This window comes from Nymphalis io, chromosome 30 (genome assembly GCF_905147045.1).
Source record: "Nymphalis io chromosome 30, ilAglIoxx1.1, whole genome shotgun sequence".
NCBI lineage: Eukaryota > Metazoa > Arthropoda > Insecta > Lepidoptera > Nymphalidae > Nymphalis > Nymphalis io.
In genome coordinates, this window is record NC_065917.1 from 2,318,259 (window position 1) to 2,543,371 (window position 225,113).

At 37.1% G+C, this 225,113-nt stretch overlaps 10 protein-coding genes across 17 annotated transcripts; 4 read left to right on the forward strand and 6 right to left on the reverse strand.

The window, feature by feature from the left end:
- Positions 1–15,676: 15,676 nt before the first annotated feature.
- LOC126779838 (uncharacterized) lies at positions 15,677–27,392 on the reverse strand. The gene is made up of 4 exons (XM_050503960.1): positions 27,384–27,392; positions 26,875–26,908; positions 26,238–26,423; positions 15,677–15,840 (listed from the first exon to the last, which is right to left on the reverse strand). Exons 1-4 carry the CDS (start codon positions 27,390–27,392, stop codon positions 15,677–15,679), a joined length of 393 nt encoding a protein of 130 aa, XP_050359917.1.
- A 35,500-nt stretch (positions 27,393–62,892) lies between these two features.
- Positions 62,893–81,390, reverse strand: LOC126780093 (heart- and neural crest derivatives-expressed protein 2). Of its 2 annotated transcripts, XM_050504357.1 has the most exons (8): positions 81,269–81,390; positions 75,325–75,414; positions 73,619–73,726; positions 72,366–72,455; positions 71,542–71,726; positions 69,018–69,110; positions 67,972–68,112; positions 62,893–63,208 (listed from the first exon to the last, which is right to left on the reverse strand). In XM_050504357.1, the coding sequence occupies exons 2-8, from the start codon at positions 75,407–75,409 to the stop codon at positions 63,116–63,118; spliced, it is 795 nt and encodes a 264-aa protein (XP_050360314.1). In that variant the 5' UTR covers positions 75,410–75,414; positions 81,269–81,390; the 3' UTR covers positions 62,893–63,115. The 2 variants fall into 2 exon arrangements, with proteins under 2 accessions (XP_050360314.1, XP_050360315.1); XM_050504358.1 differs by lacking the exon at positions 69,018–69,110.
- Positions 81,391–86,869: 5,479 nt separating this feature from the next.
- On the reverse strand, positions 86,870–93,232 carry LOC126779914 (uncharacterized). The gene is made up of 3 exons (XM_050504100.1): positions 93,106–93,232; positions 87,864–90,433; positions 86,870–86,987 (listed from the first exon to the last, which is right to left on the reverse strand). Exon 2 carries the CDS (start codon positions 90,166–90,168, stop codon positions 87,865–87,867), a length of 2,304 nt encoding a protein of 767 aa, XP_050360057.1. The 5' UTR covers positions 90,169–90,433; positions 93,106–93,232; the 3' UTR covers positions 86,870–86,987; position 87,864.
- A 1,930-nt stretch (positions 93,233–95,162) lies between these two features.
- LOC126779839 (uncharacterized) lies at positions 95,163–97,091 on the forward strand. The gene is made up of 2 exons (XM_050503961.1): positions 95,163–95,860; positions 96,218–97,091. The coding sequence occupies exons 1-2, from the start codon at positions 95,163–95,165 to the stop codon at positions 97,089–97,091; spliced, it is 1,572 nt and encodes a 523-aa protein (XP_050359918.1).
- Positions 97,092–100,182: 3,091 nt separating this feature from the next.
- Positions 100,183–148,090, reverse strand: LOC126779877 (nuclear pore complex protein Nup98-Nup96). Of its 3 annotated transcripts, XM_050504008.1 has the most exons (48): positions 147,965–148,090; positions 145,796–145,912; positions 145,071–145,199; positions 144,257–144,457; positions 143,756–143,887; positions 142,577–142,710; positions 142,140–142,275; positions 140,611–140,691; positions 139,362–139,454; positions 137,986–138,077; positions 137,146–137,296; positions 136,177–136,299; positions 134,227–134,358; positions 133,628–133,733; positions 132,967–133,079; positions 132,290–132,423; positions 131,473–131,609; positions 130,651–130,781; positions 128,539–128,572; positions 127,845–127,927; positions 126,820–126,862; positions 126,418–126,542; positions 124,716–124,823; positions 123,823–123,942; positions 122,886–123,036; positions 121,983–122,085; positions 121,556–121,670; positions 120,608–120,787; positions 119,651–119,713; positions 118,145–118,243; positions 117,923–118,069; positions 117,127–117,216; positions 112,757–112,885; positions 111,548–111,660; positions 110,824–111,006; positions 109,607–109,685; positions 109,327–109,455; positions 108,439–108,558; positions 107,950–108,124; positions 107,443–107,605; positions 106,991–107,112; positions 106,715–106,840; positions 106,073–106,223; positions 105,322–105,424; positions 104,457–104,578; positions 103,786–103,901; positions 103,063–103,210; positions 102,426–102,645 (listed from the first exon to the last, which is right to left on the reverse strand). In XM_050504008.1, exons 2-48 carry the CDS (start codon positions 145,836–145,838, stop codon positions 102,550–102,552), a joined length of 5,604 nt encoding a protein of 1,867 aa, XP_050359965.1. In that variant the 5' UTR covers positions 145,839–145,912; positions 147,965–148,090; the 3' UTR covers positions 102,426–102,549. The 3 variants fall into 3 exon arrangements, with proteins under 3 accessions (XP_050359963.1, XP_050359964.1, XP_050359965.1); XM_050504006.1 differs by lacking the exon at positions 103,786–103,901 and having other exon boundaries at positions 100,183–102,645; XM_050504007.1 differs by lacking the exons at positions 103,786–103,901; positions 147,965–148,090 and adding an exon at positions 146,404–146,484 and having other exon boundaries at positions 100,183–102,645.
- Positions 148,091–154,598: 6,508 nt separating this feature from the next.
- LOC126779969 (uncharacterized) lies at positions 154,599–156,693 on the forward strand. Of its 2 annotated transcripts, none has more exons than XM_050504196.1 (2): positions 154,599–154,638; positions 155,166–156,693. In XM_050504196.1, exons 1-2 carry the CDS (start codon positions 154,602–154,604, stop codon positions 156,662–156,664), a joined length of 1,536 nt encoding a protein of 511 aa, XP_050360153.1. In that variant the 5' UTR covers positions 154,599–154,601; the 3' UTR covers positions 156,665–156,693. The 2 variants fall into 2 exon arrangements, with proteins under 2 accessions (XP_050360153.1, XP_050360154.1); XM_050504197.1 differs by lacking the exon at positions 154,599–154,638 and adding an exon at positions 154,706–154,856.
- Positions 156,694–162,691: 5,998 nt separating this feature from the next.
- LOC126780058 (uncharacterized) lies at positions 162,692–164,754 on the forward strand. Its single transcript, XM_050504315.1, has 2 exons — positions 162,692–163,387; positions 164,352–164,754. The coding sequence occupies exons 1-2, from the start codon at positions 162,716–162,718 to the stop codon at positions 164,694–164,696; spliced, it is 1,017 nt and encodes a 338-aa protein (XP_050360272.1). The 5' UTR covers positions 162,692–162,715; the 3' UTR covers positions 164,697–164,754.
- Positions 164,755–166,862: 2,108 nt separating this feature from the next.
- Positions 166,863–181,557, reverse strand: LOC126779901 (uncharacterized). Of its 3 annotated transcripts, none has more exons than XM_050504076.1 (11): positions 181,325–181,557; positions 180,756–180,908; positions 180,311–180,445; positions 179,854–179,994; positions 179,367–179,429; positions 178,985–179,076; positions 178,076–178,228; positions 177,415–177,530; positions 175,523–175,606; positions 171,264–171,385; positions 166,863–169,756 (listed from the first exon to the last, which is right to left on the reverse strand). In XM_050504076.1, the coding sequence occupies exons 1-11, from the start codon at positions 181,499–181,501 to the stop codon at positions 168,341–168,343; spliced, it is 2,652 nt and encodes an 883-aa protein (XP_050360033.1). In that variant the 5' UTR covers positions 181,502–181,557; the 3' UTR covers positions 166,863–168,340. The 3 variants fall into 3 exon arrangements, with proteins under 3 accessions (XP_050360033.1, XP_050360032.1, XP_050360034.1); XM_050504075.1 differs by having other exon boundaries at positions 180,750–180,908; XM_050504077.1 differs by lacking the exon at positions 179,367–179,429 and having other exon boundaries at positions 180,750–180,908.
- A 1,198-nt stretch (positions 181,558–182,755) lies between these two features.
- LOC126780063 (uncharacterized) lies at positions 182,756–186,080 on the forward strand. Of its 2 annotated transcripts, none has more exons than XM_050504321.1 (2): positions 182,756–182,993; positions 185,150–186,080. In XM_050504321.1, the coding sequence occupies exons 1-2, from the start codon at positions 182,945–182,947 to the stop codon at positions 186,067–186,069; spliced, it is 969 nt and encodes a 322-aa protein (XP_050360278.1). In that variant the 5' UTR covers positions 182,756–182,944; the 3' UTR covers positions 186,070–186,080. The 2 variants fall into 2 exon arrangements, with proteins under 2 accessions (XP_050360278.1, XP_050360279.1); XM_050504322.1 differs by lacking the exon at positions 182,756–182,993 and adding an exon at positions 184,191–184,299.
- Positions 186,081–187,406: 1,326 nt separating this feature from the next.
- On the reverse strand, positions 187,407–217,436 carry LOC126779952 (uncharacterized). The gene is made up of 9 exons (XM_050504169.1): positions 217,324–217,436; positions 196,716–196,845; positions 193,335–193,472; positions 192,244–192,993; positions 191,867–191,991; positions 190,012–190,140; positions 189,502–189,759; positions 188,801–188,914; positions 187,407–188,344 (listed from the first exon to the last, which is right to left on the reverse strand). Exons 2-9 carry the CDS (start codon positions 196,833–196,835, stop codon positions 188,260–188,262), a joined length of 1,719 nt encoding a protein of 572 aa, XP_050360126.1. The 5' UTR covers positions 196,836–196,845; positions 217,324–217,436; the 3' UTR covers positions 187,407–188,259.
- Between the last annotated feature and the right edge of the window lie 7,677 nt (positions 217,437–225,113).

Genomic DNA, 225,113 nt, shown 5'->3' on the forward strand with positions numbered 1-225,113 from the left:
AAGTATGTATTTACAAAAGAAAAGTAGTGTATGTAGTATATCAGTTGTCCGGTTTCCATAGTACGAGCTCTGCTTAGCTTGGGATCAGATGGCCGTGTGTGAATGATGTCCCAGGATATTATTATCGATTTGATGGATTTATTTGTATATGTATATATAACGATTTTAATCATTATCACAGAACCACACAATATTAATTGTCTCTGTCTTCATATTTATTTTTGATGCATTCTTATATGAGTCACAATGAAATAGCGGTGTATATATCGTTCACTATATAACTAAGCCATTTACCTTTCGTTAAATAAACATATCAAACAATACTTTGTATCTGTTTAAATATAACGGTTATTTTGAATAAAATAATCTTATGTACTTATATTTCATTTATATTATAATTCATTCACCGTGCACATATATATGTTTATTCGCAATCACAAAATATTTTCATGCCAATTATTTAACATGCAATTATCGTAAGGATTCAAGTCATCCATTTCCCGCCATCAAGAGTATCTGTCAATGTTGTCGACAGATTAAAAATGAAGACAATTATTGTTTAATATTTTATTTAATTATAATATTGTTCTAAATATCTATACATCAGATTAGATATAACATGTGTTAGAAATACTTATTCATGTACTTCATTTAATCTTCTTCTTCTGCCTAGCGTTTTCCCGGCCTAGTAGCGCCAGGGTCCGCTAAATATGTACTTCATTTAATATATTTAATAATTACATATTTCTATATTGTATTTGATTTAATAAAAATATAATCGGTTTCAGAACGTCATTGGTATTGTTTGGTAAAAAAAGTTAAAACAATAGTTTTTCCCGCGCAGATATAAAAAACGGAGAACTGAACGATTGTCATCGAATTAACAATATATGATATTCTGTTATAATTTAATTTGAAATATTTCATAAGTTATTATATATTAAAGATATTAAAATAAACTCGTAATAAAATTTATTAATTCTACTGGTGTATTTATTATCAGAAGTGGGATAATTTTCTTTTAAACAATGCATCGTTCTAAACGATCACGCTCACGATCACGCGGTCTTTCTGAGAAAAGAAGAAGACAATTTGACAAAGACATTAATGGTACTCATAACAATCATCGTATCGATTTATGGCTGTCGAAAGTAAATGAGTGTGCAAAAATATACGGGTGGAGTGAATCTCATATTGTACATACATTTTGCTTTACCTAAATTGTCGGGTAATGCTAAAAAATGGTATAATAGTCAAAAAACTGTTTTGTATAGCTGGTCAGAGTGGCAAACATTACTTCGTAAAGCTTTTCCATCCGAAACTAATTTCGGTGTCATTTTAACAGAAATGCTCGACAAACGAATGAGGGTAGGAGATTGTTTAGACGAGTATTTCTATGATAAAAATAATTTATTAAATGCATGTAATATTTTTGGTAAGAAGGCGGTAGATTGCATTATACACGGTATAGATGATCGTAAAATAAGTGCTGGTACGTCGGCCGCGCGTTTTACAGAGCCTGAAGACTTGTTGAAATTTCTTAAAGACGTTTGTAAAGAACATGAAGATATTCCAGTAAATATGAAATGATATTAATTGCAAATGGTGTACACTGTAAACAAATTGTAACAGTTTTTATACAACTGAAGAGTTTGCTTTGTTACAAAATATTTAACAATTATCAAAAGTTGACTGGTCTTCCTTGCCATCAATAATGTTTGACAATATTGTCATCCCTTATTGCGATTGTGTTAAAAACTTGGGAGTTTTCCTTGATAACACTCTTAGCTGGACTCGCCATGTAAATGAGATCAGCAGGAAGGTGTTTGTTGCGCTGAGGTCTTTGCGTCGTCTTCGACATTTTCTTCCAATTCCTACTAAAATTATGCTCGCACAGACTACTCCTTCCTATCCTTGATTATGCTGACGCAAGCTTTGTTGATTTAACCGAAGACCAATTAACTAAGCTTGAGAGACTTCAAAATACATTTATTCGGTTTATATTTGGATTACGTAAATATGACCACATTTCACAATTTCGTTCTCGTCTTAATTGGTTACCCATTCGACTTCGCCGGTATATGCACATCCTGTCTATTCTGTACTGCGTTTTGTCTCACCCTTACCTTAGGGGGTGTACCCCTTACTTGAAGGAGAAATTTTTATTTTTAGGAAATCCTGGAGAAGTAGTTCGTTCTGTGAAGAGATGGATTTTAAAGGTGCCCGAACATAAGTCATCTTTTTATAATAATTCTTTTACAATTCAGGCTATTAAACTCTGGAACGATCTTCCTATAAATATTCGGGAGGCCAAATCTATAAATATTTTTAAAAAACTTGTAAAAGATCACTTTTTGTCTCAAATACCTTATCACCAATAATTTCTTTTATTTCAATATTTCTTGTATTAGTCATCTGCTTTTCTTTTTTCTTTTTTGTTATGTTTGAGGACTTATCGTTTTATTCGTTGTTGCTGTACACAGTATGTATTTATATCATACTCATATACATATAATTTTGTATGTACTGATAATATAATTTATTTATGGATATATTTATAATATGTGTATTTTATATTTACATTTAATAATTGGTTTTGTTTTAATTAAATATTAATATTATTTTATTCATACCACCACCTACCCCATATCCTATCTGTAATTACTTACACTCGGTTACCTGGAAGAGATCACTGTGTAGCGATAAGGTCGCCATAATTGTACATTTATTTAGGCAATATACATGCTTTGTATTTTTCTCTTTGTGGTGTGATGTACAATAAAAGTATTAAAGTAAAGTAACTTTTATATTTTAACATCTATGATGTATTAAAGTAAAGTAACTTTTATATTTTAACATGAAAATATGCATCATAACAAAATGTGATTGTGAATTACATAATTAGAGTTGAAATTTTAAAATTATATTTTTGAAATTTGAAAATAAATTAGTTAGATAGAGGAATATAGAAAATATGAATATTAAAAAAAAAGTAAGATGATTGATGTAAAGATGAATTATTTGTTGTTGGGAAGTTTCATACGGTCACACTGGTGATGACGGGTGAAATGCCAACAAGATAAATAAGAACTGAGTTTGGTTGGGAAGTCTCACACGGTCACAATATTATGTGATGAGGGGTGAGGTGCTAACCTCATGATTGTGGAAGTCGACTAATATGTCGTGGTTGGGAAGTCTCACACGGTCACAGTAAGTGATGAGGTGATGATGAGGTGCTAACCTGTGTAGTCAATGCTCGCATAATCATTAACGAGGGGTGTATTGCCAAGTTATCAATAGTGGAGGAGGAGTAAGTTTTAGGACAAACTTAATAGTCAGAATGGCCGAATGTTAGAAATACTTATTTATGTACTTCATTTAATATATTTAATAATTACATATTTCTATATTGTATTTGATTTAATAAAAATATAATCGGTTTCAGAACGTCATTGGTATTGTTTGGTAAAAAAAAGTTAAAACAATAGTTTTTCCCGCGCAGATATAAAAAACGGAGACTTGAACGATTGTCATCGAATTAACAATATATGATATTCTGTTATAATTAAATTTAAAATATCTCATAAGTTATTATATTAAAGATATTAAAATTAACACGTAATAAAATTTATTAATTCTACTGGTGTATTTATTACATGTGAATAACAGAAAATTGCAGATAAAATGTTCCTTGAAAACAGGTTGAAGTTTAATGTACCTTTGAAAAAAGGTTAATGTACCTTTTAAAATGATTATTCAATTTTTAATAAATTTATAATTTATTATATTTAATTATTTACATCGATGCCTTAATATACAAATAGAAATTAAAAATATCTATACAAATAGTGACCGCGTGTAATGGTGGCAAGAAAAAAGCAACATTTTCCCTTTGAATCGCTATTTGTATCCTCTGGGCAAAAAATGGACCAGTCTGTTTCCAGTAGAGGTAATAAGACGAGGATTGATTAATTAAATTGAACTTAGATAATCTACTTGATTACATCACTTTTTTGACTTCGACTTTGTTTATTTGTATTGTATAAACAAAAAAACACAAAATTAAACGCATTCAATTTATTACAATAATTGAGTAAAATATATATATCTACGCCATTATTTGTAAATTTAAAGAATTTCAATTGTAAGTAAGAAATATCTACTTATCTACATTTAGCTAATAATCATCCATTTTGTCGTCTGGTTTCTAATCACAGGGCTTTTTGACTTCTGGTTTCTTATGAGAAGGCTTCTTGACGTCTGGTTTTTCAGCACAGTGGTCTTGTTCCTCATTGTCCGGCTTTTTGTGGTCTGGTTGATTATCATCCGGTTTCTGATCGGCAGGTCCATCTTCGCATGATTGATTTTCATCTGGTTTTTTACTTTCGTCTTTGCTTTTAATATCTAGTACTAGTTTTTCGAGTAATTTTAAGGTAGGTTCTGTGATAGATAAATAATGATAAATTATTAATGTAATATAAGAATTAACCTTAATTATATTTACTGTTAGGTGACTGCAGGCTTTTGCATATAAATAAACATATTCTAGAACATTGAAATTATATATTAAGGCTTTTTGAAACAACTAATAACATATTGCACCTCCATGCTGCTGAGTATTGTTGTGTTCAGTTTAAGAGGCGAGTGAGTCAAAAATGCAAGCAAAAGGGACGTAACATCTTAGTTACCAAAATTGGTGGCGCTGGCGATGTAATAGATAAATATTTCTTACAGAGCCAATGCTTATGGCCGGTTATGGTCCTTACTGTCGAGTGCCTAACATTTTTAATTAAAAAAGCAATTAAAACAGATATACTTACTTGGATGCGGTGCAGCAAATACCGCAGCAAGACCCTGAAGCAAGAAATAATTGTATTCGTGACATGATATATCAGAAAGTGATTATGCGACATTGACTGTAATAAATAAAACATTTAAGGGAGACACGTATCAAAATAGCGTATCATCGCACGTTGGCTTATGACATTTCATGAGTGAGATACAAAGTGAGACAAAATATACGTTTTAATAGCAGTGGAAATGAGTCGATGATAAATTGTTTAATGAAAATTGAAATCATGGTGCGATCAGTTTAAAGTGTCAATTCTAAAATGGTGATAGGACTTAGTGCCTATCTAGGCAGGTATCATCCACTTATCGCATATTATCTGCTCGAGAGATGGAAATCATTGGAGCTTGTTCCAAATTCAAATCGAATTTGAGAAAAAACTTCCAACTTTTCTCCCCAAGGGGATAACTATGTCCAGCAATTGTAAATTAATATAAAGTCACGTCACTGCTTAATACTATAATCTAATCCATATGCGTCTACCTTTATCTGTGTTAGGAATCTGTCAAAACATTTAAAAAGTAAATTATCTATGGCTTCACCCTAATATCTTTGAGTCCCAAGGTACTCATGAGAATTGATGTGTAAGCATGTGAGCATGTGTACCGATATCACGCACACATTAACGCACTTACAATAACAAATCTCACGCTGACGTCATCTGACGCTCGAAGTTTCAGCTAGGTAGGATATTTAACCATCAATCAATCAATCAATCAACAGCCAATCGTTGTCCACTGCTGAACATAGGCCTCTCCCAAGGTGCGCCAAAGCTCCCTGTCCTCCGCCTTCCGCATCCAGTTGGTGCCCGCCACCTTCTTAACGTCGTCGGTCCACCTGGCTGGAGGGCGCCCTACGCTGCGCTTGCCGATTCGCGGTCTCCACTCTAGGACTCGTCTGCTCCAACGGCCATCGGTCCTACGACATACGTGACCAGCCCACTGCCACTTCAGCCTGCTAATTTTGCAAGCTATGTCGGTGACTCCGGTTCTTTTCCGGATAATCTCATTTCTGATCTTATCCTTCAAAGATACTCCGAGCATAGCTCGCTCCATAGCACGCTGAGCGACTTTGAATTTGTGGACTAGTCCCGCAGTTAGTGTCCACGTTTCGGCACCGTATGTCATGGCAGGTAAGACGCATTGGTTGAAGACTTTCGTCTTCAAACATTGCGGTATAGACGACTTGAGGACTTGACGAAGGTTGCCAAATGCTGCCCATCCCAAGCGAATTCTTCGATCGGCTTCCTTCTCGAAGTTGTTCCTACCGACTTGTATTATCTGTCCTAGGTAGGTATATTCACTAACAACTTCGAGAGGTTTCCCCTCGACGTATATCGGTCCCGGCACGACATGCCTATTGAACATGACCTTGGTCTTGTCCAAGTTCATACCGAGACCGACACACCGGGAAGACTCGCCTAGGCTACGCAACATTTCGGTGAGTTGTTCCAGCGACTCTGCTATGATGACGATATCGTCGGCAAATCGAAGGTGTGAGATGTACTCGCCGTTTACATTGACTCCATACCTAGTCCAATCCAGCGTTTTGAAAACGTCTTCCAACGCGTTGGTGAACAGTTTCGGGGATATTACATCCCCCTGTCTCACCCCTCTGCGCAGTTGGATCGCCTTCGTCTTACAGTCCTGGATGTGGACAGTCATTGTAGCGGCGTTGTACAGACATCTCAGTACCTCGATATATCTCCAATCGATATGACATCTCTGCAATGAGTCGAGCACTGCCCAGGTTTCGATGGAGTCGAAGGCTTTCTCGTAGTCCACAAATGCCATACACAGCGGCTGATTGTACTCTTCGGTCTTCTGCACAATCTGCCGAACAGTATGGATGTGGTCCACGGTGCTGTAGCCTGATCGAAAGCCGGCTTGCTCTGGGGGCTGGAACTCGTCAAGTCGTCTGGCGAGACGGTTCGTGACGACTCTTGAGAACAGCTTATACACGTGACTCAGGAGGGAGATTGGTCTGTAGTTTTTCAAGAGGGTTTTATCACCTTTCTTGAAAAACAGTACCACCTCACTCCCGCTCCACGTTTCCGGGGTCTTGCCATGTTGGATGACGGAATTAAAGAGGCTTGCTAGCTCTTTCAGGACCGGAGTCCCGCCTGCCTTAAGCAACTCTGTTGTGATTCCGTCATCTCCCGGAGCTTTGTTGTTTTTAAGCTGTTCTAGAGCCGCCCTAATCTCTCCTTGGTCAACGACCGGGAGCTCCTCGGAGTAATGGCGCATAAGAGGGGCGCGCTGGTCATCAATACTGATTCCCACGAGTTTATCCGATCTTGAAGAGAACAACTGCCCATAAAACCTCTCTACTTCTCCGATAATCTCAGGCCTAGAGGTAACGACCCCACCATTTTCAGTTTTAAGTTTTGTCAGACGCGGCCTCCCAAACTTGCGAGCGAACACTTTCGATCCCCGATTTTGCTCAATCGCAGCCTTGATGGCACGGGTATTGGAGCGTCGGAGATCGCGTCGCGTCAGCGTTTTTATTGTTCGGTTTAAGGCCTTATCTGACAAAAACGATGGTAGTTCTCGTCGTTTTCTCATGAGCTCGAGTGTCTCAGCAGAGAGTTTTGGTGCGTTGTCTCTTCTCTGTGGCGGAAAACACTTGCGGGATGTGTTTTGCAGTATTTTGACCAGCGTGTCGGTTCTCTCATCAATGCTGCTTATGGTTTCCAACGCGGTGAATTGATTTTGAAGTTCCATTTGGAACTTTTCGGAGCCTTGAGCAGCTTGGAGCATGGTAGGTCGGAGAGTAGACCTTATCATTCTCGATCTTTCGGCTTTTAAGTTGATATTTAGAGTGCCTCGAACCAAGCGGTGATCACTTCCGGTATTAAACCTGTTGATCACTGAAACATCTCTAAATATGTGCCTTTTATTCGAAATGATAAAGTCTATCTCGTTCCTTGTCACGTTATCGGGGCTTCGCCAGGTCCACCTCCTCTCCATCAAAAATATTAAAACAATCACTACGTTTCACACTAACATGACATATTATCACGAAAGAAACGTAATTAGCTATTTAAATAATAATTTTTACTTACAAACAGTACAAGAAGTATCGAGAGCTTCATCTTGGTGATAAATAAAGCGAAGACGTTTTCGATAATGATAGAAGTGCATTTGCAGTAGTTTTTATATGAAAGTTTTTAAGCCGTTTCTAAATTGTGTAAATATATATGACGTTTTTCTTTTAGAGCTCCACAAGTTCTTAAAGAAAACCCATAGAAGACTAATCTATTCCAATCGAAGAAGGTCTAAAGACAAACAACATTGATCACTGGTCGAGATCATGAATAATCTTGAATATGATATTCATACTACCTTCTATTAATTCTACTGGTGGTAGAGCTTTGTGCAAGCTCTCGTCTGGGTAGGTACCATCCGGGGTGCATGTCAGTCACCTCCACGTGGTGCACCCTGGGCAACGGGGTCGACCAGCAATCCGATGTTTTTTCCGGATTGCTTGTCGACCGCGGCTGAGACTGACGCGGCGGAAGTGTCGCGGGCCGCTTCTGGTACTTCTCTGTTGCGCAGTGTGGACCAGCGAGCGGCTTCGTGGCAAATAGGAGGACTCCGGGGTTCTTATGGGCCGCCGGAGAGAGAGAGGAGGAGTTGGTCTCCGGGGTCCTTTCGGGCTGCCGGAGTCAGGAGGAGGTAGTAGTAGGAGGAGGGAGAGGCGGGTTCGCCCAGTTTCAGTGTCGATGCTGGGTGGACGGACTTCGGTCACCGTCTTCTCAAACTCGTTTCCCCATCCAGGCGTCAGCCTGTTGTGGGACCGAGGGCTTTGCCTTCACCGGCCGGGCCAAGAGGAGACAACCTCAATAAAAAACAACAGGTGGGTCACTCACCCAAAGCGACGGCCGCAGGCTGGGTCGCGGTGGTGAGCTAACGCGTTCCCGTAACCCCGCCACCATGCGGTGAGACGGAAACGAGGAGGTTTTAGTGGGTAGGACGATGCTGATGACCTTCTACCCCGTGAGTCCTACATACCCGTCCCGGTCGTGTCCGGGCGGGAGGCGTAAATGCCTTTCCTCCTCGAAAAAAAAAGGGTAGGTACCATTCACTCATTAGATATTCTACCACAAAAAAGCAGTATTTTGGGTATTGTTGTGTTCCGTTTTGAAGGGTGAGCTAGTGTAATTACAGGCACAAGGGACATAACATCTTATTTCCCAAGGTTGGTGGCGCATTGGTGATGTAAGCGATGGTTAACATTTATTATAATTCAAATATCTATGAGCGTTGGTGACCACTTACCATCAGGTGGCCCATATGCTCGTTCGCCTCCATATTCTAATAAAAAAAAATTAAATAATTGTGGATTTGAAAAAAAAAATACGTTTTGAATATTTCTGACACGCAAATATCAATATCGTTAAATTTAAAAATTTCCATTTCCTTAAAATTTAAAAACACTAACATAAGTACATACTTTATATTCATTGATTTAATTAAATTATGTATTACTTATCTATATAAGTATGTATTTACAAAAGAAAAGTAGTGTATGTATTATATCAGTTGTCTGGTTTCCATAGTACGAGCTCTGCTTAGCTTGGGATCAGATGGCCGTGTGTGAATGATGTCCCAGGATATTATTATCGATTTGATGGATTTATTTGTATATGTATATATATATATATATATATACATATATATATATATATATATATATATATGTATATATATATATATATATATATATATATATATATATATATATATATATATATATATATATATATATAACGATTTTAATCATTATCACAGAACCACACAATATTAATAGTCTCTGTCTTCATATTTATTTTTGATGCATTCTTATATGAGTCACAATGAAATAGCGGTGTATATATCGTTCACTATATAACTAAGCCATTTACCTTTCGTTAAATAAACATATCAAACAATACTTTGTATCTGTTTAAATATAACGGTTATTTTGAATAAAATAATCTTATGTACTTATAGTTCATTCATCATTTTCATACCAATTATTTAACATGCAATTCTCGTAAGGATTCAAGTCATCCATTTCCCGCCATTAAGAGTATCTGTCAATGTTGTTAACAGATTAAAAATGTAGATAATTATTGTTTGATATTTTATTTAATTATAATATTGTTCTAAAAATCTACTGTAGAATTACATAGTTTTCACTCATCATCATTAAACGATTCAATATTAGAAACCGAATAATCTCATATCATATATGTCATCCATTTTATACGTGACATTGGCAGAATATTTTGCGCTCAAATAGCGTCGATACACGCCAGAAAAAAAAAGTTTAATATCAAGAATGACAGATAATCTCCAGTAATATTTAATAATAATTCGTATTACATCGTATATTATATATGTCGGCGAGACTGTGGTGCTTCAATGATTTAGACTATAGAATTTGAGACGAGAGTGATACTTTTGTACTATGTCACTCTGGTGGAGCTTAAAACAGAAATATATCCAAAAGTATTATATAAGATTGACAAATGACAATGTCAAAGTGACTGACAACTGACATCTGTCGGAGCAACAACTAATTACTATAGATAAAACATACCTTACATAATTAACGATTATTATATTTATCCTAAATATCAAACATCTATTTTATTATATATATTTAGCAAATTGTCAGTCATTTTGTCTGTTTTTTTTTCTCTTTCTTTTATAATGAATGTATAATGTATGTATGTGTAATTTTACTAGTTCTTGTTTACTGTAAAAGGAATATTCGATGCCTTTTATATATTGTACTAAGTACCTGGCAGGTAAATAATTATTTATCCAGTGCTTCTTATTTATATTATATATTTTATTTTATATAAATATATATTTTCTTTCTTTTTCTTAAACTGCTATTTTATTTCATTTTATATTTTTTTTACTGATATATTGTTAAATTATTATAACATTTATCTTATACGTCATTAATTTTATAATTCTGATTACACAATATGGATACTAGTCCCAGTGCGACTGTATCTCACAATGACAGTTACTACTCTTTTTCTTTATCTTCAGACGATAGTTTCCATAGAACTACATTTTACTGGTGGTAGGGCTTTGTGCAAGCTCGTCTGGGTAGGTACCACCCACTCATCAGATATTCTACCGCAAAACAGCAATACTTGATATTGTTGTGTTCCGGTTTGAAGGGTGAGTGAGCCAGTGTAATTACAGGCACAAGGGACATAAAATCTTAGTTCCCAAGGTTGGTGGCGCATTGGATATGTAAGCGATGGTTGACATTTCTTACAATGCTAATGTCTAAGAGCGTTGGTGACCACTTACCATCAGGTGGCCCATATGCTCGTCCGCCTTCCTATTCTATAAAAAAAAAAAAAAAAAATTGCCCTTAAACAGTCTCCTTGGTACAAAATTTGCCTCTATCTGCAAAAACTTTAATGTCATACACATAAATGCACAAAGCGTCCCTGCACATTAGACTGATATGTTGGCCTCCTTCGATGTTGCGAATATTCATGCGATTTTGGTATCGGAGACGTTTCTAAAACCATCTCTTCCTTCGACATCTTTCTCAATTCCAGGGTTTCACTTAATTCGCAACGATCGTACAGGCAAAGGTGGCGGTGGGGTTGGTATCTATTTACGTAGTCATATTCCTTTTTCGATTCTTAGCAAATCGTCATCTGCTTACTCTGAGTCATCGGAACATATCCTTCTGGAAGTTTTATTTGGTAGCCTAAAAGTTCTTTTAGGAGTCTTCTACTCTCCATCACTCCTTATAAATTACTTCCAGGAGTTTGAGCGCTAGGAACGTAGGACTTCAACAATTTGGAGTCCTACGTTCCTAGCGCTGATCACACTATAATCATGGGCGACTTGAACACTTGTTTAATCAAAAATGATTCACGTGTTAAACGGTTACATCAAATAAGCAACAGTTCTAATTTAAATCTGCTTAATACGAGTGCTACACACTATTTCCCTAATTACGCACCTTCTTTGCTGGATTTAATGATCGTCTCCTCACCGGAGCTTGTCAGTGTACATGGATAGATTCCAGCCGACGCTTTCTCTTATCATGACTTGATCTATTTGTCATATAAAGTCCACCCACCCAAGGCTAAGCCAACTATCGTTATGCGCCGCAGTTTCAAAAACTTTAAAAATGATGACTTCATGCGGGACTTGAACTATTAATACGATTGACTGGAATTCAGTTTTCAACGCTCCCACGATAAATGATACACTAAGCATTTTTAATTCCCTACTTACTGAACTTTTTGATAAGCACGCTCCTCTTAGACCTACTAAATTACCTACCTACCTACCTACCTTCTCCTTGGCTGACCGATGACATTAGAGCTCTAATGACGAAACGCAATGCTGCGAAGGCCAAATATAAATCCAGACCAACGGATGATAATCCGTCCAGGTACAAACGATTGCGTAATCAGTGCAACAGGATCCGTAGGAATGCTCAGAGGACTTTTGTACACACTTCCGTTAAAAATATAAACACGGCTGATGTATGGAGATTTTTAGAATCTCTGGGAATAGGACGATCAAAAACTAACATATCTCTTACGATGGATTTAGACAGACTAAACTGTCACTTTTCTAACTTAGGTAATTTCAATAATGTCCGTAAATATGAAACCATGGCACATCTTAATGCACAAGTAAAACCTGACTATCCCATATTTTCCTTCAGTACTGTCACCAACGACGACGTTATGAAGCACGTGTCCGCTATTACCTCTGATGCGACGGGTGGTGACGGTATAAGCAGAAAAATGATAACCTTGGTCCTGAATAAAGTTGTACCTGTCCTCTGCCATCTATTTAACTTCTCGTTATCCTCTAAAACGTTTCCTAGTATCTGGCGCGTTGCCCATATTATTCTTATCCCTAAAATTTCAAATCCTACAACACATTCACACTATCGACCAATTTGTATTCTTTCTTTTCTGTCTAAAGTCTTTGAACGTATTGTCCACTCTCAGCTTACTCTATTCCTATCGCAGCATGATATCTTAAGCCCTTTCCAGTCTGGTTTTCGTTCGGGACATAGTACTGTGACGGCACTTACTAAAGTTCTTGATGACATTAGATACGGATTAGTTCAAAGGCATATATGTATAATAGCTTTACTAGACTTCAGCAACGCGTTTAATACGGTTGACTTTGATACCCTCCTAGCCATTTTGGACTCACTCAACATATCTCCAGATGTTGTCGAGTGGTTCCGAACCTATTTATATAGACGCCAACAGCGTGTACATGCTGGAGACAGGTTATCATCGTATTGTTGTGTCAGTGCCGGTGTTCCCCAGGGTAGTGTACTTTCGCCGCTTTTATTCTCTATCTTCATCAACACTGTTACCAATCTTCTCTCCGTCCCATTTCACTTCTATGCCGATGACCTTCAAATCTATTTGACTACACCAGTTGAGAATATTACAGATGCTATAGCTAAATTAAACTCTAATGTTAACATTATTACCTGCTAGATTAAATTATTTGGATTATCAATAAATGTCAGTAAGTCACATTATGGGCACCCCTAAGCAACTTTGTAAAGTTGAGAAAATTGACCTACCTGATGTTATTTTTGATGGGATGACTTTGCCTAATAACAATGCTTTTAAAAATCTAGGAGTTTTAATGGATGCTTCCTTTACCTGGCGACCACAGATTGCTGAAATTAGCCGTAAAATATTCACGACAAACTATTCTCTTCAAATGATGAAAAACTTCCTACCCACTTAAACCAAAATACTACTTGCTAATTGCCTTCTACTATCAATTTTGGATTATGCGGATGCGTGTTACCCTGATTTGTCAGAGGAACTAATTAACAAGTTGGAACGTCTGCAAAATATTTGCATAAGGTTTATATTTAGACTGAAGAAATTTGACCGTATTTCAGAGTATCGTTCTACCCTTAGGTGGCTTACAATCAAAGATCGCCGCAACTTACATGTTCTTTCTCTCCTCTATTCTATTCTATTTCACCCCAGTACTCCTCCCTATCTGAAGGAACGCATTAATTTTCTTGGTTCGGACTCAACTCTTCAACTTAATCTTCGCTCCCAGAGTGACAACTAATTAAGTTTGCCTATATGCTAACTCATTCACGGCAAAGGCAGTAAGACTGTGGAATACACTTCCATCAGATATCCGTCAATCCTCTTCAATTTCTATCTTCAAAATTCGTACTAAAAACTATTAGCTATCTCTGTAACCTATCTACTTCCTTCACACTTCATCTGCCCACTCTTAATGTTATAAATGTTTGTATTGTAAACAGATATATGTATGTATGTATTTATGTATATATGTATTGATATACGTTGTATGTTTTATAAATGTATATATGTATCTTTGTGTATGTATTGTTTACATTTATATATATATGTACGTACAATGCACTCGCCTGTTAGGTCCTGCCAGCATCTTAATGCAGGGTTGTCTGGAAGAGTTCACTACTTGATTAATAAGACCGCTCTTGCACGCATCATGTTGACGTCCACAATTTTTTTTATATAACATCGCTTCTCTTGAACTTTTTTTTTTTTTTTTACTTTTGTTTGTCTTTTATTTTTTCGTTGTGAGTGTGTAATAAAGTAATTTAATAATAATAATAATATTTTTCTGGCTTGATTAATTCCGCGTAACTATGCACAATTTTGACGTTGACAGATGACTTTGTTGGAGATCGTAAATATCCAATGATACACCAAATAAATAATAAATGCATTAAATTTAATATTATAGTGAAAAAAAGCAATATGTCTACATATTATTATATTATTTATTTGAAATTTGTAATGTAAAGTTTGTTTTTTTTTGATTTTATAATTTATTAATAAATATCAACAGTTTTAATGAGTTCACAACTACTCAAAATGGCGGATTAGATATAATATGTGTTAGAAATACTTATTCATGTACTTCATTTAATCTTCTTCTTCTGCCTAGCGTTTTCCCAGCCTAGTAGCGCCAGGGTCCGCTAAATATATACTTCATTTAATATATTTAATAATTACATATTTCTATATTGTATTTGATTTAGTAAAAATATAATCGGTTTCAGAACGTCATTGGTATTGTTTGGTAAAAAAAGTTAAAACAATAGTTTTTCCCGCGCAGATATAAAAAACGGAGAACAGAACGATTGTCATCGAATAAACAATATATGATATTCTGTTATAATTAAATTTAAAATATCTCATAAGTTATTATATTAAAGATATTAAAATTAACTCCTAATAAAATTTATTAATTCTACTGGTGTATTTATTACATGTGAATAACAGAAAATTGCAGATAAAATGTTCCTTGAAAATAGGTTGAAGTTTTACATTAACCTTTTAAAATGATTATTCAATTTTTAAATATATAATTTATTATATTTAATTATTTACATCGATGCCTTAATATACAAATAGAAATTAAAAATAGCTATACAAATAGTGACCGCGTGTAATGGTGGCAAAAATGCTAGCAGCATTTTCCCTTTGAATCGCTATTTGTATCCTCTGGGCAAAAAATGGACCAGTCTGTTTCCAGTAGAGGCAATAAGACGAGGATTGATTAATTAAATTGAGCTTAGATAATCTACTTGATTACATCACTTTTTTGACTTCGACTTTATTTGTATTGTATAAACAAAAAAACACAAAATTAAACGCATTCAATTTATTACAATAATTGAGTAAAATATATATATCTACGCCATTATTTGTAAATTTAAAGAATTTCAATTGTAAGTAAGAAATATCTACTTATCTACATTTAGCTAATAATCATCCATTTTGTCGTCTGGTTTCTAATCACAGGGCTTTTTGACTTCTGGTTTCTTATGAGAAGGCTTCTTGACGTCTGGTTTTTCAGCACAGTGGTCTTGTTCCTCATTGTCCGGCTTTTTGTGGTCTGGTTGATTATCATCCGGTTTCTGATCGGCAGGTCCATCTTCGCATGATTGATTTTCATCTGGTTTTTTATTTTTGTCTTTGCTTTTAATATCTAATAATAATTTTTCGAGTAATTTTAAGGTAGGTTCTGTGATAGATAAATAATGATAAATTATTAATGTAACATAAGAATTAACCTTAATTATATTTACTGTTAGGTGACTGCAGGCTTTTGCATACAAATAAACATATTCTAGATACATTGAAATTATATATTAAGGCTTTTTGAAACAACTAATAACATATTGCACCTCCAAGCTACTGAGTATTGTTGTGTTCAGTTTAAGAGGCGAGTGAGTCAAAAATGCAAGCAAAAGGGACGTAACATCTTAGTTACCAAAATTGGTGGCGCTGGCGATGTAATAGATAAATATTTCTTACAGAGCCAATGCTTATGGCCGGTTATGGTTCTTACTGTCGAGTGCCTAACATTTTTAATTAAAAAAGCAATTAAAACAGATATACTTACTTGGATGCGGTGCAGCAAATACCGCAGCAAGACCCTGAAGCAAGAAATAATTGTATTCGTGACATGATATATCAGAAAGTGATTATGCGACATTGACTGTAATAAATATAACATTTAAGGGAGACACGTATCAAAATAGCGTATCATCGCACGTTGGCTTATGACATTTCATGAGTGAGATACAAAGTGAGACCAAATATACGTTTTAATAGCAGTGGAAATGAGTCGATGATAAATTGTTTAATGAAAATTGAAATCATGGTGCGATCAGTTTAAAGTGTCAATTCTAAAATGGTGATAGGACTTAGTGCCTATCTAGGCAGGTATCATCCACTTATCGCATATTATCTGCTCGAGAGATGGAAATCATTGGAGCTTGTTCCAAATTCAAATCGAATTTGAGAAAAAACTTCCAACTTTTCTCCCCAAGGGGATAACTATGTCCAGCAATTGTAAATTAATATAAAGTCACGTGACTGCTTAATACTATAATCTAATCCATATGCGTCTACCTTTATCTGTGTTAGGAATCTGTCAAAACATTTAAAAAGTAAATTATCTATGGCTTCACCCTAATATCTTTGAGTCCCAAGGTACTCATGAGAATTGATGTGTAAGCATGTGAGCATGTGTACCGATATCACGCACATATTAACGCACTTACAATAACAAATCTCACGTTGACGTCATCTGACGCTCGAAGTTTCAGCTAGGTAGGTATTAAAAAATCAAAAATATTAAAACAATCACTACGTTTCACACTGACATGACATATTATCACGAAAGAAACGTAACTAGCTATTTAAATAATATTTTTTACTTACAAACAGTACAAGAAGTATCGAGAGCTTCATCTTGGTGATAAATAAAGCGAAGACGTTTTCGATAATGATAGAAGTGCATTTGCAGTAGTTTTTATATGAAAGTTTTTAAGCCGTTTCTAAATTGTGTAAATATATATGACGTTTTTCTTTTAGAGCTCCACAAGTTCTTAAAGAAAACCCATAGAAGACTAATCTATTCCAATCGAAGAAGGTCTAAAGACAAACAACATTGATCACTGGTCGAGATCATGAATAATCTTGAATATGATATTCATACTACCTTCTATTAATTCTACTGGTGGTAGAGCTTTGTGCAAGCTCTCGTCTGGGTAGGTACCATCCGTGGTGCATGTCAGTCACCTCCACGTGGTGCACCCTGGGCAACGGGGTCGACCAGCAATCCGATGTTTTTTCCGGATTGCTTGTCGACCGCGGCTGAGACTGACGCGGCGGAAGTGTCGCGGGCCGCTTCTGGTACTTCTCTGTTGCGCAGTGTGGACCAGCAAGCGGCTTCGTGGCAAATAGGAGGACTCCGGGGTTCTTATGGGCCGCCGGAGAGAGAGAGGAGGAATTGGTCTCCGGGGTCCTTTCGGGCTGCCGGAGTCAGGAGGAGGTAGTAGTAGGAGGAGGGATAGGCGGGTTCGCCCAGTTTCAGTGTCGATGCTGGGTGGACGGACTTCGGTCACCGTCTTCTCAAACTCGTTTCCCCATCCAGGCGTCAGCCTGTTGTGGGACCGAGGGCTTTGCCTTCACCGGCCGGGCCAAGAGGAGACAACCTCAATAAAAAACAACAGGTGGGTCACTCACCCAAAGCGACGGCCGCAGGCTGGGTCGCGGTGGTGAGCTAACGCGTTCCCGTAACCCCGCCACCATGCGGTGAGACGGAAACGAGGAGGTTTTAGTGGGTAGGACGATGCTGATGACCTTCTACCCCGTGAGTCCTACATACCCGTCCGGGTCGTGTCCGGGCGGGAGGCGTAAATGCCTTTCCTCCTCGAAAAAAAAAGGGTAGGTACCATTCACTCATTAGATATTCTACCACAAAAAAGCAGTATTTTGGGTATTGTTGTGTTTCGTTTTGAAGGGTGAGCTAGTGTAATTACAGGCACAAGGGACATAACATCTTATTTCCCAAGGTTGGTGGCGCATTGGTGATGTAAGCGATGGTTAACATTTATTATAATTCAAATATCTATGAGCGTTGGTGACCACTTACCATCAGGTGGCCCATATGCTCGTTCGCCTCCATATTCTAATAAAAAAAAATTAAATCATTGTGGATTTGAAAAAAAAATTACGTTTTGAATATTTCTGACACGCAAATATCAATATCGTTAAATTTAAAAATTTCCATTTCCTTAATATTTAAAAACACTAACATAAGTACATACTTTATATTCATTGATTTAATTAAATTATGTATTACTTATCTATATAAGTATGTATTTACAAAAGAAAAGTAGTGTATGTAGTATATCAGTTGTCTGGTTTCCATAGTACGAGCTCTGCTTAGCTTGGGATCAGATGGCCGTGTGTGAATGATGTCCCAGGATATTATTATCGATTTGATGGATTTATTTGTATATGTATATATAACGATTTTAATCATTATCACAGAACCACACAATATTAATTGTCTCTGTCTTCATATTTATTTTTGATGCATTCTTATATGAGTCACAATGAAATAGCGGTGTATATATCGTTCATTATATAACTAAGCCATTTACCTTTCGTTAAATAAACATATCAAACAATACTTTGTATCTGTTTAAATATAACGGTTATTTTGAATAAAATAATCTTATGTACTTATATTTCATTTATATTATAATTCATTCACCGTGCACATATATATGTTTATTCGCAATCACAAAATATTTTCATGCCAATTATTTAACATGCAATTATCGTAAGGGATTCAAGTCATCCATTTCCCGCCATCAAGAGTATCTGTCAATGTTGTCGACAGATTAAAAATGTAGACAATTATTGTTTAATATTTTATTTAATTATAATATTGTTCTAAATATCTATACATCAGATTAGATATAACATGTGTTAGAAATACTTATTCATGTACTTCATTTAATCTTCTTCTTCTGCCTAGCGTTTTCCCGGCCTAGTAGCGCCAGGGTCCGCTAAATATGTACTTCATTTAATATATTTAATAATTACATATTTCTATATTGTATTTGATTTAATAAAAATATAATCGGTTTCAGAACGTCATTAGTATTGTTTGGTAAAAAAAGTTAAAACAATAGTTTTTCCCGCGCAGATATAAAAAACGGAGAACTGAACGATTGTCATCGAATTAACAATATATGATATTCTGTTATAATTTAATTTGAAATATTTCATAAGTTATTATATATTAAAGATATTAAAATTAACTCGTAATAAAATTTATTAATTCTACTGGTGTATTTATTATCAGAAGTGGGATAATTTTCTTTTAAACAATGCATCGTTCTAAACGATCACGCTCACGATCACGCGGTCTTTCTGAGAAAAGAAGAAGACAATTTGACAAAGACATTAATGGTACTCATAACAATCATCGTATCGATTTATGGCTGTCGAAAGTAAATGAGTGTGCAAAAATATACGGGTGGAGTGAATCTCATATTGTACATTTTGCTTTACCTAAATTGTCGGGTAATGCTAAAAAATGGTATAATAGTCAAAAAACTGTTTTGTATAGCTGGTCAGAGTAGCAAACATTACTTCGTAAAGCTTTTTTTTTTTTTTTTATATTCGCCGGGAGGGCAAATGACTCTACTCCACCTGATGGTAAGTGGTAGTACAGTCCAAACGCGACGACGGCCAGTACAGACGGGAAAAACGTTCTGCAGTAGCCGCCTTCGCCTTGCCGGCCCGCAAGATGCCTCTTCACGCCTCGTTTGAAGGAACTCGGGTTGTAAGAGGAGGGGAACACGTGAGCTGGTAAGGAATTCCATTTTTTGGAAGTGCGACAAAGAAAGGAGTTGCCAAATTTCTTTGTTCGCGATGGAATTGATGTCACAGTTAGGCGGTGACATCGAGAACCAGCTCGAGTGGACTTAAGAAGGAAGGGGGAAGCAGGAATTAGAGAGAATAATTCCTCAGAGCACTCGCCGTGATACAGTCGATAGAAAGCGCTCAGTGCTGCTATCTCACGACGCAATTGTAAAGGTTCAAGGGTGTTTGTGACCTTTACGTCGCCAATAATGCGTACGGCACGTCGCTGCAACCGGTCCAAGGGCTCAAGTAGGTACTTAGCGGAGCCATCCCAAAGGTGCGAGCAATATTCCACGCAAGACCGTACCTGTGTTTTGTACAGCAGGCACAGTTGTTGTGGCGTGAAAAAGCGCCGCACCTTGTTCAGAACTCCGAGTTTCCGTGAAGCTGTTTTTATAACAGCCTCGATGTAATCCCTTGGACTAAGGTCGCAGCGAACGTCAATCCCCAGCATGGCGATTTTGCTTTGCATCACCAGCGGAGTACCACAGAGGGAGGGAAGAGGGGAAAATGTTGACTTTTTCGCCGTGAGAGCGCATACCTGTGTTTTCTTGGCATTAAACTCAACAAGACTATCAGAGCCCCATTTGGCGATGAGCTCTAATGTCCTATCGAGTTCAATGACAAGATTCTTCCGCCTCTCCTCAATTTCCGCTCGCCCAGCCACTGCGCGTCCGTAGTATCCACCATGCACTGTACTATCGTCTGCATAGCAATGTATGTTCCCAAGAGAGGGCATATCATTGATATGCAAAAGAAATAGTGTGGGAGATAGCACAGATCCCCGGGTAGACCCCAGCGTTCACTACATAGAATTGTGAAGCGCAACCATCAACTAAAACACGAAGGCTACGCTTGTGTAGGAAGCTGGCAATCCAGGTGCATAGCTGAGCAGGCAGACCATATGCCGGCAGCTTAGAGAGAAGACTTCTGTGCCAGACCCTGTCGAAAGCCTTGGAGATATCGAGGCTGACAGCCAACGATTCTCCATGCTTGTCGATAGCTTCACCCCAGAGGTGCGTTACGTACGCTAGAAGATCACCTGTGGACCGTTTTGGTCGAAACCCGTATTGACGATCATTAATTAAAGAGTGATCTTCTAGGTAATGGATCAGTTGGTTGTTTAAAATCCGTTCCATCACCTTACAAAGTACTGAGGTGATAGCTATTGGCCGATAATTTGCCGGGTCAGACCGATCCCCTTTTTTGGGAACCGCTTGCACATTAGCTCTTCTCCAAGCCTCCGGCACACTTCCCGAAGAGAGAGAAAGTTGAAACAGGCGCGTTAACACAGGAGACAGCTCCGCTGCGCACTTCTTCAGCACTATGGCTGGTATTCCATCGGGACCGCTAGCTTTCCGTACATCAAGTGATTGCAGCTCCGCACGCACATCACGTTGCCTGATTTTAATGTCAGGCATCGTATGGCCACATGCAGGTATTGTAGGTGGCAGTGCACTACAATCATCGATGACGGAATTGTCGGCAAAGAGTTTAGCCAGGAGATCAGCTTGCTCTTGCGGACTGTGAGCTAGCGATCCGTCCGGATTTCTGAGCGGTGGCAGCGAAGGTTGGCAGAAATTGTTTTGCACAGACTTGGTCAGACGCCAGAAGCTACGGGAGCCCCTAGGATGCGAAACAAGGTCATGACCAATCTGTACAATGCGCTGTGCATCCGCTCTCGTGTATGCCTTTCTACAGGACTTGGAATTTTTATTATAGTTTGCTTTCAGTGAGTCAATGTTAGATGCCCCGGTTATGCAGCCGTTGATCCACTTGCGATATGCCGCCTGCTTAGATGATACAGCATCGGCACATTCACGAGTGAACCAACGGTTACGCGTACTCCTACTGACGAGATCTGAGCTAGGAATGTAGTATTCCATTCCCAGCATGATCTCGCCAGCAACAGCAGCGGCACTAGCTGTCGGGTCATTTCCACTGAAGCAACGTTCCTTCCAAGGGACCGACGCATAGTAATCGCGCATACCGTCCCAATCCGCCGACTTATAGTGCCAAACGCGACGTTTGCATACCGCTAGTGGCGGCAGCTTGGCCTGTCGCACTTTGGTAGAAATAAGGCTGTGATCCGAAGAGCCAAAAGGAGCCTGAACCACAACCTGATATTCCACCGGGTGAGAAGTCAGCAGAAGGTCCAGTAGAGAAGGTGCTTGCCCATCAATGTCTGTTTCCATCCGAAACTAATTTCGGTGTCATTTTAACAGAAATGCTCGACAAACGAATGAGGGTAGGAGATTGTTTAGACGAGTATTTCTATGATAAAAATAATTTATTAAATGCATGTAATATTTTTGGTAAGAAGGCGGTAGATTGCATTATACACGGTATAGATGATCGTAAAATAAGTGCTGGTACGTCGGCCGCGCGTTTTACAGAGCCTGAAGACTTGTTGAAATTTCTTAAAGACGTTTGTAAAGAACATGAAGATATTCCAGTAAATATGAAATGATATTAATTGCAAATGGTGTACACTGTAAACAAATTGTAACAGTTTTTATACAACTGAAGAGTTTGCTTTGTTACAAAATATTTAACAATTATCAAAAGTTGACTGGTCTTCCTTGCCATCAATAATGTTTGACAATATTGTCATCCCTTATTGCGATTGTGTTAAAAACTTGGGAGTTTTCCTTGATAACACTCTTAGCTGGACTCGCCATGTAAATGAGATCAGCAGGAAGGTGTTTGTTGCGCTGAGGTCTTTGCGTCGTCTTCGACATTTTCTTCCAATTCCTACTAAAATTATGCTCGCACAGACTCTACTCCTTCCTATCCTTGATTATGCTGACGCAAGCTTTGTTGATTTAACCGAAGACCAATTAACTAAGCTTGAGAGACTTCAAAATACATTTATTCGGTTTATATTTGGATTACGTAAATATGACCACATTTCACAATTTCGTTCTCGTCTTAATTGGTTACCCATTCGACTTCGCCGGTATATGCACATCCTGTCTATTCTGTACTGCGTTTTGTCTCACCCTTACCTTAGGGGGTGTACCCCTTACTTGAAGGAGAAATTTTTATTTTTAGGAAATCCTGGAGAAGTAGTTCGTTCTGTGAAGAGATGGATTTTAAAGGTGCCCGAACATAAGTCATCTTTTTATAATAATTCTTTTACAATTCAGGCTATTAAACTCTGGAACGATCTTCCTATAAATATTCGGGAGGCCAAATCTATAAATATTTTTAAAAAACTTGTAAAAGAACACTTTTTATCACCAATAATTTCTTTTATTTCAGTATTTCTTGTATTAGTGATCTTTTTTTCTTTTTTCTTTTTTGTTATGTTTGAGGACTTATCGTTTTATTCGTTGTTGCTGTACACAGTATGTATTTATATCATATATTTATAATTTTGTATGTACTGATAATATAATTTATTTATGGATATATGTATAGTATGTGTATTTTATATTTACATTTAATAATTGGTTTTGTTTTAATTAAATATTAATATTATTTTATTCATACCACCACCTACCCCATATCCTATTTGTAATTAAATTAAACACTCGGTTACCTGGAAGAGATCACTGTGTAGCGATACGGTCGCCATAATTGTACATTTATTTAGGCGATATACATGCTTTGTATTTTTCTCTTTGTGGTGTGATGTACAATAAAAGTATTAAAGTAAAGTAACTTTTATATTTTAACATCTTTAAGAAAATATGCATTATAACAAAGTGTGATTGTGAATTACATAATTAGAGTTGATATTTTAAAATTATATTTTTGAAATTTGAAAATAAATTAGTTAGAAAGAGGAATATAGAAAACATGAATATTAAAAAAAAAGTAAGATGATTGATGTAAAGATGAATTATTTGTTGTTGGGAAGTTTCACACGGTCACACTGGTGATGACAGGTGAAATGCCAACAAGATAAATAAGAACTGAGTTTGGTTGGGAAGTCTCACACGGTCACAATATTATGTGATGAGGGGTGAGGTGCTAACCTCATGATTGTGGAAGTCGACTAATATGTCGTGGTTGGGAAGTCTCACACGGTCACAGTGTGTGATGAGGTGATGATGAGGTGCTAACCTGTGTAGTCAATGCTCGCATAATCATTAACACTAGATTTACCAGACCAGTCATTTAGACTGGTCGTGCAATTTCAATTCAAAATTCCTACCATATTACACATTTTTTTTTCAGAAATGATGTTATGACTTTTGTAGCTATAATTAGAGAGTACGTTTTATAAACTTAATGTTATTTTATATACATTAGTAACAAATATAATTTTTGTTGTTGACATTTATACCAGTACCAGTCAAAATGACAGGTTGTGTTTGTATGAAAAAATGTATGATTTTGGGAATCATGAGACCGATGCAGTACATATAACACTGAAGCGTATTTTGTTTGTTTCGTCTGTTGTTAGTTGTGGATGAGCAACTTTTTCCAACAAAGGCCAGATGCAGATTTACTCAATATATGCCAAACAAACCCCAAAAATTTGGCATAAAATTATGGTTGGCATCCGATGTAGAGATGAAGTATGTGGTAAATGGCTTTCCATATTTAGGAAAAGACGAGACACGAAATGCATCAACCCCCCTAAGCGAATTTGTCGTGATGAAACTTCTTGAACCATATACCATGAAGGGTAGAACTGTAACAACTGATAATTTTTTACAAGTATTCCCTTGGCGTTGAAATTACGATCTAAAAACACTTCGTTACTTGGAACAATACGCGCAAACAAGAGGGAACTGCCGAAAATTTGCAAACTGAAAAAAGACAGCATGGCACGTTTCTCAACGTTGTTGTACCAATCTAATGGATGCTCACTTACTGTTTATAAGAGCACACCTAATAAAAAATTACTTCTACTAAATACAAAACATAAACACATCAAAATTGATAAAGCTGCAAAGAAATTAACAAATTCTCTTTTTCTTTGCTCTAGAGCCTGCTTTCCTTGACCAGGTGTATATGTGGATACCTCGTTTACTGCATCCAGTAGTTTTTTAATAGCTGATGCTATTTCTCTGAAGATATCAAAATATTTAAAATTGCTGCAAGAGCTTATATATCACGTGTTTAGTAATATCACATTGATCATTCAATACAAATACAGTAGTGAAAACGAACGATATTAACGACGGGTGTATTGCCAAGTTATCAATAGTGGAGGTGGAGTAAGTTTGAGGACAAACTTAATAGTCAGAATGGCCGAATGTTAGAAATACTTATTATGTATGTTATGTTTATTATATATGTTATGTACTTATTATGTATGTTATGTTTATTATGTATGTTATGTACTTAATTTAATATAATTAATAATTACATATTTCTATATTGTATTTGATTTAATAAAAATATAATCGGTTTCAGAACGTCATTGGTATTGTTTGGTAAAAAAAAGTTAAAACAATAGTTTTTCCCGCGCAGATATAAAAAACGGAGAACTGAACGATTGTCATCGAATTAACAATATATGATATTCTGTTATAATTCAATTTAAAATATCTCATAAGTTATTATATTAAAGATATTAAAATTAACTCGTAATAAAATTTATTAATTCTACTGGTGTATGCATTACATGTGAAAAACAGAAAATTGCAGATAAAATGTTCCTTGAAAACAGGTTGAAGTTTTATATTAACCTTTTAAAAAGATTATTCAATTTTTAAATATATAATTTATTATATTTAATTATTTACATCGATGCCTTAATATACAAATAGAAATTAAAAATAGCTATACAAATAGTGACCGCGTGTAATGGTGGCAAGAAAAAAGCAACATTTTCCCTTTGAATCGCTATTTGTATCCTCTGGGCAAAAAATGGACCAGTCTGTTTCCAGTAGAGGCAATAAGACGAGGATTGATTGATTAAATTGAGCTTAGATAATCTACTTGATTACATCACTTTTTTGACTTCGACTTTGTTTATTTGTATTGTATAAACAAAAAAACACAAAATTAAACGCATTCAATTTATTACAATAATTGAGTAAAATATATATATCTACGCCATTATTTGTAAATTTAAAGAATTTCAATTGTAAGTAGGAAATATCCACTTATCTACATTTAGCTAATAATCATCCATTTTGTCGTCTGGTTTCTAATCACAGGGCTTCTTGACTTCTGGTTTCTTTTCACAGGACTTCTTGTCGTCTCGTTTCTTATGAGAAGGCTTCTCGACGTCTGGTTTCTCAGGACAGTCGTCTTGTTTCTCATTGTCCGGCTTTTTGTGGTCTGGTTGATTATCATCCGGCTTCTGATCGGCAGGTCCATCTTCGCATGATTGATTTTCATCTGGTTTTTTATTTTTGTCTTTGCTTTTAATATCTAATAATAATTTTTCGAGTAATTTTAAGGTAGGTTCTGTGATAGATAAATAATGATAAATTATTAATGTAACATAAGAATTAACCTTAATTATATTTACTGTTAGGTGACTGCAGGCTTTTGCATATAAATAAACATATTCTAGATACATTGAAATTATATATTAAGGCTTTGTTAAACAACTAATAACATATTGCACCTCCAAGCTGCTGAGTATTGTTGTGTTCAGTTTAAGAGGCGAGTGAGTCAAAAATGCAAGCAAAAGGGACGTAACATCTTAGTTACCAAAATTGGTGGCGCTGGCGATGTAATAGATAAATATTTCTTACAGAGCCAATGCTTATGGCCGGTTATGGTCCTTAATGTCGAGTGCCTAACATTTTTAATTAAAAAAAGCAATTAAAACAGATATACTTACTTGGATGCGGTGCAGCAAATACCGCAGCAAGACCCTGGAGCAAGAAATAATTGTATTCGTGACATGATATATCATAAAGTAATTATGCGACATTGACTATAATAAATATAACATTTGAGTTACATACGTACCAAAATAGCGTATCATAGCACGTTGGTTTATGACATTTCATGAGTGAGATACAAAGTGAGACAAAATATTCGTTTTAATAGGAGCGGAAATGAGACGACGATAAATTGTTTAATGAAAATTGAAACTTATGGTGATCAGTGCTTATCTAGATAGGTATCATCCACTTATCGCATATTATCTGCTCGCGAGATGAAAATCATTGGAGCTTGTTCCAATTTCAAATCGAATTTGTTAAAAAAAATACGCCTTTGTTTAAAAACCTCAAACTTTTCTCCCCAAGGGGATAACTATGTCCAGCAATTGGAAATTTATATAAAGACTATTAATTAACTAATATATTATATTATTTTATATATTTATATAATGTCACTGCTTACTACCGCCATCTAATCCATATATCCATATTCGTCTACCATTATCTATGTTAGGGATCTGTCAAAACATTTAAAAGGTGCTATATTGGCTGTGGCTTATAAAAATTGAACTTAATTGTACTTATGAAAATTTATGTGTAGGCATGTGAACTAGTGTATCGATATCACGCACACATTAACGAAGTAACGCTGACGTCATCTGACGCTCGAACTCTCAGCTAGTAACCGAGTACCAAACCTTCTCCTCAAAAAGGGAGAGGAGTCCTTAGCTCAGCAGTGGGACATGCACAGGCTGTTACTGGAGCGCTAAGGTTCATAACAATCACAATCTTTCACACTAGACCAAGTTAATAAATAATTGTTGCAAAATATTACTTGTATATAATAAATGTATATAAATGATTGGGTTGCTTTAACACTAACATGAAATGTTATCACGAAAGAAACGTAATTAGCTATTTAAATAATAATTTTTACTTACAAACAGTACAAGAAGTATCGAGAGCTTCATCTTGGTGATAAATAAAGCGAAGACGTTTTCGGTAATGATAGAAGTGCATTTGCAGTTTTTATATTAAAGTTTTTAAACCGTTTCTAAATTGTGTAAATATATATGACGTTCTTCATTTAGAGCTCCACAAGTTATTAAAGAAAACCCATAGAAGACTAATCTATTCCAATCGAAGAATCTTGAATATGATATTCATTGTGGGCTTTAAAAAAAATACATTTGAATATTTCTGACGTGCAAATCAACTTGAATAACAGTTATTTCTCGCCGTTAAATTTAAAATTTTCCATTTCCTTAAAATTTAAAAACACTAACATAAGTACATACTTTATATTCATTGATTTAATTAAATTATGTATTACTTATCTATATAAGTATGTATTTACAAAAGAAAAGTAGTGTATGTAGTATATCAGTTGTCCGGTTTCCATAGTACGAGCTCTGCTTAGCTTGGGATCAGATGGCCGTGTGTGAATGATGTCCCAGGATATTATTATCGATTTGATGGATTTATTTGTATATGTATATATAACGATTTTAATCATTATCACAGAACCACACAATATTAATTGTCTCTGTCTTCATATTTATTTTTGATGCATTCTTATATGAGTCACAATGAAATAGCGGTGTATATATCGTTCACTATATAACTAAGCCATTTACCTTTCGTTAAATAAACATATCAAACAATACTTTGTATCTGTTTAAATATAACGGTTACTTTGAATAAAATAATCTTATGTACTTTTTTTTTTTATATTTGCCGGGAGGGCAAATGACTCTACTCCACCTGATGGTAAGTGGTATTAGAGTCCAAACGCGACGACGGCCAGTACAGTCGGGAAAAATGTTCTGTACTAGCCGTCCCCGCCTTGCCGGCCCGCAAGATGCCTCTTCACGCCTCGTTTGAAAGAACGCGGGTTGTAAGAGGAGGGGAACATGTGAGCTGGTAATGAATTCCATTTTTTGGTAGTGCGACAAAGAAAGGAGTTGCCAAATTTCTTTGTGCGTGATGGAATTGATGTCACAGTTAGGCGGTGACATCGAGAACCAGCTCGCGTGGACTTAAGAAGGAAGGGGGAAGCAGGAATTAGAGAGAATAATTCCTCAGAGCACTCGCCGTGATACAGTCGATAGAAAGCGCTCAGTGCTGCTATCTCACGACGCAATTGTAAAGGTTCAAGGGTGTTTGTGACCTTTACGTCGCCAATAATGCGTACGGCACGTCGCTGCAACCGGTCCAAGGCCTCCAGTAGGTACTTAGCGGAGCCATCCCAAAGGTGCGAGCAATATTCCATGCAAGACCGTACCTATGTTTTGTACAGCAGGCACAGTTGTTGTGGCGTGAAAAAACGCCGCACCTTGTTCAGAACTCCGAGTTTCCGTGAAGCTGATTTTATAACAGCCTCGATGTAATCCCTTGGACTAAGGTCGCAGCGAACGTCAATCCCCAGCATGGCGATTTTGCTTTGTATCACCAGCGGAGTACCACAGAGGGAGGGAAAAGGGGAAAATGCTGACTTTTTCGCTGTGAGAGCGCATACCTGTGTTTTCTTGGCATTAAACTCAACAAAATTATCAGAGCCCCATTTGGCGATGAGCTCTAATGTCATATCGAGTTCAATGACAAGATCCTTCCGCCTCTCCCCAACTTCCGCTCGCCCAGCCACTGCACATCCGTGGTATCCACCATGCACTGTACTATCGTCTGCATAGCAATGTATGTTCCCAAGAGAGAGCATATCATTGATATGCAAAAGAAAGAGTGTGGGAGATAGCACAGATCCCTGGGGGACCCCAGCATTCACTACATAGAACTGTGAAGCGCAACCATCAACTAAAACACGAAGACTACGCTTGTGTAGGAAGCTGGCAATCCAGGTGCATAGCTGAGCAGGCAGACCATATGCCGGCAGCTTGGAGAGAAGACTTCTGTGCCAGACCCTGTCGAAAGCCTTGGAGATATCGAGGCTGACAACCAACGATTCTCCATGCTTGTCGATAGCTTCACCCCAGAGGTGTGTTACGTACGCTAGAAGATCACCTGTGGACCGTTTTGGTCGAAACCCGTACTGACGATCATTAATTAGACAGTGATCTTCTAGGTAATGGATCAGTTGGTTGTTTAAAATCCGTTCCATCACCTTACAAAGTATTGAGGTGATAGCTATTGGCCGATAATTTGCCGGTTCAGACTGATCCCCTTTTTTGGGAACCGCTTGCACATTAGCTCTTCTCCAAGCCTCCGGCACAGGAACACAGTGCCGTTAACACAGGAGACAGCTCCGCCGCGTACTTCTTCAGCACTATCGCTGGTATTCCATCGGGACCGCTAGCTTTCCGTACATCAAGTGATTGCAGCTCCGCACGCACATCACGTTGCCTGATTTTGATGTCAGGCATCGTATGGCCACATGAAGGTATTGTAGGTGGCAGCGCACTACAATCATCGATGACGGAATTGTCGGCAAAGAGTTTAGCCAGGTGATCAGCTTGCTCTTGCGGACTGTAAGCTAGCGATCCGTCCAGATTTCTGAGCGGTGGCAGCGAAGGTTGGCTCAAATTGTTTTGCACAGACTTGGTCAGACGCCAGAAGCTACGAGAGCCCCTAGGATGCGAAACAAGGTCATGACCAATCTGTACAATGCGCCGTGCATCCGCTCTCGTGTATGCCTTTCTACAGGACTTGGAATTTTTATTATAGTTTGCTTTCAGTGAGTCAATGTTAGATGCCCCGCTAATGCAGCCGTTGATCCAATTGCGATATGCCGCCTGCTTAGATGATACAGCATCGGTACATCCACGAGTGAACCAACGGTTACGCGTACCCTTACTGACGAGATCTGAGCTAGGAATGTAGTATTCCATTCCCAACATGATCTCGTCAGCAACAGCAGCGGCACTGGCTGCAAGCCACTTCACGAGTTTTTCACCATGCGTACGGTGGTAACAAGCCAGGCGGATGTTAGCATCCTACCACCAGATGAGCAGATGGTCGCTCAGATATCCCTTAGTCGCCTCTTACGACACCCATGGGAACGAGAGGGGCAGTGAAATGTATTCTTTCTCCGTCACTGCACGGATAGCTCATTCACCGTGCATTTATACCTTACATTATTCGCAATCACAAAATATTTTCACACCAATTATTAGGTCCTTACATATGAAATTGGCGTTTTGAACGGGAGGAATATAAAGTCAATTTTTTTTTGTAAAATTTATTTAATTAATCAAAGTATGCACCGTTGTTATCTATGCACTTTTGCCATCTCATAGGTAGATCGTTGATCACTTTATTAATAAAACCATGGCGGCGAGAATCAATAAATTCTTTGAAGGCGGTTTGGACTGCCGCAACGGAGTTGAATTTTTTTCCATGTAAGAAGTTGTCCAAATTCCGTAAAAATTGGTAATCTGTTGGAGCAAGGTCTGGGGAGTACGGTGGATGTCGCAGACATTCCAATTGTAGCTCATCTAACTTAGTGGTTGTTTGTTGTGCAGTGTTTCTTGCGTTGTCGTGAAGCAGCAGTGGCCTAGAGCGATTAACCAACCTCGGTTGTTTAGCAGCTAGTTCTTCCTTCATGGTTAGCAGTTGCTGACAATAGATATCTGCCGTAATCGTTTGGCCAGATTTTAGAAAGCAGTAGTGAACGACACCGGCGCTAGTCCACCAAACACTCACAAGTAACTTTTTCTGAGTCAATTTTCGTTTAGAGCAGGATTTGGCTGGGTCTCCAGGGTTCAGCCATTGCGACGAGCGCTTCCGATTATCGTACAGTATCCACTTTTAATCACAAGTAATGATTCGATTTAAAATCCCTTCATTATTGTGTCGGTTGAGCAAAGTAACACGGCAGTCGACGCGTGTTTGCAAGTTCGGTTCACTCAATTCATGAGGTACCCATCGTTCAAGTTTCCTTCTTTCAAAATTTGCTTCAAGTGGATTAATACAGTTTTATAACTTACCCCGAAGCCTGCAGCTATCTCTGAAGTGCTTTGTGATGGATCCGCTTCCAAAATAGCCTTTAATTCTTCATTTTCCACTTTGGTCTCCGGCCGTCCACGGGGTTGGTTCTGAAGGTCGAAAAGGTTTCCAGAACGAAAACGTTGAAACCAAAAACGTACCGTACTTTCTTTTGTGACACCAGCGCCGTACACATAATTAATCCTTGCAGTTTCCTGTTTCTGCAGCACTGGTGCCAGGTAGAACTCGTACTCGTAAATATACCGATATTTCATGTTTTCCATTGTGCGGTAATAAGCGACGCCAAAGAAAAAAATAATGAGGAAAAACAAATGAATGACTGTTTACAAAACTCAAATTTACCAGCTAAATGAATTTGGAATTCTTAACCAAAGATATTTCAGATCAAAGTGGTCAGTACGACAAAACGCTAATTTCATATGTAAGGACCTAATATTTGACGTAAGGATTCAAGTCATCCATTTCCCGCCATCAAGAGTATCTGTTAATGATGTTGACAGATTAAAAATGTAGATTATTATTGTATAATATTTTATTTTATTATAATATTGTTCTAAATATCTACTGTAGAATTACATAGTTTTCACTCATCATCGTTAAACGATTCAATATTAGAAACCGAATAATCTCATATCATATGTGTCATCTATTTTATACGTGACATTGGCAGAATATTTTGTGCTCAAATAGCGTAGATACACGCCAGAAAAAAATATGTTTAATATCATTGATGACTGACACTCCAGTAATATTTAATAATAACATCGTATTACATCTAATATTATATATTACAATCTGATTGAGTCTTACAATATGTTTTATTTTAATAAAAATATAAAATGAAACTATTTATTTAGAATGAAGTTAAATTATATTGTATTTTAATTGCTTACGAAATTATATTCATAGCGCCTGACAGATATTTTATATTTAATTTAACGTTGTTGACTTTTTGCTTCACCACCTGCAATACCGGAGGGCTTTAAGGAATTATTAGTAAGCATCAATTGTTATATAAACTTTAAAACAGAAAGAGGCTTAGAGCTTCCATCAGGCTACATAAATATGGGGTGATGCAAGACATGTAGTTTTCCTAACGATATTATTGTTTACTCACATAAAAATTCAGTAATTCCTGTTCAGATTCGAATCCTCGGTTATTGGTAAATAGTTCCATCCATTCAGGCTCAGCTAATGGAATATGTAAAGAAAACAGATAACACGAAACGCCTGATGTAAATAGAATAGCAAATAGCACAAGTCATCTTTGCGCAAGCGTATTAACTATATATATATCTCTCTCGCTCTAAGTACTAGAACCTTTAAGCAGCCTAGCTAATTTGAAGGGATTTTTTTTACTGTGTAAGGGTTTAAGTTTCCCTTTTGGTAGTAGGTATCACAGATCACATAATCTATCGCCATACAGCAATATTTAGTTTTGTTGTGTACCGGTTTGAAGGTCGTTATAAGTTAAAAGAATTGGCTCCTTGGGAACGCCACAGATTTCTCCCGACGGTTTACATTATTAGTATAACAAGATCTGATTATTTATTTCTTAATATTTTTTAATTTATAATTAAGCATTTTTTTATCTTAATGATTACAATATAATTTAGGTAAATTTAAATTAAATCTTTCACTTACAATAAAAAAAAAATAACTTGAAGCATTTGACATTGTGCCTACAAAGACATACGTATAAATTTTAAATAATTGTATTATCTACTACCGCGCGATAATCGAAAATCCAGTTAAACGGGATGAAAATGCCAAAATATGTTAATTTTACTTACTTACTTACTTTTATACTTTATTGTACACCACACCATAAATAGAAAAATACAAAACATGTATACTGCCTAAATAAATGTAAAATTATGGCGACCTTATCGCTGCATAGCGATCTTTTCCAGGCAACCAACGGTGTAAGTAATTACAGATAGGATATGGGGTAGGTGGTGGTATGAATAAAATAATATTAATATTTAATTAAAACAAAACCAACAAACAAATGTAAATATAAAATACACATATTATATATCCATAAAAAAATTATTAATTAAACGCCAAAAGCATGGCACAGAAGTGTGGTGGTACTTTTCTTTAAGAAGGGTGATAAAACCCTTCTAAAGAATTACAGGCCCATCTCACTGCTGAGTCATGTTTACAAGTTGTTTTCGAGAGTCATTACGAATCGTCTCGAGCAAAGGCTTGACGATTTCCAGCCACCCGAACAAGCCGGATTCCGGAAAGGCTTTAGCACCATAGACCACATACATACGCTGCGGCAAGTTATACAGAAGACTGAGGAGTATAACCAGCCACTTTGCTTAGCGTTTGTGGACTATGAGAAAGCCTTTGATTCGATCGAAACCTGGGCCGTGCTGAATTCTCTTCAAAGGTGCCAAATTGATTATCGGTATATCAGGGTGTTAAAGTGCTTGTACGAGAACGCCACCATGTCGATCCGACTCCAGGATCAGAACTCAAAACCTATCCAACTGCAGAGAGGTGTAAGACAGGGAGACGTGATATCTCCGAAACTGTTTACCGCTGCATTGGAAGATGTTTTCAAGCTTCTGGACTGGAACGGACTTGGCATCAATATTAACGGCGAGTACATCACTCATCTTCGATTTGCCGATGACATTGTAATTATGGCTGAGACCTTGGAAGACCTCGGCACTATGCTCGATGACCTCAGCAGGGTTTCCCAACAAGTGGGTCTAAAAATGAACATGGACAAGACGAAAATCATGTCGAACATCCATGTTGCACCCACTCAAGTCAAGGTTGGAAATTCTGCACTCGAAGTTGTAGACAACTATGTCTACCTAGGTCAGACCATCCAACTAGGTAGGTCCAACTTCGAGAAAGAGGTCAATCGTCGAATTCAACTCGGCTGGGCAGCGTTCGGGAAGCTACACGATATCTTCTCATCCCAAATACCGCAGTGTCTCAAGTCGAAAGTCTTCGACCAGTGTGTGTTGCCAGTGATGACTTATGGATCAGAGACGTGGTCGCTCACAATGGGCCTCATAAGAAGGCTCAAGGTCACTCAAAGGGCAATGGAGAGGGCTATGCTCGGAGTTTCTCTGCGAGATCGAATCAGAAATGATGAAATCCGCAGGCGAACCAAAGTAACCGACATAGCCCGAAGAATTGCTAAATTGAAGTGGCAGTGGGCGGGGAACATTGCTCGCAGAACCGACGGCCGCTGGGGCAGAAAGGTTCTCGAGTGGCGACCACGAACCGGAAGACGCAGCGTGGGCAGGCCCCCTACAAGGTGGACCGACGACTTAGAACGAGTCGCGGGAAGCCGTTGGATGCGGGCAGCGCAAGATCGGCCAACGTGGAAATCCTTGGGGGAGGCCTTTGTCCAGCAGTGGACGTCTTTCGGCTGGTGATGAAATAAATTATATTATTAGTACATTCAAAATTACAAGTATATGATACAAATACATACTATATACAGCAACAACGAATAAAACGATAAGTCCTCAACCATAATAAGAAAGAAAAAAGTCCTCAAACATAAGTTCCAGAGTTTAATAGCCTGAATTGTAAAAGAATTATTATAAAAAGATGACTTATGTTCGGGCACCCTTAAAATCCATCTCTTCACGGAACGAACTACTTCTCCAGGATTTCCTAAAAATAAAAATTTCTCCTTCAAGTAAGGGGGAGTATAAGGGTGAGACAAAACGCAGTACAGAATAGACAGGATGTGCATATACCGGCGAAGTCGAATGGATAACCAATTAAGACGAGAACGAAATTGTGAAATGTGGTCATATTTGCGTAATCCAAATATAAACCGAATAAATGTATGTTAAGTCAACAAAGCTTCCGTCAGCATTATCAAGAATAGGAAGGAGTAGAGTGTGTGCGAGCATAATTTTGGTAGGAATTTTAGTTAATTAAATTTAGATAATTAAACTAAAGAATATCTTTAAACGCAGATAGCCGTTTATTATGTTAGATTCTAAAGAATTCGTTAGGCAAAACTATCGTAGTAAAACAATTGTGCAAATAAATTTCAATATTGCAATAAAGCCGTTAATCCATTATATAAGCGTTCATATGAATATGGTTCAATGTTCTACATCAAAAAAAATAGTAGGTGGTAGGGCTTCATGCCCTACTGGATAGGTACCGCTCACTCATCACACATTCTACCGTAAGCAGCAATGCTTAGTATTGTTCTGTTCTGGTTTGAAGGGTGAGTGAGTCAGTGTAACAGACACATAGGACATCTTAGTTCTCAAGATTGGTGGAGCATTGGCGATGTAAGGAATGTTTAATATTTCTTACATCGCCTATGTCTATGGGCGGTGGTGACCACTTAACATCAGGTGGCCCATTTGCCCGTCCGCCTCTACCTATAACGTAAAAAACGTCGTTTGCGGTGTTTCCTTTTGGGGCTAAAATTACTAACTCACTCGCAGAGCTCAATCTGGAGTATGCAATATAAAACATGTCCATGTGATAACAGTTCTCACTAAAGTCAGGCCTTGGGAGGCCCAGCATCAGCGATGTAAATGGTTAATAGTTTTTACAGTGCCAATATCTATGGGCAGTGCAAACCATTTACGATTAGAGTTCCGGCGCATGTCCAATGGCTTTTCGAGCTTTCCGAGAAGAAAAGAGGGGAATTTTACCGGATCTTCCAGACTACTAGCCCGTTACTGAGAATTACTCAACAGAAATGTCCAACAACTTTTTATATTCCCGGATTTGTAATTCGACGTAACATTGCTTTTTTCACTCAACCGAGATGGCCCAGTGGTAAGAACACGTGAATCTTAACCGATGATCGTGGGTTCAAATGTTGCTGGGTATTTATAATTCATCTCGTGTTTGACGGTGAACGAAAACATCGCGAGGAAACCTGCATGTGTCTAATTTCACTGAAATTCTGCCACATGTGTTTTCCACCAACCCGCATTGGAGCAGCGTGGTGTAATAAACTCCAAACCTTCTCCTCAAAAAGGGAGAGGAGGCCTAAGCCCAGCAGTGGGACATTCACAGGCTGTTACTGTTAATGAAACAAAGTTCACCACGATTCACTGAGCACATATTTTTACCGTGTGAACACCTATGGTTTGTGCTTACTGATTGAAGCGGCATTTTAATAGTGTCTGCGCAAAATAAGGTTAATTTTGTGGGGGTAAGGGGTGTCTAATTACTTTTCGGCTAATACCAATGTGTAAACGCGTAAGCATGGCATTAAAATAGCCGTGGAAGGTCGCCTTTACACCATTCAATTTGTGAAAATATAGGATTTTGTTTGTTACTATTACCGTACGTTTGTTCAGCTTGATTGCAATTGTGGAATTTTTATACATAAGGAGTGATTAAGGGGGAGATTGTTATTGTCAGTAGAAATACCGAAGGAAACAACATGAGATTCGTCCTATTAGCATCTTTGGCCCTTTTGGTGAGAGTAAATTGTTATTTCTAAATTTGTTCTTTGACTCGAATATATCCGTGACAGCCTGTGAATGTCCCACTGCTGGGCTAAAGACCTCCTCTCCTCATTTGAGGAGAAGGTTTGGAGCTTATTCCACCACGCTGCATCAATGCGGGTTGGTGGAACACATGTAGCAGAATTTCAGTGAAATTAGACACATGCAGGTTTCCTCACGATGTTTTCCTTCACCGTCAAGTACGAGATGAATTATAAAAATAAATTAAGCACATGATAATACATGGTGCTTGCCCGGGTTTGAACTCACGATCATCGGTTAAGACTCACGCGTTCTAACTACTGGGCCATCTCGGCTATATATATCAAGGATAGTGTGAATAAAAGGATTTTTGATGTAGAAACATATTTGTGCTTGGTACAGGATAACTAAGACTTCGAGCGTGATGACGTCAGCGTAAGATATGTTATTGTAAGTGTGTTAATGTGTGCATGAGATCAGCACACGAGCTCACATGTTTACATATAAGTACATTGACACACATTTTTTTTGTTCACAGTGCGTGATGGCCGTACAGTCAATACCCACATGTAAGTCTACAGAAGTTTATTTCACGATAATGCTTCACTGAAAATTTCAAGCAGGTTTCATCATAGTTTTCATTCACCGCGCAGCTCGAGATTCATAAAAAAAACATTAAAACTAAATAATTCCCAATAATCAGAAGCGTTGTTCTCGTTGGTGGATTGGGTCGATAAAACTGGATTAGAACTTGTCTTTGGTTCAGATACGTTGTCTGTCCATTGGGCTTTATCAAATTAATTGCATTGTCATACTTTAAAGTGTGGCAATTTAAGGAGAAGAATCCCCGTGTATAAAAAATGTCCCTCAAAACTTATGACGCGGTAATACTCTAGCTACTGTAACGCCATTCTGGTAACTTATGGGATAATTTCACAAATATGGGTAGATAGAATTCCGATATGAGGCACTTCTCCTTACCTCATACTCAATAATATGTCAAGCTCTTAAGAAAAACTTGACAAACGCAAAGGCTTAAAGTGTACATGTGTGTGCGCAAACACAGATTCACCATATATTTTCCTTACCTTCGTAATCCGACGAGACGGCAAATCCGACACGACCGGAAAGAGTCCAGGCGCAGAACCAACACAAGGGCAGTGCTTTCCTAGGAGTGTAAACACTGCAATTTACTTGGTGGGGTTTGAGCCGATCTGAGTAGGTACCACCCAGTTATACTTAGTATCGTGGTATCCGGTTTCAATGGTAGTCCAGTAACTACAGGCACAAGAGACATAACACCGAAGTTTCAAGGTCGGTTCCATTGGCAATGTAAGGGATGCTTAATATTACTTACAGTGTCAATATGTACTTTCGTGGTGACCACTATCAGGTGACCTATTTGAATGTTTGCTTACTACTACACTTGGCCACTTCGGCCATACCATAAATTCCTTTAAATTAAAAAAATATTAACTAATCATTGTTTTATTTAGTTGAAGGCGGAATAAAGAAAGAAGTACAGGCTGGTGCCGCTTTGGGGCTCGGACTTGAATCAAGCAAGTGTATCAATAGCAGCCAAACTCCAGATGTTCCTCCTTCGAAGTTTCCTTCCGTTGGTGACGGAACCGACTTCAGTGGAGTTGGAGGCGACTGTGAAAAAACAGTTAAAAAGGAAAAATCTTTAGCCATTGGAGCTGCTACTGGCTTAGGCGCTGGATTTTATAAAAGTTAAATGATATTATTAAAACTGTATTAATTGATTATTATTACGACTTTCATTTTTGTATTATAAGCGTCCCACGGCTGGGCTAAGGGCCGGTTGGCGTGGTTGGATGCTTACACGCTGAAGGTTGTGGGTTCGATTCCCACCCAGGACAGATATTTGTGTGCATGAACATGTCTGTTTGTCCTGAATCTGGGTATAATTATCTATATAAGTATGTATTTACAAAAGAAAAGTAGTATATGTAGTATATCAGTTGTCTGGTTTCCATCGTACAAGCTCTGTACAATCTTAATTTGGGATCAGATGGCCGTGTGTGAAAAATGTCCCAGGATATTATAATTATTATTATTTCTATTCAACTTTTAAAGTTTCTCTTCTTTCGAAGGGTTTAAACCTAAAACGCGGGCTGCAGCCAAGCGTTAAGGAGTGTTGCTTAAATTAAAAACGTTGATGATAAAGTGGATGATGATATAAACTTTCGGGTGATACGGCAGGTGTTAAGGATTACGGCTTTTTGAATTATATGGAGGACATATGTTGGCATTTGCAAGGTGTTCAGACTTTGTGTCAAGGATTTTGGCACGATACCTGTGGATGATAGGACTATTGGGACTATGTGTACTGTTTGTGCTTTCCATTGCGTTTTAATTTCTATGGCGAGATCTTGATATTTATTTAACTTTTCAGATATTGTGGTTTGTATGTTATGTGAATTAGGAACGGCTATATCGATAAGATAAACGATTCTATTGATTTTATCATGAACGGTAATATCTGGTCTATTATAACAGATAGTTTTGTCAGTTATTATTGTTCTATCCCAGTAGATTTTGTGGTTTCTGTTGTGTAATACACTTTCCGGTTTATATTTGTAATATGGATTCATTTCTGTTAAAAGTTTATATTTGTATGCTAGATGTTGGTGTATGATTGCAGCCACTTGATCATGGCGATGCTTATAATCGGTCTGTGCGAGAGATTTGCAAGCCCCCGTTATGTGTTGAATAGTTTCAGAGGCTGCGTTACAGTGTCTACATAAGTCAGTAGGTTGATTATGATCCTTCATTATGTACTTCCTATAGTTACGAGTTGTTATTATTTGGTCTTGAATGGCGAGCATAAAACCTTCGGTCTCAGGGAACAGTTCACCTCGTTTGAGCCATTCGTTCGACTTCTCTTTGTCGACGTGAGGTTGGTTCAAATAGGCTCGGTGCCTCCCATGCAGTGTTTTTTCAGCCCATGCCAACATTTGTTGTTGTGTACTGATCATCATTTACTTGAGTGTTTTTGTCATGTAGGTTTAATGGTGTAAGCTTTTTGTCTATTTCTGTTGCGTGTCTATGTAGAGGTGAGTGCTCGGATTTATCATGGAAGTATGCTCTGAGTGAGAGTATCTGCTTATTGTGTAAATTATGTATGTCTATTAATCCCCTTTCTCCTTCTTTGCGTGGTAGTGTGAGCCTTTGAATACAAGATTTTGGATGATGTTTCCTATATTTAGTGAAGTGAGTGTTTATAGTTCGCTGCAATTTTTTTATGTCACTTTTTGACCATTGTATTATTCCGAAAGAGTACGTAAGTAAGGGTATGGCAATTGTGTTAATAGCTTTTATTGTGTTTTTAGAGTTAAGGTGTGTCTTTAATACGAGATTTAATCGGTGCGAGAATTTTGTAAGCAGTTCTTGTTTTGTCGTAGTTTGTAGTATTTGCCTAGATTGTTTAAAACCAAGGTATTTATATGTGCTTAGTTCATCCATTGGCTCAATTTGTTCACCAGTTTCGAGTGTGTAGCTATTATTAAGGATTTTTCCTTTCGAGATTGACAGAATTTTGCACTTGTCAACTCCGAATTTCATATGAATATCTTTTGAGAACTGTTCCGTAATGCTTGCTAACTCAAGCAGCGTGTTTTTGTCAGTGGAGTAGAGTTTTATATCGTCCATGTAAATGAGGTGTGATAAGATATATTGGATGTTATTACCGTAAAGTGTGAATGCTGTATTGGTTTTATTTAACAAGAGTGAAAGAGGATTTAAGGCCAAGCAAAACCAGAGGGGGCTCAGAGCGTCTCCTTGAAAAATTCCTTGTTGGATACGGATTGGTTCAGTAGTTAGAGATTTCATGGACGATTGTTTTATTTTTAATACAGTTTGCCAGTTTTGCATCGAATTTTGAAGAAATGATATGGGTTGGGTTTATTTTATACAATTTTAAGACATACAATAACCAGCTATGCGGGACTGAATCAAAAGCTTTTTGATAATCAATAAACATAGTATGGATATCTGTTTTTGATTTTACCGCACTATTTAAAATGATTGCATCAAAAGTAAGCTGCTCCTTACAACCTTGGCCATTTTTTCTACACCCCTTTTGCTGTTCGGCTAATATATTATGTTTAGTTATATGTTTGTATATTTCTTCACTTATGCAAGCTGATAAAATTTTATATATGGTTTGTAAGCAAGTTATTGGTCGGTATTTATCTGGATTTGTGTTATCATGTTTATCTTTAGGTACTAAGTATGTGATTCCATGTGCTATATATTTCGGTAGTAAATGTGGTGACTGAATGAATGTATTTAAGTACTTATGTATGTATGAGTGTATGCTACTAAATTTCTTGTACCAATAGTTGTGAATATTGTCTGAGCCTGGGGATTTCCAATTGTGTATTCGTTTGATGACATCTATAAATGTTTCTATTGGTATGAATTTGAACTCCATCTCTGGAATATGTGTAGTTGTTTCGTTAACCCAGTGTGCATGTTCATTATGTTCTATGGGGTTTTCCCATGTCTTAGCCCAGAATTGTCGAAATATTTCAGGGGAAGGTATTTCTAGATTTTGCTCATTATCTTTGCAATTAGATAATAAATTTCTATAGAAGATTTTTTCATTGTTAGCAAATGTTTTGTTTTTTATTTTACGGGCAGTACACGTCAAATATCTCTTAAGTCTACTAGCTGCTGCATTGAGTTTCTGTTTTAAGGTATCTAAGAAGTGTTCCATATGCGTGTTTGTATTTTCATATTGTGCGTGTGATTGATATTGTGTCTTTATGAGTTCTACTGCAGCTACTACTTTTCGGTTTCTATTTCCTCTAATAAATTGTGTTAACCTGCCTATATTGACTCGCAATTTCCTTATTTTATTTTCTAATCTTCTTTGCCAGATAGGTTTTCTGTATGATTTGTTTTGATGATTGTTTTGTGTTGAGAATGTCATTCTTGCCCCATTACATTTAGCTGCTGTCCATGCGGCACAGTCAATTATTGTCTGTAGAGTGATAAAATCAGTATCAGTGATTACAAATTTTGTCAGTATCATCGTATCTATGTATTTCATTATTAATGAAAACTTTTTAGAAGTCCTTTGTTTAGGAATGTATGGTCTGCTAGTTTTTTTTTTTTTTTTTTTATATATTCGCCGGGAGGGCAAATGACTCAACTCCACCTGATGGTAAGTGGTAGTACAGTCCAAACGCGACGACGGCCAGTACAGACGGGAAAAACGTTCTGCACTAGCCGCCTTCGCCTTGCCGGCCCGCAAGATGCCTCTTCACGCCTCGTTTGAAGGAACTCGGGTTGTAAGAGGAGGGGAACACGTGAGCTGGTAAGGAATTCCATTTTTTGGAAGTGCGACAAAGAAAGGAGTTGCCAAATTTCTTTGTTCGCGATGGAATTGATGTCACAGTTAGGCGGTGACATCGAGAACCAGCTCGAGTGGACTTAAGAAGGAAGGGGGAAGCAGGAATTAGAGAGAATAATTCCTCAGAGCACTCGCCGTGATACAGTCGATAGAAAGCGCTCAGTGCTGCTATCTCACGACGCAATTGTAAAGGTTCAAGGGTGTTTGTGACCTTTACGTCGCCAATAATGCGTGCGGCACGTCGCTGCAACCGGTCCAAGGCCTCAAGTAGGTACTTAGCGGAGCCATCCCAAAGGTGCGAGCAACATTCCACGCAAGACCGTACCTGTGTTTTGTACAGCAGGCACAGTTGTTGTGGCGTGAAAAAGCGCCGCACCTTGTTCAGAACTCCGAGTTTCCGTGAAGCTGTTTTTATAACAGCCTCGATGTAATCCCTTGGACTAAGGTCGCAGCGAACGTCAATCCCCAGCATGGCGATTTTGCTTTGCATCACCAGCGGAGTACCACAGAGGGAGGGAAGAGGGGAAAATGTTGACTTTTTCGCCGTGAGAGCGCATACCTGTGTTTTCTTGGCATTAAACTCAACAAGATTATCAGAGCCCCATTTGGCGATGAGCTCTAACGTCCTATCGAGTTCAATGACAAGATCCTTCCGCCTCTCCTCAATTTCCGCTCGCCCAGCCACTGCGCGTCCGTGGTATCCACCATGCACTGTACTATCGTCTGCATAGCAATGTATGTTCCCAAGAGAGAGCATATCATTGATATGCAAAAGAAAGAGTGTGGGAGATAGCACAGATCCCTGGGGGACCCCAGCATTCACTACATAGAATTGTGAAGCGCAACCATCAACTAAAACACGAAGGCTACGCTTGTGTAGGAAGCTGGCAATCCAGGTGCATAGCTGAGCAGGCAGACCATATGCCAGCAGCTTGGAGAGAAGACTTCTGTGCCAGACCCTGTCGAAAGCCTTGGAGATATCGAGGCTGACAACCAACGATTCTCCATGCTTGTCGATAGCTTCACCCCAGAGGTGCGTTACGTACGCTAGAAGATCACCTGTGGACCATTTTGGTCGAAACCCGTATTGACGATCATTAATTAAAGAGTGATCTTCTAGGTAATGGATTAGTTGGTTGTTTAAAATCCGTTCCATCACCTTACAAAGTACTGAGGTGATAGCTATTGGCCGATAATTTGCCGGGTCAGACCGATCCCCTTTTTTGGGAACCGCTTGCACATTAGCTCTTCTCCAAACCTCCGGCACACTTCCCGAAGAGAGAGAAAGTTGGAACAGGCGCATTAACACAGGAGACAGCTCCGCTGCGCACTTCTTCAGCACTATGGCTGGTATTCCATCGGGACCGCTAGCTTTCCGTACATCAAGTGATTGCAGCTCCGCACGCACATCACGTTGCCTGATTTTAATGTCAGGCATCGTATGGCCACATGCAGGTATTGTAGGTGGCAGTGCACTACAATCATCGATGACGGAATTGTCGGCAAAGAGCTTAACCAGGAGATCAGCTTGCTCTTGCGGACTGTGAGCTAGCGATCCGTCCGGATTTCTGAGCGGTGGCAGCGAAGGTTGGCAGAAATTGTTTTGCACAGACTTGGTCAGACGCCAGAAGCTACGGGAGCCCCTAGGATGCGAAACAAGGTCATGACCAATCTGTACAATGCGCTGTGCATCCGCTCTCCTGTATGCCTTTCTACAGGACTTGGAATTTTTATTATAGTTTGTCAATGTTAGATGCCCCGCTAATGCAGCCGTTGATCCATTTGCGATATGCCGCCTGCTTAGATGATACAGCATCGGCACATTCACGAGTGAACCAACGGTTACGCGTACTCCTACTGACGAGATCTGAGCTAGGAATGTAGTATTCTATTCCCAGCATGATCTCGCCAGCAACAGCAGCGGCACTAGCCGGGTCATTCCCACTGAAGCAACGTTCCTTCCAAGGGACCGACGCATAGTAATCGCGCATACCGTCCCAATCCGCCGACTTATAGTGCCAAACGCGACGTTTGCATACCGCTAGTGGCGGCAGCTTGGCCTGTGGCACTCTGGTAGAAATAAGGCTGTGATCCGAAGAGCCAAAAGGAGCCTGAACCACAACCTGATATTCCACCGGGTGAGAAGTCAGCAGAAGGTCCAGTAGAGAAGGTGCTTGCCCATCAATGTCTGGGATCCTGGTGGGCTTATCAACCAGTTGGGTCAAGTCATGTGTGAGAGCAAAAGCATGAGCAGTCCTTCCAGCATGGTCAGTTTTGAGAGATTTCAACCAGGATTCGTGGTGAGCATTAAAATCCCCCAAAAACACCAATTCCGCGTTAGGAAATTGCTCTTGCGCAGCATCTGCCACCCGACTAAGATGGTCAAATAATCGGCTTGTCTCCAAGTCACCATTGTGGGATCTGTAGAGGCACACGTAGACTCGGCTCTGACGAACCAGGTCCACACGTACCACCAACATGGAGAAGGAGGGGTCCTCCAAGCAGCGCAGTCGGTGACAGCAAACATCCGTCCTGACGAACAAGCATACTCCGGCTTTCGCTTTGAAGGATTCTTCAAGCGTGTAGCCGGGATAATTAAGGTAGCTGGTATCGGCAGGACGGAGTATTTGTGTCTCCGTGAGAAACAACCTTGCTGGCCGTGCTGTCTTGAGATGATGGTGGACAGCGTTGAGGTTAGTGTGGAGTCCTCGGATGTTAGAGAACTCGACCTCAAACAGCGAGGGTATGGTGGGGGTGTGCACCGCTGTACGACCGTTATTTCTATTTTGTTGCGCCATTTAGGAAAAATAAAATGGAAAAGAGACGTGAAGCGAGCGATGTATTGCCTCGATAGGGATGGGCAAAGCGTGGAGGCGTGTTTCCCCAAGTGGTTGCCAAAAGGAAAAATACACTGACCCGCCGGACGGAAGGGCCCCCGAACGCCCCCGGAAGTGGCCGCCGGGACCCCACCTACCAGTCACCAACCGGCACGACGGTCCACCCCGAGATTATGCGTGGCCTGGTGGGGCAGCCTCACGAGCTGGTTAGGCACGCTCGGGCCCCTGTACTATGCCACGGGCGGCCAGCGGAACAGCCGTTTCTTCGGGTCTCCCTGTCCGGCAGGTCAATACAGTTTCCCCCGGCATTGGTTCAACAGCCGTCTCCAATTGGACCAACACCCATCGCGGCAATACTCGCTCGGGCTCTGGCTGTACGCTGGCTGACCTCGAAACGCGGCTGCAAGCCACTTCACGAGTTTTTCACCATGCGTACGGTGGTAACAAGCCAGGCGGATGTTAGCATCCTACCACCAGATGAGCAGATGGTCGCTCAGATATCCCTTAGTCGCCTCTTACGACACCCATGGGAAAGAGAGGGGCAGTGAAATGTATTCTTTCTCCGTCACTGCACGGATAAACGGTTGGTTCAGTATCACGAAAATGTCCTAGAGCATGTACAAATGTGTTCTCTATTTCAGTGTTTACTTCTAAGGTAGTATTTAGCATTGATTGCCTGTTGTTGAAGTGCTCCATATCATGATCGTGGGTGATACTCTCTATGTTTTGTTCATCGATAGAGGTTGATGTAACGGAATCAGTGCATGTAACTGTAGTGTTTTGTATTTTCCTAGCTTGTGAGTTTGTTTCTGAATTAGATTTGAATGCATCGTAGTGTGTCATATTACTTTGTTCTGTTGTTTGTAAATGTTCATTATCTGTATCTTCCGTTACTGTGTGTGTATAATGTAATTCATCTGCTACTTGTTGTTTAATCAGTGTTAATCTATCTTGTTTAATATACTTATTATTTATTATTGCCCTTCGTTGATCCGCTAATCTTTGCTCTGTAATGTGTGTAAACTCTGGGTATAAGTTTATAAACTCTTCATACAAACGTCGTCATAAGCGGTCTTATTAGTCTCTAATTGTGTTATTCTGAAATAAATCCTAATAATTGCTTCATTGCATTCATTTGTCCATTTCATACGTTTTCCTGTTAGTGTGTTAAGGGATGTTTTAAGATTTGCAGCGTTTTGTTGTATCTGAGTTTGGATTACTTGCAATTCTGATCTAACTTCATCGTAAATCTGATCAATGGTTTCTTGCGATAATAATTTCTTTTGTATAATAGCTCTACGTTGGTCACCAATTCTCTGTCTGCTTACTTCCATATGTGGATATTTATCTATAAATTTTATATGTAATGAAGAAAGATATGAATTTGTGTCTGATTTTAAATTTGTAAGATATAGGTAGGTACGTAGGATGTACTTATTCATTTCCATACTCCATTTTTTACGTTTTTTTACGCCACTGGTGGTGGGCACAGGTTCACTGACAAAATTTGTCTCCTGTGCAACATCCGCCAGTTGAGCAGCGGTTGCTGATGAATTTGATGAAGATGCAAACAAAATTGGTGATGAAGAGGGTATTGATGGGAATAAAGATTTGGAGGATGAATTAGAAGTCTGCGTGGACTCTTCTTCTAACGATGGCACGTTCGCCTGTATATATTTTTTAGTTTTAGACCTAGTTATCATATTATTCCCACGAGTAGCTACGGACATAAAAGTCAATCACAGCAGAGCCCTGCATTCACTGTGATAAGGGTAAATTAAATTAGAGGTCCCCTTGTCTCTAAAGTTCGCATACTAACGACTAAGCACCCCCTTAGTCATGGAGCCCTCGGCGTACGCTGTTCCACCTTGGCTTGGGTTGTATCTCTCTTGGTCTGTCTTCTCATCTTAGGCCAATCCAGCATGAGTAGCTCTATTGGCATAGCCCTAAGAATCATCGAAGCGCACAAGCCCCACCACGTCGGCAACGTAAAGATACGTCGGTGGGGTTATTATTATTACTATTGATGTGTAGGTTGAACTTGCTGCTCCAACATCAACATGTTAGTGGATTCATATGGCAGAATTTTACCTGATTCATCCTAACGATATTTTACTTCAGCACGTAGGATTATATACAGTAACAGCCTGTTAATGTCCCACTGCTGGGCTAAGGCCTCCTCTCCCTTTTAAGGAGAAATTTTTAGCTTATTCCACCACGCTGCTCCAGCGCGGGTTGGTAGAATACATATGTGGCAGAATTTCAATGAAATTAGACACATGCAGGTTTCCTCACGATGTTTTCCTTAACCGTTAAGCACGAGATGAATTATAAACACAAATTAAGCACATGAAAATTCAGTGGTGCTTGCCCGGGTTTGAACCCACGATCATCGGTTAAGATTCACGCGTTCTTACCACTAGGCCATCTCGGCTTAGGATTATATAAATAAGACTATTTAATCGTCCCGGCTTCGCATTGGTAGATAATAATAACATGTATTTTCGATAGGATTTGCGTAAAATCCGTTCTTAGTGATCTTCTACGTCGGAAGAAGTAACTGTGACAAATCAAGTCAAAATATATATGTTAAGAAATAATTGAATTTATATTTCTTTAATGTTGGATTGATAAGTTTTCATTAATACTGGCATTTATGTTTTGTGTAAAAGTTTATATATGATAATAAAAAAAAATTAGAAATGATATTTAAAAAAAGATTTGATGTTTTAAAAAAATAATTATTGAGTAAGAAAAGTAATAAAGAGAATTGTGAGGAAAAACGGAATAATAAGCTTTAAATGTCGTTTCTTTGGATACAAAGCAACTTCAAGTTTATTTATTTGTAATCCGTAAGATAATAAAATAATATTAAAAATAATAATAAAAGTTTAAACTTAATGCTTATCAGTGTTTGTGTCGGTATTCATCGGCATTCACATATTCTAGCCACTTGTTTCATTCAAGTCAACGTCGGTTAACTGTAACTTTTACTGGTGGTAACTTTTACTGGTGGTAGGGCTTTGTGCAAGCCCGTCTGGGTAGGTACCACCCACTCATCAGATATTCTACCGCAAAACAGCAATACTTGATATTGTTGTGTTCCGGTTTGAAGGGTGAGTGAGCCAGTGTAATTACAGGCACAAGGGACATAAAATCTTAGTTCCCAAGGTTGGTGGCGCATTGGCTATAAGCGATGGTTGACATTTCTTACAATGCCAATGTCTAAGGGCGTTTGGTGACCACTTACCATCAGGTGGCCCACATGCTCGTCCACCTTCCTATTCTATATAAAAAAAAAAAAAACTGCTATTCTGAATACGACGTTCATAGGCGTTCAACAACTATGAAACCAATAGCTATAAAAAAGCCCCTCCACCGCGTCAATTTATGTTTGTTTGAACGCAACAAACTCAAAAACTAAAAAACGGATATTCGTATGGTTTTCACCATTGGACAGAGTGATTCTTAAGGATGGTTTTGGTGTATAAATCATTAGATATTTTTGTAAATATACTGAAATATGACGATTGTTGAAGATATCGGGAAAAAAGTGCCGACTTTACTGAAGTGTGCCGCGTAAACCAAAAGAGTTATTTGTAGATCGATATAAATGTTTTATAGTATAGAGCCATATTCTACCTGTGCGAAGCCTTCTTTCTTTATTGTGCCACCACCTCGGGGGCGTGGTTGGCATCCTCGGGGATTCCGCTGGCCTGTGGGAGGCAGAGATCTCGAATCGTATGTAAAACAGCAGTACTTGCTATAGTTGTGTTCTAGTTTGAAGTTTGAGTGAGCCGTGTAATTACAGGCACAAGGGACATTACATCTTCGATCCCAAATGTGGTGGCGTATTGGCGATGTAAGTGATGGTTAACATTTCTTACAATGCCAATGTCTGTGGGCGTTGGTGACCCCTTATTATCAGGTGGCCCATATACTCGTTCGCCTATCTGTACTATAAAAAAAATAGTTTTTCAACGCATTTTCTGCCAAGCAAAACCACCGTCTTTCGTCGTCGGTTTTTCGAAGCCGTTGAGACCTGGGACCTTCAAGAAAAGAAACACTTTCTTTAAAGGCCCACAACGCACCTGCAAGCCCTCCGTTGTTCGGTGAATCTACATCGTGTTTGCATAAAAAAAATCTACCAATTTTGGCACGCTATCGACATTTCATACATTTTGAGGAACATTTTTATATACAAAGAACGTTTCCACACACTAGACTCCTATATGACTATTCTGTAAGAACAAACTCGAAGCTCACCGCAGAAAATGTCAGAAAGGGGAAGATCGTGAAATGTCAGAAAGTGACATGCGACATCGACCGTAATAATCGTAGCAATAATACACGCATCAAAATAGTATATATAATAAGTCGGTTGTCAACATTTCACGGGTGAGTAATGATGTGAGTTCTTACAGAATCGTATTGCCTATATTATTAACAATGTGATTATATTTTTATTTATTTAATTATTTTATATCGAATTACCAACAAAAGTTACAATAATACAACATCAACATCTGAGGCGTTACAGCCGCGGGTGTAGCTTGGTCCAGTGTATCTCTTCAGTCCGATCTATTCGTGGCATCCCTTCTCAAACTTGTCACCCCTAAGATCTTGGTGTCCTGTTCGACGCCGTCTAACCATCTGAGCTTGGCCTGCCTCTACTTCTGGCCTCGTCCAATAATACAACAACCAATATATAATTTAGGTTAAACAAGATTAATTGCACTTTTAATTATAGGCAATTACAGCATGCTTTTTATTAATTTTGTATTTACAAAGTGACCAATACATTATATTAATTACATTTTCTAATCTTTTTTTTATATAGAATAGAAAGGCGGACGAGCATATGGGCCACCTGATGGAAGTGGTCATCACCGCCCTTAGACATTGGCATTGTAAGAAATGTTAACTTACATCACCAATGCGCCACCAACCTTGGGAACTAAGATCTTATGTCCCTTGTGCCTGTAATTACACTGGCTCACTCACCCTTCAAACCGGAACACAACAATACCAAATGCTGTTTTGCGGTTAACCATTAACAAATAACATATTATGATAACAATAAATAATATATGATAATTAAATTGAATCAAATTGGAAATTTATCGTGCTTAGTATTCATAATAATTTTTAATTTATATATAATAATTTGAATTGAAATTAGTTAAATGTTAATTTAAACAATATTGAAACATAATCAAGGAGAACAAAAGTGTAATATTATAGTCAAGAATGTCAAACATATATCTAACGAAACAATTAATATAAATGGATTATACAGACATAGGTTGATATCGGTTAGTAGTCATGTATTAGGATAAATTTTATTAAATGAAGCTTATATAACAATATAAAATAAAATTATTTATATATATATAAATATAAATAAATCCGTGTTAAAAATTGAAATTAAAAAAACGAACTTCGAATTCTATTTTCATATATTGTTTCCCTAAAGAGACATATTCGAAATTGTTTATAATCTGTATTAAAAAAAAGAGATCGTTTACATTATCTGTAATTTGACGCGTGCCGTGTTACAGTATTTAGGGTTCTTTTCTATCCAAAGATATACTACAAATGTAACATTTATTTTAATATGTAGGCAGACTAGCAAATGGTTTATTTAATATTAAGTGGTCACCACAATAATAATTTTTTTCAGTTGTTATGTCGAACTATAATGTGCCTGTAGTTAAACTGGCTCACTCACCCTAGAAACCGGAACACAACAATACGTTTGTTGGTAGAATGTGTGATATTTTTGTACCTATCCAGACGGCGAGCACAAAGCACCACCACGTCAAACTCCATTCTACTACTTCCATATTATCACACACCCCTATTTGCACCCACCCTCCAAGATTCACGAGCATTTGTTCTTAATAATACAATTGTCATCATAATAAAATTTTGCCCATTTTGTTGAACCCCAGGGACTAATGAATGCGTGGAGAAAAAACGCCGCGGTGTTAGGAATGGCGTTACAATAATTAAGGAGCAATTTATGGACGCTCGAATATGAGTGCTCTAAATGTTTATTTCTTTAAGGTCTTTGTTTGTTAATATTTATCCGTTTTGACTTCGTACAGATAAAATTGTAAGACTAAGTCAGATTGTAAAATTGAGTTCTTGCAGAATAGCGCGGCTATTGATAAATTCTCACTTTATCGCAATCGAATCCAAACTTTATCGTTGCCGTTTAACCGTTTTCCTATTCTACAAACAAAACGATTCAGTCGCGAATCGAAGTCGGATCGGAATAGAATCGGAAACGTATCGTAGCCGTTGTAAATTATTTGCTGCGATAACGCGTCGAAACAACCACGTCAAGCGTATTTTTTCACGCGTTCCTAATTATATTGCGTAATATTTCTAAAACTAAAGTACTTGTTGAATTAATTTTGTATGTTATAATAATGTCTGTACATATAAAGTATTTTTACTATTATTTTTGTTATTGTTGTTATTATACATTGAACTAAAGTTTTAAATTGCAAGCTGTAGGCAATAATAATCAACATTAAATGATTTGTTTTTGCTATTTATTTTAATAAGAATTATTTATCTTTTTAGTTTTTTGTTAAATTAAACTAAAGTTATCACTGTTTTCATTCCATATATTTAAATAATAATATTTCGTGATAAAATCTATTAATTGGAACTTTGTGCAAGCCCATACTCATTAGATTCTCATTAGCTATTGTACTGCTAAACAGCAGTAGAATAACGGATAACAATTAAATTATGGCGCTCCAAAAACCACGAACGTTTATCTGGAGTGCCTTTCCGTCTCTTTATATAAAATACAGTAACTGTAACTGTAACAACCTGTAAATGTCCCACTGCTGGGGTAAGGCCTCCTCTCCCTTTTGAGGAGAAGGTTTGGAGCTTATTCCACCACGCTGCTCCACATTACTGGATTACACATGTGGTAGAATTTCAGTGAAATAAGACACATGCAGGTTTCCTCACGATGTTTTCCTTCGCCGTCAAGCACGAGATGAATTATAAATAACAATTAAATTAAGCACATGAAAATTCAGTGGTGTTTGCTCGGATTTGAACCCACGGTCGTCGGTTAAGATTCAACGTTCTAACCACTCGGCCATCTCGGCTTCACTATACAGTTAATTGTTTAAAATAATACAAATTCAACTTATACTTAATATCTTAATATACTTATTAATTATTTATCATCTGATTCTGAAATAATCATTTATCTTTATAATATTGTATCAGTTCAAAAATAGTAAATATTTTCGAATTAAAATCTAGTATATTTCTAAATGATTATGACAAATGTCAATCGTTGTCATTTATAAATTAAAATGTCACAAGGGGTGTTAATGCATATATTTTGGGGTGTTAAGGGATGAAAGATAGTACGATAAAACAAATCGAATTATCGATAATTATTATTCAAGGATAAACGACTTCTGTGGTTATCTAAAATGAATTAGATCGTAACTCGGCCCCTTTTAGTTGATTAGGGTGCACTGTTTTGCTTTCGTAATGTGTCGTGTGATCATACGTTCCGATTTTAACCTCATAACTGTAATCAAAATATTTCAAAATATCGTGAAAGTAGTTTATGTTCGAGGTTTCGACAATTTATTTTAATTTAATTGAAATACAATATCCGCCCATTATTAATATTCTTTATGCGTATGCCTTAGCCTGCAATGATAAATATAAAAAAATGCCGCTCTAATATTTACATTCGAAGTTTAAAAACGCTTTCGAAAATTTGCGTATTGTTAAATAGCGCGCGTACTATGCCACAGATAAAAAATCGCTTAAGCCCTGATAATTAAAACATTGAATTTCTTTTTTTTTCTGACAGGCTTAGAATTGCTTACAATTTTTTTATTAAAACGCTAATATATGTCAAATTTATAAAAACGAAACGATTTTTGCTTATATATTATATTGCCGTGGTATTCATTATTCAGAAGGCGATTTATGCAAATTATCTACTCAAAATAATATAAAGAAGTGTTTTTTTTTTATTTCTTAATTATTTATAATTTTTGTTTTAAAAATGAGTTGACATTGAGTGCCATTTTTTTTTCAATTAAGCAAAACCCTGTGCCTGCTGTACAAAACACAGGTACGGTCTTGCGTGGAATATTGCTCGCACCTTTGGGATGGCTCCGCTAAGTACCTACTTGAGGCCTTGGACCGGTTGCAGCGACGTGCCGTACGCATTATTGGCGACGTAAAGGTCACAAACACCCTTGAACCTTTACAATTGCGTCGTGAGATAGCAGCACTGAGCGCTTTCTATCGACTGTATCACGGCGAGTGCTCTGAGGAATTATTCTCTCTAATTCCTGCTTCCCCCTTCCTTCTTAAGTCCACGCGAGCTGGTTCTCGATGTCACCGCCTAACTGTGACATCAATTCCATCGCGAACAAAGAAATTTGGCAACTCCTTTCTTTGTCGCACTTCCAAAAAATGGAATTCCTTACCAGCTCACGTGTTCCCCTCCTCTTACAACCCGGGTTCCTTCAAACGAGGCGTGAAGAGGCATCTTGCGGGCCGGCAAGGCGAAGGCGGCTAGTGCAGAACGTTTTTCCCGTCTGTACTGGCCGTCGTCGCGTTTGGACTCTATTACCACTTACCATCAGGTGGAGTAGAGTCATTTGCCCTCCCGGCGAATATAAAAAAAAAAAACCCTAAAAATTGCAGATTGCCAGTGAATAAAAAAATAAATTAACAAACAGTAAATTTATTCCAAACATATCAATAAAATATAATAAATATCAATATTAAGCTGACCAAAATAATTTAAACAAATTGAATTACTGTATGATACAAAAGATACAAAAAGAGATACAGAAAGAAATGATACAAAAAGAGTTACTATTTCATTTCCAAATCCTTCCGCTGTATTCGGAATAACGCTCTGCCATGTTAACAAGCTCATAGCTACTTTTACTAGCGTTTTCATTAAAATGCTTTCCATGGACAACCGTCTTCTTGAAATCATTTCAAACTGCTGACATCGTTCTCTAAAGTTTTTGATGAATACGTATTACTAACACTGGCTGCTGTACTTTTAGAAAATGGATTTTTTTTATTGTAATAACGATCTTCGTAACTCTCAGGGTGTCCTCCAGAAAGTCCGTGGGAAACTTCACGTGTTTAGGGCCGGCTGAGTGTTCTACGGCCACTGTTGCTGTTCGCGTGAGAACCTCCTCTGTTAGATCCAGAGTTACTGCTGGACCCTACATGAGAATGAGTGTCAGAGTGCACTCCTCCATCATGGCTGGTTGATGAGCTGTGTGTGCTATGGCCACTGTTGCTATTGGAAAAGGGCTCATTGTTCTTAGTGCCAGAGCTGCTTTTAGATCCGACGTTACTGTATGTTCCAGATTTTTATCTCCCCTTGTTGGTACTAGACCAGCTTTCTAAGTTACCACTGCTGCCGCTCTTCGTGTACTATTTTTGGGGGCTTAGGTATGGACTCCTTCAGATGTTCAGCTGAGACCAGAAATAATAATGTTGGTCTTTCATGTTCCACTTGGGGTTCTTGGTAAATGACAGGACCGTGACTAATGTTATGTTTGCATATAACTGGAGTTATCGCTATATCTGTAAATTAAAAAATTAAAGACTTGTTCATCATTGGGGGGGGCGGTGCAAGCCTGTATAGGTAGAGACGCCACCCACTCATTACATATTCTATCGCCAAACAGAAATAGTATTGTTGTGTTATGGTCGGGAGGGTGAGTGAGCTAGTGTTACGGGCATTTTTTTATAGAATAGAAAGGCGGACGAGCATATGGGCCACCTGATGGTTAATGGTCACTAAGCGCCCTTAGACATTGGCATTGTAAGAAATGTTAACCATCGCTACATTACCATTGCGCCACCAAACTTGGGAACTAAGATGTTTTGCCCCTTGTGCCTGTAATTACACTAACTCATTCACCCTTCAAACCGGAACACAACAATATCAAGTATTGCTGTTTTGCGGTAGAATATCTGATGAGTGGGTGGTACCTACCCAGACGAGCTTGCACAAAGCCCTACCACCAGTAAATGGCCATTCATGCTAGTTACCCGATTTTTAGGCACATTTTCTTGTATTGCTAATGATATAAGTATGATGATAAGTATTTCTTACGACTCCATAGAATAGAATTTACATATAATGGAACGAAAAAAAAAAAAAACAAATATTTCGAAAAAATAAGCCATATAATGAATAAAGCGGCTGAATAAACAGTACTTTGTAATTTTTAATACAGACATATGTTTTTTTATTAATCATAATAATTACACTAAAAAATTTTGCTATTTGGTTGATTTGAATGCCTCGATGGTCTAGTGCCGAGGTCCTGGACTCAAAGCCCAGGTCAGACCTATATTTTATTTTATATATATTGGAAGGCGGACGGGCAAATGGTCCAGCTGATGTTTACCACCGTTATTGACGTTTGCATTGTAAGAAATATCAACCAAACCTCACATCACCAATGCGCCACCAACCTTGGCAACGAATATGTTATGTCTCTTGTATCTGTAGTTAAAAATTCTAAATGAAACACAGCAATACCAAGTATTGCAATAGAATATCTGATGAGTTGGTGGTTATATACCGTGTTCGTGTTTAATCGAAAGATGAATGGAAATTAATAATAATAATAAATAAATTTATTCACCAAAAAGAAACAAAGACAAAATTACAAAACCATAAAAAAGAGTTACCAATATGATATTTGATAATTTGGTGAAAAGGTCGTAGTCCCAGCTGCTTTTCAATCTACGCCTTGTACATATGCTGCCAATACAAGCGCTACATTCAGTGCAGTATAAGGTAAAAGAAGATAAAATTACTTAAATAATTAAAGTTAATACAATGTTATAACACGCTCAATTGGCTAAAATAAAAAAATAAGGGTAACACTTAGACTGGAAAAGCTGGGGATAACTATGGGATAACGCAGCGTCTCCTATCCGTGACGAGGCCGGTTATCCCGGTCGGTTCTACTCCCACGGACAGTGATAGGTGCTTCATATCAACAATAATATTAAAAAATATATTCTCATAATAGGTTTTTTAATATATGACTCCATACATGTATTGTCTGTGCCTTTGGTAATTTTGTATCTTTAATTTATATCAGCGGAATCTGACCTAGCTTCAGGTAAACTCTATTTGAGTCTTTTTGATTTTTATAATTTATATAAATGTATATAAAATATATGAGACTGTAATGTTACTATAACAATATAATTAAATTAATAAAAAAATATTATAAGACTAAATAAAATAGAATAAAAAAAATTATACATTACAAATTTATAGAAAAAACACGCTGTCTAAATGATTGTCCTGCGGCATTATACCCACGACGCCTTTGGGCTAAGCAGTGCTGCCAACTTTGGGGTTTTCCCTTAAATATGGAGGTAAGTCAGATAAAATGGGGTATTTTCAAGGACAACATTTTTAAGGGTTTCTTTTCAGGAGAAACATTTTTAAATAAAATATATTAAGTCCCGACAAGAGTAGTGTTATAAGTTTAACGTGTGTATTTACGAGTCTGTGACATCGTAGCTCCTAAACGTGTGAACAGAGTTTGATTTAGTTGTTCTTGAAAGGTCGATCACCTAAGCCGTTCTAAGTTATGATAAAAGAGAATTTGTTAAGTTTTAAGATAAGCTCTTTCCTAGTCATTGACGAGATGTGAGCCCTTCTACTGTTCTGATCGTTTCGAAATTTAGAATCACCGGACTTCATTGACAAAATAACCTGAAAACAATAATCTGATGCTGCAGCATCATCTGGAATCAACAGGATACCAAACTCAACAACTTACAGCTTTCATGTTTAACTCATTGGATTGGTCTCAATAAATAGGTTACCAACTATACTTTAAAAGGATTTTTTGAGTGGTTTTTAATTTATGTTTTATTTTATTTATCTTTTAAACCATGTATGCAAGATAACGTTTCCTGAAGAGACGGTGTGGTTCCCGCTGGTTTTTTAACGAATATTCCGGTGCATGCTCAGCGAAAGCCAGTCCCACATAAAATTTTATGTGAAGTGTTTGAAAGAAAGAAAAACGATCAATCGGCCAAGCGTCATGTATTTTAATCCAATGAATATAAACCCTTAATAGCTTCTAGTTTCAACCCAACAAGCATAAACGTCATTACAAAGTATTGTATTGTCTGTGATAAAAAACAGACAATAATAAAACGTGTTATTTTTAAATCTATTAACTACTTAATAATCTGTGGTTCGACTTATTGCAAATTGATTATCTGTAAACATCAAAGGTGAATGTATCGCATTTGAAATTGAGCCATAAAACAAATTATACGATATTTTTATACAATACTATAGTGACTATGGTTTTGAAGTTTCATGACCGCGTCACGAAAGTTAGTGGACGTTTAGACATATTCCGTTGCACGAGAGAGAAGACAGACATGATACAGAAAGAGATGCATATATTTTAAGAAGTGTCTTCTATCACGTGTTACATAACACTTTTTTAATTCTAAGTACTTACAATTATATATAGACATCAAGTTTATGAGTTTTTAAAGCTAAATAAATGATGACAGATTAAATTTCACGTATAACATTGTGTGGGTAAAGAAGCCAGCTCAGTAGCTGTTCTGAACAAATTCGAGGCGCACCGTAGAAAACTGTCGTGAAATGTCAGAAAGTGATATGCGATATTGACCGTTATAATCATAATATTACAAGAATACACGTATCAAAATAGTATATTACCATACGTCGATTGTTAACATTTCACGGGTGAGTATTGTAAGTTCTTGAAATGCCGCACTGCTGCTGTATATTTAAAGATATTAAGGACAGTCTTAGTGTATTTTCTTTGATCTAGTTCGCATTTCTCTATTTGCACAGAAAAATAAAGTGGTCCAGTCCAGAAACAAAATTTTCACGTACTTAATTTGCGTAAACAATACGTTTTCAATAACTCTAAATGACCTATTTATATTATTAATATAATGGTCACCCTACACAGCACACGTTCGAAAAACACATGGCCCGTACAGCGGAAACTGTTGATAAACTAACTACCAACCTGTTCTCGCTTAAAATAGAATGTTTATAAAAAAAAAAAAAACCATAACACATGGAATTCGAAAATTCCTAAAAAAAAAGAAAAGTGCTAAAAACTTTTTGGTGAAAATTATATCTACATTTTTTTTTTCTAAATAGGTACTTTATACATTTCGTACTTAAGACATTCCGTAGACGTTTGATAAAAATTTTAATCAATTCTTACATCGCCTTGCAACCTTGGGAACGAAGATGTCCCTTGTGCCTGTAGTTACACTGACTGACGACTCTCTCTATATCATCCTTCAAACCGGATCGCAACATAACTAAGTATTGCAGTTTAGCGGTAGAATATCTGTGGTACCTACGCAGAGGAGCTGTCACAAAGCTCTATCACGTAGAATTTAGAATTTATTTTTTTCTATATATCGATTACGCCTTAATACGATTTTTCCTTCGACTCAACTGAAATGGAAAAGTTTTAAAGCAATCTTAATCGATGATCGCTAGATCAAACAATGATAAGCACGACTAATTAAAAAATATATATAATCTGTATAAATAATACCACAGACCGAGAAGAACCCGCGAATCGAACTTAAGTGCTTTATTTTTTCTCCATATTTAATTCGTTTTCAATAATACTCCGAAATATGGCGACGGCATAAGTGTTTCATTTAAAAAGATCCCTAGTTTCGTAATATCTTTTAGTAAAAAATGCCTCCTTTTATTTATACGTCTAATGATGATGATATTCTCCTGACCCTCTACGCAGGATATATTATAGTCCACAGGTGCACTCTCTATTCCCCAACTATCATAATCAGATAATCAGATGGGTAGTCGTAGGATCAACGGCTTTACATGCTTCCCGAGGCACGAGAATGTACACACTTGAAACTTCCAAATTCCGGGCTGCTACTGAGAATCTTCGGCAAAAAACCTATTAACTTTTTATTCGACCTGGGATTTGAACCCAGGATCTCGAGATCTGCGGCCTTATATCTAGCCACTAGAGGAACGAGGCAGTCAAATTTTTTTTTTTTTGATTTATTTCCGGAAGGGCAAATGACTCTACTTCACCTAATGGAAAGTGGAAGTAGAGTCCAAACGCGACGACGGCCAGTACAGCCGGGAAGAATGTTCTGCACTAGCCGCCCCCGCCTTGCCCGCCCGCAAGATGCCTCTTCACGCCTCGTTTGAAAGAACCCGTTTTGTTGTAAGAGGAGGGGAACAAGTGAGCTGGTAAGGAATTCCATTTTTTGGAAGTGCAACAAAGAAAGGAGTTACCAATTTCTTTGTGCGCGACGGAATTGATGTCACAGTTAGGCGGTGACATCGAGAGCTGGCACGCGTAAATTTATGAAGGAAGGGGGAAGCAGGAATTAGAGAGAATAATTCCTCAGAGCACTCGCCGTGATACAATCGATAGAAAGCGCTCAGCGCTGCTATCTCACGACGCAATTGTAAAGGCTCGAGGGTGTTAGGGCTTAATAATGTCCAGTAGGTACTTAGCGGAGCCATCCCAAAGGTGCGAGCAATATTCAACGCAAGACCGTACCTGTGTTTTGTACAGCAGGCACAGTTGTTGTTGAAAAAACGCCGCACCTTGTTCAGAACTCCGAGTTTCCGTGAAGCTGTTTTTTAACAGCCTCGATGTAATCCCTTGTAATTATGCCCTTAATTTAATTTATTTTTTATTTACACCGATTTATGTCATCGCGTCGACTGTACATAATATGTATATATGTTATTCATTATATCAAAGGGGAAATGCTGCTGGCATTCTTATTACCATTACACGTTGTCATGATTTGTACATTTGCAATTTTCATTTGTATATATTTCAGTCTAATATATTAATAATTCTTTCCACTTAAGTTTAATTTATTTTATATGTATGTATATATATTTTTTTGTATCTATGTAAGTTGAATGTATGTATATATTATAGATAATGGTATATATTAATATATTTATTTGTATTTAGTGTGTAATATATCCATTTATCGTTAAGTCTACTTGAATTTTATAATATAAAACTAATTGATATTGTACCTACACCATAAATATGTATTACAAATAATCTCCACTAGATTCAGGGTTTCTGGAAGAGATCTCTTGTTAGAGATAAGTAATCCCTTTGTACACATTTTTCATTTATATAATTTTCTGTATACTCTGTTGGTACATAAATAAAAATAAACAAATAATATAATACTTCTATACTAAAATGTTGAATATTATTTATTATAAACTTGCTAGTTTATTAAAAAAGCAATTTTTTTATCGTAATACAAAAATCTCTGTTAGATTCCGACTGACACTTGAAAGCACTATTTCCTAAATCGCTTGATAAATAAAGGTGAAAAGAGAAGTTGTTTTGAAACAAAATACTTTATTCAAAAAATTGACGGGCCGGTTGGCGTGGTTGGTAGATACTTGCTTTTCACGCCGAAGGTTGTGGGTTCGATTCCCACCCAGGACAGACATTTGTGTATAAACATGTCTGTTTGTCCTGAGTCTGGGTGTAATTATCTATATAAGTATGTTTAAAATTAACTTCAAAATACCCACCTATTAAACTTATTAACACTTCCTAATTACCTAAAACATAGTACTTAAGGTGGAATGGCGAGTTTAATTGTACACATTGTGCAACTTCTGTTCTGTTGTAAGTGACTATAATATGTCTTTTTGAGAATAAATGTCTTTAAACTTAAACAAAGTAAGAAATTTATATATTTTTTATTTATTTATTTGGGAAACATACATCATAATATAACACATAAACATTTGATAACAAAATAAGTCTCACATAAGCCAACAAAGTTTCCACTTTAAGATTGAAACATGGTGCGAACCTAACCAGAACAATTTATTTAGCAAGTATTAAAGTATATAAAATAAAGTATTAACAAGTAATTTAAAAAGCGGAACAACAAAAAAATACTATAAGAATATTAATGACAAATACAGTTTTTTAAGGCTTCTAAGAACTTAAATAAATTTACGTTAAAGGTAATAAGTGTAACGTTTATTATAATTGTCAGAAATTATTGAAATTTGTTCGATGCGTCATCATCGCCTCATGTCCCAATTCGGACTTCGTTACCACAGATAATAATAAATATGGGAAACTATTTAAGCGAAGGTATAAAAAAATTAGCTCAAGTTAGCAAGTTTAGCTTCATATCAAATTTTATCAAAACACTTACTGGTTTATCCGTGAAAAAAACAAACGAAATTCTTTCATAATTATTTGTTTATTAATATCAGTATCGATAGATAAAAATAATAACAAAAGTTTTAAAATTGATCATTTATTTATTTTTGGCATTTATAACTAAACTTATGTATAACATGAGACTAGACGAAAAAAAAATACATTTATTTCTACTTATAGTAACAATTTTATCGGGACGACGCGTTTCTTAATCGAAGTCCCGCGGAAATTGCATTGCTCACATTGTCCCGATATCATTGTATTAACATGTTTAAAAAGCCGAGTGGTAAGAACGCGTGAATCTTAAACGATAATCGTGGGTTCAAACCGGGCAAGCACAAGTGAATTTTCATGTGCTTAATTTGTGATTATAATTCATCTCGTGCTTAACGGTTAAGGAAAACATCGTGAGGAAACCTGCATGTGTCTAATTTCATTGAAATTCTGCCACATGTGTATTCCACCAACCTTCATTTGAACAGCGTGGTGGAACAAGCTTCCACACTCCGGGCTGTTATTGCTTGTTCGTTTCGTAGTCCATCTTACACGTAAAAGATGCCTCGAACACAATCCCCCAAGCATATGAATGGTATACATATATGAATAATAAATACTGTGATATTATATGACAATACCATATAACTGTCGAATAAAATACTATACAAATTCAAATAATTATATTTCGAAACCATAGCACAGTATTAACATTATATAAAAACTATTTCGTTGTTAGTTTTTTTTTTTATCGATATGCAAAGTTACCCTTTGGAACAAAGATTTATTCACATGTCAACCCATTTGTAACATTGAAGATTATTTACTTATTATATGTTTAATTACTGTAATAGTCTTATATATATTATGTATATACACTTAATAAAAAAACTTTATTTACATTAAAAAAACTAGTAAATACTTATGGTACAAGTTCATTTCATAACAATTAAAAATTAAATATATGATTAAAATTAACTCATTAACATAACTTGATTTAACAGACAAAATAAAAAATATATATTTATAAAGAATATTATTTTTGCATCTGTGGTACATTTTTGACAATCATGAAAATGGTTAAAAAATTAGCGGGAAAAATGCTACACTGATATCAACACTAAATTTAATTTAATTTAACAGATAATCATAAATATATATGCAAGAAATATATAGTAAATACTAATAATCTTATTAAATTAAAATTGCTTTAAAATTAAAATAATTTGACTATAATTACAGTTAAATTAATTTAAGTTACAGTTAATTAATATAAGTTATGTTTGCAAATTCTGTTCGGTTTTCAATTCTAACGCCCAGACGTGTTGAGGCCACCCGGTGCGTCCTTTGCCTTTCTTTTCTGATGAGTTCTGTAAAAAAAAAATATGTCAAATAAAAACAATTTGGCGGGAAGTCAAATATATTTACCGATAACCATTACTTAACTTTACTGACGAAAATTTCTCATGATATTTGACTTTTCGATATAATAAAAGCTATTTTATGTAATTTATTGTAGAAAAAGGTAAATGGTAGTAGGGCTTTGCTTTGTTTCCCCCACGGGGACAGTGGGGGAGTATGTGGCGCCGGTGTCCAAGGCGGCGAGTGCACCACGAACTTGGGAATACCCACAAAAAAAACCAGCGGTACACTTTCCGTCTTAACGAGGAGCGCCACGGGATCGCTTGCGCATGTGTAAGACTAAGTCAGATTGTAATATATAATATTAGATGCGATACGAATTATTGTTAAATATTAATGGAGAGTGTCTGTCATTTTTTTATATATTTTTAATCTGGCAACAAGAACATTGACAGATACTCTTGATGGCGGGAAACTGATAGACTTGAATTCTCTTTACGAGCGTTGCGGATTTCGTGTTGAGATCTAGTTTTTACAGGTGTTAGCATGACGCGCTGACACTTTGTGCACACTCCTAGTTAACATACGGGGGCACTTTTTTCTCCAATCTCAACAAGCGACGTAGATCTGAGTGTAAGGCCAAGCCAGCCAAGCTTGCGGTATTACGACGTCAGTATCACTTTATGAGCCCTAAACTGTATAATGGAATTGACATAACTCTATATATCTACTTACTTCAAGAAAATGTCACAGATGATTGGCTCAATAGTCTAGTCTACGATGAATTAGAAAACTGCTCGAAAATTTAGCCTTATTCACTTTTAAATGTAACATTATTCACTTTACGATATTTCGTAACTTCCGATATAAAACTCTTGTAAATAAATAATCGCACAATTGTTCCCTCGCACATCCACACATAGGTACACTTACATTTCCCATTTGCACACAAATAAAATCCAACAAAAAACAGTAACAGCCTGTTAATGTCCCACTGCTGGGCTAAGGCCTCCTCTCCTTTCTGAGGAGTAGGTTTGGAGCTTTTTCCATTAATATATAATACATATTATGTCCTAATGAAATCCTAGAAGTATTTAGTAATTAAACAAATCCTTAATACACTTGTATGACTAAAGCATTTATTGTAAGGCGCGCTTATTTACCAACCCAATTAAAAAAATCATTTTGCTTCAGATTTTGCTTCAGATTTAGTGAGGAAGATTATTATATTATTATAAATGTAAGTGAGTTTATTTGTTACGAGTTCTTGTCTAAACAACACGTCCGATCATCATTAATTCTTGCCTGAATTTGAACCCGCGACCTACGTTTAAAATACTTTATCTATCCACTAGATAAGGCTCCTCATTTAAAAACTATTTAAATACCATCACAAATGTCAATACCTATAAGCTATTTAAAAAAAAAAACTAAAGTCAACTTGATCCGTTGCTATATTAACAATTAAAAAAAATAATAATGACATTTTTATCTGTGACACAAATTATCTTGTAACAAAATCTCATATATCAATAACAGATTCAAAATATCAATTTCGATTCGTGTTTAAAAAAAAGCGTGTAACCGCATATAGATAATGAAAAAAAAAAGTTACATGTTTTTTTCGTCACACGCGTGATTGCAAGCAGATGAGCCGAGACGCAAAAAAAAAGTTCAAGAGCTCCCGTTTATATTTTTTTTTACTTTAAATAATTTACAAATTTTTAAAGTTACTGTATACACTGGGATGCGTTTTTAAATCTATTATTAGTAAGGCCGGTTTTAAAATTCTGGAAGCCAAGGGGCAACAAATAAGAGCCCAAATTATTCTCCAAATAAATTGAACATATATTTTTTTTAAATTGCCAATGTCTACAGGCGGTGGCGACCGCATACCATCAGGTGGTCCATTTGCTCGTCCACCTACCTATAAAATGAAAAAACCTTAGTTTTTTTACTAATCTGTAATAATCAAAATAGTTTTTTGTGAGTGAATATAGACTCATTCTATCATAGACTTTTATAAAGTCCCTTTTAAGCCCTACAATTTTCTAGATGTTTCGATCTTCTAATGTTTAGCCAGCGTTAGCCTTGTAAGCGTTCGAAAACTGTTATTTTAGAAATACAACGTCATAGGTCAGCCATTTTGTTCATAATATTTACAAATCATATATAAAACCCTTTCTCGTTTATCTGTCTTTTTGTCTGTGAAAATCTTATCAAAATCCGTTACGTATTTTAGAAGTAAGCGAAGATACGAATATAGACAGACAGTGAATTTTTCATTCACCATATAGTGATTTACACACATATTAACAAGGGGAAATTAGGCTAAAACCTTTTTTTAAAAAAAAACAAAAAAAATCAAAATTCTTCATAACTCCGTAAAAAGGAACGGAATATTTACATGACGTTTGAACTAGGTCATTTTTTTTCACCTGTTCGTTTACGTTACACGTAAACAAAGTTTTACGGCTTCCTTGGGCATCTGTTTTTTTAATGTTTAGCACATCCTAAGCACGCGAGGGATACAAATAAAATTCCGTATCACGTTCTGTTATATTTTTTATTATTATTTTATTAAGTTGGGACGATATTATCATTAAGTATATTTATACGAATGTTATATATGCGACAATAATTCTGTGTCTGTCATGGCTAAACCACTGAAGCGATTTTAATGGAATTTTGTATGAATCAAGCTTGAATCCTTCAAAAACGATTGCGATTAAATGACAATTTGTTAATAGAATTGGCCTCTTGGTTCTAACGCGAATTAACCCGAATGCAATGCGAGCATTCAAACTATAAAAAAAAAATTACATTAAGTTAAATTACATTTTTAATAATAATGAAATAAGGTCGAATTTCGACCACTACGGGACCTGCAGTTATTATTATTAGAAACCGCGATCAGATATATTTAATACGTTTATCTCGCTACGAAACAGACTCGGTTTATCGCCGCTAATTTAATATCGGAAAAACACATGGCCCTATAAAATGTCGGGGAAACATAAATAAGAGGAGAAAAGTTAGATGTTATCGAGTTCATTTGTAACTTACAATATAATATATTTGTCAATTAAATTGATAAAGATAAGAAGACACATGCGGCAGAATTTCAGTGAAATTGGACACATGCAGGTTTCCTCACGATGTTTTCCTTCACCGGCAAGCAAGAGACGAATTATAATCACAAATTAAGCACATGAAAATTCAGTGGTGCTTGCCCGGGTTTGAACCCACGATCATCGGTTAAGATTCACGCGTTCTTACCACTTATACTCTACCACTTACCATCTCATGTATAAGATAGAACGATGACAACTAATTATGACGTCACAACGTAATAGCCGAATCGGCGTACAAATATTATTATTATTGTATTAATAGCAATGGGCACCGACAAGCAAGAGATGAATTATCTCTTGCTTGTCGGTGCCCATTGCACACTGAAATTCTGCCACATGTGTATTCCACCAACCCGCATTTGAGCAGCGTGGTGGAATAAGCTCCATACCTTCTCCTCAAAAAAGGGAGATTAGGACTTAGTCCAGCAGTGGGACATTCACAGGCTGTTACTGTACAGTACTGTTACTGTTCTATCTTAAGTAAATAATATTTGCGAGTAACCAAAACCAAATCAACCATTTTTTTATTTTAATCTGTCTGTGTTTTCATCCTGAATAATTTTCGAGCCGTTTCACAATTATTTTCAATAAATATTTCGAGGCAATTTCTGAACTGAAAAAAACAAAGTTCATATACAAAAACCACTTGAAATTATTTCACGAGGGAACGCGCTCCAAGACTTCAAGTGCATCGGGCGCCAGACGTACAGACAAAATTATCTATATTCTGTACAAATGGAATGCATTGATTTTAAAACTACATCTAGTTATATCGAGACTCAATAAAGAAGTGGTCTCCTTTAGGAGGGGTAAATAGGAATAAGACTTAAAAAACAGACATTACTAATATTATATTTAAAAAAGATATGCAAATGTGTGTGTCTATAAACAATCAACATTGCAGTGCAAGTGACATGATTTCAATGAAATTAGACACATGCAGGTTTCCTCGCGATGTTTTCCTTCACCGTCAAGCACGAGATGAATTAAGCACATGAAAGTTCAGTGGTGCTTGCCCGGGTCGAACCCACGATCATCGGTTAAGATTCATCATCCATCTCGGCTCAACAAATTGTCATTTTATCGCAATTATATCGAAGCGCAATCGTTGCCATTTATACGTTTTGCTATTGTTTAATTTAATTATCGACTATTGGTATGAAATTTAACAATTAAGATTGGTTTTGACATAAAAATATATGTCAACACAATATCGGTTCGGTTCCGATCAGAATAAATACAGATGATTCAAAGTCGGATCGGAATTGAATCGGGAACGTATTGGAATCGTTATAGACTAGTAGAACTCGGCTCCTGGCTCACACAACAGTTCTATTTCTGTTTAGCGGTAGAATACCTGATGAGTGGATGTTACCTACCCAGACGACCTCGCACAAAGCCCTACTTAATAATAATGTACTCTGTTGGTAACATGAGAAAATATTACCATCACATAACAGACATGTTCATGCACACAAATGCAAACACTGTAATCCTAACTGAAACTAATTGACTCTTTTAATCTAATCGTTCGGTGAGACCGACTCACTGTTTATGATCTCCTGGTACATTAACACTGTAATCCTAACTGGAACTAATTGACTCTTTTAATATATAATAATATATATTAAATTTACCTGCGACGTGTGATCAGCATTTCTCCTCCTCGGTGGGGTATGGTGTAGTTCAGCCCTGAACCCACCAGCTGGCTCTCCATCCGTTTCCAGAACTTTCAGGAGGTAGGAGATGTAAGACGTGGCGAGACGGAGGGTTTTTATCTGTGTACAAAGAAATATTTCTTAATATGCTTTTATTATATATAACTACTAGCCACCGCACGTGGCTTCCCTGCTTATGGCGGGGATGGGGGGCTAGTACACTATGTGCTTTTATGTACTCCTGATAACGTGTATGCAGAATTTCATGACGATTGGTTGAGTAGATAAGTCGTGACGTATGAAAAGGACAGAGTGTCTGACCTCCCTCTCTTACAAGCGCCCTATGCCGCGTGCAGAAACTAGTAAGCTATATATGTCTTCTGTTCTAAATAATAAAAATTAGTTAGTTGTCTTAGTGTATATATATAAGGAAGGTGTTAAGTATAAAAAATACCCTATGTCCTACCTTGGTATACAAGCCTGCTTCATACAAAATTTCATCAAAATCGGTTCAGCGGTTTAGCCGTGAAAGCGTAACAGATAGAGAGTTACTTTCGTTTTATAATATTAGTTTGGATTTTCAATATAATTACAAGCTTATACGCAAACCAATAAGTTTTGTAGCAAAGTTAACCTTTTTTGGGGGGGTTTGGATTTGGTGGACTTTCGCCTGCCACATGCAGTTTTCCTCAAGATGGTTTCCTTCACCGAGCACGAGATGAATCATAAACACGAATTAAGCATGTGAAAATTCAATGACGCTTCCGAGTTTGAACACAGATCATTTGGTTTGAATAATGAAAGTAGAAAAAAAAAGTTCGAAATATGAAAATTCATATTGTTTGCTTCAAAATTTCAATAACGATAACGTTCAAATTTCGAATAATTAATAGATTTTTTCTTTTTAATTTAATCATCACCATAGAACACACTGAATTAGTTTTATAAGTAATACCTTAGTCAAATGTTATACTAATAAAAAAAAAATGACCAATGGCCATTAATTAAGATAAATGACCACAAACCTTAGTCATCTTTGTGTCAGGTAGGACGCTTGGGATACGATCTCTAAGCTTAGAGAACGCGGTATTGATGCTCTGCGATCTCGGTCGCACCATCTGACAATCGTATAAGTTAGAGTGAGACAGATATATTTACTGTAAATTCTACTTTAACACATAATCAATTCCCATAGGTTTGTAGTGATAAATATAAAATTTCTAATTCAATGCGTGTTTTATGGTGATTGAGAAAGTTACACTCATTTATATTGTATTTAAAATAGGTAGGCAGACTAGCAAATAGGACACCATGATACGTTCACCATTATCCAAAGACATTGGCAATGTAAGGAATATTAGCCATCGCCTACATCGCCAATGCGACACCAATTTTTAAAATAAGTTTCAACGGCCTAAGTCTAACACGAAGCCATATACACCAGCCGGCACTTCACGCCGCCATTTTGTTTATTAGACGCGATTAGTAAAAAGGCGCCAACTCAAAATTCATCTGCATTTCGTAAATATTATCATGGAAGACATTTATTGTCAACTTACGTTTATTTATGATTATCTGAATCTTTACAATGTTATTTAATTTACGACGTCATTTCGCGGTAAGGCGCCAACATTGAAAACATTGAATATCAATTGACATTTTCTGTCTCCCTCGCTCTTGAGAAAGTTATTTAATGATTATCAAATGAATGATTATTTATTTTTTTAATTAAAAAATTTTACATTTTTTTTTTCTCTTTTCTGGCGTGTATCTACGCTATTTGAGCGCAAAATATTCTGCCAATGTCACGTATAAAATAGATGGCACATGATATGAGATTATTCGATTTCAAATTTTGAATCGTTTAAAATTTACAATTTTAATTGTGACATTTCTGATTGTTTTTTTTATCGATTTTTATTATATCAATGATAGTAATTTATAAATTCTTAACATAAAAAATAAAAATAAAAACGTAAAATTTATTTATGGTGTTTTGTTATTTTTTTAATTTATGATTCTATAAGTGTTATGTACACTTGTAATTGACATGTATATTATATCTTATTTCTGGTATATAAGTTCATTTGTAAACGAATTATACACATTTATTGTAAGAGTTTTATTAGAAATAAATGAATGAGTGATTAATTATAAAATTTGTATTGTGAGATGAGATATATGAAGATAAATAGTTCCGTCTTCAACGGTGCTATGACGTGATCTGTGTGATACCGGTGCGGCGACGGTGCGGTTCGTGTGCGTTTTTTATTTATAGTAACTTGCAATTACTGCTGGTGCTCCGGCTTCTCTTACAAACTTTACGCACTTCCCGAGACACGGACATGACATTAACTAAAAAAAATTCCAATCTCCGCGCTATAACTTAAAATCGTGACGGCTAAACCCAATAAGCCGTGCTTCGAACCATCGAACCCACATCACTGAAGTTATATTTGCATCAATAAGAATCCATAAATAAATAATATTTAATATTTCTATACGAGTAATATACAGTACAGTAACAGTACAGTAACAGCCTGTTAATGTCCCACTGCTGGGCTAAGGCCTCCTCTCCCTTTTGAGGAGAAGGTTTGGAGCTTATTCCACCACGCTGCTCCAATGCGGGTTGGTAGAATACACATGTGACAGAATTTCAATGAAATTAGACACATGCAGGTTTCCTCACGATGTTTTCCTTCACCGTTAAGCACGAGATGAATTATAAACACAAATTAAGCACATGAAAATTCAGTGGTGCTTGCCCGGTTTGAACCCACGATCATCGGTTAAGATTCACGCGTTCTTACCACTAGGCCATCTCGGCTTAATATATCTATAAGAAATAATTTATATTACATAATGACGACACAAATAGCATAAATGAAATGGACTTGTTACGCTTTCTAATATATTTCAAATTAAAAAAATGTATATATAATTCGGCTATTGTTGTATATTAATTATTATAAAGGACGAGATATAACAAAAACCCCGATGAGTTTCTTTCGCCGGTTCCTCTCAGGTCTGAGGTGTTTATTTCCGAACCGGTGGTAGGTTTATGACAATCGATATGCAGGTGTAACGCTTCTATATTGAATATTTTTGACTTTGTCTTTAAGATCATAATGAAATTTTGCGTACACGTTTCCAATAGGACATACGGTAGTAAACACCCCCCCCCCCCCCCCCCCCCCCTTACAAAAATAAGTACATTCTTAATTTTTGTTTTTTTTTTTTTTTGAGAATAGGAAGGCGGACGAGTATATGGGCCACCTGATGGTAAGTGGTCACCAACGCCCGTAGACGCATTATAAGAAATATTAACCATCGCTTACATCACCAATGCGCCACCAACCTTAGGAACTAAGATGTTATGCCCTTGTGCCTGTAATAACACTGGCTCACTCACCCTTCAAACCGGAACACAACAATACCAAGTACAGCTGTTTTGCGGTAGAATATCTGATGAGTGTGTGGTACCTACCCAGACGAGCTTGCACAAAGCCCTACCACCAGGGATTAAGATTTATAAAGAATAAAACTCACCTTCGAAAGTTTTGTATCTGGCGGTACATTTGGTATGCATTCTCTTAAGTCTGTGAACGCTGTGTTTATGCTTTGTGTTCGCCGCCTCTCCTTCTTATTGGCTGTTGTTCGTCGTTTGACAACTCTCACAAAAGATGGCGGCGCCCGATCGTAGCGCGGTAACGTTTGCATTTCACAGTCCATGCCTAGGGAGTTATTTTATTATTAACTTATAAATAAATAGCCGAGATGGCCCAGGGGTTAGAACGCGTAAATTTTTACCGATGATCGTGAGTTCGAAAAGCCGAGATGGCCCTGTGGTAAGAACGCGTGAATCTTAACCGATGATCGTGGGTTCAAACCCGGGCAAGCACCACTGAATTTTCATGTGCTTAATTTGTGATTATAATTCATCTCGTGCTTTACGGTGAAGGAAAACATCGTGAGGAAACCTGCATGTGTCTAATTTCACTGAAATTCTGCCACATGTGAATTCTACCAACCCGCATTGGAGCAGCGTGGTGGAATAAGCTCCAAACCTTCTCCTCAAAAAGAGGAGAGGAGGCCTTTAGCCCAGCAGTGGGACATTCACAGGCTGTTACGGATACGGATCGTGAGTTCAAATTCGGGCAAGCACCGCTGAATTTTCATGTGCTTAATTTGTTTTAATAATTCATCTCGTGCTTGACAGTGAAAAAAAACATCGCGATGAAACCTGCATGTGTAACGATTTTCCCCACAAACTAAATTCCACGCTCGCGAAGCTGCAGATGTCAAAATGATTTCGCGCGTATAGCTCTTAAATTGAAAAAAATAAAAATCTGGTGTTTTTTTTTTATATTTACCTGGATTATTCTGCGTGTAATTGTGATGTATCATATTACTGTGATATATTTCGTACGGTTCATTGCTGGCCAGTTGCATTTCTTCGTAACCTGCAACAATTATATATTTCAATGATTATATTCAAACCTACTTGGCGGTAGACTTTTTGCTCAGCCGCCTGGGTTACCAACCACCCATTACATATTCTACTGCCAAACAGCAATACTTAGTACTGTGGATGAGTTACCCAGTGTAACTACACGCACAAGACATAACATCTTAAATACCTACGAGGGAAAGTCAAAAGGTCCACGGAATGGAACGTTTTTTTTTATAGAATAGGTTTTTTTTTTATAGAAGGCGGACGAACTGTTAACGATAGATTACACCGCCAAGACGCCACCAACCTTGGTAACTAAGATGTTATGTCCCTTGTCCCTTATGCCACACGGACTCACTCACCCTTCAAACCGGAACACAACAATACCAAGTAATGCTGGTTTGCGGTAGAATATCTGATGAGTGGGTGGTACCTACCTAGACGAACTCGCACAAAGCTCTACCACCAGTAAAAATGTAGAAAGGAGAGATAAATTTTATTACCTGGTATTCTCCAGGTAGTCAAGGTAGGTAGGATAAATACCAAATTTAAGACAACTCGAGTCATTAACATTTTAATTATCACAAAAAAACGCTAATCATACATAACATCGAGTTTCGTTCGTTTCGTTTCTTACCAAGCATTGAAAAACACGTCAATTATCTTGGGTTAAATGTCATCAGTTTACAGGGACTTGCCCTGAAAAACTATTATTATTACAAGACCTGGTTTATTCAAGCAAGGCAACCTCCCTCGTAAACTAAGGGCTAATATTACTAACCACACAAATTTCACGGGTGGTGTGACTATAACGGCCTATTTGTTTTTTTACACACGGCCATCTGATCCCAAACTAAGCAGAGCTCGTGCTATGGAAACCAAAAAACTGATATACTACATATACTTTTCTTTTATAAATACATACTTATATAGATAATTACACCTAGACTCAGGACAAACAGACATGTTCATGCACACAAATGTCTGTCCTGGGTACCACCCACGCACAACCTTCGGCGTGAAAGACAAGTAACCAACCACGCCAACCGGCCCGCACATCAGCACATCAGCCTACCAATTTTCAATTAAAAAAAATATCTATAAAGCCCTACCAAGTAACAAACAAAACATTTTAAGCTAGTTAAAAAAAATATCTTATCAACAAATACCCACCATAGCTTCTGCCAATATAATGACTGTTGTCATGGTACACATCCTGGGCATCGAACTCATGGGCTTCGCTATTCCCCGGCCAGTACACCCCACCATCCATTGGGCTACCTATGAATAAAATTATTACATTTACAGATAACTAAATTTAAACGTCATGTAATTTTTTTTTTATCAATAACGCTTAGGTATTATACTATACAGTATTAGACTGATATATTTGAGTTGATATTCATTAATATTTATACATTACATATATATAATTGTATATGTAACATACATTAACAGTCTGTGGATGTCCCACTGCTGGGCTAGGACCTCCTCGCCATTTTTGAAGCTTTTTGGAGCTTATTCCGCTACGCTGCTCCAATGCGGGTTGGTAGAGTGCACATGTGGCAGAATTTCAGTTAAATTAGACACATGCAGGTTTCCTCACGATGTTTTCCTTCGCCGTCAAGCACGAGATGAATTATAATCACAAACTAAGCACAGGTTTGAACCCATCGGTTAAGATTTACGCGTTCTCACCACTGGGCCATCTCGGCTTATGGCATATGTAACATGTATTTTTTTTAAAGAAGATTAACGACATGACCCCACAAGATACACAGTGTTTCTGTGTTAGTAGAAAAATCTTTCTCAGCTGGTAGTATATATAGCTTTATAGTAAAATTAAAGTATATTGAAAAAAAGTATATTTTTATTTGATTTGAATTTGGTACTATTTTTAATAATAAGTTCTCGTTTTGCGTTACTTTTGAATGTGTGATTGGTAGATGGGTTTATGTTAGTGTGGGTGAGTATATATGCGTGTGTAGAGATGAATAACGTCTTTCTAAGTAAATAATCGTCTCCTTTTTTTATAGTACAGTTGGCGGTCGAGCATATGGGCCACCTGATGGTAAGTGGTGACCAACTCCCATAGACATTGGCGTTGTAAGAAATGTTAACCATCGCTTACATCAACTAAGATGGTATGTCCGTTGTGCCTGTAATTACACTGTCTCATTCACCGTTCAAACCGGAACACAACAATATGCCGTTTCGCGGTAGAATATCTGATGAGTGGGCGACACCCACCCATATGAGGTTGCACAAAGCCCTAACACCAGAAATGTGAGTGAGTATGTGTGTGTAGATGGCTTCATGTTAGTGTGGGTGAGTCTTTGTTTATACAAATATATACAATTAACGTAGTATAACAGAGTTAATTGACATAGACCTTACGCACCTTGAAGCGGACTGTCAAAACTATGAAAAATATCGAGATAAGATCATAGACAATTTCTAGTACTTTTTATACTTTTGACATATTTCTAGCAGTTTTCGGGCAATAAAAAGTTATTGGGTTTTCTGTCAGAAAATTCTCAGTAGCCGACTTCCAACTTCCAGACTCCGGGCTGGAGTCTGGAAGTTGGAAGTGTGGACACTCCCGTGCCTCGGAAAATACGTAAAGCCGTTGGTCCTGCGCCTGAACTCTTTCCGGTCGTGTCGGATTGCCGTCCCATCGGATTATGAGAGTTAGGGAATAGAGAGTGCACCTGTGTTTGCGCACACACTAGTGCACTATGATATCTCCTGCGTAGTTGGCTAATCTCTCTTGAGATTGGCCGCCGTGGCCGAAATCGGTCTGGAGGACATTATTATTATTATTTATTATTATATTATTCCTAGCAGTGTATGTCTCTCTTAAATGTCTTAGAACATACCTTGATGCGATGGGGGGCAGTAGAAGGGAGGCTCGTACCTATCGAACCCTTCATCAGACGGCGACGTGCTGCCGTAACTCGACATTTGATCTGCAACAAATTAAAGACAATAAATAATGATTTCTCGAAAGAAGAAATGTTTGACGAAAAACCATTTATAAAAATGATTATTTTTACAAGAGTAATTTATTTCCTATTGTAAAATATCTGTATCCACAGGAGAAAAGACGGATAAACTACTCTGGCCTTGAATTAACGCGATATCATTGGTCGAGATGTTTAATAATCTGTGGTGTTCATTATGAATATCCGCAAAAGTTGGTCATATGGTATATTTAAATAGTCAAAATCTCAGACAATGTTATCATCATCATTAACTGAAAGCCGAGATGGCCTAGTGGTAAGAACGCGTGAATCTTAACCGATGATCGTGGGTTCAGCCCGGGCAAGCACCACTGAATTTTCATGTGCTTAATTTGTGATGATAATTCATCTCGTGCTTTACGGTGAAGGAAATCATAATGAGGGAACCTACATGTGTCTAATTTCATTTAAATTATGCCACATGTGTGTGTACCAACCCGCATTGGAGCATAGTGGTAGAATAAGCTCCAAACATTCTCCTCAAAAGGGAGGGGAGGCCTTAGCCCAGCAGTGGGACATTAACAGGCTGTTACTGTACTGTATATTGATTAACGTCATCTTTTTGACGTCCAACAGTGGACGATAAAAGGATGACGTTAATCATGATGACACTCGGATGTCTACAAACTATATATACAATTGCATTGAATTTATCCTATTTAATTCTTAGTTTAACTAAATGAGTAAACTGAGTGAAAACTGAATAGTGAGAAGGTAAAACTAAAGCTAATTATGGTAGACAAATAAACAAAAAGTATAAAGAACATTAACCAATTATATAACTTAAGTCATGTGTGTGTATATAAGCATTATATATTTCGGTTGATTAAGCCGAGATGGCCCAGTGGTTAGAACGCGTGAATCTTATCCGATGATCCTGGGTTCAAACCCGGGCAAGCACCACTGAATTTTCATTTGCTTAATTTGTGTTTATAATTCATCTCGTGCTTGACGGTGAAGGAAAACATCGCGAGGAAACCTGCAAGTGTCTAATTTCACTGAAATTCTGGCACATGTGTTATTCCACCAACCCGCATTGGAGCAGCGTGGTGGAATAAACCCCAAGGCCTAGCAGTAACATCTGTACTAAATAAATACATATCAAAACGGTAAATAGTTAAAATTCAAGCACAGCATCCTTCTGAGCACTACAAGCAAAAAAAACATCTTACGATTCCAATACTCGGAGATGAAACGCTGGTCTATTTTAAGTGAAATGAATTAGCCTTTATCTTAAACACTTGAAAAGATTCAATGAGTCTGTGAGAGCGAGTGCTCAGTCGAACACGTGGGTAAAAAGATAGCGAGTTCGATTCCGAACTGACATTAGACTTGTTCTTAGATTGTTTGTATTTTAAAAAGCTATCTAAATTAGTTATTTAAACTTCTAAACTTTTTATAAATGTAGACTGTGGTGCTAATCTTATGATAATGTTTATTTCTTTAAATATCTATTTTTTTTTTATTTATGGTTAGATTTAGTTTTTAGAATGTTACCTAATAACGTATATAGAAATAATAATATGTAGGAATTTCTGCCAAATAATTAATGCGGTTGTATTTTCTTAAGAGGTCAATTAAATTAATTAATTGTGACAAAATTACTATGAAAGAGTGTATTGATGTAATTGCCATTGACGAATCTATTTTTTTATATTATAGGTTGGCGGACGAGCATATGGGCCACCTGATGGTAAGTGGTCACCAACGCCCATAGACATTGGCATGTAAGAAATGTTAACCATCGCTTACATCGCCAATGCGCCACCAACCTCGGGAACTAAGATGTTATGTCCCTTGTGCCTGTAATTACACTGGCTCACTCACCCTTCAAACCGGAACACAACAATATCAAGTACTGCTATTTTGCGGTAGAATATCTGATGAGTGGGTGGTACCTACCCAGACGGGCTTGCACAAAGCTCTACCACCACTGAAATCATAAATAAATAAAAGGAACTTGATAATTTATTCTGAATAATCAACATAATATTCAGTCAGTATACAAATTAGGACTAAGTTTATAAACAAAAATTAAAAAAGAAGTTAAATTATTTAAAAAAAAAAACATAAAATTAAAAAAAAAGTGTGCGTTCGGGGGACCCCCGTCAGGAACGAAGTGCTTTGCGATATTTCTTCGACTCGAAACGTGTTTTAAAATGTAGACAAATCGCGTATCACTTTGACGTTTAGCGATCATGTCCAGGGTTTTTGAGCTGATTTCTCTCTCTATCGTCAATAATTTGACATACGAAAGAAGGAGACAGAGCATCCATTAATCACACTGTTCAAGATAAAATTACATCTGTCAAATATTATTTTAATTTTTCTTTTCGTTAATAGATGGCGCTAGTTGTATTTTAAATCGCGCTATAACTATTTATCTTTGTAAGTACTTAACAAGGCTTGGCCTGTTTTAAATGAGCGAACGATAAAGCTCTCAGACAAGTAGGTAGTATCTACACACACACATATTCGGTGATTGTATTCTATAATTAGTCAACGTACTACAGAGTATTTTGTGTTCACTCCCGTGCCTCGGAAAGAACGTAAAGCCGTTGGTCCCGCGCCTGAACTCTTTCCGGTCGTGTCGGATTGCCGTCCCACCGGATTATGAGTTTTTTTTTTTTTTTTTTTATAGAATAGGAAGGTGGACGAGCATATGGACCACCTGATGGTAAGTGGTCACCAAACGCTCTTAGACATTGGCATTGTAAGAAATGTCAACCATCGCTTATAGCCAATGCGCCACCAACCTTGGGAACTAAGATTTTATGTCCCTTGTGCCTGTAATTACACTGGCTCACTCACCCTTCAAACTGGAACACAACAATAGGAAGTTAGGGAATAGAAAGTGCACCTGTGTTTGCGCACACACTTGTGCACTATAATATCTCCTGCGCAGTTGGCTAATCTCTCTTGAGATTGGCCGCCGTGGCCGAAATCGGTCTGGAGGACATTATTATTCTATGATTATTACATTGGGTAACCCCAAACACACTAAAAAAATCTAATTATAAAAAAACACTCAAAAAGGATATCCTTTAAATATTATGTTGATGAACGGTCAATATTATTATTATATATAAGAGTAATAAACTGTATGTGTGTTTGTAACGTAATATAAACATATGAACAAAATCTGGTCCACACGTGTCGGTTTTGAAGTTTAATAAAAGTTATGAAGTCTGACGTTCAGATCGGAAGTAACACGATTCTTACTATTATTTTAAGCATCAGGCTCAGTGGTTGAAACACGTGGGTTTTTACCAAAGATTACGGGTTCAAAACGTAATCAGTGTGTCATTTATGAGTTCTTACAGCCAATTATATATCAAATTTAATATTATTATTTGTTATTGTATTAAGTAGGTAGAAACGCAAGTGGGTTAGATAGGAAGTGGTCACCGTCCATAGACTTTGTAGTACAGTACAGTAACAGCCTGTTAGTGTCCCACTGCCGGGCTAAGGCCCCCTCTCCCTTTTGAGGAGAAGGTTTGGAGCTTATTCCACTATGTTGCTAAAATGCGGGTTGGTAGAATACACATGTGGCAGAATTTCAGTGAAATTTGATACATGCAAGCTTCCTCACGATGTTTTCCTTCACCGTCAAGCACGAGATGAATTATAAACACAAATTAAGCACATGAAAATTCAGTGGTGCTTGCCCGGGCTTGAACCCACGATCATTGGTTAAGATTCACGTGTCCTAACCACTAGGCCATCTCGGCTATTATAGACATTGGCATTGTAAGAAATGTTAACCATCGCTTACTTCGCCAATGCGCCACCAACCTTGGGAGCTAAGATGTTATGTCCCTTGTGCCTGTAATTACACTGGCTCACTCACCCTTCAACCGGAACACAACAATACTAAGTATTGACGCTTAGCGGTATAATGAGTCGCTGTTACCATTCAAACCACCGCTGCCACCAAGTAAACATAATAACTAACCATCCCTTCCATTAATACTCGAACCCTAGACCTTAAGCTTTGTTATATAATATTTATTTATCTAATATGTCGTTTTGTTTAAACATTTTAAATATTATTATTATTATTTTATTTTCATTTTTTATTCAATATGAAATATTTTCCTTTTTCTTGAATTAAAAAAAAAAACCTCACTGTTTTAGTAATGCTTGCATGTTTTCTTTTATTTTAGCCTATTGTGCGTGTTAGAAATTGTATTAACTTTTATTATTTAAGTAATTTTATCTCCTTTTACCTTTTACTGCACTGAATGTAGCGCTTGTATTGGCAGCATATGTACAAGGCGTAGATTGAAAAGCAGCCTAGCTGGGACTACGACCTTTTCACCAAATTATCAAATATCATATTGGTAACTCTTTTTTTAAGTTTTTGTACTTTAATTTTTTTTGTCATCGTTTCTTTTTGGTGAATAAAGTTATTTATTATTATTATTATTTATTACATTAGCTGTAAAAATCTGCATTAATACTATTAACGAGAAAGTTACGCTTTCAAGACTAAACCACTGAACCAATTTATCTATTGCTAAACAAATTCCCTCCCCGTTTATCTGTGTGTCTGAACGCGACGCATAAAATACTGAACTGATTTTCATGCGGTTTTCACCAGTGATCCGAGTAATTCACGAGGAAGGTTTACGTGTATAATTCATTAATGTTTCGCGTAAATTGGTTGAAATATGAATGTTTGTTGAAGATGTCGTAAAATATACCGACTGTGAGCTTTACCAATAGAGTTATATGTATTACGATAAATGCTTTATGTATACCATTATATAGCCGTGCGAAGAAGAACGGGTAACTAGTATCTTATATATTAAATGACAATTGTTGTACATATATACACACACACACACATATATATATATATATATATATATATATATATATATATATGTGTATTACGGTTATCTAGCAAACGGCTCCATACGATTCGACACTTTTATATTTAGATTAGGTATTGCTATGTATTATCCAGGTATATAAGCGTTCTGATCTAGGTATAAAGTCAAGAAGAAAAGGCAAATAAAAAAATGTACTTACTAGAGAAAAGCCGAGATGGCCTAGTGGTAAGAACGCGTGAATCTTAACCGATGATCGTGGGTTCAAGCCCGGGCAAGCACCACTGAATTTTCATGTGCTTAATTTGTGTTTATAATTCATCTCGTGCTTAACGGTGAAGGAAAACATCGTGAGGAAACCTGCATGTGTCTAATTTCATTGAAATTCTGCCACATGTGTATTCTACCAACCCGCATTGGAGCAGCATGGTGGAATAAGCTCCAAACCTTCTCCTCAAAAGGGAGAGGAGGCCTTAGCCCAGCAGTGGGACATTAACAGGCTGTTATTGTATTGTTACTAGAGACGAGCGAAGAAAATAAACGAACACCAGAATCTCAACGCTTTCTATGGTGAGTAACGTGTTTGTTCTTACCGAATACCGTTTGCTAGATTGTTATAAATATATAAAAAACAAAAGACTAATAAGAATTGAGCTATATATATATTAAAAAATATTTTTTATTTATTTTTTTTTTATTTTAATAATGTTAGGTACATTCAACAAACCGCTTACGATGGTATATTGTCACTACGGTCATAGACATTGACAATGTTAGAAATATAACCTAACCATTGTGTACATCACCAATGCGCCTTGGGCACTAAGATGTTATGTCCCTTCAAACCGTAACACAACCATATTATTGGTATTTCGCAATAGAATATTTGATTCGTGGGTGATATCAAAGCCTACCGAGAAATAATATTACAAAATCACAAGAATTAATATAAAAAGATAACTTACTTTTTTTTAAATAACCACAAAAACAAATTCACATTACACAAAATTCGAAATCGACCTTTTTGAAAAGAAAATTTGTCCACTGAAAAATATACGTATTTTTTTTAAACTCATACATATAACAATACTTGTTAACACGTCTATCTGTTACAAAGGCGGCGTTAATACTGATTTTGAACCATTACACCGGGAAGGTGGAACCGCCTCTATAGGGCGGAGTTAATCAGAAAGAGATAGATGATAAAATATTCTTATAATGTATAAGAGAGACAGTGATGGATAGAAAACCATACATTTTTGAACGGAAAAAATATATTTATATCGTCATAGTGTCATCATTGTCTTTGTATTTGAAACAATTAAGAAAATTGATTAACATTTAAGAAAAATATAAAAAAATTAAAAACACGACTCCCTTGCCAAAATACTAAAAGTAAAATTAAAAAAAAAAAAATCCAGCGTCAGCGGGATGACGTAAGCATTCGAACGAAACCCCGTACATCCAAATCTATTCATTTATTAAAAAGTTATAGCTTTATACGTGACATTGACAGAATAATTTGAGCTCAATAGCGTAGAAACACGCCAGAAAAGAGGAAAAAAAAAGGTAACGTGGAATAAAGAAACTCAAATATATACATAGATAAACACTGATAACATTAGATAATTTTTTTTATTTAAAAAACAAGTCATGAATCACGTCATGTCAGCCACTGTAAGAAATATTAACCAACCTTACCAATGCGGCACCAACCTTGGGAATTAAGATAGGTTTTCCTTGCGCCTGTAGTAACACTAGCTCCTCCAAACTGCATACTTTACTTACCTATATGATAAAGGTCAAATGAAATCATAATCCTTTATCTAACATAGAAGCGTTACACTTAAGTACTTATTGATTCTCTAATACCTACCACCGGTTCGGAAAAGAAATACCCTGGCCTGACATAAACTCTGAAATTCATATCTGTCACCTTGAATCCACATAAATAATTAAATTAAATCGAAACTTTAACTTATATAAATTAAAAAGATTTATTAAGCCGCAAATCTTAAAACGATACAATTTTTTTTTTGTACAATGTCAATTTCAATCTTTGACAAACATTGTCAAAGACATCCTGCATTCTGACTTTTTTCTTATTAGAGCTATTTTCCTTATTTCATTTTATGTGGTGAGTTTTAGATATATATTTAATTCCTATTTTTGTATAACTAAAAAATAATTTTTTTTTTCATTGTACATTTCATTTTTTATTTTATAAATCATGTTCACGATGATTCTATGAATAATTTGTACACTTATAATTCAACATACATACATATCAGAAATTATGTGCTTATTAAATAAATAAATTTTAATAAATTATTATTATTTCGTTAAAAAACAGAATATGTTACTAAAAAGAAAATCCTAACCGTTTTAATAGCAATTAAGTACATATCATTAATTCGAAACTCAAATGTATTCTAATTTCAAACAAAGGACAAAACAAACAACAATGTAGTACCGAAAGAGATAGAACTACAGCCATTGGTCCGTTTGTTGGCCAATCAGAGCAGAAATATGTACGGGTGGAATTTTAACCTCAAATTTTCAATCGATTCTCTATTTCGTTATTGAATATTGTATTATGATAACTTTTAATATGATTATAAAATATTTTTGAATACCCTGATATTATTTTAAGTAGGTATTACCTACGTACCTACTTATAAGGTTTTTTTTCATAACGGTTAAGTTATTAAAGTTTTTTTTTTTGCTCTTATAAGTGATAAATATTTTCTTGATATTTATTTATTTCATTATCATCATCATAATGCGTCTTCCAAGTTCCAGTCCGTAATCGAAACTAAAACCTTTCTGCACCAGCGGCTGTCTGTTCTGCAAGCGATGTGCCCCGCCCACTGCCACTTCAATTTAGCAGTCCTATGTCGCTTACTTTGGTTAAAGCGGATTTCATCATTTCTGACTCTGAGTTGCATATAATACGCATTCAAATCACTTTTTACATTAACTTAAAACTAACTATGCACAACCGATTACAGGAGAACACACCATTTACAAACACAATTACAAAATATACAAATCAAAAATAAAATAAAATAAAGTATTATGGAGTGACACAAAGGTAACAAATATGATAGCAATTGTGTACTTCCAATTGTTTATATAAAATTGAAGCTAAAAGCAAATGTTATAAAGGATAAAATTTAACTTATTTATTGCTTAAAGTTAACCTCAAAAAATCGTTTCATATAAGGCACCCTTATTGTAAATGTGACGTAATGTTAATAACGGATATTAGTCGACAAATAAAAATTTGTATTATTTAGTATTTTTTTTATTTGCTATGGAGCGAGCTATGCTCGGAGTATCTTTGAAGGATAAGATCAGAAATGAGATTATCCGGAAAAGAACCGGAGTCACCGACGTAGCTTGCAAAATTAGCAGGCTGAAGCGGCAGTGGGCTGGTCACGTATGTCGTAGGACCGATGGCCGTTGGAGCAGACGAGTCCTAGAGTGGAGATCGCGGATCGGCAAGTGCAGCGTAGGACGCCCTCCAGCCAGGTGGACCGATGACCTTAAGAAGGTGGCGGGCACCAACTGGATGCGGAAGGCGGAGGATAGGGAGCTTTGGCGCACCTTGGGAGAGGCCTATGTTCAGCAGTGGACAACGATTGGCTGTTGATATTGATATAGAATTTTTTTTGTATTACTTTTATATTTAGCTTTTCACATTTTATTACCTAATTTTAGTTATTTAATTTAAGCAATTTTGTTTTTTGCTTTAGTTCTTTGAGTCTTATCATTTTTAATTTGTAAAGTATATAATTTTAATTTATATTAGCTGTTACTATACTATATATTATATCTGATGGATGCTGTGGTTTCCTTTTACTGAGGGAGCACTTTTTTATAGAATAGGAAGGCGGACGAGCATATAGGCCACCTGGTGGTAAGTGGTCACCAACGCCCATAGACATTGGCACTGTAAGAACTGTTAACCATCGCTTACATCACCAATACGCCACCAACCTACGAGATGTTACGTCCCTTGTGCCTGTAAGCACATAGACTTATAACTCGCATAATGTGTTTAAAGCTTCTCATGTGTATTCGTTGTTTTATTAAAATAAAAAATACAATAAAATAACAACAAAAAAGCGCCTACGGTTAAACATTAGCAATTTATACTGGTGGTAGGGCTTTGTGCAAGCTCGTCTGGGTAGGTACCACCCACTCATCAGATATTCTACCGCAAAACAGCAATACTTAATATTGTTGTGTTCCGGTTTGAAGTGTGAGTGAGCCAGTGTAATTACAGGCTCAAGGGACATAAAATCTTAGTTCCCAAGGTTGGTGGCGCATTGGCTATGTAAGCGATGGTTAACAGTTCTTACAGTGCCAATGTCTATGGGCGTTGGTGACCACTTACCACCAGGTGGCCTATATGCTCGTCCGCCTTCCTATTTTATAAAAAAAAAAAAAAATTAAATTTTTCAAATTGCTTTATACCCTGAGACATTATTCACACACGGCCATCTGATCCCAAACTAAGCAGAGCTCGTACTATGGAAACCAGACAACTGATATACTACACATACTACTTTTCTTTTGTAAATACATACTTATATAGATAATTACACCCAGATTCAGGACAAACAGACATGTTCATGCACACAAATGTCTGTACTGGGTGGAGATCGAACCCACAGCCTTCAGCGTGAAAGGCAAGTATACCAACCACACCAACCAGCCCGTCATATTTCAAGCAGTTTTGTATATAATATGACAAAGAATAAATCCCATTGTTATGATGAGTTAAAGAATAGTAGAATTTCAATTTTTTAAATTGATTCAAGTAAAATAACTTGCAATGATAATAATAAAAAGGGGTGAATAGAAATTGCGGGGTGAATAGAAATTGCGGGGTGAATAGAAATTGCGAGGTGAATAAAAAAAATATCAAGAAAGTTTTCAAGGTTTATATTTGACTATTTATTAATGAAGGGTTTTGGTAGAATTTTAAATGATTACATATTAACATTTTTTCTTTGCGTTGGTAACATGTTTCAAGTTTCAAAATTGACATTTATCCTTCAAAACTTACTTCAAAGTCTACCCTCTGTAAACGCGCTTAATTTAACCGTCGCAACTCTTGGTTTTAGGTGTGAGGCATTAGTGAATTGTGCTGTTTCTTATGTTTGTGAATTGTGCTGTTTCTTGTGTTTATCTCATTTCATGTATGATAAATTATAAAAATTCAGTGAAGGCAAGTGAGAATTACGAATGTTTATGACCTTAAGGTGGCGGGCAGCGACTGGATGCGGAAGGCGGACAGGGAGCTTTGGCGCCTTGGGAGAGGCCTATGTTTAGCAGTGGACAATGATTGGCTGTTGATATAAGTGAGAATCCGTTAATAAACTTCAACAATTTGTTAAAATCACAGTATGGGTGAATTTATTGTATAAAAGGGGTTAAGAGAATCTATAGAATTGGGAATAGTAGTATGGGTCTAATAGAAACCTAGTAGGGAATAATAGAAATGCTTAATAAGCGAATAGCAACTAGTAGGGGGCCAATAGAGATAAATAAATAGGATTGTAAAAAACTATTAACATAACTAAATAATTACTTTTATAGATTCCGAGTTAATAGATAGTAAGTCCATAATGTGTGGGTAGTTTTTTTATTATTGAATTACTAGGCGAACGCGCATATGGTCCACATAAAAATCACAAGATTTGAATTTCAGTAAGCATTTTCAAACCTGAACAATTATAAAAACACAACCTTACATTTCTACATGTTGGATAAAAGTACTTTCTGGCAGCCCTAACAGTTTTTCCATTCACCCCTTAACGCGTTTCTATTGGCCCCATTCGTTGGGTGAATAGAAATTGCAAATAATTACAAATTTACAAAACCAGTTATTGTCAACAAATTCTTTAGTCAAAGTTCAAAATCATTGCTATTTACCCCATTTTACGGTATTTTATCCGATTCCTTTCCGAAGTTTAAGCGTAAAATTAACGATTTTACTATTACTAATATTTATTTTGGCTACCTCGTTGGTATAGTAGTAAGGCAGACCCGGAGGTCTTGGGTTCAAATTCCAGGTCGGGCCAGTAAAAATCGAAGACAGAATCACGTTTTTATGGCCCCTATAAAGAAGTGTAAGTATCACTGAGCTAGATGGAATCTTATCAGTTGACTCTGTTGACAAATAATTTGACAGACGTCAGTTTAATTTTTCATTTCATCAAAAAAAAAACAAAAAAAGAATTGCGATAATATTTGTACATTAGGTATAATTTACATTAAAAGAAACAACTTTCAACTATAATAATATAATATGGAATGCAAATTATTACAATGTTACAGATTCAAAATAAATTAAACATTCAACATTTGGCAGATTATAAATAAAAACAAAATCAAAATGTCAATTATTAATTTAAAAAAAGCACAATGATGTCAATCTATAAAAACATGTAACCTCAACAGCACCAATTCTTATATTATCTGTAAATGCCAATCATACTTCAAAATTAATTAAATACATTATTAGGGTTATATTTATATAAATAAAACAATACTAAAATTAGAAAATTATTTCATTTATTAAAATTTCACTCAGTATAACTCCACCCGTACTGGTATAACATGATTAAAATTCTATGCCGAGCGAAGCAGGGTGGCGATGTACATTCATAACTGGAAAAAAAAGAACAATTATAATAATATATATTTATATATATATATATATGTATAGCCTGGTTGGTCTAGGGGCTATAAGATCTTAGCCCGCGTAGGCGGGCCTGCCGTCAGAGCGTCACGGCAGCATGTGCAAGCTACCGTGACGAACATTCCGATGTTCGAGGCGCACTCGGCGCCTTGGACACCGGCGAGCCCCACATACCCGCCCCCGCACTGTTCCCGTGGGGGAAACGCGTAATGGCTTTTTCCAGCATTAAAAAAAGGGCTATAAGAACTTAAATCTCGAGCTCATGTGAAGTCCCTCAGATAGTTATTGGGATTTCCAGTCGAAAAATTCTCGGTATAAATTGTTACTTAACCGATGAGCACGAAATGAATTATAAGCAACAAAGCACTTGAAAGCGTGAGTTTGCACTCGACATAACAGGTTTAGTTTCAAATCCTCTTATCACGGGGCCATCAAGGCCCGTGCTTGATATTATTTAAATAAAAATTAATTAATAGCAATTAATGTGTTTAATATCATCAAATAAACGGACCGGCAAATGGGCATATTGGGCCATTGGTACTGTAAGCGACCATTCACTACAACACCAATGCGTCTCCCGACCTTGGGAACAAAGATGTTACGTCCCTTGTGCTTGTAGTTTACACTGGCTCACTCACCCTTTAAACAATATTAAGTAATGTTTAGCGGTAGAATAAAGTGATAAATGAAATAGAATGAGTATCTCCCAAGTTTTGCTGTTACAAACATGGCATGTTTGTAACAGCCCCCCCCCCCACCGCTCCTCACAGCGTTCAGAAACCTGCTCAACACAACGAGGCCAGTAACTGTAACATAAATAATCAATAAAATCACGAAACACTCACCTCATTCCATAGCAGATGTATCTAAATTTATATTAACGTAACTGGCCCCCATATTTTCACGGTGACGCGGCGACAAAACGTGGCGTTTCGCGTTCTCGCCATCGTCAACGTCTGAATCACAGACACCACACTTCAGCTTACCGAAATCGTAATACACGTATTTATTCCTGGATAACATGTTAACGTTATGCTTCAACTCTAAATAAAAACGGAAGACATTTTCCGCTGACGGTCTCTCTTTGAAATGTTCAGCGTATACCAAATGGAATAACAAGGATCGGATTGAATTAAAAACCCCTTTACATGGAACGCAAGTGAACGTAGCGCCTTCGCTGTGTAATATATAATTCCCTTGCATGTATATACTTATTATATCAGCTTTGTTCGCTTTGACTGTCGCTTCGACCATCGAATTCTGGTGTTCGAAGTCCGACAGGATGTGCGTTATTGCTTCGCTGATATCAGCGAAAGTTACGTCGCATAGTTCGCACTTAACGATATCTTCAACGATAATTCTGTTCATATCCAGCAATTCCTTATCATAATCTGGATTCAGGGCCGAATTTATCAATTTCGATATAGTCTCGATGTGCATTGTACTCTCAAAGTGTTCAACAGTCGCTGCGAATGACGGCAGAGCGACATAATTCGGACAAATGGCACATACGTAATAATTGCCGAAGCTAGCGAAATATTCGGCTGGACGGCAATGATTTTTGTACAATAGGGATAGTTTGTGCGGTGCCGCGTTGCGCAAATGTTTCTTCTGACGTATGTGATTGAACAGCACCTGCCTTGGACCGCGTAAGGTCATGTCGCAGCACGTGCAATAATTAGCGATCTTCCCAGACGGTTTTATGAAATTTTCTATCACAACATGGTCGCGATTGTTTAATGGTTTCCCGACGCTTGCCAAAAACTTTGCCCAATCCAAGCTCCTCGGTCCCCATTCATCAGGGACTGGTCCGTCTTGATTCTTCGTTTTCATCTTACGATACAGCTTATCTGATAATCTTGCGAGATGATTCTCTTCTAATATATGCAAGATCATCTTTTCATTCGTATCGAGTACAACCTGGCATAGCGTGCAATAATCGGTTAAGTCACGTGTTTTTCCAAAATCGTGTAACAAATGTCTAGTTATACACACATTGAAGTCCTTAATTTTTTTTAATATTGTCGTTTTGTTTCTCGATAATTGCGGTATTTTATCATCAGAGTCCAGAATGCAAGCGAGATTGTGTATATGGGTTTCACTGAACACATGATTCAATACGCTATCGTAACGAAATCTTAGCGTGTAATATTCGCACGCCATGCAGAAGAAAGCGAGTTTCCCCGTCCGATCGTCAACAAGAGTCAAAAGTTTATGATTCATCAACAGCTTAACAATTAAATTCTCTATGGGTCCGTAGAAACGATATTTCTTAACTTGGTTCTTGAGTTGTCTGTCGTTGTTCTGCTCACCTTCGTCGTTTTCGAAGTTTTTGTTAGCGTCAGCAGCAAAATTCTGGTTCACGTTGTCCTTAATGCTCATTATTATTGGAGCGACGGAACTCGCCTGAGTAGAAAAATCGATTGACATCATATCGTTGCAGAGCTTATCGTAGATTGTCTGATAGAACTTCACCGCTGCGTCAATACTTGCTTCGGAATTGTCCGGCAAGTGTCTGATCAATGACGTTTCCAGCTTGCTGAGGAATGTTTTTTCAATTTTTTCCATCGGCTTCACTAATTGTATTATATGCTCAATGCTGTGCCCAGAGTTATCACCGCACTCCATAGCGGAAAGACGCCTGGACATCTTGGGCAAGATAATTGGTTCAGCCACGTCGATGCTCTCCCTTTTCAACTTGGGTAAATGGACGTCGAGATTGAAGTGTTTCTGTAGGGATTCCATAAGCGGTTCGTCATCATTCAACTCGATTTCGACCTTACAATCCGTGCAGATATGACTCTGTTTCGCCGTCTCCGCTACCAGGAATTCAGTTTTAAGGATCTCAGGCACTTCGCTGATAGGCAAGCTGTTGAAACGTTGCCTCTGCAGGTTGCTCTTCTTCTCCGTCGTAAATATATACTCAACCTCGACACCATCGCGTTTCTTAAGGAATATCTTGCGATGTGTCTCGTCCAAGTTCTTCAAATAACGCAAAACGACAGCGCTCTGCTGAGTGATGGGGTGGTTGATGACGTTGTGGAAATGCTTGGCCAATCGTTTGACGTCGTCCAGTTTCCTGAACGATAGAACCGTAAGGTCGGACACGCCCTTGCATATTTCCTCCACACAGTCTTTCGGTTCAGACATGTTGAATGATTCTATATAACTAGCGTACCAACGCTGTAAATATTTAAAAAATAAAATATATCTGTTCACTGATACATAGACCAATCTCGGTTTTGTTCCGAGAATAATGTCGCACGCGAGTTATTGAACTTCGACGTGTTGTGGTGCCCGTACGATTTATATTGTTATCTATGCAATTTCGAATTTGGGTTCCAGGAGAGGTTGCTTTGAATTTTTATATTGTTTGAACAGGTTTGATCTGAAGACTATCACCGCATTTCAAGATCTGCAACATAAATAAAAAATATTTTAACTTATAAGTATGATTTATTTTTTCAACGAGACCGCCCAGAATTTATAGACCATAAAAGCCTACAACTTTTCTTGTGCTTAGTATGTTTATAATTCATCTATTGCTCTGTCATGAAGGGAAACATTATGTGGGGACAACAAACTGTGACGAGACCCAGCATTTGAATATTTACAAACGGTTACTTTCTTTTTACTATTTCCATCACTTTCCAAACAACAAGATTGCAAGATCGATTTGAATATTTCATTATTTGAAAGAATATCGACAAGCCTGACTGTAAGTGATCCATTTCAACAAATATCTACGATTTTTTTTCACTCGTAAATAACACTAAAACTTTTTTTCAGATTCAAGAGGAGAGATATTTATGAAACGTAAAAATGTCGTTTATGGCAGTATGCTATTTGTGGTTGGAATAGACTATAAGAAGCTGCTTTGCATCATATATATAGTACAGTACAGTGAAGTAAAAGCCTGTGAATGTCCCACTGCTGGGCTAAGGCCTCCTCTCTTTGAGGAGAAGGTTTGGAGTTTATTCCACCATGCTGCTCCAATGCGGGATAATAGAATACACATGGCAGAATTTCAGTGAAATTAGACACATTCAGGTTTCCTCACAATGTTTTCCTTCACTTTTGCACGAGATGAATTATAATCACAAATTAAGCACATGAAAATTCAGTGGGACTTGCCCGGTTTGAACGATCATCGTTTAAGATTCACGCGTTCTTACCACTAGGCCATCTCGGTTACTACTCTATGATCTAGTAACCGAGATCATATATATATTATGTAGTAACTCAACATGATATTTTTAGCTAACTTTTACTTTTCTTAAGACATGCTTAATTTGATTTTAATCATTATCTCGTGAAAACTTTTATTATACCAACCATACAGACAAAATACGAGTACTATGGTTATATATACATTAGTAATTTTATTTTATTGATGCTGTTTTGCGATAGCAATGACAAAATATTTATATAAACCTTTATAACAATTTATTGCAGCTCACTCATCATCTAGTATGTAAGAAAGATCACTATATATGCCCTTGTAATTAATCTACATAAGTTATGTATATAAGTATGTAATTACAAAAGAAAAATAGTATATGTAGTATATCAGTTGTCTGGTTTCCATAGTACGAGCTCTGTACAAGCTTAATTTGGGATCAGATGGCCGTGTGTGAAAAATGTCTTAGGATATTATTATTATTACAATTTGACTCAATATTACAAAATATGCCTTCAAATTGTACAACTTGAAGTAGTAATATAGTAAATGTAAAAAAAAAAATAAAAAAAATTGTCTGTTACCTTACTATACTACCGATCACCGATACTATACTGCACTAAATTATAATTTATTGTACTAGAAAATGAATACAATATTTTATCAAGAAATTATGTTTTTTAAAACACATATAAATACATAAAACATATTTCAACTAAATATATAAAGCAAAAACAAATTATTTATTAATAGAAACAAATAATTCATAAAAATTATATATATATATATATGTATGTTATATGTATATATTTATTTCAAATATTTTCCTTTACCAAGCTTATGACTTAATCTTACACTACTTTACAGTAGTACAGTAACAGCCTGTTAATGTCCCACTAATGGGTTAAGGCCTCCTCTCCTTTTCGAGGAGAAGGTTTGGAGCTTATTCCACCATGCTGCTCAATGCTGGTTGGTAGAATACACATGTGGCATAATTTCAATGAAATTCGACACATGCAGGTTTCCTCACAATGTTTTCCTTCACCGACAAGCACGAAATGAATTATAATCACAAATGAACCACATGAAAATTCAGTGGTGCTTGCCAGGGTTTAAACCTACGATCGTCGGTTAAGATTCACGCGTTCTAATCACTAGGCCATCTCGGCTACACACAACATTACGTTAAATTGGTGGTAGGGCTTTGTGCAAGCTCGTCTGGGTAGGTACCACCCACTCATCAGATATTCTACCGCAAAACAGCAATACTTGATATTGTTGTGTTCCGGTTTGAAGGGTGAGTGAGCCAGTGTGATTACAGGCACAAGGGACATAAAATCTTATTTCCCAAGGTTGGTGGCGCATTGGCTATAAGCGATGGTTGACATTTCTTGCAATGCCAATGTCTAAGGGCGTTTGGTGAGCACTTACCATCAGGTGGCCCATATGCTTGCCACCTTCCTATTCTATAAAAAAAAAATTACAATTCTACGGTAACAAAAATAACGTTTTTTTTTTTTGCTTAGCCGTAATATTTGTTTTATATTAAATTTGATCGATGTTATGTATGTTTAAATTAACATAACACGTTGTTAAGTCAACAATGAAATTAAAAATAACATATAGCCTACTTAACAGCGTATAGCAAATAAACTAAACTTTATCGTTTTAAAACACGACATACACGGATGAAACGATAAAAATTAACATTGTTACATTATTAAATAGGTTATTAACCAGTTTTTTATTTGACTTACGATAAAATAACTATCTACAAACATATATTAACTTGTGACGTAGAACATAAAAAAAGTTAGGTTATGATGATTGTGCAAATAATTCATATTTGAGTTATATGATTATGTGCTAAACACGCAGATAACTGTAAAGAAATATATATTAATTACCTGTAAATCTTGAATTTGTGCATGGCAGCGAAAACCGCCTATAATATCAGTACGGGCATTTGGTGACAGTCTTGTGGTGACATGATAGATATTAGATATAGAGAATAGCAATCATTATAGACAAATTCTACAGACTACAAATATCATATGAACAAAGATAAAAAATAAATATTGTTAAAATAATGACTTAGAAGGTAAGACACTAAGTAAAACTTATTTCAAATTAAAATAAATGGCATTTTGCATGTTATATGATAATATAAACTCTTTTTAGAATACTGAAGCCATTGTTTAAATCATCCATAACTAATACGTAAAAATTAAGTAAACAAGTCGGTTAAATGTTTCTGAAATTAAGCTTGAAGAATTAATATTTGTTCAGTTGATCAATATTAATTTTAATAATAATTTAATATTATGAATTAAAATATAATTGTTATACTATTAATGGATTGCATGTAATGGTAATATTGAAAATTATATATTATTAAATAAAAATATAAATATAAATATATATATATATATATATATATATATATATATATATAAATAAGTTTAGTAACATTGTACTATATACAACATTATAACATTATAGTATATACGTTAATCGTAGATAATTATTAAATGAATTTTTATTAAGGAGTAAAATATTACGTTATTACTATTTACGTAAATATTATTATAAGGTTTTACTTGAGTATATTGAAAAAAACATTAAAATAAATTATTAAATTGTAACAGTCTCTACTTTATAGTATTTTAATTGTTTAAAAATTAATATGAATGTTTGAAATATTTACGGTCTAATTTTTTGTATTCGGCAATTGTATATTTGTATATTCTGTGCAGATTGATGGAAGTTTGAAATTAATATTTTTCAATTGTCAATCAATCAATTAGTATTAGTGTAAACTATTTGTTATTTAGTTATAAATATTTGTGTATTGCAAATGTATAAGTAAGAATTCCGTGTCACTAACAGTTATAAGCAGCAAGTAATAACTAGCAGATATCATCGGATTGAAATAGCCATGGAGGACAACATTGATAATGACGATATTTGTGGTGTTTGTTACGCTGAATTTCTCGATATCGACGATCTGAAACTTCATATTATGCAGTACCACTTGAACGAATCCAGTAAATATCGTTTTTGTAATTTCTGTTCACGTATTTTTTGTGATATCGAGGCATATGCATTACACTTGAGGAACGCTCATTTAAGGACATTCAAGACTTGCAAATATTGCACAAGGGTGTTCATTGATGTTCAAAGTTTATCGAGACACGAGAAAAAACATAAAAGTTCATTTTATTATCCAAAAATCGCATGTTCGAATTGTATAAAAGTGTTTAAAAATAAAAAAGATTTGGAGTTTCACGAATATGATAAACATCGTGATAGCGAAGACGGTTTGATGTTACAGCACTGTTTTCCGGAGCTATCATCGTTAATCAACATTAACATTCGTAAATTTTTCAAAGGCTTACATGAAAACTATTTATATAAATGTGTTGTATGTGAATTATCAACTCCAAATGTCTCTGAGTATATAAACCATCTTTTAACGAACAAATGCAAATCATTATCATGCAATACATGTTGTAACGTGTACCCGTGGAAGTCGAGACTCGAACATCACTGTAAAACTCATGAGAAAGCCGATATTGAAGTCAATAATGGACAAAAGCAATGTCCGAAATGTGATAAGTATTTTCATTTTACAAAACTAAAGTCACACTTGAAAGAATGTTCGTGTATGAAATGTATACCGTGCAATGTTTCCTTTGATTCAGTGGAGAAGTTTGCACATCATGTCACGACACACTCGCACCGCAGTCCTGTACAGATTGAGAATTGCAAATACTGCCGTAGACCTTTTATCGGCTTGAATGCTGTTCAGAAACATGTAGAAAGATCACATAAGCATAACTTGCACCTTTATAAATATAACTGTATTTATTGTAATATTGTTTTCAAGCATCCAAAATTGCTATTCGGTCATTTTTTTACGAAACACAGGGATATCAACCCTTATACATGCAAAATATGTAATATGGATTTTAGGATTCGTAAAAATTTCACTCTTCACATAAAACTAGATCATAAAAGTGTAGGTTTTGTAGAGTTTAATAGCAATTATCATGTGTTTTTCACCGATAAAAAGTCTGACAAACCATTTCAACCGAGGAATCTAGATATTACAGAAACAACAAACCAACTTAGTGATGTAATGCTGACAGATAATGAAGAAATTGTTTTTAAACCGACTATAGAAGAAGACATAAATGAAAGAGAAAATGTACAAGTCGATGACAAAAATATCGCTGGTAATAATAAAGTCTTCGATAAAAAAGAAACAGATGCCGATTTAAAAGAGGAAAACATACAAGAAACTGAAAATTCCGCAAATGAAACATCAATAAATGATAACGAATTTCATTTAAAAGAAAAAACAAATGAAAATCATGATACATCAGAAGATAATAGGCTAGAACGTGATGGCAAACTAAAAACAAATGAAAATCAAATAAATTCACATCGAAGTAAAAACAAGGAGCTCAGCGTAAAACTTGTGAATGTTAATTCCGACTTCATGACCGCCACAGAAACAGAAACAGATCAAATTGAGAACGAAGTTAAACGAAGAACACGAATTCTGAAACGTAAAATCATCCAGCCGGTGCGTTCTAGAAAACGGCCGAAAACCAAGAGATGCGAAGGTGAACCTTGCTCTGATGATTCAGATGTACCGTTAGCCAAAATTGTAATTAAAAAACCTAACCGCGCGCGAAATCGACGAATAAAAAGGAAGAAAACAAAAGCGATAATACAAAATAATCGTAAGAAAATGAAGTTTGTATGTTTCAAATGCGGACGTAATTGTTACACATACCAAAACTACCATCGACACATAAGTTTACACATGAAGAACGGTCACAAAACCTGCGTGAAATGCTTTGAAAAATTCAAAACGAAAGACGCACTCAACGATCACATGAAAACCGAACATTCAACCTCAAAACTGACAGAAACACTGAGAATGTTATTGGATAAACGTAAAAGTAACAAGGAAATAACGATAATTAAACCGCAATCACCCGATAACAGCATTTCTAAGACGATACAAAAGGTACCGTCCGAAATCAATGATACCCAAGCTACCATAACTAGGGTTGAAGTTGATAAATTGTCTGTTAAAAAATTTCTAGAAACATTCAAACCGGACGCAAATGATCCAACCGCTAAGAAGATTTCAATATCGAACAACCTTTCCATAAGGCCAGTAGCGAATGGTGTAACGAAAATGAAAATAAAAATGACAAAATTTAACCCGGAGCCAGCTGTAACCGCACAACGTCCAAAATTAAAAATGCCCGTGAAGTTCAGAGAAGAATTACGACAGGAGCATAAAGTGTCTATAAAGTTGGTTCATTGTGACTATGTCGCTCCAACGTTGAACCTTGGTATCGAAGTTGGCACTTTGAAGACCGATGAATCTTACTCCGAAAAGTCTTACGATGATGATGCCCAGCATAAAACTGAAATACCAGAAGTTGGACGCGAAGTTCTCTTAGAAAATAAAGATACAGTTAAAGTTAATACATTGAAAAAAACAATTGTGCTTAAAGATCTTTTGTCGTATAATAACGTGAGGATTGGACATTTGGCTCCGAAAGCGCCCTTCTACAAAATAGTTAAAATTGACGAAGTATTACAGGATAAAGGACAAAATGAATCGCCGAAACCCATTAATATAACATTGCCAAATGGTACGAAGCTAGTCAGCGTGAATCCACTGGCTCACCTCTTGGGTAACAAGAACGTTGCAGATATTCAAAAATCGAACCCATATAAAAATAAGTCTTACAGCTACAAGCCCAAAATGCAAGATGTCGGTGAAGCAATTGTTAAAGCTATGAAGGTCTTGGATAAAACGCCCGCAAAAAGAAAATCGAATAAAAAAACTGATTCAGCGAAATAGATTGATATACATGCAGCGTGTGTGAGTATATACCCTATTCCAATCGGAGTAGGAGTAGGAGTAACCGTAGATTTACAAATTGCATGCAATTTTCTAATTGTTCTGCTGTATTACTCACTATAAACGGTTCTTGATTAATTTACCTTTATTATAAATACAACACTATTCCACTTAACTAGTTATAACCACATTAATTTAAATTTCGAAGTTCTGATTACAAATTCGTGGACATTGAAAACGCCATTTTTTCACGAATCCATAGTGAATATCATAGATTATTCTTTTTTTTGTTATAGAATATGAAGGCGGACGATCATATGGGCCACCTGATGGTAAGTGATCACCAACGTCCATAGACATTGGTATTGCAAGAAATGTTATCCATCGCTTACATCACCAATGCGCCACCAACCTTGGGAACTAAGATTTTATGTCCCTTGTGCCTGTAATCACACTGGCTCACTCACCCTTCAAACCGGAACACAACAATATCAAGTATTGCTGTTTTGGTAGAATATCTGATGAGTGGGTGGTACCTACCCAGATTAGCTTGCACAAAGTCCTACCACCAGTAAATGATATCGGTGACCAATTATATCGGTGTCGAAGTTGTTTATTTGGGTTTACTGCTCTAGTGGTTGGAATAGGCTACGGATAGTCACAGGGAGTGAGTGAGAAGGAATGATAAGCGATTTTATTTTCTCTATTGACTGCACGACGCAGTCAAATTGTTAGAATATATTATATTATTGTAAATACAGTATTATTCAGAAATGAACCAAAATTTCATAATATTTGAGTTTAAAATGAAATAATTGTCAAGCGTAAATATATGTTTTTTAAAAACGCCTACTAAGAAGAAATTATTGTCTCTCTCTAGAGGATTGTGAAAATTTAAACGAATATCCTTTGATTGTTAGATATTCCGTTAATTGTGTTAAATTAATCTTATGTTGGTAAATAAATGTTTATATAATAAAAGCTCGTTTCAGTTACTTTAATGATTAAAATATATAAATCAAGTTAAGATTTATAAAGTGGTAATGATTTTTTATAAAATATTCTATTTCTAGTTTTCTTGTTATCTTGTATTGTTTTTTGAGATATTTGATTTTAATATGAATGCTATGAGCCGAGACGGCCCAGTGGTAAAAACGCGTGAATCTTAATCGATGATCGTGGGTTCAAGCCCGGGCAAGCACCACTGAATTTTCATGTTCTTAATTTGTGATTATAATTCATCTCGTACTTTACGGTGAAGGAAAACATCGTGAGGAAACCTGCATGTGACTGAAATTCTGCCACATGTGTATTCCACCAACCCGCATTGGAGTAGCGTGGTGGAATAAGCTCCAAACTTCAAAAAGAGGAGAGGAGGCCTTTAGCCCAGCAGTGGAACATTCACAGGCTATTATGTACGGTTACGGTTTAATTAAGTTTGTAACCGTACAAACTGTGTACCGACACAAAATAAGTTTCATGAAAAATCGCTACTTTTTTCTGTCGGTACATTTTTTTTTTCAAAATTTTTATTATCAATTTATAATATAATGAAACGGGAAGGTAATAATGATAACAATATATCAATAATTTAATGTATATTTCTATCTTAATACGTTTTCCAATTCACAACTGTTATTTTCCGTTGTCATGGCCACATCATCTCATCCGTTATTTTGGTTGCCATAGCAACATTTTTGTACAAAAACGGATTTCGTTCCGAAAGGAGCCGATCGGGTATTAAGTTATATTGTCACTCGAATGTGGCTTTAACTGTCGTGGCACGGCTTGGTTTGGCTTGTCTCGACTCGGCATGTGGCGAGGCAGTATGTAGCGTGGCGTTGTGTGGCATGACGTTAGAATAACTAGAATATTGTAACCCTTGTGCTTATAGGTAAATTGTCTCAGTCAACCTTTAAGCTGGAACACAATAATGAGTACTTCTGTTCTGCAGTAGAATATCTGATGAGTGGGTAACAGACGAGCATGCAAAAAACCCTACCACCAAGTAAATACAATCAAAAACACAAATGTGAAATGAGAACCAAGTTCAATATTATGGTACATGCCTTGGTTGTTGACTTCAACGACAAAAGAAGTGAGATCTAAATGTGACACCCATTCAGTTCAATGGTCAGTCCTGAAATTTATTTATAACAACATAAAATATTTTATAAAAACTTAAAATATCATTTCTTCTTATAAGTTAGGATAATATATTGAAGCCTAAGGTCTGACTTGGTTAGTTTTCATATACGAATTATATTATAGCCTTCGCAAGTTCTAAAGCTGTAAGTTCTTATTTTATTCTTCCGAAAGATCGACTTGCTGGTAAAAACTAGCCATCGAATATAAGGCTCTTCCATGACTGATTTAGTAGGTACTTAATAACAATTCGAAAACTTACTTATAAATAAATATTAATAACGTAATAAATACGAAAGTCGACTATACTCTTAGTTACAAGTACTAAAATCGATGTATGGATTAAAAAAATAATTAAGGGTGGTATTTCACTCGTTATATATTCACGCGAAGACCTTAAAATCCACATAAAGACCGGCTGTCATCAATTTTGATTGATGATTCTTACATTACACTATAAGTAAGTGTTGCTAATAGAATCAATTAATTGAAAAATAATTTAAAAATTATTATAAAATCATAAAAATTCACTGGTTCCAGATTTATTCCTTTGTATTCACCCAACTTTCCATCTGAATTCCAAATTTGAACTTTCTAGGTCATCTGGAACTGGGTTGGAGTTTTGAAATATAGGTCAGTCAGTGATAAAAATGACGATTTTTGGATGTTAATATCTAAGTAACCGTTTGAGGTGTCTTCATGAAATTTAGAACTCATATGTATCTCGCAGGTCTCAATATATGAGCTAAATTTGACATGTTTAAGTGAAATAGTTTTTGAGTTATGAGGGGTTAAAAACGGCTTCAAATGGTTCGTGTAATTATGTATATTACACACGGCGCTGCTCGCCAGTTCTATTAGCTAAAACTTGGCTTGTCACGCTACCGCATGTCTAGATACATAACATGTATTCAACGATTCCAATGAGTTTAATTCAAAAAGCATATAATTCGAAAAATATTTATTTAATTACAAATTTGTCTTATTCTAAATTATACATACATTACAGATAAAAAATTAATTTAAAACTAAGCATTACTTATAATAAAAAGAAAAATCACTTGTGTTCTCTTATTCGTCTAAAATACTTAAAAAATCTTGATATTTAAATTGAGAAATATCCTTTACACATTGGAAGTGCAGTTCTTATTGATAGAACCGTTGATTTCGTTACTACATACCTTATCTTAGGACTTAGTTTACTTCAAGATTGAATATTACTGCAAAGATTCTAACGAGCAAAGGTTTTGAATCATTATATTCGTGTTAAATAGTAAACTCATTGAGGAAGTCACTTGTAACTCTCGACTTCACTCTGGTGTTGAGTGCGTATATTTTTTTAAATATCAAACAAATTGACACTGATCCCGTTTGTATGACAAAACGTCGATATTGACTGATCTGGTGTTGAATGTCGATAATCCACTATCGATAGACAATCGATTATTTATCGATGTGTAAACATTTGTATCGATATTATAGTCACGTGTGAATACTATCGGTTTTACCGATAGCTCACCACGAGCAATACATTGTGAAATTCATTCGTTTTAACCAAAACCTCTATTGACAGTCAATTTTTCGATAGTATTGAGGTTTTATTAAATCGTTACTACCGAATGATATGAATTCCCATCGATAATATTGCTGTATCAAGAGTATTGCGCGCGGAGAGCTATAAATATTATATATAGTTATGCAACACTGGACTGAACTGGCCGCTAGTTTTACTATATTTTTCTTGCAACACTGACATCCATTTTGTATTTTATCTTAACTTAAAAGTTTATTTATTTATTTCATTAAAAAAAACATCACTTACTTTATTATATTTAAAAGACAATATTAATCGATATATTTTTTTTGCTATAAATATATTATACACGTCAAAATTTTAAAAAAAAAATTTGATATTACAAAAAACTTTTCTAATGTGTATGTTATGTATATATAATACATATAATATCCAAATAGATCCCCCGCCCCCAACCCCTATCATTAAACGCCAAAGATTTAGTGGTAGTTTTTAATTCGACAACCAATATGTAAGATAATCTCCGATGCTGAATAACGCAAGTCGAATTTGATACATTTTAGATTACTTTTATGGGAGCTAAAATATTACTCACATACCATTATATAGGAATATAGCGAGTTCAAATCCGAGCAAGTCGTGCTGTATTATGAAATAGTATATTTTCTAATGTATTTCGCTAACGATCAATTAAACTTTATACAGAAGATACACATACAATTTAATCGCATCTAACTTTTATTTATTACACTATTTAATTCCTATTTACTTCAAAACAAGATAACTCACAGAATATCCTACAAGTCAGGGTCTCCAAATTAGTTCGATCCATGGCGACGGACTCTAACCAATCTGTATATTAACAGCGCATTAATCAAAGCTATAGTCTTACTTATTATTTAGTTTGTTTATTTAATCATTTCTCTCTATCTATCATGATTTATTTAACATTCGAAAGACGGAGACAGAGCATTCGTTAACTCAACACAATCGACTAAACGACATAAGTAAATTTTATATACAAAACTGTTTCATCCCACCCCCCTTAACTCCCCCCCAGTAACTTATGAACTATCAAAACTCTTAAACAACTAAAGATCGATTCATTTTGGTACATCATACATACATACATCATACAATTAACAAACTAAGACGCGTTAATACGTAACATTTTATATAAATATAATATTATATAAAAATTTGTACTAACATATTCGTTTTAAGGCGCCTTTACATATATCAGGAACTTAAAAAGTTAAGCAATAATTTAAAGTTACAATATTCATACGATTTATTTCAAATTAAAATCATTACCGTTAACTATTAAAAAAAAAACCAATGGCGTCATCAAGTTACGCAACGCGTTCGCTTTTATGTAACAATATAATGTACGAACGTAAAACTACGTACATTTCAAACGAATAATTTTAAGACTAATGTTGTTATTCTTCGCTATCGCTGAATTAATGTTTTTATTCTTCGCTAGATGACGTTGAACAGGTAGGCATACTCAAATGGCCAAGCATTGGCGGCGTAAGAAATATTAAACCCTTTAATAGCCAATGCGCCACCAACCTTGGGAACTAAGGGATTTATATCCCTTTGTGCGTGTGCCAAGTAAGTCTATACCGTTCAACAGATATTTGACTTGGTATATATATAAACATACGACGTGTTCTAGGTTTTTTTTAGCGTTATATAATTGTATGTAGAACGAAATATATGAAGAGATTATGTTTTGTAACGGACTGTTGAAGGTTTCGTTATACGTAAAGTCCTTTAGGTCTGGACGGCGGCTGTTCGCTGGGAGGACTCGGGGGAGGGCGCGGAGTCCACGCAGAGTTCGGAGGCGCGCTCGGCCATGTCGGTCGTTATCTGGAATCGAAATATCGTGGGACATTATTCACACACGGCCATTTGATCCCAAGCTAAGCAGAGCTCGTACTATGAATTATATGAAACCAGACAACTGTTATACTACATATACTATTTTTCTTTTGTAAATACATACTTATATAGATAATTACACCCAGACTCAGGACAAACAGGCACGTTCATGCACACAAATGTCTGTCCTGGGTGGGAATCGAACCCACAACCTTCGGCGTGAACGGCAGGTATCTACCAACCATCCGGTTATCATTTTATACTTTCGTTTTCGCCCGTGTGTAAGAAGGGATGGGGATGAGGTGTTAGAAAATGGGCATTTAAGACACGAGTTGGCTTAGTGGGCAAAACTTGTTAATCTTAATAGATGATTGCGGGGTTCAAGAGTCAGGTGCGTGTCCGTACCCGGTACGCAGCGCGCGCGGCACAGTCGGGCGGCAGACGCAGCTGGGCCAGCAGCGCCGCCAGGTGCGGGGGCGGCTCCCCGCCCGCCAGCGCCAGCTGCACCAGCCGGGCGCCCATCTCCGCGCGAGCCGCCGCGTGACGCGGGGACCTGAGGGATTTCAGAATCATTCAATGTCGTTAGTTGGAGTATTGAAAAAAAGTTTTTTACTATTAATAAATAGGTTAGTTATTAAACAATATTTTTTATACAAAAAACATCAAATCTATATATAGAGTAATAAGAAAAAAATTGAATATTATGCATTTAGTACTATTCTAGTACATACTTTGAACTGAGGCGATCAGTTATTTTGTGTACGATATGTAGTAGCGAATCGCATGGAATATGTAAATATAATGTGCCGTTAATTTACTCCAATTTAGACGTCGAACAAGTATACATTCAATTTTCGAAGTTACTGAAGGGTTCAGTGAGCACTCAGAGAGTCACGGTAGCGCTAGCGATCCCGCGGCGCTCCTCGTTAAGATGGAAAGGGGACCGCTGATTTTTTAGTGGGTATTCCGACGTTCGGGGCGCACTCGGCGCCCTCGGAGCCCCACATACCCCCCCCCCCTTCCCGAGGGGGAAAACGGGTAATGTCTTTATTGGCACGTGTTCGTAACCACAATTTGAGAGAAACACTAAAAGATCTGTCCGACAGGACAAAAGCGCGCCGGCCGCACCTCGCCGCCAGCCCGCGCAGGCTGCGGCACGCGGCGCCCAGCGCGGGCCGCAGCGCCTCCAGCCGCGCGCACACGGCGCCGCCCGCCGCGCCCGCCACGCGCACCAGCCCGCGGATCTGCAACGGGCGCCACGTCACTCGCCGGTACACATGGACGGGCATTAAATATTTGGTACGTTCCCTGGGTCTGGGTAGGTACTGCCCACTCATCAGGTATTCTACCGCAGAACAGCAGTACTCGATATTGTTGTGTTCCGGTTTGAAGGGTGAGTGAGCCGGTGTAACCAGTGTTTATACGGGCACAAGGGACATGACATCTTAGTTTCCAAGTTCGGTGGCGCATTGGCTATGTAAGCGATGGTTGACATTTCTTACGATGCCAATATCTAAGAGCGTTTGATGACCACTTCCCATCAGGTGGCCCATGCACTCGTTCGCCAGCCTATTCTATACAAAAAAAAAACTAGAAATTAAAGTGCCTGTAGTTACTACTCACTAACCCGCCAAACATTAAAAAAACACTAAGCAGTCTGGTGGTAAAACACGTGATACCCACCTAGACGACCTTGCACAAAGTCCTACCACCAAGAACGTGTTGCGTAAATATCATAATAATATAAAACGTTACATACGCAACTCATATGACCAATGTACTATAAAAAAAGGCAGTACCTCATCACAGACCCTCAGGTAGTGGTAGAGGGCCTGCCCTCCTGTCTCCCATCCGCTGACTTCATGCCTCTCAGCCGCGTCGTTCATCTTCTCCAGTATACCTTTTATACTTTGTAGATTATCTGTAACAACGATATACATAAAAATTAAAAAAAAAAAACATTAAATTACTTACCGATTTAGTGCGCGAACACATATCATAGTACGCATATGTGTGCGCAAACACATGTAAACTACACTAGTTTGTTTACGCACACATTACAGTAAACAATCGTTATGTATTTAGTAAAATAACAGCTTGCAATTATGTCCCACAACTGGGCTGAACTCTCCACTTTTCGGAGAAGGTTAGGAGCTCATTCACGGTACCTAGCTGAGAGATCGAGCGTGATGACGTCAGCGCGAGATTAATTATTGTGAGTGTGTTAATGTGTGCGTGAGATCGGTACACGAACACATGTTTACAATAATTCTCGTGAGTACCTTCGGCAGCCACACCATTTTTTTCCACCACGCCGTTCAAATACGGCTTTCTGGTTACATATACCGGTTTTTCTTTCAACACAATCGACGCTAGATTAATTATAGAACACAATATAAGCACATGAAAACAGTACGCAGGATTTGAACCTGTAATCCTTAGTTCAATCACGTACATTTTATATATATTTTCTGTATCATAATTATCAATTTATGATTCTGATTATTAGTTATAAATATTTGCAACACACTGAAATGGTTAAAACAATTGTACTTAATCTTTTGTACCATTTGTAACCCGATATTTTATGCAAATAAATCATTCATTCATTCGTTCATTTAAATACTCGAGTTCCATCACAGCTGGGAATGTAACAATACCGACCAGCCAGCACCGCGTCGGGCAGCAGTTCCTTGAGCAGCACTCTATGAGCTGCATTCCACTGTTCAGCGCCAACCAGGTATTCCACTTCCAACGCTGGCTTGTGCTGAAAATGAGAAGAAATATATTCAATCAATCAATCAATCAAAATACTTATTACAACCGGCCTGCCGCGACGTCAACCGCATTAGTAGATATTTTATCGATTTTTTTTTGATTAGGGTCACATTATTGCAATTTTTCGCCACCAACCTTGGGAACTAAGATATGTTCCTTGTGCCTGTAATTACACTGGCTCACTCACCCTTCAAACCGGAACACAACAATACCAAGTACTGAGTGGTGAGTGGTGGTAACCTAACCAGACGAGCTTGCACAAAGCCCTACCACCAGTAAATTAATTAAATATGAGAAAACAAAATAAAATTAATTAAATATACTATCACTAATTCTAATCGTCTAGTTAGGTTGTTACGCACTATAAACAGTTCTTGATTAATTCACCTTTATTTATAATACAACACTATTCCACTTAACTAGTTATAATCACATTAATTTAACTTTCGAAGTTCCGATTACAAATTCGCGGACATTGAAGACGCCATTTTTTCACGAATCCATATATATTAAGATCTCGACCAATGATATCAATCAATCGCGTCAATTGATATCGGTGTCGAAGTTGTTTATTTGGGTTTACTCCTCTAGTGTGTGGAATAGGCTATACAATAAACTATTTCATATAGCGACATACCTCGTATTTAGCCCTGTTAGCCTGAGCTATCAGAACCCACTTCTCAGGGATCTTCAGCTTCTTTATCAGCTCGAAGCGTTCCTTCATTTCCGGCGTGTCAACTTGTGATGGTGCGTGTCGGGAGAGGACCTGGCGGATGAGGTGACTGCGACTGAAAACGAAATTATCGTTTAGTAATCGTTCTATTATAATACTGACTTGTGTACAGTTCTTACAAAGTTCAACCGTTTTTGGGGACCGTGTCATTTCCATGTTCCTAACTGCAGCCATACTGATAAGAGAGAGAGAGAAAGAGTAACGGTAACAGCCTGTGAATGTCCCACTGCTGGGCTAAGGCCTCCTCCCCCTTTTTGAGGAGAAGGTTTGGAGCTTATTCCATCACGCTGCTCCAATGCGGGTTGGTAGAATACACATGTGGCAGAATTTCAATGAAATTAGACACATGCAGGTTTCCTCACGATGTTTTCCTTCACTGTCAAGCACGAGATGAATTATAAGCACAAATTAAGCACATGAAAATTCAGTGGTGCTCGCCCGGGTTTGAACCCGCGATCATCGGTTAAGATTCACGCGTTCGAACCACTGGGCCATCTCGGCTTTTACTGATAATACGACAAACAAATTTAATATCAGGTAACTCACGCGTTATCATCCCGATGGTAGGCCAGCACCTGCAGCGCGAGGTGCCAGTTGCCGCTCGCCTCGAGCTGCTCAGCCGCGCCCACCACGCACGCACTGCCCACTCCCAGCCACGACGCCAAGGGGAAGCTGCAACACGACCGTATACATTGTTTTATATGTAGGTATAACCTACTACTCTTACCTAAAGTTAAGAAACGAATGTTCTTTTTTCAAATGCCTTATATGCACGTAGCGTACGTCCGGCGCGGGGGGGGGGGGTGTTGCGAGGGAACCCACCTGAGGCTGTAGTCGAAGGGGTCGGGGCTGCAGGTGGCGGGCCCGAGCGCGGGCGGCGCGTTGAAGGCGCGCGCGCGCAGCAGCTCGTAGCGCACGTCCAGCACGCGCCGGCTGGCGCCGCTCTGGAACACACCCGATGGAAACGTGACTGACTTTGTTAACATTTGCAATATATTTATTTGAATCTTATTAGCGACACGATACTTTACTTCTTGAAAACCAACAGATTCGAATATTGACCACGAGCTTCCTCGCAAGTTCTGACAGGGCTATCGACGCAGGCACGTAAAGTAAGCATTGTAAATGGCCCACTGTTGGGCAATCACTTTCTTTTCTTTTAAGAAGATTTAAAGCTCATTTTATTTTGCAAACAACGCGTATGTAACAATTATGGGGGAGGGGGTAACCCCCCCACAAACAGAAACGGTATCTAGTTTCTTAGCAATACTAACCGCTGTGGTGACGTTGTACTGATCGTGGTACGGCGGCAACGGGAACTGCATCCCCATTTCGTCTTCCGGCAAGCTGTGGAGGTCCGCCTCGGGCTCCGAGCTGAAATAACCCTCGTACGTGCGGACCACTTGCTCCAGGGTCGGGATTTGTGGGCAGAGGTATCTGAGAACGTGATAAAAATAATAACCGTTTCATTTCAATGCTTGTAATAGTGGAGCCATTGAGTCCTTGATATTTATTTCACTTTAAACATAATCAAATATATATTTATATATTACATTTTATATGCTACCTTAAGTAGCATGTACGGTGCGCTTTCACTAATTTGTCGTAACTAACATAAATTTAATTTCCAACTTTCTTTCTTACTTTTTATTATGAAAGAATTTATGAAAAACGCCAGGACGGGCAGCTCATTATATAAAAAAAAAAATGTTTTAGATTTTCACCTGTATCCTATATATTATGTATAATATACATAATAAAGTAAATGCATAAAGTCTCACCGTGCGGTGACGGCGAAGGCTCTCAGCCAGTCCAGTCGCTGCAGATGACGCTCGGGTCGCTGACCGGCCAGCAAGTGCAGCGTGGCCAGTCGGCTGCCGGCCACCAGCGACTCCGCCCCGCACTGCTGCCACACGCGAAGCTGACGCGCCACCAGCGACTTGAAGGCCGGATCGTCTGTCGATATAGGTTACAAATTTCAAATTTTTTTAGGCCAATGGGCCGTCTGATGGTAAATAGACATCGGCACTGTTTAAGATATCAATCATTCCTTACATCATCAACGCGCCACCGACCTTGGCAACTAATATGTTATATCCCTTGTGTCTGTAGGTACACTGACTCACACACCCTTCCGACCGGAAAACAATAATAAGTACTGATGCTTGGCGGTAGAATACGTGATAAACGGGTGCTACCTTGGGACTCAGCGAAGGCCTACCATCAAGTAAATATACAGAGTAATGGGTATAACGAGGCGGGGCGCTCACCGCGCTGGGCCAGCAGCGCCGCCAGCGCCAGGTCGCCGCGCCGTCGGCTGAGCGCGCACGCGTCGCGCAGGCGCCCGCCCGCCAGCAGCGCCCACACGCGCGCGCTGTGCGCGTCGCTCTCTGCGCACACACACGCCTCGTTAGGACATCGATACTGCAGGTAAGAACTTTATTCAAAATACAACTTTTTTCTATCCGACTTCGATAAAGCGTTTTCTCCCAAAAACTAGAAAAGGTTTCAAATTTAAATATATTATGAACACACGTGTGAAATTTATCCTGTTAATAGATACTATATAGAAATATGGAGAATTATCTTGGGGTGTTTTATTTTCTTTATACATAATAAAAAGTAGGGGGATAGGCAGATGGGCCATCTGATGGTAAGTGGTCACCACCGCCCATAGACATTTACATTGTAAGAAATATTCCTTACATCGCCAACGTACCACCAACCTAGGGAATTAAGATATTATGTTCCTTATGCTAACTTTTCAAAACGGAACAGAACAATTCCAAGTACTGTTATTTATCGGTAAAATATATATGAGTAGGCGATACATACACAGGCGGGCTCGAACAGAGCCACAAAGTTATATCATTCGAATAAAAATAATGATAATATCCTGGGACATTCACACACGGCCATCTGATCCCAAACTAAGCGGAGCTCGTACTATGGAAACCAGACAACTGATATACTACTTTTCTTTTGTAAATACATACTTATATAGATAATTACACCCAGACTTATGACAAACAGACATGTTCGTGCACACGAATGTCTGTCCTGAGTGGGAATCGAACCCACAACCTTCGGCGTGAAAGGCAAAGTATCTACCAACCACGCCAACCGGCCCGCCATATAATACAGTATAAAAATTTCACCGTCTTCCGGCTCCACGGGCATCGTTTCAGCGAGTTCCTTGTCCGTTATATCCGAGACGGACTCCTTCAACCAGTCGAGGAGGCGCTTGTGGCGATTCACTATTGATTTCTCGTCCATACCGGGAACTCCTTGAAAGAAAATCACCACATATTACAAAACAACGTCAAAAATCCACCCCACGTGTGTCTGTATGAACGTGATAAACCCAAAAACCACCGAGCGGATATTCGTACGCTCGCACGAAGCCTTACCACCAAGTAAATACCAAGTAATACTAACCGTCATTATCCAAATCATCGCCCCAGAGCGCGTCACACAGCTTCCAAACTTGCAGGCAGTACTCGCTCGACATACCGTACTGTAGACAGAAAAAGAAAAAAAAAATTTAGTCTCATGATAGTAAATATATACGTACATATATAGGCCAGCATATGTTACTTGATGGTAAGTGGTCACCAACGCCCATAAACATTGGCATTGTAAGAAATGTTAACCAACACTTACATCACCAATGCGCCACCAACCTTGGGAACTAAGATGTTATTTCCCTTGTGCCTGTTATTACACTGGCTCACTCACCCTTCAAACCGGAACACAACAATACCAAGTACTGCTGTTTTGCGGTAGAATATCTGATGAGTGGGTGGTACCTACCCAGACGAGCTTGCACAAAGCTCTACCACCAGTAAAACATATATTTACATATATAACACTATATTTCAAATGCAGAAGCTTTTAAAGTTTCGATAACAATTTCTTCGACATTTAAAACTCCGTATTGATACGAATCCATAATGTTTACCACAGATTATTTATAACGCGACCAATGATATCGCGTCATTACAAGGTCTAAGTCGTTTATTAATGTTTTCTACTTCCGCCATTGAAATTAACTATATAATAATAATAATATTCTGGGACATTTTCACACACGGCCATCTGATTTCAAATTAAACTTGTACAAAGCTCGTGCTATGGAAACCAGACAACTGATATACTACATATACTATTTTTCTTTTGTAAATACATACTTATATAGATAATTACATCCAGACTCAGGACAAACAGGCATGTTCATGCACATAAATATCTGTCCTGGGTGGGAATCGAACCCACAACCTTCGGCGTGAAAGGCAAGCATCCACCAACCACGCCAAGCGGCTCAATATATAAAATAATACAGAATTAATTAAAACAGTAATGAAAAATCAAAAATTTTAAATTATAACCTATACATATAACTTTCAAAATCGCTATATATCGTGAATTAAAAAAACTTCCTCCGGGTGACTATTCTGTTTGTCCGCGATAAATTCAAAAATTATCGATCGGATTTTCATTCCTTTTTCACCAATGGTCGGAGTGATTCACGAGGAAGATTTCGGTGTGTAGTATATTAACGTTTCGTGTAAATTGGTTGAATTATGACGATAAGTGTTGAAGAAGTCCGAAAAAAACATTTCGACATTATATGTAAGCGGCGAAGGTGTACTGACGTGTGCCCCCCCCGGCGCGCCCGCCCCCCCCGCCGCCCCCCGCGCGTCGCGCAGCAGGCGGCGCAGCAGGTCGCGGCGCTCGCGGGGCGCGCGCGGCACGTCGAGGCGCGGACAGCTGTCGCCGCCCGTCTCCGTCAGCGCGGAGCACTCCAGCAGGCTGCCCAGCTGGCGGCACAGGATGTCCTGCGGGCAGTTCTTTCATTATGCTTTCACATTTACGCCACTCAACCCGATCACATTTTCAACACACGTTTTCAGGGATGCAGAAAAGAACATATTATGGTACCTAATAACCCCCCTCCCAAACGCGACCGGACCGTATTTGACAAGAACCACCTGACATACTTTCATTTTGAAAACAACTTTTGGCAAAATTATAAACCGTATCTTCATCTCCAACTTTTTTATGATATTAGGTAGACTCCCAAATGGGTCACCAATGACTATCAGGTGACCGGCGGTGGTAGCTAACATCAAGTAGCTCATTTGCCATTACGCCTACCTATTTCAAAACCAAAAAAAATACATAAGTGTATAAGTATAATTTTATAGTCTTATTAATATATAAGACATACATATATTTAGTATTTAACATAAAACTTTATAAGCAGAAAGAAATTAGACTTTATATTAGTATGTGATGAGATTTGTAAATCGTGTGTAATAGACTTAATAAAATATATAAATAATATAAGTAAAAAACATAACAGAAAGAAATTCTTACTTGTGTCGCATTAGAGTGCGACCGTCCGACGGCCAGTCTTGCGACGACGGACTCGCTCCAATCGTCCTCGCCTCGCCCGGACACGTACATACCCAACGAGCTGAGGTCGGCAGCTACGAAGAAAAATATCCGTTATTGATTATCAATTTCGGCCACGGCGGCCCATCTCAAGGGAGACTAGCCAACTACCAAACTAGCCCAGGACACATTATAGTGCATAGGTGATTGCACAAACACAGATGCACTCTCTATTCCTTAACTCTCATAATATTTTTTTATAGTATAGATTGGACGAGCATGTGGGCCACCTGATGGTAAGTGGTCACCAACGCCCTTAGACATTGGTATTGTAAGAAATGTTAACCATCGCTAACATCACCAATGCGCCACCAACCTTGGGAACTAAGATGTTATGTCCCACTGGCTCAATTACCCTTCAAATCGGAACACAACAATAACAAATACTGCTATTTTGCGGTAGAATATCTGATGAGTGGGTGGTAACTACCCAGACGGGCTTGCACAAAGCCCTACCATCATAATCCGATTTTACGGCAATCCGACAAGAAATAAATAAAAAAAAAAAAAAAGAAATGTCCCAACATTTAGTAAAATAACTTAACTTGTCTATATCATATTCCAACCACAAGTGTTACGACAAATAAACAACGTTGACCTTGAATTGACGCGACATCATTGGTCGAGATCTTGTATAGTCTATGGTATTATGCATTCGCTAGCAAACGGCGTTTTTGAAGTTGTCGCAACTTTGGAAGTAAAGCTGAAGTGTATATAAGTAGTTAAGCGTAATAGTGTTGTTTTATATACAGTAACAGTTAATGTCCCACTGCTGGGCTAACGCATCCTCCTTTTTGAGGAGGTTTGGAGCTTATTCCACCACGCTGCTCCAAAGCGGGTTGGTAGAATACACATGTGGCAGAATTTCAGTGAAATTAGACACATGCAGGTTTCCTCACGATGTTTTCCTTCAACGTAAAGCACGAGATGAATTATAATCACATATTAAGCACATGAAAATTCAGAGGTGCTCGCCCGGGTTTGAACCCACGATCATCGGTTAAGATTCACGCGTTCTTACCACTGGGTCGTTTCGGATGTAAATGTATGTTTTGTTTAATATAAAATATTATGTCACATAGCGCCCATGTTATAAAAAATATAATAATAATAATAATCGTTAAGACTTACTCTTGGGTAGGTCGTTGATGGCGTCGTATGTAGTGACGAAGCTGAGCGTGCCGGCTGGACCGAAACCGATGCGGCTGTGACGCGCGCGACACACCGACATGTCCGCGATACACGCCGCGTCTAGCCGACCTGCAAGCGGAAAGAGGTTACATTAGACAAACTATACATTTACGGTGGGCTGATTATATTGTTAAGGAAGCAGGGCAAGAATGGACGATTCTGGCCAGAGATAGAGGAGGACTTCACCCTATCGGGATCCACCGTAACCGTACCGTAACAGCCTGTGAATGTCCCACTGCTGGGCTAAAGGCCTCCTCTCCTCTTTTTGAGGAGAAGGTTTGGAGCTTATTCCACCACGCTGCTCCAATGCGGGTTGGTAGAATTCACATGTGGCAGAATTTCAGTGAAATTAGACACATGCAGGTTTCCTCACGATGTTTTCCTTCACCGTAAAGCACGAGATGAATTATAATCACAAATTAAGCACATGAAAATTCAGTGGGTTTGAACCCACGATCATCGGTTAAGATTCACGCGTTCTTACCACAGGGCCAACTCGAGATCCACATTTCAAGATAATAACTAACAACACTAGAACTAGATTAATAAGTTAAAATATATACTAACACGACTAAGAACCATTTGAATTGTAAACATTTTAACGTGGAATAAAAGGCTTACTATACTGTGCTATAATAAAAATAATAATATCCATTAACATGGGACATCATTCACACACGGCCATCCGATCCCAAACTAAGCAGAGCTCGTACTGTGGAAACCAGACAACTTTTTCTTTTTTTTTTTATAGAATAGGAAGGTGGACGAGCATATGGGCCACCTGATGGTAAGTGGTCACCAAACGCTCTTAGACATTGGCATTGTAAGAAATGTCAACTATCGCTTATAGCCAATGCGCCACCAACCTTGGGAACTAAGATTTTATGTCCCTTGTGCCTGTAATAACACTGGCTCACTCACCCTTCAAACCGGAACACAACAATATCAAGTATTGCTGTTTTGCGGTAGAATATCTGATGAGTGGGTGGTACCTACCCAGACGAGCTTGCACAAAGCCCTACCACCAGTACCACAACTGATATACTACATATAATACTTTTCATTTGTAAATACATACTTATATAGATAATTACACCCAGACTCAGGGCAAACAGACATGTTCATGCACACAAAGTGTATCCTGGGTGAGAATCGAACTCACAACCTTCGACGTGAAAGGGAAGTGTTCTACCAACCACGCCAACCGGCTCGTCAAATATATTATAATATATATTAATAGAATCAATATAATCTCATCCAAATATAGTGTCAGTCATACTACCTCATAGACTTAGTATTTATCATATTCATTTTTAATGTCTTATGTCTAAATCTGTCTGTCTGTCTATCTTATGTCTAAGGTCCTTGTGATGTTTTTCTTTTTGTGTAATATGTTTTTTTTTCTCAAGGATAAGGGCTTTTTAGTTTTAGTTTTTTGTTCTTATAATTTCATTTATTTATTTTCGTGTGCGCGCATTTGTTTATGTTTACCCAATAGTCAGGGGCCATCTGAAAATCAGTGCTGTGCATTAGCACAGCTTATACTGAGATGAACCCCTTGCTACCTACACTGTATTCATTAAATTTATTTATTTATTTATTTATTTATTTAGTGTACAGGAAACAAACAGTGAAATAATTACAATAAAATAAAAAATATAAAACAATTCATAAACCAAAACAGTTTCCATTTATAAATTAATCATAAGTAATTACAAAACAAGACATTTTTTATATTTAATAGGTGCATGAAATTATATAATTTATTTATATAATTTAATTTAATATAAATTTAATTTTTAAATCAAGAAAAAATAATTTAATAATAAATAATCAATTTATAATTAATTAATTAAAAATGCATGAGCAAATTAAGGCTCTTGAGAGTATAATATTTCTTTTACTTGCAGTTTGAATTTTTTAAGGGAGAGATGAAATATATCACATTCAATAAATGTTTTATTGTACTGTTTAGATGATCTATTAATAAATGCATTTGCTGCATATTTAGTCTTTGTCAATGGAAAATCAAAAATAGATTTATTGCGACTACCAGGGCGAGGACACTTGATATTTATTTTAGAAAGGAGATAAGGGGAATCAAATATGTTGTGGATCAATTTATATAAAAACACCATATCACGTTCTAGTCGTCTCTGTTCAGTTGTCGGTATCTTTTCTATTTGATTCAAATTATTTATAGACGAAAATTTTAAATATTTTAAAAACTTTTCCTGAATATTTTCGATGAATTCTATATATTTACTATACCGTGGATTCCAGACAGTGCAAGCGTATTCTAGAATAGGTCTCACAAATGATTTATATAAAAGAGCAAAAGTTGAAACACGCTTAAACTCTCTGGAAATCCTAGCATACGAAACGCTTTAGAAGTTATGGAATTTATGTGTTCATCGAAAAGAAGTTTAGAATCGAGTGTTATTCCAAGATCTTTGACCACTGATACACGTTTTATATCATCTTCCTTAAATCGGTAGTTGTAAATGATCACTTTTCTTTTTCTGGTATATGTTATACAATTACATTTCTTTATATTCAAAAACAGCGAATTGGTAGTACAATAATCGCTAAGTAAGTTCAAATCTTTTTGCAGACTAATACAATCATCAACACTCTTAATAATTTTATAAGTTTTTGTATCATCAGCATATAATAGAAATTTAGAAGATGCAAATACCGAAACAACATCATTTATATATATATTAAAAAACAGTGGTCCAAGATGTGAGCCTTGAGGGACTCCAGATGGAACTGGTAGAAAAGATGAGCAATATCCTTTCACAGTAACGGCTTGACTTCTATTCAATAAATATGACTTGATCCATCTAAGGAGGTCACCATGTACACCGATGAACTCCATTTTTGCTATTAAGATAGAATGAGAGATTTTGTCAAACGCTTTGGAGTAATCGGTGTATATTAATTATTTTTCTTCTGTATAATCTATGTAATGTATGTGTGTAGCAAAATAAATGGTTTAAATGGTATGGTATCTAGGCTCATAAGGCTTGAGATTATTTATTTAATATTTACAGCAAAGGATACATTTACAATGCTCATCATCATCGTGGAATAATATTTTGAAAAATCCTATATACAATTTTAATTATAGGAGACCATATTGAGAACCAAAAAAAATGACCAAACTGAATTAAAAAAAAAATTACTCAAGTACTCAATAAATTTACATGGAAATAAAAAAAATAAAAAAAGATTAATAATAGTTATTAAGATTGTTTTGTGCAAATGCGAAAAGTACATACATTACAATATATATATATATATACTTACAATTACGGCGACCTTATCGCTACATAGCGATCTCTTCCAGGCAACCAACGGTGTAAGTAATTACAGATAGGATATGGGGTAGGTGGTGGTATGGATAAAATAATATTAATATTTAATTAAAACAAAACCAATTATTAAATGTAAATATAAAATACACATACTATACATATATCCATAAATAAATTATATTATCAGTACATACAAAATTATAAGTATATGATATAAATACATACTATATACAGCAACAACGAATAAAACGATAAGTCCTCAAACATAATAAGAAAGAAAAAAGAAAAACAAATGAATAATACACAATAATACACAAAATACTGAAGTAAAAGAAATTATTGGTGATAAGGCATTTGAGACAAAAAGTGATCTTTTACAAGTTTTTTAAAAATAATTATAGATTCGGCCTCCCGAATATTTAAAGAAAGATCGTTCCAGAGTTTAATAGCCTGAATTGTAAAAGAATTATTATAAAAAACACGTTAAATAGTTTATATATATATAAACATACAAAATGTTAACGTGACGAGAATTAATGTGTGACACGTGTGCTCGTGTGCTGATCTCACGCACACATTAACGCACTCACAATAACTAATCTCACGCTGACGTCATCACTCTCGAACTCTCAGCGATGTTTACACGTCAAGAATAAATATTTAATTTACCGGGCCGCCAACCAAAACCATTGGTAGATACTTGCCTTTCACTCCGAAGGTTGTGGTTTCGATTCCCATCTAGGACAGACATTTGTATGTATGGACATACATGTCTGTTTGTCCTGAGTCTGCGTGTAATTATCTATATAAGTATGTATTTACAGAAAAGTAGTATATATAGTATATCAGTTGTCTGGTTTCCATAGTACTGAGCTTAGTTTGAGATCAGATGGTCGTGTGTGAATAATGTCCCAGGATATTATATAAAAAAAAAAAAACGAAAATAATAATGGAAATAAAAACAAAACAATATTCAAGCATTAAGCTCACCGGCTATGGTGTGTTTGAAGGGCGGGACTTTTCTATGATAGTTCAGTATTATCGTGTGCGGCCTCACGATGAGAGGACGCATTATGACTTCTGAAAAAAAAAAAACAAAATATTTATTAATATTTTATGCAGCGTTTTTGAAGTTTACTATCGGATGGTCCGTTTTCCAGCCTGTCTACATTTGTTAAATATAAAAAATATATAATAATAATAATAATAATGTCCTGCAGACCGATTTCGGCCATGTTGGTCAATCTCAAGAGAGATTAACCAACTACGCAGGAAATATTATAGTACACGAGTGTGTGTGCAAACACAGGTGAATTCTCTTTTCCCTGACTCTCATAATCCGACACGACCGGAAAGAGTTCAGGCGCAGGATCAATGGCTTTACGTGCTTTCCAGCACGGGAGTGTACACACTTCCAAGTTCCAAAAAATATATATATAATGAATTCGTTGTATAGGTACTGGGCCGTATAATGGTAGATTATTATGGAGTTAATCCTGCTTTATTCCTGTTATATGACTCCCACCGGCTGGTCTTTATGTCCTAAGTTCAAACCTCTATTCGGGCCAGTAAAAAAGCTATTGTATTTTTTTTAATATCTGTCAACACACCCGTGCCTCGGAAAGCACGTAAAACATCTAGCTTCAAATTTGCACTAATTTATCTCGTGCGAGAATGGCCGCCTTGGCTATCATCTTTCTCACATCATCGTCATATATTAATTCAGGGTTTCTTTCAATGTTCTACGTTCGGGAAAAAATTATCTAACATAACAACGTTAACATACCTTCAGTACCCGGCATGCAGTCCGCGGCAGGCGCGGCGGGCACGGACACACGAGTGACGTCACTCGGGGCGCGCGTGGCGGGCTCGGCTCCGCGCGACGCCGGCACGAGCTGGTCGCCGCTCGACACGCTAGCCTCCTCGTCCATCTCTGCGGACGGGATTCATGTAATGAACAGGACGATATTCACTATTTATTCAATATATACACAAAAACTCCACTAACCAGTGTCCGCGTACAACGAAGCCTTCATCAGCTGCACGTGGTGACTGCGTCTGTTCTCCAAGCGGGCCAGCTCAGTCGTTGGACTCTTCACACCAAACGCTGGAATGTGAAAAATAAAGTTGTAATAACGTGTCAATGTCACACTGCTGGGCTAATGGTTCGTCTCCTTTCGATAAGGTTTCGAGCGTGATACATTAACCTTCGCCTTAAACATATTTTATATTAACCTGCCTTAGGTTAATATAAAATATGTTTAAGGCGAAGATCAAAATATACTTCAATCAAGTGCTGTCCGAATCATCATTTCATAAGATTCATTCAAATTCAAACGACCCACTGTTTCTGACTGTGGTTTCTACCGGATGAAACTGAATGAAACTCATTTCATTATATACGTAAAACAATTCAATTATTAAACATATATATATATATATATACACACATATATTCTTTGACCCGTTATGACGGTTAGTTTTCTGGCATGGTATATGGTCACCATCGCCCATACATATCAGCACTGTAGGATATCAACTATTACACACACAGCATCAACGATTCCTTAGAACGTCAATACACACTGGTGGTAGGGCTTTGTGCAAGCTCGTCTGGGTAGGTACCACCTACTCATCAGATATTCTACCGCAAAACAGCAATACTTGATATTGTTGTGTTTCGGTTTGAAGGGTGAGTGAGCCAGTGTAATAACAGGCACAAGGGACATAAAATCTTAGTTCCCAAGGTTGGTGGCGCATTGGCTATAAGCGATGGTTGACATTTCTTACAATGCCAATGTCTAAGGGCGTTTGGTGACCACTTACCATCAGGTCGCCCACATGCTCGTCCACCTTCCTATTCTATAAAAAAAAAAAAAAACGCTACTAACATTATTACGAACTAAGATGTTATGTCACTCGTGTCTGTAGACACACTGGCTCACTCACCCTTCAAACCGAAACACAACTATGTGGTACTACATAGACGGCCTTGCATAAAAACCTACCACGAAGTAAAGTGTAACAGTGTTGTGTTATATATAGAGATGTATTAATCGAGAACTGTTTGCAGTGTAATACAGCAGAGATAGTAGCGAATCGCATGGAATATGTAAATATAAGGTTTGTCTATCATTACTCCTACTATTTAATACTGCCTCGTTGGTCTAGTGGCTAGATTTAAGGCCGCTGACCCGGAGGTTCTGGGTTTAAATACCAGGTCGAGCCAATAAAATGTTATTTGGTTTTTCTGTCGAAAATTCTCAGTAGCAGCTCAGAGTCTGGAAGTTGGAAGTGTGTACACCCGTTTTCCTCGGAATGCAAGTAAAACCGTTGGTCCTGCACCTGAACTCTTTCTGAGAGTTAGGGGATAGAGAGTGCACCTGTGTTTGCGCACACACTCGTGCACTATAATATCTCCTGCGCAGTTGGCTCATCTCTCTTGAGATTGGCCGCCGTGGCCGAAATCGGTCATTATAATTATTAATATAGTATAAAAGGGACGTCTACTCACCATTATTATCTTGATAGAAGCTCGGCGCTTCCGAATTATCCTCAGTCGCGTCCATTTCGAACACTGAAAGATATATTATAAAAAAGTAAATTACATTATTACAATCCTTATTATTATTAAACTAATACGCTCTCACGTCAAAAAAACCGAAATGGCCTAGTGGTTAGAACGTGTGAATCTTAACCGACGATCGTGGGTTCAAGCCCGGCCAAGCACCACTGAATTTTTATGTGCTTAATTTGTGTTTATAATTCATCTCGTGCTTGACGGTGAAGGAAAACATCGTGAGGAAACCTGCATATGTTTAATTTCATTGAAATTCCGCCATATGTGTATTCTACCAACCCACATCGGAGCAGCATGGTGGAATAAGCTCCAAACCTTCTCCTCAAAAAGGGAGAGGAGGCCTTAGCCCAGCATTGGGACATTAACAGGCTGTTACTGTACTGCTCTCGCGTTTTAACATACACATTGCCCGTGATATTGAAGAGGGCATAGAGTACCTATCACTTCCCCCACCTCCTTAAGTAGAAAAGAAGAAGTTATTCCTCCATTACATGTGACAAATATTCATCCGGCATATGAAGTCGGTCGGTCGGAAGACGGAAGTATCTAGGTGGTAGGGCTTTGTGCAAGCTCGTTTGGGGAGGTACCATCCACTCATCAGACATTCTACCGCTAAATAGCATTAATTAGTATTGTTGCGTTTCAATTTGAAGGTGAGCCAGTTTAACTACAGACACAAGGGACATAACATATTAGTACCCAACATTGGCGATGTACGGAATGGTTAATATTTCTTACATCGCCAATGTCTATGGGCGGTGGTGACCATATAACATCAGGTGACCCATTTGCCCATCCGCCTACGCATCCTATAAAAAAGGGTTCCATCTATCTTCACCTTTTTTTTAATTAAACGCGATTTCAACGATATATTAAAAGAAATGAAATTACCTCTAGAAGCACCGTTCATTAAATTGAGCGAACTCTGTTGCATAGCGAACATCTCGTCGGAGGGACCGAGACCGCCAAGGCCCCCGAGGCCGCCGAGGGATCCTAAGCCCCCGATACCACCGAGACCGACCACACCCACGCCACTCGAAGCCGTCGATACTGGAACTGGTAGTTTTTGTGCTGAAATCAGACATTTAAGAACTTTAGTACTCATAAAGAACCTTACAGTTCACTTATACAATGAGCAATACATATTCAACATTAAACATATGTACAGCGGTAAAATCTGTGGCAGTACAAGTACTTGTATATATATAATATATGCTTAATTCGTTTAGTAACATTAAAATTAAAAAAAATATGTACATATTAATTTTTATTCATATATGTTTATCCTTATAAATGGTTTTCGACTCTACCTAAGTTTTACTGGTGGTAGAGCTTTGTGCGAGCTCGTCTGGGTAGGTACCTCCCACTCATCAGATATTCTACCGCAAAACAGCAGTACTTGGTATTGTTGTGATCCGGTTTGAAGGGTGAGTGAGCCAGTGTAATTACACACACAAGGGACATAACATCTTAGTTCCCAAGGTTGGTAACGCATTGGCGAAGTAAACGATGGTTAACATTTCTTACAATGCCAATGTCTATGAGCGTTGGTGACCACTTACAATCAGGTCACCCACATGCTCGTCCGCCTTCCTATTCTATAAAAAAAAAACCATACGGCGCATAGGTGACAGATGTTATGTGTGAATTTATTCAAATATGACGACGATTGTTAAAGATGTCGGAAAAAAATCACTTCGAATGACGTTGAGTCTTACTGGCGTGCGTAGCGCAAACAAAAGGAATCATAATATTATATATTACGATATATTTTATGGAGGTCATACCCGTGCGGAGCCGGGACGGGTAGCTATCGTATCGTGTACCGTGTATACGTACCGGGTGCAGCAGATTTCTGTAGATTCTGATTGACAAGCTGCCGTTTCAACACGTCCGGCGTGATGTCGTCGTCTTCGTCTGAATCGGTGAGACCGTATTTACTGAAATGTTCGACCTGTAATTAAAGAGCACGGGATATCATATGAGTCAGTCGATGGTCCCTTGGGAGTCGGGATAGATTTTTTTTTTAAACAATAAGCAGGCAGTCGCAACATATGTGCCACCTGATGGTAAGCGGTCACCATTACTCATAAGCATTGGCAATTTAATAAATATTAATTATTATAACCATTTTTTATATTGACTCCAACCTTGGTAACTAAGATGTTTTAACACCTCGTTTTTGTAGTTACACTAGCGGTGATGACCACTAAACATCAGGTGGTCAGTGATGGTGATGAGGTAAATATATATAAATACAACTCACACGAAACACCCAGCTCCCCGTTTGAGGTCTGTACTCGATGAACTTCGTATCGTGCTTGTCGCATACGCGCCGTAACTTACCCTCGTAGTCCATCTTCAGTAACCTGTTCAAAGCATATTCATTTAGAAACAAATTTCACTTACACGTTTAAAAACAAAATATAATCAGCAATTCCAATTTTAATTAAATAATTAATATCCGTTTTTACCCCTCCCAATTAAGCGTAAAGCATACGTTAGGAGTGGGGATAACAATAGCTCAAGGGTTTAAGGGGTTTCAAATACCAATCCTGCGATTTTTACATAACTAGGCCCATTGGCATAATTAGGCAAACCATTGCGCTAATGACGCTTTCAATCAAGTATAATCAATAAAATTAGTGTTAGTTTCACGTTATCATATAAGTACACAGAGTAACAAACACATGTCCACTCCCCTCAAAAGCGAAGCTGACAGGCACACAGTAGTTCTCGAGTTTACCTTAGTTTACAAACATTAGATTTACATATTCCAAATGATTTGCTGTAATTATTTTTTAGTATAGGTAGAACGGTACGACGAGCATATGGGCCACCTGATGGTATGTGATCACCAACGCCCATATAAATTAGTTTTATATAATAATGTCCTCCAGACCGATTTCGGCCACGGCGGCCAATCTCAAGAGAGATTAGCCAACTGCGCAGGAGATATTATAGTGCACGAGTGTGTGCGCAAACACAGGTGCACTCTCTATTCCCTCACTCTCATAATCCGATGGGACGGCAATCCGATACGACCGGAAAGATTTCATGCGCAGGACCAACGGCTTCGGGAGCGTACACACTTTCAACTTCCAGACTCTTGGCTGCTATATATATATTTTATGCACACAAACATCGGCTCTAAAGAACATTCACTCACCTGTCCGGTTCGGTGACCGGTCTCTTCTCGGTCTTGTCGCGCGGCCAGACCCGCTCCAGCGTGATGACCGCTCGTCTGTTGAGCCCCTCCCCCACAGGCGGCTTGTGTTCATCATCCGGGTAGATTATCACCTCCTTGTTTAGGAAGTGAACTGAAAATTGTATCGTTTTAGAGCTGACGTCACAATCGTTAAGACAGTGAAAGTTATGTTCTTCTTATTATAATTATCATGCCGAGATGACTCAGGGGTTTGAACGCATAAATCTTAACCACACCACTGAATTTTCATGTGCTTAATTTGTGTTTATAATTCATCTCGTGCTTGACGGTGAAGGAAAACCTGCATGTGTCTAATTTCATTGAAATTATGCCACATGTGCATTGGAGCAGCGTGATGGAATAAGCTCCAAACCTTCTCCTCTAAAAGGGAGAGGAAGCCTTAGCCCAGCAGTGGGACATTAACAGACTGTTACTATTATAATTATAACTGTTTCGATAGCCGTGGCTAACTAAAAGAGCGCAGGTCCCCTAGATCCAGGGTTCAAATTACATTTACTTTATTTATAAAAGGTAAGGTTGGGAACACAGAAATTATGTCAATTGTGCCTGTAACTACACAAGCTTACTCACTCTTCAGACCAGAACGCAACAACCACCCAGATGGACCAAAAGCAGAACAGATGAATGAGTGGTGCCAGCACAGAATAAAGATAATCATCAAGTTTATCTCACACCTGCCCCCCCCCCTCCCCCATACACACGTGAGGAAACTAGTATATACTATAAAAAGGAACGCAAAACAAAAAATCTATAATTCGGATTTTTATTTAAGAGTGTGGCAAACTACTGTCTACCACCGCCCATAGACACCTGCAACATCTTGGCTAGCAGGTGCATTGCCGGCCTTTGAAATGAGTACGCTCCTCGATGAACTCACCGAGGGCATCCAGGTCCATCCCGGCTACGTCGATCTCGCAGTCGAAGTACACGTTCCCGTAGTTCTGGCGTCCAATCGTCAAGTGCGGGACGACACACGAGCCGTCCGATCGCATGTACTCTGAAAAAACAAACAATACAATCACATATCGGCCTTTTTTTTTGTTATTTAAGTTAGGGATTGTTTTTTTTATGTTTTTCATCAATTAGACAATTTTTTATTTGAATGTTAGGTTAGCGTATAATTGATATATATGTCGCGGATTCAAATGGATTGCCATTTTAATGGCCGTCAATGTCGTCCGACATGTTGATTTTATTAAATCAGTCAGTGCGCACGTCTGGCGCTGGCGCTGTCCTGAGAGCCAGAGACCAAGAGGGTCGCTCGACAAAACGATCACACGCGCTACTGACATACTCCTTTATATTTTATATTTTCATCAGTCGGCTACATAATAAAATAGGCACCCGTCTTATATTTTTCACACTTGACGTCTGACAACCGACCAACCTACATGACATACATCAAGTTGTGTGGTGTTGCTATTCTAATAAAATAAGTGATGTCGCTTAAATATATTATTAAATTATATAATATTTTTATATAAGCAATAAGATAATGTTTTTTCTTAATATATAACGTTGGCTTCCTAATTAATAAAATAACTATTTACCCTCAATAATTAAGCGTAAAGCTTGTGTCTGGAGAGGGGAGAATAACTTGAGGTTTTAACATCGTAACCAGGCCGCTATAGAGGCCTAAATATCGAATCGAATTAAAAATAATAGTATTATGATATGTCGATTATATCTAAACGAACCGGCCAGTAACTCAGTAGTTTTTTTATATAAAAATTTATATAATCCAGTCCAGTTCGATTTGTCAGTACATACTAGTAATCTCCTCCAACGACGGTATAGTGTAGTATCCAGGCCTCGTCAGCTTCACGCCGGCTGGGTGCGGTGGCAGCTCCCGCGTCGGGACGTTCTCCTCCTCGGAAACTGTAAACGAATGTGTCATTGTATTAATTGAACGAACGAATGAATGAACGAATGCATAATTTTCGTATGATAACCTTTATATAACATATTAGATTTTTTTTAAATCGATAATAAATATTTAAAAATATATTCGCCTGTCAGCAGCTTGTTATTGTTGTGTTCCGGTTTGAAGGGTGAGTGAGCCAGTATAATTACAGGCACAAGGGACATAACGTCTTAGTTCCCAATGTTGGTGGCGCATTGGCGACGTAAGTGATGGTTAATAATTCTTCCTGCGCCAATGTCTATGGGCGGTAGTGAACACTCACCATCAGGTAATTTGCTAGTCAGCCTTCCTATTTTTGATAAAAAAAAAATTAATCAACATTTTTGAATATTTATATATCCTACATAAACACTTTGTCCTCAAAAGGGAGAGGAGGCCTTAGCCCAGCAGTGGGACATTGACAGGCTGTTACTTTACTGACTTTACATAAACACTAACTAATATACTACAAATTACAAACAAAAAACCTACATCAATGTATTACAATAATTTAAGATAAATACGACCATACTTATAACAATTGTTTAGCGAGTGACCAGTTAAACGATACTCTGTCTTCTTCTTTCGAATGTCAAATCAATAATGACAGAAAGAGACAACACAGTGTTTAACGGAACAGCTACAAAGATTTTATAAGTAAGAGTGTCAATAAATAGATTACCAAAATTTTAATTTACTTTAAATTAAATAACTAATACTAATTACATACATTGCTCTGATTTTGTTGTCTCAATATTACAGAACTAAAATATATATGCCATCTCATTCTGATAGCGTGGATTAAACAAAGATAGCAATACAGTCCTTGAATACAACAAAATCGAAACAAACTTTCATATACTTAGTAAATAGATTTAAGACCGTAAACGCCTTTAATTTGATGGGCAATTTTCTCGCATTTCGAACACCCGGGCAATTTGCCCCATCGATGACAGCAGAAATGGAGATCAGCCGTCGTACCTTCCAGGGAGGGAGGGGGGATTGAATGTTAAGTGGTGAATTGACGACTGCCTCGTTGGTCTAGTGGCGAGATATAAAGCCGCTGACCCAAAAGGTCCTGGTCTCAAATCCCATGTCGGGCTAATAATAAAAACATATTGGGTTTTTCTATCGAAAATTCTCAATAGCAGCCCGGAGTCTGAAGTTGGAAGTGTGTACATTTTTGCGCCTAGGAAAGCACGTGCCAACATGACCGAACTCGGTCAGGAGGGCGTCATCATTAATCCGAACACAAAACATGATCAATAGCGACCAATCACAAATGCCACAGAGCTTACAAGAGCGTAAAAATTCGAACAGCCTCTTGATCAGTAGGACCAACCCACTAGCCTAGCTTATAATACAACGGATTCCTGGATTCAAAACCAAGAATGGAATAAATCTCAGTATTAGACAAGCTTCAAAGTTAGTAATACACTCCCGTGCCTCTGAAAACACGTATGCCATTTGGGTTTGCGCCTGAACTCTTTCCTATCGGATTATAAGAGCGAGGGGATAGAGAGTACATCTGTATTTGCAGTAGACTGTAACCAGGTCGAGCCGCCTCACCAGACAACGTGTCGATGTTCTCCTTGTCCTCGGTGCGGTCGGGCCGGACGCCCAGCTCGCGGACGGAGTTCTCCGCCGACTCGGGGTTCGGCACCAGCGGCTTCCTCAGTGGTTTCGTTGTTAACCTATTCATTTAAACGAATTAACATATATATGTTATAAAGTATCTCTTGTGATTTTGTATGTATATAATTCCAATTAAAGATGGAGTAGATATAAGCAAACCCTAGATTTACATAATATTTTACTTGATGGTAGGGTTTTGTGCAAGCTCATTGGGTAGGTACCACCCACTCATATGTTCTATCACCAAACAGCAATATTAAATATTGTAGTGTTTTGATTGGAAGTGCAAGTAAACCATTGTACAGATATAATTAAAGAAAAATTAAAATAACTCACCAACTCGCTCTCCTCTCGGGCACCTGCGCTGGTAACTCTTTATCTGAAATAATATAATGTATACAAATATATAAAACTGATGTGTATGTCTGTTACTTCGAAATAACTCTCCTTTGAAGTTATTATAGCTATTTGCGAGTTAAAATACGAAAACATTTAATTTTATTTAAGAGCCCCGTTGATGACATATAATTTATATATGTATAAATCAAAAAGGCATTATATTATGTACGTTAAAATGGCAGATTTTAAAGGATATCCGTCACAAGCTGAATTACACTTAATTAATCAATAAACCCGGGTAAGCACCACTGAATTTTCATGTGCTTAATTTGTGTTTATAATTCATCTCGTGCTTGACGGTGAAGGAAAACATCGTGAGGAAACCTGTATTTGTTTAATTTCATTAAAATTCTGCCACATGTGTATTCTACCAACCCGCATTAGAGCAGCGTGGTGGAATAAGCTCCAAACCTTCTCCTCAAAAAGGAGAGGAGGTCTTAGCCCAGCAGTGGGACATTAACAGGCTGTTATTGTTGTTGTAATCAATAAACGACTATTTAAAGACACATCACACGATTGACTCCATTATGTAAACAATAAATTATCTACAACTCGACCAATGACGTCACATGAATTCAAGTTTAAAGTCGTTTATTTCTTCTTTCCTTAACTACTGCCATCGGAATATCTTATGGAAAACGAGAGAATCTTAACCGATAACAGCGGGTTCGACCCAGGGCAAGCCTGGGTCACCACTGTATTTTATAGCGCCTAATTTGTGTTTATATTTCATCTCGTGTTAGCGGTGACGGAAAACATCGTAAGGAAACTGCAGGTGTATGATTTCAATGAAATTTTATTACATGTGTATTCCACCAATCCGCATTGGAGCAGCGTGGTGGAATAAGCTACAAACCTTCTCCCCAAAAAAAAGGAGGCTTTAGCCGAGCTGTGGGACATTCACAGGCTTCTACTGTATACCTATTTTTTTTATAAATTATATAATACATGATAAATCTTACCCAAGTTGGGGTATAGCCTCGGAGACGATTCACCGGATTCCCGCCTCTTCCCTTTCTCTGACCAGGTTTGGGACGAGTCAAGCCTGCAATCGAAATTATCATTATTGGTGGCGGGGCTTGGTGTACATGTCCCATGGGTTATTCCTTACACCGTTGGTTGCATGGAAGTGATCGCTATGTAGCTATAAGGTCGCCAAAGTTGTATGCTACTCTTATTTAGGTTGTTTTTTCTTTGTGGTGGTGTACAATCATTTTCCATTCCGTAATTATGTTTATATAGCATGACTATTCTTAAGCTTTTGATTTTTTTTTTTGCATTTGTCTTTTTTTTCCTTGTGAGTGTGCAATAAAGTTATTTAATAATAATATCCTGGGACATTATTCACACACGGCCATCTGATCCCAAACTAAGCGGAGCTCGTACTATGGAAACCAGACAACTGATATACTACATATACTACTTTTCTTTTGTAAATACATACTTATATAGATAATTACACCCAGACTCGGGGCAAACAGACATGTTCATGCACACAAAGTCTATCCTGGGTGAGAATCGAACTCACAACCTTCGGCGTGAAAGGCAAGTATTTACCAACCACGCCACAGGCCCGTCAAATATATGATACAATCAAAAATCCCTCTCTATTTAACACATACATCTATGTTAATATATATATAAAAATAAACTCACCAACTGCCGTGTCTCTCGGAATTCGAGTCTACATCTGAAAAAAAAAGTACGAATTAAATTTTGTATAATGGCGTATGTTACTATTCGGTAGCGATAGATGGCGTTGACTGTCACATTCCTGAATCGTACCGTCTGCATTCTAGAGGTGTAAAAGTAACGAAAAAAAGCGTACCCGTATGAACACGTTATTATAACGATTAGTACTCGTTATTATAGTATCGTTATGTTACTCGTTACTTCTCATGAAAAATTCGGATTTACTATTTTGAAAATTTTACCTTTGAGCTTATGTTACATCACAGTAACATCGCAATCCATTGTGCATCAATTATAATGAAAAAGCAACAAATATGTGTCGAAAATTATTTCTTGATAATAATATTTAAATTACATTTTCACCATAAATCAACATAAAAAATATAAATACCAACCAATAATCAATTCAATCTCATCAGAGCGGCTCTATTATAATATCTCTTTTAGGATAAGAACAAACAAAACGTAATAAAAAACAAAAACAAACATATTTATAATTTGTAAAGAATACTTTTTTACCTTGTTTCCGTTCTAATCTAAAACTTTGTCTAACACACACAATACCTTTAATAAACAGTAAAAAACTTAGACGACGAATTTCCAAATTATACTTCACTTAATGAACAAACATCGCTCTTTGTAACGTACGTTTTTAAATTCACCGAATATACACGCGCATGCGTAAAACATACGATCAGCAAACGTTTCCTGTACACACATCGACAGTACTTGCGTAAGCTGAAGCAGTGTAGATACCCATACTACATAAAAATGCGAGTAACGAAATATATTTGCGTCGTACGTTTCGTTACTCGGTACTATGTAGATGTATTTTTTTAAATATATAAACTAGCGCTCGACTGTTATCACACCTGATGGAAAGTGATGATACAGTCTGAGATGGAGCGCGCTTGCCTAGAAGATGCCTATTCACTCTAGACTTGAAGGTACCCACATTGTAGGTGGTGGGGAAAACGGAGGTCGAGAGGGTATTCCAGATCTTAGCGGTGCGTATCAGAAACGAGGAAGCAAATCGTTTCGTACGTATCTTAGATACATCAACTACGCACGGGTGCAGATTATATTATGATTAGAACGCGTGAATCTTAACCGATGATCGTGGGTTCAAACCCGGGCAAGCACCACTGAATTTTCATGTGCTTAATTTGTGTTTATAATTCATCTCGTGCTTGACGGTGAAGGAAAACATCGTGAGGAAACCTGCATGTGTCTGATTTCATTGAAATACTGCCACCACATGTGTATTCTACCAACCCGCATTGGAGCAGCGTGGTGGAATAAGCTCCAAACCTTCTCCTCAAAAGGGAGAGGAGGCCTTGGCCCAGCAGTGGGATATTAACAGGCTGTTACTGTTATATTATATAATGCTACAGGTCAATTAGTTTCGCTACTGAGTATATATTCCAACCACATGTCGAGTAAAGACGAATAAACAACAATGGCCTTGAATTGACGTTTAAATTGTCTGTGATATTCATTGTGGATTCGCGAGAAAATGACCTCCTTAATGTCAACGAAGTTGTAATCGGAACTTTTGAAGTTAAATTAAAGTGTATATAAATAGTTATGTGTAGTGTTGTGTTATATATATTAAGGTTTTATATATAAGGTACTATTACCCTATTCCAGTCGAAGAAGGTAAAGAAATTATCTTAAAGTGATAAAATAAATTAAAGTTGTGCGAACAGAGGAATGCTCTTCCTTAGTTTCATTTGCGGTTTGATCGCTCGATACCTGTGTTATCATAACCCAAGTCGGGCCAATAAAATGTTATCGGATTTTTCTGTCGAAAATTCTCAGAAGCAACTCAAGAGTCTGAAAGTTGAAAGTGTGTACACTTGTGTACACTCCTGTTTTCCTCGGAAAGCACGTAAAATCATTGGTCCTGCGCCTGAACTCTTTCTGAGAGTTAGGGAATAGAGAGGGCGCCTGTGTTTACGCACACACTTGTGCACTATATGTCCTACGCAGTTGCTTAATCTATCTTGAGATTCGCCGCCGTGACCAATCGTTCAGGAGTACATCACTATTATAAAATGGTGAAGTTGTACTTACTGTTGTTTTCAATATTTCTCTGTTTCATCATCTCCCTCTCCGCTCGCTGAGAACCGCGATCATCTTTGGGATCTTGATTTTCTCTCGTCTCTTGATTATTTACTTCCTGTCTCGATGCATCCTCGATTGATCTGGAATGTATCACAATATAAATGTCCCACTGTTGGGCAATGATGTCCACTCTTGAGGAGTATAGAGCCAATACCACTATGCTGCTTTAACGTAGCTCCATAGTTTCATACAGCAAATGCAGGTAGGGTTGAGATAATGTCAGTATAACTAGAGGCACAAGGGACATAATACCTTAGTTTCCAAGATTTGTGGTGCACTGGTGATGTAAGGAATGATTAATATTCCTTACAGCATCAGTATATAGGCGGTGATATTGGTAATACCAGGCTTCTAAGTACGAAATAAAATATATCATAAGGTCATAAAACAAGTTTGCACTTTAAATATTAATGTGCAAGTCTGGGCAGGTAAAGAAATAATATTGTTAGTTTGAAGGATGAGTGAGTCAGTGTAATTACAGGGTCAAGGGACACAACGTCTTAGTTTCCAAGGTTGGTGGCGCATTGGCGATGTAAGCGATGGTTAACATTTCTTACAATGTCTATGGGCGTTGGTGACCACTTACCATCAGGTGGCCCATTGCTCGTCTACCTATAAAAAAAAATAATGTTGATGGGCGCTGGTGGACCACTCACTATCAGGTACATTTGAAAGTCAGCCGGACTGCCAGGCTGATTTTCTCATTTTTAACTCTGATACAGGCGGACATTTTGAGTAAATAATTATTATAAAAACTATTTAGGTATTTACCTGCTGTTTTCCTGCCTATCAACATCTTCCTCGGGACGAGTGTTCGGTCTGAGAACCAAACGTTTCCGACTTGGCTTCAAGCTCAACTTATCTTCCAAACTAGCGTCCGATTCTTCTAGACCATCGAAGAGCGACTTCTGGAAACATTTAATAAAAATATATTAGCAAAATCATTAAATATAAGATAAAATTATTACACCAAGCATCAACTTCACCAAGTTAATACTCAATTCTGCTTAAACTGCCTCGTTGGTCTAGTTGCTTGATGTAAGGCTGCAGACCCGGATGTCCTGGAGTCAATTCCCAGGTCGGGCCAATAAACAGTTATTGGATTTTTCTGTCAGAAAATTCTTAGTAGCAGTCCGGAGTCTGGAAGTTGCACTTCCGTGCCTCGGAAAGCGCGTAAAGCCGTTGGTCTTGCGCCTGAACTGTTTCCGGTTGTGTCGGATTGCCGTTCCATCGGATTATGAGATTTAGGGAATAGAGAGTGCACCTATGTTTGCGCACACACTCGTGCACCATAATATCTCCTGCGCAGTTGGCTAATCTCTCTTGAGATTGGCCGCCGTGGCCGAAATCGTTCTGGAGGACATTATATTTGTGTTGTTACTCAATTCCATTACCAATAACTAAAACTCATATTATTATTTTTTAAATATATGTGTGTATGTATGTATGTATGTGTGTGTATGTGTGTGTGTGTGTGTGTGTGTGTGTGTGTGTGTGTGTGTGTGTGTGTGTGTGTGTCTGTGTGTGTGTGTGTGTGTGTGTGTGTGTGTGTGTGTGTGTGTGTGTGTGTGTGTGCGCGCGCGCGTACCCGGTCGTGCGCGACGGGGCGCGGCGCGAGCGCGAGGCGCGAGGGCGGCGAGGCCACGCGGTAGTGCGCGCCCTGCAGCGCCGCCTTCACGCACGCGGGGTTCGTGGCCTTCAGCGCGTCCTCGGACGAGCGCGCTGCGGAACGAAACGATAACAGCGTAACCGTTGGAGACTTGCGGTTCACAACAACCATGAAACTTGGCACATATATATAATAATTTTTCATAGACGGTTTTTATGCTATACACTTTGTTGCAACTAGCCACGAGATGGCGCACTTTATCTTTAAGCCGTTCAGCAAATAACCATGACAATATATACAGGCGGGATTTAGCAATACATTTCCTTAGTAAGTTACTAATAACGTATAAAATTATCCATTTTAAATGTTATCAGCCGCCAGTAAGAGTTCTTATTCTTACTTCTTAGTAACTATGCTAAATTCCAAGCGAATTAAATCTAATTAAAATTAAATCAATAATTTCATGGTATTTCGCTTATATACATATATTATATATATAGAGGTGAGTTACCAGCTAAGTGTAAATCGCGAAAATTCTGAGATCTTAATTCATTTTTTCAAATATCTCAAGACTCCTTTAAACTCAAGAAAATCCAAAACAAAACCACAATGTATTTAAATATTATTTGTTACAATATATATATATGTATCCTCACAATTGTCGGGAAGCAGGTCCTTGAAGAGCGGCGTGTCACCGTAGGGCCGCGCCGCCAGCGACAGGATCTGCTCGTGCACGTTGCCCGCCGCGGACGCGCCCACCAGCCCGCCGCTGGAATTTACATTTTATACTGATAAATATAATATAATAATTAATAATACCGTAACAAATTAAACGATTTTCATTTCTATGAATATGAATACATTTATTTTATTTCTCCATAAATGTGCAGTATCATGTATGCGTATATCATGCCGTTACTCCTGATTTGCCGTCCATTATGAATGTGATAGAGAGAATGTGCATCTGTGTTTGCACACAAACTAACACGCTTTTATAATAATAATATTCTGGGACAACTAAGCAGAGCTCGTACTATGAAAACTAGACAACTGATATACTGTATATACTACTTTTCTTTTGTAAATACATACTTATATAGATAATTACACTCAGACTCAGGACAAACAGACATGTTCATGCACACAAATGTCTGTCCTGGGTGGGAATCGAACCCACAACCTTCGGCGTGAAAGGCAAGTATCTACCAATCATACCAACCGACCCGTTATAATATCAACTGTATAGTTAGCCAGTCTCCCTTGCCGGGCTTCGCACGACAATCGAGTATTTTTTAAGTGAGGTAGTTTCGAACTCACCCTAGAGTGGAGTTGTTGGCGTGGAGCTGTCCCAGGCCGAGCGTGTTCCCGCCCAGCGCGGACGAGTTCCCGAACAGGCCGCCGCCCCCCAGCCCCGAGTCCAGCCCTGCAACAGAACACCGCCGTCAACATCGAGGTAAAATTTGTCATACAATTTCATCGACTCCAAAATTTAACACTATTGTTTTTAAATAAATCAATTAAATTTAACCATTTTTTTATTGATATTCTTAGATAGCCTTTGAAAATTTTAAAACAACATTTTAAACGAATTCAATTAAATTTAACCTTTTTTGTTGATGTTCGTTGATAGCTTTGTTGAAACTGATTTTGTTTTTAAAACAACTGTTAATGTCGTTAATTTAAAATAATAATGATATTTATATATAAGATTATTTTAAGTATTTCAGAATATATATAGTCAAAGTCAAAAGTCAAAAATCTTATTCAATATAGCTTGCTTATTGATTGCAGCTACTTGCTTATTGATTGTCATAAATCTACCACCTTTTTAGTAACGGCATATATACACCGTTACCAAAAACGTCGCACTGAAATTCGACCTTAAAGCTTTTATAATAAGGATCAAAGTGTATCACCGGTCCGGAAGGTGTTGTTCTGCGCTGGCGTCTGGAACATGGAGCCGGTGCCCATACCGCCGAGCGAGCCGAACGCGGGCGTGGTGGGCTTCGTTTGGAAAGCCGTGCCCAGCCCGCCGCCCAGACCGGTTCCTGAAACGAATCATATATTTGGGAAATACATTAGGTAACTAGTAACAGCCTGCTGATATCATTCGAGTTTGTACCGAGGAAGTGCTATTTATTCATTTTTATAATATAGGCGCACTGGTGGTAGGGCTTTGTGCAACACTGGTGGTAGGTACAACTCACTCATCAGATATTCTACCGCAAAACAGCAGTACTTGGTATTGTTGTGTTCCGGTTTGAAGGGTGAGTGAGCCAGTGTAATTACAGGCACAAGGGACATAACATCTTAGTTCCCAAGGTTGGTGACGCATTGGTGATGTAGGCGATGGTTAACATTTCTTACAATGTCTATGGGCGTTGGTGACCACTTACCATCAGGTGGCCCATTGCTCGTCCGCCTTTTTTTATAGTATAGGAAGGAAGGAAGGAAACTTACATACATACACCTCAAATAGTTCAACATAAAGAGTCTTAAGTTTTGCAAATTTATTTGCGAAAATATCAATGCCCGACTTGTTCTTTAGAGTTATATTGTGGTTACCAAATAAAATCGATTAGGAATGTAATTATGCTATGCTAATTGTTGACGGGACGACGTAAAAGTAGCAGGTTCGATCCTGACCTTGAGCTATTCTCGTCCCCACTCCTAACACGAGCTGTACGCTTAATTGGTGCGATAAATAGGAATTTTATTTATTTATTTATTAATCCTTTATTGCACACAATTTACAAACATTTAATAACACATAATAGCAAGTAGAACATTTAGTATGCAAAGGCGGCCTCATCGCTTATAGTGATCTCTTCCAGGCAACCTCTGTAAAGAGAAATGTTTATGTTTTTTTTGCCAGAATCACTACCGTAACAGCCTGTGAATGTCCCACTGCTGGGCTAAAGGCCTCCTCTCCTCTTTTTGAGGAGAAGGTTTGAAGCTTATTCCACCACGCTGCTCCAATGCGGGTTGGTGGAATACACATGTGGCAGAATTTCAGTGAAATTAGACACATGCAGGTTTCCTCACGATGTTTTCCTTCACCGTAAAGCACGAGATGAATTATAATCGCAAATTAAGCACATGAAAATTCAGTGGTGCTTGCCCGGGTTTGAACCCACGATCATCGGTTAGGATTCCCGCGTTCTTACCACTGAGCCATCTCAGCCTTAAAAAACTGTATTTGTCATTAATATCCTTATCGTAATTTTTTTGTTGTTCTGCTTTTTAAATTACTTGTTAATACTTTATTTTATATACTTTAATACTTGCTAAATAACTCGTTCTGGTTAGGTTCACTCCATGTTTCAATGTTAAAGTGGAAACTTTGTTGGCTTATGTGAGACTTATTTCGTTATCAAATGTTTATGTGTTATGTTTCCCAAATAAATAAATAAAATTAATATATTAAAAATGGGCCAGTAGTATTATTTTCTGATACGGAATCTCACCGACGACTGCGGGTTCAAATCCGGCAATGGGACACATACAGGCTATTACTACTTTAGGATTATTTTAATAAAAAATATATTGTTAGGAATGTCTTTCGACGGGGCGTGGCCTAGCGGCTCGACTTAATCACGTGATAATCATCGTGGGGGGGACTGGCCCTGCCGAGCTCGTCTGCCGGCCAGACTGGTTTTGGACACTTCTGCTTGGACTCTCGGTTGGGGCGGACATCTCATAAATAATATTTCAGTTGCTCAGTTTTGATTCCTTTGTTCTATTTGTGTGTGTAAATTGTACGTGTCCATATGAGTTTACTTTATTGTTGTATAGTTGTATTGATTTATCTCTTTTTTAAAAAACCTATTTCTATCCTGATTTCTAATAATATATATATTTCTCACCTAGCGTTGGTTGCGTGTTGAACGCGAACGTAGCCTGCGTAGTCGGAGGTTTACCGAACGTCGAGCCACCGAAGAGACTCGAACCCGTTGTGTTCGTCCCGAAGCCGGGCGTCGCGCCAAACGCTAGTCACGAAAAACAATTTGAGCTTCACCAAATGATATATGACCTGATGCTAAAAGATCAAAAGTACATTTAATAATATCCTAGTACATTATTCACACACGGCCATCTGATCCCAAACTAAGCCAGACAACTGATATACTATATATCCTACTTTTCTTTTGTAAATACATACTTATGTAGATAATTACACCCGGACTCTGGACAAACAGACATGTTCATGCAATGAAAAGTATCTACCAACCATGCGAACCCAATTTATGAGTAAATTGTGCAACACAGCTTGCCCTTAGTCAAATCTTTTACTTGGTGGGTAGCGCTTTGTGCAAGCTCGTGGGTAGGTACCACCCCACCCATCAGATCTCGCAAAACAGCAATGCTTAGGATTGTTAAACTAGGACGTTAAACAGGTTTTTTATAGGCAAGCGTGCTACATCTTAGACCGTGTCGATGCTTAACATCAGGCAAGTCAATGGTCAAACGCTGGCCTATTGTAAAAAAAAAATTGTTAAGTTCCGGTTTGAAGGGTGAGTAAGCCAGTGTAACTATTAGCACGAAATAGCAAACTTCTTAGCTTCTGGGGTTGGAGTCGCATCGGCGATGTAAGGGATGGTTAATAATTTTTACAGTAGCTTATAGCAACCCTTGGGATAATTTATTGTGATAAAGTATTGACAAAATAAAAGATGGACTTTATGGATGGGTACTGCTCACTAATGGTTATGGTTAATCATCGAGGTTTCCATTTGAATGGCGAGTGTGCCTGTTACACATGGGATATACAATAAAAGAAAATCTGGAGGCGCATTAACAGTTAGTATATGAAGTTTAATATATAAAGTACATACTGGGCGCGGTGGAACCGAAGGTCGGCGCGGTAGTCTGCTGGGGCTTCGCCCCGAACAGGCCCCCGCTGCCAAAGGCACCGAAACCCGTGCTGGCGGCTGGAGCGCCGAAGCCCGTCGTGGCGGGCTTAGCGCCGAACAAGCCGCCCGTAGGCTGAAACATTATTTAAAATTTTATTATATTACAATATAATTATCGATATTTAATTTACTTGGTGGTACTTTGTGCAAGCCCATATGGATAGCTACCACCCACTCATCATATATTCTACTGCCAAGCAGCAATCTAATCAAAACATTTTTTAATCAAATAGACTTTTACAAGTACTTATAAATCTTCAAGGGCTGCTACCGGTTCGAAATGCAGTACTTGATATTGTTGTGTTCCGGTTTGAAGGGTGAGTGAGCCAGTGTAATTTCAGGCACAAGGGATATAACATCTTAGTTCCCAAGGTTGGTGGCGCATTGGCTATGTAAGCGATGGTTGACATTTCTTACAATGCCATTGTCTAAGGGCGTTTGGTGACCACTTACCATCAGGTGGCCCATATGCTCGTCCGCCTTCCTATTCCATAAAAAAAAATCTATAAGAAATGTTGATTCTACCGGCAAGAAACTTAGTAATTACTTTTTTTTTTAATTTTCAATCATCATTGTTGTGTTTCGATTTGAAGGGTGCGTGAAGCAGTACAGCAACAGACACAAGGGTCGTAACATCTTAGTTCCCAAGGCGGCGCATTGGCTGTATAAGTTGGTTAATATTTCTTACAGCGCAAATGTCTATCGACGATGGTGTCATTTGCGAGTCCGCCTATTTATATGAAATAAAATAAATTCAAAAACCTGATTCTGCGTGTTACTCCCGAAGCCGAACGTAGACGTATTCGTGCCGAAGGCCGGCGCCTGTGTCGTAGTCGCTCCGAACAGTCCCGTACCTATGACAATATTTAATACAATATTAGCTTTTAATGTACTTTATAAATACATAAAAATATGTCATTTTCGTTAAGATTAATAGTTTTGTTTATACAGTAACAGCCTTTTAATGTCCCACTGCTGGGCTAAGGCCTCTTCTCTCGTTTAAGGAGAAGGTTTGGAGCTTATTCCACCACGCTGCTCCAATACGGGTTGGTAGAATACACATGTGGCATAATTTCAATGAAATCAGACACATGCAGGTTTCCTCACGATGTTTTCTTTCACCGTCAAGCACAAGATTTGTTTATAAGGAACGATTAATATTCATATTTACCCCTCCAGTTAGCCTAGGTGTGTAAACCATAGAGCTATGATGCTATAATATTGTTTATTTTTTTTAAATATCAAGTTAATTATATTTAAAAAAGATTACCATTTTAATGATGTTTAATATCGGTTGAATTATTTATTTTACAGGGCTTTATTTAAAACGTATACGATCAATCGATAAACTAATCTAACGGATGACCAAATCTTTACAATAAAAAAATAAATTGTATGTGTTTTGAACATGTAGAGTTGCAATACACAAATATAAGGTCCTCCAGTCCGATTTCGGCCACGGCGGCCAATCTCAAGAGAGATTAGCCAAACGCCCAGGAGATATTATAGTGCACAAGTGTGTGCGCAAACACACACAGGTGCACTCTCGATTCCCTAACTCTCATAACCCGATGGGACGGCAATCCGACACGACCGGAAAGAGTTCAGGCACAGGACCAATGGCTTTACGCGCTTTCCGAGGCACGGGAGTGTAATACACTTCCAACTTCCAAGCCCGGGGCTTCTACTGAGAATTTTCTGACAGAAGCACCCAATAACTTTTTTATTGGCCCGACCTGGTAATTGAACCCAGGACCTCCGGCCTTATATCTAACCACTAGACCAACGAGACAGACAAATATATCTACAATCTGAGACCTGATCTTGTTATTTAATTTATTTATTAATTAAAATATCAAAACCAACAAGGGATATACTCATAAATACAAATGAGCCATTAATCATAGAGTTATATAAACCAAGTGACTTCTTATTTATAGGTGTTGCAAAATATAACCAAAAATCAAATGTCTATCAGTCCCTTCACGATAAATATTCAAGTAATTTTCTTTCGCAGAATCTATCGTACATTTGTGTGTTACCTTTTCAAACCGGCGATAGTTTTTAGATAATACATTAATATAAATTTGAATTTAAAAAAAAAAACAGTACGGTCAACAAAAAAAAAACTTTATTACCCGTCGATGGAGCTCCAAACGCTGGCTTATTAGCACCGAATAGACCAGTTGTATTTGTGTTCGGTTGAGCGGCGTTTCCGAACGAGAATGTATCTGGAATAAATATACAAACAAACAATTAATAAGTTATAGTACAGTACAGTAACAGCCTGTTAATGTCCCACTGCTGGGCTAAGGCCTCCTCTCCCTTTTTGAGAAGAAGGTATGGAGCTTATTCCACCACGCTGCTCCAATGCGGGTTGGTGGAATACACATGTGGCAGAATTTCAATGAAATTAGACACATGCAGTTTTCCTTCACCGTCAAGCACGAGATGAATTATAAACACAAATTAAGCACTTGAAAATTCTGTGGTGCTTGCCCGGGCGTGAACCCACGATCATCGGTTAAGATTCACGCGTTCTAACCACTGGGCCATCTCGGATATATAAATAAGTTAAAAAAGCTAAAAAAACACACATTATTACGCTACAGCAGATATGAAATCATTGGTCGAGATCTATGGTATTATGGATTCGCGAAAAAATGCCATTTTGAACGATGGCGAAGTTATAGGAATTTTGGAAGCATAATTAAAGTGTATATAAGTAGCTAAGTGTAATAGTGTTGTGTTATATATAGAGATGTATTAATCGCGAACTGTTTGTAGTGCGTAATACAGCAGAGGTATTAGCGAATCGCATGGAATATGTAATTTTTTTTTTTTTATATAGAATAGGAAGGTGGACGAGCATATGGGCCACCTGATGGTAAGTGGTCACCAAACGCCCTTAGACATTGGCATTGTAAGAAATGTCAACCATCGCTTATAGCCAATGCGCCACCAACCTTGGGAACTAAGATTTTATGTCCCTTGTGCCTGTAATTACTTACTATGTAATTACTTACTTATTATAAGATTGCTTATTTTTTCTCCTTCTATTGGAATATATTATACTGTTAGGAATGTCTTCCTAAGGGGCGTGGCCTAGCGGCTCGACTTGATCACGTGATAATAATCGTGGTGTAAACTGGCCCTGCCAAGCTCATCATCCAGCTAGGTTGGCGTTACGACACTTCTTGGACTCTCGATTGTGGCTGATATCTCATAAATAATATTTCAGTTGCTCAGTTTTGATTCCTTTGTTCTATTTTTGTGTCTAAATTATACGTGTCGATATGAGTTTACTTTATTGTTGTATAGTTGTTTTGATTTATCTCTTTAAAAAACCTATTTCCTTGTTGTGTTATAATAAAAACAATAACTCACTTGTCTGTCCGAAAGCGGGAGTCGAACCTATGCCGGTACCGAATAAGCTCGGAGCGCTCGTAGTCGCCGGTTGACCGAACGCTGAAAAATTTAATGAATTGTTAAAGATTTTATCGTGGTACTACCCACCAGCTCTATATATATTCTACGGCCAAACCGGAATATTTAATATTGTTGTATTATGGTGTGAAGGGTGAGTGAAACAGCAACTACGGACAGAAGGGACATAACATCTTAGTTTTTTTTTTTTTTTATAGAAAAGGAAGGCGGACGAGCATATGGGCCACCTGATGGTAAGTGGTCACCAACGCTCTTAGACATTGGCATTGTAAGAAATGTCAACCATCGCTTACATATCAAATGCGCCACCAACCTTGGGAACTAAGATTTTATGTCCCTTGTGCCTGTAATTACACTGGCTCACTCACCCTTCAAACCGGAACACAACAATATCAAGTATTGCTGTTTTGCGGTAGAATATCTGATGAGTGGGTGGTACCTACCCAGACGAGCTTGCACAAAGCCCTACCACCAGTAAAGTTCCCAAGGTTGGTGGCGCATTGCCGATATTATTGTTCATTAATATGTCTTAGAGCACAACAGGCTGTGGTGTTCAATCATTATCAAGTATACCCATTAGGATAGGTAGGTCAGTATACCTATTTTCAAAAAGAAATTTAACCAAATTTTGGCTACGGTGAACAATTTATTACTTATTTTTCAGTATTATATTCTCAGAGTTTTTTATTTTATTTTATAGGTAGGCAGACGAGCATATGGGCAACCTGATGTTAAGGGGTCACCAACACCCATAGACATTGGCATTGTAAGAAATTGGAAACTGAGATGATAACATCTTGTGCCTGTAATTACACCGGCTCACTCAACCTTCAAACCGAAACATAACAATACTAAGTACTGTTGTTTTGCGGTAGAATATCTAATAAATAAATAAAATAGTGAGATAATAATCGCGAAAGGAGACTAGGGCCGGGACAATGAAATATGAAATTATATATATATGAATTTCATAACATATATATATATTATTATATACATAACATATATATATATATGTTATGTATCTTGGAAAAGGCTCTAATGATTCATTTAAAATTTTAATTATATAAACAAAGGCATTTTTATCACTGTGTAATTATTAGAGCCGAACTGGTCCAGGTATGTATCTAAAAGTGTATAATTTAGTTTTAAATTATATAGTTTGGTTAAATTATATATATGACGAGCCGGTTGGCGTGGTTTGTAGATACTTGCCTTTCACGCCGAAGGTTGTGGGTTCGATTCCCACCCAGGACAGACATTTGTGTGCATGAACATGTCTGTTTGTCCTGAGTCTGGGTGTAATTATCTATATAAGTATGTATTAAGAAAAGTAGTATATGTAGTATATCAATTGTCTGGTTTCCATAGCACAAGCTTTGTACAAGCTTAATTTGGGATCAGATGGCCGTGTGTGAAAAATGTCCCAGGATATTATTATATTATTATTATTATAGAGTCAAACGTACATGGACCACCGAACAGAGGTTTGTTTTCCGTCTGCTGGAATCCACCGAATACACCACCACTCGTGCCGCCGCCCCCCTTTCTGCCAGCCATATAATCCTCCAGACGTAGCTCCTCAAGGGACTTCCCTTCATATTCCTGAAAATAATAACATAACACGTTATATATAAAGCGGGTATACGACGTCACTTATTTTATTAGAATGGCAACACCACACAAGGTTATTGACGTCTTATGGGTTGTCAGTTGTCAGACGTCAAGTTGTGAATATGAGACGGGTGTCTATTATATTGTGCAGCCGAATAATGGAAATATAAAAAAAAAATTATTTATTGAGTACCAAGGGTAACAATTTATGTCCCATGTGCCTGTAATTACACCGGCTCACTCACCGTTCCAAGCTTCTTTTTCTATTATCTAGTTATATATAAACACGAACCTTCATACAGGTGATGCAATGGTGTTTTATATTGACATTCTGGGAGGTACCGCTCTTGACCACCACATCAGTCCCCACCATAGGGTTATACTTCACGTGAGCTGTCCCCGTTGCCTGCTGCTGTCCAAACCCACCTGAAACAATTAAAAATGTTTGTAAACTTTTTTTTTATTAAATTTATTTATGTACAGTAAATAAAATACTCTTTTGTATCATACGAAATTGCCTTGTCCAAATAAAATAAAAATCTACATACAAAGAGCAAGCTTATAATTTATTTATTTATTATAATATCAACAAACAAGAAGTACACTAATAAATACAATTGAGTCTATAAATGTGACGTTATACAAATCAAGTGTCTCCTAAATTATGGTATTGCAAAATATATCAAGATTTCGAGTTAACAAAAAAATAATAATTATTTTAAAAATCAAAATATTTATAGCAAATACAATAAACATAGAAATGACATTAACAATTAAATTATTATAAAATTATCACTTGAATGATATAAAATGAATAAAATATAAATATCTTAGAACATTTAACACAACAAATATAAATATCTGAGAACATTTTAATAGACACGGTCAAGGGTAAAAATCTCCCTCACGGGACCGTGGGACGCAGTTAGACTCAAGCGAGCTATGCATGTCTTACATGACAATGAGTACAGGATCACAGTAGCCAACGCGCCCTTAGACTACACATACATAAGCCTACACCATATTTCAAACTGCCCCAAGCCAAAGCACTTAGAACCCTCACGGGGACTATATAAGCTTAATCTCAGGTGCGGAGGTTGTCAATGTCATTTATTATTGAATTAAATTTTATATTTAAATAAAAAATATAGTTCTTTGCTGTATACAAGACTACGTTTGCCTGTTAACGATTAAGATATAGTTCTATTTTCAAATACTAGAGGTCGTGTTTTATTTCTAGTTACAAATGGTTTTTTTTTCTAAATGGCGTGCCTCGTTATATAAAATATGTGTATTATTGTGTAACAAAGAAAACGTTCAGTTTAAAACTTGGAATATCTTGTTTTGTTATTATTTATAGCCTCTAATAGTCATCTCAAGAGTGATACACAATTTGTCTGATCTAATTCCATATTAATTTCAATGGAACTTTTAACGGGCAACGAGTCAGTCGAGTCTTAAACAATCTTACCACTTGTATTCCCGAACAGGCCACCACCACCGATGGCGGTGTTCTGCTGCCCGAACAGACCGGTAGACGTGGACGGAGCCGAACCGAACAGGCCTGTTGTATTGGTGTTCGCTGTGTTGCTAAAGCCAAAACCTGGATACAAATTATAATATAATAACATATAGCCTATTCCAACCACGCGCTATCATTGGTCGAGGTCTTGAATAATCTATAATATTCGTTATGGTATTCACTGGTGGTAGGGCTTTGAGCAAGCTCGTCTGGGTAGGTACCACACCGGCTGTAACCAGATAGGTTATTTAAACAAATGGGCTGATGGCAAGTGGTTCCTTACATCGCCAATACTTAGATGTTATGACCCTTGTGCCTGTAGTTGATTGAGGATCCTTTTTTTGGCATCGGTTCTAACATTATTGATACATATCAGCTCATAAACGTTTTCATCTTGCCCCACATATACTAATAGCTGAAATAAATAAAATTGAAAATAGTTCCACAAACCCGCTGGCTTTGCTCCGAAGGCGGCATTGTTCTGGTTATTACCGAACAGTCCGCCGCCGACACCGCTGGTTGTGTTGCTGAAGAGACCAGCACCGGTTGACGTGCTGGGACCGAAGCCGAACCCGCTGGTGGTACCGAAGCTAGACGTGGTTGCGTTCCCACCGAACAGGCTGCTCGAAGGGGTGGTGGAACCAAAGAGACCTAGAATAAAAATAAAGTGACAACTCGTGTATGTCCCTGTAGGCTCAGGCCTTCTCTCCTTTATCTACTTCTGCAAAAATAACAGATAGCAGTAGCAGCCCGCCGAGCGGAAGCTCGAGAATAGTGGTTTCCGCTGACCAGCTTTGATAAAGAAGAAGGCGCCGGTGCTATGCGCACCTTCTCCCCCCGCCGTAAGTGTCGCTGGGGCTAGGGGTCTCTGTACCCATTGGAATTGAAGGCCCGCAGAGGCGAGCCAACCGTCGGGGCGTCACGGTAGTATGCGCAGGCGACCCCATAACGTCCCCAAGACGGAGTGGGTATCGCTGGTTTTTAGCGGGTATTCCAGCACTACTCCACATTTCCCACTAAACGCGTTTTTCCAGCGAGGAATAAAAAGGCCTAATTTCATTTTGGAGAAGGTTCGGAACTTACTCTACCAAACAGCTCCAATGCTGGTGGGTGGATACACAATTAGAAACATGCAGGTTGGTATCCTCGCGATGTTTTTCTTCACCGCCAAGCACAAGATGAATTATAAGCACATATCATTCAGTATCGAACCTGCGACTTTTACATCGCACTATTATTTGCTATTGGCGTTTTTAATATTTACCTCCTCCAGTAGCAGGTTGGGGGGCAGCGTTCGCCCCAAACGCGGGCGGTGCCCCAAACGCGCTGGTACCAGCTGTGGGTTTAAAGCCACTGAACGGTGAAGACGTACTGGCACCTGCGTTGAATGATCCTGCAAAAAAAAAGTAAATCATTAAAATCAACAATTTGACGTGAAACTGCTCCATAATCCAATGGGACACCAATACGAGCGGTCAGATATCAGAAGCACAGCCAAGAGATTTCAAACTCCAGGTTGCTATTAATAATTTACTTACTTCAAAATATTCAATATCTTTTTCATCAGCCTGATCTGGGATTTGGATCCAAGACCATGGTCTACAGCCTTATAATAATGTTTTTTTTTTTTAATTATAATTGGGAAACATACAGTAAACATCGCATATTGTTGTATAATGATACAACAATTAACTCGTTCACACACCAATCAAGTTTCCACTTAAAACTAATTCATGAATGGCAGTAAACAAGCAATTTAGTAAATTATAAATAACAATTATCAAGATTCAAACAGCTAGCACACAGCAAAACAATAAAATATATATATATAATAATAAAAAAAAAAATGACTAAATTGACAAATGCACACAAACTTTTTTTTTATGTATTTAGCGTACAAGAACTCATTTCCAAGTCATTAAACTTCCTATTGTAGTTCTTACAAGAGCGATATATAAATGATGGTAATAAAGTAGATTAAAAACTCACCGAATCCTGTGTTCGTTGCACCGAAAGTTTGCTTCTGAAACATGATGTGGGGACGTTATCCTTATACTTTAAATTAAAAAAAAAATGACTGCTTGAATTTAGAACACCATGATGTATCTGAAACGGAGAAAAAAAAATGTTTTACTTTTTTTTTTATTATAAGAGCCAGTGGTTAGAAGATGAGAATATAAACCAATGATTCTAAGGTCAAACTGGAAATCACCAGTGAATTTTCATTTGCTTAATTTATATTGATATTTCATCCCATACTCGGCGGTGAAGGATAACATCGGCGACGAAAATCTACCACATGTACCATACCGCGTCGGTGCAGCGTGGTGGAGTGAGCCCTAAAAACCTTCTCATCAAATAAGAGAGGTGACCTAAACCCAGCATTGAGACATTTTCGGGCTGTTATGTTTACTTATAAATAAATCACTGTATAAGTTCTGGCTTTGCATAGATAGAATAGAGGTGTCTCTAAAATATTCATATCAAAGGTCACAAAAATAATGAAACTTCTAGGTTTTATTTTTCACACAAAAGTTTCATCAGAATCAGGTTAAGCATTTATGAACGCAATTTCAATGGCAGTTGTTACCACTTACCATCAGGCACACTCGTCAGTTTCTCCTACCAATATCATAGAAACAAAAATGATTAAATTTCAAAACGGTTTCATAATAACAAACTGCATATGAATCATAGACTATTAAGCTATCATATTTATCTCATTTATGTATTTAATATATCTATTTTGCTATTTTAATATATATATATATATACTTGATACCAATGGAAGGAGTTAAGGTAAATAAACAACTTTGACATAAATTGTCATGACATAATGTTGGAGATCTTGAATTATCTATGATATTTATAATGGATATGCGAAAAAACATTATGAATGTCGGTGAAGTTGTGGAAATTTGGACGTAAAATTAAAGTGGATATAAGTAAATAGGTGGAATGTTTTGTATTATAAACAAAGATATATTAATCAAGAACTGTTTTGCGAAAACATTATGAAATCTGATTTGAAAGGGCCAGTCAACTTGGTTAATAGATACTCTTGCCTTTCACGCCGAAGGTTGTAGATTCGATTCCCACCCAGGACAGACATTTATGTGCATGAACATGTCTGTTTGTCCTGAGTCTGGGTGTAATTATCTATATAAGTATGTATTTACAAAGGAAATGTATTATATCAGTTGTATGGTTTACATATTACAAGGTCTGCTTCGTTTGGGATCAGATATTGACTCCGAATTGACCATTTACTAATTATTCTACCATGAAATATTATTTATTTGTTTTGTTATCTTTCAGTTTGAAGTATGACGGAACCAATGTTACAGTATACTAACACCTGAGGTTCGACTATTTTTAACTTCTTATAGTGCAAATGTTTATGGATGGAAGTGAAAGTTGGCTCCTTTGCTTGTTTATATTCAGATAATAGCGTTTCTAATTAGAAAAAAAATAATTGTATACATAAATACATTAAAATTATAAGATATAATTTATGTAAAAGGTGATTAAATTCTTATATGAATTGTGTTCGTATTACACAACGTGAAATATTTTTGAATGACGTCATAACCACCCTGCATTGCAAAATGTTTTGTAAACATTGCTTTAAAATATTTTGAATTGAAAAAAATATTTCTGCAACATGTTAGACTTTCTGTCTTTAAAAACATTACAATACATTTGTGAATCTGAATGACCTATAGATTTTTACCTCTTTTTTTTTGTACGTCATAAAATTTTAAATTATTGTGACAAATAAAATACCCTCTTTTATACGACTCAAGATATAATATAAGAGATTTATTTATCAAAAATCTTTTTTGAAGCAGAAATTAGCGATAATTTTATATACTTTTTCACCATTAAAATCTTTGCCCAATACTGAAAATTTTTGACGAAACATGAAAAAAAATGACGTATATATATGAATCAAAATTGTCATTTTATTACGTTTTAAGAGTTATATTGACGCTAACGTATACCAAACATATCATTAGAGCACTATTACTTATTAAATTTAATAAATTATAGTCACAAAATATATCGGCGCTAAAAATTATAATTTATAGGTTACAAAAATTAATAGAAGTTTAGAATTATATCGACGCTAGTGTGAAATTTCAAATATATACTTGCCCAGCTAGCGAACTGTTGACCGTTGTATTCTCGACTTGATGGTTTATAAAACTTTTACACAGTATAAATTTTTCGCTTACACTTTTTAAATACAAATATTAACGAATCCTTTACAAATCGCAACAATATGAGAATAGGACAAGCAAAGTGCAGCATATAAACATAGCACAGATTAAACATAAGTACACATGACAGCATTTATAGATTATATTCAGTTCTGAATAACAAGTACCTATTTATTTTAATTACCTATTTACTTATGTATTTTACCGTTTATAATTTAGTTACATTTTATTAACACCATATAGATTTGATAAAAATGTATATTTCATTGTAATTTGTCGAGTATGAGTGTAAAATAAATGTATGAAAATAAACGAACATAACACATCACAATTAGGAAGATAAGCTTATTTTTTTATGATCTCAAAAAATCATATTAAAAATATAAAAAATACTGGCGAATTTTTTTTTATGATTACAAATTTTAAAGTTACGAGTTCTTAAATTCTTTTCTGGAGCGAGCGATCGATGCACGACGTCACATCGCCCAACGTCGCTCGCTTGCCCATACAATTTTGCCTAAATTTTCGCGTTATTCTTGATTTGATTTATATGTCGGTAAGTATAAAAAAAACTTTCATATATTTATTATACAGTATCATAGCATATAATTTACCAAATAGAACTCAGAAAAATACTTTTTCTATATATATTATCAACAAAAACAAGTAGATATTTTCGTGATGAGCATTTTAATATGAGTACCTCAGTAGTAAAATTTGACGTATTTATAAGGTTTCCGCATTGGAGAAGCGTGGTGGAATAAGCTCCAAACCTTCTTCAACCTCAAAAGGGAGAGGAGGCCGTATAAGGTTTTAGTTTTAGGATCAAACATTTAATTTTACAGGCTAGTTATTGGTATTCGTTTAATATAAACATAATTCAGAATTTCAGAATGTTCGTAATTACGGCCTTGATACGTTGAATACCAATAGTGTTGTCATAAGAGTTTGTATCGATGAAAAATGCATTTCAAAGTTAATCTTAGGTTTATTGGTAATCTTGAAGATGATTTGTGAACAACGCCGTATCGGGAATGATATAAGTTGAATAAATCATTAATGACCCATTGAAATTGATTTTTACCATATCATGTTTCTTTGAAAGTCAAATACGTAGTCTAATATGTACGTTATACGTATGATACAAATGTCATTTAAATAGGCTTATAAGGGGACTTTTGAATCGGCATGTTACAATATATAATTAAACGTAAAGCTGCCACCTACACTGCTTCTTCTGTATTTTAATGACATGTGCAAATTAGCATTATTCAATGCTGGCAGACGACAGCACTGTAGATGCCTTATATACCGACCGCGCTAATATTTGTCGGGAACACGTCGATGAGTATAAACTTGTGTCTGAAATAACAAGTTTTTATTAAACAAAGCCTGAGATTGGGGCCAACCACACTTTTTTTTTTCTCGCAGTGGAAACCTTCAGAAAGATATCCGGGTCCTATGGGGTGGAACCGGGTTATGTGGGATTCTTACCCACTAAAACCACTGCAATGGCCGTCCTTAGCACTTCAGAGAGGCTGCGGGATCGTGTTGATATAACGCATCCTCGGCTTCTACCGTGCTTTGCTCTACTCGTGTCTCGGCGGAGCTCTCATCAATCTCGCCCCCCCGCACTCCTCGCTAGTGCGTACGGCAGCGCGAGGCCCCCACGTCACGCATCCACGGCCCCAGGGTTACGCCCTATCTTTTAAGCCCCGGGCGTCTGTGCTATGGGAGGGACGAGACGACGCCGTCGTCGTCTATGCCGAGCAGGATCGGCCCTTTCCCGTTCCCGCTCCGCCGTCTCCTTCTGGACCATGACAGTCACACAAAAGGAGGCGCTCCACGCGGATTCCCTGCGAAGAACCGCTGACACGATTGCTCACAGGAACAGGTCTTGTCCGACTTCACGGACCAGAATCTCCCTCTCCGAACTCCACGCGGGGCACACCTCCAACGTATGCTGAGCGGAGTCCCGGTTCTCGCCATAGTGGTGACACATTGCCGTCGATTCGCGTCCGATCTTACACAGGTATTCTCCAAAACAACCGTGACCGGTCATTACCTGCGTAAGTCGGAAGGTGACTCGTCGCTTTAGTCTCATTCAGGCTTCGAAGACTGGCAGGATCGCTCCAACAACGCGTTTGCGTGCGTACCGTTCTTCACAGAGACTGTTGCGCCACGTCGCAAGAGACCTTCGGTGTTCTTGCCGCTTCAACGCCTCGAGCGCACTCGAAATGGGCGCGCTTTCACTGTTCTGGCGGAGGATGCGGGTCTGTTGGTAGACCCTCGCATCTATATCCGCCAGAATATCCAAGGGCGGAAAGCGCGCTAGGACGGTTGCCACCGCGTAGGATATCGTGCGATATCCCCACACTATGCATGTCCTGCAGCGGCGGACGCCCGATAGCCTGTGAGACCAAACGGGTGCCCCGTAGAGGGCCATTGATCGCGCAACACCGGCATAGAGACGGCGAACTTCCTGGTGCCAACCAAACTCAACCCCAATACGACACAAGTTAGCGCGATGACTTCTAAAATGACACCTTTTGACGGCGATGACTTCTAAATGACTTCGCTACCAAATCCAGTATCAGGACGTTAGGTTCCACGGTCTATTGGAAGGTAAGTCAATACTTCACGTCAGCTCCTTGCCTAAAATTCTACAAGGCGAAAACTCAGCCCCATATGGAGTACTGCTCTCATCTCTGGGCGGGAGAGATGTTATCACTCTGCTTCTTCTATCGCATCTTCTTCTTTTAAGGAGAATGCTCTGAGCAACTGTTTATATTAATCCCATGCGCTGAATTTGACCACCAATCGCGTCTATATTCTTAATTCCATCCATATCATCTCAATGTCTGGAAATCCACTACTACAGCGCTAGTTTTAAAGCGTTTCCTGCCATTTCTGCGAACCATATTACCCGACTTTTCCAAACCGTTATGATATAGAACCTTCAAGAAAAGTCTAATCCTACGCATTCCTTTAAGGCCGACAACGCGCCTGCAAGCACTCCGGTGTTGCTGTCCTTGGACAGTGGTAATCACTTTCCAGCAGGAAAGCCTAGCCTTGTTTGCCTCCCTTTTTCATAAAAAAGGTTTCTTCCAGTAACAGATTATTTCATTAAAAGTAAGCTCCTCACATCGCTACCAATGACATAGTATGTTTACATGCTTGACATTCGAGATTGTTAGTTTTATTTGCATTTTCATCACAAGCAAATTTACGATAATATGCCGAGGCTCTGTATCGTAACTATCGCGCCTCGAATTGTGTATGTAAAATTAAAGTATAGGAAATGTGTATCATATTCTATATCAATATTATCTTCTATCGACAGCGGAAAGCACTAGTATCTCTACATGAAGAGTACATACGGACTTATAGCCAATCACAGTTATGATCAACTGCATTAAAAAAATATTAAAATAAACAATAATAATAAAGTCACTAATATATTTCGAGTAATTTGTAAAAGAATCCGCAATCATAAGATCGCCTTGCGGTAGATTATTTGTTAGTCTACGTGAAAATACTGCTCTTATTTTAGCACAAAATAATATATTAATAATCGTTCTAATATTATTATAAGTAAAAGAACAAATATGTGGGGCGTCAAATCACAAAGAAGGATAAAATAAATACAAAATAATCAACGCGGGTATCGCAAAAGAGTCGCCCGCTATAACGAACCGGCGATGTGACGTCACAGTCAAAACTGACGGAGCAAGAATTATACGAGAGCGCCCAAATTGATTTGCTTATAAAAAAAAAGTTTACATAATATAATCATAATTTTTTCGCACATGTTATTATATATCATAGGTGGACCGATGTCTTTAAGAAGGTGGCGGGCACCAACTGGATGCGGAAGGCGGAGGACAGGGAGCTTTGGCGCACCTTGGGAGAGGCCTATGTTCAGCAGTGGACAACGATTGGCTGTTGATTGATTGATTGCTTGATGTTATTATAATCGTGTAAAAGGTTATTTTAGTACAAAAATTATAATAATTATATATTTTAAATTACATCTTCCTAATTATGATTTTATTCCATTTTAAGACAGATATATGAACCACGCTTAAAAGTACTTTTGTAACTGACTCCACTGGTAACCTGATCAGTTATCAACACCTTGACATAAACTTGGGCAAAATGTAATCAGAATAATAATTAATAATTAGAATGTGTCAATTACGATTGCAAAACTTTGATTCTAAAAAGGGCAAGCGGGTGTTTCATTGACTTTATTTCTACTGGTGGTAGGGCTTTGTGCAAGCTCGTCTGGCTAGGTACTACTCATCCGATATTCTACTGCAAAACAGCAGTACTTGATATTGTTGTGTTCCGGTTTGAAGGGTGAGTGAGCCAGTGTAATTACGGTTGGTGGCGCATTGGCTATGTAAGCGATGGTTGACATTTCTTACAATGCCAATGTCTAAGGGCGTTTGGTGACCACTTACCATCAGGTGGCCCAAATGCTCGTCCGCCGTCCTATTTTATATAAAAAAAAAATCTTTGAAAACTTTTATTATACTGTCTGATACATAAATATTTCTTTGTTTATTTACAGGTACCATTTTTAACTCATCCTTACTAATATTATAAATGCAAAAGTGAGTCTGTTTGTTACGCTTTTACGTCTTAACCAATTATCATGAAATTTTGCATATACGTTGTCAGGATACGCCAGGAAGTCTCACACACGAAGGACGAAGTCACGGGCGGAAACTTGTTTTTAATATATTCCACTGCAGATCACAGGCATAAAAAACTCGACATTTATTTTATTAATTTTTTAGGAACAGACGTTATATACTAAGAAATACATTTGTTTATTGGGTTAATACGTTGGTCGTTATTAACACTTCGATAACAAACACTATTGTAACCTCTGCAAAATGAAAATAAACAAACACATTGCTTACACATTAGTGTTAGAAGAAATATGTCAAATCATTAAATAGTAGTAAATTGTCTATGGTTTGAAGTACTAAATTACCATCTTGGAAGAATGCTACTATAAACCAGTTTTTTTATGCCAATGGCTTCTCATTGGTCTTCTTCAGCGGAATGCGTCAGCGGTGACACTACTCTCACGCTCTCGCTTCGCGACGTAGCGTTTTCTCAGAAAGAGACCATCTCCTTCCAAAACCGCTACCGTGCTAAGTGCTTATCACATCAAGGATTTGTACCGGGTGCCCTATGCGGCCCAATCCAACAGGACTTGGCGCGACCTATCCACAGCTATACACAAACCCTAGATCGCGGAGACACATTATGACAATCCAAGATATTTATTTAAATTTGTTAAACTTTAATGTATGGAAGGAATAGTTGGAGTACCTGCTAACCGTCTAAAATCAAGCTGGAGAAAACATACTTTATCGCCTTATGGTGTTGCCCTCAATAAAATATTATACGGTGATGTTGAATAACATTTATATGTATAAATATGTTCAATAAAGAATCTTTACACAAGCCTCAATCTTTTAATTTAGTTCGTTTCTTTTAACATTTTTTTTATATATATGTATTTAGAAGGTGGACGTTGTAGCAGTAAAATAAAACTTCTTCTTGTATTACAGAACAGTAGTAACGGTGGAATATCGTGGAATGATTTATTGAAAAACGGTACGAGTATATATACAAAAAGTGGAGTAAAAATTAACCAATAGGAATACAAGAAAAATATAAGTTCTAAAAATGTAAAAATAATAACAAATGCGCGCGTCTACATTAAAAGTAGGGATTATGATTGGCGCGTAAAAACCTGTTTTGCATCTTACTCCCGCGCCTAATTCCCCACTATCGATGCGCGGCTGATTCTACAAATACTCGTTTTACCGCGGCGTCGCGTTCAGTCAGTTCGAGCGGCGCGTGGAGTGAAGACGTGTTTCAAGAAGTCAGCAAGTTGAGTTGTTTTCGTTGAAGAAGTGAGCCAATTGAAGCGAAGATTATTATATGAATTTAAAAAAAGCTATTTTAAGAGCTTGACATTACGTCACACTACGTCATTGCATGCTGCTTCTTGTTTTAAATAAACCGTTCTTTTCAGAGCTATTCATTGTTTCAAACGATGACGTCATATAATGAGGCATGCGTGGCGTGCGTATTCTTGTTGCTATGCGTACTGCTACATATATAACCGGGAAAGCAAATGACTCCACTCCACCTGATAGAAAGTGGTAGTGGAGTCCAAACGCGACGACAGCTAGTAAAGTCGGAAAGAATGTTCTGCACTAGCCACCCCCGCCATCCCGGTCCGCTAAATGCCTCTTCACGCCTCGTTTGAAGGAACTCAAGTTGTAAGAGGAGAGGAACTCATTTATGTTGATACTAAACAATGCTTTGAGTGCTAAGGTACTCGCGAGAATTGACGTGTAAATATGTTTGCTCATGTACCCTTGTGGTTGAAATACCCACGCATTAACGCACTTACAATAACTAATCTTACGCTGACGCCAAACAAACATTATCATTTTATAGTTACTAGCATTATAATAATATATAAAATATTGCAAATAAAAACGAAATAAAACATAAAATGTATGAATTATTGCAAAAAAATGCGCCGTCACACTTATCGAATTGTTGTTATATTGTGTAAGTTTTTTTTTTTTTTTTTAATTCACTTTAAGCGCTCGTGTTGTATGTTAGGTCGTGTAGGTACCGCGCACATTTATGTGTGTATATATTCTTTTAATCTTCGACTTTCTCGTTGGTCTAACGGCTAAATATCGAGGTCCTGGCTTCAAGCTACAGGTCGGGCCGTCATTTGCAAACTTTTGCGCCTTCCTCACTACGCCGATTGCTCGTAAACGGTATAAGAGCAAGCAAATGATGCTGAGTTATAAGAGGGTGTGTGGTCTATGACAGACCCAAGAGGTTACCATTTTAGATCCCATAGTTGGTTGTAAGAAATTGTTAAGAATTATTTTAGTGCCAGTATCTATCGACTTAATATTATGATACATTTAAATATAATTTAAAAAAAAAAACAATATTAATAAAAAAAATATTTTAATCTGTAAAAACGTAGGATTCGTTCCTCTCGCATCCAATATGTTCCGCTATTAAAAAATTGCATCTGAGTAGTTCAAATTGAATGTAACTATCCTGATATGTTGCAGGGCTGCCACTTCAAGTCTTATGTTTGGGCTTAAAATTGGAAGGTCTCATAGATCTCGGTCCGAAATGGGATTACGTTTACAATTTAACAGCTATCAATAATGATATGAATGAAAACGAAAAATCAAATCCAAATAATCGAAACGTAATTAGGACAGATAAAAAACAAAGTCACGGTATAAATTTAAATGCAGATCATTCTTTGGTCGGATCAGCTGAATCTAATAACGACGCGGTTCATAGCCATATGATAAGACAATCAGCTTTACAAGAACATATCTTTAATGATGTAGACAATGAGAAACGTGAAGTTATATATGACGAAAGCAATAATGAAAGAGATAGCGACGATACCGCTCCTCATGAATATACTAAGCAATTTATGGGATCACATAACACACATATGATAGATGATGTTGTCAATGACAGTAATGGTAAAGCTGAAATTGGTATTAAAAATAAATCTGATAAACTCACACGCGATGAAGTTAAATTTGGTAAACAAACACATGGAAATATAAGTGATAGCCTTCTGAGAATCAAAAGTAAAATAAACGAACGTAAAATTAAAGATAATGCTAAAATTAAAGATTTCACAGTCCACATATTCAATCAATCCCTCGATATATTCGATAAGATGAAAAAAAATACAGACGACGCGAAAATCAAACGAAAACTCAAAGCTTTAAGAGAGAGTTACATCGAAAAGTTCAGTGATTTCGTTAAAGAAACCGAAGAGCATAAATTAAAAACTAAATTAGCAAATCAAAATGTTATCTTACATACAATAGATGTAAACAATTACATATTGAAGAGAATCGTCAATTATTTATCAGAAGATAAAGATGCGAGCGCAGCTAGAATTTCGGGCATCGTTAACATATTTAAAAACGAACTTGAAAAAGAAAAAAACATTGAAAACAAGCACGCCTGTTCGAAATTATCGATATGTCGCAGCGATAAAGAATACAGCGATTTCATAATTAAAATCCTAGATATAATATTATTAACTGACAATCGTAAAATGAAACAGGCAAGCGATGCATTAACGGAAGTTATAAAAACGAACGATTTAACTAATATTATTCAAAATGAAACGCAATATAAACTGAGAAAATTGATGACGAATATGGAATCATGGGATCCTTTTGTGACAAGATCAATGTTTTTAATTTTAAGAAGCGCTATAGCGTATAAGAACCTACCCTTCACCGTCTCGCATATATCCGAGTTGGAAGCAATAAATAGAACAGTCACCCTTCACAGTATAATAGACTTTTTAAATAAGAACATGGGTACTGTTGAAAATAAAAACGAATGGAAAGATGTAATAAAGAGGATGGAAGATTGGAGAGATAACAAGCGGAACGATGTCCAAAAAACGATCGAATTAATTATACGTCAAATTATAAAGGAATTGGAGAAAAAGGACGTCGAAACGAGAAACTCCGTCAACTGTAGTTTGGATGAATTACTCAGTAGAAGACGACGTGTGACTTAGAGGTTTTAAAAATATAATAAAACTCACTATATGTCGTTTTTATTTAACTATTTATGATTTACATTGAAATATATAGTCTAAATCCGAGATGGCCTAATGACGATCGTGGGTTCGAGCCCGGGCAAGTGGGTGCAAGCACCACTGAATTTTCATGTGCTTAATTTGTGATTATAATTCATCTCGTGCTTGACGGTGAAGGAAAACATCGTGAGGAAACCTGCATGGAGCAGCGTGGTGGAATAAGTTCCGAACCTTCTCCTCAAAAGGGAGAGGAGGCCTTAGCCCAGCAGTGGGACATAAGGCTGTTACTGTATATAGTCACAGCCGCTCAATAATATATTTAGAAAAGATATATATATCATATTTTTTTTTATAAATAAACAGAACTGTCTTCAATCAAATCGGTTTGTATTTTAATTTACTTATTGTTTGAGCCAAATAAAAAATATAATTATTTATTTCAATCTGATTGTAATACATATTAATTTGACTGTCCCTTATTCGAAGCTTTATTAAATGAGATAGGCACTTGATTTCCCGCTTGTCATTTTGACTTATTTCCTTCCTTTTTACGTCACTTCCACTTGGCAGTATCGGCGTCTTTGGCGTATCGTCGATTATGATACTCATTAGCGTTTTAGATTCCCGCCGAGTCGGACGCGTCCAATTGCTATTCCGACGCTTATTAAATCATTTGTAAGTTCGAGCTTAACGCTAAGCTAGAAGATTGTTTATGTGAGTACCCATTATTTCTTAAAATATTTATATTTTTGACTTTATAATTATTTGATGGTAGCTTTGCTAAATCTTTCTAAGCTAAGCTTTTTAAATCGTAGCATTTAGTTTATTTATTTAATCTTAAGAAGACAAACAGTTATGACATGTACAAAAATATTTATCACATTAAGAAAACATCATATACCAATTAAGTATTCACAAATAATTAAATCAAAATACATAACAGAATTTAACATTAGGGATGCAATTGTATTTATTAAAATCATTAAAATTTAAAAAGCTGTAAAGAGAAAAAACCGAATCATTATTCAAATCAAAATCAAGCATATTCATAACAGAGTCGACGCATTATGGATACGATAGGCAGGTGTACGAGCATATGGGCCACCTGATGGTAAGTGGTCACCAAACGCCCTTAGACACTGGCGTTGTAAGAAATATCAACCATCGCTTATAGCCAATGCGCCACCAACCTTGGGAACTAAGATTTTATGTCCCTTGTGCCTGTAGTTACACTGGCTCACTCACCCTTCAAACCGAAACACAACATTATCAAGTATTGCTGTTTTACGGTAGAATATCTGATGAGTGGGTGATACCTACCCAGACGAGCTTGCACAAAGCCCTACCACCAGTAAAAGTCGATGGTGTACGGCTATTAACACGCCACCACCTAGACTATTGTTTAAAATCTCGTAACTTCTGTCACACCTATAGACACTGTATCTAGAATCAAACAATTCTTCGCTAAAGATTCCATCAAACAGCCAAGTTTCCGTCAAACATACGACGTCATATTCACCCACAAGCACATTGCGATAAAAGAGATTGGATTTAGAACGTAAGCCCCGAACGTTTTAGTAATAAATAGAGACTTCATTAGTCATTGTTATAGAAAAAATAAATGAAATTGCATAATAACCGTAACAGCCTGTGAATGTCCCACTGCTGGGCTATAGGCCTCCTCTCCTCTTTTTGAGGAGAAGGTTTGGAGCTTATTCCTCCACGCTGCTCCAATGCGGGTTGGTAGAATTCACATGTGGCAGAATTTCAGTGAAATTAGACACATGCAGGTTTCCTCACGATGTTTTCCTTCACCGTTAAGCACGAGATAAATTATAATCACAAATTAAGCACATGAAAATTCAGTGGTGCTTGCCCGGGTTTGAACCCACGATCATCGGTTAAGATTCACGCGTTCTTACCACAGGGCCATCTCGGCTTTTGCATAATAAATCATCCATTAAATATTGGAATAAAACCTACATTTTTTTTAAAATTCAACAAATAAGCAAAATCATCATTATAGTATTCGATAAAAGAAAGCAAGCCATATGTTACGCAATTTAATAAAGAGATTTAAAGAAAGAACGATTGTTCCTAAACATTTTTTTTTTAAATCAGCTTTGTTAATAATATGAAGCACAGGACTGTTATCGGAGCGCCGAGCCATTATTGTACAATTCTTAACCCAAACATATCGAAAAAATTTTCTTTGGCAATTTATTTTTTTGTTTTGTAGAAGTATTTTATTTTTTCGAGTGAGGTGATCATTGAAATATATATTGGAATTTCCCTCAAAGCCAATATTATTTAATTTTATTTTGGATTTTCTTGCTAACGTTAAGAAATCATCCTTTCTCCAGCGTGAAAAAAGCAGATTATAATAGGTTTGATTCGATGAATCTCGCTTTTATTGGGTGCAACTCTCGTCCTAAAATCAATATCGTTGGAAGCATTGAGTTCAAAACCTGTACAGACATTCGTTAAAATTTCCATTAGATTTTCATTTTTTTTTTCTCTGGAATGCAATAAATTTCAACCTTCGATCGACGCGCCCTCTCCCTCTCTCAAGCTGAGTTTCTATTGAATAGCAGTGGTAGTAATGGTGAGGTCACTATTTGTTCTAAATCATGCGGTAATAGTCAATTACGAGCAGTAAAATTACCTACAATAACATTACCTTCTTCTAACGGGGCATACGAGCACTGGCTGGAATTTAGAGATACGTTTCTGTCGCTGGTACACGATTCAAAAGAAATCAATAATAATTAAAAAAAAATTGCCGTCCACTGCTGGACGAAAGCCTCCCCCGTAGATCGCCAACCATCCCGATCTTGGGCAGTCCGCATCCATCCCGAACCTGCCACCTTTTTTAAATCGTCGGCCCATCTTGTCACAGGGCGTCCTACACTATGTTTGCCTAAGCGTGGACTCCACTCCAACACGTGTCGGCTCCATCGGCCACCAATGCGCCTGGAGACATGACCAGCCCACTTCCACTTCAGCGAGCTAATTCTAAGCGCGATGTCGGTGACTTTAGTTCTCTGGCGAATGTTCTCATTTCGGATTCTATCTGCCAGAGAAATCCCAAGCATCGCACGTTCCATTGCTCGCTGAGCGACCCTAAATTTGTGGACCAGTCCTACGGTAAGTGTCCACGTTTCGGCACCGTAAATCATTACAGGTAGGACGCACTGATTGAAGACCCTGGTCTTAAGCGACTGTGGGATCGACGATTCAAAAATATGACGTAACCTCCCGAATGCCGCCCAGCCCAAACGTATTCTTCTTTTAGCCTCCTTCTCAAAGTTGTGCCGGCCAAGTTGTATAGTTTGGCCCAGGTAGATATATTCCTGCACAACTTCAAGTGGAGAGCCATTGACGACCACTGGTCTCGGGGATACATGACGGCTTGCCATAATTTTGGTCTTTTCAATGTTCATCCCGAGACCTACTTGTCTTGAAGAATCGCTCAGGCTGTTTAGCATCTCTTCCAAATCCTGCAGAGTCTCCGCCATGATGACAATGTCGTCGGCAAATCGCAGATGTGTAATGTGTTGGCCATTTATATTAATGCCGCGTCCGTTCCAATCGAGCGTCTTGAAGACGTCCTCCAATGCATTGGTAAAGAGTTTTGGTGATATTACATCTCCCTGTCTTACCCCGCGATGCAATAGGATTGGTCTTGTGCTCTGATCTTGTACTTGGACGGTCATGGTTGCGGCTTCGTACAAACACTTCACCACCTGGACATACCGACAGTCAATTAGGCATCTCTGCATGGATTCCAGAATTTACTTCCGATAATTATTCGATCGCATGGGACCTTCTACTTAATCGATATAATAATAGTAAATTATTAGTTAAGCAGGGAGTCACCTGCATCAATCCGCACTCTCATAGATATTATATTAAAAAATCTACGCTCTCTAAAGATTCTTGGTGAGCCTGTCGATATCTGGGATACGTTAATTATATTTATCGTTGTCTCAAAGCTAGATAGAATCACTGAACGGGAGTGGGAGCAATTTAAAGTCGTTTCATTAAATAATAATTCAAAATAAAAGTTGATCAATTAATAAGCTTTCTCAAAAATCGAGCGGACATACTAGAAACATTGCAAGGTTCACATAACACTACACAAAATATTAAGTTCACAAAAGAAACAAAAAATAACATAAAAACAATAACAACATCACACAAATGCAATGTTTCTACCAGTAAACCGCACGATCACCGTCACTACGCGAGCAAAAAATGTATTATGTGCAATCTTGACCACCAACTATACGCTTGTAAAAAGTTCATTAACTCGAATTTAGAATCTAAACTAAAACTTACTCGCGATAACAACCTGTGTGAAAATTGTTTTCGTTATGCTAACCACACAATCGATTTATGTAAATATGGAGGGTGTAGATTTTGTACAAAGAAGCACAACTCGATTATTTGTCCGCAAGCGCCTCAAAACGACTCAAAGAACATAGCTACCAGTTCCATAACTCTTCACTCGTCATTCGTAATCCAGCAACTAAGTCTACACTCGTACGCAGGCCCTGTGGTTGCATCGATTCCCTCCGCGTACCCTGCGGATTCAAGTAGCAATACAAATGATGCACACTTATCTAATAGAAGCACACAACATTCTTTGCGACCGGTTTTATTGTCCACTGCGTTAATCGAAGTACGAAGTCGACAAAATGTTTATATACGTGCGAATGCTTTGCTTGATAATGGTAGTGAACGAAGTTTTATAAGCGCGTCTTTTTGCAAATTATTAGGGGTTAATGCATTACATTCCGTTCACGAAATTAGGGGTGTAAGTAATTCAGTAACGCAATGTTAAAAATCATGCGATATTGTTATAAAATCGCGAATTAATCCTCACACAACTAAACTTCAATGTTTCGTATTACCACAGATTTCTTCTACGTTGCCCGCTGTACATTATGAACGTGCTAAGTTTTGTATTCCACATAATATAAAGCAGGCCGACCCGCATTTTCTTGATTCGAAAAATTGATATTTTGATAGGCGCAGATAAATTTTGGGAATTATCAAACAAAGGTAATATAAGGTTACCTAACGGACCATAATTACAAAATACGCATTTAGGCTGGATAATATCCGGGCCTATCCTATTAAATACGCTAAATGATAGTTTTATTCATTGTAATTTTTCGCAATCGATAGATACACAACTAAGCCAATTCTGGGAAGTTGAAGAGCTGCCTAGGAATCGGGATACACGCACAGATGCTGAACGTGCTTGCGAAGATTTGTTCTCTCGTACTACGCAATAGCGGGGCGTTTCATTGTAAAGATACCGTTAAAGGCACCACCCGAAGTATTAGGTGAATCATTTACCCAGGCTAAACGACTCTTCTTATTATTAGAAAAGCGGTTACAACGCGAGTCCGCTTATAAAAAATGATACGCTGACTTCTTACACGAATACGAAAGCTTAGGTCATATGACGCGCACTGTAACCTACGGCACTTCGCACTATTTCTTATCGCAAAGAGGCGTACTTCGCGATAGAGATACGACACGTCTTCGGGTTGTGTTCGACGCCAGCGCCGTTACCAGCACAGGTCTTAGCTATAATGACATACAGCTAGTAGGTCCGCCTATTCAGGGATATTTAATTTCAATCCTTTTACGCTTCAGATGTCATAAATATGTTGCATGTGCAGACATCGAGAAAATGTATCGACAATGCCTAGTAGATAATGAGCAGAGCGATCTCCAGTTGATTCTCTGGCGAAACGAACCCACGCAGCCGCTTAATATTTATCGCTTAAATACGGTTACCTATGGTATCGCGTCGCCGCCTTTTTTAAGTGTTCGTTGCTTAAAGCAATCGATTCTACGAACACCGAAGTTCGTAGAATAATAAACGAAGATTTTTATGTTGACGACATGATCACGGGCTCCGACGATAAGCTACATTTAATTAAATTATGCGAAGAAATAACCACGACACTACAATCGGGCTGTTTCCCTCTTCATAAATGGACATTCAATTTTATGCGCGATGAGTCATCCGGACCTACGATAACAACACCTGCGAGTGCATCGCCGCACACTTGTAAACCACTAACGCTTAGCGATAATAGCAGTCACAAAACTTTAGGAATCGGTTGGCTTAATGGCAGCGATGAATTTTGTTTTAATACAGACTTTGAATTTGATAGTAACCTACCTATCACTAAGCGCATAATTTTTTCACACGCATCACAAATTTTCGACCCGTTAGATATTTTAAGTCCATTTATTTTAACAGCAAAAATGTTATTACAGCAGCTGTGGTTATTGAAATTAGAGTGGGACGACACCGTACCGAGCGTTATCGCACACCAATGGAACCGGTTTCTTACGTCTCTGCCGTTATTAAAAACAATTCGAGTACCTCGCTGTGTTTTGAGTAGTAATATTACATATACAGAGATGCACACATTTACCGATGCCTCGCAAACAGCGTACGGCGCGTGCATTTACATTCCCACTGTAAACGCTAATGATAATAAGGTTACAGTACGCTTAATATGTTCTAAAGGCATGGTCGCGCCCCTGAAAACCATCAGTATTCCACGCTTAGAACTTCTAGGGGCCCTAGTGGATGCACGACTGTATGATAAAATCATAAATTCGCTTCACTTAAATTTTAATCATATAATGTTTTGGTCAGATTCCACGATAGTATTGGGTTGGCTGCGTATGGCGCCAAGATTATTAAAAACTTTTGTTCATAATAGAACAATAGAAATTCACGATTTAACGAAATCCTTGGCGTCACGTAAGCGTGAAAGAAAACCCAGCTGATCTCGTTTCGCGTGGAGTCGGAAGTTTAGGGGAGCTCTCATCTTCGAAGTTGTGGTGGGAAGGGCCAGCCTTCCTTCACGATAGCGAATTTGACTGTAGAAACGTGCCTCCTTTTCACACACATGAGGAACAGTCAAATGATTTGCCTGAAACAAAGGGCCCTAATATAACTGCTCTTACGGCCAGTTAGAGACCGAGCTTTGAGTTAGGATGTATTATTGACTGAACGGTTTTCTCAATTCACCCGGCTGAGACGTTCCATCGCATATGCTTTAAGGGTTTTTACATAATACGCGCGATAAACTAAAAAGGCGAACGGGTATTCTTACCGTCAATGAGCTGAAAGAAGCCGACAAATTGTTGACTAGGCTGTCTCAACTAGAATCTTTTCCAGTTGAGTACAAGTCAATAGTCAACAATAACGCACTAAAGAGTAAGCATCAATTAAGTAAGTTAAGTTTATTTATTGATGATGATAAAATACTACTAGTCGGTGGTAGACTAGAATATTCTCCAGAGTTTAATTATAATAAATAACATCCAATGCTACTTTCGAGCAAACACCACTTTACTCTGCTTCTTTTCCGACATTCACATAACACATTATTACATGCTGCGCCCCAAGCGCTTCTATTTCACATTTGCGAATCTTGGTAGCCACTTGCGGGCAGAAATCTTGCTAGAAAAGTAGTTCACGATTGCGTGACATGTAAGCGCCTGAGAGGTCAAATACTTACTCCGCTTATGGGGAATTTATCTAGTGAAAGAATCACACCTACTTTTCCATTCTATCGTTGTGGTGTTGACTATGCCGGCGCAGGGCTTATTTTAAATAGGAAAGGTAGTTGCCTGCGAAAACTTGATGGAAACGCCTACACATAAACTTGACCGTTATCAGAGGGTCGAACAAATTGGACAACATTTTTGGACTCGCTGGACTAAAGAATATATCTCTGAGCTCCAGACGCGGACGAAGTGGAGGAACAATATAAAGGATTTCAAGCCCAATACAATGGTCATCATAAAAGAAGACAATTTCCCTCCATTAAAATGGCACGTGGGACGAATCGTTAAAAACATTCCTGGGAACGATGGAATTTCAAGAGTAGCTGACATTGCAACTGCTTCCGGAATAGTGCGACTTGCTTACAATAATATATGTCCGTCGATTGATCCAGACGAATAATCAAACGAGTGGTGAACCAGTTGAAAGCCAAGGGTTTCAAGACCGGGGCATGTTCGAGCGGTTACTTGAAGCAGCAATAACAAAACGCGAAAATGACAAAGAGGACAACGATTATTTCTGTAAGAGAAATTTAAATCATAACGACTTGAACTATGAACCAAGTAAAACGCATATCATTTAATACGCCTTTCATTTTTTTTAATTCCGAACGTTAACACTTATAAACATACTCACTACGCAAACCAAACGACTAACTCTCAAGTTCAGAAAAATCTACATAAACCTGACCATCAACGATGTCTTCACGACCGTGAACTAACATAAAAGGAGTAAACGAAGTGACATCATACACCGAAGTGTTCATTGCAAATTGGATCAGTACCGACTAAAGAAAAAACGGCAGTCATAACAGTACGGTTAGAACGCTCAACGGTATTGTACTGCGGACAATACACAGGACCAAAATGAATTTGAAAAAAAATATACTTAGACAGTAACGATTGTAATTCAGTACCTACAGCCACCACGAATTTGTACCTCATAAACTAACTCATCATTATGTAATAAATTAAAATTAATTGGACAATCTTCCATTTTAAAAAGTATTAAAGCGTATGATGCAATAGCTAAAAGCAAATATCAAAAGTGCAAAATTAAACTTAAATGACCAGAAGCCGCAATGCTTAACAATAATATAACATAGTAAGAGACTTAAAGTAACTTAAGTAAACTTAAACTTAAGCTAATACCAGACAGAAAAAATACATAATATTAGCAATATTGTAAAATAAGTATAATAATAAGAGTAAAGAATGCAATGCGGTTAAAGATGCCAACCACTCATACAAGGAAAAAATAGTTTAAAAATTTTCGAAAAAAAAAAAAAATCTAACTTATGACCAATAATTTTTGAGAGCAAAAAATCACAAAAATGCCAAAAATACTGTCAAAGGCCTCAAATGTTGGGCGCCAAAATTGTCACGGGGTTCGTTCCACCAAGTTACCGTTATATTTATAAAACTCATCATACAGATTATAAAATTTTAATTATAAAATATACAACATCAAAATCAGGTGGTGGGCCGTTGACAGTATGTGGTCAATTAAGTTAATATTAAAACAATAAAATATTATAAGTTAGTTGTAGGTGTGTTGGCATCAGTTAAAATTAAGAGATTGACTTAAATAAATAAATAAGCAGGATAGATAGGATAGGACAAGCAGCCTCCCCTCCACGAAACAGCAGAGCCTCCAACAGCTCCAAATCGGCAATAATTCATCGGTTGAGTCCACCGAAAAATATTATATTACTTTGTAATGCAATATACAAAGTATATATAAAATTATAGAAAAATAAACACTCCCTGTGAACAAAACAACCTATCACTCATCTTGCATAAACACCAAGAAGGTCCCAAGAATGCTCCAGACACAGGTACAAAGAAAAACAAGTTAATAAAACCAAGTAAAACCAAGTGTCTAGGTTAGACAATTGAGGTTATAAAAGTTAACATTTAAAGTGTCAAAAATATTGCTTAATTAGCAATAAAAAAATATTAGAACTCTACTTAAATTAATGAACCAAAGCCTTTAAGCAATTCGAATCACATTAGGATTCGACCCAGATCACTTAGTACAAAATTAAAATTTTTAGGGTTACAGGATCAAGTCTTTGTTGGTGGATGCTGGTATATTAGCTACTCCTGGTAGTATCAGATCTGCTGATGCCTCTAAAATTTGGCTTAACAATCTATCGCTTGACGAAATTCTGGCCAGAGGAAACTGGCGTTCACAAACTAATTTTACAAGGTATTATATGAGATAAATTAAGCCGATTCGTAATACAGCATCCGTTACACAATTTTTTGAGCCTGTTATTTGATTTTTTATTTTTCTTTAAGCTCATATTTAAGATTATATTATTTGTTGTTTACAGACGTGTTAATGATCATTAATGTTAAACTTTGATTATATGTATATAAATATAAAATAAAATTATGTATAAATAAATATTTTTGCAAATATAAATTTATTTATTTACCAAATAACACAAGAAAATAAATACACAAAATAAACGACAACATAATTGTATATTATTATGATATTGATATTAATCATTTTTTATAATATTTAAATTATTTTTTCTTACATTATTTCTTTTCTGGAATTTATTATATGCATTATGTAACTAATACACTTTTTCATTTTAATGTTAGAACAAATATATTTTTGTTCGTTTGCTACAATAAGATTCTTTAAACCATCACATGTCTCATTTAATAAAGCTTCGAATAAGGGACAGTCAATTTAATAGCAGCGTTTTACCTGAAATAAAACGCTTATTAATTTAATTACCTTATTCGTTTTATTTCAGGTAAACGCTGCCATTAATATTTAATATTAATTTAGAGTATCTATCGCTTTTTATATTAAACAAGAATAATGTACATTTTTAATCTGGCAACAAAAACTTTGACAGATAGGGCGATTTGATTGATCTTTAGAGCGGGATTTTATTTAACTCATTTATAACCTCGTTGTATTTCTGATATATTAACCTCGTTGTATTTCTGAGTCGAGACCAAGTTCTTACAAATGTTATGTATTTTAGGCAAAGGCAAAACAGTATCAGTATATAACAGTATTTTGGTTTTTTTTTTAATATGTATTTTGACGAGCTAGAGCACTAAAAAATATATACTCGAAACATGCAAATTAATGTATTTTTCGAATTTTGATAACGAACGTCGTGTTGTCAAATTTGACCATTATAAGAACACTTGATATTCTTAACACTTGAATAGAACAGTGTAACAGCAGTCACAAGAGACTTAGTTCCCAAGGTTGGTGGCCCATTGACTTTGTAAGGAATGGTTAATATTTCTTACAGCACCAGTGTCTACTACTCGTGGTAGAGTTTTGTGTAAGCTCGTCTGGGTAGGTACCACCCAGTATAGTAACAGCCTGTGAATGTCCCACTGCTGGGCTAAGGCATCCTCTCCCTTTTTGAGGAGGAGGTTCGGAGCTTATTCCACCACGCTGCTCCAATGCGGGTTGGTAGAATACACATGTGGTAGAATTTCAATGAAATTAGACACATGCAGGTTTCCTCACCATGTTTTCCTTCACCGTCAAGCACGAGAGTAATTATAAACACAAATTAAACACATGAAAATTCTTGTGGTGCTTGCCCGGGTTTGAACCCACGATCGTCGGTTAAGATTCACGAGATCTAACCATCCATCAAACCATCCAGGCTATCTCGGCTCGATTGTTATATTCCAGTTTGAAGGGTGAGTGAGCCACTGACATTACATCTTAGTTCCCAAGGTTGGTGGCGCATTGGTGATGTAAGCGATGGTCAACATTTCTTACAAAGCCAATGTCTAAGGGCGTTGGTGACCACTTACCATTAGGTGACCCATAAAAAAAAAACCATTGTGGTGTACCATTTACCACCAGGTGGCCAATCTGCCTACTTCATAAAAAAAAGACAGAAAAATTTAAAATATAAAACAAATCATCTTATAAATCTGTTAACGAAAATATTTTAATCATAGAAAAAACTTAATATATGATATAATATTGAACTTCTCAAGTGAATGTTTGTTAAAAAACAAAATATTTATACGATTCTAATAACTTCACTCATTTAAATTAAAGTCATCATCGGATATGCTTTCAAGATCAGCGGATCTCACAGAACTCGGTACCATGTCATCTATTTTGTCCGGTTTTTTGTCACTATCTTTCGAATCACATTTCGCATCTCCCATCTCGTTCTCGCCTATTTGTGCGTCGAGAGCGGCCATTAAATGATTGTCGTCCATCTCTGAGTCACTCAGATCTTCTAAGTCGGACATTGTGTTCTTTTCCTCTGGCACCTTATCACCATTAACCCGAGTTTCATTGACTTTATCGCTATTTTCTTTCCTATTACTAACATTATCAGCTTCTACTATTTCTGTATTGGATGGCTTCTCAATAAGTTCGTTTTCTATTACATTTGTAATATTATTACTCTTGTTAATATCTCCGCTATCATCATTAGTTTTACTGGATTCTGTGTTTTCTATTGCATCTAATTCACTTGTTATACTTAACGAGCTTTCATTAACAAGCTTAATATTACTATCAATAGTTCGCGATATAAATTCAGATTTATTTTCTATGTCTATTAATTCATTCGATTTCTTCTCTATTTCTAAATCTTTTGTTTCAATATATTCTTTCTCTAATAAAATATTACTTTTTAACTCTTGGTTCACTTTTGAATTATCAACCCTATTGCCTTCCTCTGTTTCAATATCTTTATGCATATCACTTGAGCTTTCTTCAAGTTCTGTATTCATTTTAATTTCATTTTTATTTAATTTCAAATCATCAGTTAATTGAATTCCATTATTAATTAAATTTTCTTCTAAACTTCTTCCAATTCCACCTGCTTCATCTTCTAGAACTATTCCATCAGAATCATTTTTTTTTGGAACATTTTCACTTACATCACTATTGCACGTATTATCACTGTTTTTAACTGTATCTAATTTCGATACATTTTTATTATTATCAAATAAAGAATCAAAATCATCATTAGTGACAGCTGTTGTATTATCATCACCAAACAACGAATCATTATCACCACTTCTATCAGCTTTACCTTTATTTATGGATTCATCGGTTCTTTCATCATCATTCAGACTATCTATTATATTATCGATGCCACGTTTCAACTCTGTATCAAAATCACTTACATTCAATATCGAATCGAATGCCTTCTCAGCTTTAACCTTTCTGCGTTTCTTTGGGACTTTACCGAGGAACCTTTGTGAGAATATTGTCTTTATTGATAGCGAGACTAAGCTGTCGATTCTCTTTCTGGATGCATCTGTTTGGTCTGTATCACTATCGCTATCATCAGAGTCCCAATGGACATATTTATCAGCATCCAATGCTTTCTTTATATCATCGTTTATATCAACCATATAGCCCGGTTCGAATTTAATGCGCGTACCTCCTATAGACATGAAAGGATACAGGCAGTTCTTGTCTAGACCGAAATCCTGTGAAATAAATGAAATATATTAGTTGAATTAAAATTGTAATTTATGGGACACTGTCCAGAGCTTCGTTCGCTTGAAATTCAATTTGTGACTATTTAGAGTGTTATTATTACTGTAATAGAATCCTATGTTACTTCTGGATAAAGAAGGAAGCTTCAGATTTTTATTGATAACAAACAAACAAATATTTCCTATTCATTATATAAATTATGCCATCCACTCATCACTACCGCAAAACAGCAGTACTGTTGTGTTCCGGTTTGATAGGTGAGTGAGTCAATATAACAGGCACGAGGGACGTAGCACCTTAGTTTTCCAGGTTGGTAGAACATTGGAGATATACGGATGGTTAATATTTCTTATAATATTATAACTGTCAACTAAGTCAATGTCATTAATGTCAATGGCCAATTAGTGAATAAAAAAAAAATGAAGAATGACAGGACGCTTGATGAAAAAAAAGAAGAGGGACTTTTTCAGTGGATCTTGGAAGGACGAGGCATTGGACAAAACCGACGCTAGAAAACGATATAGTCCATTCTGCACGTGGATACTTATTAATAATAATAATATCCTGGGACATTTTTGACACACGGCTCTTTGTTCCCAAATTAAGCTTGTACAAAGCTTGTGCTATGGAAACCAGACAACTGATATACTACATATACTACTTTTCTTTTGTAAATACATACTTATATAGATAATTACACCCAGACTCGGGACAAACAGACATGTTCATGCACACAAATGTCTGTCCTGGGTGGGAATCGAATCCACAACATTCGGCGTGAAAGGCAAGTATCTACCGACTACGCCAACCGGCCCGGCATTCATTATTGAACATGAGATTTGAAATTATTAATTCGCAAAGTTAAAAGGTGACGTCATCATGAGAATGTGTCTCTTCCCTTCAGAGCAGATCCACGAAATACCGATACCATTTCGCTTAGAGAGACATCACGCAAGACTCTCCATCAGTGCCCAGAGGACTCCGAATATGCCTTCGGCGTGAAAGGCAAGTGTTCTACCAACCACGCCAACCGGTTCGTCATATTAATGTTTATAAAGTAATATGTTTATTTTGGTGATATTTCATTATTTATATAAAGTCATTACATAAATTAATTATTACTTAATGGAAGAAAGGAATTAATAGTTTACCACTATTCGTCAATATTTAATTTAAATAAATATTGTTAAGTTAAGATCGTTATTTATACTAAATTTGTTTTATTATTCTTTATAATTAAATACTTTAAAAAGGCTTGATCAATTAAGTTTAGATGTATAGAAAGAAAATAAAAATATTTTTTAACAATTAATAAACCTTCCATATTCCTAATGTATGTTTACCAATAACACTAATGTCTATAGGCGGTGGTGCTCAATTACCATCAGATGACCCATTTACCAGTCTGCCTGGATATTACAAGGACGGTGAATAAATAAGAGAATGACTTACTTAAGGAAATTTTTTAGCATGCAAATATTTCGTTAATTTCCTTACATTCTCAACCCCGGCCACGTCATAATGCTCGCCCGACACGTTCCTTAGTATCGGATCGCAGCGCGCCACACGCACTTGCAACGGCTTCAGTATGCGACGAATATTCGGTTGAATGTACACTTCTGTAATTAAAAACACATTCAAGTCACTGTGTAATTTAACTGAAAATATGCCTCATGTCCGCCACCAATCCGTATGGTAGCAGCGTAGTGGAGTAAGCTCCACCCCTTCTCATAAAAATTACATAACATGGACAGTTTATTAACTTATTATTTTACAAGACTTTTATTAGTGGCGAATTTGTTTATACATTTTGTTGATTGTATTCAATTGTTTTACTGGTGGTACTTTGTGCAAGCTCGTCTGGGTAGGTACCACCCACTCATCAGATATTCTACCGCAAAACAGCAGTACTTGGTATTGTTGTGTTCTGGTTTGAAGGCTGAGTGAGCCAGTGTAATTACATGCACAAGGAACATAACATCTTAGTTCCCAAGGTTGGTGGTGCATTGGTGACATAAGCGATGGTTAACATTTCTTACAATGCCAATGTCTATGGGCGTTGGTGACCACTTACTATCAGGTGGCCCATATGCTCGTCCGCCTTCCTATTCTATATAAAAAAAATTAGAATAAAGAAAATTTAGTAATCAAACATAAGTAAGTGATGTTATGTGGTCACCACCGCCTTTTATCCGTGTAGTGACGGAGAAAGAATACATTTTACTGCTCCTCTCGTTCCCATGGGTGTCGTAAGAGGCGACTAAGGGATATCTGAGCGACCATCTGCTCAACTGGTGGTAGCATTTTAAACATCCGCCTGGCTTGTTACCACCGTACGCATGGTGAAAAACTTGTAAAGTGGCTTGCAGCCGCGTTTCGAGGTCAGCCAGCGTACAGCCAGTGCCCGAGCGAATATTGCCGCGATGGGTGCTGGTCCAATGGAGACGGCTGGTGAACCAATGCCGGGGGAAACTGTATTGACGTGCCGGACAGGGAGACCCGAAGAAACGGCTGTTCCGCTGGCCGCCCGTGGCATAGTACAGGGGCTCGAGCGTGCCTAACCAGCTCGCGAGGCTGCCCCACCAGGCCACGCATAAACTCGGGGTGGACCGTCGTACCGGTTGGTGACCGGAAGGTGGGGTCCCGGCAGCCACTTCCGGGGGGGTTGAGGGGCCCTTCCGTCCGGCGGGTCAGTGTATTTTTCCTTTTGGCAACCACTTGGGGAAACACGCCTCCACACTTTGCCCATCCCTATCGTGGCAATACGTCGCTCGCTTAACGTCTCTTTTCCATTTTTTTTCCCAAATGGTAGCGCAACAAAACAGAAATAACGGTCGTACAGCGGTACACACCTTGCAAGAATCCTTCAAAGCGAAAGCCGGAGTATGCTTGTTCGTCAGGACGGATGTTTGCTGTCACCGAATGCGCTGCTTGGAGGACCCCTCCTTCTCCATGTTGGTGGTACGTGTGGACCTGGTTCGTCAGAGTCGAGTCTACGTGTGTCTCTACAGATCCCACAATGGTGACTTGGAGACAAGCCGATTATTTGACCATCTTAGTCGGGTGGCAGTTGCTGCGCAAGAGCAGTTTCCTAACGCGGAATTGGTGTTTTTGCGGGATTTTAATGCTTACCACGAATCATGGTTGAAATCCCTCAAAACTGACCATGCTGGAAGGACTGCTCATGCTTTTGCTCTCACACATGACTTGACCCAACTGGTTGATCAGCCCACCAGGATCCCAGACATTGATGGTCAAGCACCTTCTCTACTGGACCTTCTGCTGACTTCTCACCCGGTGGAATATCAGGTTGTGGTTCAGGCTCCTCTTAGCTCTTCGGATCACAGCCTTATTTCTACCAGAGTGCCACAGGCGGAGCTGCCGCCACAAGCGGTATGCAAACGTCGCGTTTGGCACTATAAGTCGGCAGATTGGGACGGTATGCGCGATTACTATGCGTCGGTCCCTTGGAAGGAACGTTGCTTCAGTGGGAATGACCCGACAGCTGGTGCCGCTACTGTTGCTGACGAGATCATGTTGGGAATGGAATACTACATTCCTAGCTCAGATCTCGTCAGTAGGGGTACGCGTAACCGTTGGTTCACTCGTGAATGTGCCGATGCTGTATCATCTAAGCAGGCGGCATATCGCAAGTGGATCAACGGCTGCATTAGCGGGGCATCTAACATTGACTCACTGAAAGCAAACTACAATAAAAATTCCAAGTCCTGTAGAAAGGCATACACGAGAGCGGATGCACAGCGCATTGTACAGATTGGTCATGATCTTGTTTCGCATCCTAGGGGCTCCCGTAGCTTCTGGCGTCTGACCAAGTCTGTGCAAAACAATTTCTGCCAACCTGCGCTGCCACCGCTCAGAAATCCGGACGGATCGCTAGCTTACAGTCCGCAAGAGCAAGCTGATCTCCTGGCTAAACTCTTTACCGATAATTCCGTCATCGATGATTGTAGTGCGCTGCCACCTACAATACCTTCATGTGGCCATACGGTGCCTGACATCAAAACCAGGCAACGTGATGTGCGTGCGGAGCTGCAATCACTTTATGTACGAAAAGCTAGCGGTCCCGATGGACTACCAGCCATAGTGCTGAAGAAGTGCGCAGCGGAGCTGTCTCCTGTGTTAACGCGCCTGATCCAACTTTCTCTCTCTTCGGGATGTGCGCTGGAGGCTTGGAGAAGAGCTAATGTGCAAGCGGTTCCCAAAAAAGAGGATCGGTCTGACCCGGCAAATTATCGGCCAATAGCTATCACCTCAGTACTTTGTAAGGTGATGGAACGGATTTTAAACAACCAACTGATCCATTACCTAGAAGATCACTGTCTAATTAATGATCGTCAGTACGGGTTTCGACCAAAACGGTCCACAGGTGATCTTCTAGCGTACGTAACACACCTCTGGGGTGAAGCTATCGACAAGCATGGAGAATCGTTGGCTGTCAGCCTCAATATCTCCAAGGCTTTCGACAGGGTCTGGCACAGAAGTCTTCTCTCCAAGCTACCGGCATATGGTCTGCCTGCTCAGCTATGCACCTGGATTGCCAGCTTCCTACACAAGCGTAGCCTTCGTGTTTTAGTTGATGGTTGCGCTTCACAATTCTATGTAGTGAATGCTGGGGTCCCCCAGGGATCTGTGCTATCTCCCACACTCTTTCTTTTGCATATCAATGATATGCTCTCTCTTGGGAACATACATTGCTATGCAGACGATAGTACAGTGCATGGTGGATACTACGGACGCGCAGTGGCTGGGCGAGCGGAAATTGAGGAGAGGCAGAAGGATCTTGTCATTGAACTCGATAGGACGTTAGAGCTCATCGCCAAATGGGGCTCTGATAATCTTGTTGCGTTTAATGCCAAGAAAACACAGGTATGCGCTCTCACAGCGAAAAAGTCAGCATTTTCCACTCTTCCCTCCTTCTGTGGTACTCCGCTGGTGATGCAAAGCAAAATCGCCATGCTCGGGATTGACGTTCGCTGCGACCTTAGTCCAAGGGATTACATCGAGACTGTTATAAAAACAGCTTCACGGAAACTCGGAGTTCTGAACAAGGTGCGGCGTTTTTTCACGCCACAACAACTGTGCCTGCTGTACAAAACACAGGTACGGTCTTGCATGGAATATTGCTCGCACCTTTGGGATGGCTCCGCTAAGTACCTACTGGAGGCCTTGGACCAGTTGCAGCAACGTGCCGCACGCATTATTGGCGACGTAAAGGTCACAAACATCCTTGAACCTTTACAATTGCGTCGTGAGATAGCAGCACTGAGCGCTTTCTATCGACTGTATCACGGCGAGTGCTCTGAGGAATTATTCTGTCTAATTCCTGCTTCCCCCTTCCTTCTTAAGTCCACGCGAGCTGGTTCTCTATGTCACCGCCTAACTGTGACATCAATTCCATCGCGAACAAAGAAATTTGGCAACTCCTTTCTTTGTCGCACTTCCAAAAAATGGAATTCCTTACCAGCTCACGTGTTCCCCTCCTCTTACAACCCGAGTTCCTTCAAACGAGGCGTGAAGAGGCATCTTGCGGGCCGGCAAGGCGAAGGCGGCTAGTGCAGAACGTTTTTCCCGTCTGTACTGGCCGTCGTCGCGTTTGGACTCTACTACCACTTACCATCAGGTGGAGTAGTCATTTGCCCTCCCGGCGAATATAAAAAAAAAAAACCGGAACACAACAATACCAAGTACTGCTGTTTTGCGGTAGAATATCTAATGATTCTAAATGAAATAATCACCTTTTCTCCTTTGACTGCAACTCCGCTGGTGTTGTATTAAGCTTTTATGTGAATAGAAATGCTTATTGCATTTACTGCAATCACCTGTAACAGACGAAAATAAACTTTAATATCCGTTATATTTTGTTACATACACTGTTATTTAAGTTAAAGATTTGTTTTTATTTATTTTTTTGTTTTTCGTCAATTAGAGCAACAAATTGGTACATACTTTGTAACACTATTTTTATATATATTGCAGCGAGCTCAATGCTTCGAGCTGGTTTTTTGGAAGCATTGAAGCGTCATAGCGCAATGGTTTACCAGTAAACAGCCTGTGAATGTCCCACTGCTGGGCTAAAGACCTCCTCTCCTTTTTTTTTCTTTGAGGAGAAGGTTTGAATATTTTTGCGTTACTTAGATTTTTTTTTCGGAAACACATATCAAATTAACTTTCTCTGAAATAAATCTAGAAAGTCAATTTAATCTACTATTAATAATTATCGTATGGAATTGATAATATAGTACAGTAAACAGTAACAGCCTGTAAATGTCCCACTGCTGGGCTAAGGCCTCCTCTCCCTTTTTGAGGAGAAGGTCTTGGAGCTTATTCCACCAAGCTGCTCCAATGCGGGTTGGTGGAATACGGATGTGGCAGAATTTCAGTGAAATTAGACACATGCAGGTTTCCTCGCGATGTTTTCCTTCACCGTCAAGCGCGAGATGAATTATAAACACAAATTAAGCACATGAAATTTCAGTGGTGCTTGCATGGGTTTGAACTCACGATCACCGGTTAAGATTCACGCGTTCTTACCACTGGGCCATCTCGACTCAAGTACCTTAATATAAAGTAGTTAAATCTCAAAATTAATAACAAAATATGATATACACTAGTTTTTGCATACGTATTGGGGCTGAGTGTTAGAGGGGATTAATGTTTTTTATAAAATAAATATTCTATTTATCGGAGCTCATACTAAATTTCATCAAAATCGGTTCAGTAGTTTATCCGTGGAAGTGTTTGTGTACAGACAGAGTTACTTTCGAATTTACAATATTAGTATAGAAGCATAGATAGTTGCATATTAGTGAAATTATTATTGTGCCTGTAATTACACTGGCTCACCCAACCTTCAAACCGGAACACAACAATACCAAGTACTGCTGTTTTGCGGTAGAATATCTGATGAGTGGGTGGTATCTACCCAGATGAGCTTGCATAAAGCTACACCACCAGTAATAATACCTCAGTGAGGTCCTCGGTTCATACTCTAGGAATATTAGGTGGACAAAAGTTATCCGGTCTTTCGGTCGAGAAAAACTACCGCTCAACTATTTATATTCACTTTAATTTAAATTCCAGAGTACCGAAGACAGCTTCACTAACAAACTGACACTGGTCAACTAAATAATCTGTGGTGTTTACCACATGTGGCGTACTGGTGGTAGGGCTTTGTGCAAGCTCGTGTGGGTAGGTACCACCCACTCATCAGATATTGTACCGCAAAACAGCAATACTTGATATCGTTGTGTTCCGGTTTGAAGGGTGAGTGAGCCAGTGTAATTACAGGCACAAGGGACATAAAATCTTAGTTCCCAAGGTTGGTGGCGCATTGGCTATAAGCGATGGTTGACATTTCTTACAATGCCAATGTCTAAGGGCGTTTGGTGACCACTTACCATCAGGTGGCCCATATGCTCGTCCACCTTCCTATTCTATAAAAAAAAAAAAAGATTATTAAGATCTCCAACGACATCATGTCAATGTCAAAATCAGGTCAAAGTTGTTATCTTTACTCCTGCTATTGGAAAGGCCTACAGGTTATTATTTGTTAACAGACACATTTTTTTCATTCTTTATTTGTTCAGTAGTTATTTGTAACAATAATGAACATAAATAAGTAACATACCTCCTTGTTTAGAACACCTGTGGATGTTCAAAAGCATCTTGTTAGGGAAGGATTTCCTGCAATCCGTACACTTCACACCTTTGCTATTGTTCTTGTTTTGTTTCGTGTCTGCATGTCTGGAAACAGCATTGGCAATATATTAAGTAACATTTGTGGGACAATTAACACACTTTTACAACCGAATCCTAGAAAACATTAACAGCCTGTTAATGTCCATGATCCTCGGTTAAGATTCAAGTCACTGGGTCATCTCGGCTAATTCACCAATATATTTTGTCATATAAATCATTAAATCTATTTAATTATTATTATGTATTTTTGTGTGACACTTAACCGATGATCGTGGGCTCAAACCCGGGCAAGCATCACTGAATTTTCATGCGCTTGATTTGTGATTATAATTCATCTCGTGCTTGATGGTGAAGGAAAACATCCTGAGGAAACCTTAGCCCAGCAGTGGGACATTCACAGGCTGTTACTGTATGGCAACTATTACCCTTAGACCTATTACTTTTCAAACTTTTAATTTGTAATTATTTCTGTATGTCATGTTGGCGATTCTAAATAAATAAATAAGTATATAAATACAGCAAGTCACCACTAGACTGTGTTTAGTTAGTTTCCAATATTATTAAAATAAAACATTTCTAAAATTACTCACTTGTATGAGTGTGATCTCTTGTGATTGTTCAACGACCTGTAGTTGTCGAACTCAGCCTTACAACTATTACACTTGTGCGACGGCGGCGGTGACTTAATCTTGACGTACGGTGATGTTCGAGTCGCGCGTTGCGGTAGCAGCTTCTCTTGGATCCTGGATTGGACATTATTTTATTTATTGGGTTTACTTGCAATCACTCACACTAAAACATTTATAGAACAATTAATACGAGCTTATTATCTAAGTGTAGATATTAATTAAAAGTAAACAGCACGCGAATGAAAAATGGAAACCAGTTTATAAATATAAAAAAAAAATAAGCATTTTTTTAAATATATCCAATAAGTGATGTTCGAAACTATTTATCATTCAGATACCTGTCTACATACTTCCTAAAGTTTCGAATTGAATCCGCGTGAATGTCGACAAAAGAACATACCTGGTTTAGCAGTTTACATTATGGTCAATTAGGTATGGTGGTAGATCACCATCACCACCGTATACTAAACTGACAAGCAGTTTGTAGTATTATATAATACTGACTGCCTCGTTGGTCCAGTGGCTAGGTGTAAGGAAACAGACCCGGTGATCCTGGGTTCAAACCCAGATAGGACCAATATAAAAGTTATTGAGTATTTCTGTCAGAAAATTCTCAATAGCAGCCCGGAATCTGTAAGTTGGTAGTGTGTATACTACCGTGCCTCGGTGCGCACGTAAAGCCGTTGTGTGTCGGATTGCTGTCCCATCGGATTATGAGAGTTAGGGAATAGAGAGTGCACCTGTGTTTGCGCACACACTCGTGCACTATAATATGCTCTGCGCACTTGGCTGATCTCTCTTGAGATTGGCCGCCGTTGCGAAATAGGTCTGGAGGACTATTATTATTATGTATCTATATATAATACTCACTTGACTTTTTTGTTTTGCGTTTCTTTTTTATTTGAGACGTTTCGGTCCCGCGGCCTCTTCAGTCTGGGAGTTAAGTATGAATTGTCGTCGCTCTAAAACAAAACATTATAATTGATTTTTTTTTTTAAACACAGTCCATCATAGCGACCGCTACAACCTTGGAAACTAATGTTATGTCCCTTGTGTCTGTAGTTACGCTGACTCACTCACCCTTCAAAACGGAATACAACAATATTAATATATTGTATTGCTTTGGCGGTAGAATTTGTAATGAATTGGTGATACCTACCTAAAGTTCTACCACCAAGTAGAATTTAATCCTTATTAAGAGTCTACCCCAATAAAGTATATTATAATCTAATCTAAAGATTATTAATTATACCTGGAAATCTCTTTGATCCTTCAATATAGACTTGGGTAACGTATCAGATGTTCTCTTTGACGTCTGAAATGAATCATAAAGCGTATTCAAATAGTTGTTAAAACAGTTAACAGGCGTGAGACTCAGCGGCTAGTCCCTTCCATGGAATGGATCGTTATTAGTAAATCACCTCACTGCACCGGGGGAAGCTATCTTACGTTGTCAGTGCATCAGTCAAGTGAATGTTTCGTAAATAGAGTTAGGTAGATTTTTACATCATAAATATATTTATTTATTTAATAGGAACACTAACAATATACATATTAAATGGTGGCATACATAACATTCAAAGAGAAGAAATCAACTTCTGTTATGTATATCTTTGTGCAGTAGTGGATAATGATGTAAGAAAACATTTTTAAAAACAAGCATGTAAATATATATAAAACTAATTACATCTACGCTTTTGATTGAGGAGTTAAATAAAAGCTTTTTAAAAATAATCTACCTGCAACTTGCTTAGCTTTTCATCTTCGTCATTATATCTCCTAGAACCCCTCAAACGAGGTGGACTGGGCTGCTTGCTCCGTAGAGACCTGGTCTCGTTTCTTCTATCGTGAACATCTCTTCTGGATAAATTATTAGACATCTGTAAAGGTTTTAAGCAAATCATTTATTATATTTATGAACAATGCAAATATGAAACTGTAAGACTTTAAAATGGCTGTCGATGTTGATTCTATTTGTTGAATTTTAAAGTTCATATTAGAAATACAAACGTGACTTTGTTTATTCATTAAGATGTCACATATAAACTATTTAACCGATCATCGTGAAATTTTGCACAGACCATGTCAGGCGTACATAAAAGACAAACACATACTTAGATAATCTTGCGCTTACTTGTCAACATGTACTTTAAGTAATTACTTAATAATAATTATCGTCTATAATGCTATACTCACCATAACTTTGCAATCAACTTTTCTATTTTTGCTACTCTTACTCGATTTATTTCTCGACCTCGAGGAATGATCACTTGAATCTTCATTGATGAATACAGGTTCTGTAACTCCGAGTATGCAATCACCAGCGTCCGGCTGTAAATATTAAATACACATTAAGAATGCAGTTTTACTTTTGAATTAAATAATTTTTCTACTATTTTTATAGTAAGAACTAAATTTCAATCAATGTTATTAACAAATATAATGTATTGGAATATTCATTCGAAATTTGTTTACATAGTTTTAGGTTGTAACTTGGTGGCAACCCAGTGGTACTTGCTTTTCACACCGAAGGTTGTGAGTTCGAATGCCATTCAGGACAGACATTTATGTGCATGAACATGTCTGATAATTAATATTTAAATTTGAATTTGGAAAAATTGGTACATTCTATTACCCTTACCACTCCTCTATGCAGTGACTGTGGAGGCAAGCCCAGTCTCAACCTAGTCCGTTTGTTTGTATGTCTGCACATTTCCAGGAATTCATAGAAATCGTTAACTTTATCAACGCATAATTCGCATATTAATGGTGGCATTTTGTCGTCTTGATGGACCTGAAAATTAATATTGTTTTTTTATTTTGCATAGATTAAATCTGTTTAAGCACATATTTATAAGTATAAAGTTTTTAATGTTAGAAATGGTTGTTGATTTAGTTTGATTGTGTCTAAGAGCGTTTTATAAAATTTATTTTGTTTACAAAATATTAAACTTCATTGAAGTTTTATAGTAATTGTCGCTCGATAAACGTAACAAAAAAAGCTTAATTAGAAATTATTGAGCTGATATGTACGCAAAACAAATCCGCGATCAAAATAATTTTCAATTACATAGAAATAGGACACTGTCAAATAAAAACAAAAACATTGTTTAGTAACGAAATGTGAAGTTAATTTACAAGAAACACAGCACTACACTTTAAGTATTCATATTTATCACATAATAAACAGGGAGCTATGAGTTTATTAACCTCTATTTGAACACATTCGCGTATTTTCTGCTTGAGTTCCACTTCGGCACCGTCCAAGTTGACAACATTCTGAATTATAGGCATTTTGTAGCCAGCACCGGCACCACAAAGACGACATGCTCGATATATCTCATATATCGTTTGTTTTTCTATCTTTGAATTAATAAAACCATCCATTTTCTCATTTCTCCACAAAACGTACACAATATCAATATTGGTCGAGTAGTTGCCGCTTCGACGCCATTAATAATGTTGCCAGATAATTTTAATAAAAATAAAATATGTTTGTTTTAATAAAAACAGTAAAGGCGAATAACTAATCAGCTTTTTAAAACAAACTTTATACTTAAAAATCAATGAAGTTGGTAGGGGTAGTATTGATAGTATACATATTTATTTTTACTTAATATATTTTTTTAACGAGAATTTATAAATAACAATTACTTCTTTTTTTTAAACTTATAATTAACAACTATTACTTGACTAATTTAATAATAAAAAAAAATAATAAAATATTTTCTCAATATTAATAAGACATTGATCGATGTTCAGATTATAAAACAAAAGATGTAATAATATATATAATTTTTGTTTGTTTTATAATTTAAGGATAGATAGAAGTTTCTATCAAGCTATCAGTGTCATACAATGAAACCGTTGAAATGTGATAGTTTATTTTATTTTATAGCATATGCTTACGCGTGATCACAATTATACCTGAGAGTAAGTACAAGTACTGCCAATGTCACCCTAATTACGGTAAAAACACTGTATTCAGCATTCCTAGACCTACCTACCGTAGTGCTTCATAAGTATAACTTTGATTTCAGGAATTTGAATTCAAAGGAATGGTTACAATGGATTCAAGCGCTTGAGTATGTTGATTTTATTTTAATGGCAACATTTTTCTAACACATTTATTTTATATATTTTTTATATATTCATAAGTGGGGGTTCATCAGGGGACTGATAGCACAAAAAGGGCTTAGACATGTAACGCGAACGAGTTCCATACGTAAATGCTATTAACAACATCCATGCCCTACAGTGACGTGGGAATAACTGTATTGAATTAAATCATACAAATATAGCATCTGTATGATTTAATTCAAAAATATAATTGAAATATGTATAAAATTCCTATTAATTACATTATCTGATTAAGAATAAAAATAACACTTTTTTAAATTCAGTCCTTATTTTGCTGTAACCAGAATAATCGAATACGGTAAAATTCGATTAATAAATTACCACATAATTTAGAAAAATATTTATTCATAAACTACGATCTCCTAAATTCAGAGCTAGCAACACTGATAGTAATGGTACAAATGTAGTCGAAGATGGAACGAATTTGCCTAGAATATACCTATTCATGCATATATATATAATGGTAAGCGTGTGATTCAGAAGTTGCCGTCTCCTGACTTACTTGGAAATCCTGTCACCGCCTTTTTTCCATTTCTGCGCAACGGTGGTGATTCGATGACGTAGGTGTATAAGCTCTCACGGTGTTATACGATGGCAGAAGTGTAGAGGAGGCTTAAAGTCGTGGAACTTCTGCACGTATTATCCCTAGAATAACCTGTAGGAGACGAGCAGACACGTTGCTTATTGCCGATGGTCCAAAGTTCCTTAATCTTCATTGTACCGCCGATAACTATTATAGGTATATATATTGTTTAATTGTATTATATGTATTGTTCCGTAAGTACTTGCAGATATTTCTAGATTCATAATTAGATTATTATGATATACAGCCTTTTATGTTAATATCAAAGTTCATTTATATATTTTGTTAACACACACTGTTATTTAAGTTAAAGATTTGTTTTTATTTTTTTGTGTTTCGTCAATTAGAGCAACAAATTGGTACATACTTTGTAACACTATTTTTATATAATCATTAAGAAAATGTATTTCTAAGTATATAACGTTAGCATATAAGCGACATTGCAGCGAGTTCAATGCTTCAAGCTAGTTTTTTGGAAGCATTGAAACGTTATAGCGCAATGGTTTACAAGTAAACAGCCTGTGAATGTCCCACTGCTGGGCTAAGACCTCTCCCTTTTTTTAAGGAGAAGGTTTTGGACTTTATTCCACCATGCTGTTCCACACACATATGGCTGAATTTCAGTGAAATTAGACACATGCAGGATTCCTCACGTTGTTTTCCTTCACCGTCGAGCACAAGATGAATTATAATCACAAATTAAGAACATGAAAATTCAGTGGCTTGTCCGGGCTTGAACCCACGAACATCGGTTAAGATTCACGCGCTCTTGCCACTGGGCCATCTCGGCTTTTTTTTGTTTTAATGGTTTACGGTTAATATATTTTATAGTGCCAATGTCTATGGACGGTGGCGACCCGTTTTAACTTTTATAATAAAAATAAAAACAAAGCATACGTCTGTCTCATAATGCGGGACGAATGTATGATAAGCCACTACACGCACATAAAAACCGCAGTCGCAACCTAATAATAAAAAAATAAATACTCGCATGGAATAAGTGTGAGGGCGCGGGCTGTATACATATATACTTTAATGGGCCCTTAATAATTTACTGATAAGCGAATAAATCGTTTGGCTAATGTTTATACCTTATTAATTAAAATATGCACTGGATAAAATCCTTATTTTACCCGTACGAAGTAACGAAATTGGGCCGGTTTTGGTTACACGGGTTTGCATAAGGTCCTACCATTAAATTCAACATAAAAAATTACGTGCAATTTGATACGTGCGTGAAAGCCCTTAGTTATTTTTTTATGTTTACTCGTCAGCTTATTAATACATTAATTTTAAATTAGATTTTTCGTTAGTCTATGGTTTTAAGCATGTATTCTATAATTGATTTATGTCTTCGTTAATGTGTGAATTAGAAATGCCTTGTACTCATTTTAAAAAGAAAAAAAGTAACTTTATTTTTGTACATCTGTTGAAGGGAATATGATTTCTTTCATTTTATTATGTAAGTTTTTTTTTAAAGTTTTAAAATGTAAGGTATGAGTCGTTAGGCATTTTACGAATATATAAAATAAAAAATCTATCGTTTATGTTATTGTGAACTATGGGCTATTTGCTTTTATTTTGCATCGAATTGATAACTTAATATAATATAGCCTTAAGTTTTCTTTATACTAATAATTAAAGTTACGTCATAAAAAGGAATAAAGCTGCTTTGGTTAGATGATGACAAAAGAGTTAAGAGCAACTGCGCAGGACATATTATGGTGCACGGGTGTGTACGCAAACACAGGTGCACTCTCTATTCGCTCACTTTCGTTATCCTGCAATTTTACAATCATTATGGATTGCAATCCGATATGACCGGTAAGGGTTCAGGCGCAGAACCAACGGCTTTAAATGCTGTACAAGGCACGGGAGTGTACGCGCTTCTATTTTCCAGACTCCGAGTTGCATTTGGGATTCCTGATGGGACGAAAAACTTATAACTTTTATTGGCCCGGGAATTGAACTCAAGTTCTCGTAATCTGCGCCCTTATATCTAGTCACTAGACCATCGATACAGTTTGTGTAAGGGTGTAGTGGGTCTTTGCTTGCGACCAAGCAAAGACGGATTTACCAGGAGACTGACTGTGCTTGACCTTAGGGCGGCAGATATCACAACTCTAACAGGTGTGGCAGAATTTCATTCCACAGATGCATCTATACGATGGTACTTTTCACCGCCGAGTATGAAAATTAATTATAAACAGAAATATAGCACTTAAAAGTTAGCTAAACATAGATTTTAAGGTTCAACTACAGTCATTGCTATAAATTGTAGATAAATATATAAAACAATATTTAAATTCCAGGTCTCGTAAGTGCTGTTTTCTCATCCATTTCGACCCACAATGAACACTTAGAAGCATACAGTCATTCAAGTGAAAGGAGTGAAGCTTTAGATCATAACAAGCATAGAAATGATAATTTTACTTCTCAAACAGATTTGAATGATAGCTATTACCGTTATCAGCTTAAAGATGGTTTTCATAAAAAAAATAGTGAGAGACGAATTTTCGATTGGATTAATAACATAATAGCGAGTAATGCTTCAGAAAAAACATTTTCAAGAAGTAAGAAATCTAAAAATGGTGACGCTGCTGATGTAATGACAAACTACCGTCAGATAGAACGCAACTTAACAGTTACCCTAACAAAATTGAGTCACGTTTTAACTCAAATACTAAATATAATCAAATATACAAGACACGATAAATTCAAAAGTCTAAATAATGCTTTGAAATCATCGATTTATGATAAAAATCGTTACAAAAGAGACGTTAATGAAACAGGCAAAGAAGAGAAAGAAATTTTAAACAATACTAAAGAAGAAAATGTCGAAAAAGACAAAGACGGTATGGATAATAATGAAACAGAAAAGGACGGAAGACGAACAATGCAAGGGAATCCATTTGTAAGCAACGAAGTCAAAGAACGACTACTGCATTACATCAATGAAGGTTTTGACGAAATTAAAAACAAAATTAAATCCCTTCAACAGATAAAAAATATGTTTTCGAATAATGTTAATTATAAAATCGGTTACATAATTGCTAATCTGGATAGCTTAGATGCTAATATGAAGAAATTGAGTGATCATTTGAATGTTAATAAGCGATTATTGAACGATACGAAGATACTAAGCCTGTATGACACCGTGAAAGCATCAACAACAGCGGTTAACAATTTAATGGACGTACTAAAAAAATATCTAAATACTGATATAAATTAAATTGTAAAGCCTTTTGTATTTCATTATAAAAATCTGCATCGGTTTAATCTGCGTTGAATTGGGATTATGTACTTATGCACACATGGCCTCAATCTTATTAAATAAACACTAACAACGCAATTTTGTAAGAATTCACGTCGTATTTCACTCGTGAAATATTGACCAACTTACGTTGATTTGCCGCTACCTTTTAAGAGATGGATGTAGGTCGTACCTTGCTCGATAGGATAGCTCCCACGCTTACATTTCACTTGTTTTTATTGTATTGGATTAGTAGCGAGTGGACCACCTGATGTTGAGTGATAACCACCCAGACATGAGCATTGTGAGCAATATTAATCTAATACTGCCAATGCGCCACCAACTGTAACTTTATTCAATAATTTGCCTGCTGATATAAAAAATTGTTCGAGCACCTTTCGAGATTCGAGCCTTTAAAGCAAAGATAAAAAGTTTTATTTCTAAAAATATTTACGACTAAAACAACACACCCATAATTAAAAAAAAATAATAACACATACACACACACACACATCTACACGTACACATATAAAACACGTACAAACACACATAGAACACCAAAAATTATTAAGGGCTAAAATATATATATATATATATATATATTGTTCTTTTTGTTATTACTTTCGAGAATCTCCGTTTCTTTTTCTGGTCATTGATTTGTACTGTATTTTATAATAATATTACATTTGTCAATAAGATTACTACGATACGATTGTCTACCCTTTTTACTATGTAAAATTTCTTAAATTGCTCTTTAAGTGAACTGTGTGTTCTTTGAGTAAATAATGATCTTTTAAACCGAACTGGTAACTAAGATGTTATGTCCCTCGTACCTGTCGTTACACTTACTCACCCTTCAAACCGGAACACTACACTAAGAATAGAATAAGCACAACTATAATAAGTTTTGCTGTTTGGCGGTAGAATATATGATGAGTGGGTGGGTGGTACTTACCCAGATGGACTTGCACACAGCTCTGCCATCAAGTAGAAAGAACGTTTGTCCTGTGTTTGCGTAGGAAATTGTCACAAGGCCATTCAGCACAACGTCTCGACCCGCAATGAGTTTTAGCGGTCAAATGGGTTTCAAGGGGACTGCATAAAAAAATTGTTTAAAAATATATATTGCAAAAATAAGCCTAAGGTTTCCTAAGGGGTTTATCATTCAAATTGCTAGTGTCAATAAAAATCTTGTGATATTGTAATGTAAGCAGATGAGAATAGCTCTACAGAAGGGAGCGAAATGTTATTCAAGTCTGTTTCCTCAGCATTTAAATCGGTACGCTAATTATACTTTTATTAAAAGATGTTTAAACATATAAAAACTATTTATTACATCAGTCTATAACAATTCAGCTCACGCTTGTCACATCTTCGCTTATGATAAAACAGTGTACAATAAAAAATAAAGTTATTACATAAATCCTCCTTATTATAACGTTTGACCATAGACTAACCTTAATTTTTGTTCTGTTTCTATTTTTATTGTCAAGTTACTTGCGATTTAATAGAAACTATTTCATATAATCCTACTTTGATCTTAATAAAAAAAAGTTGTAAATTTAATGTTAAGAAAATACATGTATATCGTCTGATAAAAAAAATATTTGTTCATGAGTCAATTAAACAATATAATTAATTAAATAATAATTATAGAAGTCTATGATCATTAAAAAAATTATATTTAAAAGACACCAAAATTAGATTCTTAATTTAAATAAATAAACATAGACACCCAATTTGAGCGCCTTTTATATTACTTAAATTAAACCTTAAAAATTGCCTCTATACAACAGTCAAAATTAAAACTATATTTTTACTTTTGTACTACTTAAATAATATTTGATAGATATATCAAAATTTAAACAGATTATAAATATAAAATACTAAAAACATTGGTCCCATAAACATATGTCACTATTCACTGGATTTGGCGCGAAAATTTGCTTTTGACATTTGACGTCTTGATAAAATGTTGCAACGCTAATTGCACTTCACAATAATTACGCCACGGCGCATTTTAATTGCGGTAAAAGAAATTAAAATGCCTACACAATATTCGAAGTCCATATTTGTATATAATAATAACTCAGGCTGGCATCGTAAGTTCCATGAAAATATTTGCGGCGCGTTTGTTTTGAATCGTATTTCATTTATATATATTTAATTTTACAATCTGTTGTTTGTCTGAGATTTCCTTAGCGGCTGAATTATGGATTCCAAGACCACGGTCGCTGCATTTGTTTTGCTGCATCTATAAATAAGAAATCTATAAATCAAGCATGCCCGAACTTAATAATAATAATTTAATACAGATTTTAAATTCATACAATTGTTAGTTACAATTTTCTTATGTTGGTAGATACGGATAATATATAAAATGAATTGAAGTTACATTAAATTGAAATTAATTAATAACCCTAGGCACTTTGACATTTGAGCCCCGCCCCAGTATGAAGAATGTGTGTGGGTGTGTGTGTGAGAGAAAGTGTGTATGTGTATGTGTACAATAAGACTTTCCGCTCTCCAAAATCGTTCAGGTTGTCTTTTCTTAATTACCTATAACTTAAGTCGGAAAAGACTATTGACCTTCTTGCCGGTTCTTTTCGGTTAGTTTTATATTCTGAACTAATAGTCCTCAAGTACTCGCAAGTGTCAACTTGAATAAAGAATACTTTGATTTGGTTTGTAATTAATTGATTCGTCCTACCTTGGAAACATTTCTGGACAGTTAAGTTCCTTCCATCCAGTCAACACTTCATAGAGCATCGTATCCAAAGCACGGTCGGTTGGTAGCTCGCCGGTCAGCATGCGTAGAGCCAACCTACAAATATTAAATCGAAATTATTGTGTTCTAATAACAATGTTGCCAGATTCAATAAAATATAAATGTAAACTTTTTAAAAACATTTAGACATAATTTCAGAACAAACAAATAGCATATAATATTTATACTTTGTGTTAGGGTTGAACAAGCCATATATATTTGTCTATTTAAAAAAATTTATCAACCCCTTAATATGCAGGTGGAACAAAAGGCGAACTTATACCTAAAGGCACTCCTTGCCAGTCAACCTTCAGGCTTAGCAGAAGTTCGTGAAGGCGGTAATCCGTAAATTGTATCAAATATATGTACACAAAAATATAACACACATATAATATACTACATAATATATAGAGAATTATATTATATATTTATATAAAAATATATAAATAATACAATATTACATGTTTTAGGACAAAACAAGAGATATAGGAACTTAGTATTTTAAATAGTGTCCAAGATTAGTGGCGCACTGACAATGTTAGAGATGGTTATATTTGTTACATTGCGAATGCCTAAAGGCGTTGTGGCTTACCATCAGGCACTTACCATCAGGTGATGAACAGGTGATGAATGAAATGACTTACCCATTAATCCTGGCCATAGTCCCATACGGAGGGCTTAATTTCGCTGTGGCGACAAGATTCTTACAATACAGCAACCAAACGCAATCCAAATCTGTGTAAACTCCGTTATTGTTGCTGGCAACATTATAACTGTCATTTTTGTTAAATGACGATTGTAGGTGATTCAGCGCATGCGTGTTGGCATCAATGTTGCGGGATATTTGATTTTGTATGTTGGCATTTAATGATTCCCTATTCGAAAGTTGATTTAAAACAATTCTGTAAGAAAAAAATAAATAAAATTGATTCATAAATATAATTGTTGCTTTTTAATAACTTTTTAATAACACATAAATATTTGTCCTATACGAAAAAAATACTTCAACAATACTAGAATTAATCTTTGAGGACCTCCTTACACAACGTGTTCTTTAAGACAGATAATTAAACAATATTCTAACTATATATGAATTGTACTAAAGATGTCAAAAGCTTCACTAAAATCATTAAGTCATTTAAGCTAAAACGTACTTTGTGTTTTTGAATGCTCTGCCTAAGTGTATCGCGGCACGGGCGGTGCTCATACCGATTTCCAGTACATTTTCCAGAAGGTTCTTTCCAATGTCAAGGTCGTCAATGTCTAAACGATTTTGACGTTTCCTGTAAATATAATAAAATTTCTATTAATATGTGTTTTGTAACTTTTTTATTGTTAAGAAAAAATAAATTCATATTTAATACAAGCTTAAAAATATTTCTTCAATTTGAGCCGTCTAGCGATGAAAAATTGCTATTGTTTTTTTTTATAGAATAGGAAGGCGGACGAGGCGACCTGATGGTAAGTTGTCACCAATGCCCATAGACATTGGCATTGTAAGAAATGTTAACCATCGCTTACTTCGCCAATGCGTTACCAACCTTGGGAACTAAGATGTTATGTCCCTTGTGCCTGTAATTACACTGGCTCCCTCATACTTCAAACCGGAACACAACAATAGCACGTACTGCTGTTTTGCGGTAGAATATCTGATGAGTGGGTGGTACCTACCCAGACGAGCTTTCACAAAGTCCTACCACCAGTATTTTTGATCAAAGAGAGACCTTTTATTAGGCATAAATCCGGAGATTATCAGATACGTTCTATATTATATAGGAAATGCTTAACAGGAAAAAACAAAATAACTAAATAAACGACTAAAAAATAGATTTGTTGTACAATGGATTTACGACTAATTAGCCATCTCTTCCAGACAACACAATCAGATAGAAAATTTACAAAACGTATTCTGGGTAGGCAAGCCAAGATCGTGGGTTCAAACCCGGGCAAGCACCACTGAATTTTCATGTGCTTAATTTGTGATTATAATTAATCACTTGTTTGACGGTGAAGGAAAACAACGTGAGGAAACCTGCATGTCTAATTTCATTGAAATTCTGCCATGTGTATTCCACCAACCCGCATTGGAGCAGCGTGATGGAATAAGCTCCAAACCTTCTCCTCAAAAAGAGAGAGGAGGCCTTGGCCCAGCAGTGGGACATTCACAGGCTCTTACTGTTACTGTCTTTTACTGTTGTTCTGGGTTGGTGGTGCAGGGTTTAAATATAAACTTACGTACAAATAATTACACACTAATATAATACTTAACTTATTACACATAAATTTTATGTTACTTCAGCGATCGCCATGCTTGAACGCTCACGAGGTAACAACAGTAGCGCGCGTATGGTCGATGTTTCTATTGCTTAAATGTACCAAGTGGTTTTTTTTCTAGTATAGTTAGGCGGACGAGCATATGGGTCACCTGATGTTCACCAACGCCCATAGACATTGGCATTGTAAGAAATGTTAACCATCGCTTACAGCGCCACCTTAGGAACTAAGATGTTATGTCCCTTGTGCCTGTAATTACACTAACTCACTCACCCTTCAACCCGGAACACAACAATAACAGGTTCTGCTGTTTTGCGGTAGAATATCTGATAAGTGGGTGGTACCTACCCAGACGTGCTCGCACAAAGCCCTACCAATAACAAGTTTGGTCCAAGCGGATTGGACAAGCTTGTGGATGTAACAACATAACCTTCCCAATTGCTTTGGACAATATTTCATAAATTCTATCACATATCAATGTACGTCATTACGGCGAGAGTCACGGCTGAGAGCGGACGTGTGTCTGCGCATAGTGTGAGTTACAAGCCAGTGATATATGTTATTCGGAGTAAACTATATATACGATTGATTGATTAAGGTTGACCGGTAGATAATGCCTTAAGGCATTAAGTCCGCCTTTTGTCCTACTACACAGTGAATGGTGGTCAAAAAAGTATTTAAATATAAATAAAAATATATATATAAAAAAAAGAACTTATAAAACCGATTACTCACCCAAAAGTATTATCATATTGATGGAAAATCTCATTCCTCTTCGCTTCAACCTTGCTGGGTTCCATGAAAAGCGCATTGAAAGCGAAAACGTCTGGATCTCTCAACATTTTCTGACGAGCTGATTCCTTAAACAATAAAACATCAAATTTGAAGAAAGAATATGAATTTGACAGGTTTTATATTACTATATACGTTATATACGTTTATTTTTTCATATACGCCTTCTCTGAATAAGTTTGTAAGTGGAATGGTAAGTGGTAGTCGAGAAACCCAACAAACAATCAACAAGAAGCGCGTAAAGCGTTTTTCCAACATAAAAAAAAGTTTGGCAAGACCTCGTTATATGTGTTCTTAGAGCAATAAAGGACTAAGCTCACCTGAGACTCCCACGCCATCAGTTGAATATTATGGAGCAGCATAACATCCAATGTAAGAATCCCAAACGACAGCAAATTCGTACTATTACTCAATATAACTTTTCTACTCTGTTGTGTAATTGTAAAATTCTCTCCCAAGTACAAATCTTTCAGCTTCGTCATTACGATCGTTACATTACCTTCAATCAGACTATCGTTCAGTGCTTTTAACAATTGTCCAAATTCGTTACCAGTTTTAGGTTTATCAGCCCTGTCCTCGAAATCTGGGTCAGTTGTGATCCAATCGTGGAGTTCTTGGACTTTTTCTATCAAATAACTCGTCATCGTATTACTTTGCATGTAATCATCATATAAATTTTCATCATTATAATATTCTTCGTAGTTATATTCGGCTTTTTTAATTCCAGATAAAGTATCAGATATCCTTTCAGAATCCTCTATAAAAACATCTGGGAGTGTAGGTTTGAATTCTGGTACGTGGATGAAATCTTGAGGTAATTTTGCTTGATCTTTCTTCTCTATTTTCTTCTCCGGGTGATGTAAGGACGTGTCGTGGATGGGATGCAGCTGTGGTTTCGTTATTAAGTTATTTTCTTGTTTCTTTTTATCCCGATTTGCGACTATGTTCTTGAATATGGACAGCTTTTCGAGGATAGGGTATTGGATCTCATTGTCCGTTTCCTGTGATGTAGATTCTTCAGCTTCCGTTGTTGGTCGTAGTTCAGGATGAAGGTTTGCGTATATTGGTTCCTAAAATATAAAAGATATAATGCTTCTCACTATTGGCAATTTGACAGTTTTAAAGGGTCAAAATCGTTGCATTTTTCTAAGATCTGACGTCGTATCTCACTCGTGAAATGTTTTAAGCCGATTTATGTTGAAGAAAAACTTAAAACGTAAATATTTAGTAAAATTCATACGAATAAAATCAAAATTAGTAAATATGAACTGTCAGTTTGATAGATACTTATTATTAAACTAATGTATATAGGTTATAATGATTCACAATCGGGCATCTGGATTATAAGGAAATGATTATGGGGGGTTTGATTTAGATTAAAGTACTAGGATAACATAACACAGTAACTAACCCTGGCTTCGGCATATATTTCTCTCGGTGCGTAGCTCTCACTGGTTCCCCATCTGGTGATAACAATGGTCGCGAGGACCAGCGCACCGCACACCGCGAAACACGAAGCACTCGCTATGATCCAAACTTTCAATGGCACCTGAAACATTCAAATCATGTAAAAATTACCTCCAGACCGATGTCCTACAAACTCCCCCCGACTGTTCCCGTGGGAGAAACGTATAACGAGTTTTTCAAGACTTAATAAAAGGACCAACGGCTTTACGTGTTTTCTGAGGCACAGGAGTGTACACAGTTCTAATTTTCAGACTCCGGGCTACTGAGAATTTTCGAATAAATAACCCAATAACTTTTTATCGGCCCGACCTGGGACTTGAACCCAGGACCTCAGGTTCTGCGGCCTTATATCTGGCCATTAGACCAACGAGGCAGCCATGTTATAATCATGGGTGGGTAATTTTTTTTATAATCATGGGTTAAAGTTACATAAATCACGAATCATCATTATGATTATAAACATTATAATTTAATGTATATAACCTACCTATGTTGTATACTAACGACCGCCGTAAGCCGACGGTATCAGCTTCCGCCTATCATTACCACATAATTACTTAACGGTAATACTTGGTGTTTACTTACAAACAGGGTCGCCAGACTTTTTAGCTTGTTAGGGACAAGTCTTTAAAACGGGATTTGATGGTAATTGGTCACCAACGCTCTTAGACATTGACATTGTAAGAAATGTTCACTATCACTTACATTGGCAATGCGCCATCAACCTTGGGAACTAAGATGTTATGGCCCACTGGTTCACTCACCTTTCAAACCGGAACACAACAAAACCAAGTACTGCTGTTTTGCGGAAGAATATCTGATGAGTGGGTGGTACCTACCCAGACGAGCTTGTTCAAAGCCCTACCACCAGTAAATACAACCTTAATGAATAATAAGGCCGAGTATGTCGGGACATTTAAATCAAAGCCTAAAATACGTGACGATCCGTGAATACGGAACGCTTGGCCATGTTATTTATTAGTTAGTAGTAACATCCTCAAAAACAATACGGTTTTGTTTAAAGAATGTTTCAATCCCCACTTACAACCTCACGTAAGGGTTGACGTCAAATCTATTTTAATTATTATTATATTGCCTTGTATTTTCATGATTCTAATTTAAGACAGAATGTTATATTCCTTTGCCTGTTAATGAATTTAAATCTCTTGTTAAAAAAAGTTTAATAAATGAGATACATCAACACACGATTTTTGCGCTCAAATAGCGTATATACTTGCCAGAAAAGAGAAAAAAAACACGATTATATAAATGCCACAAAAGCGTGAAGCGTATTTGCTAATTTCTTAATTGCTAGATAACAATTTCCATATCTTTTTCATCAAAAATAGAGAATTTTCAAATAAACTGTCACACAATCAGAACGTTAGGGGTTTCATAATTTCGAAAATCCTACCTTGTAACTAGGTTAGTTACAAGGAAGTACCATGAAAGTTTTCATATGGTTTCCTTTTATATAGGTATATAAACTACCATATGAAAACTTTTATGGTACTAGCCCCAGCAATTTGAACTGTGCGTTGATATCATCATGACACCATTAAACGCGGTCCGGTGCAACCGTTCTACATTTAATATATTTAAAAAAGTTACGTTCTGTCGATGATTCTGGGTCTTTTTTTACGCTGGAAAAACGCTTTACGAATTTCCCCCACGGAAACAGTGGGGGGGTATGTGGGGCTCGCCGATGTCCGAGGCGCCGAGTGCGCCCCGAAAAACGGAATACCCACTAAAAAACCAGCGGTACCCTTTCCGTCATAACGAGGAGCGCCACGGGATCGCTTGCGCATGCTACCGCGACGCTCTGACGGGTGGCCTGCGTATGCAGGCCTCCATTCTCTAGGGGGATTACCAGGGTACTGAGAACCCCCTAGTCCCGGCGACGCCTATTGCGGCGGAGGGAGAAGGTGCACATAGCGCCTCATTCTTCTCCCCAGTCTTCTTCGGCGGAGCAGGTTTGCAGCGGCGTCCTCTTCCCGCTCCCGCTCCGCGGCCTCCTTATGCGACATTACATTTTCACAGAAGGAGACCATTTCCGACCAGCACTCATCGCTTCCGAGCATCGCGTTGATGATGCTCGGCAAGGAGAGGTCTCCGCCGACAACTGCCGCCAGGGAAAGCCTCTGGGGCCCCCACGCGGCACACTCCGTCAGGGTGTGTTGCGCCGTGTCGATTGGCGCACCACACTCGTGGCAGGAAGGTGACATTTCCCGCCGTGCTATCTTGTGCAGGTACTTACCGAAGCAGCCGTGTCCGGTAAGTATCTGCGTCAACCTAAACGAGAGCGTGCCTCGTTTTCTTTTGACCCAGCGACTCAAGTGGACGTACCGCCTCCACTGTCGCCAGGCCCGCCCAGATCTTCCTCCCATCGGGCTATCGGGGCTTGCTGGGATAGAATCCTGATCCCTGAGCCCGACATCCGCCGACCCTGGACGGTTGCCGCGGTCTTTCACCTCGGCCCGGAAGCGGTACACCTCTGCGAGCACCTTCGCCTGGAGTTCCCAGGGCGGATCGCCCGCAAGGAGCGTCGCCGCTGTCCAAGACACCGTACGATACCCTCTTATCGCTCTTACCGCTATGACCCTCTGCGGCCTCCGCAGGAGGGCCCGGTTGTGAGCAGTGAGCGCATCGATCCATAAATCGATGATTCTGGGTCTGCATTGCTATCCTGTAAGAGCTCACTCTCTCACCCGTGAAATTTTGACAACTGACATAGTAATTTACCATTTAGATGTGTATATTATAACTGTTAGGGTCAATATCGAATATCACTTACCGATACTTCTCTCTCTCTCAATTTCGTTCTTACAGAATAACTACTGAACTCATTCCAGTTTCATCGGATTATGAGTTAACGAATAGACTTATGTTTGCGCACATACTTGCGTACTATAACTGCTTCACACACTTCTGTCCGACTGCAGATGGATGCCAAAATCAAATCGGACAGGAGAACACTGTCATCGAATCATCTCGAACCACAAGATCGGCAGATCAACAAGATTGACTTTGAAATGACGCGATATCATTGGTCGGATCTTGAATACTCTATGATGACTGAATTAATGAATATCGGTGAAGTTGCTATCGAAACTTTGGAAGTAAAATTAAAGTGTATATAAGTAGTCGAGTGTAATAGTGTTGTGTTATATATAGAGATGTATTAATCGAGAACCGTTCTTAGTGTACAATACAGCAGAGGTATTAGCGAATCGCGTGGAATATGTAAATCTAAGGTTTGTTTATCTTTACTCCTTCTACGTTTGGTAGATAAATATTTTTAAATACCAATATTAGTAACGCTTACGCTGGTTTTAGCTGGCAGAATGTCTTCAGGTCTGGGTGGTAAAGGCCTGGAATGCCAGTGCGGCGAGACTGTCCGACTGTCGCGCGACGGCGGTCGCTTTTCATATTCGTATTGGAACATCTTTTATTATCTGTAACAAAAGAAAACATAATTTTAATACTGTCTAAATTAGGGGATTACACTTTTTTAACGCTGGAAAAACACGTTACGCGTTTCTCCAACGGGAACAGTAGAGGGGGTATGTGGGGCTCGCCGGTGTTCAAGGCGCCGAATGCGAACCGAACCACGGAATTAAGATGTTACGTCCCTTCTGCTTGTAATTAAGATGGCTGACTCACCCTTCAAACCGGAACACAACAATACCAAGTACTACTGTTTTGCGGTAGAACATCTAATGAGTGGGTGGTACCTACCCAGACCACTATTTATACATAGTCAAGTATACAAAGTTCACGCTTGTTAGGTGAAATTGAGAAACGCAGCTATTTATATAGAGATATTATATACTAAAATAAACTACATTTCGCATTGCGCAAGCGTACAGTGTGGACGTGTTGTTTGTGTATTAAAAATAATTAATTTACAGTAATATACAAAAGTAAATCCTAGTTCTAAGTACTCTGAATTCATTTTGGTTTGGCGCGCGCTTGTACGGTGTAACAACATCTGCTATCAAACGACTCAAAGAAACACGGAGCTACTATGAATAGTTTACTGCGCTCACCAAATGGAGGTGGCATATGCTGTGGAAGTAGTGATTCCCAATTGTACATGAGTACTGCTTCTGATACTACGCAAGTTACTTTCAGAAACAAACGTAAACTCCACAGTGAAAATGACTGTATCATGGATGAATTATCTGAGTTAAAAAAAAAATGGCAGATATGATGGCCCTCATCTCTTCAACCAGTAGCATTCAAAACGACAACATTAATAAGCTTTGCCAGGACGTAACCGCAATTAGAAACCAGGTCAATACTATTAGCAACACCATGGCCAGTATGACCATAGAACAAGACAAACTACGGACAAACATGCACCAACTTGTCACATCTGCACAAGACACGGAAAAAAGAGTCAAGCTTTTAGAATCCGAAATTGACCTACTGAAACTATCTGCAACACAAGACAGCAACAAAATGTTAGTAACATGTGAATCATATGAAAAATTAATAAATGAATGTCAAGAACGTAATATAAGGAGCAAAAACATCATCTTAGCTGGTATAACAGAATCCAGTGCTGACAATAGTGCAGACCGAGCACAACATGATATACAAGAAGTATCAATAATAATTAAGTTACTTATCAACGACTGTCCTGACCCTCAACAAATATACAGACTTGGCAGATACCAACCAACTAAAACTCGCCTTATAAAAGTCTGCTTCTCTTCTGAAAAAATTACGAAATAACTACTCCGTAATAAAAGTACTGTACGACTAAGCAACGTTAAAATATTTTCTGATCAGACAACCTATCAAAGAGAATTTTTAAAGAATCTACAAACAGAGCTCCAACACCGAACTGCCAATGGAGAGTGTAACTTACGCATTAAATATGAAAAAGGGGTCCCCAAAATAATAAAAACGCAGCCAAAAAACTTTACAGCCACAATAACGAAAATCTAGGTATGTCTTTTAACAATAACGTATCGTATCAAATTGCACATACCTATTCAGAAATCAAATCCACTAGCAAATCGATCAAATGTTTTTATGCAAATGTACGCAGTATAGTTAAACCGGGTAAATTTGATGAGTTAAAATGTATCCTACAATCTTTTCAATACACAGTACATATTGTTGCTCTATCCGAAACGTGGATAAAAGATAAGGAAGAAGCTAGTAGACTTCAATTACCTGGACACTCACACTACTACAACTGTAGACAACATTCAAGGGGAGGTAGAGTGTCAATGTTTGTCCATGACAGCTTAAATCACCATCTTCTAGAGGAAAGCTGTACCAATGATAACCACTTTCTTTGGGTACATATTGACAAGTATTGTATGGATGTAGGTGTCATATATAAACCTGACAGAACAAACTCAAGTTAATTTCTCGAGGAGTATTCAATGCAACTACATGTTATGTTGTTTGTTGTTGTTGAATGTTAATTTTTGGAGACTTTAATTATGACTTATTGAAACCCAATGCTGCGGCTCGTAATTATCAGCTTACTTTAAGAGAGAATGCTATCCAAATTTTAAAGTAAATCAATCGTGACTACTGCACTCGTGAGACTAATACAACAACAACTATATTGGATCACGTATGTTCAAGTGTTAAACAAAATGAATTCCACTTAGCAATCATAGATTCAGCAATGGCTGACAAACAGATTTTCTTAGAAGTAAGGAAATGTCAACAAGTACCAGTTAAACGAATACAATACAATGCAATTGACTACAATAGGTTTTTTAGATCTTTCCAGGAGATGAGCAAAGACAACGTTAACAACACATACACAAGCTTGGAGAGGAAAATATTGACCTGTTTATCAAATAAAAATAAATCAAGGTATTAATAAATAAATCAAGGTATTATTCCCACCCAAACAGGATTGGATGGATCAACCGGGATGTCATAGATGCAATAAATAAAAGAAATAAATTATGGCAGCTCAAAAATAAATCTGACCCCAGATATAAAACTATAAATGAAGATTTGGACAAGCAGAAGAAATTGGTTACCGAAATTATTCAAAATTCAAAACAAAATTATTACCTTAAAACCTTTGATACCTGCTTAAATAAGCCTACCAAGATGTGGAATTTAATAAAAAGTCTGTCCATCAATAACATCAAAAGCGTACTTATCACCACTTAGACTCCAAATTGATTCCAACGTTATTGTTGATGAGACGGAAGTATGTGAACAGTTTAATTTGTATTTCTCTATGATTGGGTTAAATTTAGCGAATAAGATTATTTCACTATATCCTATACACCACACTCCATATTTGGTTAAAAATGGAAATGAAATTTCAAAATTTGAACCCGTTACCATAAATGAAGTACAGAAAATAGTAAAGGATTTAAAAACAAACAGCAGTTCTGGTATAGATGGAATAAGTATTAAATCTGTTAAGTCTATTGAGCTGCTGATGGCCGATGAACTAAGTTGCTGCATAAATGAATGTTTTGAAAATGGCATTTTCCCAGATAATTTAAAGACAGCAAAGGTGACACCTATATATAAATCAGGAAGTAAATTAGATCCAGGTAACTATCGACCGATTTCCGTTCTACCTGTTCTTTCAAAAGTCTATGAAAAGTCAATCTATAATCGTTTGTACACATTTCTAACCCGTAATAAGATTTTATCTCAAAAGCAATATGGTTTTCGACAGCACTCAAACACTCTTTCAGCCACAATTGACCCCATCACCCGAATATTGACAAAAAAAAGGTAGTATTAGGTGTTTTTATTGATCTCAGAAAAGCATTCGATACAGTGAGCCATGACATACTACTGCAGAAATTATCTAACATAGGCGTAACAGGAAAGGCCCTTGAGGTGTTAAAATCTTACTTAAATAATCGTCACCAAATTGTGAAAATAAATGACAGACAAAGTAGTCCAAGACCCATTCTGTACGGCGTACCTCAAGGTTCCATTTTGGGACCTCTACTATTCCTTATATATATCAACGATATACAAGATATTCGGTTTAAAGGAGATTTGGCTCTCTACGCCGACGACTCTAGTCTTTTCTATTATGGTTCCTCTATTACTGAAATTATCAACGACGTTCAGAACGACCTACAGCTTCTTGATGTATGGTTTAAACGTAATTTGCTGACTATTGATATAGAAAAAAACAAATTATGTAATATTTACTGCAAAAAACAAGAAGATAAAAGCCTACACTGAACCTACTGTTAATACTGAACAAATAAATAAAAAGACGTCGGAAAAATATCTTGGTTTGATACTCGATAATAAGCTGACATGGGAACCACACATCCAAAAAATCATATCAAAATTATTATCCTTGACCGGAGCTCTTCGTGGTGTCGTGCGATGTTTACCGCGAAAAGTAAAATATCTGATATATAACTCATTGGTGAAACCACATATCGATTACTTAATTGAGATCTGGGGGACTGCGGCGAAAGTACACCTTAAGAAAATACAAACCGCTCAAAATAAATTGATTAAAGTGTTATTTAACTACAACTTCCTAACATCATCTGAAAATTTTTAAAAAATACTAAAATAGTAAACATCGCTCAAACATATGCCTATAAAACGTGCATATTACGTACGAAAAATATTGAATAAAGAAATCCACACAAATTTAAATTTTAAAACAAAATCAGCTATACAAAGAATTCAATTGCGTAACGCAGATCATATTACCTTGCGAATCCCTAGAACTAATTACGGAAAAAAAAATATTACTTTCGAGGGAGCTAAGCTGTACAACGGGTTACCGAGAGACATTAAAGAGCCCACATCTATGGCAAGTTTCAAAAGACGTCTAAGATTTTATATAACAAACAACACAGTACAATAAATATTTATAAATGATAAAACAATAATTCTAAAAAAAAATCTGTTTAAAAAATGAAAAGAAAATGGAAAAAAAGGAAAATATATATTAATAAAAAAAAATATAAATAATAATAATAATAATAAAATAAAATGATGAACAAATTTCAATAAATATGCCGCATCCATACTTTTGTATTCCTGAGGTGACACGGCGGGCGAAATGTTTAACAAGCTCGTCGATCGTCGAAAAATTTCTGCATCTACCTTCTTTCTTACGAATTTTTGTAACACTGTACGCTTAGATTTTTATATTAGTTTGTAACTTTCTCATGTAAGTGAATTTCTGTAATTCTTTATGAGAAATAAATTCTTTAAACTTAAAATTCTCCGAAACACGCTGCATCTTCCGATATAAGTTTTATGCATATTGCTTGCTTTATATATACACATATACTAATCCATAATATACTTAAATTATAGAAATAAGATTCAATTTTTTATATAGTAATAATAATAACACATTATTCACACACGGCCATCTGATCCCAAACTAAGCAGAGCTCGTACTATGGAAACCAGACAACTGATATACTACATATACTACTTTTCTTTTGTAAATACATACTTATATAGATAATTACACCCAGACTCAGGACAAACAGATATGTTCATTCACACAAATGTCTGTCCTGGGTGGGAATTGAACACAATCTTCGACGTGAAAGGCAAGTCTACCAACCGCGCCAACCGGCCCGTCAATGTATGTTTGTTTGTAACGGATAAACTCAATAACTACTAAGCCGATTTCGAAAATTCTCTCACTCACGATAAGCTTAATTATCAGCGAGTAACATACGCTGTATATTATTTTCAAATAAATTATAGATCACTAGGAATATTGCAATAATGTAACCCAAATTATCAAATATATATATATATATATATATTTTACATAAACAACAGATATGTATCATACGTTGGAGATTACGCGTGTGAATATTCATCGCAGCGTTAAATCGCTTTAGGAGTCGTGAGAACTTAATACACTTGTAACGTTAAACCGTTATGCTGCGGACACATCTGTGCTACGTGCATATTCACGCTAGTCTAGCCGTTACATTCAAATAAAAGATCAACATATATTTTTTTTCTACACATTTTTTTTAATGTATTATGTAAATTAAAGTTGAAGATACATAATGTATATGAAGTCTAAGGATCCGGGAAGAACATTACCAATTACCACTACTGCAAATGAATTTATCTTTTTAACCGACAACAAACAAGGAGGAAGTTAAGCAATTAGTTTGATATAATCTGTTTTATATATATTTGTAGCTGCCTCGTTGGTCTAGTGGCTATATATTAGGCCGCCGACCCGGAAGTCCTGGGTTCAATTCCCAGGTCGGGCCAATAAAAAGTTATTGAGTTTTTCTGGCAGAAATTCTCAGTAGCAGCCTGGTGTCTGGAAATTCGAAGTGTTGTACATTCCCGTGCCTCAAAAAGCATATAAAACCGTTGGTTCTGCACCTGAACTCTGTCTGGTTGTCTCGGATTTCCGTCCCATCGGATTATGAAAGTTAGGGAATAGAGAGTGCACCTGTGTTTGCGCACACATTTGTGCAATATAATATCTCTTGGCTAAATATAAAGGCTTTGTTTTATCCTATCAAATAGCTCAATTGTAATTTGTTTAGTGAGTTAGTGGTAAGTCCTTACCTTAGTAACACCAATTTACATAGCACACATAGAAAACTAGCCTAACCTAACACACACATAAACAAATTCAGGAAACCTTAACCATTTGAGTCAATCGCCAAAAATTTACGATTGAAACAGACAAAATGCATTCTATCCTATTCTCTCGTACGTGATACCAACACGCATGAATGAAAGCACTCATGCATGGGTTTGATCTTAAATTTCTTTCTAGTTATGTCGTTATGCTATGCTCTACTTGTATCTCGCATCCGTATTGGGTTCGATGTCCGACTCAGATAGTAAATGCGTTAGGTTTATAAGTGAAACTCCTTTGGGCGCCATGTGGGTCAAATTTCAAAGTCACAATGTTGTTGTTTGCAGATAAGGTTTCAAAACATTTGTAGGAAACTTCCTGGTGTGTTTCGGTGTGGAGGGTGAGTGAGCTAGTGTAAGTATTATTTTTGACTTTTTGACGGTTTAAGGCTGGCACATTTAACGGTCTGCCTACCGGCAAAATTAAAAAAGTAATATTGATAAAAAAAAATTGGAAATTGGTAGTTTTAAAATTTAAATATTTTCGTACGTTTTCTGGGCGTGATTTATTTTAATTGAAACGAATTGCGGTAAGTATAAATATTAAACTACTAGATTTCATGTTTAGCTTAAATGTTACATTTAGGTTATATTTTTGACATTTACATTTAAACGGAAGTTTTTTTTTTAATATCCCCGACAACGATCCAATCCTATAAGTTCTAATTTTAATTATTGTTTTTGTTATTTTTAATAGCTCCTAGTAATAAGTACTGTTTGTTTTTTACATAGCATTGTTTTTGAGGCGTAACTAAAATACTTCAATATACTCCTATTGTATAATATCATACTATTGTATTGTAGCGTATAGTATACAACATGAGGTCATTGTTTCAAAACATTTATTTACATAGCCATACATATTGTACATTACATTTTGTAGCCGAGATGGCCTAGTGGTTAGAACGCGTGAATCGTAACCGATGATCGTGGGTGAAAACCCGTGTGAGTACCACTGAATTTTCATGTGCTTAATTTGTGTTTATAATTCATCTTGTGCTTGACGGTGAAGAAAAACATCGTGAGAAAACCTGCGTGTCTTATTTCACTGAAATTCTGTTACATGTGTATTCTACCAACTCGCATTGGAGCAACGTTGTGGAATAAGCTCCAAACCTTCTCCTCAAAAAGGGAGGCCTTAGCCCAGCAGTGGGACACTTACACGCTGTTACTGTTCTTTATTGTATTTACATAAGAATTATCAGATCCGAGAAGTTAAATTAATATATTAAACATAACTCAGTTTATTTATAGTTTTTTTCTTTCATTCTTATTCTATTATGTACAACTTATTTGTCTGTACAATATTATCCAAACGATTTAAATGATAGATTTAAAAGCAAATAAACTATTTTTTTTTAAATTGTTACGTGTTCTATAAAGTGGTTTTTTATTTATATTTGAAGGATAACAATTACATATTAGTCCGTGTATTCTGTGCTGGAGATCCCATTCAAATAAAACATTAAAAAAAGTTTAAACTAAATTTTTTTTTAATATATATTTTTTAATATATTTTAATATATTCTACCAAAGGAAATGAAAAAAAGTTTACATGATAACATATCATAAGATTAAAAGAAAAAAATTATCCCGTTCCATTTTTAAAATGACTGGAAATAACTGACTGATGTCAACAGTCGACCCGGTGACCTGTCGATATTTTTACTTTTATCGACGCTGTAGTTGGTAAGGATTCGGGATGTATTCTAAAAATAATTTCTTATCGTCCTAACACGACTTTATGAGAATTTTACGTAAAGTTATTTTTTCCATGTAAAACATGGTGAGACCGACTACGGGGAGAAGAAAAAGGCGCTATGCGCCGCCGGGTCTAGGGGGTTCACAGTACCCGGGGTCCCCCGGGTACTGTGAACCCTCCCTAGAGAATGGATAGCATAGGCGGGCCGGCCGTCAGAGCGTCACGGTAGCATGCGAAAGTGATCACTTGGCGCTCCTCGTTAAGACCGAAAGCGCTGGTTTTTTAGCGGGTATGCCGATGTTCGGAGCGCACTCGGCGCCTTGGACACCGGGTAGGTACCACCCACTTATCAGATATTCTACAGCAAAACAGCAGAACTTGGTATTGTTGTGTTCCGGCTTAATGGGTGACTGAGCTAGTGTAATTACAGGCACAAGGGACACAATATGTTAGCTTCCAAGGTTGGTGGCGCATTGGTAATATAAGCGATGGTTAACATTTCTTTCAATGCCAATGTCTATGGGCGGTGGTGACCACGTACCATCAGGTGGCTCATTTGCTCGTCCGCCTACATCATCGAGTTACATCATCGTAATAAAAAACACGATATTGTTGATGTTAGCGACACGATTACAAGAACTCATACAGTATATTGGTTTAAGGTCTGATCCTTTTACACTGTACACACCTATAATTTCAGTCTGTATTTTATTGACATGTAATTAATCCAATATTTAACCCAGACAAATGTTACAATAAGTCAGTTGTAAGCTACTATTGTACCAAATAAGTTATGGTAAATAAAGTTTTTTTTTAAATGTTCGTGTGGTCTCTCACTTAAGTCAAGTCTTAATTTAAGCTTTAGAACCGGGCTACACATGCGTACATCCTCACTCTGTATTAAGCTGAAAGAATCCAGCCTGTGCTTAAATTATTCCAGCCGATGGACTATTTTTACTTATCCATATTCTATCTATCCTATTTTATAGATATTTTTGTATATTTACAGACGTGTCCATGCCTTTGTTTCTTCGTTTAATTGATTAACGGTTTTTTTTATTTTCATTGTTATTTAAAAAAAAAAATATTAGCAATGAGCTACAAATACTACATAACTACAATAAACCAAGCGAAAATAGTACAATAAAAATAGTCCAAGCGGCCACGATCGAACCTGCCACTTTACATCGCTACGGGCCTATAACCCATTGCTATTTACACTAACTTTGTAATTTGGTTTCAATCCCGCGCAAGTATAACTGAGCTCACCGCTTAGTTTCAATTTAAATTAAATTATCATGAGGGACGTCTTCGCCTTGAAAAGATACAATAAAAAAAATATTAAACTATCCACATCGAAACAATCAAAACAAATATCATAATCTTAATATTAAATAAATAAATAGTAATAAAAAAATATATTTGAAAACAAGCTTTTATATCCAACTAGTTTTCGACCGCGTATTAGGGAAGGTGTTAAGCTGTTTTCCCTTTGATGAGAGCTCCACCGAGCCACGAGCGAAGCAAAGCATAGGAGAGGCCGCGGATGCGTTATATCAACACGATCCCGCAGCCTCTCCGATCCGTGCCGAGGACGGCCATCGCAGTGGTTTTAGTGGGTAACAATCCCACATAACCCAGTTCCCCTCCTCATGGGAGCTGGGTACCTTTCTGAAGGTTTCCACACAGCTTGAAATAAAAAGGGATTAAGCAAGCACTATAAACGTGTGCTTAATTTGTGTTTAATCATCTCTTTGGTGTTGAAAAACTTATCTTATGTGTAACCAACCCGTAGCGTGATGGAATAAGCTCGTAACCTTCTCAAAAGTGATGGAAGCCTAAGTCCAGCTGTGGGACAATTACAGGCTGTTACTTTACTGTTTACATAGTCTTACTGTCACAAACTCCACAAGCACAGCTAGTTAATCATAAGCTAAGTATTTAAATCTAGAAATATTTTAAAATAACTTAAACGGCGTAACGGTTAAGTTATACCATAACTGTACTCTCATAATATCTAAGTGTGTCCCCATTTTAACACGTAGCACTTAGGACATTTTCATTCTAGATTACTAGAATATCAATTAAAATAATAATAGCAATCTATTCTTACAAACCATAAGTGAAAATTAAAATGAAGACTCAAAAGAAGAAACAAAAGAACTCTTTTAAAAATAATGAATAAATAAGTCTTTATAATAAGAAATACACAAATAACAAACAAAACAATCATTAATTACTTTAAAAGCGATCTAAACTAAAAATGTCAAAATTAATATTCTTCTTCCATGAAGGGCGATGACGCACTTTTTTTTAAATATATTTCGGCACAAGGAACTGATACATTCGGTCGAAGATTGTTAAGACGATATACAATAGCTGGCGGGGCCGACTATGTACAAGCGAAATAACTTTTTTTTTAAAATAAAATCAACACACAGAAAACATTGAAACAAACATTTTTAATTTCTATACATAATACATTATAATAATTTATATGTGTGATATAATTGATTTTTTTTATTTTATAAGTGTAATGTCATTCGATTGTATTATTGTAAATGCATATATATATATATACTTTAATACTTTATTGTACATCACACCACAAAGAGAAAAATACAAAACATGTATATTGCCTAATAAATGTACAATTATGGCATATAATGGTGTATCACACTGTACTAGTCTACTATTTTGTCATAAACGTCCCGAAAGAAGAAACTTATATTACTAGGATTCGTCAACGGCTTCGCCCGCGTACGGGGTGGGGGGGGGGATCAAGCAAGGGTTGGCCGGGTTCTGCGGCCTTATGTACTAGCCAGTAAACAAGGCAATCAACTAATGTTCTACATTCCAAAACTGTCACCTTGCATGTATTTTGAAAGCCTCACAGATAAGTATCTTTGCGGTAAAATCTGGTTTTCAGGGGCGAGCAATTTTAGCCATTACCTAAATTACTTTTATGTTTATACAGTAAATAAAAAAGGATATGTTTTTTTTTTTAATTTTTTGCTCAGAAATAATATCAAGCAAGTCCAGTCCGTTATGTTCACTTATTTCTTCTACCTTAAAGTTGAAATTACCAAAAATTATTTCATTCGCGAATGTCACAGACTATTAAAGATCTCGACCAATCATGGCGCGTCAACTCAAGGTCTAAACTGTTTATTTATCCTTCTGCCATTGTAATCGACTATAGTTAAGTTTATTAATAACCATTAATTTTTTATTTATATTAATATACATTTAGGAGATTCCTTGATCCTTACAACAGCGAAGTTAAAAAAAAAATACGCGCGAACAAAACCGCCATTTTGTTGATTGACAGGTAAAGTAATTCATTATTGGCGCGATTTGTGATTTGTTGAATGTTTTCAATTGTGTTATTTGGATTTTAAGTCATTGAGTGAGTTATTTACATTAATTTGTGTATGTAATGTCTTCTGGAGGCTAAATATATATAATAAATTATCTTGCACGAATATCAAAGAATCCTAACTCCACGGTTTTTTATTATATCATCCTATGGGATTGTTCTTCAATGTGGAAACGATACGAGCAGTCTTGCACAGTCCGCGAAGTATAGACACTATATTAGCTATTTTTAATAACATTTTATATATATTTAAATCAAAGTAAATTATTCTTATTTGAATAAATTTATTTTGAATTCGTATTTTATTAACATAAATATAAATACGAAATCTGACCGTTTCAGTCGTCGTCTGGTCATGAACGCGTCTAGCAAGAATTTGCCCTCATTTTTATATATAACGTGTCATACAGCTTGCACAATTTGATGTATAAATTTAGTAACGCCGATTGTAATGGTAGCTTGTCTGTTACTTGATTGTAAAGCTTTGTACGTCATCAGATATTCCACCGCTAGACAGAAATAATTAACTATATTATATTACAGTACAGCAGTAACAGCCTGTTAATGTCCCACTGCTGGGCTAAGGCCTCCTCTCCCTTTTGAGGAGAAGGCTTGGAGCTTATTCCACCACGCTGCTCCAATGCGGGTCGGTAGAATACACATGTGGCAGAATTTCAATGAAATTAGGCACATTCATCCTCATGATTTTATCCTTCACCGTAAAGCACGAGATGAATTATAATCACAAATTAAGCACAAATTTCAGTGGTGCTTGCCCAGGTTTGAACCCACGATCATCGGTTAAGATTCACTCGTTCTAGTCACCACCAGTCTATCTCGACTTTATTATATTATTTTATATAAATAATTCTTCTGTACATGTGTTAGTCACCAACTCCTAACCGTCTGGTCCGATTTGTATGAAATTTTGTGTGTATATTTCACTGGGATAACCATCCAGGAAGGATGGTTTGAAGACACAATTGAACCCGGTAGGTTTTTTTATATAAACCGGGAAAGCAAATGACTCCATCTGATGGTAAGTGATAGTGGAGTCCAAACGCGACGACGGCTAGTACAGTCGGGAAGAATGTTCTGCAGTAGCCGAGCCCGCCTTGCCCGCCAGCAAGATGCCTCTTCACGCCTCGTGTGAAGGAACTCAGGTTGTAAGAGGAGGAGAACACGTGTGCTAGTAACGAATTCCATTTTTGGCGGTGGCGCTGTCGTGTCACCAAATGAAAAAATGACTGTATGGTAGGACGACGCCTCCTTTTCCGCTGGTATTATCATAAATATCTAACATTTTTAATATAAGTATATATGTGTTTATGAAATCACGCAAAACGGTTAGTGATTTGAATATTTGGAATAGAGATATGCCTTAATAACAACAAGCTTCGCACACGCGGGAAAAGTCGCAGGCGCGAGCTGGTCAGCTAAGTTAGTCAAATAAAAATGCAAATAGATTTGAACTGCTGGAGTATTTTGACCAAGGTGCACTACTATTGCCGCTTTGCGATTTTAAAATTTTATATTAAATATTTTTGCCTATATGATGTTATTCTAAAGGTTACACGCAATACCTGGGTCCGAACCCCGAGTAGATAAGAAAAATTTATTATTAATATTTTTTTTGTTAAGAAATTGTGTACTATAGTTAAATGTACCGCAAATGGCTAGCCTTCTTCTTCAAGAGGTACTTCTTTGGCACAGTACTTGAAAGCCCTGCTTTTAAAACCTGATAAAGTAAAATATACACATATCTACATTTCATCCCTAACACGTAAACCCTCCCCAATTTCAATTAATTTCTCATCTCAATTAACAAGCACATAAGACTATTAAAATTGGAGTTTATCTAAAAAGTTCCTTTGCCTCGATTTGACTGACTCGGATTAAATTGTCACTGTCAAAAAAATTGAGTTGTAACCTCTTTGGTAAAATATTAAATTCGTGCTGTCAAAAAAAAAGTCAACCTCTTTGTTAAAATCGACCTTAAATTCGAACATAATCTAGAAACATTTCCTTGTAATACTGTTACGTAATATATAAGTTTATTATATAACACGTAATTGCCAAAGTATTGCATTGAGTTAATTCAATCGCCATTTCTTAACCGACATTCACGATCGATACATGCGAAAATACAATTTTTTCTTATATTTAATTAACCTTAAAAACGTAACGATAATGACACGAATAAAATTGTTACCGTTTTTAATTGTGAATATTCGAATGGCCGCGTTTTTAAAATGAGGTTACATTTGTTTCAAATATTTATCAATAGATGGCGCTACTAATTAAACTCCTATTTATAATCCGCAAAAATAAAAAGATAAGAATTATTAAGCATTAAATACATACAAATAGAAATAGGTACTATGAAAATCATGACCGCGTTAAATGGTGGCAAAATTTTCTAGCAGCATTTTTCCTTTGAATCACAATTCCGATCCTCTGGGTGAACAATGAACCAGCTCTCCTGTCACCAGTAGAGGCAATAAGACTAGACATTATATTTTTAATAAAAGTTTTTCTACTATTACTCCAAGGTCCAAGCGTTTCAACTGCAAACGGACCAAGTTTTTTTATATAGAATAGGAAGGCGGACGAGCATATGGGCCACCTGATGGTAAGCGGTCACCAACGCCCATAGACATTGGCATTGTAAGAAATGTTAACCATCGCTTACATCACCAATGCGCCGCCAACCTTGCGAACTAAGATTTTATGTCCCCTGTGCCTGTAATTACACTGGCTCACTCACCCTTCAAACCGGAACACTACCACTGCTGCTGCTTTGCGTAATGCTGCTGCTGCTGTACTGCTGCTGTTTTGCGGTAGAATATCTGATGAGTGGGTGGTACCTACCCAGACGAGCTTGCACAAAGCCCTACCACCAGTAAAAATAGATTAGAATAGAAAATATAATTAGGAACAAAAGACGAATAATTAATGTATATTATTTGATCTTAGAATCCGACTGGTGAGCGAGTCATTTTTGATACGCGCGTTGACTTTGCTCAATGGTGTCCTGGCTTAGAATACAAGCCTCGACTTGTTTAACTCATCCATCATGGAATGCCATCCCATTGAAATATGGGAGTAAGGAAATACAATGTATCTATAAGCGCGTACACTTGTAATAATAATAATAATAATATCCTGGGACATTATTCAACCACGGTCATCTGATCCCAAGCTAAGCAGAGCTCGTACTGTGGAAACCGGACAACTGATATAATACATATACTACTTTTCTTTTGTAAATACATACTATATTGATAATTATATACTTGTGTAATATAATATGTCCGAGATGAGATGGCCCAGTGGTACGTGAATCTTAAGCGTTGATCGTGGGTTCAAACCCGGGCAATCGCCACTGAATTTTCATGTGCTTAATTTGTGATTATAATTTATCTCGTGCTTTACGGTGAAGAAAAACATAGCGAGGAAACCTCCATGTGTCTAGTTTCCACATTTGTATTCCATCAACCTGCACTAAAGTAGCGTGGTGGAATAAGGTCCAAGCCTTCTCCTCAAAAAAAGGGAGGAGGATTTAGTCCAGCAGTGGGACATTCACAGGCTGTTACGAACGGATAATATATCCTGCGCAGTTGGCTAATCTCTCTTGAGATTGGCCGCCGTGGCGGAAATCGGTCAGAATGACATCGTCATCATCACCAAGACAACGAAGAAGGATTTTTGAAATCACAGACAGACACTTCCATTTTAATTTATTTGTATAGTTATCCACACGTGTTTGCTATTGTGAAAATCGTTGCGTATTTAAAAGGTTTCAACTTAAATATACGTAAATAATATATATATTTTTTTAATTCACACACGGCCATCTGATCCTGAAATATGTATTTATAAAAGAAAAATAGTGTATGTATGTAGTATATCAGTCGTCTGGTTTCCATAGTACGAGCGTACGAGCTCTGCTTAGTTTGGGATCAGATGGCCGTGTGTGAATAATGTACCAAGATATTATTATGTAAGGAATGACAGTAACGGCACCAATGAACATGTGGTGGTGACCACTTATCACCCTACCTACTATTACAAATATCAATAGTGAATTCAAAATGGACGCTTTAAGTGAAACATTTTATAATAGTGTGTATTTTAAAACAATGGTCGACGTTCGCTTGCATATTAATTCATATTTGTAATTTTAATTACACTGTAAGCATATCACATGGCGATTTTTAGTTTCATTCTAAGAATTAATATGCCTTTATAACGAAACTCGCCCGCGGCTTTTTAAGGGGGGGAGGGGGGTGGTGTATTTGGTAAAAAAGCTAGACCGCCTGTAAATGTCAAAAATTTTGCCTACCACAGGCGAGAAGCCGAGATGGTCCAGTGGTAAGAACGCGTGAATCTTAACCAATGGTCATGGGTTCAAACCCGGGCAAGCACCGCTAAATTTTCATGTGTTTAATTTGTTATTATAATTCATCTCGCGCTTGACGATAAAGGAAAAAATCGTGAGGAAACCTCCATGTGTCTAAATTCACTGAAATTCTGTCACATGTGTATTCCACCAACCCGCATTGGAACAGCGTGGTGGAATAAGCTCCAAACCTTCTCCTCAAAAAGGGGAGGGGGCTTAGCCCAGCAGTGGGACATTAACAGGCTGTTACTGTACTGTACAGGCGAAAATTTGCTTACGATAAAAGAGTATAGAATTTCAATAGCTTATAATATTTCCCTTAGGTGTGAGTATAATTCAACTGAAATTCTGAATAATTTATCAACAAAAATTTTAAGAACTAAATCGAAACACCGCAAAAACGGTCGTGAAATATAATAACTATAACATTTCAATAATATATGCATCGAAGTAATCACAGAATAGCTTTGCTATTTACCATCTACATATATACTTTTAAAGATTAGCGACTGTTTAGATAAACATTGATTTATCTCTTTCATTCATGATACATTTGACACTCGAAAGAAGAAGACGGCATCGTTTAATCATTGATATGTCCAAGAGCGTTACAATATCCTAACAATGAAATCGTAAGTCACAATTTCATGATTTATTATCAAATCATTATTAAAACTCTCTCTAACCGCATCACATTGTGTATTAACTATAGAGTGTAATCTTCGATCTTATGAAGAAAATTGTTCACCATTTAAACTATATCAAACGAATAGAGAATCTTGCCATCGCGATGTAGAAATCTTTCAGTTATTACGTAACGCCATCTAGTATTCAAAGGTGGAATTACAATGTACTCATAAAGTACTTATACATCGTATCTGACTCATGAAATGTTGACACCTCTTTTATACGTGACATTGGCAGAATATTTTGCGTTCGACTAACGTAAATGACGCCAGAAAAAGAAACAAAAGCACATCCGATTTACGGTGATACGCTATTTTGATCCTTTGTACTTTATTAACAACCGAAGTTTAAAGAGGGATGTCGAAATTTAAAAAACTAAGATGTGGGCCGCACACAGATAATAAATTATTTTTAAAATTAAATGAAATGTCTTTAGTCTAGTGGTCTTGTCTAAGGTACAAAAGTATTGTTCCTAATACTTTTGGGCTTTGTGCAGGGCGGACAAACGAGCAACCCAATAGCAAGTGCTCACTGCCCATAGATATTAGCGAAACATTAAACATTCATTACAATGCTAATGCACCACCAATCATGGTAACTACGATGTAATGTCCGTTGTGCCTGTTACACTGGCTCACTTCCCTTCAAACCAGAACACAACAATACTAATTGGCTTGACGGTAGAATCTGATGAGTGGGTCCTACCCAGACTTGCACAAAGCCCTACCAAACAGTAAAATTAGGAGTGCGTAATATTTTGCTATTGTGAGCGTGTATCCTTTATATAATCATTATATACATATATTGAAATATGTATATAATGGTATATATAGATATATATGAAACGAGAAACTTAGATATTGTATATATATCATGTAGAACTTTTATCGCCATCTTGAACGTAGACTAATATTGTTTTTTTTTCGTTCGTCTGTTCGGCTCTCAGTCGTAAAACGAAATGTTACGATTGAATAAATTTTGTTGCTTTTATTATGCTCTGTATTTTAAGTCTATACTACTATCCACCTGCCGTTGAACGTTGTTGAGATATCGAACGAGAAATTAAAAAATTAAGGGACTTGTCTATGCTCTTTTCTTTTACGTAATATATAATACAAATATTCGTATATCATGTTACTTTAATATACTGCCTCGTTGGTCTAGTGGCTTGATGTAAGGCCGCAGACCCGGAGATCCTGGGTTCAATTCCCAGGTCGGGCCAGTAAAAAGTTATTGGGTTTTTCTGTCAGAAAATTCTCATTAGCATCCCGGAGTCTGGAAGTTGGAAGTGTGTAGTGTACACACTTCCAACTTCCAGACTCCGGGATGATCGTGCCTCGGAAAGCATGTAAAACCGTTGGTCCTGCGCCTAAACTCTTTCCGATCGTGTCGGATTGCCATCCCATCGAATTATGAGAGTGACGGAAGAGAGAGTGCACTTGTATTCGCACATACTTGTGCACTATAATATCTCCTGCGCAGTTGGTTAATCTCTTTTGAGATTGGACGCCGTGGCCGAAATCGGTCTGGAAGACATTATTATTATTATATTATTATTTTAATATCAAGTGAAGCCTTTCTTAGCCCCCTTTATGATTTCATAAATCAGCGTTCTCAACATCGACGTAATGACTGGACTGTTACTCTTTATACAATTCCAATCAAGCAGTAGACAAATAAACAACTCTGACCTTCAATTGATACCATTGGTCGACATCTCGAATCTATGGTTTTAATTATTCGCTATAAAAATCATTTTGAATGGCAAGTTGCTATCGAATTTTGGAAGTAAAACTAAAGTGTGTATAAGTAGCTAAGTGTATAGTGTTGTGTTATATATAGAGATGTATTAATCGAGAACTGTTCGTAGTGCGTAATACAGCGGAGGTATTAGCGAATCGTATGGAATATGTAAATATAAGGTTTGTTTATCTTTACTCTCATCAATTGCAATAGGCTTCAAATACTTGTAAATATCTTTATAGTAATTTTAATGCATTTGTAGAACGCTAACGATCACCATTGTTATCACAGTACAGTAACAGCCTGTGAATGTCCCATTGCTGGGCTAAGGCCTCCTCTCCCTTTTTGAGGAGGTGTGGAGCTTATTCCACCACGCTGCTCCAATGCGGGTTGGTGGAATACACATGTGGCAGAATTTCAGTGAAATTAGACACATGCAGGTTTCACGACGTTTTCCTTCACCGTCAAACACTAGATGAATTATAATCACGAATTAAGCACATGCAAATTCAGTGGTGCTTGTCCGGGCTTGAACCGAGATGGTCCAGTGGTAAGAACGCGTGAATCTTAACCGGAATTTTAAACTGTTTTTATATAAGAAATAATTTTGATTCACTTGTAAAATATAGTAAAGCTTAGTGATATTTTGATACGTGTGTCCTTCAAATGTTATAATTATTATAGTCAATGTCACTTTGCGACATATTACATTCGAGTTCTACGCTGTATTGTTGTGTATTACGCAGCACGTTACTTTATTAAAAAAACTATTATAATTATGCGAAATACATTAATGAAATGTTTACATAATGAAGAATTCAAATATAATTCCATTAATAATAATGTCCTCCAGACCGATTTCGGCCACGGCGGACAATCTCAAGAGAGGTTAGCCAACTGCGCAGGAGATATTATAGTGCACAAGTGTGCGCGCAAACACAGGTGCACTCTCTATTCCCTAACTCTCATAATCCGATGGGGCGGCAATCCGAAACGGCCGAAGAGTTTAGCCGCAGGAACAATGGCTTTACGTCTTATCCAAAGCATGAGAGTGTACATACTTCCAACTTCCAGACTCCGAGATGATACTGAAAATTTTCGACAGAAAACTTAATAACCTTTTATTGGTCCTACCTGGGATTTGAACCCAGGACCGCCAATCTGTAAGGATGCAGACTATCTAGCCATTAGACCAACGAAGCAATAATTCAATTATTGTATAACTAACGACCAATTCTAGTTATCAGACCTTGCTGTGACGTCATACTTTCTTGAATACAATTGCACATAAATATAACACAAGCATCCACCCGCGGCCTAACCCGCGCTTTAGGGGGAGCGGGCAGATGTTAGCTATAAAAATTATTTAGTAAATATCCTCCTTGGTGTTCATACTTACATTACACCAAATTTCTTCAATATCAGTTCAGTGGTTTAGCCAGAAAACACATACAGGGTTACTTTAGCATTTATAATATTGATATAGATAATAAATATAGTTTCCACTAGCTTCCACCCGCGGCTACTCCCGCGTGTGTCTATACACACGCCCACTCTATAGTGGGGTAGGAGTTAAGTAGCCTGTGTTAAATGATATAAGGATTTTTTGCATGAAAGATAAAGAATGATACATCCTTAAAAACTTTCACGTTTATAATTAGAAGGATTATAATGTTAACTTATATACACTAGTTAATCTTCCAGTCTTCGAGCGGGTAGATGTTAAAAAAAATGTATTTTGGATAGGTTTTGTGAGCGTCTACGTTTGGAGTAACTGTGACAAATTTCAGGTCAATCGGACGGATAGTTTAGGAGATCTCGTGATGAGTGATATTTCGCTTATATATATAATTGTGAAAGCTCAAGAAAGCTTATATATGCAACATAAGTTTATTGTGTAACGTGAACATCTGCTAAGGGATTTTTGGACTTAATATCGTATCTTTGTATGAATTTTACGCGTTCGAAGTTAAACCGGACAGATAATAATTACATTTTAATTTAACGTTATATGTATATTAATAAACTATATTTATTATAGTTATATAATAACAATTATTATAATTATATTTTTTTTTATCTGGTATCTATTATTTATCAATATAGTTATATTGCTGAAGAATGAAATCATTATGTTATTTAAAGTTACTTAAAAAATATATGTAATATTTTTATTATAATTTATATTTAATTAGAAAATAGTTATAACGTTCTGTGGTAAATAAAAAAAAACACATTCTAAATTTAAAAAGGACGTCAAAAGTTAAACCCTAAACAGTCAACATTTAAAAAAATTAAAAAGAAAACGACCGTAGAATGTCTAAAGTGCCACCAATTAAAAGGGATTAAAGGAAATTGCAATTCAACTAATACATATATACAAAAAACAATAAACTCACCGCAAATATATTCAATATATATATTTATAACACATCACTAATTAACTTTTTAATTTATTGTTTTAACGTAAATAAGCAACTTGTTCGTGTTAAATGCACGTGTGACCGCGACGGCGGTTTTTGCTCGACTAAACAAAATTCAACAACCGTTATTCTTGGAGACAGGATTGTAGCATGACTTGCGCGTGCTGCATCTTTGTTTTCTTTTTTTTTTAAGTTTAATATTTTATGTCGAATATGGCGTTGTTTTTTTATAATATATATTGATTGTTTATAAGTGTAATGTTATAAAGTCTGTAAATGTCTGGGCTGGGCTAAGGCTCTTTTTGTGGAGAAGATTTGGAGCGTTTTTCATCACGCTATTCCAGTGCGGATTGGTGGATAAACATGTGATAAATTTCCATTCGACGTGTTTCCTTACGATGTTTTCCTTCACCGAATGCGAGATTAATTATAAATCATTAATAAAGCACAAAATTTGAGAAATGTTTAACTGTGTTTGAACCCGCAATCATCAGTAGAGCTTTGTGCAAGCTCGTCCGGGTAGGTATCATCACTCATCAGACATTCTACCGCAAAACAGCAGTACTTGGTATTGTTGTGTTCCGGTTTGAAGGGTGAGTGAGCCAGTGTAAGGGACAAGGGAGATAACATCTTAGTTCCCAAGGTTGGTGGTACATTGGTGACCACTTACCATCAGGTCACCCATATACTCGCCCGCCTTCTTATTCTATAAAAAAAGATTCAAGTATTTTAACCACTGAAGAATCTTGAAATTAAATGAATTATCGTCTGCAATAATTATATTTATTTTCAATTTGATTTAACACAATTTTCCCTGTGACGGAATTTCAGTAATGGCGGTTAAACATATGCCATGTTTTTGCTATTATTATTATTTGAACGAGAAGGTGGTCCAGGATAGCGAAAGAAGTGTTGTATAAACAATATTTATTAAACAAGCAGAGTAACCGCCCTGCTCAAGTTCAACAACAATTATGATCGTTCATTTTTTTTTCCTGAATGAATGTGTGCTGTTGGCCCTATTGGCCTTTACAGCGTTCATTGTAAATACATCGCTATTTATACAAAAGTAAAATCATTTTAATGTCGGTAGTTGTAAAAATCATATCACGAAATTAAATAACATTGAAACAATTTATAATCAACTGAAATTAAATAAATATTAGTTTATTCTAAATTATATACGCGTTGGTCGTAGCGTTGTGTTTAACATATTTGATTGAATAAATATATAAATCGGTGTATCAGTAGCGACATTAGGTAATTACATCTTAAATAATAATTCAAATATTTTTAAAATTAACGGCGCTCCGTCGATGACGTTCAACCACAAGATGGCTGCCCGTTTGACATACGTCAAAGTGACATAACATCAAAAAGGATGCAATCACTCTCGTCTAAATATTGAGTCTCGATAGATGACGGCGCCACAGTCTCGCTGTTTTAATTTTCAATTAATACAGGACCGCAACAATGTTCAAACTTCCAACTTGCAGACACTTGCTACTAAATATCTTCAACAGATAAACCCAATAACTTTATTATCGGCCTCAATGGGTCTGAACGAAGAATATCGGGGTTTGCGACCTCATATCTAGTCACCAGACGGACGACACAATTAAATAAAGGAAAAACCACGCGGCCCGTGTTGTACTATGAATTATATACATCGAAATAATCATTTAGCGAACGTTTATACTTCATTGGTTAAAAAAAAACCACGGGATAAAAACCTTGCATGTACATTTGAATGTATAGTGATAAATTATTTAATATTTCACATATATATTCAAGGGGAATTTTGGGGGACATAAATAATTATTATAACGACTAGTATACATCTATACCTTGTCATACTTTTTTTTCTTGTATTTGTATCTCAAAAGGCGAGTTGTCGCCTTTGCTAGATCTTATCTTTACTATATTAATGTGTATCCATGTTCCATGAGCCGAGATGACCTAGTGGTTAGAACGCGTGAATCTTAACCGATGATCGTGGGTTCAAACCCGGGCAAGCACCACTGAATTTTCATGTGCTTTGTAAGAAATGTTAACCATCGTTTACATCACCAATACGTCACCAAACTTGGGAAATAAGATGTTATGCCCCTTGTGTCTATAGTAACACTGGCTCACTCACGCTTTAAGCCGGAACGCAATAATACTAATCGTAAGTATTGCTGTTTACCGGTAGAATATCTGACGAGTGGGTGGTACCCACCTTGTGCAGATGGGCTCGCACAAAACCAACAAATGAAATCATCTATCATACTTATATCGCTCTCTTTCTATCTTTATTATCACACGATACACTACGCACGGCGCGAGTTATTTAGAGGACAGTATTTGTGAAAGTAGTAATACTCTTGGGATGTGTAAACAAAAACATTTGCAATTGTTAACCTGTTTAATTTAATGCTATTAAGTGCCCGATAAATGTCATACTTTAAGCCTTCTTCGTAATTTATTGATATAATAAATTCTAGTAGATATACTTTCATGAAATAGCGTTTTTTTTTTAATTATTCATTAAACTGATTATAATTTTTTTTTAAATGTCAGAAGTGACATTTTAGTTTCTATTTTTTATGTTAGAGGGGGCAAAGAGGTACAGAATATTTTGCGCTCAAATAGGGTTAGGGCTCATAGATACACGGAAGAAAAATAAAAAAAAACTGATCTGTCAGAATTGACAGATCAGTGTTCAGCCAAAAAGCCGCTTACAATGAAATCGTTTAGCGGCTTTTCAGTTATATTCAAATTTCTCTATTTCTATCATTATTGAATTGAAATTCGAAACTAAGATTAAGGAAATTAACTGGCACACATTCCGAATCAATGGTGAGGTTACAACGACGTCAAATGCAAACTCATAATTATATTACATATGTATATTTTCATTAAAAATCCTGATACATTGTGATACCTGAAAAACATGGCAGGCACATTAAAATAGCATTAATACAAATTAAAGATTATGATAAAGGCATAGACAACACTCTGTGGAGATATAAACATAATTTACTTGGTGGTAGGGTTTTGTGCAAGCCCGTCTGGGTAGGTACCACCCTCTTATTATATATTCTACCGCCAGGCAGCAGTACGTAGTATTGCTGTGTACTGGTTTGAATTGTAAGTGAGTATAACTACAGAGACATAACATAAGCAAGCCGAGATGGCCCTGTGGTAAGAACGCGTGAATCTTAACCGATGATCGTGGGTTCAAACCCGGGCAAGCACCACTGAATTTTCATGTGCTTAATTTGTGATTATAATTCATCTCGTGCTTTACGGTGAAGGAAAACATCGCGAGGAAACCTGCATGTGTCTAATTTCACTGAAATTCTGCCACATGTGAATTCCACCAACCCGCATTGGAGCAGCGTGGTGGAATAAGCTCCAAACCTTCTCCTCAAAAAGAGGAGAGGAGGCCTTTAGCCCAGCAGTGGGACATTCACAGGCTGTTACACAGACACAAGGGACATAACATCTTAGTTACCAACGTTGGTGGCGCATAGAATGTAAGGAACGGAAAAAAATTATTTCAGCGCCAATGTCTATGGGCGGACGACTCTTTACGATTAGGTGGCTCATTGGCCAGTCTTCATACCTTAATATTATTATTAAAAAAAAAAACTACAATCTCGAAAAAAAAATACAAAACATTATTTCACTGTTAATGTTATTAGCTTAGCTAGACACTATACGTATACACAGTATGCTGATACTATAATGACTGACAAATTATTACGCAGACCGCAGTTATTACGCGCAAATAAAATTTAAGTGTGATTCCAAAATGGCTGCCTCTTTTTATGTTAATATGACTAATTGCGAGTTATCAAAACGAAAGCAACCATTTTTTTTATTTTATACTCCCGCTGCTAGATAATAATTTAAATATTTTACATTCACAATTCAAATAGGTATTATGTCTAATATATTTTGAAGGATTTTCGTCACAACTGCATTCCAAGTGAAGCCGCGGGTTTTGATATTTTTTTTGTATGTTTAAATTACTTAGGAATATTCTATACAGCCTAATTCAAAATTATATTATGCCAAAATCTAAAAATAGATAAACCCTCTAAATTTGATACAGAGCTTAGGTATTTACATAAGTAGCAAGTAAAACACAATTTACATATATTATTTATATTTGTTTTATTTAACTTTAAATTAGCGTTAAGAACGCTAACTGGCAGGTGACATTATATTTTTAAACTGGTAGTCAAAGACAGTCCTAAGCAATATTGTAAATGTGAAAATGAGTTTGTTTGTTTGTTACGCATTCGCGTCTTAACTACTCAATCTATTATTATGAAATTTTGCATACACGTTTCGGGGGTATAGAAACGGACAACTTGCAAGACAAGGACACGTGGTTTCCTCACGATATTTTCCTTAACTCAGCACGAGATGAATTATAATCACAAATTAAGCACATGAAAATTCAGTGGTGCTGCCCGGGTTTGAGCCCACGATCATCGGTTAGGATTCACGCGTTCTAACCACTGCTTGACGGTTAAGAAAAAAAAACGTGAGGAATCATCCATGTGCCCAATTTAACTAAAATTCTGTGTATTCCACCAACCCGCATTGAAGCGGCGTGGTGGAATAAGCTCCAAACCTTCTCCTCAAAAAGGGGAGGAGACCTTAGCCCAGCAGTGGGGCATTCACAAGCTGTTACTATAATATCAATGCCCTTTTGTGAGGAATTACTACTTTCATTAAGCCCTCCAACTAAGCGTACAGTTTGTGTTAAGCTGTCTGTCGAACCTACAATTTTACATCGCTAGGCCGTAAACCATTACACATTGAAAACATTTTACTGGTGGTAGGGCTTTGTGCAAGATCGTCTGGGTAGGTACCACCCAGTCACCAGATATTTTACCGCAAAACGTTATTTGGTATTGTTGTGTTCCGGTTTGAAGAGCCAGTGAGCCAGTGTAATTGCAGGCACAAGGAACATAACATCTTAGTTCCCAAGGTTGGTGGCGCATTGGCGATGTAAGCGATGGTTAACATTTCTTACAATGCCAATGTCTATGGGCGTTGTTGACCGTATTCTCGTCCGTCTATCTATTCTATAAAAAAAAAAACCATGACGCTTCGTTCAGCTTAAAAGTGTCACCGGACAACAATGTAGGTCAGCTGATTGTCGCGCACGCGTTAACAAAACCTAACCGTTATACGGTGAAGGAAATTTGCGAGATCTACTTTTTGGAGCGATTGAATGGTTCCGTAAGCATTTACGGTTCACATTAACGGCGCGGGACCTGGAGCAGAGCGAGAGGAGCGATAGGCGCCAGATAGTGGCGCGAAAAGGACAATAATATTTTCTAGAATTTGCGTTGTTTAATTTTACAAAATAGTAATTAGTATTTATATCACTTTAACTTAAATGAAATTTATTGTGAATTGAAAGCGCTGACCTATCAAGGGCCAGCGCTGCACATTAAGTATATAACAAACCAAATCAAATAATTATTTATATAAATAGAATTATTAAAGCACTTTTGAATCATCATGTTACTGTATTGAATTAAATGTAAAGTCTACCACCGGTTCAGAATATAGATATAGAATCTTTATATACGAGAAAAAACGGAAAAATAAATAATAAATTAAAATATTACAAATTTATATAAATCAAATATACTTACTTCCTACAACGTAGAAAGCCGAGATGGCCCAGTGGTAAGAACGCGTGAATTTCGACGAGCCGGTTGGCGTGATTGCTGGATGCTTGCCTTTCACGCCGAAGGTTATGGGTTCGATTCCCAGCCAGGACAGATATTTGTGTGCATGAACATGTCTGTTTGTCCTGAGTCTGGGTGTAATTATCTATATAAGTATGTATTTACAAAAAGAAAAATAGTATATGTAGTATATCAGTTGTCTGGTTTCCATAGTACAATCTCTGTACAAGCTTAATTTGGGATTAGATGGCCGTGTGTGAAAAATGTCCTATAATATTATATAAATATCAATATAATATTAATTTTAACCGATGATCGTGGGTTCAAACCCGGGCAACCACCACTGAATTTTCATGTGCTAAATTTGTTATTATAATTCATCTCGTGCTTGATGGTGAAGGAAAACATCGTGACGAAACCTGCATGTGTCGAATTTCACTGAAATTCTGCCACATGTGTATTCCACCAACCCGCATTGGAGCAGCGTGGTGGAATTAGCTCCTAACCTTCTTCTCAAAAAGGGATAGGAGGCCTTAGCCCAGCAGTGGGGCATTCACAGGCTGTTACTGTAGTTCCTACACGAGATCCAGCAATCATTCAATCCGCGCATTTTTGTAAGATATATACTCAGTAACAGAGTGGCAGGCTTTACTAATAAGATTTTTTTTTTATTACTAATTGTAGCCTGCTCAGCAACTCAAGTATAGACTGCGGAATTTTATTAACAATGCTCATACTAATCCTAAAAATGATTGATTAACTTTTTTAAAACGGTAACTTGGAATGATTATTTTATTTTTATTTCAAGTATTATATTGATTTATATAAATAAATTAAATATTATAATTATAAATGCGAAAGTGAGTTTGTTTATTTATTACCTACTTTATAATTTATTGTACACTCAAGAGAAAAAAAAAACAAATCATGGATACAGCCTAAATAAAAGTAGCATACAATTTTGGCGACCATATCGTTACGTAGCGATCTCTTCCAGGCAACCAACGGTGTAAGGAATAACTCATGGGATATGGGATGGGAGGTGATGTAAAAATAAATAAAATAACATTTGCTTCCTCGTTTCTGATACGCACCGCCAAGGTCTGGAATACCCGACCTCCGTTTTCCCCACCACCTACAATATGGGTACTCAAGTCTAGAGCGAATAGGCATCTTCTAGGCAAGCGCGTTCTATCTTAGACTGTATCTCACTTTCCATCAGGTGTAATAACAGTCAAGCGCTAGCCTATACATTTAAAAAAACATTAATCTATAAATAAATGTAAATTTATTTGTTACGTTAGTCTTAACATCTCAACCGATAAATAAATTTTGAAAACGCGTCAAGGAAACAGAATAGGACATACCACACTTAACACCTTTCGGCTTATTACTAAATGTCTGTTGAAGGATTTTGTCTGTTCGTTGAAAACCCGTCACGATATAAAACCTTTTTATTTGCTAGCGCCAGTTCAGTTTATGGTAAAATCTTATTTTAAAGTTGCTATTTACAGCTATGGTACGTGAGATCAAAATGGCGGCGATGTGGTACAAAATATTGTTTTATTTTAAACAATTTAACCAATAACAGTACTAAAGTATTTGTGTTGTTAGCTGTGCTTTATTTTTGGAAAAAATAGGTTTGTAGAATTAGTGCGTGCCCTTCTTACCGATTTCGACAACGGCAGACACTCAAGGGATCTCCCTTCCACTCTTCCCTTCTCCCAGACAACTGCGCAGGACATATTGTAGTGCACAAGTGTGTGCGCAAACACAGATCCTCTATTCCCTCACTCTCATAATCCGATGGGACGGCAATTCAACACAACTGGAGAGTTCAGGCGCAGGATCAACGGCTTTACGTGATTTCGGGCACGGATTACACACTTTCAACTTTCAGACTCCGAGCTGCTACTGAGAACCTTCGGCAGAAAAACCCAGTAAATTTTCATAAGCTCAACCTTGGGTTTGATTGATTTGCCCATAATTTGTGAGTTATCTAATTATATTTATTGGATACCGACATAATAGATACGGCGTCACATGCATTGTCTATTTTCTGAA

What these genes read in the sequence shown, in the direction of transcription:
- LOC126779838 (XM_050503960.1), bottom strand. An exon ending in ATTTGCTGCACCGCATCCAA is followed by an intron (nt 26,424 to 26,874) that starts GTAAGTATATCT and finishes ATAAAAAACCAG; the next exon opens with ATGAAAATCAATCATGCGAA. An exon ending in ACCAGAAGTCAAGAAGCCCT is followed by an intron (nt 15,841 to 26,237) that starts GTGATTAGAAAC and finishes ATAAAAAACCAG; the next exon opens with ATGAAAATCAATCATGCGAA.
- LOC126780093 (XM_050504357.1), bottom strand. Translation starts at nt 75,409, where the DNA reads ATGTCGAGTTACGGCAGCACGTCGCCGTCTGATGAAGGGTTCGATAGG. An exon ending in CTGCCCCCCATCGCATCAAG is followed by an intron (nt 73,727 to 75,324) that starts GTATGTTCTAAG and finishes TTTTATTCATAG; the next exon opens with GTAGCCCAATGGATGGTGGG. An exon ending in ATGCTGATCACACGTCGCAG is followed by an intron (nt 63,209 to 67,971) that starts GTAAATTTAATA and finishes TTTTTTTTACAG; the next exon opens with AACTCATCAGAAAAGAAAGG.
- LOC126779914 (XM_050504100.1), bottom strand. Translation starts at nt 90,168, where the DNA reads ATGTCTGAACCGAAAGACTGTGTGGAGGAAATATGCAAGGGCGTGTCC.
- LOC126779839 (XM_050503961.1), top strand. Translation starts at nt 95,163, where the DNA reads ATGGATTTTAGGATTCGTAAAAATTTCACTCTTCACATAAAACTAGAT. An exon ending in TCTGATGATTCAGATGTACC is followed by an intron (nt 95,861 to 96,217) that starts GTTAGCCAAAAT and finishes ACCCGATAACAG; the next exon opens with CATTTCTAAGACGATACAAA.
- LOC126779877 (XM_050504006.1), bottom strand. Translation starts at nt 145,838, where the DNA reads ATGTTTCAGAAGCAAACTTTCGGTGCAACGAACACAGGATTCG. An exon ending in CTTCGGTTCCACCGCGCCCA is followed by an intron (nt 136,300 to 137,145) that starts GTATGTACTTTA and finishes TTTCGTGACTAG; the next exon opens with CGTTTGGCGCGACGCCCGGC. An exon ending in GGCGCTGCTGGCCCAGCGCG is followed by an intron (nt 108,125 to 108,438) that starts GTGAGCGCCCCG and finishes CTATATCGACAG; the next exon opens with ACGATCCGGCCTTCAAGTCG.
- LOC126779969 (XM_050504196.1), top strand. Translation starts at nt 154,602, where the DNA reads ATGCGCCGTCACACTTATCGAATTGTTGTTATATTGT. An exon ending in TCGAATTGTTGTTATATTGT is followed by an intron (nt 154,639 to 155,165) that starts GTAAGTTTTTTT and finishes GATATGTTGCAG; the next exon opens with GGCTGCCACTTCAAGTCTTA.
- LOC126780058 (XM_050504315.1), top strand. Translation starts at nt 162,716, where the DNA reads ATGCGCGATGAGTCATCCGGACCTACGATAACAACACCTGCGAGTGCA. An exon ending in TTTGGTCAGATTCCACGATA is followed by an intron (nt 163,388 to 164,351) that starts GTATTGGGTTGG and finishes TAAATAGGAAAG; the next exon opens with GTAGTTGCCTGCGAAAACTT.
- LOC126779901 (XM_050504075.1), bottom strand. Translation starts at nt 181,501, where the DNA reads ATGGATGGTTTTATTAATTCAAAGATAGAAAAACAAACGATATATGAG. An exon ending in TGCATAGAGGAGTGGTAAGG is followed by an intron (nt 180,446 to 180,749) that starts GTAATAGAATGT and finishes TAATATTTACAG; the next exon opens with CCGGACGCTGGTGATTGCAT. An exon ending in ACGCAAAACAAAAAAGTCAA is followed by an intron (nt 178,229 to 178,984) that starts GTGAGTATTATA and finishes TGTCCAATCCAG; the next exon opens with GATCCAAGAGAAGCTGCTAC.
- LOC126780063 (XM_050504321.1), top strand. Translation starts at nt 182,945, where the DNA reads ATGGTCCAAAGTTCCTTAATCTTCATTGTACCGCCGATAACTATTATA. An exon ending in ACCGCCGATAACTATTATAG is followed by an intron (nt 182,994 to 185,149) that starts GTATATATATTG and finishes TTTAAATTCCAG; the next exon opens with GTCTCGTAAGTGCTGTTTTC.
- LOC126779952 (XM_050504169.1), bottom strand. Translation starts at nt 196,835, where the DNA reads ATGTTCCAATACGAATATGAAAAGCGACCGCCGTCGCGCGACAGTCGG. An exon ending in AAATATATGCCGAAGCCAGG is followed by an intron (nt 192,994 to 193,334) that starts GTTAGTTACTGT and finishes TTTATATTTTAG; the next exon opens with GAACCAATATACGCAAACCT. An exon ending in TGATGGCGTGGGAGTCTCAG is followed by an intron (nt 191,992 to 192,243) that starts GTGAGCTTAGTC and finishes TTATTGTTTAAG; the next exon opens with GAATCAGCTCGTCAGAAAAT.